Source organism: Grampus griseus (assembly GCF_964374135.1).
Source record: "Grampus griseus genome assembly, chromosome: 8".
Classification (NCBI taxonomy): Eukaryota; Metazoa; Chordata; class Mammalia; order Artiodactyla; family Delphinidae; genus Grampus; species Grampus griseus.
Genome location: NC_139002.1, coordinates 74,689,690 through 74,972,667, shown reverse-complemented (window position 1 = coordinate 74,972,667; position 282,978 = coordinate 74,689,690). Strand labels below are relative to the sequence as shown.

Sequence of the window (282,978 nt, the reverse complement as noted above, 5' to 3'; positions counted from 1 at the left end):
ACAACCTACATTCATTTCTAGATTCCCAGATATGTAAAAGAACCTGAGAAGTTTTTTGATCCACTCCCCACGAATAACTATTCACACGAGTTTAATATCCATGCCCCTCCACTGGCTTGGGAACCAAAACTCACAACTAGTTTTCATTTGCTTTCTCCCAATTGAGGTTCAAATGAAAATAACTGTCAGCGGTGTTTTTTCCATCCACTTTCTCCCCTCATGTTATCTTTCCGGGCTTTGTAAATATTCGTTCCAATAATTACTATTATACTTTAAGAATAATCCTATTACCTTCACCTCAACCACACACCTCTCGTCTAACCTTCTTTCACAAACGCACAGATCAGAACTCTTTAATCTGCACCAAATCTAAGTATCTCAGTTCTAGTCAGCATTCTTATCTCAATAGCCTCTAGGACCCACAGCGGCTCTCTTCAGTACCGGCACCTGGCTTTTCAGCACCAAGGACAGATCCCAGAATAGCGGGGTTGGGAGACACCTCCAGCCTCTCAGCTCCACAGCCTCGGAAACCTCTTTCCGACCCCAGGTGATGCTCACAAGTACAATGTGCGCTCCCTTCGCCTTCCAGAATGCACAGAACATTTCAAAAAGAAATATCCAAAACGAATCTGCCCTTCCTACCCTCGCAGCCCCCTCTCCTCTTAAAAGAACAAAAGCAAACACTCACCATGTCTGAAACAGGCAATAGATTGAAGGCAGAGAGTGAAACCAGCTATTGACAAGACTGGGTTCGGCTCCAGCAAGAGAGGCGCTTTCTATATCTCCTTGGGAAAGGCCAGGTCTGCGTCAGTGCAAAGCAAGGTGCCCTTCGTTTGACATTTTCTTGATAAGACAAGTTTGATAAATCATTACCTCCTTGGATTCGAGTTTTAAAGGGACAACAGCCGAGAGTACGCTGGCCAGTTGTCACTCGGTCGGGAGGGGGCTGCGTGTTTGGCGTGACTCATGTGGGTCTGATTACTAAACCGAAGCAGGCGGGAGGGAATGATAGAAGTTTGCCTCCTCCTAATTAAGGGAAACATGAGAGGGACACGTCCCACTGCACCCAAGCTGAGGCGCAGCCGCCAGAGGAGCACTTTGGGCTGCTGAGGTGGGCTCAGAGGAAGGAGTTAAATCACTGTCATGTTTCCCTCTTTCTCTTCGGCTAGATCCCGTTGCCACCTCTCCAAACCTGCAGGCAGCGGATTCCGCAATATTACTATAAAGAGATCGAGGGTCTCACGAAGCGACACAGTTCTGCAATGGCTGTACGCACGGTTCCTGCATTTATAAGGCTGTACCAACCTTGCGTGTGGGACTTCAGATTCCCACAGCCCAACCTCCCAGCCAACCAGTGTTGGAGAGATCCTACGTTTTCGCTTAAAAATTGAGGTCTAGTGTTTGCATTTCTATTTTATCTCCATTAACACAATTAAGAGAAATCCCTGAGTAAAATTAGCACTATTCTCATTGTATGTTTTAAGCTCCATTGAAAATATTATAAGTAAAAAGGAAATTATTTCCAACACTGACCTGGTTCTTAGGTCACTTTCAAAGTCAAAGGAAACCCATTCTTTCTTCCTAGCCCTCTCAATAAAAATTCACCAGAGCCAGGAATGATTTGGACGCACAAGGTGTTATAGACCCTCCAAATCACCATCTGCTGCAACCAGGCGGTAGGGCTGGCCCTCCGAGATGCCACCAGAGGACGTTCTACTGCTCTTTGGCTGGGGTGGAGGTGGCCGTGGCGATAGAAAGATGGACTTTCCTGCTGGTACAAAGCAATGGCTATAATCATTAGAAAGGGAAAACACCTTTACATAGGTGTAGTTTGGAGACTAATAGGGGATTCGTATCAAAACGCTTCCCTTCTCTCCTTTCTGGCCGGGCTCCTTCAGGCAACTCCAGGCCTCGGAAATGGGGAGCTACGGAAAGCACTTTGTCCCTTCCCTGCTGCCCGCAGCCTTGCCAACTGCCTCGGGGTCGGCTCCAGTCACACTCGACTGGGCCGTCCCCACGCGGCGGGAGGACAATGCTGCGGCGGCAGCAGGCGAGGCTGCGGCGGCAGATTGCGGTGGGCGCCCAGAGCACTACTGCCGGGCCCCTCCCTCCACCTTCCGAGCTGCGCGAACGCACGCGGATGCCTCAGCTCACTGACTCTGCCCCCTGGCCCCTCCGGGGGCAGCCGGCTAGGGACCCACGGTCTGCATGACTATAGAAGGAGGACAGGTTCCCTGAAGAGACCTTCCTTGTGAGCTTCCTTGAGGGCTTCAGGCCGCTTTGTATTGTCGCTTTAATATTTATTAAGCTCTCAATCGTGCAAGGGCTTTCCATGAATTACCCCATCTAGGCTTAACAACAACCTTTGAGAAACTCCCAGTTTGAAAGCTGGAGAAACTGAGGCTCAGAAAGTCGCGTTCGACCCCTGGAGAATCTCCCAAACCCTCCCACAGGGCCGTCTGGGGGCCGATCGCGCCCTCCCTAGAGGACCGCTCTAAGGCAAACCCAGCGAGGTCGGGAGCGGGGAGGAAGGGAGATGGGGTGGGACTGTGGTGGGCTCTCGCTGGGGGAGGTCAGGAGAGAAGGCGGGGCCAGGAATCCCACAGGGGCGCTTGCTTCGGCCCTGGTGGGCGCTCGAAAACACCCTGGACTCTGGCAGCCACGGGGAAAGCCGAGGGGCTCTACTGGGCGCTTCTTCGGAAACAGTCCCCAGTTTCCAAGGAGCCAAACCAGGATGCGAGAACTGTAAAGGGCAGGCCTGGCAGCCCCCCGACTTCCGCGCCAGGAAGCGCGCCCCTAGGTCAGAGTAGGCCTCCCTCGGCGGGCCCTGGGCCCACTTCCAAGAGGGAGTCCCGACTTCGAAAGTCAGTTTTCGCAATTTGCATTTGAGCCGCCCGCACCAAGTGCCCGGCGCCAGCGGAGCGTCCAGCCAGCGCACCGATGATGCTCCGGGGCGCACTGACGTCCCTGCCCGGGTTGGAGAGAGAAGGAGTGCGCAGAGGCGGTGGAGTACTGCTGTCCTCGCCGCCCCGCGCCCCGGGTCAGTCCCCCGGGTCTGACGTTTCTCCCGCAGGCCCTCCCTCGCCAAGTGCGCACTCGGTTCCCTCCTGGGGCCCGACGTGCGTCAGGTCCTTCAAAGGCGGTTGACGCGCAGGCTGCAGGCGGTTGGCAGAGGCACTGCTTTGGCTTCCCACCTTCCCCCCACTTCCAGTCGCAAGGTTCTGTAGAGGAGGGGCTGCGTGGAGAGGGGAGGGAGAGTGCGGAGCGGGGAGACCTAGAGGGGTTGTTCTGAAGCCAACGCGGATGCGGAGTGGCGGGCACCAGCCTGGCAGCCGGGTAGGGGGCGAAGGCAAGAGAGAGCGTGCCGGGGCAGGAGGCCAGGGGCGGCCTTGCGCCCTGTTGGGTGTCAGCCCTCGGGAAGCGCCGAGGAGTGAGCCGCAGTATTGAGAAAAACAAGAAGAAAAGGCTCAAGTCCTGCGGTTGCGGGCCTCCACCCACGCCCTACGCCGCCGCCTGTTTGGAGTGATAATCGGCCTCTGAGCGCCGCCGCCGAGCAGGCCGTAAATCCGCATCCGTCACTGAGCAGCCATTCGGTCGGAATCAGCCGGTCGCTATGGCCTTAATTACTTTGTCAAAGATGAAAAATAGTAATTGATTTTGCCCTTGATCACTCTGCTCCCCCCGCCCCGCAGTTAAGCAAATAAATAGCTATTTTTGAACCCCCCTGTCCACCCAGCAGAATGGGGGGGCAGGGGAAGGGGAGTCTACTGAAAAGGAGGCCATCCCGTGGCAGCCCTGACGCCAGTGTTTGTGCCAAGACACAGGGGGCAAACTGGAACCCAGGCAGGAGAGGGCTTGGAGGGCAGCCTTTTGCCTTCAAGATGCTGCCCTCCTCCACACTAGAGGAGCAGAGAAATGGAGAGGAAACGGCGTTTTACAAGCCCTGGCTCTGGTGTTAGCCTGTCGCTTGCGGCGCCAGCTTCCTCTCGTCCTCAGGGCAGCAGGTGAGAAACAGCTGCCTGGCCAATTTGACAGAAAGGCGAGGAAACTTGCCTAAGGTCAGAGGGCAGAGCCAGAATTTGAGCCCACGGTCTGTGCTGACTCTGGTCCACAGTCTGTATCTGTGTTCAGATGATTTTGCTATGGGAGCCATAAACATCTGAAACTTCTATAGATGATGGGTGCGGGGTGCTCAGTGTGGGTTTCAGGTGACATTGATAAGATAGTCAAGAAGCCATGCAGTATTTTTGTCCCACTTGTCTGCTACTGCCGGGCTCCACTGCAGTGTTGTTCTGTGTTAAGAATGTGGGCTCTGCAGACAGACTACACCACCTCCTCGCTCTGTGACCTTGCGGGGAAATTCTCGATCTGTAAAATGAGGATAATAAGAATATGTATTAACCTCCCTCAAGGGTTGTTTGTGGATTAAATGAGAGTATGCGTGTGAAGTACCTACACTGAGGTCGGCTGCGTGGTATTCTTGCAATAAGCAATTGTTATTACTCAGACTGCAAGAATTATCTGTTTGAAGCCCCTTAGATTTAGCAAATAAAACAGTTCTTTCTCCCTGGTCCAGAAGCTTTACTATGGGTAGACATGCACAGAATAGAAAGCCTGGCAAACTAGATAACCATTGTGCAACATTTTCCCTCCTCATTCAGTGGTGTGGTCACACAATAATCAAGTATTTATCCTCACTAAAATTGGGAGCATCCTGAAAAAGTAATCAAAGAGGCTGCTAGGAGTGTGTCCTGTTTAGATGAAGGTAAATCTAAACGTACACAGCAGAACCTTAGAACTCTGCAATCAGCTTCACTGTCCAGCTCTCATTTGAACCGCGGGTGTCAAGGAAACACAAACTAATCAGGGAAATCTTCCCTCACTATAGCATTTCAGAAGAGTTTGTACTTGGAAATCAGTGGTTCAGCTAAGTAACTAGCCTGTGTGCAAAATGTAGGTCCAAAATCTTGAGACTCAGACAGGCAGGACGCTTGTTCTTGAGTCAGCAGCAGTGATGATTTTCACTTCACTGCAGCAAAACACAGAGCAGTGGGCATAGGTGCAGACGCAGAGAAGTTTAAAACAAGCTGCAGAGGACATTCAAGGTCATCTATAGTCCCACGCGCCTGCTTTACAGTGAGAAAACAGAGGTCCAGGGAAGAGAGGTGAGTGCTCAAGGTCACTTGCAAAATAAGAACGTCTAGCATAATCTTTTTTAAAAGGAGAGAGAAAAAAAGAGCAACTACACTATTTTTTGATGTAGCAACCTCACTCTTAGAAATCTATCCCAAAGAAACAACACTACAGTGCAAGAATGCTTATTATAGCACAGTTGATAAATGAAGCCTCGGGGGAAAATATCCACATTAGATCAATAGTACGTCTAAAGCATGAAATGATTTTGTAGCCTTAAAAAGAATGGTTTAGAGCCATACAGTTGGCTTGGACAGATACTCATGAGGTATTGAATGAGAACAGCAGATGCACTAAAGTGTATATAATATCATTCCTGCGTGTGTGTATGTGTGTTTGTGTGTGTGTATGTGTGTTTGTGTGTGTGTGTGTTTGTGTGTGTGTGTGTTTTCCAGCATACACACTGGGTAGTATGTAGGATTACTGGTGGGCAGCATGGGCATTGATGTGAGTGGAGAGGAGAGAGGGTAAGAGGTAAACAAAAAAGGAAAAGAGAAGGAAAAGGCTGTACTGTAAAAAAAAAAAAAAATGGTTTTAAATGGTTCTGAAGAACCTAGGGGCACGACAGGAATAAAGACGCAGACGTAGAGAAGGGACTTGAGGACACAGGGAGGGGGAAGGGTAAGCTGGGACGAAGTGAGAGAGTGGCATGGACATATATACACTACCAAATGTAAAATAGCTAGTTAGTGGGAAGCAGCCGCATAGCAGAGGGAGATCAGCTTGGTGCTTTGTGACCACCTACAGAGGTGGGATAGGGAGGGTGGGAGGGAGATGCAAGAGGGAGGAGGTATGGGGATATATGTATATGTATAGCTGATTCACTGTGTTATATAACAGAAACTGACACACCATTGTAAAGCAATTATACTCCAATAAAGATGTCTTAAAAATGGTTTTGATTGTCATATGTATAAATTTATGTTAAAAAGTGTATAAACAATTTTTAAAAGAAAAATAAATTCAGTACTAGAACCTACTGCTTTAACTAATGAGGATAGTCACCAAACGAGCTACTTTCATTAGGAAGTATTAAGCCTACATCTACCTGACTGTCTTTCTCTGAGGAGCAGAACTCAGAGAAATGAATTCAGTTAATTAAGGATCCGAGCTACCGATATTTGGCTAATCCTCCTTCCTAAAGTCCTGCTGTTTCTGCCTCCTAGCTCTGCTGAGCTGGAACCAGGGCCTAATGAAAACCTTTAGAGAACATAGTTTTGGAAAATATGATGATGTTCTGCTCCCCCCATCCCATCCTTGCAATGTCCATTAAACTATAAAATAATTTAAACTAAAACAAGACTAAACTGAAATTTTTTCTGATTTCTACTTTTTCCATAATGACAACATTGATACTTTTCTGACCAACAACATATTCACTTCTTTCCCTTGCTCCCCGCCCCCCTTTTTTTAAATCATTCTTTTGGTAGCCCTGCTTTAATGGTTGCATATGTTTGGTAAAACGACCCAGTAATCACTTCCCAAGTTTAAGTCTTCTGCTCAAAGTTCCCAAACCCAAAGTTGGGGAAACCATCCTTGAAAGAGAGATCAGGTCCCAAATATATTCATTATTAGAAATAGAAGATTTCTAATACATGGGGTACAAGAGAATTGACATTTTATTAAATGTTAGCAAAGAAGAGTCTCTTTTTTTGTTTCTTGAATGTCCCTGTTTCCCTTGGCCTTCTGTTGCTGTCCTAGTTAGTGGAGGAAAAAATTTGAGTTCAATGTCATGCAAACCTAGCAGGAATTCCCACAAGTAGAGCAGAATAGATGTTGGGAAGCTTTACTGTATAGGCAGCTGATGGAGTTAACTCAAGGCTACCGAGTCAAATCTGAGCAAGGTACAAAAAGACACGATGGTGAGGACAGCGGTCCAGAAAGTGGGACACTGAAAATTCGAGATCTTTTACATGAGTGGGAGCTGCCAGGCAGCATAGATAGGTTTCTGGGCCTTATGATTTTGTCATTTGGTGGTGCTCTTGTAAATTGGGCTTAGGGGGCCATGGACATTGGCACCAAATTTGGTACTGTTAGCTCTAGTAATCTACAGCATTCACTACAGCATGAGACCATATCAAACAATGACCTGGAGGAGTCCAGCTCAGTCTACTATCTTTGATAGACAACCCAGAGTTCATTGATCATGATGGTAGTTGCCCCCGGGATGTCACCATTAGAGCCATGAGAGCTTAGAAATGACCCATGATATGTTTAAAAATAATCTCTTAGGGTTTGCATTCCATTGCAGAGTGTTTCTATGTTCTATCTAAACATATTCCTAGGTGGGGGTAACATGATATGGTGAAAATAGGGCTTTAGAATTAGACGACTCAGGGGTTTGAATCCAAGTTCAGTTACTAGCTGTGTGTTCTTGGGCAGTTACTTCTCTGAGCCTCGCTTTCTTTTTCAGTAAAACGGGGCTTCTGTCGTAATTAAATGAGATTAAGCATTTGAAAGCGTCTAGTACAGTGCTTGGCACAGAGTAAGAGCTCTTCCTACCGTGAGACAGTGGGGTTTAGTGGGTTTGATTAACACTATTCCGCTAGCAGTGTAACAAAATGACTCCTTCCTCGAGAGCTTAATATGACTGGATTTGTTGGCCAAATTTCATTCTCCCCCTCTTTCCTGATGGGTCATGAGCTTTTTCTGGTGTCCTTTTCTGTTTTCTGAGCTTTCTCTGGAATCCTTTTTTGTTTGCTTTGCTTTTTGTTTTCCGTCTTGCTTAGAAAGGCCAGGCACAGTCATGACTCTGCCTTTGCATCTGCGGTACACTTTGCCTGAAGTTCTCCTCCCTACAGAGTGAATTCCTAACCACACCTTTAGACTCATTGCCCAAATATCTCCTCTCAGAGGCTTCTTCTGAACGGAGTTAATAGCTCCACGCTCCGTGCTTCTCTAGCACTAGTGTAGTATAATTATTTCCAAGTGTGCCTTTTCTTCTATAGAAGCCACTAGCCACACGCGGCTACATACGATTAAATTAATTAAAATCAAATGTAAGATTCCATACCTCAGTCATACTAACTACCCAATAGCTACTTGCACTGAACATTTACATCATTCCAGAACATTCTATTGGACAGTGCTGTTCTAAATTGTGAAGCCTTCAAAGGCAGAAGAGCTTGATTTTTTTACAGCCTCTGTATTTCTACTCGTACTGACATAGAGTAGGCCCTTAGTATTTTTGAATGAGTGACTTAAAAGTCATAGAATAACCTCTTGGTTTCTTATGTCACCTTACTGCATTCTCTAAATCATATTACTCTGCCTTTTTATTCTTTTTCATTTTGTTTTTCTGATTATAAAGACAATACATGCTCATTACAGAAAATTTGGAAAAGCCCAAAGAAGAACATACAATTATATATTCCCAACACCTCCAAATATATCCTATTAATATTTTGGTGTAAGACCTTCTAGACTTTCATGTGCATAAAGGTATGGTTTTTGTTTTTATAAAATTGAGATCATGCTGTTCATAGTCTTTTTTTAAAATTTATTTTTGGCTACCTTGGGTCTTTGTTGCTGCCCACGGGCTTTCTCTAGTTGTGGAGAGCGGGGTCTACTCTTCATTGTGGTGCGCAGGCTTTTCATTGTGGTGGCTTCTCTTGTGGAGCACAGGCTCTAGGCACACAGGCTTCAGTAGCTATGGCACGCGGGCTCAGTAGTTGTGGCGCACGGGCTTAGTTGCTCTGCGGCATGTGGCATCATCCCAGACCAGGGCTCGAACCCACATCCCCTGCATTGGCAGGCAGATTCTTAACCACTGCGCCACCAGGTAAGTCCCCATAGTCTTTTGTAATCTGCCTTTTTTCACTTATATTGTTGAAATAGCTCTGCCCCACTGCCATGAAATCTACATTATTGTTTTTAATTGTTGCACAGATTTTCATGATATGAATACACCACAATTTAATAATTATTTTACATTTGAATTGTTTCCAATATTTATTATAAATACTACTGCATTACATATCTATCTATATATATCTTTGCTCACATCTGTAATTTGGATTCTTAGTGCAAATTCCTAAACATGGAATTATAGTTTAAAGAAATTGCACATTTTTGAGAATTAGAGCCATCTTATTTGCACCAGTTTTGTTTTGTTGATGTTTGCCTCAAGACATAGAATGGAGCTGTGTATGAAGATGTAACCAAGCTCTGAGTACAGCGTGACAGTGTTCTGTGGTTTATTTCCATTCCTCTTCCCAGTGATACCCAGCAATCTGTGAATACCTCTGGTTATAGAAAAGCCATGGAAACATAAAGCCATAGTATGTTTCTATAAAGACTAAACCAGCTTCCTCTTTAGCATAAAGGAATTTTTAAATGGAAAGAATATTACTTGGCAAATACAAATATTTGTAATTGTCAATATGCACAATATTCAAATTTTATAACTATTAGGACCAAACAAATAAGCCCATCTGTTTATACAGCATTTAACTAAATAGTTGTGAGAAATAATATAAACATCGTTAAAATGTGCAGGATTTGCGAATGCTTCCTCTGCAGTGGAAATGCGTGATTCAGGGCTCTCTCTGGTTTCTGCAGATTACATGGATGATGATATGTTTTTCCAAGTCATTAACTTGGGCACAGCTTTGGGGCCAAATGTGAAGCCTCATCCAAATCATTCTAAGAGTCGGGGCGATTGGTAGAGCTGACAAAGGAAACACCCCCTGTCATTCAGCACCGTGGGAGCATTTGGGGAGTGTGATTGCCTGTGGAGACTCATGGTTCAATGAATCCATTGTTTCAGGAAGGCCTGGTTTCACTGATACTAAGAGAGGAAGGTGAACTGTGCACCCACATGCGCTATTTATGTGACAATGTCAATGACATTTGCAGTGGTTTTTTTTTTCCCTTTAGAATGTCATTCTGCCTTTTTCTTCCCCCCTGCACCGTACAGTTTGCAGGATCTCAGTTCCCTGACCAGGGATGGAACCCGGACCACAGCAGTGGAAGAGCGGAATCCTAACCACTGGACCACCAGGGAGCTGCCCTATTCTGCCATATTTTTTGCATTAAAAAGTTTCTGTATATTACATTAGAGAAAAACATAAGCAAAAAAAAGAAAATAAACATCATCCTACCAGAACTCTTTTGCTTGCAAGGGACAGAAACCCAATTCAACACTAGCTGAAGCTCAAGGTAACAAGTAATGGCTAGATCAGGGTCAGAGGGGAGCTGACCTCAAGGTGGGCTGGATCCCAGGATGCCCACAGCATGAGGACCCTCTCTCTGAGTCTTGGACTCTGTTGGTCCATCTGTCTCATGTTTTCAGACTCTCATGTTGTAGAAGTCATGCCACCAGAATTCTGGGTTTAATGCTCATGGATTATCATGCAAGCGGAAAGAGATAGCTACGTCTCTACCTGAGTTTGGGAAGTTTGGGGAAAGGGCCAGACCCTGAGACAAGGCCTTTGATGCAGGTAGAGTATTTGGGAAAGGGTACCAGGGAAAACAGGTGAGGGAGCAAGGGAAGCTCAACAGATGGGAGAAGAGTCAACATAGTGTTAGTGAGTGAGATTCCACTGTGGGCAACTGGAGTTCAGGCCTGCGGGGTCCCTCAGAGGCAACACGTGGAACACAAGTCAGAATTCTCCCACCAGGGGACAGGGAAGCCAGAAGGTGATTTGTCCACAGACTCCCATCCCTAATTGGCTGAGAATGATCCCTGAGGGTGTTAATCCCCAGCTCTTGTGAGCACTCTGCACTTGGGCTGGCAAGTTTCTATAGCACTGGGAAAAACTCTCAGATAGAGAAACAGAGAGACATGGATGTCTGAAGTGGGAAGCTGTCAGTACCCCAGAAATTCTCCAGCACTACTGCCGACAGACTCAGATGGGACAAATCAGTGTGGATGGGGCATCATAACGGCACGTTAGCTTGTTCCCCACTGAGACCAATCACACAGGACACTGATTGGTCCAGGCTTGTGTCCATTTCTTAGGCACAGTGGGGCAGCGTGCCATGAGTGGAAGCTCCATCCAAAGCACGTGGAGGGGGAAGAAATTTCCCAAAGCAAAGGGGGAGGTAGTCAATTACAGATATCAGAATATGTGCAGGAGAGATGATGGACATCATCATAATTATAAAAGATATTCACTTCCAAACTTTAATTCTGTTATAGGGTTATAACCATTGAATGTTTTGGTAAATATCCTTCCAGATTATATCTATTTTTAAAATTTTATTTATTTATTTTTGGCTGCATTGGGTCTTCATTGCTGCATGCAGGGTTTCTCTAGTTGTGGCGAGCGGGGGCTACTCTTTGTTGCGGTACGCGGCTTCTCATTGCAGTGGCTTCTCCTGTCGCGGAGCACGGGCTCTAGGTGTGCAGGCTCAGTAGCTGTGGTGCGTGGGCTCAGTAGTTGTGGCGCATGGGCTTAGTTGCTCTGCAGCATGTGAGATCTTCCCAGACCAGGGCTCGAACCCGTGTCTCCTGCATTGGCAGGCGGATTCTTAACCACTGTGCCACCAGGAAAGCCCCAGATTATATCTATTTATACATTTTTCCTTCCAAACTGGAAACATGCCATCTATGTATACTTTCACTTTTTTCTTAATAATATGTAATCACTTCAATATATAGTGAACACTTCATATGAATATATTGTAGAAATATATCAAATATATCAGTCAATATATTTAAAATTTTTTATGCTAAATTATTTGATTAAAAGTGGACTGGGGGGACTTCTCTGGTGGTGCAGTGGTTAAGACTCCGAGCTCCCAATTCAGGGGGCCCAGGTTCAATCCCTGGTCGGGGAACTAGATCCCACATGCATGCCACAACTAAGAGTTCACATGCCGCAACTAAGGAGCTGGTGAGTCGCAACTAAGGAGCTCGCAAGCTGCAACTAAGGAGCCTACCGGCAGCAACTAAGAAGCACACATACCACAACTAAGGAGCAGGCGAGCCACAACTAAGGAGCCTGCCTGCCACAACTAAGACCTGGCACAACCAAATTAAAAAAAAAAAAAGTGGACTGGGAAGATGAATATACGAAATCCCCAGTAGCCTCTCTTCCCAGAGGAAAAAGTGTTAGTGGTAGAATTGCAGGCATCAGAGGAAGCAATGTTAAGAAGAGTACCAATTTTGGAGTCACAGGGCTTGGGGTTTGAATTCTAGTTCTTATTACTAGGTATTTGACCTTGGTCAATGTATTTAATCTTACAAAACCTCATATCTTAACTTACACGTAGTAAATGCTAAACAAAATAGCAGCTCTTACTCTTATCGTCTGTAAAATAAGGACCATCACACCTTACTGACAGCATTGTTATAGACTTGAATTAGGTCATGCAGGTAATATGCCCAGGAGAGAGCCAGAGACATAGTAGGTGCTTAATTAATGATAATGTGTTGCTGTGATCCCTTAACCTTATTTTAAGGCAGACTTTCCTGCCAGGCAACGATTTGGGGCCTTATGTCAAAAGAACCTCCCAAACTCAACCATCTTTACTTGGCCACCAACCCCCCTGAAATTCCACCAATTCTAAGTCCATTTAGTATCATAACCAAGTTTTTTTAAATTTCACATGCTCCTAGAACAACTAATTACACATTTACATCCTGGTGTAAACTTTATTATATGGCTTTCCTCCTTACGCCTAGTTGACACATGAAGTATCCTTAAAGGAAAACCCTAGTTAGCAAAGATAGGAGTAGATAGACAGTGTTGTACCATAAGCTATTGTAGTGGAGGCCCCCAACAGCAGACAAATGCATGCTGCCAGAAGAGAACATGATGATTCTGGACCTGGGAGCTGTCAGAAGAGAGGTATCAGGAGGTGTAAAGATGCCTGAGAAAGGTAAACTTTCTCTCTTGTTTTTCAACTACTTTCAATCATCACTCCCCTAGAATCACTAATAAGAATGAATGAATTTGTTCCAATTGAACTGAGTTCCAATTTCCCATCTTTTTCCCTGGCTGTAGATGGATATGCTCTAAATTAGGTATCAGATACCTTGAGTCTAGAACCAGTGAATTGTGCAGCCTTGGATAAATTACTAGCTTCTCTGAGACTCACTTTCTGCAGTTATAAGGAGATAATAAATCTTGCTGTGCCTAACTCTCAAAGCTGAGGTGAAGATCAAATAAGATAATGGAACGGAGAGAGCTAGGTGGCTGTAAAATACCATGCAATCACGGGAGCTTGAACCTCTATATTCCAATATTCATGGGCCTGATACCCACACATCTGGGCTGAATCATACAGGGGTGTGTGTGTGTGTGTGTTGCAGGAGGAGGGTGTTTCTTAAAGAGGAGCATAATCAAGGTCACTTACCTAAGGAAGGGACAGTCCCAGAATGAGAAGATGCCATGAGCCAGATAAGGCAATCTGCTAACTGTAGTCCCCACTCTTAGTTCTCTTCTTTTCCCATAATAATTAAGTTTAGCTGGGCACATGGCAACCCTGTTAACAATGATGCATCCAAGCCTTTCTTACAGCTTGATGAGCCCTTGTCACTAACTTCTGGCCAAATAGGACATAAGCTGATGATGTGTGACCTCAGGGTCTTCTCTTAAAATCTTGAGCATATGCTCTCCCTCCCTGCTAGTTAAGAGATGAAGAGCCACCACTTTGTACCTACAAGGAAGAGCCACATGTTAAGAATGGCAGGGCAGCCTATCAACCTAGCACCTCTTATCTCTCTGCTATGACATTAAGACAAATAAGTTCTTATCTGGTTTAAGCTGATGACATTTGGGGCTGTTTGTTACAGCAGCTCAGACTTTACCCTAACTAACACACTGGACATTCCACACAACATCAACCTGAGCCTGCCCCAGGGGGGAGCAAAAGTCTTTTGTCAAACTGAGGCAGTGCCCATGCAACCGACTAAAGGATTCCTTGCCTCCTTGACTTACTGGAAGACCAATGAGCCATTTTCTTGAAAGCCATATCTGTCAGCCCAGCCTGCCAAAGTCACGTACACGAGGCAAGCATGGTCTGTCTCAGATTGAAAGCAGAGCGTGAGTCACCACCACTATTCCTTTATTCTGTGCTGCTGTTGAGCTAGGCTTCCAGAGGCAGAGCAGCATATTTGTTCATTAGTTGTACCCCACCCATAATGATAACGGGTCTTTGCATGTTTGCTAGGATCCAGACTCTGAGTTTGGTACTTTATATCCATAGCCTTAGGGTACATGGTATTTTTTAGACCAAGAAACAGTCTCAGAGAGGTTGAGTGAGTTCCCTGAAGAAACACAGCCTCGGTGATGTCAAGGCAGATTGGACTCATTCTACAGCCTGTGCTTCCTCCACTCCATGCACTGCCTTCAAATAAACTGCCTACTTCAAAACACGGTTTAATGTTGCTTAGCAAAGCTGGCATCTGCCTACTGAGATGAGAATCCAAGGGCCTGGAAGCCTTTCCCCACCACCATTCACTACCTGCTGCCCACTCTCTGGGCTTTCATCCTTTCTGAGGGTTTTAATCTTTGTGAGCATGTGTGCCTGTGCAAGCATGAATGTGTGTACTGGATGCTTTGAGATCTGATGAAAGCTCTGGAAACATCCACATCGTTAAGCTCCCCGCCCCACCAAATATGTTGGACTCCTAAGCCTCAGTACCTCAGAATGCGGTCTTATTTGGAGACAGAGTCTTTAACAGAGACGATCAAGTTAAAATGAGGGTGGCCCTAGTCCAATATGACCTGTGTCCTTATAAAAAGGAGAAATTGGGGACTTCCCTCGTGGTCCAGGGGTAAAGAATCTACTTTGCAATGCAGGGGGCACGGGTTCGATCCCTGGTCAGGAAACTAAGATCCCACATGCCGTGGGGCAACTAAGCCTGCGCGCCACAACTACTGAGCTTGCGTGCCTCAACTAGAGCCTGCGTGCCTCAAACTACAGAGCCCTCGCACTCTGGAACCCACGTGTCACAACTACAGAGCCCACGCACCCTGGAGACTGCATCTCACAGCTAGAGAAGAGAAAACTCGCACACTACAACTAGAGAGAAGCCCGCTCACCTCAACGAAAGATTGCGTGCACCGCAACTAAGACCCCACACAGCCAAAAATAAAATAAATAAATAATAAATGAATCCCTTTTTTTAGAAAAAAGGAGAAATTGGACACGTAGACAGACACACATAGAGGGACAATGCTGTGAGAGACATAGAGAAGACAGCCATCCACAGGCCAGAGGGAGGCTTAGAACAGATTCTTCCACCCAGCCTGCGATACCGTGTTACTGCTGTCCTGGGAAACGAATAAACAACTAACTAGATGCACATACACACCAAATTTCACACACAAATTCTGGGAATTTATAATTTACCCCAGAACATCCACAGACCCCTACTGAAGGACCCTTGCAAAGTTCTATTTCCTGAAAGCCTTCCAATGCCCATAATAATGATAATTCTAACAAAAACAAACAAACAAAAGGCATTTAGGTCCCACCTGGATAATCCAGGATAATCTCACCATCTCAAAATTCCTAATCACATCGGCAAAGCTCTCTCTTTCTCTTTCTCTCTCATCATATGATAACATTCATAGGTTACAGGAACTGGGACAGGGATATCTTTTGTAGGGGAGCATTATTCAGCCTATTGTTACCTGTCCTCTGGGCCCCAAAGATTCATTTCTCTCCCACAGGCAAAATACATTCACCACATCCCTACATTCCCCCAAATTTCAACCCATTAAAGCATCAACCTGTCCAAAAATCTCATCTAAATATCAGCTCAAAAGTCCCAAATCTCATCACTTAAATCATCTAAATCAAGTGGGGGTGAGACTCTGTAGGATAACATCCTAGGCCAAAATCCCCCTCTACCTGTGAACCTATGAAATTAGAAAACCAGTTATCTGCTTCCAGAATACAATGGTGGGATGGGCAGTTACAGACATTCCCATTCCAAAGGGAGAAAATGTAAAGAAGAAAGAGGTCACCCTTGCAAAGTTTCAAAACCCAAGGGGCAAATTCCATTAGGTTTCAAGGCTTGTGGATGATTCTCTAGATTGGAGGACTTGAGGCAGATGCTATTATTATATTCACTTTACAGATAAGAAAAAGGAGGTGAAGAACCTGCAGAAGATCATACAGCTAGTGAGAGGCAGATGAGGGTGATGTTCCCAGCAGTCTGACTGCACCGTCTACCTCCACAGAGGTTCTCTGCATTTACAGGGGCTCCTGGAAAGGTATGGGGGATTTGGTTGTTTTTGCAAATTAAAAATACCTGCCTAATTACGTAGTCTTTAAAAATACTTCTGGAGCAAGCAAGCAAAAGTACAGGTGCCAGCTGTACTTTTTACCTCCTGCCTACACTCTTTGGTTACCCTTTTGATCAAAACCAGGCTTCTCAAATCATAAGAACTTGAATGGGAGACCCCTGACAAAATGTAGGTAGTTTCGCGGTGGGTCCAGAAACCCTTCCCATACTGGTCATGCATGCTATGTAAATTCTCCGGCTGGTTGAGATTGTAGGCTTTGGAGTCAGACCTAGTTTGAGGTCTTAGCCTCTCCATGTATTAGCTCCATGACCTCAGGTAAGTTATTTTTAACCTCTCTTAACTTTAGTTTCCTTTTTTGAAAATGAGGTGATAATGGAACCCACCTCTGGGTTTGCTGGGAGTGAATGAAGTATGATATATAAAGTACTTAGCACAATCCTTAATCAAGGTGAGCTGTTGTTAATATTATTATTGTCATTGTTATTTCTCTGTTATGGAGTGATCTCTGGAGCTGACATCCTCCCACAAAGGTAGTTTAAAGTCTTTGATCTAGAGGCTACAAATATTTTTAAATACATTAAAAAATATATCCCTTGTGTGGCTTTAGCATTGTGTTATCCAAAGTATCAAATTCCTGTGTCCTTTTCCCATTTTTCCTGAAAAATAATATGTGGGAATAGTAAATAAATTCAATTTTCATCCTTTTTAGATCTCACTAAAGTGTGTTCTTTTCCCCCTTTCTCTTCTCTTTCCCTTGGTTCTATGTGTGATGAGGAAAAAATCCTTTAGTGAAGAAAAAGTAGATTTGTAAACCAGTTTTCCAATTACTGAGCTGCAAAGAAAGAAGGCATAATGGCTCAAGGTGAATGGAAAAGAAAGAGATAAAGTAAATTATCACGAAGGGCAATAATAGAAGCTTTCTGAAGACCCAGCAAGTATTTTCCCTGTCACTTGTCAGCAGACATGAGGGAATAAAACTGCACATGCACCAGAAAATACTTGTATGCAATCATGCTTGTGCTAGGTTTCCCTTCTCTACTTTTACACAAATACACACGCTTGCACATGTAGCACGCACACACGCTACAAAGAATAGCTTTGTCATGAGGTTCCAGCCCAAGTGAAGAATAAGGATGAGCCGAAAGTCCAGAGAGTAGAAGTTGCCCTGCTAACAGTGTGAGTGGCAAGAGAAAAAGCATTGTAATTCAAACTGAAACAAGAAAGATACTGGGGAAACGATTATCTGGAATCAGGGTGCTTTGATTCATTGTTATCTCCTACGTTCTACCTTTGATTACAGGCTTCATCTCAAGAAGGCCAGATTTGGACCAGGACAAGGCAAAATGCTACAGCCCAGCACTGACTGTTGAGTATCTCTTGGCTGATCTAGTTTTGACTGGCATACCTGCCTCTTATCAGGAAGGGAAAAACTTTCCATATGTTCCATAGTGACTTCCTCTTACAAATAATTAGCCAGAACTACGGTATATGTCTACCTCTAGACTAGGGCTAAGGCTCACCTTCCCTGAGACCAAGGGATTTCTAGGATTCTGCAGGCAAAAATAAAAGAGTGAGTTTTGAGTAGGCAGCCAACAGAGTCTGCCAGAGGGAATCCAATGTGCAAAAACTTGGCAGAAAAGCAGAGCATGACAAAAATGAGGGGTGGGAGGAGGCTCAGTAAGGCTGGAGACAAGCTTGACAGTTGGCAAGAGGTGAATCTGGAAAGGCAAGCGTCCAGAGCAAGAAGGGCCATGTATGCCATCCTAAGGAGTTTACACTTTGTCCTGTAGACAAAGGGGAATCAATAAAGGATTTTAGACAGGGCCACGGGCTGAGATGACTTGCTTAGAGAGATCATTCTGGAAGCTCAGTGAAGACTATTTGAAGGAAACAAGAACGAAGAGAGGCACTTCCCTGGTGGCGCAGTGGTTGAGAGTCTGCCTGCCGATGCAGGGGACGCGGGTTCGTGCCCTGGTCCGGGAAGATCCCATGTGCCGCGGAGCGGCTGAGCCCGTGAGCCACGGCCACTGGGCCTGCGCGTCCGGAGCCTGTGCTCCACAACGGGAGAGATGGTGTCCTGAGCTCTTGCAGACGCATGGCAATGGAGAGAGGTGGACCATATTTAGGAGGTAGAATCAAAGATGATGATTGGATTTGGGAGTGATGGCCCGAGCAGCACGATGAGTACTGCTGATGAATATTGCCTGCACGTCCACTAGTGAAAACAGCAGTCATGAAAAGACAAGATTGCTGAAACCACGCCTTGGGATTCAAGTCCACGATCGTGAGTTGACATTCACTACAGAAGGAAATCCACAAAGTCCGTTCATTTTTGTAAATTTGAATTTTATTTCTATCTGTTATACATATACGTAGGTCACACTGAATATTTCTACAAGGCTTACAAGAAGCTGCAAGCCTTTACTCCAACTCACCACACTGCCCTCCAGAGAACATATTAGCTTCCCTAATGATATCACTTTTGCTTCTTGAATTCATCCATCTGTGAGCCTTCAATCCTCCTGGTCCGGTGTGGACTGGTTATTCTCTAAGTCTGTGGATCAGTTAGCTGTTTTTGCATAATAAATCGCCCAAACATTTAGTGGTTAAAAACAACAATCATTTATTTAGCTCACAATTCTGCAGGTTGGCATTTGGGGCTGAATTCAGCTGGATGGTCCTCCTGGTCTTGGCAGGACTTCCTCAGGCATCTGCAGTTAACTGCATCTCTGCCTGGGGAGGGGATGGGTAGCTGGCTACTGGATGGCGTGCCTCATGGTCTCTTATCCTCCAGCAGGTTAGACAAGACTTCATGACGGAAATAAGGATCCAACAGAGAGAAAGGAAATATGCAAGGCTTCTTGAGGCTAGGATTGGAGCTGGCTCACCATGACTCCCATCATATTTTATTGGCCAAACATGTCACAAGGCCAGAATCAAGGAGAACAGAAATAGACTGCACGTCTTGATGGAAGAATCTGAAAAGTCACTTTGCAAAGAACATGGATACAGGAAGGTCACGAACTGGGGCTATCAGTTCAAGCAAGCCACCAGTCTGACGCATAGCTATTGCCCTGGAATCTCCTCTCACTATCATCCTTGGAGTTTTTACTTTTTATCCTGTGTTGGATCCCCTGTATATCAGTCAGGCTTTAGAAACCATGCCAGCTATTTTAACTGCGTGTGCTGGGGGTGAAGGAGGTGACATAGCTGGTGCTGGTATCTCTAAAGGGCCCAGAAAAGTTGCTTCTGCAAGTGTTGAGAAAACTGCAGACTGGACTCAACTGTTGCTACAGGAAGGAGCTGTTTCTGTGGGGTGAAGGGTTGCCAGTGTGATGCTCTCAGGAACCACAAGTAGACAGGAATCCAACAGGAAGGAGAAAGTCCCTTCTCCCTTCTCCAGCCCTCCCGTCGCCCTCTAGTAATCTCTCCCCATTAGAGAGCTTAACAGGGGGCCAGTGGGCCAAGGTGAAAGGGATTTTTAGAGTCTTGGCCTCAGCATCACACAGCAGAGTATAGAAGTGTAGGTTTGCAGCTAACGGGCAATTAGCTAATAACTGGCACACCTTTGCTCTGATTTCTATGTCTTCCTCATTTCTCCCAAAGGAAGAATGCATGTAAGGTATATTTCTCCAGATCTTTAATGTCTAAAATATCCTTAGCCTTCCATCACAATTATAGTTTGGCTGAGCGTGGCACTCTGGTATGAAATTCATTTCCACTCATCACTTTTTTTTTTACCCTCTTAACATTTATTGAAGTGCATAACACAGCATTGTTAACTATACTCATTATGTTGTACAGTAGATGTCTAGAACTTACGCATCTTGTATAACAAAAACTTTATGTAACAGTATTTTTTAATGTCTTTATTGGAGTATAATTGCTTTACAATGTTGTGTTAGTTTCTGCTGTAAAACAAAGTGAATCAGCTATATGTATACATACATCCCCATATCCCCTCCCTCTTGTGTCTCCCTCCCACCCTCCCTAACCCACCACTCTAGGTGGTCACAAAGCAACAAGCTGATCTCCATGTCCTATGCAGCTGCTTCCCACTAGCTACCTATTTTACATTTGGTAGTGTATATATGTCAATGTTACTCTCTCACTTCGTCCCAGCTTACCCTTCCCCCCACCCCGTGTCCTCAACTCCATTCCCTACGTCTGCGTCTTTATTCCCGTCCTGCCCCAAGGTTCATCAGAACCATTATTTTTTAGATTCCATATATATGTGTTAGCATACGGTATTTTTCTTTCTGACTTACGTCACTCTGTATGACAGACTCTAGGTCCATCCACCTCACTACAAATAACTCAATTTCGTTTCTTTTTATGTCTGAGTAGTATTCCATTGTATATATGTGTCACATCTTCTCTATCCATTCATCTGTAGATGGACACTTAGGTTGCTTCCATGTCCTGGCTATTGTAAACAGTGCTGCAATGATCACTGTGGTACATGCTTCTTTTTGAATTATGGTTTTCTTAGGGTATATGCCCAGTAGTGGGAATGTTGGGTCATATGGTAGTTCGATTTTTAGTTTTTTAAGGAACCTCCATACTGTTCTCCATAGTGGCTGTATCAATTTACATTCCCACCAACAGTGCAAGAGGGTTCCCTTTTCTCCACACTTTCTCCAGCATTTACTATTAGTAGATTTTTTGATGATGGCCATTCTGATCGGTGTTAGGTGATACCTCATTGTAGTTTTGATCTGCATTTCTCTAATGATTAGTGATGTTGAGCATCCTTTCATGTGTTTGTTGGCAGTCTGTATATCTTCTTTGGAGAAATGTCTATTTAGGTCTTCTGCCCATTTTTGGATTGGGTTGTTTGTTTTTTGAAATTGAGCTGCATGAGCTGCTTGTATATTTTGGAGATTAATCCTTTGTCAGTTGCTTCGTTTGCAAAAACTTTCTCCCATTCTGGGGGTTGTCTTTTCACCTTGTTTATGGTTTCCTTTGCTGTGCAAAAGCTTTGAAGTTTCATTAGGTCCCATTTGTTTATTTTTGTTTTTATTTCCATGTCTCTAGGAGGTGGGTCAAAAAGGATCTTGCTGTGATTTATGTCAAAGAGTGTTCTGCCTATGTTTTCCTCTAAGCGTTTTATAGTGTCTGGCCTTACATTTAGGTCTTTAATCCATTTTGAGTTTATTTTTGTGTATGGTGTCAGGGAGTGCTCTAATTTCATTCTTTTACATGTAGCTGTCCAGATTTCCCAGCACCACTTATTGAAGAGGCTGTCTTTCCTCCGTTTTATATTCTTGCCTCCTTTATCAAAAATAAGGTGACCATATGTGTATGGGTTTATCTCTGGGCTTTGAATCCTGTTCCATTGATCTATATTTCTGTTTTCATGCCAGTCTTTCATACGGTCTTCATTACTGTAGCTTTGTAGTATAGTCTAAAGTCCAGGAGCCTGATTCCTCCAGCTCCGTTTTTCTTTCTCAAGATTGCTTTGGCTATTCGGGGTCTTTTGTGTTTCCATATAAATTGTGAAATTTTTTGTTCTAGTTTTGTGAAAAATGCCATTGGTAGTTTGATAGGGATTGCATTGAATCTGTATATTGCTTTGGGTAGTATAGTCATTTTCACAATGTTGATTCTTCCCATCCAAGAATATGGATTTATAGCAATACAATCCTACCTTAAGAAACAGGAAACATCTCGAATAAACAACCTAACCTTGCACCTAAAGCAAGTAGAGAAAGAAGAACAAAAAAACCCCAAAGTTAGCAGAAGGAAAGAAATCATAAAAATCAGATCAGAAATAAATGAAAAAGAAATGAAGGAAACGATAGCAAAGATCAATAAAACTAAAAGCTGGTTCTTTGAGAAGATAAACAAAATTGATAAACCATTAGCCAGACTCATCAAGAAAAAAAGGGAGAATACCCAAATCAGTAGAATTAGAAATGAAAAAGGAGAAGTAACAACTGACACTGCAGAAATACAAAAGATCAGGAGAGATTACTACAAGCAACTCTATGCCAATAAAATGGACAATCTGGAAGAAATGGACAAATTCTTAGAAATGCACAACCTGCCAAGACTGAATCAGGAAGAAATAGAAAATATGAACAGACCAATCACAAGCACTGAAATTGAAACCGTGATTAAAAATCTTCCAACAAACAAAAGCCCAGGACCAGATGGCTTCACAGGTGAATTCTATCAAACATTTAGAGAAGAGCTAACACCTATCCTTCTCAAACTCTTCCAAAATATAGCAGAGGGAGGAACACTCCCTAACTCATTCTATGAGGCCACCATCACCCTGTTACCAAAACCAGACAAGGATGTCACAAAGAAAGAAAACTACAGGCCAATATCACTGATGAGCATAGATGCAAAAATCCTCAACAAAATACTAGCAAACAGAATCCAACAGCACATTAAAAGGATCATACACCATGATCAAGTGGGGTTTATTCCAGGAATGCAAGGATTCTTCAATAGACGCAAATCAATCAATGTGATAAACCATATTAACAAATTGAAGGAGAAAAACCATATGATTGATCATCTCAATAGATGCAGAAAAAGCTTTCAACAAAATTCAACACCATTTATGATAAAAACGCTGCAGAAAGTAGGCATAGATGGAACTTTCCTCAACATAATAAAGGCCATATATGACAAACCCACAGCCAACATCGTCCTCAATGGTGAAAAACTGAAAGCATTTCCACTAAGACCAGGAACAAGACAAGGTTGCCCACTCTCACCACTCTTATTCAACATAGTTTTGGGAGTTTTAGCGACAGCAATCAGAGAAGAAAAGGAAATAAAAGGAATCCAAATCGGAAAAGAAGAAGTAAAGCTGTCACTGTTTGCAGGTGACATGATACTATACATAGAGAATCCTAAAGATGCTACCAGAAAACTACTAGAGCTAATTAATGAATTTGGTAAAGTAGCAGGATAAAAAATTAATGCACAGAAATCTCGGCATTCCTATACACTAAGGATGAAAAATCTGAAAGTGAAATCAAGAAAACACTCCCATTTACCACTGCAACAAAAAGAATAAAATATCTAGGAATAAACCTACCTAAGGAGACAAAAGACCTGTATGCAGAAAATTATAAGCCACTGATGAAAGAAATTAAAGATGATACAAATAGATGGAGAGATATACCATGTTCTTGGATTGGAAAAATCAACATTGTGAAAATGACTATACTACCCAAAGCAATCTACAGATTCAATGCAATCCCTATCAAACTACCAATGGCATTTTTCACAGAACTAGAACAAAAAATTTCACAATTTGTATGGAAACACAAAAAACCCCGAATAGCCAAAGCAATCTTGAGAACGAAAAATGGAGCTGGAGGAATCAGGCTCCCTGACTTCAGACTATACTACAAAGCTACAGTCATCAAGGCAGTATGGTACTGGCACAAAAACAGAAAGATAGATCAATGGAACAGGATAGAAAGCCCAGAGATAAACCCACGCACATATGGTCACCTTATCTTTGATAAAGGAGGCAGGAATGTACAGTGGAGAAAGGACAGCCTCTTCAATAAGTGGTGCTGGGAAAACTGGACAGCTACATGTAAAAGTATGAGATTAGATCACTCCCTAACACCATACACAAAAATAAGCTCAAAATGGATTAAAGACTTAAATGTAAGGCCAGAAACTATCAAACTCTTAGTTTGATAAACATAGGCAGAACACTCTATGACATAAATCACAGCAAGATCCTTTTTGACCCACCTCCTAGAGAAATGGAAATAAAAACAAAAATAAACAAATGGGACCTAATGAAACTTAAAAGCTTTTGCACAGCAAAGGAAACTATAAACAAGACCAAAAGACAACCCTCAGAATGGGAGAAAATATTTGCAAATGAAGCAACTGACAAAGGATTAATTTCCAAAATTTATAAGCAGCTCATGCAGCTCAATAACAAAAAAACAAACAACCCAATCCAAAAATGGGCAGAAGACCTAAATAGACATTTCTCCAAAGAAGATATACAGACTGCCAACAAACACATGAAAGAATGCTCAGCATCATTAATCATTAGAGAAATGCAATTGAAAAGTACAAAGATATCATCTCACACCAGTCAGAATGGCTATCATCAAAAAATCTACAAACAATAAATGCTGGAGAGGGTGTGGAGAAAAGGGAACACTCTTGCACTCCTGGTGGGAATGTGAATTGGTACAGCCACTATGGAGAACAGTATGGAGGTTCCTTAAAAAACTACAAATAGAACTACATATGACCCAGCAATCCCACTACTGGGCATATACCCTGAGAAAACCATAATTCAAAAAGAGTCATGTACCAAAATGTTCATTGCAGCTCTATTTACAATAGCCTGGATATGGAAACAACCTAAGTGTCCATCATCAGATGAATGGATAAAGAAGATGTGGCACATATATACAATGGAATATTACTCAGCCATAAAAAGAAACGAAATTGAGCTATTTGTAATGAGGTGGATAGACCTAGAGTCTGTCATACAGAGTGAAGTAAGTCAGAAAGAGAAAGACAAATACTGTATGCTAACACATATATATGGAATTTAAGAAAAAAAAATGTCATGAAGAACCTAGGGGTAAGACAGGAATAAAGACACGGACCTACTAGAGAATGGACTTGAGGATATGGGGAGGGGGAAGGGTAAGCTGTGACAAAGCGAGAGAGAGGCATGGACATATACACACTACCAAACGTAAGGTAGATAGCTAGTGGGAAGCAGCTGCATAGCACAGGGAGATCAGCTCGGTGCTTTGTGACAGCCTGGAGGGGTGGGATAGGGAGGGTGGGAGGGAGGAAGACGCAAGAGGGAGGAGATATGGGAACATATGTATATGTATAACTGATTCACTTTGTTATAAAGCAGAAACTAACACACCATTGTAAAGCAATTATATTCTAATAAAGATGTAAAAAAAAAAAAAAAGAGAGCAACAAAACCAATAAGCAAATGCACCAATGATAACAAGCCCTAAACACTAAACTAAGATAAACATAAAAATCAGGAACAAATCAGTTGCAGAGAGTAAACCCCAAGTCTACAGTTGCTCCCAAAGTCCACTGCCTAAATTTGGGGAAAATTTGTTGTGTATGCAGGTATTCCACAGATGCAGGGTACATCAAGTTGATTGTGGGGATTTATTCTGCTGCTCCTGGGGCTGCATGGAGAAATTTCCCTTTCTCTTCTTTGTTCGCACAGCTCCTGGGGTTCAGCTTTCGTTTTGGCCTCACCTGAGTGTAGGTCACCCTCAGGCCGTTGCTCCCCACCCCGACATGAGCAGCCGCTGAGTAGGGCCGCTCTTACTCATTCAGGACTGGGGGAGGGAGGGGTACGGTAGTCAGAATTGGAATACAGGGCGAGCCTGTGGCGGCAGAGGCTAGCATGACGTTTCAACAGCCTGAGGCGCACCGTGTGTTGTCCCAGGGAATTTGTCCCTGGATCACAGGACCCTGGCAGTGGCGGGCTGCACAGGCTCCCGGGAGAGAGGTGTGGAGAGTGACCTGTGCTTGCACGCAGGATTCTTGGTGGCTGCAGCAGCACTGTTAGCGTTTCATGCCCGTCTCTGGGGTCCGAGCTGATAGCCATGGCTCGCGCCCATCTCTAGAGCTCACTTAGGTGGTTCTCTGCCTTCTGTGGGCAGACGGGGAAGGAATCCTCTTCCTCGTGCACCCCGAAACAAGGTCTTTTGCCTCTTGGCAGGTCCAGACTTTTTCCTGGACTCCCTCCCGGCTAGTTGTGGCACACTAGCCCCTTTCAGGCTGTGTTCACGCAGCCAACCCCAGTCCTCTCCCTGAGATCTGACCTAGGAAGGCTGAGCCTCAGCTCCCAGCTCCCACCCACCCTGGCGGGTGAGCAGACAAGCCTCTCTGGCTGGTGAGTGCTGGTTGGCCCCAATCCTCTGTGCTGGAATCTCTCCGCTTTGCCCTCTGCACCCCTGTTGCTGCGCTCTCCTCCATGGCTCTGAAGCTTCCCCCCCGCCCACCCCCCTGTCTCCGCCAGTGATGGGGCTTCCTAGTGTGTGGAAACGTTTCCTCCTTCACAGCTCCTTCCCAGAGGTGGAGGTCCCATCCCTATTCTTTTTTTTTTTTTTTTTGCGGTACTTAGGTCTCTCACTGTTGTGGCCTCTCCTGTTGCAGAGCACAGGCTCCGGACCTGCAGGCTCAGCGGCCATGGCTCACAGGACCAGCCGCTCCGCGGCATGTGGGATCTTCCCGGACCAGGGCACAAACCCGTGCCCCCTGCATCGGCAGGCGGACTCTCAACCACTGCGCCACCAGGGAAGCCCCCCATTCCTATTCTTTTGTCTCTGTTTTTTCTTTTTTCTTTTGCCCTACCCAGGTACATTTCTTGCCTTTTGGGAAGTCTGAGGTCTTCTGCCCGTGTTCACTGGGTGTTCTGTAGGAATTGTTCCACATGTAGATGTATTTTTGATGTATTTGTTGGGGGGAAGGTGATCTCCATGGCTTAGTTCTCCGCCATCTTGAAGGTCCCCTCTCCACTCATTATTCTGAACGCATTGCTCCATTATCTTCTAGCATCTCCTGTGGCCATTAAGTCTGATGCCATGTAGATTTCTGAACTTTTGTATGTCACCTGTTTTCATTGTTGTTGTTTGTTTGATCTTTTCTCTGTGGACGCCATTAGGATTTTCTCTTTATCCCTGATATCCTGAATTTCACAATGATTCGCCTTAGTTGTTTTTTCTTTTTAAATTCATTCCACAAAGTACTCAGTGGGTCTTTTCCAACTCATTTACTTAAGTTCTGGGAAATTTTATTGAAATGTATTGAAGTCTTTGATAACTTTCACTTCTCTTTTTCTGTGTCTTCTTGCTCTTTGGAATTCCTACTAATCAATTGTGGAATTAATTAATTTTCTCATTAATGTTCTTTTACTGTCAGTTGGGTAATCTCCCTGTTTTCAGTATGGTGTCCCCACCTTTAGCAATGCCTGGTACCCCAAGATAAGAATCTTTCCATTTTTACCTCTCCACAGAGTATACCTCAATCCTGGGATACAGAAAGGTATTCACTTGGTTGTGTGGGGCAGGAACAAAGATGCAGAGGGTCGAGATAGTGCCTCTTACACAGACGTTTAGCCTATTCTTCTGTTTTTAGCCCCACCTGTACTCTGAATTTCAGATGTATTAATACTTGGTAGCTTCAATTTCTGAATCTCTAGGGTTCTATAGAATGAACAAGCTTCCTTCAGTCCCCCACTTCAGGCTTTGGTTTCCATTTTCTCTGGTCTGCTAAGTTGGTCTTTCTTGTCCACCTGCTTTTTATCTCTTTTGATCTAGCTTTGACTCTGTCAGCACCATTGAATAGCATCTCTATTAATAAGAGGCAACACAGACATGATCATCTTAATTGGCAAAGATGGTAAACGTGCTTCAGAGGTTGTCGTAGACTGTTGCAGGAATGAACCAAGGTATCTGTGACCTTGTGTAGATCTCTCCCACATTGAGTCTGGGCTCAGCCACTGAATCTGTGACTCGCCAATGAGGTATTAGCAAATTTGAGGCATGCAGAGGCTAGTGCATTGGGTCTTATCCTCTGGCTGCTAGGAACCCGGAGCCCACCAAGTGGAGAAGCAAAGGCCAGCCTCCTGGATGGTTAGACCACGTGCAGGGAGAAGATAAACCATCCCAGCAGAGCCCAGCCCTAAGTCATACCAGCTCCCAGCTTACTGCAAATGAGTGAGCTAGTTAATTCTAGCAGAAGATCCACCTGTATGAGCCCAGCCCAAATCACTGACTCACAACTGTGAGCAAATAAAATGGTATTTGTTTTAAGCCATTAAGTTTTGGGATGGTTTGTTATGCAAGTGTGATAACTGATACAGAGGTGTTACAATGAAGCTTTCTTTTTTGTTCCCTTTGAATTATAGGTCACACAGATCAAGGCTATGCTGTTTTCGTTCTCTGTGTCCTTATACGTTTACACTTGTTTTTAGCCCTGTGTTACCATTTTATTGTGGTTTGGGGAAGCAGTAAAATTGCACATACATGTCAGTTCCACCACATTTAACTGTAAGTCTCCATTCACTTCTACTTCAGCAGCCTGACAGGTATTTTTTGAGCATCCAGCAGGTACCAGCAGCACTGGGCACTTGTAATGCGACTCTCACTTTTACAATAATGTCGCATTCAGCTTTGGTTTCCTCCTTTAACCGTTGCGACCAAGACTCAGCAAAGTTAAGTGGCTTCCTGGAGGTCAACAATTGTTAGAATTTGTGCCCTTAGCTGAGTGTCAACAAAGTCCCAATAGTTCCAATATACTCTGTTGAACCAGGAAATACACATTAGCAATGCACAAGGTGGGATGGATGGAAGACCCATAACTGAACAGACCTGACCCATAGCTGATTAGACACGAGAGGTGAAAGAACAACAATGTCTGGGAATTCTGCCTCCTACTGATCTGCCTTTAACCCCCCGAGTGCTACGGAATAGTGCCACCAACAAAAAGGAACAACAGAGGCATGGACATCTTAATTGAGGAAGATGGAAAATTTGCTTCCAAGGGGCTAGCTTGGGTCTTTCTCTTTCTTCTCCTCGGCATTTTCAGATCAAGGCTCTGCTGAGCACTGTTGTCAGCATTGCTTGTGGCCTGGTCTTATTGGGGGAAGATTTGTTGGTGCTACTTATAGGACATTTTCCCAGGGCAAACGGTAGTTTCTGCTGGTGCTCTTCACTGGTGGGTGGGGAGCTAAGCCCCATGAGGCTCAACATGGTTAACGGCTGTCAAATGTTTAAAACTCCAGGCATTGCTTGGGAAGTATTCCCAGGAGGCCACCAAAATGCCTTTTGGGAAATTAAGTGCCAGGAACAGCGTGTTCAATTTAGATCCATCTGGTTTATCTTGTTTCCCTTCTTTCTCTCCAGGAAAGAGATCTATTCCAAGATACTTGTGATCACTTTAACCTGCTGGGAAGCCACAGTATTGCCAGCCCAGCATGTTGAAGAGGAGAGAGAAAAACTGCTCTAACTCTAATTGGTAGCAATTTAAGCTCAGAGCAGAGCTCATCGTCTAGGGTGCTGGTTTCCCCGGACACAGAACTTGGGAGGAAGGAAAGGATGTCTGGTTTGAGAACATTAGGTCTAGAAGAATGAAGAAGTGACCCCAGCTAGAAAATGGTTTCTTACAGTATCTTCAGGCCAGCAGGTGAACCCCTGCAAGCTCTGATGTCACTGGGTTCCAAGTTAGAAAACCATAACCACACATTCTTGATGTTCCATGTGGCCCCAACTTCTCGGTATTGGATCCTGAGTTTGCAGAAACTAGTTAGTGAATCTATAAACCACATGGGTTATAATAAAAGACATCCACACCACAGAACCCTAATAACTGTTATTTAAAAAGAGGTAGATAACAATTTACTTTGATTAAGCACTTAACCATGTGCCAATCACTATTCTAAGTGCTTTACTGAAATTAAAAAATATTTTCCCCCAGTAACCTCAAAAGCAAGTCCTGTTATTATCCTAGTTTTATAGATAAGTATACCAAGGCACAGGGAGGTTAGCTGAATTGTTCAACGTCTATGGCTAATAAATGATGGAGCTGGGTTTGAATATAGGCAACCTGCCTTTGGAGCCCAGGGACCACCTTGGGTCTGGGCAACACAGCCAACTGGTAGCATGGCTGCCTCTGGGGTAAGGGACTAAGGGCCAGTGGAGGGAAGGCTTTCACGTTCCACTTTACCAAATGCTATACTGTTTGAGTTTTCCCCCTAAGCATGTGCTACTTTTTTGCTTTAAAAATATATTGATATCATAAAAGGAAAAGCAGTGCTGGGGAAGATGGGATAGCAGTGTAGCATTTCCCCCCTCGCCTTTTTACAATGTAACTTTTGAGTTAGGACCAGGCACTAGTTCCTTAGTTAATGGTAGGAATTTATTTAGGCACCAGGCAAGTCAAGGCCAGGAGCCAGGAACTAGAAGTCAGGAATTTAGGTACAAAAACACAGGAATTGAGGGGACTTCCCTGGCAGTCCAGCGGTTAAGACTTTGCCTTCCAATGCAGGGGGTGTGGGTTTGATCCCTGGTCAGGGAGCTAAGATCCCACATACCTCCCCGCCAAGAAACCAAAACATAAAACAGAAGCAATATTGTAACAAATTCAATAGAGACTTAAAAAAAAAATGGTCCAGGGGCTTCCCTGGTGGCGCAGCGGTTAAGAATCCACCTGCCAATGCAGGGGACACGGGTTTGAGCCCTGGCCCGGGAAGATCCCACATGCTGCGGAGCAACTAAGCCCGTGTGCCACAACTAATGAGCCCGCGTGCCGCAACTACTGAAGCCCGTGTGCCTAGAGTCCATGCTCTGCAATAAGAGAAGCCACTGCAATGAGAAGCCTGTGCACCGCAACGAAGAGTAGCCCCCACTTGCCGTAACTAGAGAAAGCCCACGTGCAGCAACGAAGACCCAATGCAGCCAAAAAAAAAAAAAAAAAGGTCCACATCAAAAAATCTTAAACAAACAAACAAACATAGGAATTGAATTATCTTCAGATAAATCACCTCTAAACCACCTATAAACACCTCTGGGCAAGTGGGACCATCAGCAGGTTTACAGCAGGCCCTTGGGACAGAGCAGTAGGTTGGAAATCATGGTGGTAAATGCAAACTAAGAGTTCAGGGCCTGGAGGGCAAGGCAAGGCGACGATCACCTAGAAGAGTGGGCAGCTGGCAGCTAGGAGACCCGGAGTGACTACAAGATTAGAGCAGGGTGAGATGTAAAGAGAAACAGATGTGAGGTCCCAGGAGGAGGAAAGCAAGCATCTACATCAGCCAGGAAGCCTCTTATAGAGTTTCCGGTGGGGCCTTGAAGGCAGAGGAAGGTGAGGAGGGTGTACCTGGCTGAAGTGGAGTGTGTGAAGGCAGGAAGAGATAAGAGTAAATCCTGCCATCTTCACGCTGAGAACCACTTGACTTTGATGTAGAGCTTCTACATGTGTGACCATTTTGCAAGGCTTTCCTTTTAAATATGCACACATTTGTGAACAAGCAGCCTCCCGTCCAGCTCAGCAAGGAGACCTCTCCGAGGGGTGGGGCTGGGATCTGAGCATTTGGCAGTACCAAGCCTCTCTTGCTCATCACTCTAACCTCGCACCTAGCACCAAGCGGGACACATAGTAGGAACTCAATCATTATTTGTTGAATTAATTTGTTTGATGAATTTGTGAAATAAATGAATACCACTGGGAAAATTGTACTGTATCTTGTAATGAAAATGTCAAACTCTTTTTTGGGCTTTATTTAGTAATCCTTTTGATCATAATACTAATAGTATTGACTGCTACCATTTGTTGAGTACTTAAATGTAACAGGAATTCCAACCCAAATTTTGCTTTAAAAGTTCAGGGACAGGGCTTCCCTGGTGGCGCAGTGGTTGAGAGTCCGCCTGCCGATGCAGGGGACACGGGTTCGTGCCCCGGTCCGGGAAGATCCCACATGCCGCGGAGCGGCTGGGCCCGTGAGCCATGGCCGCTGAGCCTGCACGTCCGGAGCCTGTGCTCCGCAATGGGAGAGGCCACAACAGTGAGAGGCCCGCGTACCGCAAAAAAAAAAAAAAAAAAAAAAGTTCAGGTACAGATCAGACTGGGTCAGGTAAAGTTTGATCAGGGGTCTGGCTTGGTTTCTCTGTGATTTGGCTCTGCCCTATTCCATGTGTTTGCTTTCCTCAGGCTGGACTGCGAAATGACTTGGATGCGAAATGACTTCTGGCAGAAGCTGAGGACACACAATCCCTCACTCATATCCAGGAGGAGAAAGAGAGAAAGAGAGAGGAGAGAGACCTCCTCCTACCATCAAACAACACTTCTGGATTTATTCTAACAGAACTAAACTGAACTAACCAAGAGAAAACCACATGTTGGTTGGCATAGCCTAAGTAACTCATCCCTGAACCAATCAGTGTAGCAACAGGGCTGGTATTATCCTGAATGGGTAGATCAGTGATGGTCTATCCCTGGAACCTAGGATGCAGGCCATCCTAACTAAACTGCATGGCTACTTTTAAACAGTGAGAGAGATGAATGGACATTGAAAAGCCAAATGAATGTCTATTCATTTAACCCTCACAAAACTCTGTGAATTAGGTCCCACGGAGAGAAGAGAAAAATGACCTCCAAGAAGTCAAGCAATTTGAGATTCCAAAGCTAGTAATTGGCAACACTGGGATCCAAACCCAGGTCTGTCTGCCTCCAAAGTCCATGCACTTGGCTACTAGACTCTACTCTCCAAATTTTAGACATTGCGTGAGTCTCTCTGGTTGCCTTTAAGAGGAACCTGTTCTTGGGATCACCTCCAGCTGTGCTGGGGAACTCCTTGGGCCCCGGATGAATTACATCTAATAAGGGGCAAAGACCCTCCAGAGAGTCTAGCCCATGAGATCAGCTTCAGAGGCCTCCGGATTCCAGCCTCACTTTGGGGAGCAGCACACACCTCCTTGGGCTCTGACCAAGAGGTTGCTATGAAGCCAGGGCAGACAGTCCCTGTTCCTCTCTCAGTGGTCATTCGTCAAGCAGTTACTGAGCATCTGTTCTCTTAGGACCCATCTGTCTCAACCAAAGCCTGAAGCGCTGTTTCCAGTGCCCTTGCCTGGTCTCTCAGTTTGGTCTGTTCCTTTGTTCATCACACCCAGAAGCCTTCTCCTCCGCCCCTGCATTGAACTTCTTGGATTAATGGTGGCTCTTTGTTTCAGGTCTGCACCCAGCCTGTTTCCTTTCTTTAGACACAGCACCCCTAGGACAGTAACTTGATTTATCTCTTCTGCAAGTTTAGATAATTGACAATGGCTGCCTTGAGAAAGAGGCAGAGTCTGCGTTCAATCTCAGAGAGCAAGCACGTCATCAGTGATTAGCAATATCTACCATGGGAGGGGATGGGAACAGCAGTCTGTACAGTGGATGTTTGATATTCCTGGGCTCACACACTCACCGAGGCTTCATGTTCGGGACTCAGAACCAGCTGTCCCCATTGCTTGGATTCCCTGTGGGTGAATTTCATGAGCTAGCATAATAGTGACAAGCTCTGCCCCCCTGTCTGCCTTTTCCATAGCTCTGAATGAGATGAAGCTGTTTACATGTTAGGTACCAGAATGACAGCGAAGTTGGGAGAGAAAGACAAGCAAGAGTGAAAAGGCCTGGTATAGGCCAAAGAGCTCTGAAGTCTGATTTAGGACGTCTGGGTTGACTTCAGCTAAGCACCAGCTCACTCTCTGCCCGCAGGCAAGTCTCTGTCCCTCGCTTGGCCTCAGTCTCCCCACGTGATGCTGGACAACATCGGGGATTCTCAGTGGGGGTGAAGCCACTTCCTAGGGGGTGATCTGGACTTCTATAGGGGCATTTTTCAGTGTTACAATGATTAGAGGCTGCTTCTGGAATTTAGTAGGCAGGGGACAAGAATGTTAGATATCCTACAGTATCCAGGACAATCCCTCACAGTGAAGAATTATCCCATACCCTACACAACTGTCACGTGTCCTACTGGATACTCATGAAGATGAAGAACTTGTTCGTAGTTCTCTGACTCTGGAATCTAGCTCTGCTTTAAATATGAACACAATTTGTTTTTTTCACAACCAGTATACACACACTGAATTTTTTAAAAATTGAGTTACCATGTAAATCAAGGATAAAGTACATTTAAAAAAATAGTTGTGATTTCCAAAACTAACACAATATTATAAATCATCTATATTTCAATAAGAAAGAAAAAAAAGTTGTGATTTACATAATATAAAATTCACTCGCTTTAAAAGTGTCCAATTCAGATAGGGTTTTCATCAATTCAGTGATTTGGTAGAATTGACAAGTTGGGTGACCATGACCACAAGGCAATTTCAGAACATTTCCATCCTCCTTCAATGCTCCCTCGGGTCTGTTTGCAGTCAATTCTCATGCCCACCCCCAGCTCCAGGCAACCACTGATATGTTCACTGTCTCTGCAGATTTGTCTTTTCTAGAAATTTCACATAAATAGGATCATACAATATATATAGCCTTTTGTGTTTCTCTTCTTTCACTTAGCACGTTTCTTGAGGTTCATCCACATTGGGCCATGGATCGTTATTATATAATATAATAAGGATATAATAATGATTTTTAAAAATTACGTATACAGGTGGCTTATATTATTTATGAGTTGCACTTCAGGTTAGCAAAGAGGGTATTATAAAATATTTTTTTTTTATGGAAAGGGAGTCACAGGACCAATTGGGAAGGACTGGTGATTTTTAAGGACCTTGACACCTGTGAGTTTTTAAATCCTGTGCTCACAGAGGCTTACTTAGAAGGGCAACCGTAATCCAGATTTGAAGCAAACAGCAAATCTAAGCAATTGTCTTGCACCATTTACTTTGCTCATCACACTGTGGCCTAGATTCAGATTCAGGCCAGAATCAGGGAGACTGAGACGGATAAACAAACCCAAGGGAACCATCATGAAAATTACAGGAAGAGCTTCAGATTCTATTACTCAACCTGGGTTTCAGAGTGAATCACAGCACAGACTCAGGCTGACCCCGCAGGCCCGACCCTGAGAGACCCCTGTGGGCCAGCCCCACCTTCTCCACATGCAGAAAGGGAGGCCTGGAAAAGGGCTGGGAGCAGGGGGTGGGGACCAGCCACACAGCCAGACCAGGCCTGGGGGATCCTGGGAGCCTGATAATTAGACACCTCTTCAATCAGACATTCTTTAGTCGTTTAGAGAAGAGCCTGAGCCGTGCAGGAAATGGCTGAGACGGAGAGCACAGAGAGCAGGGCTCCATCTCTCTCCTTCCTGACCCAAGCAGCTCTGGCCCAGACTTTTCTTCCCACCGACCCTTCCAGCTCAGAAGGCAGCACTTACCTGTTGTTACTCAGGCAGTGCTTTTGGAAGGTCTCACCACCTGCACCCACTTTAGGCGGTTTATCAGAGCATGCCTGTTACCTTACCTCCATGGAGTCCTGGAAAATAGAATGATCGCCATCCCCTTAAGTTTATCGCTGCTTTCTTGGCCCTCCTTGCAGGGACTGGAGACAGTAGATTTGTCCTTGGATCTGGCTCTGTGCCCAGTCAGGCTCCACTTACTCTTCAGGCTTCCTTGCTAAAGAAGAAAGGAACATTCATTGGAGAAGTAAATCTGACCCTGGGAGATCAGGCGATGCAGGAAGGTAGCCCAAGCATGGCCCTGGGACTCTCCACCACCCCTAGATCTGTGGTAGACAGGGAATCCCAGGGTTGGGCTCAGCACCCCCAGGGGCCCTCACTGGAAGTGGGGTATGTGGAGGGGCAGGGATCCAGCGCTCCGGGCAGTTTTGATACTCCAGGTGAGGTCATCATACAACTCTGGTTTTCAGGTTTGGGAATTTTTATAAAACACAGACCTTGGCAATTCGTTCACACAAGCACTAGTTATCTGAAAAGGAAGCATCATTCCGAAGGGGCCTCTGGTGCCCATGGCAGTCCACTGAGCCCCGGCAACCGGCGAGCGCTCCTAGCTCGCGGCTGCGCAGGGATGAGGGCGGGGATCTGGGCAGGATGGCAGCCTCGCCTCACCTGTGGGGCTGTCCACGTGGTGGAGGCCCAAATGCTTGCATGGAGCCTGGCAGTTCTTTCCGAGACCTGGGCACCAGCCTTCCATATATCCATGGCAAGCTCCAAAGCTGGACTGAGAGGTGTTTCTCAGTTATAAGCAGACATTCAGGTCTTTCTGTGCAGCCTCTGTTGGGTTTGAGCTTTGGCCTGGGCCCTGCTTGATAGCAGCATAAGAGCTGGGCCACCTGTGTGAGCAGGGAGAGTCGGGCTGGAGGCAAGCGCCCTGCAGCCCAGGCTCTGATGTCAGGATAGCTGGGGCAAAGGCCGGCAGCACAACTTACGTCTCCTACTGCTCTCCTCATTCCCACTCATTTTCTTGTTTATGATGGAGGAATCGCTGGCGGTGGTACAATCACTAGGGTGCAAATAAAGCGTTATGGCTGGAGGTGAGAGGAAAAACAAATGGCAGGCGCTTCAAAATCTGGCTCCTTTAAGGCTTCCGTAGCAAACTTCCCAGGTGTAGAGCAATCCGGAGCTCCTGGAGCCTGCCAGGAAGCTGCTGGATTACAGACATTTGCAAAGGAAAAAGAAGAGAGAACAGTCAGCCTGGTTTAGATAAGCGGTGCACATCTAGCCTTGGGAAGCCAGGAGTGTGTGTCTTCCAAAGCAAACAGCAGTACCTGCCAGAGCAGCGAGAAAGCTGAATTCAGGGCTTTTAAAAAATGAAATGATCATAACCCCTGCTTTTAAGAACTGTAGCAAGAAATGATAAGGTTATTTTAAACTCAGTTATTTGCTCACTGCTGATGAAGCACACGTTTTCCTTACACCCAGGGGGATGTAGAGAGAAAGCTGGGCAGGATGTAGAGAGAAAGCTGGGCAGGCCTTGGGCCACTGGTCAAACTGTATTTGCTTCTGATCCCTCAACTTCCTGTGTTTGTAACCCTCCAATCCTCAGTTTCTCATCTGAAGCTTAATAGGGCTGTTGTGAGGATTAAATGAGATCCATGGAAAGCGCTTAGGACCAGGCATATGGCAAGTATCCTATCAAGCATTAGTGGTTATTGAGCATGTGACCACCAATTTGCATATGCAGCAGATAACTTGTGAATTAGCTAATGTTTATGGTCCAGGGATGGGATCCTGTCACCGTGCCCAGGCGAAGTTATCCACCTCTTCTCCCTTCTTGGTGCACTTACATGGGCAGGGTCATTCTTTTCCAGTAGGGCCTGGCTCCATTCCAAGATGTGCTTCTCGTCCAGAAAATGTTAAATCGGGCAAGATCCAAACAAATCATCTTGTCCAGGCCATTTAGTTTTTAAAGTGTATAATTCAACGGTTTTTAGTGTATTTTCAGAGTTGACCAACCATCACCATAATCTAATTTTGAATCATTTTCATCACCCCACCCCACAAAAATTGTACCCAGGAGCAGTCATTTCCCAGTTCCTCCCTGCCCACCCCCCCAGCACCCCCAGCCTTAGGCAACTACTAATCTACTTGTCTCTATAGATTTGCCTATTCTAAACATTTGATAAAAATAGAATCATATAATATGTAGTCTTTTATGACTGACTTTCACTTAGCCTAATGTTTTCAAGATTCATCATCAGTCAATGGGCATTTGGTTGTTTCCACTTTTTGGCTATTATGAATATTGCTGCTGTGAATATCCATGTACAAGTTTTTGTGTGGACATACTTTTTTATTTCTCTTAGGTACCAGGATTGGAACTGCTGCGTCTTACAGTAACTCTATGTTTATCCTTTGAGGAACTGCCAGACTTTTCCAAAAGTGTCTGTACCATTTTACATTAACACTAGCAATGTACAAAGGTTCCAATTTCTCCACATCTTCACCAACACTTGTTATTGTCTTTTTTATTATAGTCATCCTGGTGGGTATAAAGTGCTGTCTCATTATGGTTTTCATTTGTATTTCCCTGATGGCTAATGATGTTGAGCGTCTTTTCATATGCTTTTGTATTGGCCATCTGTATACTTCTTTGGAGAAATGTTGTTGGGCTGCACTCCACAGGCCTTCACGCCTTAGTAGCTGCTGAGCCTTGAGACCAAATAAAGAGCCTGGAGACAGCAACAGAAACATCAGTGGTTCATGGGACAGGGGATCTTACACAAATGGTCCTGGAGGGACACCCCACTGTGTGTGGCAGACCATGGGCAGGAATGGCAGCAGTCTTCGCTACTGGGGGAGAAGGAGGCTACCATTTAGGGGGGGAATTGACATCAGGTGGGCTCATCATTAGTTACCAGGGACTAATTAAGCTCTATAATTAAGAGAATTGGATAGTCATGTGAGTGAAGCGGGACTGGTCAAGCAGGGGATGTACAGAGAGGAAGAGAACAGCCATCTTGAATGGCCTGACCATACAAATGTCTTCTGCCCATTTTTAAATTGGATTGCCCATCTTTTTGTTGTTGAATTGTAAGTGTTCTTTATATATTCTGGATTCACACCTCTTATCTGCTATATATAATTTGCAAATATTTTCTACCATTCTGTGGGTTGTCCTTTCACTTTCTTGATGGTGTCCTTTGAAGCACAAAAGTTTTCAATTCAGATATAGTCCAACTTGTCAACTTTCTCCTTTATTGCTTGTACACTTTTGGTCATATCTCAGAAATCATTGCCTAATCCTAGGTCATGAAAATTCACTCCTTCGTTTTCTTCTAAGAGCTTTATAGTTTTAGCTTCAATAATTTCAACAAGGAAACTAAGACCCAGTGAAGGTAGGATTTGCTCCAAGTTACACTGCTAATAAGTGTCAGATAAGTAATTTTTAAAAAAACAGTGTAATTTTGTACAACCTGAAATACATCTAACTTCAAGACCAAAAGGGTCTCAAATTATGTTAAAAAGTCAGAGTCTAAAACCCAATTTATATTCATCCTGAAATGGAATCAACCTTTCATTTGAGGCGAATAATGATAAGAACAGATCCCATTTCTTGAGCTATCAGTCTGGGTCAGGCACTGTGCAACATGCATTCTCTTTCTAATTCTCAAATCCACATCATAAATAGGTGCTATTAGGGAGGGAGATGCAAGAGGGAAGAGATATGGGAACATATGTATAGCTGATTCACTTTGTTATAAAGCAGAAACTAACACACCATTGTAAAGCAATTATACTCCAATAAAGATGTAAAATAAATAAATAAAAATAAATAGGTGCTATTATTACCCTTACCTTAAAGATGAGGAAATGGACGCTCAGAAAGATTTTTGCGTAACATGTCCCAAATCCCACAGTTAGTAAGAGGAGGAGCTGGGTTTTAAACCCAGGGCTTTTACTCTTCTTGTAGGTTGTCCTATTAGAAAAACTAACAATTATGCCTAAAACCCTAATAAGGGGCTTCTAACGAGATAGGAATCTGCTGATGACTTGAACTGGACCCCAGCTGTCATGCCCATTCCTTGTCACACCTGTTGGTAATTTCTCTTGGTGGGTGGTGTTGATTTGTGGCGGCGAGAACCCAGACACCACAAGCATCTGAGTTGTCATGAAGTCCTGATTCTTCTTTAAATCCAGTGTTCCACTTGGTTTGGCTAGGGCAGGAGGATGTCACATTCCATGGCAGAGGTCAGTCCTATAAGGTGTTTGTCTCTATTTACATAATTCATTAGAACATTTCACGAGGGGAAAATCCATCTTCACTGACATTAGCCTTGGGATGGAGAGAAGCGATCCCAGGCTTCCAGTTCAGTGTTAGCCACGCACAGAGGTCTGGGTTTGCAGTTTCAATCAGGCCTATTTATTTACATGTGAAAATTCCTGGTGGGAAGCTGAAGAACACAACTTAGGAAATTTTCCAAGTGGGAAATTGAACAGTACACTGAGCTCCTTTTATTTCCATTTAATTTACCATCGGTGCCATTACCATTTTTTGTTAATCATTTCACTAGCAATGATGTAACTTGGGACTGAGGTAATTGTAGTCAAATGAGGAAGATGCTCATCTGCAGTATTTAGTTAGCAAAGGCTTTCATTCACCTTTTTGGGGATGGGTATTTGTTCTTTCCTTTATTCCTGGAGCAGAGAGCTGCCTTGAAATATCTGAAGATAGTAAGAGCTCCCTGCAGCTTAATGAACTCTACAATTGGTTGAAGAGAGGTTCCTGTAATTTTCAGCTCACTGCTGCCTGAAAATGTATCACACTGCACAGGGAAGTGGCTTCCTGAGACTCTTAAGAAGCTGGTGTGAAACAGGCCATGCCTGCCTCATGGTCACAACAACACAGAGTCAATAATCATGACTTTGCCTTCAGAAACCTGACTCTACTATTTGATAGCTGTGTGACTTCGGACAAGTTACTTACGCTGAGTCTCTGTTTTCGTGGTAATACTACTTATCTTGCAGATTGTTGGGCAGTAAATGAGGTAAGATGGGTAAAAGGCTCAGGGCATTCCTTGGCCCATAATAGGTGTTCATTAAATGCTCTTTTTTTTTCCTGAAAAAGTGCTGGTGTGGAGAACTTTTCTGCTGAGTCTCAGGATTCTTTGGGAGCCAAGGGCAAGAAAAGTTTTGAGGAACTACTGGACAGGAGGTACCTTTCGGCTGGCAGGAATTAAGACCTTGGAGGGGCTACAAACTTGTTCGTGAGGGGACTCAGTCTCCATACTCACCGTTAGAGTCCAGGGATCGCCTCTGTCTGAGAGCTGGAGACCCCATGTGACCCAGCCCTGATTACTTCTGCACTTCACCCTTGACCTCTCCCCCCACTCGCTCTGCCCATTACCCTCACTCCTTCCACCCCACCCTCCCCCTATAAATAATTATAATAATTATTATAATTATTTATAATAATTATTATAAATTATTTATAATTTTTAATAATAAAAAATTACTTATTTCCTCTGATGTGCTAGACATCCCTCCTCAAGGTCTTTCCATAAGCTCTCCCTCTGCCTGGTCTATTCTCTCCCCTCACCCCTCCACTTGGCTGAAGCCTCCCCAACCCCCTGGTCTTGGTTTCTTTGTCATTTTGTCACATCCTCACTGGAAAAGCCCCTGACAGGCTCTTACAGATCACCCCGTGCTTCTCGAAACAGCACAGATTGCTTTGTAGCTAACTGGGCTTCTGTTTGTATGGGATTTTTCATTTAAAATATCTTCACCACCAAACAGTTTGTTCCTTGAAGCCTGTGTCTGGGAGTATTTTGCTTACACCATCTCCCTTAGAGGTGTTCAGTAATATTTGTTGAATGGATGAGTTCAACATTGGGGAAAATGAAGAGGGGGCTTTGGTGCTGACTGTTGGAACTCTCACAGTCTTGGGTTAAGACTTTTAAGCAAAGGTGGGATGAAAGTATTAATAATAACGGACACAGTGTGCTTTCTATCAGCCAGGAGCTCTTCTAAGTACTTCTGTGCATTACTTATTCAATCTTCGTAACCACCCTACTATTACTATCATCTCTATTGTAAAGATGAGGAAACTGAGGCATAGAGGTCTTTCTCAGGTGATAAGTGGCTGAGCCATGACTTGGACCAAGACACTCTAGCTGTAGAATGTATGCTTTTCACCTCTACATTATACTGTTCAACCCACATTCCTTCTCCACTAGAACATGCTCTCCTTCTCCAATTCTCCCCTTCCCACCACACCCACACATGTTTTGGGCCTCAGGTTCAAGGTGAAATAGCACTTCCCTAGGGAGACCTTCTCAAGCCCTGGGTCACCAGCACTCGTAGCATCCTGAATTTCCTATCCACAAATCCTGATTGGTTACTTCCTTGCCGATGGCAGGGCATGCTTTATTTACCTCTGGGCTCTCTGTAGCAACTAGCAAAAGGCTCAGCATGTAGTAGGTGCTCAAAAACTTGTGGTCAAAATGGAATACTCCAGTGTCCTCAGAAATCACCTGTTAATGATACCCACATTTGGCGACATGTCAATACATTTAAAATATGCGTTAAGTTTGACCCATCTATCCCACATCTAGGAATTTACTTTAAGGAGATATTCATGCAAGTACAAAATGATGTGGATCCAAGAACTGTTGATAAAGGCAAAAAATTAAGAACAACCTAAGATGGTGATCAATGAGGGACTAGTTAAATAAATTATGTTCTCGCCACATAATGAAATCCTGTGCAGCTACTGAAAAGGATAACATAAGGAGATTTACAGGTGATGACACAGAACCTTATCCATATTATATTGGTGAGCGTTAAAAAGAAAAAGCAGGAGATTAATTAATAACTCGTGCTGAGAGCTTACTGTCAGGTACCATGCTAAGCCCTTTTACATACATTAGCCCTTTTACATACATTAGCTCATTCAATCCTCACATTGGTCCTATGAAATAGGTTTATTCTGTTATGATCCCTAATTTATAAACAAGTAAACTGAAAAGTAAGTGGTGAAGCCAGATTTCAGCCCACAGTCATCTTCAGAGCCTGTAATCTATATTCTACCGTCTCTGTGATCCTGTTAAGTAATGTTGCATAAACATTATGACAGAGACTGCCAGATACCCCTGGATATCCATTTCTCCATTCTTTCATGGTAACAGGATTTCTAGTTGGACACATGGCTGCTATAACAAGGACTACATTTCCCAAAGTCCCCTGCAGCTGGGTATGGCCATGTACCTTAGTTCCGGCCAACTGGATATAAGCAGAAATATTGTGTATTCCTTTGGCATTTCTCTCTCTCTCTCTCAACCTCTCTCTCTTTTGTTCCTTCCTCCTTCTGCTTTCTAGAATGCAGATGCTGTCCTTTGGACCATGAGGTGGAGGCCATATACAATATAATGACAAGATAGCATAAGACTGGATGGCTGACACCAGGGAGAACCTTGCCAGTCCCCAACCACCCACCCAGACTTGCAGGTGAGAGAGAAATGAGCTGCTATCACGTTTCCATCATCGTTATTTTGGTTGCCCGTCATTGTTAGCTAAACATAACCTAACACATGCACACACACGGGCGTGCATGTGCCTAGACACATTCCTGCAAGGATGTTCATCATCATGTTAACAGTGGCTGCCTTAGGAGTGCAGGATCTGTAGTGATTTTTACATTATCTTCATCATTCTCTGGGTACATGGGCCACTTCTTACAAAAGCACTACATCAAAAAATATATATATATATATAGCATAATACCCTCTACCTTCTGCCTTACAGTTTCAGTTCACTGACCAAATTCTCATCTGCCCTCAGCCCATCTGTAGCACTGTGACTCTGGGTTACAGCTCACTGTGACTCTGGGTGACGGCTCACTGTGACTCTGGGTGACGGCTCACTGTGACTCTGGGTGATGGCTCACTGTGACTCTGGGTGACGGCTCACTGTGACTCTGGGTGATGGCTCACTGTGACTCTGGGTGATGGCTCACTGTGACTCTGGTTGACAGCTCTCCGGGGTGTACTTCTGGTTTACCTACATTGAGGTTCAAGCTTACATCTGCAAAAATGCATCTGCAATACACCATCATGTTAGGATGGGGGAAGAAATATTAGCTCCATGCCCTCCTACCCAGGAGGGGAAGAAAACCAGAAAATCAAGCTAGTTAGTGTCTCTAAAGAGAAGACAGATGGAAATATACCTGGAGTTCGTTCATTTGTTCAATAAATACGGATGGAGGGCCCATCTGTCCCAAGCTCTGTTCTAGGTATGGGGATACAGTAGTAAGCAGGGAGGAGTCTTTGTTGTCACGAGCACACAGCCTCGAGAAAGGGACAAACATCACCCAGGGCGCGCGCTGAGAGGCCTCCGTGTTACCTGCCTTGCCAAGCCGGTTTGTGCTTGAACCCATCTGCTAGTGATAGTTCCGCTTTCCAGAAGGTCTCAATGTCTCATTGCCTCATTCAATCACTGGACAAACATTTTCTGTGTGCCTAAAAGCGCCAGGCAGTGAACTGGGAATTTAAAGGCAGGCAGGATCATCTATTCTCAAGATTCAGCCAGTCTGATGGGCGCGGCAGCACTATAAATGGCTGCAACCGAATCAGACAGGAGTCAGATCCGCTGCAGGCCTCTGTCTGAAGATCAAAAAGAGCTCTCGACTTGCCTGGAGGAGGGATGCCAGGAAGTCTTTGGGGCCACAAGGGCTAAGTCCTCAGAATGAATGAGAACCGCTGCGCTCTCTCTCAGGCCCAGTGAAAATGATTCTTTCTCAAGTGCAGGCTCAGCAATAGTGAAATTCCTGGGGCACCTTTATCTGTCACGTACACCAGAGGTCTCAGCTAAAGTCTAAAAATGGGATTCAGCTATCCATGTGATGAATGGATGAGCTGGGCTTCCTAATCCTGAAATGTGGCTGGAGTTGAAGGGGGAAAACGGGGTTGGGGAGGTGAGGGGGGGTGTGTCTGCTCAGCTCTGGATCCTCAGCCTGGTCCCACAGACTCGGGTCTGAGCCCTCCAGGACAGGCAGAAGCTAGAAGAGCTGCTTTCATGGGACTGTGTGAGACCTGGTGACATAAGCAGCCTGCTGAAGGGAAAAGCAGTGACCCTGTTAGTGGGAGGGGGAGGCAGTTTGGCAGTATCTGTTAAAAGGTTAAAAAAACCTTCAAATACTGGGACTCAGTGGTTCTCTTTCCCAATCTGTCCCTTAGAGGAACACCCACACCTGCCTATAGGGAGGCACATAAAGAATGGTGACTCGGGCACTGTTTGTCATCATTGAAAAACAAGACAAAACAACAACAAAAAATGGAAGGAGAGGAAGCCACTTCAATGCTGGTCTATAAATAAACCTCATTTGTTCTGTTATGCAGTAATATGCAAAAATTAAGAAGAGTCTGGTGGAGATATGTACTGACATGGAAAAATCCATAGCACATACCCATGGGTGAAAAAAGGATAAGTTGTGAAACAAGAGAGTATGATACCATCACAGGAAACAGCAATCAATTGTTCCCATAGAAACTGTATAGAAGAGAGCCTGGCAACATAAATGCCAAATTGACAATATAAATTAGTTCTGGGGAAAGGGAGAGGAGAATCAGTGTTGGAGAGGGCTTATCTTTACTGCTCTGGTTTCTTCAGAAAGGTGACATAGTTGTGCATGACTTGTGTAATCTTAAAGACTGTTTTTCTTTTGTTAAGTATTAAAATATATTAGTAGCTGGTGGCTGGCAGGCTCCCCTTTTCCCAACCTCCAAGGAACACAACTCCTATGCCGTCAATTACAGGATCATCCCAAACCAGCCCACTCCCCCCAGCATGTGCCTTGTCTGGCTCTGCACTCAAACAGCCCTCTGCCTCTCAGGACGGTCTCAGAGGCCAGGCACTCATCTTCTCCCTTCAAAGATTCCATTAGAGTTGTTTGCAGGGCTTTGACATTTGTTCACCCAGAGCTAACTGCAGGGTGATTCTACGATTACAGCCGTGTTTTTTTGTTTATTTTTTTTCAGTAAAGAGAAAGGTTGAACATGTAATGTTAACGCTCAACCTGGTGTAAAAACATTTCAACCCCAAGACTTTGGAAATTGATTTTTGTGGTGAGCAACCGGGGAAACATTTGTTAGAAGTTGCTCATGTTTTGAACTATGAATTGGCAAGAGGTGGTGTGGCTGTTCACTTAGCGTCGCGGTTCTCAAAGGGTGGCCCCCAGATCAGCAGCAGCACCATCACCTGGGAATTTGTTAGATATGCACACGTGTTCAGGCCCCACCCAGACCCACGGAATCAGAAATTTTGAGGGGAAGGCGCAGAAGCTGGTGTATTAAGAAGCCCTCAGCATGATTCAAGTGCACACTCAAGTTTGAGAACCTCTGATTTACACGGCAAGATGTAAATGGCCTCTGGGACAGCTGATCTGTGCATCTACAAAGTAACAGCCTGAGCTAAACTCTGTTCACGTTTCTACTCTACTTCAGATCTCAGCTGAATCATCACTTTCTCAGGAAACATTTTCCAGCTCTGTGCTTCCATCACCCCCTGTATCAGAGGCATATTTTACACTGATTTGTGTGCTTGTTTAATATTTGTCCCCCGCCGCCCTTACCACACACCGTAATCTGCTTGGGTACACTACAGTGCCGGGCACATGGCAACTGCTCCATACGTATTTGTGAATGAATGAATGAGTGAACAAATCCTTCACAGAGAGTTTTTCCCTGACTTTTCAAACATTTCCCACAAACTGAGAATGAAGCTTTCTTCATCAAGATCATCACTATTTTTCCAGGTTTGAAACCTTGGCAGCCTTTTAAACTTGTCACATTCATGCATCTTCAGTTACCGGCCAGTTGCCAATTCTTGTGGATTCTTCCACTGGAATGTCTCCCCTGCCTGACAGGCATCCCCACTGCCAGCCCGTCGCCGAGCCCATCAGGACACTCACAGGTCAGGCGAGCCGTCTCTCAGGCGACTCCAATCTCGCCTCAGCCGACTTGATCAATTTCCTTTAACTATTGTGATCATTCAAATTACAGATAGCAACTATTAGTATCTGACTGGCATTCTACAGTTTCCAAAGTGCCTTTACTTATGTTAAAATATTAGCAATCACTTATTGGTGTCTTCTATGCCAGGCACTGAAGTAATTCTTGTGAGCAGGAAGAAGGCATTTATTATTTATTCTATGTTTTCATGGAAGGATAGAGCCAGAGCTGGAGGGGCCTAAGTAACTGGTGCGCAATTACTCAGCTCCTAACTGCAGCGGTAGGATCTGACCTGTCATTCTGGCTGATTCTGTGACCTATCCTCTAACATTCTCTACTTATCCTTTACCCACAGTCCCTCGGGTATTTGGATTCCATACCTGGTGCTTCCTGGTCACTCCTCCATGTCCTCCTTCCACTCAAAGCCATGCAGTGAGAATAAGCGTGTATACTGGAGAGAAGATGAGCTCTGGACACAGACTTGGGTTCAGATCCAAGCTGTGTGAGCCACAGCAAAGTATTTACCCTCTCTGAACCTCAGTTTCTTTTTCTGTAAAGTAAGAAAAGTTAAAACTCTGACCTCATAAGATTGCTATGAGGACCAAGTGAGACAGTACACTTACTGGCATACTTAGCATAAGCAATAATCAATGCTAACTATTATTACGTCTACTTCTAATTCTTTATACATCAAATCTGAACTCTAGCCACCTTTCAAGGCTGCATGTAATCTGGGCTCCTCTTTTCCTCTCTAACTGCATTTCTCTTTATTCTACAAAGGCTCATCTTTTTGTTCTCTCAGTACGTATGATAATTATTGCCATTACCCTATTTCCGACTACAAAACAGGTGGATGCTCTTTGAAAAATAAAATCAAACAATAAACAAAACTATAGAGAAAAGAAAAACAATTTTTTCCTGATTCCTGACTGCCCCCCTGAGAAGTCAACACTGCAAAACATCCTTTCTTACATCTATGTATGTGCGTGTAATTGTGCCTAGATAGTGTTCTGAAATCTTATTTCTTTCACTTAACAATATTGAATAGACATCTTTTCATGTCAGTAAATATAGATCATATCACCATTTATAACAGTTTTGTAGTATGGTTTACCATATAATAACATTTAACAGTCTATTGATGGTCTGTATTGGTTAACTACTGCTACATAACAAATCATCCCCAAACTCAGTGGCTTAAAACAATTTTAAGCAATATGCATATTCTATATAAATTATACATATTCTATATAAATTCCATACATATATCACATGTCTGCAGGTTGGCTGGAGTTTGGCTGAGCTAGCCTGGCCTAGCTGCTCTATCTATAGGCTGGCAAAGATGGCTCTTCTCCATGTGTCTCTCATCCTCTTTCTGGGGCCAAAGAGCCAACTGAGGCATGCTAGGGAGAATACAAAAACACAGGAGGGAAAGCAGAAACACTTGAAGTCTCTTAAAGTTTAGGCTTAATGTCACTTCTGCCCACGTACCACTGACCAAAACTTACCACATGGCCAAGTCTAAACTTTGCTTACAATGAAGACATGTGCAGATTGGGGTGAAGAAGACCAACCATTCAATCTATTACATAGATAGTTAGTATGCTTTCCAGTTTTTTATTATTATGAGCCATTTTGAACCTCTCTGAACATACACTTTTGTTTACATGTCCAATTCCTTCTTGTGATAAATTTCTAAAGTCAAATTGCTATGGCAAAGTGCATATGCATTTCGAATCTTGAGGCATATTATCTAATATTATTCCAAAAAGGTTGTATACTCCGAATAACAGTGCAATCAAGTGCTTATTTCCTCACTTTTGCCACTACTAGGTTTTAATAATTAAAAAAAAATCTTTGCTCTGATAGAAGAAATAGGACATCTTAACTTTATTACATTTCTTTGATTACTAGTGAGGTTAGAAATATTTTTGTTTGTTGGTCTTTTAGATATATATTTTTTGAATGACTTCTTCATGCTCTTAACCTCAACACACTCTTTTTCAAATAAAATCAGATTTTCACAAAACTAAGATGAAGTCACTGCTAGCTTCTCTTAAGCCAACTCTTATGGAATTCTGTATGCTGTTACCTCACCACCATCCCCTTTACTGAGCAGAATACAATCAGCTAAGTTGGCAAGAAGGCAAAAAAATGGAAGGGTTCATGCCCTTCACCTGACTGGGAAGAAGCGACGGATGTGAGATAGCTACGGAAGGTCGGAACCTGGAACCAGTCTTCTGTGAAGGGTGACAATTCCTGCTCCTGATGATGCTGACTCAGAAGGAAGAGGCCTAGTACAAACTCACTAGTATTCTTTTTAATGCAAGGGAAAAGTTCTCTGTAACCAATGTCATGGGATATCTAAATGGTTTCTAGTTAAGGGCATTTTTATTTAAATACATGTACATCTAAAATCACAGTCCCAGTTGGCAGGTTCTGGGAAGAAAATGGCAAATCATATATCCCTCTAGTGTGGCTAGAGATGATTTGATGTCAGAAAAGAATGTCAAGAGACCCTTCCTTCCCATCCCTTTGCCTTCTTCCAGACTGCTTGACAGGAAACCTGAGAGCTGGGGAGACTGGAATGATTGGGCTGGAAGCCTAGTGGTATGAGAATAACATGACACTAAAAGCATTTACATATCGCTTTTTAGATGCCTGGCATTGCCCTAAGCACTTTACATGTGCGTTCACTCATTTACTCTTTGCAACGACCACATGAAATAGGTATTACAGGTAGACCTTATGTTAGTGCACTTCACTTTAGTGCACTTCGAAGAGATTGCATTTTTTTTTACAAATTGAAGGTTCGGGGTAACCTGTGTTGAGGAAGTCTATCGGCACCATTTTACCAAGAGCATTTGTTTCCTTTGTGTCTCTGTGTCACATTTCGGTAATTCTCACAACATTTCCAGCTTTTTCATTATTATTATATTTGTTATAGTGATCTGTGAGCACTGATTTTTGATATTACCCCTATAACTTACTGAAGGCTCAGAGAATGGTTAGCATTTTTTAGCAATAAAGTATTTTTAAATCAAGGTATATACATTTTTTAAGACATAATACTATTGCACACTTAATAGACTACAGTATGGTGTAAACATAACTTTTTTATGCACTAGGAAACCAAAATATTCATATGACTTACTTTATTGCAGTGGTATGGAACCAAGCCCACAATATCTCCAAGGTGTGCTTGTATTATTATACCTATTTTATGGCTGAGGAAGCCGAGACAAGAAGGTTATATTTGCCCAAGGACCCACAACTAGTTAATGGTGGAGTCAGGATTCAAACTCAAGTGGTCTGTCTCCAGAGTCTGTGCTTTAATCAATTTGCTAGAATTTCTCCAAATGCACAGCTTGTCCCCAGGTGGATTCTAAGGAACACTGATTCTGCAGGATCAGCTGAATGCTGTTAAACAAAAAAGGAAACTTTGGGTCAGGGTTATCAGGTCTCTTTCCCTCAGCACTTCTTAGGACCTACACTATACCAATCTCAATGGTAGGGAGGGATAGATTGGGAGTTTGGGATTACCATGTACATACTGCTATATTTAAAGTAGATAAATATATTTTTTACAGTAAGTCCTTGATGTTAAGGTTGTGTCTACATGGTGAAAATATCTAGGATCTCTTAAGCATCTCTTCCCACCTCCAAGTTCAGTGACATCATGTTGGTAGCTTGAAGTCAGCCATGGGAAGAGTATTTACACCACCAAAATTTGTCAAGGGCTCCAAATCGGAGCTCTTTTGAAGGGGAGGAGGTCTGTTTTTGTAGAACTGGCTGTTAAACATTTACCAGCACACCACAGCAGACACATATGCTTAAAATACTAACTTCACTGTAAGTGCAATTTTGAGAAAATGACTCAATGTCTTTGAACTTTGATCTTCTATTTCTCCAGGTGGTTTGTGAGGGTTACATAACTAGACTGGATTAAAGCAGTTGTTCTCACACCTGGCTGCACATCAGAATCACTACAGATCCCCAAGTGCTCCTCAAGACCTACAGCATGAGAATCTCCAGGGTGATGTCCAGGGATCTGCATTTTAAATAAAGCTCCCCAGGGCACGTGGACCTGCATTTGGGAACAAGTGGTTAAAACCACCAGCAGGAAAAAATAAGGAAATTTCTGGACTAACGAGCTCTGAAGAGTTATGTTTCTCTTCCACCTCCAGCATAAGCAGCAAGCATAAAGTCAAGATTTCTCTTTCCCAAGTGGGACCTGATACAGAGCTGAGGCCGAGAAAGGGTCTCCCTGCTCCCCAGAGCTACTTTGTGTCCATAATTCTCTGTGTCCATAATTTTTCTAGGCCATCCGAAGGATGTGCAAATAACTCAGTTTTTTGAGGTTGCACTTAGTAATGCTCTTTACTATCATGAGCCTTTTTTGTCTTTCATCCAAATCTCAACGTCAAGGCTGAGACACCAGGATCGGGTGCAGGCTTTCGAAGCCTCTGCGCATCATTTACATCTGAACAAGGCTCACAGCCGGAGCTGATGTACTGAATCAGACCCGAGCCGGACATCCCAGACATGCTCCACCTCTCCATGGACGATCAGAGAAGTCACTAGTTGTGGCTCAATTTCAAATGTTTTACCTTTATTACCTAGCAGATATGTATGTATATGTATGTATTTACACATACACACTTGGTCATCAAAGACTGTAAGAGATCATAATAAAGATTCCCTTTTCCCAGTCCTCTTCAACCCCACTCCTCCTCCCCAGAACCAACCTCTTTTAATTTGTTAAACAATTTGTTCTAAATTTTTCTTGCCATCACCTTTAAATCCTTAAATAATGTATTTATAACTCTATTTTTGATACATCCATTTTAGGCAGTATCTGTTATTACCTTTCTCTACAGCAGAAGAGGGTTTTACTTACTTATACTATCCTAACCTTCCCAGCATCTATTACCCTTCCAATTTTCATAATTGGTTACTTCAGACATCTTACACATAGATTTTATTGCTTATCCCATCGACACTAGATTGTATTTCAAGTTCTTACTTCATCAGAAAAATGTTAGTGTTCCTACTTTCTCCTCTGCTTTTCTGCACCCACCCCTTTCCACTCCCAGGTAGTGTCTTCTGTCTTTCCACATTATGAAGGCTAGATGGAGCCTCTTCTGTGACATGCAACCTGCCCAGCCATGGCTGAGACCTGAGATTAAGTGACTACTGTCATCTTCCTGGTTCAGCATACTCAGGTCTGTCATCAAATGCTGGGTCACATATAATGGTAAGAAACACAGAACATAATTTTGAATTCCCTCAGCTATCCTTGTATCTATTTAAGGAAAAAGGCTCCCCCCCCCACCCCGCCCCCCTAATCACAGGAGTTGCCTCATTAAACCAAACACCATAGAACAGTGTGAGAAGCCAGGGCAGACAAAGGTGTAAGGGGAAGAAATCCTATTAGGGTTCCCAGCAGGAGGGTCACTGGAGACACACACACACTAATGAAAGAATGACCTGGGGCTACATTCACGTTCATGTGGTCTCTGCTCCAGTCACCGACGGGGAAAAATGTGCTGTTTGCTTTCAGAAAACATTCCAAAGGCACTGCTTAAACCACACAAGACATTTTGTTCTTTCAACATCCTTTAGGATAGAGATGGAGACAAAAACATGACTTGAAAAAATCCTTGCTGTCACTGTTGTTATAAAACTCTGTAAGATTTTGAAAATTTATGGTCAAGATTTCTCATTAGCTAAAATATTCCTATTATGAATGTTATTAGTTTATGTAGCCGTGCATTGAAGAGATTTTGAGAGTGACTCATAATTTTGTCCTTGTTTCCGTATCTACTAATTCATAAATAAGGAAAACAGCATTGTTTTAGAAATAATTTGATCTTTTAAAAGAAGTTTAAACTATATCTCTGCAGTTTCCACACACTTACCAAACAGCAGAATTAGTCTTTGACAATTCTGAAATATACAAAATTATGTACTTTTTGCAAAGGATGAACATGCAAGTCAATTAAAAACTATGTAAATGTGTATATGTCAACTAAATGACTCATCCCTATGCAAACCCAGGGTTCTTCTGTGGGCTCCAAACCATATGATAGTCTTAGGTTCTGAAATTTTAAATCAGGGTGGGTGAAAAAACAGAAACATTTAAATATGTACAACTGATATGCAAGAAGTTTCCTAACTCAGAAAGGCAAAAATAATTCATAGATAATAATTAGGATAAACCAGCATTGTATCATTGGTTAATTGTAGCAAACCACCAGTCTTAGATGACTGGCCAGTAAATGCTGCATTCTTTTTTTTCTTGGCCGTGTGGCTCACGGGATCTTTGTTCCCTGACCAGGAATTGAACCTGGGCCTCAGCAGTGAAAGCGCCAAGTCTTAACCATTGGACCACCAGGGAGTTCCCTGCATTCATTTTTTAATCCAACAGATAATTACTGAGGTCCTACTATGTGCCAGGGCACAATACAGCAGTTAATAAAACGGACAAAAATCCCTGTCCTCCTGGAGCTTACATTCTAGTGGAGGGAGAAAGAAAATAAAGAAGATAAATTGGTAAAATAGTATATTAGATGGCAATGAGAGCCAAGAGAAAAATAAAAGAGGGGGAGGGGATTGGGAGCGTGAGTGTGGGTTGTACAACTTTAAATTGGCTGGCCAGAGAAGTCTCGTTGAGAAACTGACTTTTGAGGCCAGACCTGAAGGAGACAAGGGAATAAGTCAGGGGACCAACTGGGGAGCAGAGCTTTTTAGGCAGAAGGAAGAGCCTCAGCCAGAAGTGTGCCTTCCAGCGTGAGAACGAGGGTGAGGAAGGAGGGCAAGGCCAGGGTGGCTGGAGGTGGGTCCATGGGGGAGCAGTAGGGAATGCTTCAGAGAAGTAAGTGATGGGATGTGAGGCTGTGTAGGGCTTTGCAGGTGAATGTAAGGACTTATGCTTTTATTCTGAGGGAGATGAGAAGCTTCTTGGGAGTGTTTCGAGTAAAGGAATAACAATCTGATTTACGTCCTGAGAGAATTACTTCAGCTGATGTATTGAGAACAGATAGGGGCAGGGTGAGGTGGGTCAAAATCAGAAAAAAACAGGAGGGTCTTACATTCTTAAAAATTATTAAGGACCCCAGAGAGCTTTTGTTTATGTGGATTACATCTACTGCTAGCTATTATATTAGAAATTAAAACTGAGAAACATTTATAGTCCTGGATTAATTCACTGAATAATAAACCCACACACAGAAATAACACTTTTTAATGAAAATAACTATATTTTTCAAAACAATATTTAGTGACAAGAGTGGTGTTGTTTAGCATGTTTACAAATCTCTATTATCTGGTTTAGAATAACATAGCTGGATTATCATAGTGGCTTCTGCATTCAGCCTGCTATGAAATGTTGTTTTGGTTGAGGTATATGAAGAAAATATGGCCTCACATAGATAATCTTCAATACTAAACCCAAACATGACAAGTAGTTTATCTTGCCCCTTGAATGGATATTATTAGCATTATGCAATTTGGTGAGTGGGGAATATTAGTTCACTGAATTATGCAGATCTTCCAAATGTTGACACATTTCATTACACAGTGTCAAAAATCAGTCATTATACCACTGTCCAGGTTCAGAACACGCTGCCTCCAGATATGGCACCTTGGCATAGTGAATATTTCAAGCTGAAAAAATCTGAGAAATGGCAGGTGAAGGAAGATTCTTTCTTTCTTTTCTTTTCTATTTTGTTAGTCTGCTTATGACCTGTTGCTTCTCAGCAAACAGGTGAACCCACAGTGCTCAACAGAGGCTATGAGAATAAACATTGATTTGTTCTTATTTCTTCCACCTTCAGGAAGGACCTCCTGACCTTCCCCTGAAGCAGGTCATAAAACCATCATGTGATAGGTGCCCTCCCTGTACCCAGAAGAAAGGCACATCCTTATCTCCGAAGGCACAGGGCTGCCCGGAAGAATCCAACAATCGGGCCTTGCTGTTTCCCTGTTTACTAAATTCAGCTCACCTTTGTCCTACTACATCTTCCCAAGGCTTCCCACTCTTCATCAAACCTAACATAAAAACACTCAGGTTTAATTGTTTCTTAAGGTCTTCATTTACTTCCTTATGAAGGCTTGTGTGTCTCATAAAAACTTGTATTAAATACATTCATATGCTTTCCTCTTGTTAATCTGTCTTTTGTTACAGAAGTCTCAGTTGAGAACTTAAAATGGTAGAGGAAAAAAGAGGTTTTCCTCCCTATACCATTTATCTCAGTCTGGAAGAACTGGGAAGCCTTCAAGCTCACGGTGGTAGATAAATGTTTTCCAAAATTCTAATTTTAGCTTAAAAACTTGAAACTAGCAGCAAATTCTATCAGTTGTCTTATTTGAAGTGGTAAGTTCACTTTTTTCTTTTGCAGGACAATGTCTGTCATAGTTTGTTAGTCATTCTTTCAAGTAAAAATGATGTTCTATGAAAAAGGTGACTGGTTCAGCCACAACTCAATCACACAACTGCTTTTCCTGCAGACAAATATTGTTACTGTAGTATGCAATAAAAGTGCTTTTTAGTATCATATAGAATTTAAAAAGACATGTACTCAAGGGTCAAGATTTAATGAAATTAATATTTTTTACAGCTTCATGAGGACATTTTAATGAGAGCATGTGGTAGTGAAGAATACAGTGACTACTAGTATAGTTTGGTACTTTGATTTGTGCTAGGGGCCCAGCAATTTTACCCACAATTGCTTTCGCACCATTAGTGTAAATATTAATACAGTGAAAAAGGCAAACACTGTCTTAGTACTATTGCAAAAACGGTTTTGATCTCCTGGACTTCCTGTAAGAGGTTTTTTTGGAGTCACTAGGGGTGTGTTGACCACATTTTGAGAACCAGTGATCGAGATGAAAGATGATAGCAGTTTGGACCAGCGTGGCAGGAGTGGAAGTAGTGAGATCTATTTTGGTTCTGGCTGTATTTTGAAGGAAGATTCTATAAGATTTGCTGCCCCGCTTGGATGTGGAGTGAAAGAAAGGGGTCAAGTTTTCTGGCCTGAGCTACTGCTGAAAGATGAAGTTCCATTACTGAGATGGAGGAAGACAGCAGGGTTTGGGGAAGATCAGAAATTCAGTTTTGAATGTTAATTTTGAGATGCCCATGAGACACCTAGAGACGTCATCTGAGCAGCTGGATACAGACGGCAGTGGAAGAAAGATGGCTGGAGACACACATTTAGATATTGGTATTTAAAACCGTAAGACCTGATGAGGGGCTTCCCTGGTGGCGCAGTGGTTGAGAGTCCGCCTGCCGATGCAGGGGACACGGGTTCGTGCCCCAGTCCGGGAAGATCCCACATGCCGCAGAGAAGCTGGGCCTGTGAGCCATGGCCGCTGAGCCTGCGCGTCCAGAGCCTGTGCTCCGCAACGGGAGAGGCCACAACAGTGAGAGGCCCACATACCGCAAACAAAAACAAAAACAAAAACAAAAAAACAAGACTTGATGAAATCACCAAGGGAGGGAAGATGGACAGAAAAGAGATCCCAGGACCAAGGTGCCAACATGTCGAAGGTGAAGAGAAAGCCAACAAAAGAAACTGAAGAGTGGCCAAGGAGGAAGGAGGGAAAGCCAAGCCCAGCGTTTCCAGGAGAGGGATCATCGGCATTGAGTACTGCTAGTAAGGCAAGTAAAACGAGGGCTGAGAACTGGTCACTGGAATCAGCAACATGTAGTTCACTGGTGACCTTGGAGTAGTCGCAATGGAGTTGTGGAGGCAGAAGTTCTGGTGAGAGTGGGCTCAAGAAGATTTTTATAAAAATGTTCACAGCAGCTTTATTCGTAACAGCTTCAACCTGGAAACAGTCTAAGTGTTCGACAACAGGTGAATGGATAAACAAATGAGCAGAATCCCATTTATACAGTGGAATAGTATCCAGTAATAAAAAAATAGACTACTGACACATATCAACATGGATGAATCTCAAAAAACACTGTGCTGAAAGAAGCTGGAAATGAAGGAGTACGTACTACATGATTCCATTTATATGAAGTTCTAAACCAGGCAAAACAAATTTATATTGATAGAAGTCTGATTAGTGTTTGCCCAGGGAGGAGAGTAGGGCTAAGTATTGACTGCAAAGTGGCACACGAAAACTTTCTGCTGTGAAGGAAATGTTCTAAGTATTAATAGAATGCTGATTATATGCATACATTTGTCAAAACTCATTATACTGTATACTTAAAAATAATGGGAAGAGACAAAACAGTGAACATCAACAAGTCTTTCTGAGTGGTCTCAATGTAAAGGGGAAGCTAGAATAGTGACACAACAGCAGGAGGGAGAAGTGGAGTTGAAATTTTTTTTAACGTAGGATAAATAATAGCCTATTTGTATGTTGATCACAGAGCAGTAAAGGGAAAACCTGATGACACAGGGGAGACATGCAGAAACAGTGCTTATAATGATGAATTATGGATTTTAAGGTGGGCAAAGTGGGAAATGTACACATGAAGAGGTGAGGGACAGTGAAAATGTGATCTGTAACAATGGATTTTGGTCTTGGTGCAGTTGCAGGATTACTGGAATTAGGATACTAAAGAGAGTGAGCATAAAAGATAGGTAGTGAGAATGATACTTAATATTGAGACCGAAGCTGTAGTTTACCGACCCTGAGGTAGACAATGCTTGACTTCAGCTATCTTACTTACCCTGCCTTTCATAATGGATTGAAACTCTATGACAGTACTGCATACTTGATATATATTTTTGAGATATTCCACTACACAGGAAAATCTGAACACCTGGACGTTTTGGGTATGTTATGGCCTAGAAGCTTACCAAATGGCCAGTGGAAGCCAAGTGGCGTCTCATCCTGTTTTAATTTTTCCTGTTGAATGATCTTAGCTGTACTGTTACCCTGCTTCCTCCACTTGATAGCCTGATTGGTGAGATTAGTCTAGACTGATCTCAAATCAGCAATGTCACACAATACATTCTAAATATTCCTTTTTAAGGAGTGATAGAGGTAGGGACTTCCTTGGTGGTCCAGTGGTAAAGAATCAGCCTTACAATGCAGGGGAGGTGGGTTCCATCCCTGGTCAGAGAACTAAGATCCCACATGCCGCAGGGCAACTAAGCCCGCACGCCACAACTACCGAGCTGGCGCGCCTCAACTAGACAGCCTGTGTGCTGCCAACTACAGAGCCCATGCACTCTGGACCCCGCGCACCACAACTACAGAGTTCACACACCCTGGAGCCTGTGTGCCACAACTAGAGAAGAGAAAACCCGCTTGTCACAACTACAGAGAAGCCCGCACACTGCAACCAAGAGCCCACGTGCCGCAACGAAGGATCCGGCACGCCTCAACTAAGATCCCGCGTGCCACAACTAAGACCCGATGCAGCCAAAAAATAAGTAAAATAAATAAATAATAAACAAATCTTTAAAAAAAAAAAGAAAAGAAGTGACAGGTAGAATGCTGCGAGACACAGGTGAACCAGACTGTTAATCTAGACTAAGTGATAAGAAAGCAAATAATTCTGTGGAGCCTTACCCTCCTCCCCAAACAGAAATTATTTCAAAGTTATCTGACAGCTCTCTGATTCATTCTAAAGTGTGTTCCTAGCAGTTGAGGCTACGTATTAACCACCTTCACTGTGCAACCACTGTACATTCTCAGATGTTTTCTTGGAACATTCCTTTCAAAATGCTCTTTCAGAGATGACTAATCGTGCGAACCCCACACATTACAAAATTATAATGTTAGTTTTCACAAAGGAAAATAGGAGAAAAATGTATTTTCTTAATGGGAATAAGATCCTTGGGACAGAGCAAACTGCTAACCAAAAACGCCCAACTGCCACAGCATGAAAGAAAATTGCATTTATCACTGTAAGGGCTATAAAGTACTTACTTTCCACAACAGTTTAATGGCTGAAATTCTAAACAAAGAGTTAATATTTGGACTCTCACATCTCATAAGATGTTTAGTTACACAAATTAGAATGTTCCAGCCTGGAAAGGCTAACTGAAAAGAACAGAGATCCACTAACTATGGTTGGACTACTTATAACCAATAGAAGAAAATCAGTAGAGCCACTGGGTGAAAATCCTCTAAGAATCAAACAAGAGTTTTAATAAGAAATCATTTTTGAGAAGTACTCTTTTAAATAGTAGAAAGTATCTGTTATGCACTTATAAAAAAGAAAAAAGTAAATTTTGGTTACTTTAAAAATTTAATGGTAAATCTTACGGGCTTATTTTTGTTTTATCGTCCCACCCTGCTCAAATTTGTGCGTGAAGCCATTCCAGACAAAAACTTAAAGTACTTTGTGCCGTATTATCAGCACTACACATTTCCAGCAATGGTCTGAATTCCATTCACGGTGAAAACAAGCTGGCTAGTTTAGCCCAGTGACAAGACAAATCATGCTTATGAAGGAAGACTTAGACTAAGATCTGAAATATCATAATTTGAAGGGGTTATTCTTCCCATTGCTATGAGTCCAATTTTCTAATAAAGACCAAAAGACAATTTCTTTTTGATACAGTTTTTCCTATATTAAATATTAATTTCTGTTGTAATCTTCCCACACACATACTAGTGTAGTATTTGATGAGGCTGACAATTCACAAACTGATCTAATGTCGATGTCATATATTCTTTGGAAGGGGTCCCTGTCTGTATGATGATGATAATTAATATCACCTAGCATGTACTGACTGTTTTCTATGTGCCAGGCACTGATCTAAGTATCAACAGTTGAAATGTATCAGTTTATGAATTGGCAACATTCATGGAGGGGGAGAGAGGTTAAGGAACCTAAGATTACACAGGAAGTAAGAGCTGCAGCCAAGGCCTGAACTGGCTCCAGAGCTCATGCTTCTCAACACTTAACTATGCTGCCTTGTGTGTGTCTTGTTTTGAAAAAGAACCAGCTGGTGAACTGAAAAGAAGCATGTGACCCACTTCTCCTTAAAATTTCCGTTATCTTAAAAATGATTCCTTTGTTAAGACTTGTTTTAAATGCTTCTGATTTTATAAAAGGCTTTAATATATTGAAATGTCACTTTATAATGCTAATGGTTGTTGTATACATTTAATTGAATGTTTTCTGTTCTGCGCTTCAAACTGAGTCAATAATTGTAAATGACACAATTGTATAGTGATATAAGTATATTAACAGTTACATGTTTAACTTTGCACATAAATCTAGTTTGAAAAAAGTATTAGTAAATAAGTACATATTTATCCCAATCTTTAAAAACTTTTATGAAACCTAGGGTAAATGCATTGAAACTAGATTTCCTGGGCAATACTAGAAAACTATATGACTCAAGAATATTTGCAAAGAGAGAAGAAGCTAAAAAATGAGAACAGAATTATGTGGCAATCAACTAAGCTGTCTTCAAATACAATTTGTCTGGTCTCGTTTCCATATTTTAGTCCCTTATGCTTGCTCTTTTAATGTATTATAGCCTGATATTCTAGCAAATACAATTAAAACTACTCCTCAGAAAGCAAATCTGCAATAAAATATGTAATACCTTGTACACAGTTACTAGTTTAATAAAACAGCATCCAAATAACTAATCAATTACCAGTATTTAAAATTTATAGTAAGAAACTTATTTAAAACAACAAAAGACTATCTCTGTTCCAAATTTAGGCCAATTTAAATGACTTTCAATACAGGCAAACTCAATGTAGGGGTTACATTTGGTTAAATCTCACTGACCAGACTTCCAAGAATGTGATTATGGCGGTGGATCACCAGGATCAGGCAGTGCCCTCCTTAGCTGCATCCTCAGATTCCTGCCATGCTTCTTCTCTCCTACTGAGGAGGCTCAGGAAAGGACCCATCATCCATGCGCTCACATAAAACCCTCCCTCCCCTCCCTCCCCACCCCTCCCCTACAACAAAAACTGCAAAGTAGTGCTTTTGTGGCCTTTTCACTGGAGACCATAAGTTTGAGTTGAATTATCCAATGTGAGGGTCACAATGAGAGACCGTGGATCTTTCTTATTCTTGTGCACTGTGATCTTTCCTTTCAAGGCTTCACCTATAGAAGAAAGGCAAAAAGTGTGTTTCAGAATTCAAGGAATACAGTGTAGCAGAAAAGTAAGAGTAGACCTAGTATTGCTCTTTTTTGGTGTGAAATGTTTCACTATTTTTTTTTAACTTAAAATTTTTTAGGGCAATTTTACGTTTAATTTTTGAACAAAACAGATCTAACTTACGCAGCACAAGTGTCAAATGCTTGTGAAAGAGTAAGCAAAACTACAGTGGTCACTGCAGGGTTGGGGGCTGTGTTATTGGACTCCTCAATATGAGCCCTTATGGTGTGTCCTGGGCATAAAAAAAAAGACATGGCCCCTGCCCTCAAAGAGTTCATGGTCAAGGGTGAAGAGAAATAGCTACATTAATAATTATACAACAGGTATGTGTCTAAAGTGTGCTGGAGGTGAGGATTGGGGATGGTCGGAAGGCAGTAAAAGGCAAAGCTTCACAAGAATTGATGGATGAATTATCTGAGGACTAAAGTCAAGGTTACCTTAACGAGTGTACATGGAGCAGCTTTTAAGGAAGAGAAAACACATATAGAGAGCCCTTGGTGAATGGCATTTTGGGGAAATGAAAATTACAGCTGCGAAAATTTACATGTGTATTTTATAGAGGCACATGACAAGGCTGTTGGCCTTTAAGGTACTCACACCGCAAACGTAAAACAGAGCTTACACAGGTAAAAGAATGAACACAAAAAATACAAGGCAAAGAATGATTCCCTAAAAACTTATCCTGTATGCTCCAAATTTTGTTTCACTCCAAAATGGAATTATATCTATGTGCTTTTCTGATTATAGATACTTCTCATTTAAGTTTTTTCATTTATTTACCAACAGCCATTTAAAAATAAAAACAAGATTGTTAAGTTGTAACTGATCACCACTCCTTGCTTTAATAAGAGTAAAATCACAGCAAATACTATCAGGTATAGCTTTGAAAATCTGGATGGATACAGTGAGGCTCCATATAAAATGATTGTGGAATCTATATAAAACTATCAAAATACTGAATCAATATCTTATTTTAAAAAACGCTGCAAATCAAATCCCCCACATTAAGGGCTAAAGAATCTGAATGCTTTTCAATATGATATTGAAATAACACAGTAAAACACAGCAGAACCACCTCATAGTTATACTTCAGAGTATAAAGATTCCATTACTGATACATTCTACACAGCCTGTAAAAAAGGCAAGGCTTATATAGTTTAATACAAAATTAAGGAATTAGAGTAATGGAAAAAAATAATGTGGCCCAAGATGCAGTCTATGTAACCTAATATAACAGTGATTTTACGTGTGGGTGTTATGTTCATACGTACATCTGGCTTTCTTTGGCTTCTGTATCTGACCTATTCCTCTATATTACTAAGAAAATGAAAAAAAAACTACATCACACGCCAAGCTCATCAATAGCCTGACAAAGATTACCTGTGAGGTAGTTCTACAAACTTTGTAGAAAGTTCAGGTTAATTATTAGACAATAATTGCTAATATTTATTTAACATTTATTTTGTGCTAGCCCTATTCTAAAGCCTTTATGTGATTTATCTCACTTAATGATTACAAAGTATCTCTGTGAGGTTAAGTACGTTTCCCTCACTTTACAGATGAGAAACAAGGTTCAGGAAGGCTAAGTAATTTGCCCAAGGTCATACCACCAGTTAGGGAAGAACCAGGATGTTAAGCAGGGCAGTTTTGATTCCAGAGCCCATGTTCTTCAACTACAGTCTAGTACCTCCCTATCTCTACCTGAAAATTGATTATTATAGTTTTAATACACTTTAATGGACATGAGACAGTCAAAATTTTACTATTCTATGACATTATTTGTAAAAACATTTAGCCACTTTATAAAAATTTTACTAATATTAAATTTTATATAATAATTTTTATTCTATAACTTTAATAAGCTATAAGACATGTTTTCTTGACCATTAAGACATTAACCTAGGGAAGAAGTCATAAGTATCTTCAACAAATCTAAGAGATTTTCCATTTTTGAATATATAGGCAATATTTTCTTGTTTCTATTTTTTACCAACATTTAAAAATTGTTATTTTATACCAACAGTCATATCCTGAACTTATCATTTACTGATACTAAAATTGGAAATGAGTAGCTGCTCTATGATAAACTGCTATTGGTTTTATAAGTATATGACAGAAAAGAGTAATTACCAACTTGGTTATTAGGTTTAAATTACTGTTACTGAATTATCAACACAAGTTAACAAGTGTTGAATTTTACAAATTAGTGGCTTGTTAATTCCTTCCTATTTATAAGCAATGTATCTTAGTGTAAATTACTTAATTTAGTTGCTTCTCTACAGTAGTTCCTATGTATGAAAAGACAGATAATGTATACTTGAGATAAAAATAATGAAATGATCTCCACAGACCCAACATCAGGCTGGAATCTTACACAAACCACTGAAACCCCGTATTATGTCCCTCCAATCACATCACTTCTCCAACCTCCAGTGGTAACCATGATTCTAATTTCTTGTTACCATTACCTATTCAAAATAGTTCCACTTCACAGAGATGTATCCTGTATTAATAGACTGCTATTTATTTGTTCTTCCATTAAATTATTTCTAGTTTTTTTTATTACAAATAACGCTGCTATGATTACTGTTATATATGTCTGTTGTGTCCATAAGACAATAGGTTCTCTAGGATGGAAACTGCAGGATTTTAGGACATACACATGCTCAAATTACCATATAATGATAAATGGGCCTTTACTAATAAACTTCATCTAGTCATAGAAAAAGTCTCTTATCTACATAAGAAGTGTAACTTTCTTTATTGAAAGAATATTTATCAAAATCTGAGAGCAAATATGATAAAAAGCAAACACAGCAGCATTTAGATTAAAGTGAGAACACAGCAAAAATACCACTATCACTACATTATTTAACATTATTCTTGAATGTTCTACACAATGCAATATGACATAAAACAGAAATTAAGAATACATATGTACTACTATTACGGGGGAAAAAAGAGATACAACTAATTTCAAATGTTATTTTCAGGGAAAGAGTTCCATATATCTTCATTGAGTTCTCTTGAGACTTTAACTAAATACTGATCTCTGTTTGTATATGGTAAAATTTCATGATTTTGAGCAAAGAACAACTCCTAGGGAGCAATTAGCCGAACAATTCCCAGAGCTCACACAGGCTGGGAGGTCTGAGTTCCAAGCAGCCAGAATAGAAGGAACCTGCTGAACACTTATGATGATTCACTAGAGACACCAGATTACGCTTTAGCATTACACCACCCAAAGAGTAAAGGCCACACCACTGCTCTCTAACAAAGCTTTAAAACATTTTTTGTAAAGATCAAGGTAATCTTTAAATAACTTAATTGCCTGCCAAAGCAAACTTCACATACTTTTTAAAAGAAAGGAACCAAAATCCAAACATTCAGCAAAATAATGCTTCCAGTGTTTGACATCCATTTTAAAATGGACAGATTTTTAAAGCGCTGCAAATTGAGGCCTATAAACAGGAAAAAAAAAGTTACAACAATAACAAAAACACATCAAGGCACATCTTAACTTCCTGAAAACCAGTGATGAAAAGAATAATCTGTAAAATATTCAGAGAAAAAAAGACATATTACATATAAGGGAAGATAGAAAAGAGTGATCTCAAAATTTTCATCAGCTGGACACATCTTTGAAGTGATGAAAGAAAACCTGTTAAAAATTCTATATCCAGCAAAAATCCTTAATAAATGAAAAATAAGAAAAAAATTCTTTTTTCAAAGAAACAAAAGCAAGAAATTCTTTTCCAGGAGGCCTGCACTACAAGAAATGTTAAAGGAAGTTCTTCAGACAGCAGGAAAATGACACCAAAAAGAAACCTGGATCTACACAAAGGAATACAGTGCTAGAAAATAGTAAGTATGTGGTAAATACGTTTTTTCCTTTTTAAAATTTATTTAATAGATAATTGTTTAAAGCAAAAATAGTAACACTGTATTGTGGGATTTAAAACATTTGGGGAAGTGAAATGTTTTTATAAAAATAGCACAAAGGGGCTTCCCTGGTGGCGCAGTGGTTGGGAGTCCGCCTGCCGATGCAGGGGACGCGGGTTCGTGTCCCGGTCCGGGAAGATCCCGCATGCCGCGGAGCAGCTGGGCCTGTGAGCTGTGGCCGCTGGGCCTGCGCGTCCGGAGCCTGTGCTCTGCAACGGGAGGGGCCACGGCAGTGGGAGGCCGGAGTACCGCAAAAAAAAAAAAAAAAAAAAAAAAAATAGCACAAAGGATCAGAGAGGGTAAACAGAAGAGTATTGTTTTAAGAGTCAAAACTACAAATGTAGTGGTATGACATCATTTGATGTTAGTCTGTGATAAGCTTCAGGTGCATGTTTGAAACTCTAGAGCAACCATTATAGAAACAAACCCAAGTGTATAGCTAATTAGTCAAGGGAGGAGATAAAATGAAATAATAAAATATAAAGTCACAGGTTAAAAGTAATAGTAAGGAGAGGGATAGTCTACATAAACATTAATCAAAAAGAGGCTGGAGGGCTTCCCTGGTGGCGCAGTGGTTGAGAGTCCGCCTGCCGATGCAGGGGACACGGGTTCGTAACCCGGTCTGGGAAGATCCACATGCCGCGGAGCAGCTGGACCCGTGAGCCATGGCCACTGAGCCTGCGCGTCCGGAGCCTGTGCTCCGCAACGGGAGAGGCCACAACAGTGAGAGGCCCGCGTATCACAAAAAAAAAGAGGCTGGAATGGCTATATTACTTTCACACAAAGTTGACTAAAGGAAAAAAAAATAACCAGAGATAAAGACATTTCGAATTGATAAGTTGTTCAATTCATAAATGAGACATCATAAACTTCTGTGTGCATATAATTACAGAGCTTCAAAATGCATGACGCAAACCTGACAGAACCATAAGAAGAAACAGACATATCCACAATCATCACTGCAAAGTTCGCCTCTCCTTTGTTGATAATAATAACAACTAGACAGAAAATCAGAAAGAATATGGAAGACCTGAACATTATTAACCAACCTGACCTGGCTGACATCTATAGAACCAAGATGGATCATATACTGGTTCATAAAACAAATCTTAATACATTTGAACATATAGACATCATACAGAATATGTTCTCTGACGAAAACTGAATGAAATAAAAAATCAGTAACAGAAAGATACTTGAAAAAGCCCAAAATATTTAGAAATTAAACAGACTTCTAAATATTCCATAAATCAAAATAAAAATCTAAAAGAAAATTAGACAGCATTTCGATTTGAATGATTATGAAACACAACATGTAAAAACAGGTGGCCGATAGCTAAAACAGTGCCTAGAGGAAAAACTGATAACTTGAAATGTTTATATTAGAAAACAAAGAAGACAGACCCAAAGGTCTTCGTTGGGGAATTCTATCAAATATTTAAGGAAAAGTAATACCAAATGTACAAAAAATAAAGGAGGGAATACTCCATAACTCATCTTTTGAGGGCAGCATTATCCTGATACTAAAATAACTTTTTTTGTTTTGAATTTTAGAATTTAATTTATTTTTTTATATAGCAGGTTCTTATTAGTTATCCATTTTATACATATTAGTGTAAAAGAAGATAAATTTATTAGAAGAAAACTACAGGTAAATATCACTTATGAAAAAAGATTCAAAAATCCTTTGAACATACACTAATATGTATAAAATAGATAACTAATAAGAACCTGCTGCATAAGAAATAAAAAAATACCCTGTGAACAAAAGAGAAAAATCATGATTGTCTCACGCAAATGTAGAAAAAGCATCTGACAAAATTAATTTCTTTTTTTGAGTAAAATTGTGACAAAATTAATTTCTAACAACTTTCAACAAGCTAGGAATAGAAGGAATCTTCTTCAACCCAATAAAGAAAATCTATGAGAAACTATAGATAACATCATTATTAATGGTGAAAAACTGAATGCTTTCTTCCTAAGACTGGGACTGAGGTAAGGATGCTCATTCTGACCACCTCTAATTAGTATTCTGTTGGATGTCCTAGTCACAGCATTAAGATGTGGGGGAAGAAAAAAATATACAGACTGGGGGAAAAAAAGTAAAACAGTCTTTATTTGCAGACTATATGGTCTTAACAAATAGAAAATCCTTAAGCAATATTCAAAAAAAATAAAGCTACTAGAACTGAAAGGATTAGCAATCTCAGGATATAAGATCAATACAAAAAATTAATTGCATTTTTACATGTGAGCAATGAAGAATTACAAATTGTAATAAAAAAACCACAATAGCATTTACAATAGCATTGAAAAAGCATGCAATACTTGAGATAAATATAACAACGTATATGTAACATTTAGTTACATCAAACTATGAAACACTGCTAAGGATGATCTAAGTAAATGGGGAGATACATTTTGCTTGTGGATGAGAGTACTGTTAAGAAGTCAGTTCTCCCCAGAGCAATCTATGGATTCAACACAATTCCTATCAAAATCCTAGTAGGATTTTTTTTTTGCCAGAAATTAATAAGTTGATTTTTAAATTTATATGGAATTTAAGGGATCTAGAATAGTGAAAACAATTTTGAAAAAGAATAAAGTAGGACTTATATCACCTTACAAAGAAGGTGTCTTACTGGCATAAGAAGAGACACAGATTAATGGAACAAATAAAGCTCAGAAATGGACTTACGCATATATGGTCAATTAATTTTTGACAAAAGAGCCAGGATAATTAAATGAGAAAAGCATAGTCTTTTCAAGAAATGATGATGAGACAACCTAATACACATTTGGGAAAAGATGAACTATTATTTTTAAAATCAACGTGAAATAGATTATAGGCCTAGATGTACTGACAAAATTATAAAAATTTTTAGAGGAACCATAAAGGAAAAACTTTGATGTTAAGATAGCAAAGATTTCTTAATTAGGACACAAAAGCACAGACTTCAAAAGACCTTAAGAAAATGAAAAGACAAACTAGGAATTGGAATAAAAATATTAGCACCACATACATCTGACAAAGAACTTGTATGCATATATATAAAGATCCTTATGACTCAATAAGATGACAACCCAATCAAAAATTGAGCAAAATATTTTAAAAGAAACCTCACCAAAAAAAGATGTACAAATGATCAATAAACATATGAGAAGATGCTCAACATCATTAGTCATAAGGCAAATGCAAATTAAAAACACAGCTGTCACTACATATACATGTAATAGAATGACTTAAAATGACTGCCCTTTTATATAAGTGTTGACAAAGATGTGGAGCAAATGAACCGTCAACAGTGGTAGGAATGTTGAATAAGCACAGTCACTGTGAAGAAGTATGCCAGTTTCCTATAAAGTTAAATATATATTTACCATAAGACTCAATAATCCCACTCCTAGGTATCTGCCCAGGAGAAATGAAAACATATGCCCACACAAAAACTTTTACATGTATGTCCATAGCTATTTTATCCATAATGGCGCCTAACTGAAAACGATCCAAAAGTCTAGCAGCAAGTGGATGCATATGTAAATTACAATAAGTCCGTACAAAGGAATACTACTTGGCAATAAAAAGAAACAAACTACTGATACACAGATGAATTTTCAAAATATGCTAAAAGCAAAGAAACTGGAGTATATTCTGTATAGTAACTTTGATATAAAATTCTGAAAGAATACTAATGCCTTAACTATTAGTAATACTAATACACAGTGATAGAGAGCAGATCAGTAGTTCTCCTGGTCTGGAAATTGAAGCTGGGGATGACCAACTCTAGTGGGGATGACTGCCTGCAGAGGGGATCAACAAGGAAACTTTTTAGAGTGATATAAATATTCTATGTCTTAACTAGGGTGGGGTATACATTTGTCAAAATTCATTAAACTGTACAATTAAAATGTGTGAATTTTTTTTTTTCTAAGAGACTGCAAGTTCTAGAAGGAGGACATTTTTTTGGGGGGCGCTGCGTTGGGTCTTCGTTGTCACATGGGCTTTCTTTAGTTGTGATGAGGGGGCTACTCTTCGTTGTGGTGCATGGGCTTCTCATTGAGGTGGCTTCTCTTGTTGCAGAGCACGGGCTCTAGGCACGCGGGCTTCAGTAGCTGTGGCTCACGGGCTCTCGAGCGCAGGCTCAGTAGTTGTGGCGCACAGGCTTAGTTGCTCCGCGGCATGTGGGATCTTCCCGGACCAGGGCTCGAACCTGTGTCCCCTGCATTGGCAGGCGGATTCTTAACCACTGCGCCACCAGGGAAGCCCTAAAATGTGTGAATTTTTACTGTATGTAGATATAAAATAAAGCTGTTTTTAAAATGTGGTGGCTTAGGAATAAATTCATAGATAAATAGAATATAGTAGAGAAACCAAAAGATCCATTATGGAGATTCAGTACATGGTAAACGGAGCATTTTAACTCACTGAGGAAAGGAGTCAAGAGAAATATGTAAATATAGTAATACAAAATTTTTTAGTATGGAACCAAAGTCAGAAACCAAAAGGAAAAGGTTGAAGATTCGTTTATACAAAAATGAAAAAATTCTATAAAGATGCTTTAAAGAAAAGCAAATTACAACGTTACTTTCACTGCTTAGAATAGCAAAGATTTTTTAAAAAAGTAAATTTTCACTCGATTCCTTAGGATGGATTATGAGAAGTGGAATACTTTTCAAAAAAAGGAATAAAGTGTGTTCCAGTTTTACACTCCTGCCATCTTCATCAATATTGAGCATTATTAGAAACCAAGCAACAACAGAAAAAGAATGAAAGAAAATGATAAAAACATCTTTGTTATTTAGATAAACAACAACCAGAATCTGCTTTGATTTGCAATTCAGTGATTATCAGTAGTGATGGGTATTATTAATATTTCAAATGTTTAACCACCATCTAAAAAGAAATCCTCTGAGCATTTACCTTTAGTGATTTTCTTGATGTATATGAGGTTTTGTTGCAAATATTTCTTTTTAGTGTATGTGCCCTAATGGCTGCTGCTCCTTAAGTTGCTTTAGACATGTTAAAAAAAATGTTAAGTTGGCTAGTTTGTAACTATCCTATTCAATCCTTAGCGTAGGGTCAAAATGGAAATGTTCCCTGGTGCCTATAAAGCAGGTTATCTAATTCTGCATTTCAACTTTAAAGAATATATTTAAGTGGTCTTTGTACCCCTTAATTTAAAATACAGCCCAACTCAAGATGAACTGGCAGTGGATAATTTTGTTAAATTTTCACAAAATAAAAAATTTTAAGCACCAATGTTAAATTAAAATACCTGAATAATTAAAAAGTTGTAACATTAAGGGACTTCCCTGGTGGCGCAGTGGTTGGGAATCCGCCTGCCAATGCAGGGGACACAGGTTCGATCCATGGTCCGGGAAGATCCCACATGCTGCGGAGCAACTAAGCCCGTGTGCCACAACTACTGAGCCTGCGCTCTAGAGCCCGCGAGCCACAACTACTGAAGCCCAAGTGCCTAGAGTCCGTGCTTCGCAACAAGAGAAGTCACCACAATGAGAAGCCCGTGCACCCCAACAAAGAGTAGCCCCTGCTCGCCGCAACTAGAGAAAGCCTGAGCACAGCAACGAAGACCCAACGCAGCCAAAAATAAATTAAAAAATTTATTTTTTTAAAAAAGTTATAACATTGTCTTATAAGCTGATGCTGTAATTTTCATGTCTTAAAATGAAATACCAGTAAAATAACTATTTCTGTAATAACCTTAATTTCAAAACGGGGGTGCAAACAGCACTTATTTATGTTAATTAAATAGCACGAAGGGTCACAGTAATAAATACATAGTTCACACTGCTGCACTCACTTCAATTGTTCAAGCCTGACTAAAGTACCAAGTCAGTGGCTATAATACCAGAATAGATCAGAGTAATTAATCAGTGTCAAATAGACATAAAATGACTGATGCTGTTAAGTGTGTATCCTGTGGTGAGAGCTGAATAGGACACTCTCTATGGAACTGTGCTATATCACTTTGTTTTTATCATCGGCAGACGGCTATTAGTATACCACAAAGCAGCGGTGCAGTTCAATCAAGAACAAAATTGATTTCATTTTAATTCTGTCCTAGTCGTTTTTTAAAATTAAGTTTCTTCCAGAGCAATAAAATTTCATTTCCCCACAAGGGGGATAAATAAAAAATCATTACTATCACTATTAAAGCTTAGAGTTAAAAAGTGAAAGAAAAAAAAAAAGAAATGGATTCTCCATCACATAAGACCTTACTAATAATAGAGAAAGAGAACTAAACAGCCTGATTTTAATAATATTTTTCAAAGTCAAATCACAAGAAAAAGATCTGAATTTTTAAAATAAATACTGCCACATAAGCTTTTACAATAAAATTGTACATTATTTTTAAAGGAAAACAAATAAAAAAAAATCCTGAATTTAAAGTAAGTGTTCTTTAAATCCTTTAAAAGTATTCATCCTGGAAGTCTGGTCTCTTAACTCCCACAATGCAGGAAGTTCTCAAATGTTGTAGAGTACTTCTTTTGGAACTATTGTTAGAACTAGGCTGTGAAAACAGCAACAACAACAAAAACCCAAAATGAAGCAAAAACAAATTAGGCTCATCATTTTATAGTTCCCTTGTGCTTTTGGCCAAATGTAAAATTCTTAGTCTGAGAAATTCCCTATTCACACTGTCTTTTCTTGCTTTCCAAAAATCCAGTCTACCCCCAACGGTAGATTTACCATTCCCAAAAAAAGATTTATCATTACTGAAGATATTAACACACACACACACACACACACACACACACACACGGAAGAATAACTGTACAGCTATGTATACAATATTTTATTTGTGAAAAAAATCTTGTCATATTACTTTCTGGACAGTAAAATAAGCGGTACATACACAGCAAATTGTCCTGATTAGACTTCTGGCTTTATTTAATTTTATCTAAAAATTTTACATGCCATAGAGTCAAAAACTACTTTTTAACTCAACAACAGAGAACTCTCTTTAGCCATGCCGAAACTTCTGAGAACATCAGAGCTGACAAAATGGGGCAACCAAATACAGGAGCTAGATAAATGCCCTTGGCGTGTGTCACCCACAGTGATGAGAGGAAATTAATTTCAATGACAACACATATTACTGTACTTATTCATTCGTTCAGCAGGATATTTCTAATATGCCAAATACTACATCAGATAAAAAAGAAGTGAGAGAGGCAAACAACTCATCTTCTATTAGAACCCTTTACCCTACACACTGGTATGTTCTAACACAGATGTATGCATGAATTGATCTGGAAGAACGAAGAACAGAGCAGTTAACCTTCTAAGGACAAAGAGGAAAGATTTACAGAAATAAGCTGGGTCATAAAGGGAAAAGTGGAATTCATCAAGTGAAAGAGGTAAAAACAGTTTCCTAGGTAGAAGAATACCTTAGATAAAAGCAAAGAAGAAAAGACAGGAAAGTTAGCTAAAAAATGAGCAGTAGAGCTGGAGCATATGATGGGCTTATGTGGGGCTGCGACAGGGTGGGGTTGGAAATGATGAAAAATGGTCAGACTGTAAAGGGCCAAGGTAAGGAATCTGGATTTTATCCTGGATATCCTGACGGTCCAGTGTGGGTTTTTAACAAATTAACTTTATTAAGGTGTAATTTATATACAATAAAACTGTAACATGTAAAATGTGCAGTTCAATGAGTGTTAGTAATATCTCACTCTCATAAACTTTTGCCTACCTCAAGTCTCAAGATTCTTTCTTATGTTAACGTCTAGAAGTTTTACAGTTTCAACTTTGATATTTAGGTCTATCATCCATTTAAAATTGGTTTTTATATATTTGGTGTCAGATAAAAACTGAGATTCACTCTTTTCCTTTATGAATATTCAGTCATTCTAACACCATTTTTTGAAAAGACTATCCTTTTCCCATTGAATTTACATTGGCCCTTTGGAAAAATTTGACTATAATTGACTATAAAAATTGACTATACAAAACTGAGACTCTGGATTTCCTATTGTTATATTAATCTATATATCTACTTTTTATATGCCAGTATTATACTGCCTGGGTTAATGTAATTTTTAAGTAAGTTTAGAATTCACATAGTATAATAATTCCAATATGGTTCTTATTGCATTTGGTATAAATTTTAGAATCAGCCTGTCAATTTCAACCTTGCTAAATTCACTTACTAGTTCTGTAGTTTTTTTGGGTAGATTTCTTAGAATTTTCTATGTATACATTATCTATAAATAACAACAGCTTTATTTCTTCCTTTCCAATGGCTTTTAATTCTTTTTCATTTCTTATTGCACTGGCTAAGACTTACAATATAGAAGTGTAGGAGGGGTGAGACTGGACATCCTTGCCTTATCTCAAACTTAGGGAGAAAGCATTTAGTCCTTCTCTATTCAGTATGATGCTAGCTACAGACTGTATGGATGCCTTTTGTCAGGTTGAGGAAATTCTCTTTTATTTCTAGTTTGCTGTACTTGTCATAAGTGAATATTGAATTCTGTCAAGTGTTTTTTCTGCATCCACTGATACGATCATGTGGCTTTTCTTCTTTAGACTGTTAGAATGGCAGACTGCATTACAAGATTTTAAAATATTGAATTAGCCTTGCATTCCTGGAATAAAACGCACTTGGTCATGGTGTGTTTTCTTCTTTTACATGTATGCTGGATTCAATTTGCTACTATTTTGTTGAGGATTTCTACATCTATATTCATGAGGGACACTGGTCTGCAGTTTAATTCTCTTGTACTACCTTTGTCTAATTTTTGGTATCAAGATAATACTGCCCTCATAAAATTAGCTCTCTTCTATTTTCTGGAAGAGACTATGTAGAACCGGTGTTATTTCTCCCTTTAAGTCGTTGGGAGAATTTGCAATGAAGCAATCTGTGCCTGGAGATTTGTTTTATGGAAGGCTTTTGAGTCTGGCTGCTGATCTTGTAAATAAAATTTAATTGGAACACAGCCACACCCACTCATTTACCTATGGGTATGCAGGTCCCCACTGCTGCCACTGTTACTGCTGCTACCACTGTAGGATTACTTGCGGGCTGTGATATGGGAGAACAGAGAAGAAACATAGAAAAGAAAAATGGGGATTTCCCCCCACTCTCTCTAAGCATTAGGAGACCCTTTCCCCACTCCTCAAGCTAGAATCAGAGGGCTCCTTTGGGAGCTCTTCCTGTCTGTGCTGAGGCCCTCTTCTGAGTTTCAGGCTGTCTGAAGTCCAGGCTAGGGGATACTGAAGGAAAACTAATCACAAATTTACCACCAGTTCAGTGGTACTTCAAATTCTGGTAATCTTCTCCAATTTATCTGCTATTATGTACTTTTCAGAGATTTCAAAGAGCTGTTCCATGCATTCTGGTTTTAAAGCTGCATTCAGTGAGACAGATGGGATGAATGCACTTACGTCACTGGCAACCGGAATTACTGTCTTTATATTAAGTGTGTTTCCCGTAAACAGCATTTAGTTAGTTCTTGCTATTATTCTGTTTATTTCTGCCTTTTAATTGGCATGTTTAGACTATTAACATTTTTTAAAAGACTTAACTTTTTAAAGCAGGTTTATGTTTACAACAAAACTGAGAGGAAGGTACAGAGACTTCTCATATCCCCCGGCCCCCACACATGCACAGCCTCCCCCACTATCAACATCACTCATTGGAATGGTACTTTTTTTTTTTTTTTTTTTTTTAACCAAGGATGCGCCCACATTGATGATACATCATAATCACCAAAATTCTGTAGTTTACCTTAGGGTTCCCTCTTGGTGTTACATATTCTTGGTGTTACATATTCTACGAGTTTGGACACATGTAAATGACATTTATCCTAATTATAATATCATAAAGAGTATCTTCACTGCCCTAAAACCTTCTGTGTTCTGCTTATTTGTATCCCCTGCCCCTGGCAACCACTGATCTTTTTATTATCTCCATAGTTTTGCTTTTTCTAGAATGTCAGTACCACATATCACACAGTGTATAGCCTTTTCAGATTGGCTTCTTTCACTTAGTAAGTTGTGTTTAAGATTCCTCCATGTCTTTTCACGGGCTCATAACTCATTTCTTTTTAGCACTGAATGAAATTCCATCATCTGGATGTATAGACCATTCATATTTAATATAATTATCAATATGTTTGAATTTAAGTCTACCATCATACCTTTTGTTTTCTATTTGTCCATCTGTTTATGTTCCTATCTTCTCTTGAATTGAATAGTCTTTTCAGGATTCTATTTTATCTCCACTACTAGCTTATTAGCTATATTTTGTGGTTTAATTTAAAAATTATTAGCTGTTGCTCTGGGGTTTACAATGTACATACTTAATTCATCAGTTCACCATTAAATTGCTTCATCTAAGTGTAAGGACTTTACAATATATTTCCATTTTCTAATTAATTTCTTTTTTAAATCATTGCCATATATTTTATGTCTCTATATGTTTTAAAACACACAATGCATTATTATTTTTGCTTTAAATAGTCAATTATCTTTTAAGAAATTAAAAAGTGAGAAAATAAAGGCTTTTCTTCGTACTCACACACATTTACCATTTCTGGCATTTTCCACTCCTTTGTTTAGAGTGGAATTTTCTAAATATTGAAAATTTTGGTGATATTTTCTTTCCACTTGAAGAGCTTACTTTAATATATTTTGTATTGTTGGTCTGCTCCTCTCTATATGTTTTCTTTTTCTCTGGTTAAAGTTTTTTTTTTTTTAATTATCACTGCATACCAGCAATTTGTTTATGATGTGTCCTGGGGTTGTTTTCTTTGTGTTGATCCTTCTTGGAGCTCACTCAATTTCTTGGAGTTCACTCAATTTCTTCAATCTGTGAGTTATAGTTTTTATCAAATATAAGAAAATTTTATCCATTATGTTTTCTGCCCCTGATTCTTCCATGGACTTCTACTATTATATTTAAGGTTGAATGCTGCATATTTTCCCACAGGTTACTGAGGATACATTAATTTTTTTTTTGCGGTACGTGGGCCTCTCACTGTTGTGGCCTCTCCCGTTGCGGAGCACAAGCTCCGCACGCGCAGGCTCAGCGGCCATGGCTCACAGGCCTAGCCACTCCGCGGCATGTGGGATCTTCCCAGACCGGGGCACGAACCCGTGTCCCCTGCATCGGCAGGCGGACTCTCAACCACTGCGCCACCGGGGAAGCCCCATTAATTTTTTTTAAAAAAAATCTTTTTCCCCCCTCTCTGTGCTTCTTTTTGGATACATTTTATTGCTGTATCTTTACGTTCTCTGATCTTTCCTGCCGTTAACTCCATCAAATGACATTTTCACTTCAGATGCTGTAATTTCCATCTCTAGAAGTCCTATTTGGATTGTAAATATCTTCTCATATTTTCCTATGTTCATATAAAAGTAGTTATAATATATTTCAACATGCTTGTGTGCTAATTCTATCATTTCTGGGTTTGTTTCTACTGACTGGTATTTTCCTGCATTCAATGTTTGATTGAATGTTGGCCCATGTTGAATTTTATGTCATTGAACATCTGATATTATTGTTCTCCTTTGTTGCTATTAAGGTTACACGCAGTTCAGTTTTTCCTCTTAAGACTTGTTTTTAAGCTTTGTTAAGGAGCATCCAGAGTTGCCTTTACTCAAGTGACAGTTTATTCCCGCTACTATGGTCCTTCTGGGATCTCCACTGAATAGAGTCCAGAAAGACGCCCCACTCTAGCTTGATGAAATTTGAATACCCCAGCCCTGTGTAAATGCTGGGAAATATCTGGTTCACAACTACTCCAACTGCTTTGCCTGACCTCAGGCATTTCATCCCACATACACACCATCTTAGCACTCATCTAAAACTCAAGGGCGTATCGAAGATCTCCAGAGCTCTTTTTCTGACTAATGTGTACCCCAATACTCTGCCCCAGAGCTTCTGGCTTCTATTCATCAGCACTACCACCAAAGGCTTACTACAGCAGGGTTAAAAAAAAAATTTCTTGTAACTGAGAATGACCACATTTTCCTTACTTTGAAATTTCTCTTTCAAACTCTCCACAGGTTGTGCTATTTTAGGGGAGCCTATTGGCCTTACCGTTTAAATATGAGTACACACAATGGCAATGAAAGAAAAAGAGAATGTAGATGGTGCCAGAGGGCAGCATTAGAATCATATACCTTCTTCACAGTATTCTGAAAAAGCTGAATCAATTACTGTAAGGATTACTGGGTAAAGAATATTTAGGATTTCAAAATTTCACTAGGCATCAAATAATACTTTGTTGTAATTAGGTAGGAGAAAATTCAAATGCTATCTTAAATCCCCCTCAAGATTAAAACATGAAAGAATTAGTATTGCCTTTAGAATTTTAGCATTAAGACAACAAAATGGTTACAGTGAGGGAAAAAAGCAGTATTTTCAATTTTCCCAAAATCAATCCAAATACCAGAGCTAAACAAAAAACAAAACAAAGAAACAGAAATGAGGATGTGTTGGCTTCATTTCAGTTTTGCTGTGCTCAAGCTTTCTAGAGAAAGAGAAAATCACGCCATCAAGGTTTTATTTCCATAGCACTGCAACCTCAAAGTGAAAAAAATGACAAGGTGCTGCTTTACTCTAACAGTGTTTATTTGCATCTACTAAATTCCTTTATGTCTCAACAGTGAAATCAAAACCACATTAGAATTTTATGAAATATTTTAAACACAAAGAGAATGATTTAATGACCTCTACTCAGCTTTGTCAAATCTTAACATTCTGCCACAGTTCCTTCAGTTTTTAAAAGAAATTGTTCAGATACATGGCACTAAACCCCCTTTGTAGCCTTCTCTGATCCTACTTCCATCCTCCCCTAAAGTGAACCACTACCATGAATTCAGTGGTTACCATTCTTAAGTGTTGTTTCTTACTTTTACTATGTGTGTGTGTACATACAGCTGTTTTACATGTTTTCAAACTTCATATAAATCATATATTGTAGGAATCATTCTGCAAATTTTTGCTCCGTGTTGCTTTTGAGAGACACACAAATAATTTGATGTTGAATATCTTTACAATGAAGTCTGTTGTACATTCAGTTTTCCTACAGTCAGAAGGCTTTCAGTGAAGATGGGACAAGAAGACTTATATGTAATAAGCAGTTAAAAAAAAAATTCCACAATCAAATTCTAACTTTTGGAGTTAAATGTGTAGGTATGTAAGAACTATAGGTGCTTGTGTAAGTGAACAATCAATGAGATGAATGTAGAATTGGATCAGTCTTCAAACACTATGTAAGATTTGAGGAGATGGACACAGTGGAGAGCATTCTAGACAAATAAAAATATATTTCGAATATAATAACTACTGAATGACATTCTCTTTAATTTACACTTTACTTCTACTGGTGATATTTCTCTTTGGTCACTTGGGAAATGAGAACATTTTCTTTTATTTATATTTGCTACTTAATACGTATTAGCTATTGCTTAAAGAAAAATTTTCTGATTTTGTGGTACTCAAAATAAGAGCTACATAATGTCACATATATTTTAACTGGCAGAAATTAAATTTAAATAAAAGTTTTCTTTAACTTACTTCTTTAATGAAACGATATGCCACCTAAAATTTATGTACATGGTAAACTCTAAGAACTTATCTTAGTATGTCATATTGCTTCAAATACAGTGGGCATAGAAAAAGTGGTTGTAGAATGAATGAATATTGTTTACTTCAGAATGGATAAGACATTTTCCCCCTTTTTCTTTCTTACCTGCTTTAACTGAAAATGGCTTTTCCAATAGGAATACTGTTTGTTTCCAGTGTGTTTTGGTACTCTGGGGGCCCGTAGAGAATACGACCTGCATTGGTAGAGTTCAAAAGTACCCGATGAAGCACAAGATTTTTAGTATCATGGTACATTAATCTACTACATCTAATACAAGCTCCAACTGCTTACAACAGCAAAATGCTTATGATCAAACACCTTGGGGCACAAAAATAAAATACAATGTATTTCACATAATTAATTATTATGAGACAACTCGTGATACTTACCTTATTGTGGCAATTCTTCTCAAAATATATATCGAAGTAGCCAGCAAGTGCCTGTTTAAAAACAAAGGAATATAAATAATTATTAAACTAATTACATAACAATTGATTATACAGTCTTAAGCCATGACAAATAAGAAACCATTTCCAATATCAGACACTCTTAAACTTATGGTAGGTCACTATTTTTCCTGGAAAACACGATATTAGTAAAAATAAAGTAATATAATTTGGCTTTTCCCCACAGAAACAACATAATAATAAGGGCAACAAGGCTAATCAAATACTCAGTATGTGTTAAATTAGAGAAATGACCGTGGTGGACCACTGAAAGGTGAGGATCTACATGGAGAAAGGCTCATGCGGCCCCTCGCCCAACCAGACTCTTCCACTGAGATGCTGCCATGTGAGTCAAGCCTCCACACAACTGCAGCAGCATGAAAAACCCTAGGAGCAGAACTAGTATGTAAGTCCAGTCCAGACTGCAGAAACACAGACAAGTAAACCTACATGATTTTTGACTTCAAGGAGCTAAGTTTTGGAGTGGTTTGCTAACCACAGCAATAAATAACTAAAACGTACTCTTTTATATGAAGCCTGCTCATTTAATTTCTTCTGATCTTGTTCATTCAGTTTTAAAGCAAAGTACTATGATTATTTTTGTGATGAGATAAATGAAATTTTAAAATACTACGTTTTTTTTTTCCTGAAAATAAAAACAAGACTATTCAAATTAAACGTATATGTAGGCAAATACCCAAAGAAGAAACTCCAATGTAACTCTCAGGTTTACTGTTAACAGTTTACAAAAAGGCCTCTAAGAAATTAACATGTTCAAACAAATAAATAATTTTCACTTATTTCTGTTTAAAATTTGAACGATACCATTCCTTTTTCTTTCACTAGTGGGACAGGCTTGACAATCTATTTTAAAACTGGCATTAAATAAAGCTTATAAAGTCTTAAAAACTGGAAACTGATTACTGAAAAATCACTATAAAGCTAATTACTGTACTTTCCTGCTTTCGTTAAGAATGTGGAGTTTTATTGATCCGCAGGGTTAATGTGGATTGGGCCCAAACCAAATTCAATATTTCATTTATTGTGCTGTTCATCGTTGCTTGTTTCCTCTTTAGTTCTTCTAGGTCCTTGTTATATGTTTCTTGCATTTTCTCTATTCTATTTCCAAGATTTTGGATCATCTTTACTATCATTATTCTGAATTCTTTTTCAGGTAGACTGCCTATTTCCTCTTCATTTGTTAGGTCTGGTGGGTTTTTATCTTGCTCCTTTATCTGCTGTGTGTTTTTCTGTCTTCTCATTTTGCTTATCTTACTGGGTTTGGGGTCTCCTTTTAGCAGGCTGCAGGTTCGTAGTTCCCGTTGTTTTTGGTGTCTGTCCCCAGTGGTTAAGGTTGGTTCAGTGGGTTGTGTAGGTTTCCTGGTGGAGGGGACTAGTGCCTGTGTTCTGGTGGATGAGGCTGGATCTTGTCTTTCTGGTGGGCAGGTCCATGTCTGGTGGTGTGTTTTGGGGTGTCTGTGGCCTTATTATGATTTTAGGCAGCCTCTCTAATGTATGGGGCTGTGTTCCTGTCTTGCTAGTTGTTTGGCATAGGGTGTCCAGCACTGTAGCTTCCTGGTTGTTGAGTGAAGCTGGGTCCTGGCGTTGAGATGGAGACCTCTGGGAGATTTTCGCCGTTTGATATTACATGGAGCTGGGTGGGAGGTCTCTTGTGGACCAGTGTCCTGAACTTGACTCTCCCACCTCAGTGGCAAAGCCCTGATGCCTGGCTGGAGCACCAAGAGCCTTTCATCCACATGGCTCAGAACAAAAGGGAGAAAAAGCAGAAAGAAAGAAAAGAAAGAAAAGAAAGAAAGAAAGAAAGAAAGAGGATAAAATAAAATAAAGATAAAATAATGTTATTAAAATAAAAAATAATTATTAAGAAAAAACATTTTTTTAAGTAAAAAACAACAAAAAACGGACGGACAGAACCCTAGGACAAATGGTGAAAGCAAAGCTTTAAAGACAAAATCTCACACAGAAGCATACACATACTCACAAAAAGAGGAAAAGGGGGAAAAAATATATATATCGTTGCTCCCAAAGTCCACCTCCTCAATTTGGGATGATTCGTTGTCTATTCATGTATTCCACAGATGCAGGTACATCAAGTTGACTGTGGAGATTTAATCCGCTGCTCCCGAGGCTGCTGGGAGAGATTTCCCTTTCTCTTCTTTGTTCGCACAGCTCCTGGGGTCCAGCTTTCGATTTGGACCCGCCTCTGCGTGCAGGTCGCCTGAGGGCGTCTGTTCTTTGCTCAGACAGGACGGGGTTAAAGGAACAGCTGATTCGGGGGATCTGGCTCACTCAGGCCGAGGGAAAGGAGGGGTACGGATGCGGGGCGAGCCTGCGGCGGCAGCGGCCGCCGTGACGTTCCACCAGGCTGAGGCGCGCCGTACGTTCTCCTGGGGAAGTTGTCCCTGGCTCACGGGACCCTGGCCGTGGCGGGCTGCACAGGCTCCCGGGAGGGGAGGTGCGGATAGTGACTTGTGCTCGCACACAGGCTTCTTAGTGGCGGCAGCAGCAGCCTTAGCGTCTCATGCCCGTCTCTGGGGTCCGCGCTGATCGCCGCGGCTCGCGGCCGTTTCTGGAGCTCCTTAAGCAGCGCTCTTAATCCCCTCTCCTCGCGCACCAGTAAACAAAGAGGCAAGAAAAAGTCTCCTGCCTCTTCGGCAGGTCCAGACTTTTTCCCAGACTCCGTCGTCCCGGGTAGCTGTGGCGCACTAGCCCCCTTCAGGCTGTGTTCACGCAGCCGACCCCAGTCCTCTCCCTGGGATCCGACCGAAGCCCGAGCCTCAGCTCCCAGCCCCCACCCGCCCCGGCGGGTGAGCAGACAAGCCTCTCGGGCTGGTGAGTGCCGGTCGGCACCGATCCTCTGTGCGGGAATCTCTCCGCTTTGTCCTCCGCACCCCTGTTGCTGCGCTCTCCTCCGCGGCTCCGAAGCTTACCCCGCGCCGGCCTCCTGTCTCCGACAGTGAAGGTTCTTCTAGTATGTGGAAACCTTTCCTCCTTCACAGCTCCCTCCCACTGGTGCCGGTCCCGTCCATATTCTTTGTCTCTGTTTTTTCTTTTGCCCTACCCAGGTACGTGGGGAGTTTCTTGCCTTTTGGGAGGTCTGAGGTCTTCTGCCAGCGTTGTGGGTGTTCTATAGGAGCAGTTCCACGTGTAGATGTATTTCTGATGTATCTGTGGGGAGGAATGTGATCTCCGCGTCTTACTCTTCTGCCATCTTCCTCAACTCCTCTCCAAATTCAATATTTAACCTTGAGGTTCATTATACTTTAGATACCAAGAGAGAATCAAAATACTATATAATTCTGTCAAACTGAAAAACCTGTATAAGTCTCAGACCAATCCCTAAACTGTGTATGTGCAGGAGAGACCCAAAACAGTATAGCAAACTCTTAGAGAATGGAAATGAGATTTGAACCATTGTCTGCCAAGACACTGCTGACAGAACTTATATCTTGACTTTGGATGGACTGCCTGTTAACAACGAACATCAACACTGCCCAGATGATTATAACCCAACTAAGAGTCCAAAATATCCAGGATACAATCCAATATTACTCAACATACAAAGTCCAGGAAAATGTAACCAACTCTCAAGAGAAAAGACAATCAACAGATGCCAATGCTGAGATGATCCAGATGCTGGTACTATCAGACAAAGACTTAAAGCAAATAACTATGCTGGTATAAGTTAATAGCAATGACATAAAATAAACACACTGAAATGAATCAAAAGACAGGAATTCTCAGTAGAGAAATAGAAACTATGAAAAGAGAACCAAATGGAAATTTCAGAACTGAAAAACACAATAACTGAAACAAAAAACTTCCTGGGCTGAATTGCTGAATTGCGGAATGGAGATGATAGAGGAGGACAAGGTCAGTGAATGTGAAGTTAGATCAAAAGAAATTATCTAATTTTAAAAAACAAGGGGAAAAGATTGAAATAAAATGCCCAGAGACTCAGGGACCTGTGGAACTAACATACATGTAATAGGAGGTCCAGATGGAAAAGAAAAAGATATTGGAACAAAACAAACAAACAAAACAAACCAAAAAAACCTTTCAAAATTCTATATCCAGGAAAAACATCCTTTAGGAATGAAGATAAAATAAATGAATTTTCAAGTGAAGGAATATTAAGAGAATCCATTGCCAACAGGCTTTTTAGAAGACATTTTAAAGGAAGTTCTTCAGGCTGATGGGCAATAATACTGGAAGGAAACCTGAAACATCAAAAATGAGAGAAGAACGATAAATCGTTGGGTAAATATAAAACACTATGTTTCCCCTCTGAATTCCTTTAAGATACCTATGATTTTTTAATGGAAAAATTATAACATCATCTGGTGGGGTTTTCAATGTATGCACATGTATGCACAAAGATCAGTGTAGGGGGTGGAGGGGTAGGAGGGAGGAAGAATGAAATCCCACCAGTATATACAAGTGTTTATAAAATCTGGAAATAAAGAAGGTTTATTTTTAAGTATCATAAGCAAAGCAGAAACTTAATAAAGAAAAATTTAAATTGTAGTATCAAAATTAAAACATGAATGACAGATCTGAGAGTATTTACAATATAAGTAACAAAGGCTCACTGTCCTTTGTACATTAAGCTACTACAAATTAATAAGAAAGCAATACGTCAGGGCTTCCCTGGTGGCGCAGTGGTTGAGAGTCCGCCTGCTGATGCAGGCGACACGGGTTCGTGCCCCGGTCCGGGAAGATCCCACATGCCGCAGAGTGGCTGGAGCCTGTGCTCCGCAACGGGAAAGGCCACAACAGTGAGAGGCCCGCGTACCGGGGAAAAAAAAAAAAAAGAAAGCAATACGTCAAAAGAAACTAACAACAAAAAAGCAGGAAATTTACAAAAGAAAAATCAAATGATTAATAAACATGCTAAAGAAACTGTTTCACCTACTTAGAAAAAAATAAGTCAATTAAGACAACATGATACAATTTTCCTTGATCATGTTGAGGAAAGGATTTTTTAAATGATAATATCTACAATTAGTGGGGAAAGGAGCATTCATGCTGTGAAAGTAAACTGAAATAACCTTTCTAGGGGAATTAAGTAATACACATTAAAAGATAAAACATTTGTACTAAAAAGAAGTCAGACACAAAATAGTACACACAATATGATTCAATTCATATACAGGAAATTCAAAGACAGAAAAACTAATTTAGTGTTACAAGTCAGAATAGTAGTTATCCTTGCAATACCGGTAGAAACTGGAAGGGGTTATGTGATAGGCTCCTGGGTTGCTGGTAATTCTCTGTTTCTTAAGTTGAATGCTGGGTATATGGCGGGGTAATCACTTTGTGCAATTTTACCAAACTATACTTATGATTTGTGTACTTTTCTGTTTTCATGCACACAACTAAGATTTCATACAATGTACATACTCATTGATCCAGTAATTAAAAACTTCCAAAAATTAAGTATGCTTGCAAAGACTTAAACATGTCAATTTTAGCCCACATTTTCAACAACAGGTGATCAGTTAATAAAGCATAAAATCTACAAATAATAGAATACCATTTGGCCATGAAAAGTAATCCTGTAGACAAATATTTACTGATTTGGAAAAATAGTTGTGATATACTATTAGGTGAAAAGAATAATATATATTTATTATGGGCACTTATCCTGTGTTATACAAATGTGAATATATACATCTATATGGAAAGATTTCACCAAGCTATTGAAAGTGGATGATAGATTTCTAATATTCTTTATGCTTATATATAATTTACATTTCCCATAAATATGAACAACTTCTGTGATAAGTTATTTTTAATAATACTTGAGTTAAATAATCTATAGTATTGCATAGAGAGGCATTCAATTCAACTATTACCTTTGTACATTTCCCTTAATGACTCTGAAAAATCACTCATCTCTGCACCCCAAGGGTTAGGGCAGAGTCTAATATATAGTAGGAACTAAATGAATTTGAAGAAAAAGAATGACAAGTTTTCCCCAACTAGTAATTCTACAAAAAGAACATTTTCAATAACTATTTTTCTTCTCAAGAGATTAGCAAAAGCAAATTAAGGGAAAGTAGCAGGTAAAGGAGAAAAGGTGTAAACAGAATAGTAACAGTAATAAAAACTATGGAAACTATATGAAAACATTAAGATGATTTTTTAAAGATTTTAGTAAGTGGGTTTCATGGTGAGACAGTTAGTTACCTTATAACTATTCTTTAAGTTATACACATGTTTTTATGTATTCCTTATACTCTGTTACCAAAAAAGAAAGCGGAGGGGAAAAAAACCCTAGTTAGCTAATAAAACCTTTTGTGAAAACAAATTCAGGTTTAAAAAAAGCTCTTACAACATTATCAGAAAATGTGACGTGAGTCTGAAATATATATAAAATACACTAAGTGATATGAAATATATATAAAATACACTAAGTGATATATTTAACTCTGATAAAATACAGACTGGTAATGTTAATATAGTAGAACACTGCAGAATTATAATTATAGAAGGTCTTAACAAAGAGGAGAAGCTGATACACAAGTTTACAACAAAATTAAAAAATAAAGATAAAAAGATTTGAGAATACAAAGATATTTTAGAACTGTCTTCCAATCCCCAAATCCAACTATCTATGAAATTTAGTTAAAAATCAAAAAAGAAATTAACGCTTGCCCAGATACCCAAAACTACAGTGAAATATTGAGTAGTTTGGGGGTAACCAAAAAACAGTTTATAAGCCTGAAGACAAATAAATAAGAAATAAAAATGAACGACAGCTATTTTATAGTTCCCTCTGAAGTGCGTTATAGTATATCCAACTCCTCATGCAGATTTACCCTCCTAATGATGTTTGGTTGAGGGTAGTATTAAAATCAGTTCCATAGCAAATATTAATCAGAAGCATGAGGAGAAGTCAGAAAGAAAATCACCTGGGATTTAAAATTACATGCAGAGGTAGCATTCACTTAACTGAGAAAGTGGAAGATGCTTGCTCTGAAAAACCAAAGGGATTTTCTGGGCTTAAAATGGTATTTACTCTCAAACACAAGCAAGGCCTAAAATGCCACGTTAGGGAAAGCGCTTCCTTTTTTTTCCCCCCTGTATAAATGATCCTTGATAATTAAAATAGATATTAGAAAAAAAGAGGAAAAAACCTTAAACTTGAAACATAGTCATATAAACTAGTGGAACTATGATCAGTGTTTTTATTTCTGCAAGGCCATTATAAACAATCAAATATGTCAGCTGATTTGGGGACAAAACTATTCATTTTGCTGCAGAATATAAACATACAACTATTTTTCAATTATAGTTTCACCTCCTTGTTACCATCACTTTGACAGGCTATCTCTAGGTGTTTTAAATGTTAATTTCAATGAACTTAACACTCTGTCTGTGGAAGTCATTCAAATATAAGAATAAACAACCACCACAGGAAATTGAAAATGACTAATTGGCAATGGTAATAAATAACTGCAGCACAACTTGACATGTGCTTGAAAAAGATCAGATAGGTTTGAAGGCGTGACCACAGAATAAATGTCCCTTTTGTTCCATACATATCTCTAGTCAGGGGCAAAGGGAATGCTAAGGAGAAAAATAAGCATTGAAATCAATTATCTATAGGAGCTGGGTTAATCTGCAAAGGCAAGGTCACAATGAAATAAATAAAATTTCACTGACTTACACCACACACCACAGTCAGAAAAATTTTAGTTATAAAAGTCACTTAGACTGAGAGAAAGAATGAGTAGTAATTACGAACAATAGTGATGACGACAGAAGGAAACAGAATGAAAGAAAAATATACAGTAAATTTCTGGGATAGTTTGATCACGCTTGTAATTTGGTGAGAATCTTCCATAATTACTTTGAAGTGCACAGGAAAATAATACAGACGTGTAGCTTTATTGTGCATCTTAAATATTCCTAAGTATTAGAACAGAGTTTCACAATGAGCTGTTTTGTTTCTGCTTTGTGGATTTCACAAAAAGGAAAACATAACTCACAGCATTTGTAAATTGAATCATTTGAAAATCTGTTTTAAGCCACGTTTTGCTTTTTCATCCCATACATACAAAGGTAGATGCAGTTCGTTTTATACGTGCTCATTTGAAGAACAATGACATGGAATAAAAACGAATTACTTTCTCATGTATTTTGGTGTGATGAGTACTTCTTTAAAGCAGACATATCATGTGTGTATGTAACAGGATGCAGCCAATGAAATAAGATCAGACTACACCTTATGATGAAGAAGGAAATTAAAAATTATCATTATCACTATCACCTGCAGGGAGTAATTTATCATTTCTGTTCTTCATTGGTATCATGTTCCAACAGCGTGTGGTTACAGCAGATACAATTAGGCAGCTGGCCACAGAAGTAGGAGGATAATGTGCTTTTGATGGAGTTTATCCAAGCATGCAGATAGAGTGCTTGTAATCCATGCAGCAGAATCACTATAACAAAAATACAGTTCATTTTTTGTTGGAGTATTTCTTTCAAAATCTTAGTATGGAATTCAAAAGCTAACTGACGATGAGTCTGAAGCAAGTGAAGAAAGAGTAAGAAGATACTGCATAAAAAAGATTATACGTTTTAAGCTTACATCATTGTCTATAAACCAACAAGATGAAGATAAAAATACAGGCCATACCAAGCTGCTGCATAAAGAGCATGAACTCTGATGGTGATAACTGGTATTTAAACTAAGAAGACATAATCAACAAAAATGAAAATTACATATTATGATATTCTCCTAATGTTAACAATAGCTTAAATTATAGACTCTTCCCTCTTCAATTAATTTTCTATTTTATCCCAAGAGGAAATCTGCATCTTTTCTTTCCTGATTCCTCTAGGGAACAATACACGTTAAGTGCCATATACTTCTCAAGGGATATTGCCAAACTGAGTAGTGTTTAGAAATAGATCAAGCAATATGGAAAGCATCAAAACAGACCACAGGTCTCAGAATATTTTTAAAAGGTACTTTTACTGAAAAACTCAACATAACTAATTTTTGATCTACTTAAAATATTCCCAAATTATAACTGAAATTCCTTTAAAATTTACTTAGATTTCTCCCTTGTAATTTCAAAATTGCTTATGAAAGTGGTTTTACGGAGCAGACGAGATCACCTCTTCAGAACCTAAAACGTAAATACTTCAATTCTGACGTTCTGTAGATTGATATCTTACGTGGCCTAACTCCTTTACATTTCTTCCTAGCTATAAATAAGATACTATTATTTTATACATTCAATATTCACTGAGATTTACCAATATTTTCACTTAAAAAAACCTTTTAAAGTATAACGGACATGCAGAAAAGTACACAAAAGTGCACACCATGGTGAATTTTCAAACGGAATACAGCTATGATACCCACCCTCAGATCAAGAACCAAAACACCCCAGCACCTAGCAGTCCCCCTAGGCACCTAGCCAACCCTAGGCATCCCCACAGGGTAACTACTACCCTGATTTTTTCCCCAGGTTTATTGAGATATAATTGACATATAACAATGTGTAACGTAAGGTGTGCCATGTGTTGATTTAATGCACTTACACATTGCAAAACGATTACCACCATAGTATTAGCTAAACCCCCATCATACCCCATGATTATCATTTATTTTTTTGTGATGAGAACATTTAAAATCTATTCTCTTGACAACCTTCAAGTATATAATATAGTATTATTAACTATAATCATCATGATGTACATTGGATCTCCAGAACTTATTCAACTTATAACTAGAAGTTTGTACCCTTGACCAACATTTCCCCATTTCTCCCATCCCACACTCCCTCGTAACTACTATTCTGATCTCTGTTTCTGAGTCTGGCCTTTTTATTTAAGTTCTATATACAAGTGATATCAAACAATATTCGTTTTCTTCTGACATTTCACTTAGCATAATACCCTCAAGGTCCATCCATGTTGTGGTAAATGGCAAATTTCCTTCTTTTACAGCGTAATAATATTCCATTTATGTGTGCGTGTGCGTGTGTATATACATATATATATGTATATGGCATATCTTCTTTATCTATTCCACTGATGGACACTTAGGTTATTTCCATATCTTGACTATCATAAATAATGCTGCAATGACCATGGGAGTGCAGATACCTCTTCAAGATCCTGTTTTCATTTCCTTTGGATATATACCCAGAAGTGGGATTGCTGGATCATATGGTAGTTCTATTTATAATTTTTTCAGGAACTTCCATACTGTTTTCTATAGTAGCTGCACCAATTTACATTCCCACCGAAAGCGCACAAGGCTTCCCTTTTCTTCACATCCTGGCCAACATTTACCTCACTAACTACCCTGATTTCTAAAACAGATTCATTTTCCCTATTACATACTTCAACATATATCATGTCGTCTTTTGTGCCTGGCTAATTTTCTTTATTATTGTTTTTGAGATTCACTTATACTATTGCATATTACCTACGCTGTTATATGGCTCTAAGACATATGCGACTATACAATTTATTTATCCAATCTACTGTTGACAGGTATTGAGTAGTTTTTTTTGTTTTGTTTTGTTTTGTTTTAAATTACACTAATGAATCAACAGTTTAAATTTTATTTATTTTTGGCTGTGTTGGGTCTTCGTTTCTGTACGAGGGCTTTCTCTAGTTGCGGCAAGCGGGGACCACTCTTCATCACGGTGCGCAGGCCTCTCACTATCGCGGCCTCTCTTGTTGCAGAGCACGGGCTCCAGACGCGCAGGCTCAGTAGTTGTGGCTCACAGGCCCAGTTGCTCCGTGCCATGTGGGATCCTCCCAGACCAGGGCTCGAACCCATGTCCCCTGCACTGGCAGGCAGATTCTCAACCACTGCACCACCAGGGAAGCCCCTTGAGTAGTTTTAAGTTGACACTTCTATGAACTTTTTTTATAATGTTTTTTGGTGAACATAAGTACTCAATGCTATTGGGTATACACCTAGGAGTGAAACTATTGCTATGTGCATATATATGTGCATATATAACTTTTGTTAACCTTTATTGCTTCCTTTACCTCTGGTCTTCCACCAGGGATCGTTTTTGTTTGCCTATATACCCTTCAGAAATCAGTTTCCTGGGGCAAATTCTCTATTTTTTTTTTTTTTTTTGCCTGCGCCACGTGGGATCTTAGTTCCTCGACCAGGGATCTAACCCATGCCCCCTGCAGTGGAAGCGTGGAGTCTTAACCACTGGACCACCAGGGAAGTCCTTCTTTCTATTTGTTCACCTGAAAAATCTACTTCAGCTTCATTCTTAAAAGTTATTTTAGTTGGGTAAAATTCAGAGTTGGCAGTTATTTTCTTTCAGCACAGTGAGGATATCATTTTTTAAAAATATTTATTTACTTGGTTGCACTGGGTGTTAGTTGCAGCAGGCAGGCTCCTTGGTTGCAGCAGGCAGGCTTCTTAGTTGCGGCATGCATGTGGGACCCAGTTCCCTGACCAGGGATCGAACCTGGGCCCCCTGCACTGGGAGTGCGGAGTCTTATCCACTGGGCCACCAGGGAAGTCCTCGTGAGGATGTCATCATTGAATTATCTTCTGTCTTTCCAATTCTACTGTTCCTGCTGAGAAATCATCTATTTACTGCTCCTTTGAAGGTAATTCCAATGCTCTACTTACAGCCCCACTGAGGCTTCTAAAATGCTCTCTTTGGTTTCTGTAGTCTTAGTAGGATGTATCTAGGTGTGGATTTATTCCCCTCTTTTCAACTGAAATATAATTCACATACCATAAAAATTTCCCCAGTTAAATAAACTGTATAATTCTATCTATCTATGGCTGCATTGGGTCTTTGTTGCTGCGCATGGGCTTTCTCTAGTTGCAGCGAGCGGGGGTTACTCTTCATTGCAGTGTACGGGCTTCTCGTTGCAGTGGCTTCTCACTGCAGGGCACGGGCTCTAGGCACACGGGTTTCAGTAGTTGTGGCACGTGGGCTCAGTAGCTGTGGATTGAGGGCTCTAGAGCGCAGGCTCAGTAGCTGTGGCACATGGGCTTAGTTGCTCCGCGGCATGTGGGATCTTCCCAGAGCACGGCTTAAACCCGTGTCTCCTGCATTGGCAGGCGGATTCTTAACCACTGTGCCATCAGGGAAGTCCCTCAATTTTTAAAAAAGTATATTTGGAGTTGTGCAACCATCACCATAATCTAATTTTAGAACATTTTTTATCACCCCCAAAAGAAACCCTATATCCATACTCCTTATCTTATCCCCTGTCTACAGAGTTGCCTATTCTGAACATTTCATATAAATGGAATCACAGAAATGGAATATCATATAAATGGAATTCTTTTGTAGTTGGCCTCTTTCGCTTGTATAATGTTTTCAAGACTCATCATTTCAGGGTTCATACATTCTGCAGCAGGTATCAGGACTTCACTCTGTTTTATAACCAGATAATATTTCATTGTGTGGCTATACCACATTTTGTTTATTCATTCTTCAGGTGACTGACATCTGGATTGCTTTCAGTTTCTAGCTTTTATAAATAACGCTGCTATGAACATTCATGAACAAGTGTTTGTGTGGGTATGTTTTAATTTCTCGGGGGTATATACCCAGAAATGTAAAATATCTATCCATTCCTATTCAAGTTATGTTGTACTTCTTAAATTGTAGCTCACTGTCTTTCGTCTGTTTTGGGAAATTCTCAGCCATTATCTCTTCAAATAGTTTGAAATATTCTCATCTCCTTTCCCCTTTGGGACTCCCATTTAAACATATATTAGACCATTTCTTGTGTCTTCTATATCTCCTGCCCTTCCCAATGCTGCATCGTGGCATTCCTCTGTGCTTCCTTCTGGATATTTCCTCTGACATAAAATCCAGTTCAATAATCCTCTCTACACTAGTGATTTAATATTTACCGCTAAACTCATCTTTAGTTCAGTATTAGAATATCTGTTCGGTTCTTTATCAAATCTGTTATATTATTATTTCTTAAATATTTCCAACTATTTGTTTGACATCTGTAATTTCTTTTGTCCTTGAACTTAGTAAGCATAGTTATTTTAAAGCCCATATCTATACATCTAACACCTGTAACACCTGGAGCTCTATTTTTATTTCCTGTTTTAGCTGGTTCTTGATTGATGTTGTTTTGTGTCCTTGTGTGACTCATTACCTTCGATTATGTTCTGAACATTATATATGAAAAACTGCAGAAATAATTTCAGACTTATAAAAATACTTTTCTAGAAAGAATCTTTTTTTCTGCCAGGAACCTGGGGGGTGCTGGCAAAAGCAAAGTTATCTTAATCTAAAAATGGGTTCGGGGCTTCCCTGGTGGCGCAGTGATTAAGAATCCGCCTGCCGATGCAGGGGACACGGGTTCGTGCCCTGGTCCGGGAGGATCCCACATGCTGCGGAGCGGCTGGGCCCGTGGGCCATGGACGCTGAGCCTGTGTGTCCGGAGCCTGTTGCTCCGCAACGGGAGAGGCCACAACAGTGAGAGGCCCGTGTACTGCAAAAAAAAAAAAAAAAAAAAAAAAAAAAGAATCCGCCTGCCAATGTAGGGCACATGGGTTTGAGCCCTGGTCCGGGAAGATCCCACATGCTGCAGAGCAGTTAAGCCTGTGAGCCACAACTACCAAGCCTGCGCTCTAGAGCCCATGAGCCACAACTACTGAAGCCTGCGTGCCTAGAGCTCATGCTCCACAATAAGAGAAGCCACCACAATGAGAAGCCCGTACACCAAAACGAATAGTCCCTGCTCACTGCAACTAAAGAAAGCCCACGTGCAGCGACGAAGACCCAACACAGCCAAAAATAAAAAAATTTATAATAAATAAATAAATAAATAAATAAAAATGGGGTCTGAGAATTTCCTGGGCCACCCAGATGATTTGAAGCGGGGCTGCAGTCCCTGCAAGGGCTCATTTACCTCTGTTTTACCTTACCCTTGGGTACAGTCTTTCTGGGTCCCAATGCAATGCACTGGGGAATTTTTAAAGAGCTCCATTTTTGTACTCCTAACCATGTGAGGCTATCAAAAGGGCTACAAAGTCCTTTAGCTGCTTCCTCTGAACTGGTAAACGCCTACAGGGCAAAAGCAGTCCCAAATGCCAGTCTCATTTCTTTGGATTTCCTTCTTTTCTGAGTCTTGGCTTGGTAATGCTTTACTAATTTATCTCTCTGGTACTTTCAAACAGATAATATTTAGTATTTTTTTCAGCTTTTGTAGCTGGTCTCAGTAAAAGGGTAACTCCTTTTACACAGTCCACTGTTATAGAAGGCAGATTCATCATTGCACTGTTTTGGTTTTTTTTTTTCCCCTATCTAAGGTACCCCCTGTAACTCTCTTCCCCATTCTCTAAACTAGCTCCTTCTTACTTGTTATGTCTCAGTTTAAATGTTACTTTCCCTGGTCAGCCTTCCCTAATCCCGCAGAGTAGATTATAATACATCCATTAAATGTCCCTGCATTCCCTGCAATAACATTCACCATATTCATAATGCTTTTTGTTCAATGTCTTTTGTTCAGTTGTAAACCCCAATAGGCCCTTTAGGGCAATCTCTCTGCAACTGTGTTCGCCTCCCTATCCTCAATGCCTAAGCACAATGACTGGGCATTCAATCTAAACATTTAGTGAAAATAGCCATGCAGTTACAAAGGCATGAAATAGCCTGGGATGTTCAGGGACTAAAAGAAATTAATAAAGATTTGTTAATTGAGTGAACAAATAAAAGAAATCAAATGATATATTATGCTCAACTCCTACCGACCTTTGGGAAAAGAAAACCATGAGGCTTTACTTCTCTTATTATTTCCTACTTTTTATTCAAAACTCATATTTGATGTCAACTACTCTAGAATATTCCTTGATGTCAGTACCAGCATCAATTAATCAGTCACTCCCCACTAATTTACTGCATACAGTATGAGGAAGGCTTTCTGGAAGAAAGCCATGCCTAATACGGTAAAACCTTAAATATGAACAAGATTTTCGAGGAAAGTGAGTAAATAAGAGTGTGCCAGGTCAACGCTATCTTTTATATATGCCTGTAGTATTTAAATTCTATTATAGCACACCATAGTACAATCATCTATTTATATGTTGGCCTCTCCTACTAAATGAAGGTCTTTGGGGCCAGAGACTACATTCTTTGTTGTATTCACAGTGCCTAACACAGCACTAGTATCCAATACATGCTGCTTGAATGAAAAGTCGTTTTGAAAAGGGGTGTGTGTGTGTGTGTGTGTGTGTGTGTGTGTGTGTCTGTGCTTGCCACTTAAAAACTCTTACAGCCCACTGCTTCTCTAGTTTTCTATCTCCTGCTTCCTCACATGTCATCAGTTTCTCACAGCTCAATGTCAATGGTTACTGTTTCCTTATATTCCATTTTTCATGCTGATTTCCAATGTTCCTTAAAAGCTATAAGGCCTCTATGGCCCACTCCTCATTCCTCAAATGCCAGAAAATACTATCAATGATAAGTAAACATTATATTTTTAATTTTAAGGAAAAAATAGTAGATATATTGAATTAAAAAATGAGTGCAGAACAAAAAAGAAATCAGTTTTGTGACTGCTGCAGAGGTTTAAAACTGAAAACTATTAAAAACTCATTTTTGTGACTAGGAAATCAATCTCTACCAGACGCTTCTTGTCTTTATGAAATTTCAGAAGTATAAACTAGGAGATGGAATACTGAAAGAAATCTTGACAGACAGGAAATAGGGGGCAAGTAGAAGACGTGATACACTTTACCTTCCAGGAATGAACAGGATTTTTTTTCTGTTTTGAAAAGTGAAGTAAAAAAGATGGCTACCACCTCCCCGCCTGAGCCCTTCTAAAAACTATCCAACATCTGGGGTGAGAATGAAAAATCTGGCAACATTACTTTTTTTTTTTTTTTTTTTGTCATTTAGGGCTGCAATTTTTCAAAGGTAATTATACTAGTTAGTAGAAGTTAGGTGTTTTTATGATTATGATCTCTGAATATTGAGTGAGACAATGACTTACATCTTTCGGGGCCCCCATTATTGGGACTGGATGCTGAATAAAAGGATGACGAGGAAAAGAGAAAAAAGAAATCAGATTGAATGCTATGGTACAGACTTCAGGGACAGCCAGGACATATCACTTGTTAAAAGAACGGGCATGCTGTAGTAGCGATGTCACTGTCCTAGTGATCTAAAAAGTAAAAAATGTGACTCTCTGCAAAACTGTAAGAAGAAAGGAGTGATTTTGCTTTGAGAAGCACCTGATTTGCATAAATGCGGCATTTTGAAAGAAGGTCTCATTTCTTTAATCCATTAGATATTCAGGGATACGAACAGGTCAAAGAGTTCATTGTATATCTTTGCCTGTAAAGAAACTGGTCTTTAAGATAGTACTGAGAGCCAAATCAGTGATGCTTGTTCAATCCTGATGGAGCAAGTAAATCCAATCTATGAAATCACACCATCCTAAATCCCCATAAGGAAATGAATGTTAAAAATAAAACTAAATAATCCTTTCCTTAAAAAATGCAGCAAGATAGGAAAGTGAATGGAAATATTAATCAGATCATTTTATGAGCATTTTCTATGTGCCAGGCATAGTGGTAAACGCTTTTATGCACTATCTCATTTAGCACTGAAAACAATACCCAGCAATTATTGGTGTTATTATCTCCACTTTTCAGATAAAAATTTGAAGTTCAGAGAAGTTAAATACCTCTTCTAAAGTCATACTGGTAAACTTGGCCCACTGGCTTTAAGGCTTGAAGTTTTTTGTTTCTTTGTTCGTTTTTAATAAATTTATTTATGTATTTTTGGCTGTGTTGGGTCTTTGTTGCTGTGTGCGGGCTTTCTCTAATTGTGGTGAGCGGGAGCCACTCTTCGTTGCAGTGCACGGGCCTCCCACTGTCGTGGCTTCTCTTGTTGCGGAGCACAGGCTCTAGGCGTGTGGGCTCCAGTAGCTGTGGCACATGGGCTCAGCAGTTGTGGCTTGCGGGCTCCAGAGCGCAGGCTCAGTAGTTGTGGAGCATGAGCTCAGCTGCTCTGCAGCATGTGGGATCCTCCCCGGCCAGGGCTCGAACCCGTGTCCCTTGCATTGGCAGGCAGATGCTTAACCACTGCGCCACCAGGGAAGCCCAAAGTTTGAAGTTTCTAACCACAGTGCTAGATTACCACTGTTTAAACTTTCCTCTTTGATTTAAATTATTTTTAGAAAACTCCCTTCTATTTCAAGAGTGGTCCTTTCTTCATCTAGTCTTCTAAAAAAGAAAAATATAAGACTGATTTAGGTAAACAGGTATATACAACAAAAATTTATTTTTTCAATTCTTGACTCATCTTTGCATGTGGACTGATCTCTCCTGTGAATACATGCATATACCTCAGAAGTCTGGAAATACTAAGTGCTTTAGGATTTTTTAGAAGATCTGAATGCTAATATTTACGATGGTTTCTGCCAGAGCATAAGTCAAAGGGAATCTGTACTGAGAAAATTACTTCCTTATAGGTCATTATTCCAGAGATAACTGCCTGAATCAGAGAGGAAAATACCTGGTCAAACTCATTTACTATCACAACCTAATAATGCTAATTGGCAGCCTCTGAGATAAGGCTGGGGAGAACTTCCCTGACATCTCTAATCAAGAGTCCACTATTATTGATTATTTGATTTTTATGCTTATTGCTGTGCTTAAGATAAATATTTTAGTTGGGCTTGAGTATGATTATTTCTCTCATAAATTGATTCTGACCCTGGGCATTGCTGACTTTAAGCATGATCCTATACCTATCTAAAATTAAATTATGATCGTAATGTAGCTTAAGAATTTCAACATTCCATTCAACCTGTATTTCAGAACAATTGATGTTCAAATCCTTTTATAACATAACTCAATAGGTGGATTCAGAATCAATTTTAATGAATTTTTAAAAATGCAGATTCAGAAGTGTCATTTACAGCATGGCTTTCAAAGAGGATAAAGCATAGGAATCTCTGTTGACTCCAAGGACTAGATGTCTTACTCAACTTCAGGGTTCCTCATTTTGTGGACTTCTGCATTCTCTCTGAGTAGGTTAAGTAACAGTTAAATACTGCAGTGATTCTTCCCACTATTCTACTCAATAAACATATACCTCAAAGTTAATATGAAGTGGGAAAGATATCTTTTTAAAAATTAATTTTTTCTTAATGGCATGTTTCCAAGGAGAGAGAACAAAAGTAGGTAAGAGGGCAACTAAACATGGAGAATGAGTTGAAGAAATCCAGATTTTAAAAGGTTAAAATCCTTAGGGGTCCAGTTTAGAAGGATGGACCCTCTGTGGCTGGGAAAAATGAAAAATAAGACAGGATTAAGTGGAAGTGTCCAAAATTTTGTAGGTAATGCACAGGGTACACCTGGACTTTAACCAAATCTCAAAAATATCAGAACTAGCTAGAATCCCTTTAAATATGAGACAAAGCATTCTTTTACAGCAGAGTCATATATTATATAGAGGATAAGTCACATATTGGAAAAATCTCAGATAATCAAAATCACTCAGGAAAACCCCTTAAGGTTTTGCATTGGAGACTGAAATATAAACCATCCCTCAATATGTTCAATACAACCAGTTCTTCTGGCAATGGCACAAATCACCATTTCTTTGGTTGGGCTCCAGATAAAGCAGATGGCTTGCAGAGTGCCATGTTGTATTAAAAATACAGTAGTCCCCACTTATCTGCAGTTTTCCATTCTTTGGTATCAGTTACCCATAAAAATATTAAATGGAAATTTCCAGAAATAAGCAATAAGTTTTAAATTCCATGACCTTCTGAGTAGTGTGACAAAAGCTCACGCCCTCCTGCTCCATCCCAATCAGGTTGAGAATCACCCCTCTGTCCACAGTATCCTTGCTGTTTATCCTACCTACCCGTCACTCACTTAAGTAGCCAACTCGGTTATTTGATCAATTGTTGAGTAAACCTTATCGTACTTAGTAATGGCCCTGAACTCCAAGAGTAGTGATGCTGGCAATTTGAACATTCTCTTATTGTGTCTAATTATAAATTAAACTTTATCCCAGGTATGTATATATAGGAAAAATCACAGTGTATATATAGGGTATGGTACCATCCTTGATTTCAGGCATGCACTGAGGGTCTTGGAATGTGTATAAAGGTGACTACTGTATATACCTTTAGAGGCAAGAATCGCATGCAGTCCAGCAAGATGCTCATACTACAGAAATACTTGGAAGTGGAAGATAACTAAAGAAACAGCAGATGTGTTTCCCACCTCAGGCTCATTTTGGAGCACATATTCATTAAGTAAAATGGAGGGTAGTATCATCTGCACTAATTAGACCATTAATTCTCTCATGGACTCTTTTTCTTCTACCTGAATAGTTAATTTGGATCAAGTTCTATTTGCACATGATGCTACTCCCTCGGATCTGCCTACCAAAAAATAAAAAAAGGAAGAGAGAGAGAAAAGAAAACTTTTAGAGCCTATTAACCTCAAGAAGTAGCACAGGTTAGAAAATACATCCTAGTTCAAGAGTGATTTTATGATTGCCTATACTTCTTTGATTCTACTGTCATATATCATATGTGGACAGAACATGTCACAAGTCTGACTGGACAAGACAGACCACAGAAGAGTATTCTAATTTCCACTGGACATCACTACTTGCATATCTCAAAGGCATTTCAAATTCAACATACTAATAAACGAGCTTCTTATCCTCCCCTCTAAACCTGTTCTTCTTCCAAGTTTCTTTGTCTTACAAAATAGTACCATCATTCTTCAAACTGTAAAAGCAAGAAACCTTGCAGACACCACTGTGACCTCTTTCCTTCATCTCTCATTATCTAATCCGTGCTCAAGTCCTGGCAATTTTACCTTCTAGACAGCTCTCAAATACATCCACTTTTCTCCATCTCCGCTAAAACTACCTTTGTGCAAGTCACTGTCATTTCTTGCCTGAGGTACTGTAATAGCTGACCCATAGGCCTCTCATATCCACTCTGGTCTCCCTAATAGTTCTCCACATTCCAACCATGATCCTTCTCAAGTGCCCTTAAGGTCATATCACTCTCTTTAAAAAACTTCAATTATTTCCCACTGGTCTAAGGAAAAAAACAAATAGTACAGGTGCTAAATGATCTGGACAGCTTGCCACCCTCCTTCAGCACTGGTCTACATGCGCCAGCCATGCTGGGCTTCTTTCAGTTCCTTTTACTCACCAAGCTTCTGACCACTGGATGTCCTTTTTTGGTTTGTTCTTTAAGAACTTTTAAACTGAAATTTTTTTTTTTTTTTTTTTTTTTTTTGCGGTATGCAGGCCTCTCACTGCTGTGGCCCCTCCCGCCGTGGAGCACAGGCTCTGGACGCGCAGGCTCAGCGGCCATGGCTCACGGGCCCAGCCGCTCCGCGGCATGTGGGATCTTCCCGGACCGGGTCACGAACCCGTGTCCCCTGCATCGGCACGCGGACTCCCAACCACTGCGCCACCAGGGAAGCCCTAAACTGAAATATTATGTACATGCAAAAAAATATTTTCTTTTTTTAGCCAATGTGAGAATCATTTATTTAAAAAATGTTTTATTGAAGAATACAAGTATAAAATATATAACACACACATAAAAGTGAGGAAATCACTGACTGGGCACAGTGAACTTTTACAAAGTGAACACACTCAACCACTACCTAGATCAAGATACAGACCACTCTCAAAACCCCAGAGCTTCTATTATTCCCCTTCCAATCCAATGATAAATCCTCCCACAAAATGTAACCACTATTCTGATGTTTATCACCATTATACTAGTTTAGCTTGTTATGGAAATTTAAAGACAGATTCTATATTTGGCTTTTTTTCCTTTTTTCATGAATGTTGCATTCATGAAATTCATCCATGTCATAGTGTATAGTCAAGATCACCTTCTTTTCCCACTGATGTATATTATTCCATAAATATACTGCATGTATTTATCCATTCTACTATTGATGAATGTTTGCCTTACTTCTAGTTTAGGGATCTAATGAGCAATGCTGCAATGGACATTCTTGTACAGGTCTTTTTGGTGAACATATGAAGGTATTTCTAAGAGTGAAAAGGTTAAGCCATAGGGTAAGCATGTTTTCAGCCTTGGTAGCCATAGCAGATAGCTGAGTTTTATAGAAGCAACTTAGCACAGTACATTTGCCTCATCACTCTTAGGTGTTTCTTAGAATACTGTCATTAGTATGATCTTTTAAAAAGATCCGACTATGGGGTTTCCCTGGTGGCGCAGTGGTTGAGCGTCTGCCTGCCAATGCAGGGGACACGGGTTCGTGCCCCGGTCCGGGAAGATCCCACATGCTGTGGAGCGGCTGGGCCCGTGAGCCACAACTACTGAGCCTGCGCGTCTGGAGCTTGTGCTCCGCAACAAGAGAGGCCGCGGCAGTGAGAGGCCCGCGCACCGCGATGAAGAGTGGCCCCCGCTCGCCGCAACTAGAGAAAGCCCACGCACAGAAAAGAAGACCCAGCACAGCCAAAAATAAATAAATAAATGAAATTTAAAAAAGATCCGACTATGAAGAACTTCAAACATATACACAATTATAGAACCTCTGAGTACCTATCACTTATATTCAACAGTGACCAGTATTTGGCACATTTGCTTCATCTATTCTCCCTCTGCCCCGTGACCCTCTTTTTGCTGAACTGTCTTGAAATGAATGCCTGACATCATGTCACTTCTCCCCTACCTACTTGTTTATGACTCTAAAAAATATGAACATTTCCTTATATAACTACAATGCCTTTATCACATATAACCAAATTCTCATTAATTCTTTGGTATTATCTAATAGCCACAAAGTAAACTTTAATATCTGTCTCCCCCATTAATGCCTCATGAATAGAGGCATTAATGGCTAATTACTATATTCCCTTGCAGCTATATTACTATAATGCCTTATATATTGCCTAATGCCTATTATATTACTATAATGCCTTGCAGCTCTTAACACATAATACTATTCAATAACCAGTTCCTGGAAATAAAGAGATTTAAGTATTCTCAACACCATCTAAGCCTAACTCCAAAGGTTCAGGTTTCAGAAGAGAGCAGAAAGTTCAGGAACAGGCTCTAGACTGTATGGTTATTCATTTAAGTAGAAACCTAAAACTGACTGTAGAGGTGGAGTCTCACAATTAGAAATGCTCTCCCTCCGAGACATAAAATTTACTTAATGAAGCCTGTTAAAATATATACCAGATGTCCCACTAAAATCTATGATGCAAGTTCAAGACAAATCTTACTATTTCTAAGAAACACAGATGTGTTTTAATAGTTTCTTTAGTTGATTGGCTTTGCAAGGTCAAAATTACGTCAATTTACACCCAAAAGTACTAAGAACTGATTTAATACCAAGGAATGAGTTTAAAATTAGTAGGCTTCGACTGTCAGAGATTTTTAAAAAGCTTTGAAAGAAGAGTTAAAGAACACAACTGCAAAGAAATGGGCTCATTTTGATGTTTCTTCTTTAGCCATCAGAAAAATTTAAAGCTTATTGAAAGTGTAAAATGAAAACAAGTACTATGAGTACTCCTTGAGAATCAGGAAAGTTAGAATGGTAAACACTTTAAAGTTTCTTTTAATAACATTTACATTAGCCTTAAAAACTGTAACTCAAGACTTGTTCTGATTCCATCCAAAGCTAAATATCAGTGCCTCTTAAATATATGTTTCTACCATTCATCAAGTATATCATTTTTTTAAAAAAAGAAAAACAAAATGAGAATTGAGAGGTAACATATAATTTATTTTCAGTTCACTCATTAACTTTTGTTTATTTTCACTTACTTTTCCTAACTTAAAAATAATCCTAAATGTGTAGACCCAGATTTATTCTCTAGATTTTTGGTCTTTTAAAATAACGCATTCAGGGACTTCTGTTTCTAGTAGGGTATGTTTGCAAAAGACCCTCTCCTTACTCTGATGCAACAACAACAACAACAACAAAAAACTGGGGAAACTAAACAATTATATTTTTCACTAAAACCATCAAAGAGCCTTGGATGCAAAAAAAAGTCTAAATAAATTATTTCCAGAGAGGAATGAGCCCTTCCCAACCGAGCAGGCAGAAACAGTTGCTGTCACCTGACAGCGTCTATCCAATGCTGGGGCAATGCGTGGGCAAAGCAGTAAAAATGCCACAGGCACAGGAACCTTGCTGGGATAAGGAAAACCCAACCAATTTTTGACCGCCAGGTCTGGGCTAGTATGGTGCACTGGAATTTGGAGAATCCCGAAAGGGATATCTAGTCATCTCTGCAAACTAAGAAGGCAGATGAAGCTGGTGCTTGTACGACAAAACAGGAAGAGAGAGGTTTTCTTGCAGTGTTTAGATCTCAAAGCCAAAAGCATCTGCAACCACACAGTTCGCTGTCACCATTAGCAAGGTATTACTATTCAGCTCTCTGCTATTCCACAAACTCTTGCCCAGAAAGATGAGGTGGTTTGTTTCAGGCATCTCAAGAAAACCCATTTGTACGAACAATAAACTTTTCAGCTAATCCTGAGAGTAAATACGCACCACCCTCTTCTCAAAAGCAGAAGGCTCAACTACACTGTTTACTCTTCAAAACTCACTCTGAAACCCACCCCTCACTGTGTCTACGGTCAACTGAAAAAAAAAAAAACTCAACGTGAGAGTTGTGAGTTGTTTTATTTAGGGCAAAATGGGGACTCTAGCCCAGGACACAGCGTCTCAGATAGCACTGAGGAACTGCTCCGAAGAGGGAGCAACTAATCTCTCATGAAGATTAGTGACCTAATCCTTGTAAAGGCAGACAGCAAGTGACAATTTTTAGTTGGCACTACCAATTCTCAACTAGATCATGAACTATGCCAAACCCAGATCAGGACCTTTCCTCTCCCCTCTAATCCCTTGCTCTGCATAGACAGACCCTCTGAAAATCAGATCTCTCAAACCTCATAAATAATCCTAACTCTGTTGTCCTCCCTAAACTCAGCTTTATTTTGATGGTCTTTCCAAGAAGTTGGCAAGAGGGAGAGGCCTAATCTTATGCTCAAGTCCCAGTAAATTAACTGCAGTGGTACCCAGCCCTGATCAAGCTCAACTCCAGATTAGATAAAAGGGATCAGGCCGTCATCCTAGCTACCAGACAGAGGTAAGTGGAGGCCTGTCTAGGAGAAAGTATTACTTACATAAGACTGTACTATCTTTTATACAATGTCTAGCATAAAATATAAAGTTATGAAATATGAGAAGAAATAGGAAAATGTGACCACAGTCAAAAGAAAAAACAGACGTAGAATCGCAGGTGGCTCATAGAATTAGCAAACAGATCTTAATTAGCAAATTAAGATCAAATTAGCAAAAAAAAAATTAGCAAAAAGAATTATTATAAATATTAAGGAATTTAGGTAAAAAGATTGACCAAAGTGGTTAAAAAGATGAAAAATAATAACAATCAAAATATTAATTCTACAACTAAAAAACATGATATTTAAAATGAAAATATTTATTGGCGACCTTAACAACAGAAAGAATACAAATGAAGAAAAGACCAGTGAATTAAAAAAATAAGTGAATAGAAATTACCCCAAAATGAACTTCCTACATGGCTACCATACTTAAGCTTTTCTGTCAATCTTTTCATCCTTCGAAACAGAATAGGCTTCCCTGTTTAAAACACAAATCTTTTTTTTTTTTGAGAGAGGTAAAGTTTATTTTCTTTGTCATGAAATCTTGGCTGTAAAATTTGATTACCAACTATAATTTTTCCACCAGAAAAATACCTCACTTCTGTGCTCCCAATCTCAGACTACCCTCTTAATATCTCTATATTCCTATCTTTATTATTCATACTAAAATGTCAGTACTTGTCTCCTCTCACTTAAGTGCCTTTTCAGGACAGAGTATAGTTTTATTTGTTTTGTTTTGTGCCCACAGATTTCGGACAAGTATCTGGCACATAGTCAGCATTTAATATTTGTTTAACAAACTGAAATGTCTGTTAAAATAAAATTTTACATTATTATAAAGATTTTAAAAGTTATGATAAAAATTAAATAGCTCTCAAATGTCACTGAACTCATGTTTATGCACTTGTATAAAATCCAAAATATAAGAGGTTTTTAAATACAAGTATTGACAAAGTCTGATATTTTTTATTTAATCCAATGGCTAGAAAAAATAATATTCTTTGTTAAATGAGGCTTAAAATCAGATTAAGGAAAGTTTATACAAACTGAACACTGCTGTACAGTCATTATTCCAGTACACACTAATAGAGAGGTAGAATAAAACACAGAAAATATAATGTTCAAATTAAGATAGAAAAATGATTGCTTTAAGAGATGATGTATCAAATAAAAAAAATCTTTACATGTTAAAGACATTACGTATGTGAGCATGTAATCTGATAAAACCCTCTTAAATATTTTCATTCTTAAGGTAAACAACTCACATTTATATAAAAGGAAGTATGAGAAGTCATTTAATGTACACCTAGGATTATGAAAAGGATGCTTGTCTATATCTTTAAGGAGCTTATACAGACAGATGCCAATATAAATGCTGCTGGAACACAGAGTAAGAGAACATTACACAATTACATAAATGACATTAAAAAATAAGCCATAACTCACAAGATAAAACACACTGGTTCTAAATTGTATAGCCTTAACTCATTTGCTTTTGAACACCTATAAACTTTCCATAAAAATAATGGACTTTATTCTTCATTTACTGCAAGGGTAGACAGGCTGATATGATAGATAGGAAGCCAGTTGCTAACTAAAGCTTTGTACCTCATCATAAAAGCAAAGGTGATTTGACCTTAACTGTCAATAATATCAACTGATACAGTAAAAAATGGTCAGAAAATTGCTATGTATGTGTTACTAGCATTCACTGGAAAATTATCCTTCAACCATTATAGACAACCAAGACTCAAACATTTACATATAAGTATCACATCATGTTAAATTCCCCAAAATATAAAGTTTGCTAATGCAAAACATTAAATTAGAAATGCTATCAAATTTCTTCTGGGCTGTATGTGTGTGTGTCTGTGTGTATGTTGGTGGGGGAGACTGCAAAGAAAAGATATTTTTCCATTAAAGGCTCCAACACACTTCACAAAGCCATCTAAAAGCACTATCAGTCTACAGCACACATGCGATCGAAATTAAATTCAAAGAGGGTGTTCTAAGCATCTTGTTAGTTTGAAAAATCCAGTTTCCTCCAATATTTTAATTAGGTCACAAATTTAGAATCTCATTATGAAATAAATTGGTTATGCATAGATTTCAAATGGGCTTAACTATTCAGAGAAATCGTCCATCTTATTTTTTAGCTATTCATTCAAGTTTCCAGCATAAGAAAGCAAGCATTTAATGTATTTGAAGGTTTGTACTTAGCAGTACAAAACTGGATATCTTTTTCTTCACTCTAAGAAAGCCACACCTCTTCCTCCCCAAAGTAACTTTCTCCATCACTTTACCAGGCATTGTTTTTTATTTCCCATATTTCCATTAATTCTTCTGATTATGTAATGGAGAAACAAAGTTCCAATTAGGCACTCATCCTCTTAATACCTTTTCTAATGGATTATTCCCAAGTAACCAGGCAAAAATTCTAAAAAGTAGCCGCAGAGACTAGGCTTGCATAATAACTCCAGACGGCTGGCAGGGGAGAGTGTAAGGAGCTGGCACAATGTCAAAGAGCAAAAGACAGCTGGAGCAGGTATGGGTGGGTGGGTGGAATTCACAGACAATGAAAATGTAATAAATGCATTAGGCCACAAATCTTACTCATGTCAGGCTCATGTTAGAGGACACATACTGGGAAGGAAAGGAAGGTTTTAAGAAATATAGATGATCGGGCTTCCCTGGTGGCGCAGTGGTTGAGAGTCCGCCTGCCAATGCAGGGGACACGGGTTCGAGCCCTGGTATGGGAAGATCCCACATGCCACGGAGCAACTAGGCCCGTGAGCCACAACTACTGAGCCTGCGCGTCTGGAGCCTGTGCTCCGCAACAAGAGAGGCCACGATAGTGAGAGGCCCGTGCACCGCGATGAAGAGTGGCCTCCGCTTGCCACAACTAGAGAAAGCCCTCGCACAGAAACGAAGACCCAACACAGCCAAAAATAAATAAATAAATAAATAAATTTTTAAAAAAAAAGAAAAAAAAGAAAGAAATATAGATGATTAATCAAACAACTATAAACTTACTCTGAAAGGGTGAAGAAATAAAAATAAAAGCAAAAATAAACAAATGGGACCTAATCAAACTTATAAGCTTTTGTACAGCAAAGGAAACCATAAACAAAACAAAAAGACAACATACGGAATCGCAGAAAACATTTGCAAATGATGTGACTGACAAGGGATTAATTTCCAAAATATACAACTCAACAACAAAAAAACAAACAACCCAATCAAAATATGGGCAGAGGGCCTCAACAGACATTTCTCCAAAGAAGACATACAGATGACCAACAGGCACATGAAAAGATGCTTAACATCACTAATTATCAGAGAAATGCAAATCAAAACTACAGTGAGGTACCACTTCACACCAGTCAGAATAGTCATCATTTAAAAAATCTACAAAATACAAACGCTGGACAGGGTGTGGAAAAAAAGAAACCCTCCTACACTGTTGATGGGAATGTAAATTGGAGCAGTTGCTATGGAAAACAGTATGGAGGTTCCTCAAAAAAATAAAAATAGGGTTGCCATATGATCCAGCAATCCCACTCCTGGGCATATTTCTGGACAAAACTATAATTCAAAAAGATGCATGCACCCCAATGTTCATAGCAGCATTATTCATAATAGCCAAGACATGGAAGTAACTTAAATGTCCACTGACAGACGAATGGCTAAAGATGATATGGTGCATGTATACAATAGAATACTACTCAGCCATAAAAAAGAATGAGATAATGTCATTTGCAGCAACATGGATGGATCTAGAGATTATCATACTAAGTGAAGTAAGTCAGACAGAGGAAGACATATACCATATGACATCACTTATAAGTGGAATCTAAACTATGACACAGATGAACTTATCTACGAAACAGAAACAGACCCAAAGACATAGAGAACAGACTTGTGGTTGCGGGGAGAGTGGGGTAGAGAGAGATGGAGTGGGAGGTTGGGCTTAGCAGATGTAAACTATTATATATGGAATGGATTAAACAACCAGGTCCTACTGTATAGCACAGGGAACTATATTCAATATCCTGTGATAAACCATAACAGAAAAGAATATGAAAAAGAATGTGTATATACATATAACATATATATACATATATATGTTATATATACATTCTTTGCTATACAGCAAAAATTAACACAACATTGTAAATCAATTACACTTCAATAAATTTTTTTAAAAAGAGGTCTTTTTTAACTCTCAAGGATTACTAATATCAAAACACAGAGTAAGTCTAAGAGTTAAAGACTTTAGCCTGTAATTTCAATTGACCAAATCATTTCAGTTACTAAAAAGCAGAATTAGAAAATCTGGGATAAACGAATGGGAAGAATGAGATTTTGCTTTTCACCAATTAAATGAATATACAATGGGTGCTTAATGATCATAAATCTGGGATTTAGATACTAAACTTTTCAAAATTGTAAAACCAATTTCAATGAAAAAAAAGAATTCCTCAAAACATCAAAGAACACAGTTAAACTCATTTGGATATAAAATAATTATTGGCTCAAAATGAACTGAAAAAATTTTAAAGAAATCATATAATCTTTTGTATGTCAATCTGAGCAAAGTATTGAAAAGAATCAGGTTGAAGAGTCACAGTTAACATGACTATAATCTGTTTCACACAGTTTCTGACAATACAGTTTTCAATACAAATTTTAATTCTGAAGTTATAATTCGTATTTTTTAAACAATATAATTAAAATTTAAAATAATATAAATATTTATATCATAACACCTATGTAAATTCATACCTTCTTAAGTAAAGGCCTACATTTTATTAACATTCTGAGTCTCCCGGTAAAGGCATATATTGTTACCTTAGTATGAATATACATTTAGAAATTATTTAAGAAAAGCATTACTATATTTTAATAACATTTCTGGCTACATTGTAGGTGCTTTCACATATTATATCACTAATCAATGTAACTAGTCTTCTAGTCAGAAAGGATTATTAATATTTTTCTTAAAGCAGTTGATTAGTCTGAGGTACAGATTACCTAAGTTAACTTGAACAAAGTAACAAACTAGTGAGTGGCAGAACCAAATGTGAAACCAGATTTGTCTAACTCTTCTAAAGTGCATACTTTTTCTATTACACCAGGTTGCTTCTTTAAGGAAAGGTAAACAATCAGTTTCTTCATTATTTTTCTCACAAGAATATAAAATATTACACCAAATAAACATCTTATTTCCGTCTAAATTGAGTGTTAAGAGTTATTGAGAGGAGCAGGACATTAATTTTTGTCTATGAAGATAAAGTTGAGTGCTCTCAGTTAATTATGTGATAGGTAATAATGAAGAATCTATAAAGAAAAATCATTCTGTAAACACCGTTCCCTAATACTTTCTCTTCTGAACTAAACTAACTTTTCTGAAGTCTACTGACCTATTAAAACAGATCTATTCGATAGTCTAACAAAGGCAAAGATAGACTGTCAAAGGCAATAGTCTTTTTCATTTATCACAAGCCTGGTAATTCATTAGCCTGCCAATCAACTGCACTACTAGAGAGATTTGTGAAAGTAGAATGAAATAGCTTACCGTGCACAACGATGTCTTTGTGATTTTTAGGGTGAAATCTGAAGAAAACTCCAAATCTGAGACACATGTTGTATGGCAATCTATATGCTACCCGTGAAAAAAGAGTGGAGGGAAGAACTTAGTAAAAATAGTAAAAACAAAACCAGAAACAAACAGAAAAGTATTCCTTCTTTTTTTTTATGCAAAAAGGATTACTGTAAACCAATGCTTTGCCAACTTTAATCATTCACACCCCACTTTTGGGATTATTTCTAAATTTAAGGGCTACTAGCACTATTATTCAGTTAATTTTTCTTTAAATCAAATTAGTATTTTTTACTTAGACTTCTTATAAGAATAATATATATCAAATCATGGCTCTGTTGTACTAAAGTTTTTTCTAAGACACATTAAAATACTCTCAAATAAAAAATGTTTTCCTGTGTTCCAACTAAAATCATTCTGTATACCACCAGTGGTATACATTTACAATAAATTACGTGTGATAACAGTTAATAGTTTTGTAGGAAATGCCAACTTGAAAACATATGCTATTTAAAAGGACAAGGTGTTTTAGAATTCACTCTTGTAAGTGCATCTGAAGTTTCTTACATACTAGGAAAAACCACAACAATTCCAACCAACAAGCAAAACCAACTACGAAGATTCACTTCAGGAAAAAAATGGCCAAATATCCTTATTTTCTTATTCTGCCCTACCTAGTTCAAATCCTTCTCCATTTCACTATGGAGAGTAGATGGACTCAGTTACAGCAGTGTGACCAAATGATGCTGCAAAGGCTGTCAACATTTGACTTACCATGAGTAGGTATACAGTGAACACAATTCATATGACTACCTGAAACATTACTCTATTTTAAATAGTTTGAGAAAAATTTTAAAAGGTTACAGCATGGTTGCCTTTTATTTATAGGAGGATTGCAGAACACAGAACATACTATATTTACCTAAACAAAGAAAATAAGAGAAACGGTGTATATATATATACACTTTTTAAACACCTTTATCAGTCCTAAATTTTCTATTTCAACTATTTTATTTATTCATAGAATTTCTGGCATTAAGCAAAGAGATAACTAGAGAGAGAAATTAGCACACCCACATGACCCTCCTCTTTCTGCTCAGTCTTAATGCTGAGTTGGCTTACACCCCTACCCTGAGTCAAAGAACCCAAATAAATCCCTTACACTCAGTATACCAGGGCAGTGAACAGTCCTACAGTCATTAACCAGGCTGTATTTTTTTTTCTTAAAAGTTGAATGCAATTTTAATCAGCTTGTTGTTGTTGAGAAACTTTATGTGTTAACTTAAAACAGTTTATCAATTTAAGAAAATTAATGAACACTAACTGAGTATCTACTTTGTGCAGAGAACAACTATTGATACTATGAAAGTAACAGTGGACTAAAAAAGAAGAGACAATGTTCTGAACTTAACACTGAACAGGCTATATTTATCTGATGATACAACTGAAACAGATGAATTAAGAAGTCTTTTAAAAAAGCAACAGGACTTTCACTCACTGCAAAGTTATTATTCTACCCATGTAAATTCGACATAGCAAAATTGACAATAAAACTAGAGATTAACATGGTGAAGAGTAAGATTGAAACACAAAAGGAATTAACTAAGCAATGTGAACATAGTAGGGTTTTAGTTTCATGGGCACAGTCACTATAATTAATTAATCTGAAAAGGCTGGAAGAAATCTGGGTGAGAGAAGTTGTGTGAAACATATATGAACGAATAATCTGGCTGTAAACGAGATGCTAGGATAAGGCCAGAATGTGCTGGTGAAGCAGAAATGACAATACAGCAGGACTTTTTGCCTTCGCTAAGCCAAAATAAATGGTTCAACCCTTCAGTATAAGGAACTTCAATATATAAAGAGAAGTGATTCCAAAGGGATGACACAGTGAACTGGCAAATATTATGATATCAAGCTGCTTTAGATTAATTAAAATAGAAAGAATAATTACTGTTTTGAAGATACATAAATAAAATCAATATATTAATTTGAAATACTAAACTCATAAATGAAAACTAAGAAAAATAGCCATATTGTTAAAGAAAATAAAATTAGTAAAATACCTACCTTAATACTACAGGGGTCTGAAATAAGAGTCTTTGGATCTAAAACTTCCACCACAGCTTCTGGAATAACTGCTTTCTTCATGCAGGACATGTTGAAGCCATAGACATCATCCCAAAAAGTAATTCTATCAGCATGTTTATTCATATCACTTACTGCCACAAGGCTGATAGTGCAAATATCAGGGTAGACTGTAACAAATAAAACAACGAGCAATTTAGCATTATCTCTCTTTGTAACAAAATATAATTTTTAAAGGCTAAATATAAATATCAAATCCAACAGTACAGATTGCTAGCAAATGATTACTAGCAGCAGGGGATTAACAAAGGTATAGATCAGAGAAAATAACCAAGTTCCATGTTGTGGCCACTTTAAAAAAAATAATAAATAAAAGATTTCTATTACTGTGATGGTAAGATTAAAACAAAGATTTCAATGATGGGTTCCCACTCAAATTATTTAGAAAGGATGGACACAATCCTGAAATAAACATATTTATTAACATTAAACATGCTGACTGTAAAAGAGGTACTAGATTTTTACTTTAAATGTTCCTCTGAAACGTGAAGAGGCAAATCCTTTAAAAAGGTGTGTTGTGTGATAGAATTTTACAGTTGTGTAGAAGACCAGTTCATATTACCCTCTCTCATCCATTATGAAAGGTAAACATTTATGAGCACCAAATGTGTGCTGATAAGTTATTCTATTTTACAGACTGTGCATACATGTCCCTACTCAAACTTACATTTACACAATTCTGACAAATATATTAGCAATTATTAGTGATGTAATAAATACTAAGAAAGGGGAAGCACAAGTTACTAAGGGACCTACAGAAAAAAACAGCTAACTCAGAAATCTGAGTTAGCTGTAGCTGTAGCAGGGGAACAAGGATATTGTTTAAGGCAAGAACTGAAGACCAACTAAGTTACCAGTGGGAGGGAAAGAGTGTTCTAGGCAGAGGGGGCAGTGGGCATGTAGGGGCACAGTACACTCCAATTTGAGAGGAACAGTGAAACAGAAGTCGACAAAGGAGGGACCAAAGAAAACAGTGCTGAGTAAACCACATTAATAAATTAGACTTTATTCTAAGAATAATGATAAGCCAGTGAAAAATTTTACATAGGGTAGCAACTTGATCAGATTTTGGTCTTAGAAAAGCCACCTTGAGTGCAATGTGGAGAATAAAAGGTAGGGAGCAAGACTAAGAGACAAACTAAGAGATAAATGTAATAATACAGGTGATCTGAAATAGACTGACGGTTGTGGGAATGGAGAGGAGGAGATACAGTCAAGGGGTGTTCCGGAGGTAGAACTCATAGGGCTGTAAGACCAGCTGGCTGTGAAGGTGAGAAACAGGGAAGAGTCAAGGATGACACAGTTTTAGACTTAGCAACTGGGTAAACTGTGGTACTAACCATTATAATAGGAAATTAAAAAAAGGGCAGATTCAAGAGGAATATGAGAGTTTAATGCTTATGAGACAAACAGGTAAAAATATCCAACAAACAGCTGACTATACAGGTCTGAAATTCAAAAGCGGTGATCTGGGTTCAATATATAAATTTGGAACCATGAGCACATAAATGCAAGTATAAGTAATGGGAGCTTATGAGGTCACCTAGGGATACATAATGAGTAGTGGAATTTAAGGGATGAGTAGAAGAAAAGGAGGCTGAAAAGAAATGGCTGAGAAGCTAGACCACAGAAGTAAGAAGAAAACCAAGAGAGTAAGTGTTAAGAGAGGTAAGGAAAGAGAGCGTTCAGGGAGAAACTCTCCTCTCATAACTAGTAAAAACCTTTATAACACAAAATTTAAAAAATAACATTGATGTTCTTTTTTTTGGACTAATAAATAGCAAAATTAACTTTGTCCTTCAAATGTCAACATGTAGGGGGTTCTTGAATTAAAATATAAGTTACATACCCCTATATCAACAAACTGAAAGCAAGTACATATGTGCCAAAGAAATGCACAAAGGAAAAAATTTTACTATTATTAACTAGCCTTCAGACTTAAACAGCAGAGAAATAACCCTCTCCTTCCCCCAAACTCTGTTTCTCTCCACAGCTGTAGGAATTTTATTATTCAACGACAGCAGCACTAAATTATCTTCTAAATAAAGCCCACGATAAGATCTGCTGGCATCAGAGCAATTGCTTCTTCCAAACCTGACATCTGAGATACCCAGAAAAAATAACTGGTGCTATGTCACTGATAAGAAGTTTCTCAAGTCTTCTCTAAGGGGGCATGTAAGGCAGATATGATAGCTGCATTGGGCTGGAGTCGACTGCTGTGTAAACTGAGTTACTTCTACCCTCCTCTTCCTCCACGGACGTGTTAAGCCTCTTGACTGTGTTTAAATTTCTGATCAATACAAATTTTTCAAAGTAAATGATGTGCTACTGTAAATGCTGACCCAGCAAGAGTATCTGCTACAGGAAAGGTATGTACGTTTAGTTTCCTGAACCAGGTCCTTACTATGAGAAGCACTGAAGAAGAAACAGAATTCTGAAGCAATGTTAGATAGTTGGCAACTTCTTTTTGTATACTTTGTCAGACTTAATATGACCATCATGTAAGCTTTCCAACATTATATCCTGTTAATTTCACCCTTAAAGAGGAACATAAGGGTACAGATCAGGGGTCAGCAAACATTTTATGTAAAGTGACTGTTTTAGGTTTTGTGTATGGTCTTTATTAAAGCTACTCATCTCTGCTGCTACGATGTGAAAGCCCCAAAGACAATATATAAATACACAAGCATGGCTATTTTCCAATAAAACTTTATCTACAAAAACAGGCAGCACACCAGATATAGATATCCCTGATATAGATGAGGGAAAAATGGATGAGGGAGGTCATTATCAGGGCCATTATACTGTGCTACTTCTGGGAGCACCACTCACAGTGTCCAAATATCCCCTGGAGTTGCGCAGTGTACATTCAAGCTACTTAACATGGTTCACAGAGTTCTTCTATTTTAGAATATTATTAAAAATCTTAGTGAACTTAAAATACTTACTACCTAGCCCTTTGTAGAAAAAGTTTGCTGAACTCCGGCTCTGTATCAAGCAATATGATGTACTAGTCAGTAATATTACTAAGAAATAAGGATAGCTTTTTCATTCATAAGGAAAAACTGTAAGTTACTAAAACTAATTAAAAAGTTTTGAAAATATGTTGGTAATAAGAGAAACAGACTAAAGAGGAATATGATTTAACTTTTCCAAGGTTTACTTATTTATTATTAACTTATTAATTAATTAATTTGGCTGCTCCGGGTCTTAGTTGTGGCACGTGGGATCTTCATTGCGGCACGTGGGATCTTTTACTTGCATGCGGGATCTTTTAGTTGAGGCAGGCATGTGGGATCTAGTTCCCCAACCAGGGATCGAACCCAGGTCCCCTGAATTGGGAGTGCTGAGTCTTAACCACTGGACCACCAGGGAAGTCCCTCAAGGTTTATTTTTCAAGCTAATTATATTTCACAAAAATACAGAAAATCAAAAGAAAACAGAAAATCATCGTTCCTGTATTTGTTATAATTTAGAAATGAAATTAGCTTTTATCTTTCAGTTAGTAAGATCTATGAATATTTATGAAAGACTTGTTATCAATGCTATAGGTCAGTTTGATTCTTTATCCATCTCCTCAGAGCTGGCTAAAATTTTGGGCCACTTGTCAGAATCCTGACTAACCCTTTACCTTCATATTCTGACACATTTGTCACCTGATTTTTGTCAGAAAGAAGCATAATTGAATAATTATTCCTTCTTGTAGGTGAAATTAACAAAGTGTTGATTGGACAAAAGCACCCTCTTAACAGACCATTTATAAATTCATGGCTTTGACATCTGTGTCCTTCTCGATTCACTGCCCAAAATTCATCTGTCACTAGAACAGCTCACATGGTGAACAGATAAAGATGGGAAATCCTTTATCCCTTAGAAATGCCTCACAAACTTTTGGACACTAAAGGATAAGACTGAGATGCATAAAGAAACAATTCCTAGTAAACACTAGCATCACTGCTTGTATATAAATAACCAGAGAGGAAAAAGGTTTAGAATGAAAGGAGATAATAAATAAATCAAAATAGACTGTCCTTTTCACAATATATGTGAACCACATGGAGGTAGACTTCACTGAAATAATAGTCAACAATACAATGACTGACATCCATAAATAATTTGGGAGTTGAATAAGCTTAAAAAATTAATTTATATAATAAGGTTATCTTAAAAATTAATATTTATTTGGAAATTGGAACATCTTCTCATCGTTAACTTATAATAAATGTATAAATAGTGATTAGGCCCACATTCTAAAGCTTAACTAGGCTAAAATGTTGCTGCAATATGCATTGAAAAATTATAATGAGAAAAAAAGGTAGAAAATGACACTACTGCAATATCACTGAACAGAACAAAAATAATAAACGTGGGAAAAACAGATTTGAAGATGAGGAAGTACACAGTAAATTATGGAAATACTAAAGAAACCTCTAAGCACTATGAGACAGTGTTAGTGGCTGATTACACTGAGATATGTACTATACAAACAGCAGGTGATAACACCATGATGCCTAAATTCATTTCAAAACTTTTATAAGGTATAACCTTAACACTAATCTCATGTTTACCAGCTATAACTCAGGGGGGGAATTAACATTTATTGAGCAACTATTTTATGTCAAGCATCTCATTCAGACTTTTGACTGATTCTATAAAGCTGGATTATAATCCTCATTTTTCAGATAAGGAAACTGAAATTCAGAAAAATTAAGTAACCTGCCTAAATTACTGGTCTTCATCAGCTAACTAGGTAACTAATCATCTGATGAAGCAGGGATTTAACTCAAGGTCTGACTGCAAAATCTTTATGCTTTCCATTTATTCATGATGCCAAATTTTATGCTTTTCAAATGGAAAAAAAGGAAAGAGGAACTCGACTATCCCATAGTAAATGAGCACCTGTTGGAGAAGAAAGAGGAAGGAAAAAAGGGTTGAGAAAGTTTAGAGATTAATAAAATTTCAGGGCAAAGTGAGGAAAATGGAAACATTCAGCCTTACCCATTCCATCTGAGTAAAGGAATGAGGTGATAAGGTAAAGAGATCCTAAAAAGGAGAGCAACCAAGCAGAAATGGGGGAGGAGTCAGTAAAGTCTACAGCTCAGCTTTCTACAGAGAGGGAAATAGTAAGAAAAGTATATTTGTAAACCTGGACTTTATAACAGAGGCAATTTCTTATTCGCATAGATCAGGTTTCCAATGCAAATTCTAATGCAAAACCTGAGAGAGACAGATCTGTCAGTGTATATAGTACATATCTGCCACTCTATTTTGCTGCCCCCCTCTGAACTGTTTGAGAGATTTCCTATGTTGAGGCAGGGCCTACTTCCCTCTATAAAAGCTGAAAATGACAAAAACTTGCTTTCCCTCCCTCCCTCCCTCCCTTGCAAGTTAGGCATGAACACAAGACTTAGGCTCTACTAATGATATACACCTAAACCTGTGTCTACTTTTCAGAGGCAGCAATACCTACTGCTGGGCACATCTTAAATAAATTCTTACGACAGGACTCTTCCCCTAGATTTTGTTTCAAAAGGATCAGACGTGGAGTCTGAAGATCCATATTTTTAACAAAAGGTCCCAGTGACTGTGATGGTCTGCCAAGATTAGGAAACAATGACTTAGGATACGGCTGTCTTAGTAACTTGCTTTGTACTGAACATAGTGCTCAACTTTATAATCCTGACAACTATAAATCAGAGAAGATGTACACTGTGAAGGACCTCATAAGAAAGTTGAGTTTTGTTCTGACCATATGAGGGGGGAAGAAACCTTTCATCTTCCTTGCAATGAAAGGCAATGAAAACAACATTCTTTTCCAGTACCATGGAAGATGTCTCCTTTAATGGGCACCTACATTTCTATGCAACAATTATGATTTTACAAAACTATTATCAGTTCTGAGGAAGTTTCAAAGCAACGAATTATTTCTTTGTGCTCCTACAATTTCAATTGGTCCAATTCTGGACGATGTCAACCCTGATTACTTGACTAAAGTGGAGTCTGCTAGGTTTCTACATGGAAATTTACTCTTTTCTCTTTGTAATTAGTAGATATTTTGTGGGGAGATTCTTGGAAACTAACTAGGTAAGTATTCCATTCTTAAACTTTCAGATTATTCATTTTATATATAAAAACCTTTTCAGGGCTTCCATAGTGGCGCAGTGGTTGAGAGTCCACCTGCCGATGCAGGGGACGCGGGTTCGTGCCCCGGTCCGGGAAGATTCCACATGCCGCGGAGCGGCTAGGCCCATGAGCCATGGCCGCTGAGCCTGCGCATCTGGAGCCTGTGCTCCGCAACGGGAAAGGCCACAACAGTGAGAGGCCCGCGTACCACAAAAAACAAAACAAAACAAAAAACCTTTTCAGTAGCTATGAAGATGGGCATGATTTTGCTCCTTAATGCTAAGCCCTATTCATATAATTATATAATATTTTGCCCAAATTCCCTTTTGTTTGGTATCAATATCATGACTTTTTTTCTATCTGCCTGAGTATCTTTTTTAACCCAAGTTTAACTTTTCTATATAATTTTGTTTTAGGTGTGTCACTATATAGTGCACAGAATTGGGTTTTCTCTTATGATCCGATCTGAAATTCTTTTTCATTTAATAAATGAATTTAGTCCATTTACATTATTGATATGAGAACTTTTTCTTGTTCACAACTCTACCATTTTATATTATTCTGTACCTGTAGTTTTTGTTTTATTTTGTTTTTTAAGTAGTTCAACTACATGGTCTTTTTGCTTATTCCTAAGTATTAATTCTTTAATTTACAAAGTTTGCCTTTTTGTTCTAGTAGCTAACTTTATAATTACAACCTTATAGAATATCTTTAGTTGTCTATTTTTAACATTATTTACTAATCTCCTATTGCGAGTAATGATAAAGTTAGTATATTTCCTTGTTTTTCCCTTTCCTTTCCTCTTCTTTTTTTTTTTTTTTTTTTGCGGTATGTGGGCCTCTCACTGTTGTGGCCTCTCCCGTTGCGGAGCACAGGCTCCGGTCGCGTAGGCTCAGCGGCCACGGCTCACGGGCTCAGACGCTCCATGGCATGTGGGATCTTCCCGGACCGGGGCACGAACCCGCGTCCCCTGCATCGGCAGGCGGACTCTCAACCACTGCGCCACCAGGGAAGCCCTCCTTTCCTCTTCTTAATCACCCAATTACTTTTTTAATTACAAAAAGAGATGCAATGATAATGCTAACAACAATTACAGAAGTAGGTAGTTAGTACAGAGTTTTAATATATTTTTCAAAATAGCTAGAAATCAAATTATGTCATAATTCATTTGACCTGAAGGAGGTGGAAGATGCTGCTTCATTTTTTTTTTAATTAATTAATTTATTTTTGGCGGTGTTGGGTCTTCGTTGCTGTGCATGGGCTTTCTCTAGTTGTGGCGAGAGGGGGCTATTCTTTGTTGCAGTGCATGGGCTTCTCATTGCAGTGGCCTCTCCTGTTTTGGAGCACGGGCTCCAGGTGCGTGGGCTTCAGCAGTTGTGGCACGTCAGCTCAGAAGTTGTGGCTCGTGGGCTCAGTAGTTGTGGCTCATGGGCTCTAGAGCTCAGGCTCAGTAGTCGTGGTGCACAGACCCAGGTGCTCCGCAGCATGTGGGATCTTCCCGGAGCAGGGCTTGAACCCGTGTCCCCTGCGCCACCAGGGAAGCCCTCATTTTTTTTTTTTTTAAGTCATCTCTATTGAGGTAAAATTTACACGCAGTAAAACTCACTCTCTGTCCTTTTTGATGTATAATCCTATGTGATTTGATAACATAGAGTTACACAATCACCACTACAATCATGATACAGACAGGATCAATGACCACAAGCCTCACCATTCAATTTTAATCAACAGTATCATTTTAATATTACCTCTGTAGTGCTAAATGTGCTCTAATGCTACTACTTGAGTTGTCAGCTTTAAATGATATCCCATAAATTCCTATTAAAGATAAATCGGGGCTTCCCTGGTGGCACAGTGGTTGAGAGTCTGCCTGCCGATGCAGGGGACACGGGTTCATGCCCCGGTCCGGGAAGATTCCACATGCTGCGGAGCGGCTAGGCCTATGAGCCATGGCCGCTGAGCCTGCGCGTCCAGAGCCTGTGCTCCGCAATGGGAGAGGCCACAACGGTAAGAGGACCGCGTACCGCAAAAAAAAAAAAAAAAAAAAGATAAATCCATTTAAGTATACACACTTTCCCACCTACCTCCTGCATTCCCTTTACAATTTTTGTGAGATGTGGTATTTGACACTTTTAGGGTATAAAGCATTTACATTCTATGCTGTCATCCTAAAATATACATTGGTTTTCATCTTAATTCCTTGTAAAATTATGCATTGATCTCAACCTAACATTTTCTTGGTTTTACTCCTGATCTCTTGGTTGGCTGAATGTAAAACACAACAATTTCTGATATACAATTAGTAAGTCTTAGCTAATAATAGAAGAAAATAGTAAATCCACTTTCACTAACTTTACAAAACTTAAAAAATTTTTTTTTATTTGGCCGCACCGCATGGCTTGTGGGATCTTAGTTCCCTGACTAGGGATCAAACCTGGGCTCACAGCAGTGAAAGCACAGAGTCCTAACCACTGGACTGCCAGGGAATCCCCACAAAGCTTTATTTTTATTAGTGATAACAGTAGTAAATGAGTACCTCTAAAGTACTGTGGAACTGCCTGGTGATAAGGAGCATGAATACTCAAGTTACTGGCTGACTGTCTTTTATAAAGGCTTTACTCCATGCCATTAAATATAAAGTGAGACATAAACTGAACCTGGATTCATGTAAAAATAAACTGTGGTCCCTTCATGCTTATATGGTCTCCAATAGTCTCCCTCTCTCATAATTCAATCATTCTTTCTAAAACCTTGACACTGCTAATTGCTTAATGAATCTTTCCTTCAGAAAAACATGAAAGAAAACTTTGTTTACAATAAAAGAATGAGCATCTAGATGATATTTATTCATCAAGGCATACACAAATACACAAAATAGGCTAAACCACTTCATGTTACTCATTTCTGACTTTTCCTACTACTCTTGATTCTTTTAACAAGTAACATTCAACAGCACTGCTTATGAAGTTATATGCTGACCTCTCTTCAATATACTTCCAGATTATCTTAGTGCTAACAGCAGTTATATAAAAATATGGAAAGAGCTAGAATAAAGCCTCCACTTTATCCCTTTGATGATGGGAAATAGCTCTGCCACTGTTTCAGCTATAACCTCATTATTCACATGGCTGTAAGTTCTTAATGAATTTCATCAAGAATTCAATTTAAATGTATTAAGTTGCTGTCAGTCCTTCAGTAAGATCAATGAACACCACTCAGGGAAGTATGGAAACAGTTTTCTGAATCTTCCCTAGAACAACTTCAAGGCAAGAATTAGATTCAATAAAATGCACTTTAGTAAAGAAACAACAAGGGATACTGAAAAGAACAAGAATACTGGAGTCTGGCAGATCTGAGTTTAGAAAAAAAAAAATTCAAGACTTGGACACTTAATATGTACCATCCAGGACACCTATGTTTCTAAAGTCTCACAGGGCTGTTGTGAGGATTACAACACGTGAGGATTACATGTAATAAGATAAAGGTACAGCGTATTATTTGGCAACTATTGCACAATCAACAAATGCTAGATAATATTAGTTTTTAGTCATTAAGTGTAGTTGTCTTTAAAAAACAATCACTGCAATTATTGAGAGATACAGCTAATTGTTGCAGGGTAAAATATATCTAAAAATTCTAGCCACGTTCACGTCAAGAGATCAGAAGCGTATCTTGAAATGGTTGCAGGAAATACAGTGATAAAATGAGAGCATTTTGAAAAACACAGGCAATCTATTTAAATGATATTATAAAAAGAACTCAACTGTACTGGAGAATTTTCTCTATGCTTTATGTTTTGGCCTTACTGATTTTTACTGCCAAAGTAATTTCATCGAACATGGATGGGCAAGAGGCATAAGTATGGTCAAGTGCTTTATGTCACCAGTTCAAAATGTATCCTCCTTTTCACCCACTTTTATATAACAGTTTTATCAACTGTACTCTGACCATGGAAATGATTTACTGGTTCTGAAGCTTTGAGAAAGGGAAGGTACAGGGAAAGGTGAATGAAGGGAGACATGCTATTCAATTCAGTTTTAATGATTCAATGCAAAAAACATGTATGATGTTCTATCTATGTTCCAGAAGCTGTGGAGCTCAGTGAAGAGCCAAAGATGAGTAAAACATAATCCCTGAGAACATTTATTTGTATACAACTGTTCATAGCAGAAAGCCTGTAAAAACACAATCTCACTTTGAGTACGCAGAGCTAATATGATTAAAAGTTCACCATGGCCATGAAAAGGAAGCCTTCCAAATTTATTGGGATCTATTGAAAAATACTGATTGGGTATACTGTGGTTTAAAAACTTAGTAGAAACCACTCACTACTTAAATGCTCTTGTTAAATTACAAAGAAGCCAGGTTTATACATTCAATGAAGTCATGGAATATTTGCTACCAAAGTGAATGATCTCCAACCTAGTATGAAACATTCTTTTGGGAAAAAACAGAAACAAAAAAACCCTAAATGTCACAAAGATTAAAAATCAAAGAGTCTCTGTTAGATTTTTATTTGAATATCAAAAAGCTTCCAAATCTAGTCCTTAGTATTTTTATTAAAAGTATTCATGAGAATACCATTAACTTAAGAGTTCTGCATATCTTATATAATGTTCTACTATCAACGGTACACTAAACAAATGTCTTAAATCTTCCTCTGATGGAAATGTCTTTCATCTCTATTGGGAACTTTCTCAGTCATGCATAGTTTATTTGAAATCCAAAGGTTCATTTGGTTCTGCTAGACTAAAATTAGATTACTAAAACTAGAATTTTATACTCACCCGATCCTCCTTTTGCCAAGTATTTGTTCTTTGCATAAAGGACAGAATCTAACATGGACTCAAAAAGAAGAAAATAGCCCTGTATAAAAAAAGAAAAAATGGATTTTAGAAAAGTGCAGTATCATCATATGCAGTTCAATTTAAATATCTGGCTAGTGTTTTAATGGAAAATATACTTTTAGTCTCTACCATATAATATTCTGCAAAGTTTGAAATTATTTTTTGCAGTAAATTCTCCACATAATAATTATTAGAAAATCAGGCCAGGGAATGGACTTGAGGACATGGGGAGGGGGAAGGGTAAGCTGGGACAAAGTGAGAGAGTGGCATGGACATATATACACTACCAAATGTAAAACAGATAGCTAGTGGGAAGCAGCCACACACAGCACAGGGAAATCAGCTCAGTGCTTTGTGACCACCTAGAGGAGTGGGATAGGGAGGGTGAGAGGGAGACAGGGAGATGCAAGGGGGAGGAGATGTGGGTATATATGTATATGTATAGCTGATTCATTTTGTTATAAAGCAGAAACTAACACACCATTGTAAAGCAATTATACTCCAATAAAGATGTTAAAAAAAGAAAAGAAAAGAAAAGAAAAGAAAATCAGGCCAGGGTACAAAGTGGATCCAGAACGTTTATTACAGCAGAATATACTGAACCTTCTCTACCTGTGCTTCCACTTTCTAGACTATTATTTCTTCCACATTAAAAGGAAACTTTCAGATAGAAATTGCTAATGTATCCTATAATTTCCTGGAATACTGCAATATTAATCTAGAGCAATAGTTCTTAACTAGATTTTGCCCCTGGGGGACATTTTTCATTGTCACAGCTGGGTGGGGGCAATGCTGATAAACGTCCTTCACTGACACAGGACGGCCCCCAAACAAAGAAATGTCTGATCCCAAATGTCCACAGAGCTAAGGCTGAGAAACTCTGGTCTGGAACACCTTTTCCCAAAATGTTTCCTGCCCAAAAACATTCTCTTTGAAGAGTTTTTTTTTAAAAAAAAAAAAAAAGGAGGGGAGAGGTGAGAAAGACCAGATGCTGTATCATCCTCATATAGAGATTCATAATGCACATCAGCACATTAACAGTTCTGAGAAGTGTTATGGTAAAGAGGATGGTTGAACAAATTCTAAACAAGTATTACCCACTTTTTAACTAGAAATCTCTTTTTTTCTATTTAACATGTATCAACACCTTGCACAACTATGTTGTTTGAAATACATTTCATGAAACTCAGCCCCAGTGTGCTCCAGACTCTGGAGAACACTTGACTCCTCCACCAAGAAAGCCTAATCACAGCACAGATGAAAAGATAATCTGCCACTACTGGTGTCACAAACACAGTACATTCTAATAGTATGCTATACACTTTATTATAGAAATGATAAAGTAATCATGAGTGAGAGATCAATGCCAGTTTCTGTCAGTCTTCTTCTGGGGCCCATCCTCCAATAGCCCTGAGCAGCAGGGTAAGTCAAGTGCTCAGCACAGTGCTTAGCACATAATACACCCTATTATGGCTAAGGGTTAACCAATATGAATGTTACCCTCATGTCAGCATTCTAAATCAAAACTGTTCTCACTCATTTGTTCTGTGCACAAATAACTAAGAGGATCAATACACAACACAATGAACAAAACTGTTTTAAATGTTTCTCTAGCACAGGAAAAACCTTCAAACCCAGAATGGATAATCTTCCCAAGAGATTAATAGCAAATTTAAATTTACAGAAAATACAGCTCTAGTGCTTGAATCACTTATAAAGGAACCTAATTAAACTACTGCTAGCAACTCTATATTGGCATTTAGCTTCTCCCCACAACACACTAATCCACTGATAAGAAAATAATTGCCTACAAAAGACAGACTTAGCAACAAAACTCTTTTATTACTGTGTTTACATTCGGATAATTAAGGATTTGGTGGAAACTGCTTTCCTTGATAGAGCACTTCAGTAAAATGTCTAACTCTTATAAGTTAGTTCCTCATTAATATCATCTGTGTATTCAAAGCACAAGAGCCTTCTGGAATTCAACTAAGATATCTTTATCAATCTGACATAATTCATGCAGATCTATGCACACAGATGCTTATAAATAAGCATTTATCAGTTGATTAAAGTGAATTATAATTTTTGCCAAAAAAATTATTTGAAGAGGAGGCATCTATTTACCTAAGAGGAAAAGATCAGTTGGTAAAACATGTTAGTAGGTTGGGAAAAAACGGTCCTTATTTGCAAGATTGTTGCATGTTAAAACATTAAAATAAAATCAAATCACATTTTCATACAAATTGAGTATTCATTATAGTCCAATCTTTTTTGGAAGGGGGCAAAAAGTATAGTGTGTTACTGATCTGGCACCATGTCAAACTGTTTCTAGTATTATTCTTTCAAAGTAGTTAGTTAAATCTAAGTATTTTCCCTCTGTAAGTTCAAACTCCATCTTACTTCCACATACTACAATCAAACCAAAAAAGTTTTTTCAATCCGTAACTGAAAGTAGCTCCTTCTAGCAACATGCTCATTTATTGCATTTAAGATAAAGTTATAATTCGCCATTCATCTGAGATTAAATAACCGTATTTTAAATCGGTACTATGGTCAATACCAATAGAACCAGTTTAGAGGGTGGACTCTTGGATTTATATCCTAGAGGAGCTTCTTTCTCTATGTAACGTTGGGCAAGTTTACAAATGAAGAAACCGAGACTCAGTGACATTAAGTGACAATAACAATGGTATTCTACACCATAGAGCTGTTATGAGAACTAAGTATGTTAATACATGTAAAAAGGTTTGGAACAGTAAATCTAATTAGTTTAACTAAAAAAAATTAAGAGCTACTTAAAAAATATATTTGTAAAGGCTAGTGAGAATTTTTAAATTACATTTAATAGAGAATGAAGGCTTACCAGATTGTCCAGAATTATATAATATTTAGTGAATGGTCCTATATTAAAATCCAGTCAGAACTAAAATTCTTTTTCCCCCCGCCCCAGGAGTCACTTTTTTTTTCAGACCAGCCAAAACTATACGCATTGTGTGTATACAAAAAAAAAAGATAAAAATGAGAAAACTTTCTTTAAAATTAAGAAACAAAATTTTAAACCCAATTGAAATAATTTGATCAGGTTGGCCAAATTAGTGCCAATTCCAGCTTCAAGATTCTTCTTGTGAAGATAGAGAGATTTGTTTCGCTGGGCTAAAAAAGTTAATTTTACTTAATCTTCTGAACTTTAGTATTTATACTTAAGACTTTCCTATATGTCTGCTTCCATTTAAAATAATAAACACCAATAAGCACTTTTCCACATACCCCATAATGATCACCTTAGCTAAGATCAGAATCCTGATCAAACAATATTAGAGAGTTTCTAAGGTTCTAACTATTTAAACAATGTAATTTTCACATTAGAGAAATCAGTACTAGCAAGGTTAAGTGAGGTATTTTAGGTCACGTAGCTGGAAAAATAATACTGGACAATTTTCAGATCCCCTCATAAACACTGGTCTTAAGATTCAATTCCCAATGCTGCTAACTAAACTCAACAAGAGATAAGAGTGCAAATAAACAAAACAAAGATAATCATCCCCGGCAGCAAAAACATCCTTTCATAAATGCCATGTCTTTACTTCCCATTTTTGAGAGTCAGCCAACATTATGAAGTCAGAGAGTTTCTGAAAGCAAATAATCAAATGTTTTTGTTGATACATGTAAAGGATTTAGCAGAGTGCCTGGCACAGAGTTAACACATAAAACCTACAAAGGACCATTTTTTATAACTCTAATTTGGCAGAAGTCATCATATGGGGTCAGCTACTATGAGGTAGAATTGGGCTAAAATGGATTGAAGCAGAAGGCTAAAGCACGTCTTTCTTTTTTCGTCTTTTCCCATTCCATTTTTTTCTCCTTTTTCTCTCTTCATTGGTGTATAATTAAAAACAATACTTTATTTCTGATAATACCTTTTTTATTTCTGTAGCAAGATATTTCTTGTATATGACAAGGCTTCTGTTCTGTCAAAGCAGTTTCTAAACTTTATGTTAAAGAATAACTAAACTAGCAAATCAGTAGAAAAGCATTCCTTCAAAACAAGAATAGAGGGGCTTCCCTGGTGGCGCAGTGGTTGAGAGTCCGCCTGCCAATGCAGGGGACACGGGTTCGTGCCCCAGTCCGGGAAGATCCCAGATGCCGCGGAGCGGCTAGGCCCGTGAGCCATGGCCGCTGAGCCTGCGCGTCCGGAGCCTGTGCTCCGCGACGGGAGAGGCCGCAACAGTGAGAGGCCCGCGTACTGCAAAAACAAAAACAAAAATAAACAAAAAAAAAAAAACAAAAAAAAACAAAAAAAACCAAGAATAGATTATACATATTCATATTTAGTCCATCTACTAAATATGCCACATTATGACTATGATTATGATTTTGGCCACGCCACGGGGCTTGTGGGATCTTAGTTCCCCTACCAGGGATCGAACCTGGGCCCTGGCAGTGAAAGCGCCAAGTCCTAACCACTGGACCCCGGGAATTCCCAAGCCACGTTATTTATTACTCAATGAAGACTGACAATTTTACTGGTCATTTATTTCACTTAGTATCCAGATATCTGCTCAACTATTACCTCCTCAAAAGGGATTTTCTTAATGTCTCCACATAAAATATCTTCTTTTTCCCCCACCGAACTCTCTCTCTTTACCCTGCTTTGTACTCTATCATAGCACTTAAAATTGGTTATTTTAAAATGCTGTTTTGCTTTCTAAAATTAAAATTCTCAAATAATAATAGTGGTGAAAACTGTCAAAGTTCATAGTATTAAGTGTTCTTTTATGGAATATCTTATTTAATTCTTCCCTAAAGCACATGTTATTGTTATTTCCATTTAACTAATGAGGAAATTAAGGCTTAGAAACGTTAAATAAGACTTAAAAAAACAGCACACAGTCACAGAAACAGTTGAACAAGTCAGAATTTGGAACCTTGGTCTGCCTGACTACAGAGGTCAAGTTCTGAATAGCTATTCTATGTTGCTTCTTAAATTGATTTACCTGATTGAAAATAAGACTTGGTATTTGTATTATATTATACTACATTTGTAATTAAGGACTCAAGTGTCCTGAAATAAGAAAATTCCCATAGAGCATATTAAACAAGATTAGAATTTACAATAGGTATCTGATTAATATTTCAGAGTGAAAGCTTATTTGGCAAGTGGCTGTTAGCCACCATTCACTGTGAAAAATATGACTTTAGAAAATCAATGAATATACTAGAATATATGTAGAAACAAAACTTAACATTTGTGAGATAAATGAAAATGTCTAGTTAAAAATATTAGCAGATGAAAAGTTTCATATATGGATTGCTTGCGGTTATTGTCCTTTCTCTCAACTTTCCACGTTGCTAAACTTCATTTTACTATAGGCTCCCTACGTGATAGAATAGGCTTTAATTTCCTGGGAATTGTCCTTGGTTCTGAACCAAGTCATTTATTACTGATATCAGAAGGCTTTGCTCCAAATGCCCTGCTCATCTGCAGTGTAATTCAGACTGTAATTTCACAGGCTGCTGCCTCACCTGTAGGGGTGCCATCTGGAAGAGAATTATACCCAATACTTCTCCCATGATGCTCATGGGGCACTTTTCTTCCCAAACTGACATTCACTTTTTAAAATTAAAATTTGCATTTACACTTCAAAAATTAATAACTACAAAAGTAACACACTGGATCAAATCTGAAACTAGAAGAACCATTAACATTATTCACTGAAATAGAAATAATGCCTATTATTATTTTAAAATGTCTGCTCATGGTATCTTCTTGGAATAGATAAATTAATGATAAAAGAAACCTGTGATACCTTCAGAATAAGGTGCTTCTCTTGACTAATTTTTTTTTCAGTTCAAATAACTGAATTACTGACACACGCTTAGGTAGAATTAACTGTTTAAAAAAGTGAGGCAAGGGGAAGGCAACAATAAAATGACGAGTTTATGTGTAGAAAGTCTAGTGACAAACAGTCAACAATCTGGATTTATTTAAAGATAAAAAATAAAGATTTATTTAAAAGTATTTAAAGATTACTTCCAACAAATAAATAAACCTACGAAATCTAATCTCAAATTCTTAAGTACATTTCTGAAGCATAATAAATATTTGATGACTTCTTTTTCAATACTCCTCTCAATTCTATAAGATTTACTATAGATAGGATTTTATCCAATGTGACTGGGACTAGTAGTCAGTTAACTGAAAACAACATGTTTTAAGTAAAAACATACAAATGTAGATTTGTTTACCAATATTACCAATATCCACTTGCCAAGTGGAGAATCCTTCAATCCTATAATTTCCACCCTCACTCCTAAGTCCTTCACGATTGTTTTAGTGCTTTATTTTACAACAATTTTTTTCTTACAATATTGTTCAATAGTTTATGTTAATATTAACTGATTTTTCATAAATAAGTAGGCAAACAAATACAGTAAGCTCTTGGTAAACAATACAATCCAACTGATAGGAGCAGAAGAGGAGCAGCACACTAAAGGTACCTCATTAGCCTAAGTGTTCAGGTAGCCATAGGAATCTAGCAGATGTTATACAAAAAGAATGCAAAGCATCATTAATCTGGTGAATTAAACGCAGGTTGGTTAGGAAGCTTCAACTGTACATGCATGTGACAAAGTATACTGTCATGATGTCACCTTTTAAGGAAAAACTTCCTTGATGTCTCAGACTAGGTCAGGTGGCCTGTATAATATCATCTAAGTTGAGGTATGAGCTATTATCAATGCATAGAAATGAGAACTCTAAAACAGGGTTTCTTAACCTTGGCACTACCAACATTTTGGGCCAGATAATACTTCCTTGTAGGGGCTGTTCTGTCCACTGTAGGGTATTTAAGCAGCACTCTCCTCCAGTCCCCATCTCTCCTGAACTGCTGTAACCTAAAATGCTTCCAAGACATTTCCCATTACCCATATATCCCAGGGGGGCAAAATTAGACATGCTCCCTCCACTGCTGAGAATCACTGCTCTAGAGATATAACAAAAATAATTAGATAAGCATTTTCTCCTCATCTACAGTGCTCTCTGCTAGAAATGTACCAAACTTAAGATTTTACAGGATGTACCTGATCTTGTCTGATCTTAGAAGATTTAAAGGATGTAAAAGAACCTCTATTTACTTCATTGTTATATTTATAATAGCCTTAGACATTGAACATCTAAACTGCAAAGTTTTTTCAGTGATTCCCAAGCCTGTGATTTGACTCTTTCACCTTAAAATGTGCTAATACTAACCATTTTATTTATCACAAATATGATAAGGACGTTACATGAGAATTTTAAAGTAATTATGTAAAATACTTTTGGGTAAGATACTTTCCTTACTGATAGCTCTACGGTAACCGAGACAGATTATATTACACTTTCACACACCTGGAAAAATGCAAGGTGTCCGATGATATCAAGCAACAAGAATATCTGTATCCTTTGCACTCATTTGCCATAAAATGGGTAAAAAAATAATGCTTTAAACATGAACACACAGACATCTTTGTTCAATGTTTTATGTATTTGGTTAAGATAAATTTCTTAAAGCAGAATTTCTGCATTAAAGGATATGCACATTTAAAATTTTGACCTGTGTCATAAAACTGCCCCATAGAAAGACTGTGACAATTTTTACTACCAGAACTACATGAGTGTACTAAAAACTTAAATGTAAATGGGGAAGGTATGAAGTTTTATACACACACACATATATATCTCCATGTTCTGGGCGGGGGAAAGTACTAACCATAAAGAAAAAGACTAATAAATTTGACATTAAAATTTAGAACCTCTGTTCATCAAAAGACATCAGAAGAATAAAAAATAAGTCACAGAGTTTGGAAAGATAACACACACATTTCCATCTCCAACAAGGAACAGTAATCAACAAGAAAAATGCGGGCAACCCAAAAGAAAAATGGGTTAAAAAAATTATATACAGTTACGAGCCAGGAAATCACCAATAACCATATGCAGACATGCTGAACTTCATTAGTAATTCAAACACAATGAGACTACCAAATGATTACCAGATTGGCAATAATTACAAAGTTATGCAATATCCAGTGTGGCAAACCTATGGGGCAATGAGGTAAAAATACTTCGATCCATCCCTCCTTCCCTTCCTATTCTTTTTATTTTTTGAAGTATAGTTGGTTTATACAAAGTGGTGTTAGTTTCAGGTGCACAGCAAAGTGATTCAGTTATACATACATACATGTATTTTTTTTTCAGATTCTTTTCCATAGGTTATTAGAAGATATTGAATACAGTTCCCTGTGTAAACAGTAGGTCCCTGTTATATATATATTTATATTATATATAGTAGTGTGTATATGTTAATCCCAAACTCCCAATTTATCACCCCTCCTTCCCCTTTGGTAACCATAAATTTGTTTTCTATGTCTGTGAGTCTGTTTCAATTTTGTAAATAAGTTCATTTGTATCTTTTTTTTTTAGATTCCACATAAAAGTGATATCATATTTGTCTTTCTCTTACGTGAGTTAATATAATCTCTAGGTCCATCTATGTTGCTGCAAATGGCATTATTTCATTCTTCTGTATGACTAATATTCCACTGTATATATATGCTACATCTTCTTTATCCACTCATCTATCGATGAACTTTTAGGTTGCTTCCATGTCTTGGCTATTATAAATAGTGATGCTATGAACCCTTTGGTACACGTATCTTTCTGAATTAATTTTCTCCACATATTCACCCAGGAGTGGAATTGCTAGACCATATGGCAACTCTATTTTTAGTTTTCTAAGGAACCTTCATTCTGTTCTCCACAGTGGCTGTACCAATTTACATCCTCACCAACAGTGTAGAAGGATTCCTTTTTTCCCCACACCCTCTCCAGCATTTATTATTTGTAGACTTTTTGATGATGGCCATTCTGCTCGGTGTGAGGTAATACCTCATTGTAGTTTTGATTTGCATTTCTCAAATAATTAGTACTTTTTCATGTGCCTGTAGGCCATCTGCATTTCTTCTTTGGAGAAAGATACATTTGTATTTCTAAAACAATATTCCAATCCTGCACGGTGATTGAAAAAAATCATTAATTATAACTGGAAATTCTACTCTTAAAAATACAACTAAATTACTTGCTAGCACTTCTACTGATGAGAATTAATTAAGTTATACTTATATGTAACATGGTGGTCCTACAAAACTCGTAAATTATAGATGTTTGAGACTACAGGAAAGATGAACTCTATTAACAGTATGATTCAGGGCTTAAAGAACAAGATCTCATTCTGTTTCCTGCACCAATGCATTTTAGGAGCTCCTGATCCTCTACGTACAACATATAGGCCAGAAGAAAAAAAAGAACATCTAGTTAGATGCATCAGTAAGCTGGCTTTCACCTTGAGAACCATTTGCTAAAGCTAGTAAATAAACATGGAAAAACGGGAGATAAAACCCATGGTCCAGCCAAAGTGAGGAATATAAGACCCAAATAACAAAACAGAGACAACCAAATATATCTACAGAGTAAATGTAAATTTAAAATCTCACCTGCTGCCACCCTGCTCCCTCCCCGACAACCCGGTTTAGAACCTTGGCATTGGGTGGTCAAACACATACTCCCCTCCACCCCAACCCCGCCTCCAATAATTCTTAACATAAGCCAGTCCTCATGCAAATATACAATCTTAATTTACAATGTCTAGGTGGCAGGAAAAACCTCAGCAATTTAAAAGTGATTCTGCAACATACTCTGTTGTCAAGACTGTGAAAAAACAGGTATTCTCATTACTGTTGGTAAGAAAGCAGAATGGTAATAAGGTAAGTGCTGAGGAGAATTTGGCAAAAACTGTTAAGATTGCATATGCATATGCATTAACCCTTTGACCCATCAATCCCACTTCCAGGAAGATGAAATGAAATATGTACAAGAATGTTCAACATTAGCTGTAACAGCAAAAGAATGATAGAAATTTAAATGAGTGTTAGTTATATACATTATATTTATCTGTACAATGGAGTATTATATAGCCATAGAAAGGAATGAGGTGTATCTTTCTATAATGATACAGAGTGATGGCCAAGATATAATTTTAAATTTAAAAAGCAAAGCATAGAACAATGCATAGAGTATGTTAACTCTGCGTAACATAGGGTGAAAATATAAATATATACATATCTAATATCTTTTTAATAAACCAAAAGCTAAAAAAAAATTTTTTTAAGGTTATCTATTCACTAAGGGACAAAAGGAATGGAACCACATAAATGTTTTTGTAATTAAAACAAAATTAAACTAAAAAAGGAAAAAGAAGCAATTCCCCCAGATTGAAGAAAAAGTAAACAAATAAATCTGATTGTATGTCAAGTTCGTTACATAACCAGAGGAAAATAATTAATTCAAGTAACTTTGAAACACAGTATTTAGACTGTGTATTCCCATGAGATATACTCTAGGACAAAAGAAAATATAGAGGGATCATAAACTGCATTAGAAATCTTATTGTTAGTAGTACAATTGATATAAAAAATTTAAAACTATTATAGGTAATCTATTATATGATAAAGTAAACAATTATTATTTTAAGAATTAATATTTTCTACATAGAAGAAAAAGAGATACAGTACAAAATTAAAGACTCTAAGTAAAAATTCCATAATCTTAAATTGGAAATATCAGTGTAAACTCATGGTTTTTTTAATATTAAAAAAAATAGCTATACCTGTCCACTAAGAACAACATACAACCAATGGCAGTACAGTAGCAATGAGCACTCCTAGAACCCAGACTGTGATCTCTATATATACCGTTTTCCAATGAAAGAACCAGGATTCTTTGATTCCATGTTTAGGCAGTATAAAATGACTGTAAAATATCTTATAGTACCAGAAAGTATAATCTGAAACATAAACATACTTATATTTTCTGTTTTTCATTATTATATTGAAGACAACTAGGAATTGTTAAAGGGATATAAGAGGCAAGTTCAAATGTCTGTCATTAGCTAAAAATAGGCCAGTGTGAACACCAAAAATAGTAATTACAATGGTTCAAAATACATCAAATATGTTAAAAGTCCATGAGTTCATAATGACACTAAAAACAAACCAAAAAAATCCCTTTAGAAAATGCTAGGGAAACAGTTCATTATTCTGAAAATGTTAAGTAGAAAATATACGGCATTTATCCCCTTTTTCCTATATAAACTATAGTTTATAACCAAATGCTTGATGAGAGTACTTACAGAATAACTTCACCTAACAAAGAATAAATGATATAATTAGAATATCACAATTTTATAACTTCTAATGAAATAATGAATCTAAGAAATCATTTTCAATGAATTCTAAAATCTTTAAGTCAAAGGCTGATAGGGAACTTTATAATAAGTAGATTAGGCTGACAACTCCAAAAGCAATTATCAATCTCAATGTAACAGAGACAGCCAAACACTAAGAGTCCCTTGACTCAATACAATAGAAACCAATCACCACCATCACACATGAGGTGTTCTGGGGGGAAAAACCCCTTGAATTTGTTAATCCTCTATTTCTTGACCTTGTATTTCAAGTTTACAAGATATACAAGGGATAGAAAAACATATTAAATGACACCATGAGGATGTAATCATCAAAATCCAGACCGTGGAAAATTCTACAGGAAAAATGGCCCAGTTTCTTCAAAGAATTGCATGATAAAAAAAAAAAGAGGAAGGTGAACCTACAGATTAAGAGATTTTAGATACCAAGATTTTGATACCAAGAGCATGATGCATAAAAATAAAAACATAATTTGTACCTCATCAATATTAAAAACTTTTGCTCTGCAAAAGGCTCTGTTAAGAGGACTAGTTACAAAGTGGGAGAAAATATTTGTAAACTACATATCCGATAAAAGAACTGGTAAAAAGAACTATCAAACTCAACACTGAAAAAATGTCCAATTAGAAAATGAACAAAAGACAGAAACACACAATTCACTGAAGAGGAGATACAGACAGCAAATAAATATATGAATAGATGTTTCACATCATAAGCCATTAGAGAAATGCAAATTAAAAGCACAATGAGATATAACTACACATCAGTGGCTTAAATGAAAAAAATAGTGACAATAGGAAATGTTGGCAAGGATGTGGCGACACTGGATCACTTATATGTTGCTAGTAGGAATAGAAAATAGTACAGCCCCTCTGGAAAATAATTTGACAGTTTCTTATAGAACTAAACATACAATTACTGTATGATTAGCAATTATACTCTTGGGCACTTCTCTGAAAGAAATGAAAACTTATGTTCACACAAAAATCTATACACAAATGTTCATAAAGCTTTATTTGTAACAGCCCCAAATTACTGGATGTCTTTCAAAAGACGAATGGTTAAACCAACTGTGGTACATCCACACCACAGAATAATACTCAGAAATAAGGAACAGACTATTGACACGAGTCATAATTTGGATGAATTTTCAGTGAATTATGCTAAGTGAAAAAAGCCAGTACCAAAAGGTCAGATACTGTATGATTCCATTTACACAGCATTTTTTTTTTGATGTGGACCATTTTAAAAGTCTTTATTGAATTTGTTACAATATTGCTTCTGTTTTATGTTTTGGTGTTTTGGATGCCCAAGGCATAGGGGATCTTAGCTGCTGACCAGGGATCCAACCCCCAGCCCCTGCACTGGAAGATGAAGGCTTAACCCCTGGAACGCCAGGGAAGTCTCCTACACAGCATTCTTGAAAAGACAAAATGAAAGAAACTGAGAAAAGATTAGTGTTTACCACAGGTCAAGGCTGGGATTGGACAAGGACAATAGGAGGGCTCCTTGTAGTGATGGAACTGTTCTGTATCTCAATGATATCAGTATCAGTATCCTGGTTGTGCCATTGCATGATAGTTTTTCAAGATGTTATCATTGACAGAAACTGGGTATAAAAGTACAGGGAATCTCTGTGTAATTTTCTATACTTCTATGTGATAATCTACAATTATATCAAAACCAAAAGCTTAATTAAAGATTTATGAGGGCTTCTCTGGTGGCGCTAGTGGCTTGACAATAGTCAAGACACGGAAACAACTCAAGTTCCCACCACCAGATGACTAGCTTAAGATGTGATACATACACACACACACACACACACACACACACACACACACACACATACACACAGAGGAATATTACTCAGCCACGAAAAGTAATGAAATACTGCCATTTACAACAATGTGGATGGACCTAGAGAACTTTATGCCTAGTGAAATAAATCAGACAGAGAAAGCCAAATACTATATATCATTTATATGTGGAATCTAAAAATTAACACAATGAATGTATATGCAAAACAGAAACAGACTCACAGATATATGAAACATTACCAAAGGGGAGAGGGAAAGGGGAAGGGAAAAATTAGGGGTATGGGATTAACAGATACAAACTACCATATATAAAATACATAAGCAACAAGGATATGCTACATAGCATATGAATCACACCCATTACCCTGTAATAACCTATAACGGAATATAATCTGCAAAAATCCTGAATCACTATGCTGTACACCTGAAACTAACAGAATATTGTAAGTCAACTATACTTCAATTGAAAAAACAAACCTAGAAGTAAAAAAAAAAAGGAAAGTAAAAAACAATGGATTTGTTTAACAGATTAAAACTAACTTCAGAATTGGTGGACTGAACTGAAAAAAATTATCCAGAATGCAGTCCAGAAAGCCAAAACATTAGAAAATATGAAAAGGTGAGGAGGCATGGAAGATGGAGAAGTCTAATAAATATACAATGGTAAGTCTAGAAAGATTTATTAAACAAGATATGAAAAACTCAAACCATAAAGAAGTTTGATAAATTTGATACACAAAAATTAAGAATGTCTATTCATCAAATCATATCAAAAAAATAATGAACTGACAAGCCACACACTGCCAACAAACATAATTGATAGAGAATAATGTATCTGTCAAGACAAGCTGGGTTACCCTGCATTAACAAACACCATCCAAATAATCACCTAAAACAAAAAAAAAGGTTTATTTCTGGTATTACAGGTTGACAAGAAGCATTGCTTATTATAATCACTAAGGGAGTCAGGCAAGTCATAGGGTCACATCTAACTTCAAAGGAGACAGAAAGATAAATTCTCCTATGTGCCTAGAAACAAGGAGAAGCAAAAGATATGAGAATAGCCCTAGGGCTTCCCTGGTGGCGCAGTGGTTGAGAGTCCGCCTGCCGATGCAGGGGACATGGGTTCGTGCCCCGATCCAGGAAGATCCCACATGCCGCAGAGTGGCTGGGCCCGTGAGCCATGGCCGCTGAGCCTGCGCATCCGGAGCCTCCGCAACAGGAGAGGCCACAACAGTGAGAGGCCTGTGTACAGCAAAAAAAAAAAAAAAAAAAAAAAAAAAGAATAGCCCTAGTAACACATTGGTAACTAGAATAAATAAGAAACTCTTTCAGAAAAATAATAAAAAGACAAAAATCCCAAATACAATGATAAGCAAAATAAATGAACAGAAATTTCATAGAAGACAATGCCAAAATGAGCTATAAGCTCATTTAAAACTGTTAGTTCTTACACATTTATATAACTGCACTCTAGAATTTCCCTCCCAAATTACATAAAGAAATGAGCAAAAATTAGCAATTAAAACCAGTCAATAATACTGTTTATCTTGAGAACATGTATGCAATGGGTTGTATGTGCTTGGTTATATAAAAGGATGAGATTTCTTTCTGTTTTTGTAATCTCTTAGTGGATTGCCAGTGATGCAAATCATATTCTGGTTTCATGTTTATTTAATAAAATAAAATTTATTTAAAATTGTGTTCCTTCTCTTTTAAAAAATATAGTCATGGGCTTCCCTGGTGGCGCTAGTGGTTGAGAGTCCGCCTGCCAATGCAGGGGACATGGGTTCGTGCCCTGGTCTGGGAAGATCCCACATGCCGCGGAGCGGCTGGGCCTGTGAGCCACGGCCGCTAAGCCTGCGCGTCTGGAGCCTGTGCTCCGCAAAGGGAGAGGCCACAGCAATGAGAGGCCCGCGTACCGCAAAGAAAATAATAAAAATAAAATTAAAAAAATATAGTCACAACACAACTGAACCAGAAAAGAGAAAATAACAGCAAAACTGACTTCCATAATAAGAAAAAAAAAACATAAAATGTATATTCTTCAGGGGTTTTGTGGTTCTGCAATAAGAGGGTCCCTTACAGCACTTAGTTAAGCCTTAACACAAGAAGTACCAGTGCCTTTGTTTTTTTAATGGTAGATTAATTCTAAAATATGACAGTAGTTTGGTTTTTCTTTTAATAACAGCATTTCAGAAAAAAAGTAACACTTAGAACTATTCTTTTAAATTACTTAAATCAGTACTTAGAAATATAAGCCTCAAATGCAAAATATTAGAAAATGAAAATCTGAAAATCAATGATCTAATAAGCTTCGATTTCAAGGAGCTAGAATAAAAGCAGCAAGTCAAACTAAAAGAGTAGAGGGAAATAATAAGGTCAGAAATAAATAATAGAAAATAAATGTATGATAGAAAAAAATCAACAAAGCCAAAATTTGGGGTCTTTGAAAAGCGTATTAAATGATAAACCCTTAGCAAAACTGATCAAGACAAATCACATTTAATTTCTCAATGAAACAGAAATTTCATTAAGGGAACAGATTAAGCCTCGGGTTTATTCTTCCTTTTACTGGACAGAAGCACAAATTAATAAAAATAAGGTTGAAGACTGAATTCATGAAAAGGTCAGTTAACCTCACATTCATTCAACTTCAAAGCTGTAGTCCTGACTTTAAATTGGATATCTCCAAATAAATATTCTAGTATTAAAAAGGTATAGAGGAAAGAGAGTGAAAATGGAGCCAACCAAATCAATGTATACCCACCACTGAAAAATTTACTCAAAACAAGTCATGTATTGAGAGGTCAAGAAAGTCATTAATAAGAACAGATCAACATTTAATGTTAACTAACTCCAGCTAAAATTTTCATTTCACCTAAATAAATAATTACTTCAGAGTCCTGTCACCTAAATTTTGCCAATTTGGAGGATCTATTAAAGAGAGTATGAAAGATCTATGCTAAAAGGGATGAAAAACTAAGAGGACAATTATCTCCATCAAGTCCTTTAAATCAGTTTCAAAAAGCAGTGTAAGTCATGGCTTCTTAAACTTGTCCCTTAAAGGATTTCTAATGGTTAAAGAGAATGAATTGGAATTCCCAAGGAATTAGGGAGTACATTACTAAAATCAGCTCTGCAAGGGCTCAAAAAAGAAGGCAGGTGTTTTACTTTAAAAATCTGTAAGAATTTTGCATTCCACTCCATAAAAATACTAATAATGCCCCCCTTGAATCTTCACACAGATATAATTTGTTATTCCTCAAACACATGATTGGGGGTTCTCTAAATCCAGGTTGTGGAGCACTGGAGCAGGTATTATTTATTACAAATTGGTGGCATTCATATGATTACTCAAGGCTTGTGAATCAAATATCTGTCCTAAGATAATTCTTAACTACAATCACTTCATACTAATTATTATAGTAATTATGACTGAGACAACTGAGTTACATGAAACAATCCGAGTTTGTAATGAATGCCCATCTGTCTGCGAATGCAAACTGTTAAAATTTAGGAGCTTACTTTCACTCCCAGGTAGAGGTAAACAGTTTTACTGAAAAAAAAAATTTTTTAATTGCTATACAATTTTGAGTTTGAAATAAAAATTAACAAATATTTCATGTCCTCTGGCTAATATAGTGAAAAGTTTCTGTAAGGACAGTTGATACACACTCCTGAATAACTTATGCCCTTTATCTTCATAATTAGAATAATTTCCAACTCATTGAGCAAACATTAAGCACAACTAGAATGCAACATGGATTATGGAGAGCCAAAAAGCAAATAAATCCAATTGAATCAATCACATATGATGCACTGAATCTCTTAGCAAATGCAACTTCCAGAAATGTGATGAAAGAGATATAAAACATCTAAAATATTATGTTTCAAAAGCAAAAAGTTACCCACAACACATAACTGCTTCAACATAAACAACTTTCCTTAAGGGACTAAACATTTTCACTTAAATTTGGTCTCAAGCACAGAAAAAAAACAGCATATATTTGAATATGATACATATTACTATACTTTTCTAACATACCTGCAATATAAAATAGCCTGAGATCCACTTAAACAATTTCTCAAAGGGTTAAATTTTCCCTACAGCTACCAAGATTCCACTATTACAAAACGGTCTCCTCTCTAGAATAAGAAATAAAATGGCTGCAGTGTCATGTGAGTTTTAATTTAAATAAACATTAAGATTAAATAAAGGGGAGGATGGGGAGTGGTTAAGAGTGCAGCTAAGAACAAATGTAAAGATTATAAAACTGAAATAATTATACATAAGAGGCCTATTTTTTTTGGATAAATTTATTTGTTTTAATTTATTTTATTTTTGGCTGCGTTGCATCTTTGTTGCTGTGCGCGGGCTTTCTCTAGCTGCAGTGAGCAGAGGCTACTCTTCATTGCGGTGCGTGGGCTTCTCATTGCAGTGGCTCTTCTTGTTGCAGAGCACAGGCTCTACGCGCGTGGGCTTCCGTAGTTGTGGCTCGCGGGCTCTAGAGCGCAGGCTCAGTAGTTGTGGCACACGGGCTTAGTTGTTAGAAGGCATGTGGCATTTTCCCAGACCAGGGCTCAAACCTGTGTCCCCAGCATTGGCAGGCAGATTCTTAACCACTGTGCCCACCATGGAAGCCCAAGAGGCCTATTCTTAATTACATTTTTACTGTCTTTGTTTTCATTTTATTCTTAATTCAGATGTCAGCACATCTGTGAAAAAATCATGCTTATAAACCACAATTTTCCTTTCAGTGTTCAAATACAGTAACTATCTCTCTGTTAATATTTGGAGTACTCAAAAAAGCCCTACTGAATATGCATTTTATATTTTATGTAAAATAATTAGGTATTATCAGTACTACCTAAAATTTGTTTACAGAGCAGCAAACTGAGACTTTTTCTTGAAACATACATATAATACATTTTAATTCATATTAAGAAAAATATCAAAAATATCCCTAACCCCAGTAATCCACATCCATCAGCTGATTATCATACTTCTTTGCACTCATCATAGGCAGAGTCAATTAGTAAATGCTAGCCATGGAAACAGAGGACCTTTTGCTCTTACAAAGGGCTAATAAGCCAAGGCAGAAGCCCCAAGAATGTTCTTCCCTCAAGTATTAATATTCTTTATTTCATGTATATTACCATTCCCAACTTTTAGTTATTGAATAACCTACTCAAGCAGCTCATGCACTAGTTACAGATTGCTTAAAAGTTTGTGTAACTTTCAAAACTGAATGGCTAATTATTGAGGTCTTATTATGTGCCAGAATGTTTTATGACATTTACAGGTATTAATTCCATTTAATCCTCACAAAAACCCTGTGAAGTGGGTACTACTGTTATCATCATTTTATAGAAAAGGAAACTGACTCACAGAGAGGTTCAGTAACATGCCCAAAGTAACAAACCTAGGTGCGGCAAAACAGGGCCAAGAATTCAGGTGGTCTGACTCTGGAGCAATATTCTTAACTCTGTCACATGCTACATCCTTGCCTTCCTGTGATGTACAGAAAATTATAAATAAGATCGTGTATGTGGCCAGTGAGTTTCTATCTGGGAAATTTCTCTTATGATGTATATTCCCCCATCATTTACTAATGCTGATCCCTTTCACAAAATATGACCATACCAAGTAAATCCTGGTTCCCAGTCTTAAGAGAATCGAAAAAGGTACATGAACAATTAATTCTACTACACTGTAAAAGTGCATAATAGAAGCTTAAACTAAACCGCAAAAGAAGGGAGAAAAGAGATTCTATATGTGATCAAGGGGCTAAAAGGGAAAGCTGCATAAGGGAAGAGATGTCTGAGCTGAGTCTTCCAGAACTACTAGCAGTTTGCCAGACAGGGAAGGTAAAACACACTAAAAGAAATAAGGCAGTTTGCTAACACATATTTTGCTCTCACCAATCATCAGTATCTTCCATTAAGGGGCAAACTATTTCTGCCAAAAACACACTAATAATAACGTGACTTTAGAAATAGAAACAAAAGACTTTAAAACAACAGTAATCTTTGTTATCAAAGGAACATTTTTTACAGTTAATTTTACGTAACACTGTATTTTTGATTTTTAACCTTTGTTATTTTTCACTATTATATTTTTAAAGATTTATTATTTATTTATTTTATTTTTGGCTGTGTTGGGTCTTAGTTGTGGCACGCGGGATCTTTCGTTGCGGTGTGTGGGCTTCTCTCTAGTTGTGGTGTGCGGGTTTTCTCTTCTCTAGTTGTGGCGCGCAGGCTCCAGGGCACGTGGGCTCCAGGGCACATGGGCTCTGTAGTTTGAGGCACGCAGACTCTCTAGTTGAGGCACATGAGCTCAGTAGTTGTGGCACGTGGGCTTAGTTGCCCCGCGGCATGTGGGATCTCAGTTCCCTGACCAGGGATCGAACCCGTGTCCCCAGCACTGAAAGGCGGACTCTTTACCACTGGACCGCCAGGAAAGTCCCTGTTATTGATTATTATTTATTGATTTTAAAAAATATACCAAAAATCTGGCAGTAAAAAGATGTCTTTTACTCTGACGGACCAACAGAAAAATAAGAAAAGCAAGAAAAAAAATGGCAAGAGGTATACAGTTGAGGGAAAGTTATGTCTTACATTTCCTTATCTTGAACCACTGGACATATGAGATTATGTCTACTTTTAAGTAGACAATACATACTAGACATGTACAGTTTTATTTCGCTTAAAATTTTCAGAGTAATAAATATAAAAGAGGAAAAATAGAAGAGTTTAAAAAAATCCTTAAATTTAGGTCATAAGCTATGGACAGGAAAGGCAAAAACACACCTGTACAACCGAAAATTTGTGTTGTTAATTAATCTCCTATACTTTCCCTAACTCTAAGATTAATTCAACTTATCTAATTTACTGAACTACTTACATAATTATTATTATATCATTTAAGGCAAGAAAGACCGGGAAAGGCCACCTAATCCTTGTGGCAGTTGTCTGAAATGGCATGGTTTCACTGCCAGACCAAACTAAAACCAACAAAGACATTTCAACACGCACCAGCTGAAAATGTGACCTATGACAGGCTTCATGGCCCAGTTTCTGGACTGTTGATAAACCAAATCACAAGTCATGTTTCTAAGTGATAAAAGCTATAAAATCCTGAAAAACTATTTACAAACAATAAAGAATATTAAATATGAACAAAGAATACCCCATCATTGTGGGTGTGGGCCGGTGCATGCATGCACTATACAGACACACTTGTGTTGGTGAAAATGGGATGGGAAAGGTGACAAAATTTTAGGTCACTTCTGTGAAGAGCAAGCCTAGACAGAAAAATTACAAAGGACTTTAGACAACCTGAATGTATATTATAAGTGATCATGACAATGTAAATTCACCTAATGTATAATTTTCCTGATGGTCCTGATGACAGAAAATAACATGTCCAAACAAGAATCACCTCTGGCAGTTGTATCATGCAATGCCAGGATCTTATCTATCTATTTGTAAGGAGGTCATGCTGAAAACTTAGACAGAAAAGAGCAACATCAAATGAGTCAATCTGGCTTTACTGGCTCACAGGACAAGAATTAGGGATGCTTACTTTGAAGTTTTATTAGGTGATCAGAAATGGGAAGTCATAAAGAATGGCTCTGTTGGTAAGTAAAATGTAAAAAATGAGAACAGATACTCATAGGCATGAAAATTAACATCCTATAGAAATTAAACTTTTTATTTAAATTATAACAATTTTATCAAATAGAAATTTCATTCAATAAAAATGAAAATGTAAAATTAAATGCAAATCTAAATGTAGAAATGCATAAATCTAAGAGACAAGTGATAGTTTATTAAATTGACATGCTAACAGCAATGATTTGGCTTTTAAAATTACATTCTTATCTAAGAACATCTTCCAAAATAAAAGCAAAGTTCATGAACAGCTGTAGACAAAAAACATATCTAGATTAAGCCATGGATCAGTTAGTGGACCATAGTAGAAGAAAACAGATGTACGTCTCTGCAATATATGATGCCTACATTGCTATACTGGATTACACGTCCATTAAACATCTGTGTTCAATACTGCAGGGTATTTTCTTTTTTCGGCCCTTCCTTGTTGAAAATACTTTTAAAAAGAGAAAAAAAGTCTATGCTATAGCTTGAACTTGGATTATTCTAGATTTTTGCATCCTGACTGATGTAAAAAAAAAAATCAAAGACAGAGGATTCTATGCAAGGTATTTTAATTTTAAATGCTGCTTCATGAAAATGTGGCTTTAAAATAAATTTAGAATAGTCAGTTGTTTGCCACTTGCCCATTGTTTAAGCCAAAGTAGGAATATCTGAAAAAAATCTTGAATATATTTTAGGAAGCATACCTTCTTCTTGTTTAATTATGTAATTAGAATTTTCCAGCTTCTCAGCTCAGAAATCCGAGTAGAAGTACCAAAGTTAGGAGGGGACTTACTTATAGAAGATACTATAAATGATACTGCCAAGCCACAAAGATGATTCGGTAACTGCCTTAAATTACAGTGTCTAATGCTCCACCTAACACGTTTAACACAATCTGCTAGACTCCAACCTCATTGATGCTTACAAGGAAAAGGCAGATAGTAAGATAATGCACACTCTTAAGTTATACCTTTGTGAAGAGGAAGAAAGAAAGTTCTTAGTTACCACTTCCTGGACACATATATTTGTTTCCCTTACTGAAGGGTTTCTGAAAGCACCTTGGTTCCAAACAACTGACCCCTTTCATCTCAGGTTCCAGTGACTCAGTATTGTTTCTGTGACACTGCCTTCCCGATAAAGGCAGAGATCATGCCTGACTAATCTTCCAAAATGAAAGGTGTCCTTTACATCAATTAGAGTCTAACTACAAGAGTTAGAGGAACAAAACGAAAAATCACTGATCCAGGGCTAGGTTCGCACAGTGGATGCTGGAATTATGACAAGTGGGAATTGGAGCCACAAAAGAAACAGCTTCTGTCAGCAACACCACGAGAGACAAAAGAGAAGTAGAGAAATGCCCTGTCTTCTCCCTTCCATAAATCTCCCATTAGTGTTTGCCATTAGATTCCCCAAACCCAATAGAAGTTGGCTGCCACAGGAGCCTAGGAAAAGCCACCTGCAGCGGTAGCCCTTCTCCAATCAGACAGAAGAAAAAAGAAGGATGTCAAATGGATCTGAGGGCAAAATAAGCCCAAGACCAGCATACCTTCCAGTAAAGTTCACATCATAATTGTAACAATCTCATAATTTCACTCAACCTAGCTAAGTTATCATTTATTATTATACCAACTGGCTCTAAGATTTCAATTGCATATTAATATTTCTAGACCACATTTCAAGTTCTGAAATGAAAATTCCTAGAACATCACTACCCAGAAGGATAATTCTGCTAGGCAGGGCAAGAACTACTCAGCTAGTTAACTGAGGTGACAGCAAGTTTAGTGAAGTCTACCTTTTAGTTTGCTTCAAGTGTAATTCGGGTTAATTTTAAAGATGCATTTTCCAAGAAAAATAAAATGGTCCCTAGAGAAATGAGGATTATGTCAGCCAACATTTAGTATAAACTACTTAAAGTTGTTGCCAAGCAGATGCCTCAAATGTACTTTCTCCAAAACACCTTTTTGTAGTCTTTAAAAAGATGCTGAATTTTTAATTATACTAAATTCATTCCTTCTCACTCAATTCATAAGGGAAATCAGGGTGCTGATACAAATTATTTGGCATAAGAAGAATAATGATATTGTGATCAAGAATTGTTAAAAGCCAAGCCTAGCATGAAAAAATCAACACACTGTTTCACATGCAAAACAGTAACTGCCAACAACAGTGACTGTCACCGGCTCTAAATTAAAACCACTACATTAAAACTGAACATTTCAAAAGCTTCCTGAAGTCAGTGCAGTTTTGCTAGAATTATTATTTTCTATGTTTATTCAAAATTTATAGAAAATTGTAAAGCAAAACTCATTCTTTTCGAGAAGTTTTGATAAATTCATTTAATGAAAATACATGTTATCAAATACTTCTTTTTAAAAAAAGCTTAACAACTTCCAAATGGTTAAAAAAAAAATCTTCGTATATCTGGAAATAATATATACTTGTCTTAATTGAAGTGGCGTATCAGTGAGTTAAATCAGTTGACAATACCATTAGTTTTACTTTACAGACTCTTTAAAATAAATACTCTAGTCTTGATCTGTGGTTTCAAAAGCAAATTATAAAGCTATATATTGTACCTTAATTTTATTATCTTAATAATGCCAATAAATTCTATTTTATGTGATAAAGGACACGGATTACATGACCTAACAGATCAGAAAGATAGGATATTAAGTATGACAGCAACAGTGGCAACATCACATTATTCTGACATAAACAGTCTTAGGAAATCCTTAACTAGTCCTTGTAGGCTTTTAGGAAAACATATTTAGGTCTCTACAAATCTAGAAAGTAGAAAAATAATAATTCTTTATTATGACTTTAAAAGCAAAAAGGTTAATTTACCCTCTTCTTTAAAAAATTATAAATGGCCAGTAAAGTGCCATTTCAGAATAAACTACCATAAAAAGACTGTAGCTGTTTTTAAAATAATGCTACCATTTTGCCATTTATCAAATATAATTAAACGCAGAAAACCTGCTACTTTATTCACTGCCTTCTTTAAAAATTAATAAAAGTAGTTTTCTCTGCAAACACTTACCATCCACTCGGATATAATAACGTCCACTTTTTCTACAGGAAGACAAACTTCTTCGATTTTTCCTTTAATTAGCATAATAGTATCTTCAAGTTTATTTAGTCTGAAAATTGTCATAATGAATTAAATTAGTATGTTAAACAGATTCTGAAAACTAGTCAAATTACATAATTTCTTGGCAACCGTTCATTTTAGTTTATGGAACCCAAAGGTATGTTTTTTCAAAGTTTATTTATTCTCTGGGCACTGTAATTGCTTTTGGGTCACATCATGAACCCCCCAGAATGTTTCTGGTTAATACAATAATACAACTAAACCAGCATTTAAAACTACAGCATGAAAAGAAACCCGAATTCTATTCAAAATACATGTCAATAAAGTTAATGGGTCTTTTTTTTTTTTTTAAAGGGAGAGGTGGAGACAGACAGACCAGACAACAAAAGTATATTTTAAAGGGAAGTAGTGTGTCACAGTGGAGAGACAGTTAGGGCCAGAGCTCTTACACTGATTTCCAGGTCCTCTAGCACTTGTCAGCTTAGTGATCTTCACCAAATTATGTAACAATCTCACTGAGCCTGTGTGTTCAGGTGTAAAACAGAAAGATGATACCTTCCCTAACTACTTCACAGTCTATTATGAGGATGAAATATTTGTGAAAGCTATGTACACATCCTCAAGCCCTATATAATGGTAACGTATTATCATGAATAACAAAATACCGTATGCTGTGTAAAACTTGAAATTCTCCTCCCATCATAAATAATTTAACCTTGTCCAATACCATTAATTAGATATTTTTACATGCTTGATCACTAGATTAGCACATATTTTTCACCCCCTCCTTTTGCAATTTCAAATGAACAACAGAGTTAAAGAGATAATTCCAAAAAGCTAAAAGCAAGCTACTAAGCTTGTATCTAATTAAATAAACTCACAACCTTCAAAGGATGTACATCTGAATTATAAAGGATTTCTTCTGCTAACAAAGGAGGGATTTTCCACCCAAATTTCACTGAGGTATTATATATGTAAGATTAAATGCATTTTAAGGGTAAATTTTATTGAATTAAAAAAAAAACAGATATACTTGGGTGACCACCACCACCACTATCAATATACAGACATTTCTATTTTCTTACAAAGATTCATTAGTGCTCCTTCCAGAAAATCCTCCCATCCACAGGCAAGCACTGATTTCTTTCTTTTACTACGTATTAAAATTTGTATTTTGGGGACTTCCCTGGTGGCGCAGTGGTTAAGAATCTGCCTGCCAATGCAGGGGACATGGGTTTGAGCCCTGGTCTGGGAAGATCCCACATGCCGCGGAGCAACTAAGCCTGTGTACCACGACTACTGAGACTGAGCTCTAGAGCCCACGAGCCACAACTACTGAGCCCACGAGCCACAACTACTGAAGCCCGCGTGCCTAGAGCCCGTGCTCCACAACAAGAGAAGCCACCTCAGTGAGAAGCCCACGCACTGCAACAAAGAGTAGCCCCCGCTCGCCGCAACTACAGAAAGCCCGCACACTGCAACAAACACCCAACGGCAACCATAAATAAATAAATTTATTTGTTTTAAAGTTTGTTATTTTGTAGAGTTTTACATAAATGGAATCATACTGAATGTACCCCTTTGTGTCTGGTTTCTTTCAAAAAGCATACTTTTTAGATTCATGCATATGTTTCTGTATATCAGTAGCTCTATTCCTAGGTATTGTTGAGTAGTATTCCACTGTATGAATAAAACACTTTTGTTCACCCACACACCTGGGGATGGAATTCTGGATTATTCCAGCTTTGTACTATAATGAATAAAGCTGCTATTAACATTTATGTACAAGAACTGCTCTGTTAAATGGAAGTGATAGAACTTTTTAGGAAACTGCAATTTTGTTTTACAAAGTTCATATACAATTATACATTCCAACAAGCAATATATGAGCATTCCTTTTTAAATTTTTGAATTTTATTTTATTTTTTTATACAGCAGGTTCTTATTAGTCATCAATCTTATACACATCAGTGTGTACGTGTCAATCCCAATCGCCCAATTCAGCACACACACACCCCCCGCCGCTGCTTTCCCCGCTTGGTGTCCATACGTTTGTTTTCTACATCTGTGTCTCAATTTCTGCCCTGCAAAAAGGTTCATCTGTACCATTTTTCTAGGTTCTACATATATGCGTTAATATACAATATTTGTTTTTCTCTTTCTGACTTACTTCACTCTGTACAACATCCACATCTCTAAAAATGACCCAATTTCGTTCCTTTTTAGGGCTGAGTAATATTCCACTGTATATATGTACCACATTTTCTTTATCCATTCATCTGTCGATGGGCATTTAGGTTGCTTCCATGACCTGGCTATTGTAAATAGTGCTGCAATGAACACTGGGGTGTATGTGTCTTTTTGAATTATGGTTTTCTCTATAGCTTCACAACCTAGTCATCTTAGTATTGCTGATCTTTTAAATTTTAACTGTGTGTTAAGATCTCATCATGGTTAAAAGTTGCATTTTCCTAATGACCAAGTATTTTTTCCATATGCTTACTGGCCATATTCCCCTATCATCTTTTGTTCAAATTTTTTGCCCATTTAAAAAATTGGCTCAGTTGTCTTCTTATTATTGAATTTTAAGAGTTCTTTACATCTTCTGGATAAAAACCCTGATGGATTTAAGTACAGTGAATATTTTCTTCCATTCTGTGGCTTTTTCATTTTTTTAATGATATGTTTGAAGAGCTAAAGTTTTTAATTTTGATAAAAACCAATTTATCATATTTTTCTTTTGAGGTTCATGCTTTTGGTGACATATCTAAGAAATCTTTGCCTACATCAAATATTTTCACCTATGTTTTCTTCTAAATTTTTTTTAGTTTCCATTTTAAGTTATTTTTTCCAATATAGCATCATGATCATTATTTTCATATATAATGAAAAAACTTTGCTGGAAAAACTATCACAAGTGATAGTTTCAACTTTGTTGAAGAAAAAGTATTACCAACCCATGGAATTACTTCAGAATCGTTGTCAAAAATCAATTAAACATAATGTGTAAGCTTATTTCTGAACTTCCAATTCTGCCCCAAGATTTCGATGCATATCCTTATGCTAATACAACAGTTTCTTGATTTTTATAGCTTTAAATCAAGTCATGAAGTCTGACAGTGTATGTCCTTTAACTTTATTCTTCTTTTAAAATTCTTTTGGATATTCTAGGTCATTTGTGTTTTCCATATGAATTTTAGGATCAGCTCTCAGACAATATGTAAACAAAACAGCATTTCTATGTCCCAATAGGAAGTAATGAGAAAAGAGAATGGACATATCTCAGTGAGTGAATAAGGATCAGACTGTCAAATCTGACTCACATAAGCCAGAGATTTTACCCAGTGTCAGGCTTCACAAATAATTTCAAAAATACGGGCAGTTAAGAGGTCCAGACTAATCAGGGAGAAGTCTGGGACATGAAAAGCAACTTCTTTATTCTTCCCTTCCCTGTATTAGACATGCACACTCTGGCCTAGAGTAGACAGGCCTCTAAGTAAGGTGCACAGGTTATTAACTTCCACAGTAAGGAGTCCTGCTCTATGTACCAGATTGCTCCTTGCTTTTTCTGAGTCTCTTGATTGCCTGTATCATTGAAATTATTAATAAAGCTTAATACTGGATAATCTCTCTGGGTAATCCTGGGTAATCAGGTTTCTGTGTGTCTGACTTGAAAATATTTTATCTCAGAGTAGTGCTGTGAGGAGGACTCATACAGATCCATGAATCAAAAAGGCTGAGGCACTTTTTAGCCAGAAAAAGGAGGAGACTGAAAAATAAGAGGAGGATCTAATCCTGGGATAGCTGCCTACTCATCCTTGGTATGAAGTGGCAAAACTGAGATTCAGAGAAAGTAGCTACTGGCCCGATAGGCAGCAGCAGGCAGAGAGGAAGATAGTAAAAAATTACACCATCTGGCAGTTACTAGCATTTCTGAAAAAATGCCAGTCTTTTCAGAGAAGAGATGATGGCAAGAGAAAGGACCAGAAGAACAGTTTTTCCTCTCACTGGAAGGCCTTCTTATGCTTATATGGCTGCCTGGGAAGATGAAGTATCCACTAAGAAAGTAATGAACTTAAAGCTTGGGGTTACCCCCAAAGACGATACAAACGGAGGAGGACATGGTCAGAAGACTGAGTGCTGAGAATATTTTGTGAAAGAGGACATTTTTGAGAGACAGCCCAGAAAATGCTGGTGAAATCATTACTGGCATGGATAAACAATCAGGAGGATACTATCACTTATTTTACATACAACTGAGTAGAAAGGATTACTTGGGTCGATGATAGATCCTTAAGAGGCTGTGAACAGATGCTTCCAGGTGATACAACAACTAAACTACTACAGTGAGTAAGAGCAGGGCTGCAGTTTATCTATCTCAAGAGAGGTAATCCCCTGTCATCACCCCAACCCTCAAGTAGAACAGTTCTCTAGAACAGTAGGCATGTTATGCATGCAAGTCAACTTAGACTGGCTTTATGATAACAATATAATTTAATGCTATTGGCAAAGATAAGAACAGATGTGGAAATCAGCAACTCCTCCTTCTTGAGCACTTTATGTAATCTTGTTATTGGGAAGCCAAGAGAATATTCAGGAGGCAGTATCTGATTACTTTGTTCAGTTACCAAGAATAGTACTGCATGATGTTTTTGACATACAAAAGAAAGGCGGCATCAACAGGAGAAAAGACAGAGGGAGGAAACAAAAACCAGCTCACTGAGAGGGGAGTTTAGATAGCTTTCGAAATATGATGTGAAAAAGAGAAATTAGATAACATTTCTACTGAGTTATTAATAAGCTTTGTAGAGAATGGTTCAAATCCTGGTAGTCATTAGGGTCTTCACAGGTTTTTTCTTTGCAGAAATCATTGTAGAAAATGTTGTAAGATTAAAGATACCAGAGAAATACATAGCAAGGAAATACTGACCAATGTCAGAGGGTAAAATGGGGAAGAAGTTGTTAAAACAGCTGACTGGTAGTTCATGCACAGCATCTATTGGGGGATATTCATCCCTTGGATGAATTTTCCATTAAAAGTGACTTAATGGGCTTCCCTGGTGGTGCAGTGGTTGAGAGTCTGCCTGCCAATGCAGGGGACACGGGTTCGTGCCCCGGTCCAGGAGGATCCCACATGCCGTGGAGCAGCTGGGCCCGTGAGCCATGGCCACTGAGCCTGAGCGTCCGGAGCCTGTGCTCCGCAGCAGGAGAGGCCACAGCAGTGAGAGGCCCGAGTACCGCAAAAAAAAAAAAAAAAAAAGTGACTTAACATCCTTGCATTGTCTGGAAGGAGGTTAGAAATATTAACAATACACTTTGATATACTTTAATTTTCAGTGTGTGTTTCATGTTCTTTACAGAAATACAATTGATTTTTACATATTAATTATGTATTCAGTACTATGAACAATTATATGCCAATAAATTGGACAACTTAGAAGAAATGGACAAGTTTCTAGAAACATACAGCCCACTAAAATTTAATCAAGAAGAAACAGATAATTTGAACAGAACAATCACTAGAAGTGAAATAGAATCTGTAATAAAAAAACTCCCTGCAAACAGAAGTCCAGGACCACATGGCTTCACTGAGGAACTTTACCAAACATACAAAGAAGAACATATACCAATCCTTCTCAAACTATTCCAAAAGACTGAAGAGGAGGGAACACCTCCAAAGTCATTCTATGAAGCCACTATCACACTGATACCAAAAGCAGACAAAGACACTACAAAAAACAAAAGAAAATACACACACACACATATATAGTAGAGGCCAATATTTTTGATGAATATACATGCAAAAATTTTCAACAAACCAAATGGTGAGAAGCTGAAAGCCTTCCCACTAAATTCAGGATGAAGACAAGAATGACCACTCTCACTGCTTCTATTCAACATAGTATTGGAAGTCCTAGCCACAGCAATCAGACAAGAAAAAGAAATAAAAGGTATCCAAATTGGAAGGGAAGAGATAAAATTGTCATTACATGCAGATGATATGATACTTTATATAGAAAAACCTAAAGCCTCCACACAAAAACTACTAGAACTGATAAACAAATTCAGCAAGGTAGCAGGATACAAGGGTAACATACAGAAATCTGTTGCATTTCTTTACACTAAAAATGAAATATCAGAAAGGAAAGTAAAAAAAAAAAATCCCTTTTAAAATTGCATTTAAAAAAAAATACTTAGGAATAAACCTGACCAAGGAGGTGAAAGACTTATACACTGAGAACTATAAAACACTGGTAAAGGAAACTGAAGATGATTTAAAGAAACAGATAGATATCCCATGTTCTTGGACTGGAAGAATTAATATTGTTAAAATGGCCATACTACCCAAAGCAAGCTACAGATTGAATGTGATCCCTATCAAATTAGCTATGACATTTTTCAAAGAACTAGAACAAATAATCCTACAATTTATATGGAACCACAAAAGACCCAGAATTGCCAAAGTAATCCTGAGGAAAAAGAACAAAGCTGAAAGCATAACCCTCCCAAAGTTCAGACAATACTATAAAGCTACACTAATCAAAAGAGCATGGTATGGGGCTTCCCTGGTGGCACAGTGGTTGAAGGTCCACCTGCTGATGCAGGGGGCACGGGTTCGTGCCCCAGTCCGGGAAGATCCCACATGCCACGGAGCGGCTGGGCTGGTGAGCCATGGCCGCTGAGCCTGCGTGTCCGGAGCCTATGCTCTGCAACAGGAGAGGCCACAGCAGTGAGAGGCCCGTGTACCACACACACACACAAAAAAAAGCATGGTATTGGCACAAAAACAGACATATGGATCAATGGAACAGAAAAGAGAGCCTGAAAATAAACCCACCACCTAAGTCAATTAATCTTCGACCTAGGAGGCAAGAATATACAGTAGAGAAAAGACAGTCTCTTCTGCAAGTGGTGGTGGGAAAGCTGGACAGCTGCATGTAAACCCCTCACACCATACACAAAAATAAACTCAAAATGGCTTAAAGACTCAAATATAAGACATGATACCATAAAACTCCTAGAAGAGAACATAGGCAAAACAGTCTCTGAGGTAAATTGTAACAGTTTTTTCTTAGGTCAGTCTCCCAAGGCAATAAAAATTAAAGCAAAAATCAACAAATGGGACCTAATCAAACTTTGTACAGCAAAGGAAACCATAAACAAAACAAAACAAAAAGACAACCTACAGACTGGGAGAAAATATTTGCAAATGATGCAACTGACAAGGGCTTAATTTCCAAAATATACAAACAGCTCATAATACTCAATAACAAAAAAACAAACATCTCGATGAAAAAATGGGCGGAAGACTTAAGTAGACATTTTTCCAAAGAAGACATACAGATGGTCAATAGGCACATGAAAAGATGCTCAACATCACTAGTTACTAGAGAAATGCAAATCAAAACTACAATGAAGTACCACCTTACACCAGTCAGAATGGCCATCATTAAAAAGTCTATAAATAATAAATGCTGCAGAGGATGTGGAGAAAAGGGAACTCTCCTACACTGCTACTGGGAATGTAAATTGGTGCAGGTACTATGGAAAACAGTATGGAGGTTCCTTAAAAAACTAAAAACAGAAATACCACGTGATCCAGCAATTCCATTCCTGGGTATATATCCAGATAAAACAGAAACACTAATTCAAAAAGATACATTCACCACAGTGCTCACAGCAGCACCATATACAATAGCTAAGACATGGAAGCAACGCAAGTGCCCAGCAACAGATGACTGGAGTAAGAAGATATGATACACAGACACACACACACACACACACACACACGCACACACACAATGGAATACTAATCAGCCATTAAAAAGAATGAAATATTGCCACCTGCAGCAACATGATGGACCTAGAGAATATTATGCTTAGTGAAACAAGTCAGACAGAGAAAGATAAATACTGTATGATATCATTCATATGTGGAATCTAAAAAGTAATAAAAACGAACTTATATACGAAACAGAGGCACAGAAATAGAGAACAAACTTATGGTTACCAAAGGGGAAAGGCAGAGAGGGAAAGAGGACAGGGATAAATTAGGAGTTTGGGATTAGCAGATACAAACTGCTATATATTAAGACAGATAAACAACAAGGTCCTACTGTATAGCACAGGGAACTATATTCAGTATCTTTTAATAAATGATAATAGAAAAGAAGATGAAAAAGTATATATGTATAACTTAATCACTTTGCTGTACACCAGAAACTAACACAACAGTAAATCAACTATACGTCAAATAAAAAAAATTAAAGTATTCAGCACCTTGATACTTTATTATTCTAATAACTTATTTATAGCTTATTTCTGATATCAATATTCACAAACATATTACTAGGGAACAAGAACAGTCTTGTTCCTTCATTTCCAATTCTTATACCCTTCCTTTTATTGCCTTGCTCCACTGTCTAGGATCTCCTTTACAGTGTTGAATAGAAAAGGTGATGGCAAGTATCCTTGTCCTGTTCCTGAACTTAAAGTGAATGCTTTCAAAGCTTCATCAAGTTCTAGGCTGTAATTCTGGTTTTTGTAGATACACTGTGCCATGTTACAATATAACATTCTAGTTCTAGTTTGCTAAGAGTTTTAATATATAGATACATTGAAGAGATATGGAATTTTATCAAACTTTTTTTCCTGAGATATCTCAAAATATTTTTCTGGTTGATTTTCTCAAATTTAACCAAACTTGTACTCCTGGGATAAACTTTATTACCTTCCAATATATTGCTCAATTAATTTTCTAATATTTTGTATAGGATGTCTGCACATATGTTCACAAATTAGTGACCTGTAATTTTCTGTTCTACTGCCTTAGTAGAGTTTTGGTATAAAGGTTATACTGGCCTCATATATGGATGCTTGATTCCCAACAAATATGACAGTGCAAAGTAGAGAGGAAAGAATGGTCTCTGCACTAAGTGAGACTGGGACAACTAGGTCATTTAAACAGATTACAAATAATAATAGTAATAGTAATAATAAAAAGCTGGATCACTACCTCATACCATATACAAAAAACAATGCCTGGTAGATTACAAACTTAAATGTAAAAAACACAACTATAAAATTTATAAGAGAATATAGGAAAACACCTCCATAAGACTTCTTACCCAACTCACATATAGTGGCAACCATGAACATGAATGATGCTCATGAAAACTGAGAATTTCAGTACATCAAAGTCACTATGAAGAGAGTGAAATAGCAAGCAAGAATGAGAACTTTTCATTACATAAAATCTATAAACAAATCAAATAAAAAAAAATTTAAAGATTGCCTACAAATAATAAAAAGGCCCAACTCAATGGAAACCTGAACAAAAGACATAAACAGATATTTCACAGAAAAGGAAATCCAAATGTCCAATAATCACATGAAAAGATGCTCAGCCTCACTGACAATCACAGAAGTGCAAATTTAAATTGCAATGAGATACTGCTATACAACCAACTGGAAAAAATTCTTAAAGGTAGGCAATACCAACCAGAACTGTTATATACTATTGGTAGAAGTATAAATTGGTATAACCACTCTGGAAAATAGCCTGGCAATGCTGAGAAAATCTGAAGATATGTATACCCTAAAGCCTGCAATTTTATATGTAAATATATACCCCACAGATGTGTGTACCAGGCACATGTACAGAAAGTTCATAACAAAATCGTTCTAACAGACCTAAACTGGAAAACACAAAAATTCCCATCAAGAACAGAAAAGATAAATTGGGATATATTAATCAATGGCATTCTATATAACAATAAACATGAATGAACACTAAAAATAATGTTGAGCAAAACAAGCTAGACAAAAAGAATGCATATGATTTCATTTATCTAAAGGTCAAAATTGAGTAAACGAAACTATGCCCATTTAAGTGGTTAATATATAAAGCAATATAAAGGAAGTGATTACCACCAAAGTCAGTATGGTACTTACCTCAATCAAGCAGGGAGAGCATCTGACTGAAAAAGGGCAAAAGGAGGTGGGAGGAATTCTAAAGTGCTGGAAATGTTCTCTTTCCTATTATTTATCCATACATATGCATATTAGAACATATAATTTATGTGTTATGCACTTTTTAATATGTATATCTCACACAAAGGTAAAAAAGAAAGGATGTTTATATCCCGTCTGAGTTTTTTCAAAGAGGTACTTAATAAAATTCTCTATGAAAAAACTGCTGCAGTTGCTTACTATTTACTGCAATATTTAATTGGGCTTTCACAACTACAGACACTTCAAAGGAAACAGAAAGCAATCTTCTAAAAAGAGCAGAATGTTCCCACTGCCGTAGAAATATCTTCAGAATGCTCATGCGAAACAAGGTGTATCCTGTAAAAGGCCATCTGCTCAGGCTGTTTATTGTCTGCTACAAGTCATAATCCTATTTGCCTCAGTAATTACTTGTTCAAATATAAATATAACCGGAAAGATTAAGATTTCAGGGAATACAGAAAAAAAGACAAAGGCCATAATTCCCAGTAATTCTGTATTAAAACATCACAACAGATATCATTCATGTAGATAACCCCTTTTATGAGACTGCTCATCTTAATCACCACCTGATTTACCATTCATGAAAGTAACTACAGATTTTACTTATTTTTCTTTTCTCAAGTGTCCAATCACTAAACCTTACATTAGCATAAAAGCATTCGAGGGCTTCCCTGGTGGCGCAGTGGTTGAGAGTCCGCCTGCCGATGCAGGGGACACGGGTTCGTGCCCCGGTCCGGGAAGATCCCACATGCCACGGAGCGGCTGGGCCCGTGAGCCATGGCCTCTAAGCCTGCGCGTCCGGAGCCTGTGCTCCGCAACGGGAGAGGCCACAACAGTGAGAGGCCCGCGTAACACACACACACACACACAAAAAAAAAAGCATTCGAAATGAATTCTATCTCTGGAAACACCTGCTCAAAAACTAGCATAGATTTAATCTATAGAAATACAACACCATAATAAAAAGAGTACGCTAAGTAAGTCTCTTAACTAATCCAATAAACACAAATTATCTATTTTTCTAAGTGAATATTTTGTTAGAACAACAATCACTATCCTATATTATTTCCTATCTTAAAAGTAGCAATTTAAGTTTTATCTCATGATACAGGGACATCATCATGATTATCTGATACTGGGCATACAGAGATAAAAGACATGGTCTGTGCACTTAAGAACATGGTCTAAGGGATTCAGAGCAGTAAAGAACACAGGGTCCACAGGAGCTAATATAATAAGCCCTTAACTAAGTGACATTTGAGCTTAGTCAGGAAAAAACAGAGCATCCACAAAGACGTATGCAAGCATGGGGGTAAAGGAGGGTGCCTCATCTCTGTGTGCACAAACTGCTTGTGGTTATGTGTGTGTGTGCGTGTGTGTGTATGGAAGAGAAATTCCAAGTTTGAAGAGCTATAAATAGTTTAGTATGATTAGAACAACAAGAGGTAGTATGTAGTGACAAAGTTGGGAGGTAGTTACAGGGGATGCAAAGGAGTCTAGATTTTATTTAGAGAAAATGAGGAGACATTTCAGGATTTTTAGAATGAGAAATATAGGATCAAATCTGTAATGTACCTCTGCCCAATGTGATTTTGATAAAAGACATAGTCTAGGTTCTAAGAAAGAACATGGTCTAGCAGAGAGATAGACGTGCAAACAGCATAAAGTACCACAGGGGTTCATACAATGAACACCTTATCAACTAAATGGCATTTAAAGCTGGTGACAAAATTGCTATAAAGTTTACCTAGAAGAATACATGGGTGATAACTATTTTTTCAAAATGCATATGGGGCAGGGGGACAGGGAGGGAATACCCTGATATAAAAATATACAAGGTATAGTATTACTTTGCTTTCAGTTAGCTATGGCACCCAAGCATACATATTTCTCTCTTGTTCCCCAAACATGCTGAAATGACAATAAAGTAATACAAAATGTAATACATTTATAAACTCATGGAGATTTTAGAAGGTAATATCAAACAACCAAAGATTCTGATAAATTCAGTGGGGAAAAAAAGGAGACTCAAATGATTTTGGTAAACTTGTGAAGAAGGACCCAGTGCTCAGTGCACACATCAGAGAAGACTGTAGTGGAGGTGGGAGCCATTTTTCACAACACAAATCCCTGATGTCAAGAGGTATACAAAGTGGAAGTGACAAAGGAACTGAAAAACCATAGGAAAAGTGGTGCCCAGAACAGATCTCCCTCCCTTTTTCTCAGAGAGATGAGAGAAAACCCATACCAATTACCTTTATGAAATAATCTAGTCCTCCATTCATAAATGTAAAACAAAAGGAATCCTTAACTATTTGAGATAGGGGAAAGATGTAAGGACATCTCATAAACAACAAGTACTACAAGGCAGATAATTTCAATGCAGGGGCCAGACTTGCAATCAGAACAAAGCTATTCCATGAGCTGCCTCCCTCCCAAATGTACCATTTGTGTTTACAGGAGTGTAGCTGTGCAATTACTAACACTGGGGACATTTATTATTTAAAATTAGCAATAGCTTAGCTTCTAACACAATGAAAAAAATGAAGAAAGAATAACCTGGATTCAAGCAGAGACAATAGGTTTTCAGTCTTTCGTGTTGACAATTTATCTGGCTTTGAATGTTTGATGTCCTGGATCTTGAAAATACATTCATTCATTCATTCATTGAGTAAGTATGTACACTGAATACCTACCTGTGTGCCTGGTACCCTCCCAGGAGGTTGGGGCACATCCGTGAATGAAATGGAGAAAAATCCCTGTCTAACCTTAGGGAGCTTATATTTTTAGTAAAGCTTACATTTTCATGTATTTCATCTCCTGTAACCTAAGTCTTTAAAGTGAGATCTCATACCAGGATTAAAGGTAATTTTTAGTTTCTCCTTTATTCTCTCATGTCTTCCCAACACAAAAACTTTTTCCCCTTTCTTCCTTTATTTATTTAAAGGGGAAGAGAATTGGTAGGAAAGTCAATATGGCTGCACTGAGAGAGTACATGATAGAAGACCAAATAACTGAATACAAATAACCGAGCTACTTATGTGCAGATGTGTTAATTCATGTGAGTATATACGCAATGCAAGAATGTGAATTAAGGCATGGATTTAAGAAACATCAATGAGGGACTTCGCTGGTGGCTAAGCGGTTAATAATCCGCCTGCCAATGCAGGGGACACAGGTTCGAGCCCTGGTCCGGGAAGATCCCACATGCCACAGAGCAACTAAGCCCGTGCGCCAAAACTACTGAGCCTGTGCTCTAGAGCCTGTGAGCCACAACTACCAAGCCCTCGTGCCACAACTACTGAAGCCTGTGCGACTAGAGCCCGTGCTCCAAAACAAGAGAAGCCACCGCAGTGAGAAGCACACCCACCGCAACAAAGAGTAGCTCCTACTCGCTGCAACTAGAGAAAGCCCGAGTGCAGCAACAAAGACCCAACGCAGCCAAAAATAAATATAAATAAATAAATAAATATAAAAGACACATCAACTGTAGACAAGGGATGGATTTGAGAAACAGTAAGGCTTTTCAAGAGGACTCTATCTCCAGCAAGTTTGCTGATGGAGATGTCAAGTCTGAGTCCCAGGTTCCCATTTTGACCTGTGAGAAGAGTTAATGCAGGTCTGTTCTCTCAGTTCTTACTTATCTCTGTAACCATGTCAATAATTCTTCATCAAACCCTAAGAACAAAACTCCTGAACATTCATGTAGTTTCTGGTTAATGATGCTATTCTATACACGTGAAGCTGTGGACCAAGACAAATCAGGAGGACAGCAATGTTTAAAGTAAACATGAAGATTAATGATATGTACCTAGTATCTGACATGGGTTTGTACAATGGCTGGTCACACAACAGGTATGTGCCTACGTGAACAGTTCTCTTTGAGAACTATAGACTCTAAGACTCAAGCAAACTTCCTTGGGTAGAGACATCTCATAAGAGTCTCTGAGGTTCACAGCTAGAAGGAAAAGTACATCTTGCGTGACTCTTGCAGAGAAGAAAGGATTTTGTGGAAGCCTGTACATGACCTCCTTACCGATGGATATCTTTTTCTTACTGTCCCTGGACTATATCCTTTGCTGTAATAAATCTTAGCTGTGAACACAACTTTATATTGAGTCATGTGAGTTCTTCCAGTGAACCACTGAACTAGTGGGTAGTCACAGGACCCCCAAGACAGGACCACTGAGTTGACACAAAACTAAGGGGATGGTGGGACACAAGAAAAACTGAATTTAGTTTCCACGTAAGGCGTCTTGATCACCTTCATTACCTTCATTAGGAGACTCCTGAGCAGCAATTTTTTTTTTTTTTTTTACCATTTTAGCTTCATCAGTGGTTCAAAGTTCCCTTCAGCTTTAACTTGCTCTTCTATTATTTCTATTATATTTATAAACAAATATGAAGAAACATCTCTTACTTCAAGGATTTATCCGGTGCATTTTGTGATTTTGTTCCAAATATTATATATACCACCACTATCTTTAAATTCATTAACTTACTTTATTCTTCTCAAAAACCTTTCACTAAGTATCTACCACATATAAGACACTTTGCCAGGTGTTATAGGGATAAAAGTATTAAGAAGATAAAGCTCCTATCCTAGAATCCAGAGAAGGACATTTACATAAATATGACAACAGATCTAGGCTTTTCTTAATGTTTCATTTTTAACAGTATTCTAGACACAGGCAATATAACAGACTGCATCTTTAATGTCATACTGAGATTGAAAGCACTGCATTGTAGCCATATGATAGATCAATCTTCTCATGAAAACTCCTCTGCAATAACATCCAAAAGTCTGAATAATGAGCTATTCCACAGCAGAGTCAATGAGAAACCAAAGGCAGCCAGAGTAATGGTAAAAATATTGCCAGAAGCTACCTCTGCTTCCTGAGGGTGAACACTGGATACAACTGTCTGGCAACTGAATAGCTTTGCTGTCCTTAGGTAAGTTTATGTTTCTGAAATGATCATTCACTGGAATGTGACAGCTAGAAAAAGAAACAATTTTTCATTCCTTCCATATTCACTTTGAGTTCTATTTGCCCGTTAATATAACACCTTTAAAAATCCATATTCTACGTTATTCATGTCTACAACCTCAGAACTGCAAGCCTGACTTTCTTATTAAGTCCCAATTTATATACAAATAATTTATATATGTATATAAGCCCTAATATATATATATTAGTTTACATTAAAGCCAAAACTTACTCCATTCTACACTCATTTCTTTAGAAATGTTAGATCTGTTTTTTAAACAAAGAAAAGAAATAATTATTTTATCATTACTTTGAACACAATTCAAGGATTGTAAGTCGAACATATCTAAAAGAATAAAGAAACATGTATTTTAAAAGTATCCATCTTTTAGAATTTAAAGTACTTTTTTCAGATGTAAGCTTATGGAGTTTTAGAGATATCCTGCTGTGTACAGATTTCTGACAGAGAAAGAAGCTTCAGAATTGCTAAAGACAATCACAGCCTGCTAATCAGAAGAGTTGCTTTCACTGACTGATGATAGTTCTAGAAAACTCCAGTGCAATAATAGACAAGTATAAGAGAAGCTTAGGGTAGATTTCAAGGGAGGAGAGTGAATACGGAATACAGCTGGCTAATGCTTGAAGCTTTATGGTGTAAGAGAACAGACTGTGAAACAGAAAGGATACAAAAAAGAGAGTCATCATATGTTGGTGGGATAGCTGCAAGAAATGATCATTTTAGAAACATAACCAACCAAATGTAAAGTACTATTGGAGGCACTGGTGACAAGCCAAACATACCACTACAATTATCACCTAATATTATTATAATTACTAACATTTAGTAAGCAGTTACATGTCAGCCACTTGGTAAAGCACCATAAATGGATTCAATCCTTATAATAATCTTGTGAGATAGGTACTACCATCAACCCCATCTTATAAATGAAGAGACCAGGGCTTCCCTGGTGGCGCCGTGGTTGAGAGTCCGCCTGCTGATGCAGGGGACACGGGTTCGTGCCCCGGTCTGGGAAGATCCCACATGCCGCAGAGCGGCTGGGCCCGTGAGCCATGGCCACTGAGCCTGTGCGTCCGGAGCCTGTGCTCCGCAGCGAGAGAGGCCACAACAGTGAGAGGGCCGCGTACCGCAAAAAAAAAAAAAAAAAAAAAAAAAAAAGAGACCAGGGTTAAAGAAGTTAAGCAATTTTCCCATTTTCATAAAGCTAAATAGTCAAAAAGCCAAAATTAGAAATCAAGTCATTTGGTTCCGGATGCTGAGAGAAGTATGCTATTCTGCCTCCTCAACTGGCAGAATAATGGGCCAGTAAATGCTGGGAATATTAACATAAACTGTTTCCTGAATATTCTTCTACAGGGACATTCACAAACAGAAGAACAGAGGTTATATCAGCCCACAGTATAAATTTCAAATATTCGAATGGAAAACAAAGGAGAGATGCTGAGAACACTATGGAAATAGCTATCTTTTCACAATATAAGAAATGCAGGGGGTGGAGTCAAGATGGCGTACTAGGAGGACACGGAATTCACGTCTCTGAACCACCAGGGCACCTACCAGGCACCAGTGGGGCACCATGGACACCTAAGGGGATGGAAGGAACCCCCAGCGACTGGGTAGGACGGGAGCTTTGGGGGGGAGTGAGGGGGGAGGAAAAGTGAAGGCAGGACGGGACTGGTGGTGAGAGGAGTGGCTGGGGGAGGGGAAGGGATCCCATGTCTGAAGGCAGAAATTGGGGACCACTGGGAGGGCAGAGGATCAAAAGGGAGTGTGGCCAGCTTTCCCCTGCCCACTTGGGGCCCCAGGAGCTTGCTGAGATCCCAGGCCTGATCTTCTGCCCACCTAGGCCCCCTCCAGCCATGAGGGTCCTGAGGGAGTGGGAGGGAGGAAAGGGGGAGCAAAAGTAAAGGCCGGACCTCCCGGACGGGCATCCCTGAGGGGTCGCTGGGGGAGGAGAGTTCCTACACCCAGTGGGACACACACACAGTTAGGGGTCCAGCGGGGACCAGGGAGATCCTGGGGGAGACAGTGGGTGTGGGGCGGCATGGAAGAGAACACGGCCAGCGCTCTCCCAGTCCACTTAGGCACCAGGGAGCCTACCTAAAATGAAGACTACTTTACCCAAAAAGGATCTCATTCAGATTTGATGGAGAAATCAAAAGCTTCACAGACAAGCAAAAGCTAAGAGAATTCAGCACCACCAAACCAGCTTTACAACAAGTGCTAAAGGAACTTCTGGAGGCAGGAAACACAAGAGATAAAAAAGACCCAAAAAAACAAACCCAAATCAATTAAGAAAATGGTAATAGGAACATACATATCAATAATGACCTTGAATGTAAATGGATTAAATGCTCCAACCAAAAGACATAGACTGGCTGAATGGATACAAAAACAAGACCCATATATATGTTGTCTACAAGAGACCCACTTCAGACCTAGGGACACATACAGACTGAAAGTGAGGCGACGGAAAAAGATATTCCATGCAAATGGAAATCATAAGAAAGCTGGAGTAGCAATACTCATATCAGATAAAACAGACTTTAAAATAAAGAAAGTTACAAGAGATAAGGAAGGACACTACATAATGATCAAGGGATCGATCCAAGAAGAAAACATAACAATTATAAATATTTATGCACCCAACGTGGGAGCACCTCAATACATAAGGCAAATGTTAACAGCCATAAAAGGAGAAATCAACAGTAACACAATCATAGTAGGGGACTTTAACACCCCACTTACACCAATAGACAGATCATCCAGGCAGAAAATAAATAAGAAAACACAAGCTTTAAATGACACAACAGACCAGATAGACTTAATTGATATCTTAAGGACATTCCACCCAAAAGCAGAAGAATACACTTTCTTCTCAAGTGCACACAGAACGTTCTCCAGAACAGATCACATTTTGGGTCACAAATCAAACCTTGGAAAATTTAAGAAAACTGAAATCATATGAAGCATCTTTTCCAACCACAACATTATGAGATTAGAAATCAATTAAAGGAAATAACAGTAACAAACACAAATACATGGAGGCTAAAGACTGTGTTGCTAAATAACCAAGAGATTACTGAAGAAATCAAAGAGGAAATCAAAAAATACCTAGAAACAAATGATAACGAAAACACGACGATCCAAAACCTATGGGACACAGCAAAAGCAGTTCTAAGAGGGAAGTGCATAGCAATTCAGGCTCACCTCAAGAAACAAGAAAAATCTCAAATAAACAATCTACCTTATACCTAAAGTAACTAGAAAAAGAACAAAGAAAACTCAAAATTATAGAAGGAAAGAAATCATAAAGATCAGAGCAGAAATAAATGAAATAGAAACAAAGAAAACAATAGCAAAGATCAATAAAACTAAACGCTGGTTCTTTGCGAAGATAAACAAAATTGATAAACCTTTAGCCAGACTCATCAAGAAAAAAGAGGAGAGGATGCAAATCAATAAAATTAGAAATGAAAAAGGAGAGATTACAACTGACACCGCAGGAATACAAAAGATCGTAAGAGACTACTACAAGCAACTATATGCCAATAAAATGGACAACCTGAAAGAAATGGACAAATTCCTGGAAAAGTACAACCTTCCAAGACTGAACCAGGAAGAATTAGAAAATATAAAAAGACAAATCACAGGTAATGAAATTGAAACCATAATTAAAACTACTAGAACTAATCAATGAATTTGGTAGGGTTGCAAGATACAAAATTAATGCACAGAAATCTCTTGCATTCCTATACACTAACAAAAGATCAGAAAGAGAAATTAATGAAACAATTCCATTTACCATCTCAACAAAGAGAATAAAATACCTAGGAATAAACCTACCTAAGGAGGCAGAAGACCTGTATTCAGAAAACTATAAAACACTGATGAAAGAAATCAAAGATAATATAAACAGATGGAGAGATATACCATGCTCCTGGATTGGAAGAATCAATATTGTAAAAATTACTTTACTACCCAAAGCAATCTACAGGTTCAATGCAATCCCTATCAAATTACCAATGGTATTTTTCACAGAACTAGAACAAGAAAATTTACAATCTGTATGGAAACACAAAAGACCCTGAATAGCCAAAGCAATCTTGAGAAAGAAAAACAGAGCTGGTGGAATCAGGCTCCCTGACTTCAGACTATACTACAAAGCTACAGTAATCAAGACAGTATGGTACTGGCACAAAAACAGAAATACAGATCAATGGAACAGGACAGAAAGCCCAGAGATAAACCCATGCACATATGGTCACCTTACCTTTGATAAAGGAGGTAAGAATATACAATGGATAAAAAACAGCCTCTTCAATAAATGGTGCTGGGAAAAATGGACAGCTAAATGTAAAAGAATGAAATTAGAACACTCCCTAAAAGCCATACACAAAAATAAACTCTATTTATTTTTGGGCCAGACACTATAAAACTCTGAGAGGAAAACATAGGCAGAACACTCTATGACATAAATCACCGCAAGATCCTTTTTGACCCACCTCTTAGAAAAATGGAAATAAAAACAAAAATAAACAAATGGGACCTAATGAAACTTAAAAGCTTTTGCACAGCAAAGGAAACCATAACAAGACGAAAAGACAGAATTTCCATTTCTCAGAATGGAGAGAAAATATCTGCAAATGAAGCAACTGACAAAGGAGTAATCTCCAAAATATACAAGCAGCTCATGAAGCTCAGTATCAAAAAAACAAGCAACCCAATCCAAAAATGGGCGAAAGACCTAAACAGACATTTTTCCAAAGAAGACATACAGATGGCCAACAAATGCATGAAAAGATGCTCAACATCACTAATCATTAGAGAAATGCAAATCAAAACCACAATGAGGTATCAACACACACTGGTCAGAATGGCCATCATCAAAAAAATCGAGAAACAGTAAATGCTGGACAGGGTGTGGAGAAAAGAGAACTCTCTTACACTGTTGGTGGGAATGCAAATTGATACAGCCACTATGGCAAACAGTATGGAGGTTCCTTAAAAAACTAAAAATAGAACTACCATATGACCCAGCAATCCCACTACTGGGCATATACCCTGAGAAAACCATAATTCAAAAAGAGTCATGTACCACAATGTTCATTGCAGCACTATTTACAATAGCCAGGATATGGAAGCAACCTAAATGTCCATCAACAGATGAATGGATAAAGAAGATGTGGCACATATATACAAGGGAATATTACTCATCCATAAAATGAACAAAGTTGAGTTATTTGTAGTGAGATGGATGGACCTACAGTCTGTCCTACAGAGTGAAGTAAGTCAGAAAGAGAAAAGTACCATATGCTAACACACATATATGGAATTTTTAAAAAGCGGTACTGATGAATCTAGTGGCAGGGCAGGAATAAAGACGCAGATGTAGAGAACAGACTTGAGGGCATGGGGGGAAGGGGAAGCTGGGATGAAGTGAGAGAGTAGCAGTGACGTGTACACACTACCAAATGTAAAATGGATGGCTAGTGGGAAGCTGCTGCATAGCACAAGGAGATCAGCTTGGTGCTTTGTGACCACCTAGAGAGGTGGGACAGGGAGGGTGGGAGGGAGGCTCAAGCGGGAGGGGATGTGGGGATATATGTATAAATATAGCTGATTCACTTTGTTGTACAGCAGAAACTAACACAACATTGTAAAGCATTTATACTCCAATAAAGATGTGGGGGAAAAAAAAGGCAAAGGAGAACATCTTTGAAGAAAAGTACAATGTTGGCTCATCCAAAACAAAAAGGTCTGATTTTCAAACTCTATAGGTTCTAAGTAAAGCAAACTACTGAATGCAACCAATACATGCACTGTGAGTAGTGAAATGAAGAGACAGCATAGTAAATTGGCTTTGAGTATGGACCATGGAGTCAGGCTGCCTGGGATCTAATCCTGGCTGCACTACAAATAAGGAGAGTTACATAGTCTCTGTGTCTCAATTTCCTAATCTCTATAAAAACAAATATATATATATGTACTGTTTCTGTACCTACCTCAAAAAATAATTAAATAGAAAGTACTAAGTTAATGTTAGCAACTTTTATTGTTAAATTTAAGTACCTAGAATTGAATGCTAAGTCATTTTCAATAAATGCTCTCATGCAAAATTTCCATACACTCCAGCACTAAATTTCATACACAATGAATTTGATTATAATCATTGTACAAACATATTTCTAAAAAGTCACTAGGAATCAGGACTTCTGTGAAATAAAATGAAAACAAAACAAAATAAAATGAGTGCTATCACTATCTTTTTCTTCCATAAGGGAATTAAAATGACAGCACATCTAGTCTCATCTTACAGAAATCAAAAATGACAAATGAATACATAAATGAACATGGTCTTTCATAAGATGAGAATTTCTAATAGAAATATCTTACTGTAATCTTACTATCACAACAATAAAATTTTGATAATTCATCTAAAACAATCTCTTCTTTGGGACAGTGGTTCTCACATCTGTTTGGATGGTAATGCACAAGCAAGAGAGGGTGCTCTTTACAGAACCCCCAAAATGATGATGTTGTAGTTAATGGCAACATAAGAAATAAAAAAAACTTTACTAGATTATGGACTGAATATGCATATGCAACATAGATGCATATTCTCTAATATGAAAATAATAACCACAAACCTCTATCTATGAAAAAATCTAAGCAAGAGCAATGTCATTTTTTCATTAACATTAATTTGGTACTTGTTAGTAATAACAGTTGCTAACTTCTGAATACCTACTACATGCCAGGGCACGCAATATGCCAGAGACTGAGGTGCATATCTTACTTGTAACTTATTTACCTTACTCACAACCATATGAGGTAGTCATCATTATTTTCATTTTGACAGTAGAACAACTGAGGTTTCAAAGAGGTTAGATATAATTTAACTGAAGTTCAAACAACAGGGAAGGGAAAGAGCAAGGACTCAAACCTGTCTGACTCAAACTTTGCACTCTTAACCACAACACTAGACTTCAATGCAATAAAATCTAAAAATTTAAACATTTTACATAATTAAATTTTATATGAATCAGAAATGATCAATATTAACCAATTTTAAGAATAAAACATATGTATCAGTGGGGAGGACCATTTAAGAATCATTGCCGAGAATCTAACATAAGCATGGCAAAAGCTGTTAAAAGAGTAGACCTTAAATGTTTCCAACACAAAAAAGCAATGGTAATTATTTCATGTGACACAATGGAGGTGTTAGCTAATGCTATGGTGGTAATCATTCTGTAATATATTCATGTATCAAAGCAATACATTTTACACCTTAAACTCACACAATATTATGTGTCAATTATATCTCAATAAAGCTGGGGGAAAAAAGAATCACTAATAAGCCTGCTATTAAAATTATTCTGGAAATTATTCCAAAGTTCCAAATGTAACATGCTTTGGTTAAGTACACAGCTAACAAAATCTAGTTCTAAAAGCTGTAATTCAAATGAAGGTCTTCTTACTAGGATATAAGCCAACTGTAAAATCAATCACGGATCAATTAACCTAACTAACTTAATTCCTCAAAGAGAGGAGATATTTTTAGAGAACATAATTAAGTTTGTAGCCATTCTGGAATTTACTTATTTTAATTTGAGGAGGCACAAGGGCTAGTGTTGTCAAAAAGAAAAAGATAATCGTTAGTCTTTTTAGTTGAACTGCTATTTGCTAAAGGAAATACTACTGACATATTGAGTTTTGTAGCAAGTCTTCTAACACTGCCCTATATGTCCATGATTTCTAATTTCATATTATTGTAATCAGCATATCTATAGCCATAATTGGAAGGACAGAAAACTATATAAAAATAATTCTCATCAATGAGAAGAACAATGAAAAGATTATTCATAGCTCAAACATGTCTAGGGCAATCCAACTTAAAATCTTATTATTCTGGAATGAATTTTTACTAAAAGACAAGTGTCTTGAGTCTGCATTGGATAGCTATTAAAGACAAGAAAATCAATTGATATTAATCATTAAATTTAAAAATAATCTTAAATCAAGCCATAAAATGCAACTACCTTATGATATGCATTGCCTGGTAAAGTATTTCAGACTGATCAACTCCAAGAACCTTCTTTGCCCCAGCTTTAGCAGCAAACATAGAGAGAATTCCAGTTCCACAACCAACATCCAAAACTACCTGGTGTAATAAAAAAACAGATGTTATCGAGAAGGTCTAATACTTTAAATCCCATTCATATATGATGATGTTTCTGGCTAGGAATAGATAACAAAATTTAAACTTTACCGATCAAATATGGTAATAATTTCTCTTTGGGGAAATAGAAAATATAATTACATTAAGTTGTTTTAAATTCGTAACAGTGTTTTGGCCACAGTCTGCTGCAATCAGATGCAACAATGTAAATTTAAGAAATGTTTTATATGAAATAAGCAATTCCCACAGACTTATTAAGGGGGAATTAGTCTCTTTTTTATTTCCTTATTGTATGTATGCTCTAATTTAGGCTTAGTAATTCTAAATTTTAACAGAAATAAACTTTCTCAAGTTTGAGTGGCAGGAATTAAGCAAGATAGCCTGATCCAGTACAATTTAAAAATGGTTATAAAGGAATCATGAATGAAATATTACTCAGCCATAAAAAGAAACAAAATTGAGTTATTTGTAGTGAGGTGGATGGACTTAGAGTCTGTCATACAGAGTGAAGTAAGTCAGAAAGAGAAAAACAAATACTGCATGCTAACACATATATACAGAATCTAAAAAAAAATTGGTTCTGATGAACCCAAGGGCGGGACAGGAATAAAGACGCAGACGTAGAGAAGGGACTTGAGGACACGGGGCAGGGGGATAGAAGGAGAAGCTGGGACAAAGTGAGAGAGTGGCATGGACATATATACACTACCAAATGTAAAATAGCTAGGTAGTGGGAAGCAGCCACATAGCACAGGGAGATCAGCTCGGTGCTTTGGGACCACCTAGAGGGGTGGGATAGGGAGGGTGGGAGGGAGGCATAAGAGGGAGGGGATATGGGGATATATGTATAAATATAGCTGATTCACTTTGTTATACAGCAAAAACTAACACAACATTGTAAAGCAATTATACTCCAACAAATATGTAAAAAAAAATAAAGGAATCATGGATATAGAATATTGCCATAACCCCTCCACTTCCAAAATTAAATGTTCAACTCATTTTTTTTTTTTTTTTTTTTTGCGGTACGTGGGCCTCTCACTGTTGTGGCCTCTCCCGTTGCGGAGCCTGTGCTCCGGACGCGCAGGCTCAGCAGCCATGGCTCACGGGCCTAGCTGCTCCGCGGCATGTGGGATCTTCCTGGACCGGGGCACGAACCTGCGTCCCCTGCATCGGCAGGCGGACTCTCAACCACTGCGCCACCAGGGAAGCCCTCAACTCATTTTAATAATACAGGTACAATAAAAACAAACTGGCTTCTAGAACTCCGTAACTTGAGAGTTTAATTTTTAAAAATGATATTCATTATCATTGGTGAAAGAAATAAGAAGAACCAAATTTAAGATGTTATTGGGGATAGGCAGGGAGCAATTATTTCTAATCAAGAATTTCACACGGTTCTTCCCAGAACAGTATAGTGAAACGTGCTTGGTTCATAGTAAAAAACAAAAACTAATTACCAAGGAAACACATTCAGCAAAATACTCAGAGGTACACTAGAAATTACTGAAAACTGTAGTGCCTTAAGTCTTTCATTACCAATGACCTGAAACCCTATATACTTGTCTCAAAATATGAAATTATTTCAGTAGTCTTCTACTATAAGTATTCACTGAGCATTACTAAGTGCAGGCATTGATCATGGTGATGGGGTACAGCAACAAACAAGACCAAGTCCCTGTCCTAATAGAGCTTACAATCTTGTGGGGGAGACAATGAACAGACCAAGAATAGAGAATAAAGAACAGAGAATGTTAACAGAGAATAGTAGTGTTATAAAGAAAACTCAAGCACAGAGTAGACATTAGAGCAAGGGGCGGGGGACACACTCTTTTAGAATTTTAGATAGGTCTGCGAATACTTCTCTGATACATGTGAGCAGAGAAGGAAATGAAGTAAAGGAGTGTGCCAGGCAAAGATCTGGAGGAAGTGTCTTCTAGCCATAGAAGATATTAAATGCAAAGCACAAGATTCCAGGCAAAGCAAGAAGGCCACTGTAGCTGAGCTGGGTGAGAAAGGTTCCTTGGCGGTGAGATCAGGGTTAAGCAGGGGTCAGATCACATAAAGCCCTTGGATTTTATTCTGAGTAATGGGAAGCTACTGTAAGACAAATAGAACTAGAATTAAGACTCTATTATATTTTTCAACAATTACTTTTTCACTAGGTAAAACATTCATACAGTTTAAACATCAAAAAGTGTATTTCTTATTTATCCTTCAAAATAATTTTTATGCATATACAATGCAATACTATATATGTATTTCCTTCCCTCCTTTACACAAATGAAAGCATATTATACCCACTGTGCTACACATTGCTTTTTTCCTTAACAATGTAATTTAGAGATCTTTCCATATCAGTTCATAGAACTTCTTTCTCTTATATAGCTGTACAGGATTCCGTATCATGGTTGTACCATAATCTACTGATCCAGTTCTCTACTGATGGACATTTACGTAGTTCCTGAAATTTTACCATGACAATCAATGCTGTAAATAACATTATACCTAATCCCATTCATACATGAGTAACTCTACAGATGTACTGTAGAGTTTTATTTCTATTCCTAGAAATAAAAACACTGGGTCAGAGAGAATATACATATTTGTAATTCTGCTAAACATAAATTACCCGCCATATGGCAATTCTACTCATGAAGACTCAAATCAGCAATGTGTAAGGGCCAATTTCCTCACAGGTGACACTAGCCCATATAATCAAACTTTCAGATTTCTGCCAATATGGCAAGTACAAAATAATGATATACTGGTCTAGATTTAATGTGCATTTCCATTATCATGAGGCTTTGCAACATATTTCACATGTTGTAGAGCCATCTGTAGTTCTATGTGAACCATCTATTTCAGCCTTTCTCCATTTCTCCACCAAGTTGTTAGTCCTTCTCTTACCAAATTTCTCTTATCAAATTTTATCAAATAAGAGTTCTTTGTTAGTGAAGAGCAGACCTTTGTAATATGACTTGCAATGTTTTCTCTCAGCATATGATTTTTCGCCTTTTGATTCTGCTTAAACTGATCTTTGCTATGTAGAAATTCTTTACCAACAGTCAAACTCATTAATTTTTTCTTTTAATGGCTTCTGGATTTTGATCATAATTAGGCCAACTTAGCCCATATTCTCTCCTATTTCATTCACACTTCCTTCTGGTACATTTATAGTTTCATTACTACAGTTTTTTTTTTTTTTAAATCATAGTATACACTAAGAGGTATGGTTCCAACTTTACTTCTGTTCAGAAAGCTAACCAATTGTCCCAACATGTTATTAAACAGTCTGTGTTTGCACCCCCCGAAATTCACACATTGAAATACTAACCCCCAAGGTGATGGTATTAGAAGCTGGGGCCTTTCGGAGGTGATTATGTCATGGGGACAGACCAAAACACACAGAAATTTTAGTGAATGCTGAAGGTCCCTGTATCAATTCATTCAGTATGCTATAACAAAAATACCATAAACTAAGTGGTTTGTAAACAACAGAAATTTATTTCTCACAGTTCTGGAGGCTGGAAAGTCTAAGATCAAGGCACAGGTTGACTCTGGTGAGGGCCTGCTTTGTGGTTCACAGACATGACTTCTTGCTGTGTCCTCACATGACAGAGGAGAGGAAGGGATCCCTCTGGAGATCTGTGTATATTTTGGTTTATTTCTAGATTTTTATTCTGCTCCATTAATCTGTACAATCACGTACCAATAATTATTCTAATTATAGAAGCTTGGCAGAATTTCTGTCTAGTAAAGCTGGTCCACCCACACTGCCAATTGTTTTCACAGTGTTTCTGGACAATTTTATATGTTTATTTTCCCACAAGAACAAGAAAATCAGCTTGTCTATGGTTTCTTTGTTTTGTTTTTAAGTCTTAGCATTTTTATAGGGATTGCACTAAAATATAAATTTATGGAACACAGACAATTTTATTTTGTGTTTTCCATTCAGGAACATGGTATGACTTTCAATTTGTTTAAATCATCTGTTATGTTCTTCAGGAGTTTGGGGTTTTAAAAAATCTTTTTCCTCTACGTCCTGCACATTAGTTAAGTCTGTTCCTACACATTTTATCTTCTGCATTGTTTACTAGTGTAAGTGAAGTCTGTTCCATTACATCTTTTTTTAAAATTAATTAATTGATTTATTTTTGGCTGTGTTGTGTCTTAGTTGCTGCACGCGGGCTTTCTCTAGTTGCGGCGAGCGGGGGGCTACTCTTTGTTGTGGTGCACAGGCTTCCCATCGCAGTGGCTTCTTTTGTTGCAGAGCACAAGCTCTAGACACACGGGCTTCAGTAGTTATGACATGCTGGCTCAGTAGTTGTGGCTTGCAGGCTCTAGAGTGCAGGCTCAGTAATTGTGGCGCACGGGCTTAGTTGTTCCACGGCATGTGGGATCTTCCCGGACCAGGGCTCAAACCCGTGTCCCCTGCACTGGCGGGCGAATTCTTAACCACTGCGCCACCAGGGAAGCCCTGTTCCATTATATCTTGAAAATATAATACACCAAAACTGACTCCAGAAGAGACAGAATCTAAACAGTCTAATTTCTATTGAAGAAATAAGGTTGCCAAAAGGCTACTGCTCTAAGAAGGACGTGGCCCAGATGGCTCCACAGGGAGAATGTGACTGTTCCTGCACATGTGGCCTATCTGGGTGAGTCAGCACATTTTAACATAACCACTTCACACACAAGAAAGTTTAAAATTGTAAGGTGCAATCTATACAACATCACTGCAAGCAAAACTATTTTTTTAATGTTACAAATAAAATATATTAACCACAACATCAAGAAAATACTATAACACAGAGCATATATATTTATAGTATGGTTATAGTATATCAGTTTGAAATATTATGTGGCATAAAATATAAAAATATATATAACACGGGCTTCCCTGGTGGCGCAGTGGTTGAGTCCACCTGCCGATGCAGGGGACACGGGTTCGTGCCCCGGTCTGGGAAGATCCCACATGCCGCAGAGCGTCTGGGCCCATGAACCATGGCCGCTGAGCCTGCGTGTCCGGAGCCTGTGCTCCGCAACGGGAGAGGCCACAACAGTGAGAGGCCCGCGTACCGCAAAAAAAAAAACAAACACAAAAAAACACAAAAAATATATATGTATAACACAATAGTAAGTGATAACTTCCCAAGAACTTTCATTGAAATAAGATATTTGCAAAATTAAAAAATTAAAAATAAAAGATCAGTGTGGAATTTAGAAGTTTGATAGCACAGGGCTTTGGCAATGGTATTTGGGAATATCAACACCCACACAGTTTCTGGAAAGACAAGTTGGCAGCACTAAAACCATCCTGGGTAGAATGACCTAGGGAGGCCACTGCTAGGAATTTATCTTATTATTCTACTCTCATATTTATAAAAAGATTTTTAATATTTTATATTTTTACATGCAGCATTATTTCTAATATAACTTAAAACAATTTATGGACAATTTTACATTGGGTTTTTGAGCCATTAAAATAATGTTAATACCGAATTATCTTAGAGAAATTGCTGAGCTACAAAAGCTAAGTACAGAAGGGTATGTATCATTTACTCCAATTAGAGTGTGTGTTCTTTTTTAAGACTATACATACACACACATATATAATTTATATACATATATATATAAAATTCTTCTTTAACCTTTTCTGAAGGAAGGAGAGCCTCAGACAAGGAAAGTAACAGATCCAGAATCATAGAGCTAGTAATTTGTAAAGGTAGCACTCAAACATACATAGGTCAATCTGCTTTTTAAAACCTATATTTAAATTATATTTTAAATTATATACTAATTATTTATTACATCTAGCTCAGATTTAGGTAGTTGGGCAAATAAACTAAAATCTGGTAGAATCAAAGAAAGAGGTAGAAATGCTAACAGAATACACTAACGTTATTTTATAAAATGATGGACTGTGATTCACTGTTTCTAAAAAAAAAAAAAGAGAGAAAAAGTGCGTCAACTTTAACTTAGATAATAATCAAAAGCATAAAAAAGGCACCTAACTGTGAATTTCTTCAATGAACTACAAATAGAAATTAATTATGAGTGAGTGATAACACAATTACGCCACCCAAAGTTAAATTAAATCTGAGAAACCATATGTCCTCCACAGGAGCTTTGTGAATTAAAACAATATTAAGAAAGAAATGAAGGAAAGGAAGTAGGAAGGGAGGGATGGAGGGAGAAGGGAATGAAGGAAGGAAGACATTTTAAATTTAAGCACCTTTCTGAAAAATAAATCTCTACCATTCACTAAATAATATGATACAGAAGCTAGTGCTGTGATATGAAATTTGTCTACCTAATGGAGACAAAAGCAAACAAAAACAGTGGTAATAAAACTTAAGAAAACATGTTATTTCATACATTTTTTAAAAGAACTATATTTAAATAATTTCATGAACATGTTCTGTCATGGCACACAGAAATTATATGACTTATATATGTAAAATAGTGTTAATTAAAATATGACTAATGAATCCCACCCTAATTACTCATTCTATTTTAACATAACAGTTTCAAAGTGTAGTGGCACAGGGTTAAGGGCACTAGACTAGGACTAAAACCCACGTTTGTTTGCTTTTTTTTTAGCTGTCTGTTTTAGGGAAAGTCAATTAACCTACTGGTTTCAAATTTCCTCATGTGAAAAATAGAGATGAATACATACCTGCTATGAATACACCATATTGGTATATTGTATAGCAACAATGAGACAACATGCTTGAAAGTATTTTATAAATTATCAAATGCTATTTAAATATGTGTCGTATATTTTTAAAATCTGTAGTCATAGTATAATATAAAGAAAAGTATCCCAAATCATTTAAAAATATGAAAGCTCTAGATTACTTAATATTATTAATTATAGAAAATTATATCCTGAATATACTTCAAAGAGTTAGAAATTGACACACATATATTTTACATCACAGTATACTTTTGAGAAAACACAAATGCCAAGCAAAATTAATTACACATTGATAAATTAAATGAAAGCATCTTAGGCAAAGTACTAAGGAAAAATACTCCCTGTTTATTAGTAAGCCCCTTTCTGACTTGGGAAGATTTAATCTCTTCAGTAAAAGCAGTAAGTGGAACACAAAATAATTAAACACTCTATGTGTTCCATGGTCACGTATTTTGTCCAAAAATGTATAATATATACAATATTTCTATAAGACTGTTACAAATGAAAAATTAAAAGCAGAAAGGGACTGTGTAGAGGTCTATGAACCCAGTAAGATGTGCTTCATATACATAGAAATATTCATAATTACTTAATTTCCCAATGATTAACCTTATGTTTACTAATACTTGTGCCTTTTCAGTATTTTCTTATATAATATAACACAAAAGTCTATTCAGAGCATATTGAAAAAGAAACTTCTAACTACTTTTACTTAAGGAATTCTTATGGCATTCATATCAAAAAGTATTTTTAAAAAGATGGCTCAAAGAAAGAAAATGATACTGCTTTTATAAAAACAAAAATCATAAAATTTTAGAACCAGAAAGGTTTAAAAAATCATTGTATTTTTATTTATTTTTATTAACATCTTTATTGGAGTATAACTGCTTTACCATGGTGTGTTAGTTTCTGCTTTATAACAAAGCGAATCAGCTATACATAAAAAATCATTTTACAAGTGAAGCCCACAGAGATTCACCACGGTCTAAAATTACTATGTAGATGGTTCCTAAGAAGCCAGGCAGGACTAGTTATTCCCAGACTAGAGCATGGTTAATTTCTATACAACATATTAAGGAAAAAATAAAATAAAAATCTAGGCAAAATCGAACTGTAAATATAAGGCAACTTTTTTTTTTTTTTTTTCAGTACGCGGGCCTCCCACTGTTGTGGCCTCTCCCGCTGCGGAGCACAGGCTCCGGACGCGCAGGCTCAGCAGCCATGGCTCACGGGCCCAGCCGCTCCGTGGCATGTGGGATCTTCCTGGACCAGGGCACGAACCTGTGTCCCCTGCATCGGCAGGCGGACTCTCAACCACTGCGCCACCAGGGAAGCCCAACAATGTGGTTTTTTAGACAAATATTAAATAAATTGTTTCAGCACTTGGGTGCAAACATAAAAACTATAAAAAAAATTCTTAGTCTCTGCTGCAAAAACATATAAAAAGCATACAAAAAGGTCAAGTATAAAGAACTGATAAAAACTAATACTTTAAAAATAAAATAATCATTTGTCTATAGGGGAATTAGCAAAAACAAAGAAACACACACCACCATTACCTCATAGGTAATGCTTTGGCCAAAAGGTATCAGAGCACCATATAAATTTCGCAGGTCCAACTTGGCTAGGTCACAAGTGAAACACCGCTCTTAGGAAACAGGTATGGAAAATGAAAAGCCAATCTACGATATTCCAAACAACATAAAAATCAGGGAAAGAGCTTTTCAACATATAAAGGTTGTTAATCACTGCTGCAACATCACGTAAAGCCCATGAAATCACCTGACAGAAGTATCTTTGAAATGGAGGTGAAAGGGGAATTATAAAAACCTGATGTTACCAATATACATGTTCTTGAAGTAGAAAGACTGGGGAAAAATTCCCAAGCAAAAGTATATAAGTGGCAGAGACGATAATATATTTGACTAAATTAGTGGACTAATTTCCAATGAGGAGGAACAAAAACAGAAAACCTGAACTTTTAGATAACCATGCCAATGTAGAGAGGGAGGGAAGGAGAAAGTGAAGAAGAAAAATGGAAAAATTCACAAGGGAGGAAAAACAAATGACACATTTTTAACACACCCACCCATATACAAAGTGAAAGATACCTTCGAAATAACCTGAGGCAGTATTAACACTAACTGTAAAATTTAAAGTAACTCAGGGCTTCCCTGGTGGTGCAGTGGTTAAGAATCCGCCTGCCTATGCAGGGGACATGGGTTCGAGCCTTGGTCCGGGAAGATCCTACATGCTGTGGAGCAACTAAGCCCGTGCACCACAACTACTGAGCCTGTGCTCTAGAGCCTGCAAGCCACAACTACTGAGCCCACGTGCCACAATTACTGAAGCCCGAGCGCCTAGAGCCTGTGCTCCGCAACAAGAGAAGCCACTGCAATGAGAAGCCCGCACACCGGAACAAAGAGTAGCCCCCGCTTGCCGCAACTAGAGAGAGCCCAAGTGCAGCAACGAAGACCCAATGTAGCCAAGAATAAAAATTTTAAAAATTTAAAAAATAAAGTAACTCATAAAAGGGTAAATAAATGAGGTCTTAAAAGAAAGCACATAAAATAAATTGTACCTTATAATATTTGACCCTACCTACCAATAATGACTTCTTAAAATTATTAATTTGTAACTAATTAACACAAACTAAAATAATAATTAAAAGTGCTTTGATACAGAGCTTATACATTTGAAATGAACAGGAATCACAGTAAACCAAAAATATGGTTTAAGCAAAATTATCTGGATAAGCAAAGTTTAACTAAGCTATGTCACTGTAATTAATTAATTTAAAAATTAATTTTAATTAATTTCAATTTTAAAAAAAAGAGTATATTGAATGACAGCACCAATCAGCATTTCTGTTATCAGTATACTGCACCACAGGGCAGCATCATAAAAGTTTTCCATGAAATAAAGCCAGTGTACATGAAATCAACTGCTATCACAATGATGACCTAAGAGAGGATTTCTGCTGCCCAAGATCCACATGAAATGTACAATTCTGTAGTCTGTGCTACTCACCTTATCTTTGAAGATATGTGGATTTTGGTATATAAAATCTCGGTAACTTTCTGTTCGTACTTTGTCCTAGGGTAGAAAGAGGAAGACATTGTGTTTACAGGATAGTCTGAACAAATAAAAATATTTAAGGAAGATATCTGCTAATTTATCACACACTTCTAGTTTCCATAGCTACAATTTGCCTGGAAAACCAAGCCTAATCTTTTTTTCCTAAAAGAAAATAATAAAGAATGGAAATAGCAACAACACACAAAGAAAACGTTTAAGAACAACACTGAAAGTCAAATAAGACCTAAGTTCTTAAAAATGTACATATTTTCATCTTGACATGCACTGTAAGACTTCAAGTGATAATGCTAGTAGAAGATGAACATGTTTTACTCCTTTAAATAGGGCCTGGAATCTAGAGTCTGATTCCCTGTGGTAGAACTAAGTTAAAATATGGGAGGAAAGAACCAAACTAGATAGATGTAAAAGTTACAGTTACGTATGAAAAATGAAGCTCAACAGAGTATAGTTTCCTAAGAAAGTCACTGATCAGCACCTATCTGATTTATAATCCTGTTTTGTTTCTAGAAATGTCTGTAGTAGGAAATGATGCTTAAAAGCCTATAAGCCTAGGGCTTCCCTGGTGGCGCAGTGGTTGAGAGTCTGCCTGCTGATGCAAGGGACACGGGTTCGTGCCCCGGCCCGGGAAGATCCCACATGCCGCGGAGCGGCTGGGCCTGTGAACCGTGGCCGCTGAGTCTGCGTGTCCGGAGCCTGTGCTCCGCAGCGGGAGAGGCCACAACAGTGAGAGGCCCGTGTACCGCCAAAAAAAAAAAAAAAGCCTGTAAGCCTAAAAGTCAATCGCTTGAGCCCCGCAGACCATATTGCAAGACTTCTCTACTATGGAGTCTCACAAGACCTGTGACCAAGGCAGGCACTGAATGCTAACATTTATGTTGGTGCATGAACATTAGAGCTGATTTCCTTTTAAATCACCTCGGCTGAGACACACGCTGACAGCAAATTCAGCAGTAAGGGGCTCTGCTGCCAAGTGAGTAAAATGAGTATGATAAAAAATAACTCATACCGGGAATTCTAGTTTTCGATTTCACACTAGGTTAAAAAAAAAAAAAAAAAAAAGTAGTTACACTAAATACTACAACATAAAACTTTACACAGTCCATACCCTCCAAAAAAACTTTTATGCCAATACTGGGATTTAAAAAAAAGTACAAAGAGGGGCTTAAGTTAAAAGGCAAGCTGTTTTACTTAATTGCTGGATCTAAAAAAGGGAAATTCCATAATTAATTCCATGTTTTCTGATGGAATTACTTCTAATTGCTTTACAAACAAAATTTTAAATCATATTTCAAAAACTGAAATCTTTCCCTCAGTGTATTTTAAGAATTACTATGGGGCTTCCCTGGTGGCGCAGTGGTTAAGAATCTGCCTGCCAATGCAGGGGACACGGGTTCGAGCCCCGGTCTGGGACGATCCCACATGCCACAGAGCAACTAAGCCCGTGCACCACAACTACTGAGCCTGTGCTCTAGAGCCCACGAGCCACAACTACTGGAGCCCACGTGCCACAACTACTGAAGCTGAGCCTAGAGCCCGTGCTCTGCCACAAGAGAAGCCACTGCAATGAGAAGCCCACACATCGCAAGGAAAAGTAACCCCTGCTCGCCAACTAGAGAAAACCCCTGTGCAGCAACGAAGATCCAATGCAGCCAAAAATTAATAAATTTTAAAGAAAAGCATTACTATGAGAACTTCATGTTTTAAATGAATTTAAACATAGTATTAATTAATTTAAAAACTGTCTTTTTTAAAAAAAACATACCATTTCATACATTTCTACCATTTTTATACCCTTCTTACACTGTAACCAGTGATTTTTGCTGACATAACAAAACCTACAAAGGGTGAACATCAGTCTAGAAGGCAGTCACTCAGAAAGCTCTCACCAATCACACTGCCTCGCCGCTGCTCTAACTTAATCACTAGCATCCCAACTCCTGTCCTAAATCCATGCACTGCTGCTCAGCTCAACTACAATCCTTCATCCAGTCTCTTCCTACATATCCATCTGCTTTTGCTCATATGCTCATACTGGTGCAATGAAATTCAAAGTCTACTAAACACAGTGCTGTGGACATAGCAGAGCTTCAATTTAATAAATGAATTTTTGAGAGGAAAATTCACTAAACATGAAAATTCAAGCAAATCAAAGACTAGCCCTCAAACCATTTCTAAAAATTTATTCTAACAAAAGACTAACTCTTCAATATAAAATAAGGTAATAAACAGAAATAAAGTTATCTTTTGCACTAACCTAGTAAAACTAAGAAGCACAAAAGAATAAAATTAGAGGTCCAATATTAAGAAGAAAGACAATCTTTTAAGGCTAGTACAGTGTCATGGAATAATTCCTACCAATATTAAAAAAAATTAAGTATAAGACTAAAGACAACAGAAAAGTTATGTATTATAAATTTTACCTATATAAGTAACAGTATGTTTTAAATGTATAGGCTCATGAAGGTGGATAGAATGCAAGAGTCAGCTGCAGATACAATGAGGAAAATGCAGTAATGAAAAATTAATAGTACTATAATCTGTGATAAATGTTCACCACGATGAACAATGTTTTACTTGGGGAGAAAAAAAAGGAGAGTGATGCATCTCCGAATTATAACATTAGCAACAATGACTCTTCTTCAGAAAGATAAAGTGGCAAAGGATTCTGAAAGTTAATGTCCACTACTATCCCGTTATCTCTAGAATTCAAAAAAGTTATCTTCACCTTGACTCTGGAAAATAAGATTACAAACTGTCTTTATTTATAATTATAATCACAACATATGCCAAAAAAGTGTCATTAAAATACCTGTGACTAGTAAGTAACAAAAAATCCAAATAATATTGTTATAAAAGGCCAATTCTAAGCATAAAAATAAGTCCTGTATGCATGGCTTCTCAATTTTAATTTATTTATAAAGATCAGGTGAGACTCCAGTAGTAGCACAACCTTGAACAAATTATGTGTGCTAAGAACTGTTTTGATAAGAAATAGGAGAAATATTGCTTGATATAAGGCACATTTCATATTCATCCACAGTATGTAACTTAACAAAACATAAAATGGACAAATAGTTCTTTTTGAATGAAATATATCCATATTTCCTATAAAGACTTAAGTTATCTCCAAGGAGAAGGTGGTTACATTGTATAACAGCAAAGGGGAATTAAGGCATGGAAACTTATATTGATAAGGAGTCTTAAGTGATTCTCTAAAAGTGAAAACACAGCACTGGAAACTTCCAGCTGGAACTTCTTAAATATATATGTACATCAAAAGGACTTAAAATATTCCATCAGGTGTAAAGATCCTCTAGTTGTTGATACAGAGCTACAAGGGTCCAGGACAGAGATTTGGAAGTAAGTCCAAACTGGATTTCCCTGATGACTGTACTGAGAGCACTCAGATGTACTATCTTCTAGGAGTCTCAGTAACCTTATCTGTCTGAAAAACCCAACTAAAATTACCATATCAAAAGCATTAAAGGTTCATGGCATTGAAATTGATGGGGTGATTTATAACGGCAAACATGGGCTTAGATTAACTCCTTTAAAGGAAATATTCTAGACACAATAAAATTAATTTTAACAGAGAAAATGGAGTATGTCAATTTCTTTTAAACAAATTCACTCTGGACTTAATTTATTACTTAGCAACAGTTATAACTGTTATTTGTAATGCTATGCAACTACCCAAGTGACAACAAAAAGCACAACCAACTGTGACAAGTCATTAGCAAAGAAATGACATGACATTGCTTTAAAAGACCCCAAGTAATTACAATTACTATTAATCAGCAAACCTCCACTCTGTGATCCTGCAAAACTGACTCAACAAAATATATACTCATTAACTACCCCTGGTTATCTTAAATGGGCATGTTTCAAGGAACACAGTCTTGGGGTGTCCGTAAAATAAACCAATCTTTTGAGGAAGGATTCAGAAAGGAATTTTTCGTTTGTTGGTTTTTAAGAAAAAAAAGTAGTGGCATCTAAAATTCACAGAGATAAACATTAAAGTTTTCAGTAATTTTTACACTCCAACATTTATTTTACTCTAGTTAGATATTTTTAGTTTTACTGAATTAAAAAACCATTTTGCTATTTTATAATCTATAATACATGATAAAATGTACATAATATACCAGGTATACCTAGAAATCTACTTATAGTTTATATGGACATTACCATTATAAAACTTAAAACCAACCAAATTCAAGTATCTGATTTAGGAAATTCTTCTATATAGCAATGATTTCAAATGTAAAAAAGTAATGCCGTAACAACTGTGAGAATTATTTATAATTAACTTTGTACCAAAGAATTATTATTCGCCCAAACTAAAGTCAGTACTGCTAATTAAAACACTAAAATTAATCATTTCCTTCACACATTAAAAGGCAAACGTATTTTTCTTCCTATTTAAAAGTTGCTCTTGAGAAGACTAAAATCGTCAGCAATTTTTTTGAATGTTTTATTCCCAGCAAAAGGTAATCTCATAATAAAGATTAATAATGATCTTAAACAGAATTTACAGTGTCTCTGATGCTTCTATAATCTTTTCAATGCAAGATGAGCTATCAAGCACCAAAAAGATTTAAAAAGCAGTTCTCAAAAAAATCAAAAACCAAAAAAGCAGTTCTCCCATATGTATTAAGAAGCTTTTTACTCTATTTTTCCTTTAGTATGGATTTGGTACATTTGTGCTCTTTTCTAACCTTTAGCATTTCTTCATGTATCCCATAATGCCCGTATGAGCTGAAATAAACGCCATCCTCATCCTCCTGGAGGTCTGCAATGGCAGTTGTAGATGACGAGCAGGTTCTGACATCTGCGTTCATCACAAAATCCTGAGCAAACTGTCTGTAATCAATTTGAAATACACCCTTGAGACAAGTTTACTGGACCATGAAAAAAGGAAAGGCTAGAGGCTGAGGAAGAGGAAGGGGGAGGGGGGAGGGAGTGCGCGGTGTGATGAGCCTTCTAAATCACGTTCTATCTTAAGCACGGAAAGCTCCCCCTGCTGGATCTTAAGCAATGGCATATTCAAACCCAGCTGGAAGCATTCCTTCTACAAATCACAAAAGCACTGCCAACTGCAGGCTATGGCTGTTTTATCTTTCAAGTGAACAAAATAAGCACACTATGACTTTATTCAACTTTATTATTTCTATTGTTCCAAAATCTTATTTTAGCAGCTGAATCAATAGAGCATATTCCAATGCTATGAATATTCTTTAAAACCATAGTATCTCATGGAAGGGTTATACAGGCAGAAAGCAGACCCAAACTGGGAATTATTTACACACATCAACACCATCTGCTCAGGCTCTAAAACTCAGCTCCTTCTCTGATAACAACACATCAAGAATCTATGAGGTATATATGGGAGAGAAGTGTAAAGAGGCACATAATAGAGTCGTTGGTTACTAGATTACCCAGCATAAAATCTCAGAAAAAGGGAAACTACAATCAGCTATACTATTTTTCCTGCTGGACATTCTGGCAAACCATCAAAAATGGGTAATTGGGCAATAGCAACCAACTTACAAATCTAATAGGTTAAGTTAGAGGTATATACACTTGGTAGTAATGCAGAATCTCAGACACTACCTATTTCAGGCCTCCTGAATCAGAATCTAGTTTAACGAGATACCCAGATGATTCGTATGCACATTAAATTCTGACAAGTACTAAGCCAGCAGAATGTTAATTTACTCACTAGAGAAAACCATCCTATGTAGCTGGTTTTCTGATTATATACTTCATCATAATTATATTGTGATTCTTTAAAAACAAAAATTTCAACCCTGTATTTTCCACAAGCCTAAAAAATATTAATCCCTACACTTTAAAAAGTCCAGGAGAGAAAAAGTAAAATGGAGAAATCTATTAGAAATAAGGTAATTCAAAGGAAGGCAATATCAAGGAACAAAAAGCACTCAGGAGGAACACACTCCCCAGAACAATTATCATTAGTACAAAAGTAATTATAAAGAAATATAAGAGGACAGATAAAACTACAGAATTTTATGTTAATCAACGACATCCACAATGTATAAAAAATACTGCGTACCTTTAATATTATTGAAATTAAAATATCTACACTGTGCTTTCCAGTATATGAAATATTTTACCATATTCTATCTTTTTATGAATATATTATTTTGGGGATCTAAACAATTAATTTTCTATAAGATTGATAAATTACTTCATTCTTTGCAGATCCTCACGCGCTCCAGCTAACGCAGCTTCAGCAGACAGTGCCCTGGCTTCCATGTGTTTCAATTTTTCAACAACTGATGTATTTTCACGGAGTCCACTGGGGTATGAGAATGGAACTGACACGGGTTCATAAAGATCTTCTACATCTAAATAAACAAATGGACATTTCTATCAGGCCATCTTATAACAATGAAGCACATATAAATGTGTTACGAATAAGTATATACTAAGTGCCTATTATGCGGCCAACTGAGAAAAATTAGTACTTTTAATTAAATAAATATTTAATATCCAAACTATTCCAATTTGAGTTTAAAGAGCATGCTGTTAGTCTAAACTTTTCACTAGTTGGCTAAACTGAACACATAAATAAGCATTAATTGTACTGAACCAAACCCAGGAAGAAATAAAAAGGTAGAAGGAAAAAACTCATATTTATTGATCATCAGGTATCTTTCAAGTTCATGCATTACATCTCATTCCATCTTCAAAACAAACCTAAAATATAAACATTTATCCCTATTTTAAGACAGGGGAAAAATAAATTTCAGAGAAACTGACTAGCCCAAAGTCATGCAGCTGTTTAATGAAGGAACTACAATTCAAACCCATGCCTGCCTTCCCAGCCCGTGTTCTTGCCACCACACAGGGCCACCTCCAGCCTCTGGGTCTTTATCTGTAGAGTAACAGGTATGACATTTAGATATTCCTTAAGGACAGTGTGTAGGTAAGGAATTCTGTACATTCAATAACTTTTTCATCATGGGTAAGGTGGTGTGCAATCTATACACTGTCTTATTGCTGACATTATTAAATATCCTAATTCCTAATATTATTAAAAATTCTTGATTTAAATTTAATTTCACTATATGTAAATCATTAACTTCTGCTACATAAGTTAATATATGTAAATCATTAACTCTGCAAACAGAAGTTAATATATGGATCTAGTGAGTTTTACAAAATCCCAATGTCCACTGACCCGTCTAATTAACTGTTGAATCAACTTAAAGCAATGAAAACAATGTAGATAATACACTGTCTCCTCAGTACAGCTCTGAGGGAAACACGACTTTTTTTTTTCCTATTCAGTTTTTACCTGCAACACTTCTTTAGAGCTGGGACAAAATAACTAAGAGGTGAGAGGCCCGCGTACCGCAAAAAAACCCCAAAAAACTACAGATTCATCCACTATTTAGTTCACCAAAAATTAATGAGCAACAAAATATTGCCGAACTATTAAAGGATGGTGTACCGTATTTTCTACTTCCTACTACAACTCTCATTGTGTACCTTGTCTTTAAAATTCTTCACACTGTCTGCAAACCACCTTGTTAATTTAAGTTATGGATTAGAACTAAACAAAGAAATTGGTTTCTTTGTTTTGGCTAGTTTCTCTATTTTGCTTTCTGCTGCAAGAAGTGAGTCAGAATAAAAGCTGTCAGCATTAATAACACAGTTGTCCCTTGGTATCTGTGGGGGATTTGTTCCAGGACCCCCCTCCCTCGGACACCAAAACCCGCAGATGCTCAAGCCCTTGGATAAAATGGCGTATTTACATATAACACTTTAAATCATCTCTAGATTCCTTATAATACCTAACACAATGTAAATGCTATACAAATAGTTATAAATACAATATAAATAGTTGTCACTGGGCAGCAAATTCAAGTTTTGCTTTCTGAATTTCTGGAACTTTTTTTTCCTGAATTTTTTTTTTTTTTTTTTTTGCTGTACGTGGGCCTCTCACTGTTGTGGCCTCTCCCATTGTGGAGCACAGGCTCCGGACGCGCAGGCTCAGCGGCCATGGCTCACAGGCCCAGCCGCTCCGCGGCATGTGGGATCTTCCCAGACCAGGGCCCGAACCCATGTCCCCTGCATCGGCAGGCGGACTCTCAACCACTGCGCCACCAGGGAAGCCCTTCCTGAATATTTCTGATCCAAGGTTGGTTGAATCCAAAAATCCCAGATATGACGGCCAACTGTACACAGATAATTATATATTAAAGTGTATAGCTTTGAAGAGGAGAAAAGATTCAGTAAACATTACGATGCATAACTATAATATATCAAAACAGTCTAATTTAAAGTCCTAAACCATATTCAGGAAGATGAACTTCCACATTTATATTCTGTCTCAGGAGGTTCAAATCACCTGGATACTTCATTTTGGCAGCTGAAAACTACCATAAAAATAGTCAATTTAGGGCTTCCCTGGTGGCGCAGAGGTTGAGAGTCCGCCTGCCGATGCAGGGGACATGGGTTCGGGCCCCGGTCTGGGAAGATCCCACATGCCGCGGAGCGGCTGGGCCCGTGAGCCATGGCCGCTGAGCCTGCGCGTCCGGAGCCTGTGCTCCGCAACGGGAGAGGCCACAACAGTGAGAGGCCCGCGTACCACACACATACACACAAAAAATAGTCAATTTATCAGGAAGACATAACAATTATAAATGAGAATAAACCTCACAAAAGAGCTTCAACATACACAAAGCAAAAGCTGATAGAATGGCAAAAAAAGACAATCCTCTAATCACAGAGATTTAAATACACCCCTATCAACAACCGATAGAGGTAGATTTTTAAAATCCAAAAAGACATAAAAGATCTGAACAAAAATATTCAGCACCATGAATTATTTATAGAATACTGCACCCAATTACTGTATCTTGACATTTTTGAAGAACACTGATCAGTAATTTGGTAGACTGGCCCTCAACCTGGGATCATCTGATGATTTTTCATTATTAGAATGAGGTTAAACATTTTTGGCAAGAACAGCAGAGAAATGACGTTGCCTCCTCAGAGCATTACACCAAGGGGTTCATGGCGTCAGTACACTTATTACTGGTGATGTTAACCTTGATCACTTGGTTATGGTAGTGTCTGCTCAGTTTTTCCACTCAAAAGTTTAACAGCTCCTTTGTAGTTAAATTTCTTGGGGGACATACTTTGAACTATGCAAATCCTATCTCACCTGCCTAAATTTTCACCCACTAATCTTAGCATGCATGGGTTGCTCTTTTCTGCAAGTTACTACCGTGGTGTTTGCCTAATGCTGATTTTGTGTTTCTCTTTTTCCTTTGACATTTATTAACAGGAATTCTACACTGAAGCGGAGCTACTCCTTCCCATTTATTTGGTTGCTTATTCATGTCAAGAAGAATTCATGGACATTTATTTTATCCTATGGGTTAAAACCCAATACTGTCATTTTCTGTATTGATTAAATTTTTCTAGCTTTGGCCACTAGGAGGTCCTTCAGGTTGGTTCCTGTGTTCTTTAGGTTATGTCCTCTCTTGCCCCACTTTTTCTTAAGTACTTCCTAATTTTCTGGAACAAGGTGTCCTAGACTTATCTTGTATTTTCCCTGCCCCTCCTGGAAATCAATCACCTCTCTAAGGACCCTTGGTTCCTTTCATTAATAAAGGATTATAAATCAAGATCTGGGCACTAGGTATGATCATTGCTACTGGGGTTTTTCTAGGCCCTTTCAGCAGAGCTCGGAAGTATATGTATTATACTAACCACACACACACACACACACACACACACACACACACACACACACACACACACACACACACACACACACACACACACACACACCTACATTTCTGTATCTGTCTGTCTGTATAAGAAAAACTATGAATTTACACTGACACTTCTGATTCCAATTTGTCAACACAGGACTCATTTCATCCTTCATTTCCTTATCTGAAATCTCATTCTCCAACTGTGAGAAACCTGGCTTTTATCCATAATTTTTTAAAATAAATTTATTAATTTTATTTTTTTATTTTTGGCTGTGTTGGGTCTTCGTTGCTGCGTGTGGGCTTTTTCTAGTTGTGGTGAGCAGGGGCTGCTCTTCGTTGCGGTGAGCAGGCTTCTCATTGTGGTGGCTCCTCTTGTTGCAGAGCACGGGCTCTAGGCATGAGGGCTTCAGTAGTTGTGGCTTGCAGGCTCTAGAGCGCAGGCTCAGTAGTTGTGGCGCACAGGCTTAGTTGCTCCACGGCATGTGGGATCTTCCCGGACCAGGGCTCAAACCCGTGTCCCCTGCACTGGCGGGCAGATTCTTAACCACCGTGCCACCAGGGAAGCCCCATCCATAAATTATTAACTTACATGTTCCATTCTAGCATACACAAAAATAGCATCAGAATTGCTAATTCTTACCCTGCAAGAAATGCCTTTTCTTACTGGATTACAACGTTGATGCAGTTCTTTTTATCTGTAGCCTCAGCACAACATCCATTAAAGGTTTCAGTTACTCACCTAGTTCTTTTCCTCCCCACTCCCTGCAGTATGGTTACATTACTCCTTTGTATTACAGTTCAGTTCATCTGTTAGTGCCTGCATTCCACTTCGCACCAGCACCACCCGTGTATACATACATCCTCGTTGTTTCAATTGTTGATTTTTTTGATTATATGAAGGCTATAAAAAACATTACTGGGCTTCCCTGGTGGCGCAGTGGTTGAGAGTCCACCTGCCGATGCAGGGGACACGGGTTCGTGCCCCGGTCCGGGAGGATCCCACATGCCGCGGAGTGGCTGGGCCCGTGAGCCATGGCCGCTGAACCTGCACGTCCGGAGCCTGTGCTCCGCAACGGGAGAGGCCACAACAGTGAGAGTCCCGCGTACCACAAAGAAAAAATAAATAAATAAATAAAGTTTAAAAAAACATTACTATAGTCCTGAGAGTTGGAGCTATACAAAGAGATATACTCAGCAAAGTGTCACTCGATCCTCATCCCTGTTACCTCAATCCCACTGTGCCCTTCCTTCCTTGTCCCACAAACCCCGTTCAGTAACAATCTCTTCAGTTGCTAGTTTATCCTTCCTGTATTTCTTCTGCACAAATGAGCAGACACATAAGCATTTTCCTAAATCTCTTTCTTTCTTATGTGAAGGGTATCATAGTAGATATTCTTTTGAGCTTTGCCTTTTTCATTTGACAGTATGTCCTGGATAACACTCTGTACCAGTTCAGTTCATTCTTTGCAATAGAGGATAGAGGTATACTACTCCATGGTGTGGACGTGCCATAGTTTATTCAACCGCTCTCCTCTATATGGGCATTTGTCTTATATGTATTTTCAGAATGTTGGAGGTGTACCTTCAAGACCAATTCTTATGAGTGAAACCGCTCGGTTAAAAATCGCATGTTCAGGGCTTCCCTGGTGGCGCAGTGGTTGAGAGTCCGCCTGCCGAGGCAGGGGACACGGGTTCGTGCCCCGGTCCGGGAAGATCCCACATGCCGTGGAGCGGCTGGGCCTGTGAACCATGCCCGCTGAACCTGCACGTCCGGAGCCTGTGCTCCGCAACGGGAGAGGCCACAACAGTGAGAGGCCCGCGTACAGCAAAAAAAAAAAAAAAAAAAAAAAAAACTCGCATGTTCAGTTTTTTAGGTATTGCTAAATCTGCATTCTACTAGCAATCTTAGGACAGTGCCTGTCTCTCCACAGCTTTGTCAACAGAATGTGTTGTCATATTGTAAAAATTTTTACCAGTCTGAGAGGTGAGAAATGGTATCTTGCTATTGGGCTATTTTCCTACCTCTTTTTGGTAGAATTTTTCCCCATTTTTCTATCAACTGTTTTGATCCTTTGTCCCTTAATTTTCAAGAGTCTTTTATGTAAAAAGGATATTAACCCTTTGTGGAATATGTTTCAAATATTATACCATACTTAAAAAAAAATTAACTAAACTCCATTTTATTCACTCAGATTCCATTAGTCTTCCTCTAATGTCCCCTTTCTGCCCCAAGATCCCATCCAGGATACCACATATGTTTAGTTGTCATGTCTCCTTAAGCCCCTCTTGGCTACAACAGCTTCTCAGGCTTCCCTTGACATGGACAGTTTCGAGGAGTACTGGTCAGGCAGTCTGTAGAATGTCCCTCACTTTGTGTCTGTCTCATGGTTTTTCATGGTTAGACTGAGATTACTGGCCTGGGAGGAAGACCACTGAGGTAAAGTGCCATCCTCATCACATGATATAAAGGGTCCATAGAACTGACATTACATCACCAATGATGTTAACCTTCATTACCTGGCTAAGGCAGTGTTTGCCAGGTTTCTCCATCAGTATAGTTACTTCTCCCCACTTACACTGTACTTTCATTGCCTATTTTCTTAGTTATCTCCTTTTTAAATTTAGTCATCTTTATATTCTCAAAGCCTAATACAAAGCAGATGCTCAATAACTATTTACTGAAAGACAGTGCAGGTGAAATAGTCAGTAATCAAGCCGGGAGCCATGAGAATGAAGAACCTTCTCTTCCATCTCTCTACACCAATGGCCAGGAGAACAGATCTTTTGTTTTTTTTTTTTGGCTGTGCCGTGCGGCTTGTGGGATCTTAGTTCCCTGACCAGGGTTCAAACCCGTGCCCCCTGCAGTGGAAGCATGGAGTCCTAACCACCAGACCGCCAGGGAAGTCCCACAGATCCTTTGAGAGGCACGGGCGGTGCACTAACAAGCATGCCCAGTTCAAGTTCCACCTCCTTTACTAGGCCCCTTAACTGTTCCAGATCTCGGTCGTGACTTCTTCATCTAAACTCCTTAGAACGTATTTACTAATAACAATAAATTCTCCTTCATTAAGCACTTACTCTCTGACAGGCACTGTGCTAATATGCATTATCTTTGCAACAATTTTATAAGGTAGGTGTCATTATCACCTTTTTATAAACTAAAATTAAGTCTGAAAGAAGTTAAGTTAATATACCTTCGGAGAGTGAAGAGGTCAATACCGATCTGTATCCATAGTGACCAGCAAATAGCACTCGGTATCTGTTGATCTGAGTAATCTCTTCCTCTTCTGAACTGCACTATTTTTCCTACTTCTCATGAAACTTACTATATTCCACCTTATCTTATAATACAGGACAGTCATTCAAAAACAAAACACTCCTACTATTAGACTGTGGGCTCCCAATGTGAAGGATTCATTTCTTCGTATTTCTAAAGTATTTAACATACTACTTTCAACCTGTGAGTGTTCAATTTTGAGTTTAGGGAGTCACGAAGAACACCTAGTGGGCACTTTGTCATGTATCAAAGAGATCACTTTGGTTAATCTGAGGAGAAATAAAATTTAATAGAAGTTGTAAAAATGGGAAAGAATCAACCTAGGCCTCACCAAATTTTAGAGGTAGAAAGTTGGAAATCTGGCCCTAGTTCTCATTTTATAGATGAAGACCTAAAAAACAGAAAGCTTAAGTGCTTTGTCCAGGGTCACTTAGTTCCTGAATCCTACATTAAGGTTCTTACTACTGCATCACACTGCCACACAACTTCTCTTGATGGTAGTTCTCAAGGAAATGAGTGGTTTTCCACAGTTCCCACTTACCAAAGGACTGCCCAAATACACACTGTCAAACTACTATCTGAGAAGGTATGTGTCTGTTTAGAATGGTCTTGCTGATCCGAAGACAGCAAACCCCTCTATCTCACCTAACTGGCACAAAAAACATGAAAGCAAGCATAAATTTAAAAAATAATAAAAAATCATGAACTCCAACAAATTAGACCTATAGAGAGCCAACAGAATTTTCATAAGATTCCTGTTCAGTAAGGAATGAACCAAAGCACAGAGCAAGAAACTAAGAAAGCTACAGTCAAAAGACGAGTGACCCTGCCACAAGGGAGGCTTAAGAGTTAGTATACGTGGGGAATTTTCGTGGAATCTGTCCTGCACCGAAACAAAAGCTCCATAAATTAGATGTCTTAAGAAAAGTCATGTATCTGATTGTATTATGAGGTAAAAACAGCAATATTATTAAATTTACTTAAATCTATTAAATATTAAATATACTGATTTAATTTCTTTTATTTAAATTTAAAATTTCATCGATTTTAATTACATTAAAAATCAGTCTGACAACTAAAAATTATTCTCTCAAGTCTCCCTATGTTTCAAAACATCTTTTACACAATGTTTAACCCAAGCTCATATTCCTCCCTGGTAACTGTTAGTGTGACTCTCACTTTCTAAGTGACTTAACGTTCCTTCTGAAACCAACTACCTGACGAGGTCTTTAGAGAATCAAGGGGATGATATATTTTCCTGTAACACCTAACCACTATTTTGCCATAACAAATGACCCTGCTTTAAAGTAGATACCATATGTTCATCTTACCAAATTGAAGTAAAAGGTCATCTTCTAATACCGGCTTTAAATACTCTTCTTTCTCCCAAGGCACTGGGTTGTATATGGAATTCATATATTCAACTGGAGGATTCTGGAAGTAAAATTAATTGCATATTTTTTCACTGCACATAATCACAAAATCCCCCTACCAAAAAACTGGGAAAATTAAACAAAAAGGAAATCATGTCTACATCACACAAAATCTCTATTTAAACAGTCTATGTTCACCGGCTATTTCATTAACTTGACTGGATGACTGCTTAATTGTTTCAATGCACAGTTTTATATTGTTTGGATTTTGAGGAAATGGCAATATAAACATCAACTGACTAGAACAAAGTATTTAAAAAACAGAACAAAAAGAGTAACCAAAGCACTTAAAAATCGCACTAGAAATTATTTCTGATTTTACAGAAAGACTATCAGTATTCCCCTTTATCTGACAGTGAATTACTTTGCCACATAACATTGATTCATCTCCTACACAAAATTAAAAACCACACTTAAGTATGGTATGTATCCATTTACTTGGTGCTGTATGTTGTGCTAGTTCCTAATGTCCATGATTCCCCCAATATCATGAGTGTCAAATTTAAAACAGTTCCTTATACAGCAGTTCCTCATATTCTTTTAAAAATCGGTGCATTGATAATCGCTGTAGTACTTCTTTAGGTTTTAAACAAAATTGTAGATTAAGCTACCACCTTACCTTAAGTCTAATAAAATTTATTAGTTTAATGTATCCATAAAATTCAAGTCCTAAAAGGGAAAAAAAAATAATAATTCACCTATTTTAACATAACATGAGTTTTGTTTCATTAACCTGCTCCGAAGATGCTTCTCTGGTTAGACAATAAAATATTTCTGTCCTCTCAACTACTACTTAAAAGTTTTGAATTTTTTATTAAGAACTAGAAACAGTAACTCTGACACTTCAGAATATTTTAATTGAGAAACAGCCAGGAAGGACAAATTTTTAAGTGCTTTTCTTGCATTTCTGAAAAATTGGAAATTAATTTTTAGAATTCTACTCACTTATCAGAACAATACAGATGAAGAAAATTAGGCCCTTGATTTTACCAAGTATTTGGCAGCTAATACGAGAGTTGATACTAAAGTTTCTAAATCCCCAATTTTTATGGTACCTACCAAACTATAGTTTTGCCAGGACACAGAGTATACAAAGTATACTAGCTTTTACATTAAGTTAAATGATGCAGATGAAAAAAACGGTGAGGCTTGTTATCTGGTTCTCATCTTTTCAGAAATGAAGCAGCATTTAAAATAAGGGAAAGCAATAGCATACCCAAGCAATTATTATTTGTCATGAGAAATACTGTTATGAGAACATACCAGCATATAAAAATGTTTCATATGCGTAATAGCACACAAAAGCCCCTATTTGGTATTGAAAAAGATATAAAATAATATAAAGTACAGTTTCAATTCAGTTTTAAAATGCACATTAAAAACATGAAAAAAAATGAAACTAAGTCACTTATATCTTACAAAAGTAGTTGCAATTGAATTTATGATTCATAAACATACTGTATCATATGTTTATCTGAGACCCCAAATCTGCCTAATATTTGGTATTCTTCAGTAATGTCCTTTCTAGTTGTTAGTAAATACAGGGACCAAAAAGCCAATTCTGTATTTAGTTAATATTAGTGGGATACTGTAGCTCTTCTATATTCGTTTAAATTAGAAGGCTTTAATTTTAAGTATGTTTAGATGCAAGTTTCAACAGAAACATCAGCTGAATCTCTGGATTACCACCTTAACTTTAGCACTCGCTTTTTCCACACTCTCTTACCAAACTCCTTATAAAACTCAATCTTGTATGCCTTGAAGTCCATGTTATGCTTTGACCTGATAAGTTGTCTTTTTTCATAATGATCCACCTCCTTTTCCAAAGTCCACCTCTATCCTTTGCTCTCCCTAATATCCACACCCCTTGTCTTCCTAATTCTAAAATGATTAAAATGTAATCACATGCCAAGGATTTTTTGGGTTTTTTTTTCCTTTTTCGTTGTGAAGGCAATTTAAGCTTAAATACAGTCAATCATATCTAGAAGAATGACTTATTTATCAATCTTTCCTCAAAAGCCATTTGTCAAAAACACGCCATTTTCATAAGTTGTTGTCATGTGTTTCACTATATTGGATTTGTATAGGAAAGGAATGGTCTGGAAAAACATAATGTTTGAATTTAAATTTCTCAACTAAAATTTTCTTTATTCTAAAAATTACTCACCATGTTTATGAACCATGTTATCAATATTAAATTGATGCTCAGACTTACAGTGTGAAAATGTTTCTTCAGCAGATGTAAATAACCTGAAAAACCAAGCAACAGCTTCATGAAATAGTCCCCTAAGAAGTCTAAATATTGACTTCATGTTAGATATAAACTTTTCCCCCTCACTCTGCAGGTTTCCAGTTTTACTTCCAATTAATTAAAAAAAACCAAACACACCTGTAGAGAGGAACCCAGCACTCCGAAAAGGAATTAGTACTTCTGAGTCCCATTTTACACCTAAAACAAACCACCCTTTAAAATGTTGAGCTGAATTTGCCAAATAATAGCACTGAATTTATCATAAGGCTTCTAAGAAAGAGAACTCCTTTTGATAGACTGTGTCTCTTAAGATCTGAAAAATTCACTGCATAAGATTCTTTTCTCCTCTAAGTATCAACTCTGCTTTCAGAGGCTCTGAACTGACACAGCTCAAACTGCTTTTAGAAATAAAGCATAAAATGTAATTTTATAGCTGGTAAATTCCCAAAGTGCCATATTTCAAAAAGTGGTCTTACAGTGCTCCCCAAGGATTTGTATTATAGACACTGTTAGGGCCAAGCTCCTTTATTCTGTGACCTGCAAAACTGAAGGACGTGTAATAAGAACACACGGCAGAGAGCCTGCATTACCTCTTCTATATGCTTAGCACATATGCAGCAGTTTTCAACAAACGTTTACCGAGAGAGCTTATTTATACAGTATTTACACAGCCTATCACAAAGAAGTACCTCCCTGATGCTCAATAAATATTATTTTTTGACGACTACAGTATATGCAGACATCCCGTACCTACCCACATGAGGCTACACGTGGGAACAATGACGAATCATCAGAAGCTAATATACCACCAATCAGCACCATGCTGAGACTCAGGGGATACTGGTAAAATGTTTATTAAAGTAACACTGGCCGGTGCCAACCAGGCCTCTTTCACGCCCACTTGCCCAGGACAGCAGCCAAAGTCAAAGATGAAGAGGCAGAATTTTAAGTGGAAAAAACATGGATTTGGTTATAAGACAAACCACAGCTTTGTGACTTTGAACAAGTTACTGGTATTGCAGCGTCTTTTTCCCTAAGTGAAAATAGTATCAATTCCTTCCCCTTCAATTGGGGGGGGGGAGCCCCTAACAAAGGTGATTCTTTAAACGGCTCAAATGGAACTATTACACCTGAAAAGCTTTCTAACTGTCAAAGAATTATAGAATGGGAGAGCCTGAACGGTTCTAGAAGGTTGAGGGATTAATCGAGTTTAGTGACTCCCAAACTTGTTACTCTTTAGAATCACTTCAGCTAGAGTCTTTGTAGAAACGGATTCCTAGACCCTATCCCTGATTTACAAGGGCTGAGGTGCAGTTTAGCATCTGTGTATTTTTTTCTTAAGTGTCTCAGGTGACAGAGGTGCACAACCAGATGTGGGAACCACAGATCCGGCCCAGAACGCTTTCATTTTACACAAGAGGAAACTGAGGCCCGTCAAAGTGAAGCAGTGTAACCTGGCTTCCAGTTCATGGTTCCTCCCTGGAAACCACTGTGGGTCTTCCGGCTCAACAAACCCTCACTCCAAAGCACGGGCTCCAGACTTCCAGGGCAGCCACTTGGGCTGGACTCCAGAGGAGCAGACGGGGCCCGGCCACCCTAGGGCTGGCGCCTCGCGCTGAGGTGGACGAACCTGTCACAGAACAGGCAGGGGGTCTGCTGCTTGTCGTGCGGGAGATCGGCATCTTCCGCATCCTCCCAGGAGGCCTCGTCACCGCTGTCTGACAGTCCTGGCAGGTCGTCCTCCTCCACAGCGCCCCGGCCGCCTAGCACACGCAAACGGTCAGCTCTGCCTCGGACCCCAGTGCCAGGAGGGCGGGCGAGGGGCAGCAAAGCGAGAACGCTCTGGGCCCGGCGGGCCCTCCCCCCCACCTCCACCTCCCTCTTTGCGGGCCCCACCACCCCGGCTCCGCGTCCCGGGCGCAGGGGGAGGGGAAGGGTTTTCACCGGCCCCACGGGGTCGTGGCCTAGGGGCTGAGGGGCCGGGGTACCCACCATCTGCGCCCAACGCTAACGAACACATGGCGGCGGTGCCGCTAGACCCCGGCGCGCCTGGGGGCGGGGACCAGGCTGGGCTGCGCAGGCGCAACTGCCTCCGAGCCCTCCCCGCCCGAGAACCCGGGAACGAGCGTGAGTGTGAGCGTGAGGGCGAGCGCGGGCACGCGGTGGGGCCGAAGCTCCGGGAACCCTGCGGCGCCTGGAAACAGGAGCGCGTGCGCGCCAGCTCGCTAGCGCTTCCGGCCTCGGGGCCGCGGCGTTGTTCACGTGAGCTGGGGTGGGCGGGGCGAGAGCCCGGGCTCCGCCTCCTGCCGCAGGGTTGATGCAGCGCGCGCCGAGTAAGCGCTGAAACCTGGGCTGGGCGTTGCAGGCTTGGACCTGGGTTTTGTTTTCTCCTCGGGATGCGGCTGGCCCTAGCGGGAGGTCCTAAACCGCGGCCCAGAGCCCAGAGGTGGAAGCGGTTCTGCGGTCGGCATCGCGCACCCTGTGCGTCCCTTATTCGAGGGATGAGCGGTTAGTGGGGGGCGACCTGCTCGCTGCGCCCTCTGGTGACGGAGGAGGTCGAACGCAGGAGGGAGGCTGGTACTCCACACTGGTTCCGGGGCTCCCTGGTCCCCGTGGGGTGCGGCTGGGGAGGGAACTGCAGGGGCCAGTGGGTGTACCAGGGGCCACAGAGGAGCCAGAGCCTCGAGGGCTATTTTAAGGAGTTCAGTCTTTAAAGTGTATGTCCCAAGTTCTAGTGCCAGGTGCTAGCACTGGGCTTGGCACAAGTTTATCCAGTTAAATTGACTACCACGGCCTACCAGGCTCTGCATAGTCCGCCTAACATCTCACCTCAACCCTCCACCTTGGGCCCCATCCTCCAGCCTTTTTTTTGGTGCTAATCATTTTCCCACCTCAAAGTCTTTGCTAAGAATGTTCTACAAAAGGGTACTTTTTGTCTCAGCCAGAAAGTCCTTCCTCAGGTCGTCTCTTCTACAGTAGTTTCCACCGTCATTCCAGCAGCCTCCTGTTAAGTTGCTTTCTTATCACCTAGCATTTGCTTTTTCCTTTCTTCTTCCCGTCTTTAGTCACAACACTGTTTGAGCATGAGGGTAGGGTCATGTCTCTACCTTCATTTCTCTGGCACATAATATATGGCCTAACTCATAGGTAGGTACTCAATATTAATTTGCTGAATGAGAACGATGCCTTGTATTGTTGCTAAACTCTTCTGAATGCACTCCTTTCCCTTGACTGTAAACCCCTAGAGGACAGAATCCATCAAATAGTTTGGAAGCCCCCTTATATTGCAGGCCACTGCCAGAATAGCTGCAGGCTTTGCTGGGTTAGACTTACTATTCACTGATGTAGACCCACTGCCTACGTGCCCAGTGGCACACAGGAGGCATTTCAATAAGCTGAATGAACTTCAAGGTCATTTTTTTTCCTTCATCCTTCCAACATACTCTCCAGCAAGGCCCATCTTCTCCCCATTTGGAGGGAAACCTGCTAAATCCCATTAACACCCAATCATTCCATGTTAACAGTAGCGAAGTAACACCCAATCCAGAGGAGTGACTGGGCCAGAATCTTGTTCCTTGAAGTTTATGTGTCTCCACAATGCTGGGCTTAGGAGGGAAGAGCTCTTTTCTTTACTCCAAAGATAAACACAGACCCTCTCCCATCACGCCACTTCACTACTGAGGTCAGAAAAGAATGTTGAACAAGACCTGACAGCAGGTTTGTGGGTAAGGAATTTCAACACACAGAGAATAACTTAAAACTGGCCACTGGGTTTAGCTGCTTTTAGAGCCCGCCAGCCTCAGTATATCCTCACGGAGTCCCCGTAATTCGTGCCTCACTTCTTGGAGCCCATGCTTGTTATCACCTAAACAAACAGGCTCTTCAGAGTCCAGCCCCAAAGGAACCCCACCTGGCAGGAGGAAGATGTTCCTTCCATCTCCTTCTTAAAGCCCACATTTCAAGTCCTCACCCCATCCTAAAATATGCCTCTTTCCTAGATGACTGACATTGGGAATGTCCAACCCCATCTAAAGACAGACACACACACACACACACACACACTAAAGGAGTCCACTGAAGCTTGAAATTTATTACTTTGCTTCCCCCAGCACAGAAGTTAAGACAAACTTCACTACTATCCTTTGTTCCATGATGGAAATTAACAGTGTGTTCCTCTTGACTTTGACCCTTCCTTCTGCCTCTTCCTTTCCTTTTCCATAGTTTTTAAAGTGAAGCACTTTGAGATATACATTTACTGGCTATGTGAACATTGTGTAGTTAATCATTAGAGGGATCCTAGACCAATGAAGAAACCCAAACATTTCTATCTTATTCATCCATGGCATGTACTGATCCAGTAACAATTAACTGGAACTTCCTGGAAATATACAGATACTGGATGCTCTTGCAGAGTAGTTAAAAACAGAAGCTATGGACTCAGGCTCACTTGGGTTAGTTAGAATCCTGGCTCTGCCATTTCCTAGCTTCAGGCTTTAGCTTTAAGCCCTTGGGCAAGGCATTTAACCACAGTGAGCCTCGGTTTCCCCACCTAAGATAGGGGGATGATAGTACTGCCTGTAAGAATTATAAAGATTGTTTGGAGAGTTAAAGGACAGACATCATGTGTAAAAGCTGGCAATTAGCAAGCATTTGATATATATTAGCTGCTATTCTATAATCCCATTGCCCAAAATAACTGCATATTACCACAGATACTTGGGCATTTTCTAACAATCTAAGGGAACCCATGACTTGTCCATTTATTTTAACTCTTCTATTTAATTCTCCCATGAATTATATAAGCTCAGTTATATAATAACTTTTATTATATATTCTAAAGAAATAGTAAGGTACAATGTTCACTTACACAATTAACATGCAGTCAGCACTGGGTAACTCAGAGACACAAATGTCAACAATTTTTGTTCAGGACTCATCTGCATGATACATAAAGTCTTCACTGCTGCTGTGACTCTGCAGACAAGCTTTCAAAGCTGGCCTCCCCACCAGTGGCATCAGAACCATAAGAGAAGCTTAACTAAAACAACAGATTTCTGTCCCCATACCCCCAAAATTCTGATTGAGAAAGTTTGAGGTAGGGCCTATGAACTTCTCATTTCTGTGCCGAATACGAGACACTAGACCACCAGGGAGCTGCTGGATCTCTATTTTTGAAAGGCTTCCCAGGGTAATGTCTACATATGTACCATCAGGCTCTAAAATGCTGATGCAGAGCACGATCATTTTTTGATTGGATCTGGGCGACTGAGAATAGTGAAACCACAGTTAAAGCACATGTTTTTTTTAGACCCTGAAATTACCGATTAGGTGATGGGTGTTGAGTTTGACAATAGACGGCTTGAGAGAGCCATCAGCTTTCCCCAGGTCGTGGATGGCCTCGTTATCTAGCAGTTCCTTCTTCTTGTCACTTGGTCTCACTGCGTTGTTCAGCATTGCTCTAACCACAGTCATCACTGGCACAGAGTGACCGCTGGCCCAAGATTCTGGTAAGGAGCCAAAGAACTTCCTAATCAACCATTCACCTGGGCGAGATTCTTGCCTATCACATAATAGAACTCTAAAGAGAAAAAGAAGAGCAGAGGAAGAGATGGTACATTGCATTCAGACCATACAGGATGTTATGGATTGAACTGTGTCCCCCCAAATTCATGAAGCACTAATCCCCAGTGGGATCGTATTTGAAGACACACCTCTAGGGAGGTAATTAAGGTTAAGTTAGGGCATAAGGATGGGACCCTAATCTGATAGGACTAGTGTCCTTACAGAAAAGGAAGAGATATCAGATATTTCTCTCTTTCTCTCCACTCACACAGAAGAAAGACCATAGGAGGACACAGAGAGAAGCAGCAATGAATCAACAAGCCAGAAGAGAGGCCTCACCCGACACTAACCCTGATGGCACTTTGACCTTGGACTTGTAGCCTCCCATTCTGCAGTGTTAGTGTTGTGGCAGCCCAAACACACTAATACAGTGCATAAATGGTTTTATTTGGGCATGAAGAGGATTTTAAAGAAGAAGGCAGCCAAGGCTACCCAGAAAATTTCAGACTATTCTGAACCTGGCACAACCAACCGTCTAGCCTTTCCTTCAAAGCTAAAAGTGGGTTCTTCAGAGAAGCAATCTCCCTCCAGCCAACTCTTTCATATCGTGGAAATTTGTCAGCCTCTTCAAATGAAAAACCAGCTTCTAGGGAATAACCAACAGTGGTGTACTCTTAGGCAGTAGGAATACTTACCCGGGCCTAAATATGGAGTAACGATCAAATTTTAACTCTTCAACCCTAGCTTCCACTTCTCCCTGTTAACAACAAAAAAAAAACATTTCTAGTATTTAATCAAGACCAACTTGCTGTAATGCTTAAGATAGAATAACAAGAATAACTTGGGGTTTTGAAGACAATCTACTTCTGCAGGTCTCAATACTAGTTAATATCCTCCCCTAGATTTTTAGATTCCAGAGAGTCTGGGAAGTTAAGGAAGAGATCAGTTAATCCTGATATGTAGTAGAGAGTGAAAAAAGATGCACCGAATGAGTAAATGGCTGCATGGTCAGTCCAGCCTGTCATGTGACCTACTGAAACAGATCCAGAGAGTGACATGTTAGGAGTTCAGCCATAAAGAACTGTCCGTCACTCCAGAATCAGTGCTGCAGGCCAGGGGACCTTAACCTTTTTTGGCTTCCAGGTAGTTTCAGGAGGTCAGAAGAACCACAGACTCCCTTGTATTACTTCCTAACAAAACCCACAACATTTCAAGAGACAGAGCATCTAGATGAGGCTTTAAATTAAATTTGTTGAACAATCCATGAATTTTCACGCCAGGCATCTCTATAAACAGAAATGCCAGAGAAGCTTGGCCACAGGGATGTTTAAAAGGCCTATGAACTAAGCAGCCTGCTCACCGCCGCCTTCTTGGTCTGTTCATACCATTCATTTGGCACTTAACCTACAGCACTGTATAATCTGCAGTAATACATTTTAATCAATATATTTAAAAAATACATTTTAATGTATTAAATGTATTAAATGTATTAATGTATTAAAAAGCTTTTTTCAATGAATGATTTTTAATACATTCACAGACAGTTGTCCCACCTTCACCACAATCTAAATTTAGAATATTTCATCACCCCAAAAGAAACCCCGTACCAATTAGCACTCACTCCCATCCCCTCCCGCAAACCCTAGCCAACCATTAATCTTTCTGTCTCTAAAGATATGCCTATCCTGGACATTTCCTATAAATTAAGTCATGTAAGTTGTGGCCCTTTGTGACTGGCCTCCCTCATTCAGCATACTGTTTTCAACGTTCACCCATGCTATAATATGTCATTTCTTTTCATAGTTAAATCAATGTTATTTTGTAGGTATATGCCACATTTTTTTCATCCATGCATCAGCTGATGGATATTTGAGTTGTTTCTACTCTTTGTCTATGATGAATAATGCTTCTATAAACATTCATATGTAAATTTTTATGAGGGTGCGTTTCTTAGTTGGTTTTTTACAAAGATGTGTTTTGTCTCTATTAGCAACATGTGTACAAGAGTACCAGGCTGAAACTGCTTAGAAAGGTCTGCTTGCCAGGTTGTCCTCTGGCCTGTGTCTGGGAACTCAGATTTTAGGAGTGTTCCTGTCATTAGCTAACTGATAAGGGTACTTTACTATGCCTAAACTATTTGTACAAACAATGTGGTTTATGCTGAACACTTGCTTTCCTTCTGGAAGTCTGTAATTTTTTTACGCTGAGGGTGCCTACGTGACTGACCCCCATCAAAACCCTGGACTCCTGAGCTCAAGTGAATTTCTCTGGTAGGCAATACTCATTGCTGGAGAAATGAAACACGTGTAACTCCACTGGCAGAAGACCCTTGGAAGCCTGAACCTAGATTCCTCCAGAGCTCACTCCATGCACTTCTTTTTCCCTGCACTGACTCTGCTTTATATTCTTTCATTGTAATACAACATGGCTGTGAAGATAACTATATGGCAGTCCTGGGAGGCCTTCTAGCGCATTCCCAAACTTGGGGCTGGCTTTGGGGATACCCCCAAACAAGACTGTAATTCTTGAGGACAAGAACCATACCCAATAATAACATTTAATCTACTCTGGAAAAGTATCACTGTCTCAAAGTCTCTTCTAATGCTAAGATTCTGGGCTGATCCTCAAGACCAGGGCTGCAACATCTCATTTTATGATGACTAGATAATCAACAGAGGGGAAGACACTGGAAATTATCTGTCAAATCACTCCTGTTTACTAAGTACATCTCTGCAAAAAAGCAGTCCGTGTAGTTATAAAAAATGCATAATATAATGCATTTAATGCATTTTGGCATTACTTAGCATTTTGTATTATTTAGTATTGCCAATTAGCCAGGGTTCTCCAAAGTATACAAAAGATAGAAACATGCACAAACCTTGACTTGCAGATATAAAAAACTGCTTGACTTATCAGCTCCCTTAGAGGACAGCAAGTTGAAATGTTTGCACCCTCCAGCTTTTGCCAGCTCTGCAGACTTCAGGACGTAATCTCGATCAACACGAACAAATCCCTCCTAAGGGTGAAAAGGATGTGAGTTATTTCCCAAAAGCTGTGAGTTCATCTTAAAGATTACTTATCAGCTTGGGTGGCAGGTTAAGAGTCCTTGCGGGGGGGTGGGGGGGGTGGACGAGGATGGGGATCCAAATAAAATGCATCCAAAACAACACGAATGTCAGGCTTAGACCCTGGGAATGACTCCAATATGATGCTCAGGATAGATGTACCAGCTTTAGTAGCAAGGCCAGACTGCAATGAAAAAACAAGGACAATGACACTGAAACACAGACACCAAGAAAATCTGCAAGGAGCAAAAGGAACAATAATATCAGGCTGAGAAACTGGGGTTTTTCATTGTTGTTTTTTTAATATTTATTTATTTATTAACTTGGCTGCACCAGGTCTTTAGTTGTGACATGTGGGATCTTTTTTGTGGCATGCAGAATCTTTAGTTGAGGCATGTGGGATCTTTAGTTGTGGCATGCGGGATGTAGTTCCCTGACCAGGGATCAAACACTGGCCCCCAGCACTGGGAGCACAGAATCTTAACCACTGGACCACCAGGGAAGTCCCTGAGAAACTGTTTTTAGTCTCACATTTCTTTGTCCTTAATCCTTTACAACCTTACCACCCTCTCTCTGTTTTCTCTATTTTTTTGTGTGTCAACTCTAACATAGCAGGGTCTCAAAGGGTGGCAGAGAACACTACCCACGCACTATGAGAACAAAGTCTATCTAATTTCCAATTTTTGTGTATGCTTTACAACATACTTCACACGTTAGTAAGGAGTGCATCTGCAAATTTTTTTTTACTGACAGGTATATACTCAAGAGTGTTTGGAGACCCCTGGTCTAGACTCAGTCCAGTGAGGGTAGCGGTTGGGTCTTTCCTAATTCACATCTCAGCATCAGTACATGCCCACCCAGCACATGGCAGGTGCTCCAAAAATATTTGAATGAATGAATAAAAGTCCAGCGAAAGCAGAGAAAAGGTAAATCCAATTAGGAAAAAAAAGAACTAAGTGGCAATCAAAGGAAGAGGGGAGAGGATGGTGCAAACAAGAGAATACAGACTGGTTTCCAGGGCCTAAGTGAAGGATACCGGCCTGTACCCAGACTAGGGAATTCCATGTAGTAACAGCTTCTTGGGACCACCACGAAGTCTGGCATCCTCAAACTTGGTACAGCTGAAGAGCAGTCTAAAGTCCACTGAGGCTGAACTTCATGGGTACCCACAATTATATAATGAGGTTTCATATAATGAGGATTCCAAATCTGAAGGCTGGATTACTGCCCCAGTGATTTTGTTTAAATTAAAAATCTGCCCTCTGGTAGTTACTGACCCTAAATGTTATATTTTGTATGGAGATATGTATCTTTCATAAGATAGATAGAAGGCACCTTAGGAAACATCACGCCTAACCCCCTCACTGTGGAGATGTGACAACAAGGTCCAGCGATCCAGGAACTACCGGCTAATGAGTGAGATAGCTGAGAGCAGAGCGCAAATTCCTGACTCTCTGAGCCGTGCTCCCCACGGTACTCACGTTCCTTCTTACCTCACACCATCACCAGCTAATAACAGAACTAATTCATAACTGTGGTAGGCAGAATAATGGCCCCTCAAAGATGTCCATGCCCTAATCCCCATACCTGTGAACGTGTTAGAGGCTACGTGGCCAAGGGGAATTAAGGTTGCAGGTGGAATTAAGGCTGCTAATCAGCTGACTTTGAAAAAGGTTATTCTGTAGTATCCAACTGGGCCCAATGTAATCACAAGAGTCCCTAGAGTGGAAAAGGGAAGCAGAAAAGGAGGCTGGAGTTAGGCAACGTGAGTAGCACTTGATCCCCCATTGCTGGCCTTAAAGATGGAGGAAGGGACCATGAACCAAGATATGCAGGTGGTCTTTAGAAGCCAGAAAAGGTAAAGAAAATGGATTCTCCCCTAGAGCCTACAGAGGGAAATCAGCCCTGTCAACACCTTGATTTTATCTCAGCAAAGTCCACATTGGACTGCTAACCTATAAAACTGTAAGATGATAAACTTATGTTGTTTTAAGCCACTAAATTTGAGGCAATTTGTTACAGCAGCAATAGGAAACTAATACAGAATTCAATTCTAAAACAAGGGGCCCAAGCAAACTTCTCAAACTTTGTATTGAAGTAGATCATAAAAGTAAATATATTCTAAGCATAGAGCTGGCTATATAAGCTGTTCATAAACTAATAAATATCTTCTGCAACCAGCTCCCAGATCCAGAAATAGAGCACCACCGTTACCCCAAAAGCCTGTCTCGTCCTCTCTTCTTATCACTTATGGAGCATTTTTAACGATGTCCACGACCTGCAGGGTACTGTTGTTCCTCTTTCTTTTTTTTTAGGTAATATAAACTTAACTCTTAGCCGGGAATCATCCCCATCTGCTTCTGTGTTGTAGACTTTGACATTCCATCCTAATAACGGACTCAGCAACCTGTCCTACACACTGATTGAAACTCATGTTGTTGCTTTCTTAAATCAGTGTGCAGCAAACCAGTTTTAATACTCAGCACATCCTGGGAGTGGGCTGTGATTGATCTCCTCAGAGTCATTCTCTGGATTGAGATTTTTACATGTGCTCAAGATGTGCCAAGAAAAACAACCCAAAACGACTTTAAAAAATTCTAAAACACTCTATTTGTCTTCCACATCTATTTTCTTCCCCTCACTCCAATTCACCAGAACTCTGATTTTGATAACAGGTTCATTATTCCCAATAAAATTACATCGTTGACTAGTGAAATAAATTCCTTTCTGTTGCTGATGCTGGTTTAGCACTATTTCTTGGAAGGATTACTAGAGTTGTCTCTGTTAAAATGTTTCTTCTTTCATCGGTGTCTTTAAAAATACGGGAAAGCTTCAGCCAATCACAAGGCTCTAGACCGACGCTGTCCCTCTCACTTAATCCTGGGCCAGTAAAGGGATAATTTGATTAAACTGAGACCCCAATTTATCTGGCTTTAGTTCTGGATCAACCACTCCTTAATAGAGTCCTGCAGTCTCCAATTGTTTGATGAAAATTAAAGTGACATAAATACCATGGGACTTTTACAATCTGATTAGTCAGCTAAGGCACATCAATACCACCCCAGCCATCAGCCTCTGGCGTCCCTCCTTTCACCCGCCTGGCAAAGGACTGACAACGGCTCCGGGCAGGACGAGCACCCACGCTGCTGCAGAGACCCTCACACTTAGCCCATCATCCCTGCTCAATGGGTACTGTCGACAAGGTGCCCATACCTTTCTTCACTGCTGTTCTCTGGACAAAGCTCAATACTGTTTTATTAGCAATCAATGGCTGTTAATCCAAAACGATTTCACAAATCCTCTGAGCCCTCAAGCTGATTATAAATACGCATCATTCCAAGCCCACAAACTTTGAATTTCACTTCCCCCGCCCTGATGCGTGGCCTTTTAACTGGTGAATGAAACTCAAAAGCAAAGGGGTCAATGGCTTTCAAGGACTCAGAAGCCAAACTTAAACGTGGATCCCGGACACTTACTCAGAGATACCGACACACACTGATTTTCTCTGGAGTGAGGAAGACTCCCTTTGTAGATAGAAAGGAGCTATCTTTAAGATATTATTAAACCCTTTCTTGTTCTCTAGCAGCTCAAATAAAAGAATAGAAAAACAAACTAAAACAAGCTACTCCATATCCCAGAAACATAATTTTCAGAAAAACCATATTTAGTTTCCCCAACCATATGGCAGAAAAAAAGATGTCTCTTCTGAGAGAATTAAGTCCATTATGTCTTTGTGTCTTTATGATTCCACAGTTGGTGTGTTTTACTCTAAGACAGGAATCAGAGTCCTTCTAGAAAAAGGAAATGATTAAATAAATTCCCACTATAAATTTCCTTTCCCAGCACCTGCTCGAAAAAATAAACACAATATACTGATATGACACAGCAGAGATGTCTTCATGGGCTCTACAAACATCTAGGCAGACAAATTCTCTAATTACTCTTTATTTTAAGTCTTATAAAAATCCAAAGCTACTAAGTATTCCTTCTAATATTCTTTACCAATGCCTGCAAACTGGGAACACTGTGGCTTAAGAACACCTCATCCTGATAAGGTATTTCAGCATTGACAAGCAAGCAGGCAGGAATGAGTCAAGGTCAACAAGACCCTTTTCCAAGAAGGGAGGATTTCATTCTGCAAAGGGTCCCACTTGGCCATACTTCTGCTTCAGATTCTTTCTCCTTCACTCCCTTTTCAATTCAACCCTATAAATTAGACTAGAAAACAGAGACACTGACAAACAACAAATGGTGTGACCTGAGACCCCATTTATTTGTGTCCTGGAGGGCACGTCTATATTTGATGTACAGAGGGGGAACCAAGATCTTGGTTAGAGAAAGAGCTCTGGATAGAAAAATAAAATCTTATAGATGCAGAGGATTCCTGAGTCAATCTCTATGTTATCACACATTTTTTTCCATTTGGGGCATTCCTTTCTTTCTGTTTTGAAAGTCAGAGAGTTCTGCAGGCCAAAGGGGCTTCGGTGGTCACCACCCTCTCAGTACAGACAAGGAGACAGGGGCCCACAGAAGCTAACCAGCATACCCAAGGTCCCACAGCCATTTGGTACCCAAACAGAGGCTATGATCTGGGTCTCACGAAACGTCTGGGACCTCACCACTTCACAAGCCCCCTCCTAGACATCAAATAAAATAGTATAGGTGACAACAGGGGTTGGCAAGCTTTCCCTATAAACGGTGAGATAGTAAATATTTTCAAATTTGCAGGCCTCTATTGCAATTACACAGCTCTGCCATCATTGTGCAAATGTAGCCACTAATAATATATAAAGTAATGAGAATGTTCCAATAAAACTTTATTTATGGATACTGAAATGTGAATTTCTTATATTCTTATGTGTCATGACACATTAGTCCTCTTTGAAAATTTTTAACCATTTAAAAATATAAAAACATTCTTATTACCACTGATGAATATAGATGCAAAATCCTCAACAAAATGCTAGCCAACAGAATCCAACAACACACTGAAAGGATCATATACCGTGATCAAGTGGGATTTATCCCAGAGATGCAAGGATTCTACGATATATGCAAATCAATCAATGTGATACACCATATTAACAAACTGAAGAATGAAAACCATATGATCATCTCAATAGATGCAAAAAAAGCTTTTGACAAAATTCAACACCCATTTATGATAAAAACTCTCCAGAAAGTGGGCATAGAGGGAACCTACCTCAACATAATAAAAGCCATATATGACAAATCCAGAGCAAACATCATTCTCAATGGTGAAAAACTGAAAGCATTTCCTCTAAAATCAGGAACAAGATAAGGATGTCCACTCTCGCCACTATTATTCAACATAGTTTTGGAAGTCCTAGCCACAGCAATCAGAGAAGAAAAAGAAATAAAAGGAATACAAACTGGAAAAGAAGTAAAACTGTCACTGTTTGCAGATGACATGATATATACATAGAGAATCCAAAAGATGCCACCAGAAAATTACTAGAGCTAATCAATGAATTTGGTACAGTAGCAGGATACAAAATTAATGCACAGAAATCTCTTGCATTCCTATACGCTAACAACGAAAGATCAGAAAGAGAAATTAAGGAAACAATCCCATTAACCATTGCAACAAAAAGAATAAAATACCTAGGAATAAACCTACCTAAGGAGGTAAAAGACCTGTATGCAAAAAACTATAAGACACTGATGAAAGAAATCAAAGATGACACAAACAGATGGAGAAATATACCATGTTCTTGGATTGGAAGAATCAATACTGTGAAAATGACTATACTACCCAAAACAATTGACAGATTCAATGCAATCTCCATCAAATTACCAGTGGCATTTTTTACAGAACTAGAACAAAAAATCTTAAAATTTGTATCAAGACACAAAAAACCCCGAATAGCCAAAGCAGTATTGAGAAAGAAAAATGGAGCTGTAGGAATCAGACTCCCTGACTTCAGACTATACTACAAAGCTACAGTAATCAAGACAGTATGGTATTGGCACAAAACAGAAGTATGGATCAATGGAACAGGATAGAAAGCCCAGAGATAAACCCATGCACCCATGGTCAACTAATCTATGACAAAGGAGGCAAGGATACACAATGGAGAAAAGACAGTCTCTTCAATAAGTGGTGCTGGGAAAACTGGACAGCTACATGTAAAAGAATGAAATTAGAACACTCCCTAACACCATACACAAAAATAAACTCAAAATGGATTAGAGACCTAAATGTAAGACTGGACACTATAAAACTCTTAGAGAAAAACATAGGAAGAACACTCTTTGACATAAATCACAGCAAGATCTTTTTTGATTCACCTCCTAGAGTAATGGAAATAAAAACAAAAATAAACAAATGGGACCTAATGAAACTTAAAAGATTTTGCAAAGCAAAGGAAACTACAAACAAGTTGAAAAGACAACCCTCAGAATGGGAGAAAATATTTGCAAACGAATCAATGGACAAAGGATTAATCTCCAAAATATATAAACAGCTCATGCAGCTCAATATCAAAAAAACAAGCAACCCAATCAAAAAATGGGCAGAAGAGCTAAATAGACATTTCTCCAAAGAAGACATACAGATGGCCAAGAAGCACATGAAAAGCTGCTCAACATCACTAATTATTAGAGAAATGCAAATCAAAACTACAATGAGGTATCAGCTCACACTAGTTAGAATGGGCATCATCAGAAAATCTACAAACAACAAATGCTGGAGAGGGTGTGGAGAAAAGGGAACACTCTTGCACTGTTGGTGGGAATGTAAATTGATACAGCCACTATGGAGAACAGTATGGAGGTTCCTTAAAAAACTAAAACTAGAACTCCCATATGACCCAGCAATCCCACTACTGGGCATATACCCTGAGAAAACCGTAATTCAAAAAGAGCCATGTACCACAATGTCCACTGCAGCTCTATTTACAATAGCCAGGACATGGAAGCAACCTAAGTGTCCATCAACAGATGAATGGATAAAGAAGATGTGGCACATACATACAATGGAATATTACTCAGCCATAAAAAGAAACGAAATTGAGTTATTTGTAGTGAGGTGGATGGACCTAAAGTCTGTCCTACAGAGTGAAGTAAGTCAGAAAGAGAAAAACAAATACTGTATGCTAACATATATATATGGAATCTTAAAATAAATAAATAAATAAGTTCTGAAGAACCTAGGGGCAGGACAGGAATAAAGGCATAGACGTAGAGAATGGACTTGAGGACACGGGGAGGGGGAAGGGTAAGATGGGACGAAGTGAGAGAGTGGCATGGACATATATACACTATGAAATGTAAAACAGATAGCTAGTGGGAAGCAGCCACATAGCACAGGGAGATCAGCTCAGTGCTTTGTGACCACCTAGAGGGGTGGGATAGGGAGGGTGGGAGGGAGACGCAAGAGGGAGGCGATATGGGGGTATATGTATATGTATAGCTGATTCACTTTGTTATAAAGCAGAAACTAACACACCATTGTAGAGCAATTATACTCCAATAAAGATGTTAAAAATTAAAACTTTAAAATGGAAAAAAAAAAAAAGACACATGCACCCCAATGTTCACTGCAGTACTATTTACAATAGCCAGGACATGGAAGCAACCTAAATGCCCATCGACAGACAAATGGATAAAGAAGATGTGGTACATAAATACAATGGAATATTACTCAGCCATAAAAAGGAAAGAAATTGGGTTATTTGTAGAGACATGGATGGATCTAGAGACTGTCATACAGAGTGAAGTAAGTCAGAAAGAGAAAAACAAATATTGTATATTAACGCATATATGTGGAACCTAGAAAAATGGTACAGATGAACCTTTTTGCAGGGCAGAAATAGAGACACAGATGTAGAGAACAAACGTATGGACACCAAGGGGGGAAAGTGTGTGGGGTAGTGGTGGTGGGATGGATTGGGAAATTGGGATTGATATATATACACTAATATCTCTAAAGTAGATAACTAATAAGAACCTGCTGCATAAAAAAATAAATAAAATAAAATTCAAAAGAAAAAGAACTTTAAAAAAATAAATAAATAAAAAATTAAAATACAAAAACATTCTTAGCTCAGGGGCTGTTCAAAAACAGGCAGGCTGTATTTGGCCCACAGTCTGTAGTTTACAAGCCCCTGGATTAGAAGAGTGTATCATTTGAATCAGAGGCCACGAGACTTTAATGATGCCTAATAAGTGTGACAATGGCTGCATTCATCACATTAATGGCATCGTCCACTCAACAGACTACAAGAGCCTGGACTTCTGGAGCCTGTGCCTACCAGGTGAGGAGACAAATGAAAAGGTGAAACTAAATCACACCCCCTCAAACTCACTAACCAAATCCTTCTCTTAATAAGGGGAAAGCACCATTCTCTGGCCCCTGTGTGAGGTTTTGCTCTTCACTTATGGCCAATGTAGATCTGGTTTTCAAAGGGTATTTCAACCTTCACTAGTACATAAGTTACTTACCAAAGCAAGGTGAAGGCTATCTGGGACAACAGTACCTGGAAACCCAGCAGGCAAAGAGGACTAATACTGTCTAATGCATCCAGAAAGCAGGTCCAACAAGAAGAAAAGGTTGGCTGCATCAGAATCCCCCAGGAGGCATGTTAAAAATAGGCTTCCAACCTTAGAGATTCTGATCCAGTAGATCTGGATTAGGGCCAAGTCACAGTCACTGCATTCATTAGACAACTATGGCTTGTGAATGTGAAAAGAAAGATTAGCATCTAACCAGCTACTGCTAAAGAAAATGGTTTTCCAAACAGCTGAAGAAAGCTAACAGACCTATCCCTAGCACCTGTGTCAAAAGAAATCTGGGTAGACTGAATTTTATGGGTTGCAATGTTACCCCCTCAAAATTCCTGTGTTGAAGTCCTAACCTCCAGTACCTCAGAATGTGTCCTTATTTGCAGATGTAATTAGTTAAGATGAGGTCATTCCAAGTAGGGTGGTTCTTAATACCGTTTGACTAGTGTTGTTATAATAAGGAGAAATTTGGACATAGCCACAGGCACGTAGGAAAAACACCATGTGAAGAGACACAGAGAGAAGGCAGCCATCTACAAGTCAAGGAGAGAAGCCTGGAAAAGATCCTTCCCTCTCGGCCCTCAGAAAGAACCAATCCTGACAACACCTCCACCTCAGACTTCTAGCCTTGGAAACTGTGAGACAGAAAATGTCTGTTGTTTAAGCCACCTTGATTATGCTTTTTTGTTATAACATCCATCCCCAGCAAATTAAACTGAAGGTCATAGGGAAATAAGCAGGCTACTCATAGGATTTCAACAATGAGACAGAAACCCTGAATTTCTTGAAGTTGCTAAAGTAAAATGCGGGCTGCTCCAGTTACAAAACAGCTACAGAATGACACTAGGCTTGCCACCAGCTTTGCAATACCCATCTGATGCTCCCTTTTTTTTTACAGAGAACGCTGCTCACCAGAATACCAGGTGGAGTGAGCTTGGAAATCCACACACCCTCCCCCCGCTCAAACAACTATTATTACCTAGCCACTTGTGAACTGTCACCTCTTTTAAACTGCCTGAAGTTATCACAACCCCCAAACTTCATACTGTATCCAATCTAAATCACCTTCAAATTAAAAAAAAAAAAAGAAAGACTTTCTGGAGGAAATGTCAGCTTATTTTCTGTCACTATCCTCTTAAACCATTTAAGCTCTAACTTATTTCTGAGATTATACTTGGTTTACCAGTCTTTTCTCTTGCTTACTGGTTAATTACTTTTATCTTTCCAAACTGATTTTGGAGAACAAAAGGTATTTAGTTTCCGGGTGGAGAACCAACTCCATCTCAAAAAATATTCTGGATAGGGAAGACATCCAACTCCTCTGATTAAAATTGCATTAGGTGATTTGGATGCAACAAAGCAATTTAGACTTTCCCCTGGAGCGCCCTATAATGAGATTTGCCTTATGTCATGAAAATCAACTGCTCTATGCCTAATGCAGTAGTGTTCTTATTTTGCTGAGTCACCACCCAAGTCAGGTTGGCACTTGAGACAATGTAACCTGCAGTGTACTAGAACAAAAGTTTTTCAATGCTATCAGAGGGCACATGCCTTGTGACTGTCCCTGGGACAGAAAAGACTGCAGGAGCTGATCAGCAGGAAAATGACCCTTCCTAGGAGAGATAATGTGCCAATTCCCGGGAGAGTCAACTTCTCGATAATCCACACTTCCCAGCACAGAGCTCAAAACTCGGATGTGTTCCCACGGGCGCATGGTAGAACTACAGAAGATTTGGAAATTTGTCCCTACTGAAAGCATAAATAGAATTATTCTTTAGATCACCAGAAAGCCCAGAGAAATACATCTGAGCCTAACTCCTTGGTTGGTATAAACCAATAGTTCTGTGCTCTCCAAATGATTCTGATGCATGGGCCTGTTTATAAAACTATGGTAAGCTCCCATGGCAGCATCATGGTTCTGCATGTTTAAAAGACATGTTTAACTCCAGCAAGTAAATTTTGTCAAAGGGATAAACTATAGTCAAGGTATAAATTAAATAAGATGTACGTATTAACACTTGCCCAGGATCTACATAGTAAGCTATGATTTCTAACTATGTAGTAAAATTTGACTTCTATACAGAGGCCGAAGCAATTTAGAACATCATTTAAAAAAGAATAAAATGTGTGTTAGGACAGTTCTGCGTCAGTTAAGGCTGAATCACCATTGGGGTTGAATCATCGCTGGAGGCTGAGTCATCACCGGAGGCTAGCTGAATCGTGACTCTGTTCTGATGTTCTAGCCCAGAAGTTTAAAGCTTGGCATGAAAACAGGTTGAAGCAAATCACTCAAGTGAGAGAGAATGCTTTAAGTTTAAGACATTTATAAAGAAACCAAAATAACTTACTGCTAAGAGCATGAGCCAGTTACTTTTACTCAGACATAATGGTTTGCGTAAGTCAGGGCAAGTAGTGACCACGATATCTGCAAAAGGCAAGACCATGTAAATATTTATGACATCTCCAGCACACAGGCCTGAACTCAAGGATTATGCTGAAGGAAAGATGAACTTATAAGTACTATTCAAAGTATAGCAAAGGTTAGGGCAGTATATGGAATCTTAAATGATAAGAGCTAATTTACATTTAAGCACAGCAAATATAAAGCAAAAGAGGGAGCAAAAATGGAATCTTCGACATTACCGACCAGAGAAAGGGGAAAAGGGCAGATTCCTTCCTTACCGCCCCAGCTTTCTTTCTGGTGGTACCTAGGCAACAGAATCCAACATCATGACCTTGAAAGGCAGAAGCGTAGTCATCCAATTTCTCAAAGTCCACTACTTCTTGATTCTAGACAACAAAGACATAGTTGTATATGACTTGATGTTATTAAAACAAAACAAAAAAACAGACAAAAATACCCCCTCTAGATTTAAAGAATGACAGAACATTACTAAAGAGTCCACCCACTTAACATCAAATTTTGCAAGCTCATTTTCTCCCACCAAAAAGCAATTAATCTGAATTCAAAAATCAACAATGTAAAAAAAAAAAATCAACAATGTACTTATATGTCCACAGTACACACAATTGGACTAGGTGTGATCTAGATCTCTAAAGTCAGGTTCAATTATAATTTTCTCTCTGGAAAAATAAAAGACCTGTCTGTATACTACCAGGAGAAATACCAATGAGGTATAATGTTGGGGAAGGAAATGGTGTTTGGAGTCTCAAAACCTAGGCTTGAGTCTTGGGTCTGCTACTTACTAGGCATGTTAATAATCTTGGCCAAGTTACTTATATGTCTCAGTTTCTTCAGCAGTAAAATGTAAATGATAATCTTTCCCTCAGTCTACACCACGACCCCCCTGCATTAGCATCAGTCAGCAGGTGCTTGACAAAAAGGCATATTCCTAGGTCTCACACCAATACTCCTGAATCAGAAACTGCACTTTTAATAAGCACCCTCGGTAATTCTCATGCCCATGGAAATTTAAGAACCTCCATCTAACCTCTTAAGTTTGTTGTGAAGCTTAAAAAAGAAAAGTTTGGCAAGTTTCCATCATTCAGGACTTTAAATAAAACATTGCTTTCCCTCTCTACCACTGACTCTTTCAAAAGCATTTTCCTGGCACCATACACAATGCTGAAGAAATGTATGTTTACAAAAAGTGCCTGACCAAAAGAGGCACCACCAAAACTCAACTGTCAAAGCACAGAACTCGATTTCAGTTTCTAACGACCAGAGGTGACATGCCCCCATGAAGCCAGACGATGAAGATCACGTATTACCTGCCTAAGTCTGAACAAAGATGTCCATTTTAACAGAAAAGTCCTGAGGGACCAAAGACATATGCAAAATGACCTGATCATGGACCTGCAGGGGTCATGAACATTTATTTGTGAGACCGTTTGTTATTTGGAATGTTCTATCTGTGGGTCCAGGTTGCGGGGGGCGGGGGGGGGGGCGGTCTCAGAATTTCACTATAGTTTAATTTACTGCAGTTCACAAATAACTCCATTTGCAAGGGGAAAGGAATCTCCACCAAGCTCAGGTTTCAAATATTTAGGGGATTAACACCAGACTAAAGTCTGGTCTATCAGTGGGTTAAACACGAAAAGTGTAAGTGACAGGAAAGGGACTATTCCACTTACAGACACAAGCCTGCAGCCCTGAGACAGGGCAAATTCTTGTAGGTGAATAACCCCACCTCTCAGTGCCATAGACCTTTCCCCCTCTGCAAAGCTATTTCTGATTCGCTAACTTCAGTGTGTAGTGGACAGGTAGACAAAACAAGCAATGGGGTTGAGAAAACTAACTACCCAAGGTCACAGGGCTTTTTTTCTAGAAGCCAGCTTAAAGGACCCTGGAAGCATGGCTCTTCTCTGTCTCCCTAGACCCCCTTACACTTAGGCCCCATTTTATGGGGGCAAAGCCTGAGAGAAGGGCTTTGTCCAAGGCCTGGCAGTGAGGGGGAGGCCCACCTGGACCTACAATCCAGCTTCCAGTAAGACCTCTCACAGACCAATCGTGGTCACGCTCTGAACACCTCCTGCCGCCATTGCAGGGTAATGTTCAGCCTTGCAGCATAAAATATGCTCACTCTGAAGAACCACTGCGGGTACATTTTTGAGTCCCAGCTCAAATACCCACCACGTTTTTATACGCTTCCTCGTCGAAGGTGAGCTTCCTCCGGCCAATCAGCGTGACTTTGGAAAACAGGCCCTGCTCCAGGATTTCTTTCAAGAGCACTCTGCCGGTTTCCCCGCTGGCACCCAAAATAAAGACGGATTTATTCTGCATCCTGAAGTCTTCCCGAAGCCTCGGTAGCGCTTCTGTCTCGGCCATGCTACAGAAATAACATTAACAGGTGCTGGTCTCGGGATATTTAAAGGGACAGCCGTGCTTACCCTGGGAACAAAGGTTATTTGTTCTGGAGGAAGATACGGTTATTCTCTGCAGTCTGGGCGCGGGGGAAAGTGCAGAGTCACCCTCAGGGCGGGGCGCCGTATTGCTTACCCGCTTCTGAGCCAACCCACACCTTGGAAGGGGCTGGAACAGGGAATGCGCCCGGGTACCAGGAGGCCTCGTTCCCCCACGGTGTCCCCGACTCCGGCCCCTCCTGCCTTCGCCCGCAGGGGCGCGGAGCCCAGCTTGGTCCCCCACGCGGAGGGTTTACCTGGAGCCGGCCCCCGGCCCCGCGTCCTCAGGCTGCAGCAGGAGCAGCGCGACCACCAGCGCCGCCGCCGCCGCCGCCAACGCAGCGCTCAGGGCTGCGGGCCGGGACATCCGGCCATCCCTCCGCCCAGGCGCTTTCCTCCCCTCGCCCGACTCTGCGGGGCCCCTCCCCGGTCCGCGCCTATCCGACTTCATCTTCCGGGTGACTTTGCTCTATCGCTGCTCACCCCGCCCACAGGGGCGGGATGTGGAGGGGTGGCCCGCCCGTGGACCAGAGGGTGCCTGGGCGCCGGCGTGGGGGGCCCAGAGCACGTGCGCAGCACCAGGCTAGGTAGGAAGATGGGAGACCACCTCCTAAATATCGGGAATCTCCGGAACCTTCTCCCTGGCGTTCTTCCTCACCACCTGGGCTGTTCTCGCCCTCATCCAAGGCCTCAGCCAATAGACTTGATCTTCGTTGATCCCTTTCTAAAACCTGTAATGTCAACTGTGTGTTGGACATCTTCATCTTGAATTCACCACATCAAAACGTAACCCTTCCCTTCTAACCACCCCAAACAGCAATAAAAAGCCTACTCCTTGCCTCTCTTCAGTGTCACTGTCCCTATTCGTCCGCACAATCTTCATTCACCCCTTCTCTCTCAAGTCAGAAATTCGGACTGTCACCTTTGACTCCTTTCTCCGCCTTACCACATTCTAGATTAATCACCAAGGCCTACTATCTTCTCTGCCTTTCAAATATTCTCTCATGTAATTCAAGTTCTCTCTGTATCTCACCAGTACAACTGGTTTCCCCGCTCAGGTTCTAGATGGTTGGTTGAGCCAGGGCGACCTTCCACACCTGATCTCCTGTTCACTCTCCAGGGCCAGGATCGTGGTTTAGAACATAACTATCTACACTGGGCCTATCCTGGATCCTGAAAGTCCTGGACAGGAGTTAGGATCACACGCCAGAATCTGAACAACACAGATAGTGTTGTGGACAGTGGTCATTTTTGGCTGCCCAGCATTCAAACATATCATTATAGGGAATTCCAAAATAAGTGGGAGACAGGGCCCTACCTGCCACTCTAGAAACCAAGTGAAATATGTTCCCCCTCCCAATTCCTAGAAAATTATTATATGTAGGTGAGATCTCGACTCAGCCAATCAGACACTCTCATCCAGGTTTTTTTACTTTGCGGGGAGTAATAAAAAGACGCAGTGGAAAACTGAAAGAGAGTTTGGTTGGGTGGAGCGAAGATACAGGATAATGGCATCGTGGGATCTGCCAGTGATCTGATTATCTGATTGTTTCTGTTTTGCTTCCTTTAATTCCTGCCTGTTTTCAAAACCTGTTTGTTATACTTCCTGTTATTCCTGCAATAATTTCATTTTCTGCTTAAGCTACTTTCTGTTGCTTGCAGTCCAAAACCTTGACTGATACAGAGCAGAGTGGTTTGTTCCACATTGGCCTGCCACAGTGCCTGAACTCTTCCCTTTGAGCTCCTAACGATTTTCTACTAAAATGCAGCTGAAAATCTTGTCAGCTAACACTGTCTCAAGAATTCATTCATCAAATCGGTTGCACTGATTTTCTTTTTTAAAAAGTTGTAGCATAATTAATATACGATAAAATGCACGGGGGCTTCCCTGGTGGCGCAGTGGCTGAGAGTCCGCATGCCGATGCAGGGGACACGGGTTCGTGCCCCGGTCCGGGAAGATCCCACATGCCGTGGAGCGGCTGGGCCCGTGAGCCATGGCCGCTGAGCCTGCGCGTCCGGAGCCTGTGCTCTGCAACGGGAGAGGCCACAACAGTGAGATTCCTGAGTAACGCAAAAAAAAAAAAAAAAAAGCATGGATGCAAAAGGTTCAGTTCCATGATTTTAAACAATTGCGCATACACCTAGGTAATCACCACCTAAAACAAGATACAGAACATTTCTTTCACCCCAGAAAGTGCCTTCAATCCCTCCACGTCCCAGAGGCAACCACCTTCTGATCTATCAATACAGATTAGTTTTGCCTGTTATAGAACTTCACTAAATAGAATCATACAGCATGTACTTTTGTGTCTCCAGTATGTTTTGCTCAAAATAATGTTTTTAAGATTCATCCCTATTGTTTATAGGGCTGCGTTATGACCTTCATGGGTCCTAGGGACTTCATGGGCCCCTTCCTTCATAAAAAATAAAATTTAAAATGTATCTCTTATAACTGTGTTACTATGACAAATATATCCGTCTTATATAATAAAATATTTTCTTCAACCTAAAAGTTCATTTTTTCCTTCTGATTTTAAAAGAAATTAAAACATTTTCACGGGCCTGGGCTCTGTGCCTACTATGCTGAATGGGTAAGTGAACGCTGGTTGATGTATAAGCAGTTTGTTCAGTTTTATTGCTGAGCAGCAGTCCAGGGTATGACTATCCCAACACGACTATAATCATTCTCGTATGGATGGATATTTAGTCTGTTTCTTGTTTTTTGCTCCTATGACTAAGGCTCCCATGAACTTTCTTGTACCAGTGGACATATGTTTTCATTACTCTTAAGTTAATACCTAAGAGAGGAATGACCAAAGAGCTCGCTAAGGTGGGTGCACTATTTTATTCTCCAACCCACTTGGTATCAATCAATGGTGAAAATCAATCTTGGTAATTTTAGTCATTCCAGTGGATGGTAAGTGGTCAAATGGCTCATCTTTCTTTTAGCAACAGAGTCCTGAGTTTTATCAGACCACGTGGCTGACTATTTACATTCTATATTTCCCAGCATCACTTGCAAGCTGATGTGACCATGTGACGATATTTTAGCCAATGAGCTGCAAGCAGAGATAATATGTGCATATTTGAATCACATTTTAATAAGAAAGCTACCTGCTTTCCCTTCCCTTTCCTCCATTCCTTAGGCCAGGATGTGAATGCGGTACAAGTGAGCCAGCTCTGACCATGTGGAGAAAGACATCCTAGAGGATGTCAGAGTAAGAAGCTGGAACCTGAGTCCCTGGATGACTTCATAGAACAGAGCTGCCTACCTACCCTGGACTGTCCACCCACCTCTGGGCTGTGAGAGAGAAGTCAACTTCTGTCATGTTGGAGCCACTGTAATTGTGTCACCGCAGCTTAGCCAGCATTTTGCCTAATATAAAATGCTTTTAGTCAATCTTGTCAATGGATACTTACTGATTCTCTAATGTGAGCTAAATACTGTGGTAAGGACTATAGATTTTTCCAGGATGAATCAGATACCAGATAAACGTACTCTCACCTGAGACGGCAAGTTATGAATACTTGGGGAGCTAAATAAAAGTACAAGTTAACATTATCCAACATCTCCCAAACTTTCATAGGGTAACACATGCTAAATGCCAAATGAGTGGACAGACAAGGGATGGAAACGCAGAAAAAGATAAGCCCATGGCTTTTCTTCTCTGACAGTTGGCTAGCATCAAGGCCCTGAGATAATGTGACACACCCTAGGCTACTAGGGGGACAGGGCCACAAAAGTTCAAGGCAAATGGGAAGGCAAACACATAACGGAAAAAGGCAAAAGGAACACAAGGAAGCTGGGGTAACATGGAAAGGTCCTGGGCCAGAAGACCTGCCTGCCAAGTCCAGGATTGACATTACCTTTGACTTAGATGAAGTTTCTTCATTTATTTGGCCTCCCTTTTCTTATCTATAAAATGGAAACTGTTTTATTACGTTTACTTTGCTCCAAGAAACAGAGACACACTCATGTTAACTTGAGTAAAGACGGTGAATATTGTAAGGATACACACAGTGTGTAAAGGAGACAGAATCTCAAAGAGATCTGAAAATAGGATCTGCTGTAGGATCGGGCCTCAGGGAGACTGAAACTGCAAAGTAGTTCTGTATTTAGGTCAAATGTAGGGTCTTTAGCATCAGGGATCCATGCATCTTCACTTTAGAGCCATATTTTTAGTGATACTTTAATAAAGACTTTCTGTTTCAAGCTATTGGAACACCAACTTAAAATGTTTTGAGCAAAAAAAGAAATACACTGACTCATATTGTTGAAAATGTCAGTGTGTGTGACAGCCTCAGACATCACTGGAGTCAGGCGGTCAGCCAGTGAGGCCAGAACTCACTCCCTCCTCCTCCCTTGGCTCTGCTCTCCTTCATGTCCATCTTACTTTAAGACCCCACAACATGACTCGAAGGCGGTGGGCAGCTCCAGCCTGTCATCCTCTGTTTTAGTCAAGGTCCAGGATAGGAAAGACATGGCACTCAAAGTGGGTAGTCTAAGGCAAGGGTACTAAATGGATGTTTCAAAGAGCAAAGGAGGAGAGAGGATCAGTTACCAAAACTGTGACAGAGAGAGCTGTCTCTCAGGACCTGTGATCTTCAGTAGAGGAACACAGCCAGTATGCAGCAACCCCACAGAGGAAGAGTCAGTGGAATAATAGCCCAGCCTCACTCTTCTCCTTCCCTTATCTCCTGCTGTTACTCTTAATTGGCTGCAGTCAACTAGAAGTTAGAAGGAGCTTACATTGTGCGGACCAGTTTTCTTCAGGGCACAGAGCAGGGGGCAGAAATGAAGAGAGTGGATTATTCAAGATATCAGTGCATCCTACCAGACTTAAGTCCAACAGAAAAGGGCACAATTGTAAGCAAAAGTCCCCAGCTGTGTCTCCTTAGTTCTGCCTGAGGAGCACTAAGGAGACCCTCCTGACCATCACTGTGGCCAGAGGAATGAAGCCTAGATGGGGCCAATGCCTCCCACATGTCTGTGAGTAGAGAAGGAGGACGTACCCCCAAGGAAAGTAGCAATTTGGATTCCTTTTATTTCTTTTTCTTCTCTGATTGCTGTGGCTGAGAAGTAGAGGTCACTATTTAAAAAAAGAAAGAATGGATTTAAACAGTATCTACAGTGACCATACTTCTTCCCCATTTATTATCCCATTTATTCATATAAATATGTATGCTGAACGATTTTTTTGCAAAGGAGAGTTATAAATAAATGTAGCATGACTAAGGTATCTGGTGGGGCAAAAAGAGTTTGGACTTGGAAAAGGTAGGTGTTTGGAAGAAAATGTTTCTGTATTCCCCTGTTACAGAACAAATGCAACCATGAACGGCATTCAACAATTTAGGTAGCTGATTTGGTATATTTATCACGTTCTTGACAGTAATTTTTTTCCCTTTTGAAAGTTGTATGAGTGGAGAACTGCTGGCATATGTGCTCACATGTTTCCTGCTTCCATGCCAATTTTTTTCATTTTATAGATGGAGAAACTGAGTCACGTATCTGTTAAATATTTGTTCTAAGATTATAGAATTAAAGTTTGATGCCAGGACAAGAACCTGGATATCCAGATCGATGACAAAATGTTTAGCGATACCAGTGCAATTCTAGAATAGTCTTCAGGAAAGCATAATTCCTCTCTTTTTAGCTGATTGTCCTATTTTGTTGTATTATTCAGGTTCCCTAGCATTTTTGAGAGTGTTCTCTCATTGATCAATGCTGAAGAACAACCTATGCAAAGGCACTGTGGTGGGTGAGAGTATGGCTGGTTTTGAGGGGCCAAAAACCCAATATGACTGAAATGGAGGCATAAACGCATGGGGTAGGGGTGGGGGAGAGGACACTGGAGAGGCAGGCAGGGGCCAGACTGTACCCGCTCTCATAAGATAAATCATCATTTATAATTATTATTCAATTTTAATTTTTTAAGTTCAGTAAACTTTATTTCATTGTATTTTTAATGGTTTTCCTCTATTTAAAGTAGCCGCATATTACATTAATTACTAGTAATACATTTATTAGTACTTATTACTATTAATACATTTAATAAGTGTGTAAAAGTGAGGACGTTTTAAAGATATTAAGAATAGGTGAGTGTAGAGTACACATGGGATATAACGAATTCATGAAGGAAATATTTGAATGAGAAGAGTCTGTGAAATACTGACGTACTGGGCATTTTCATCTACCCCTTCAGATCCACTTTCTACCCTCTGCACCCTTCTCTGTGACCCCACAGCTGACCTCTAAGGCCCGTATCACCCCAGTTTCCCTTGTCCTGTGGCTTCTAGCTGGATTTGGCCAATGGAGGCACTGGTTGGATCTGAAAAGGGGAAGAATGTGAGATAAGGGTCTCTACTCCCCCACATCCCTTGCAACAGGGTCACTGTGGGTCGGTCCTCTGCCAAAGGGCACTGCTCCCACCAGACCTCCCTCACAGATACAGGTGCTCTCCAAGGTTCCTGTAACCACCTTGCCACCACACCTCTCACACCCCGGCGTGGTAATGCTTCCGGCTGTTTTTGCCATTGGGACGCAGCGCCACTCCTTGTTGGGCTTTTCTTAACCCTTGTAAATCTTCTCTTATTAAATTCTCCTCACTTATCCCATTTCAACACTCTGCATTTTCCTGCCAGAACCCTGACTGGTATGCCTGATGTGGTGGAAAGTATGAACTTTGAAATCAGACATAAGTAGATTTGAATCTTGGCCATTTAATAGCTGTGTGACCTTGGGCAAGTCCAAGTAGAGAAGCCCAGTATTCATCACCCCAGGAAGACTCTACCCTGTAAGTTCAGGCATCACATCTATCTCACCAATACAGCCCCAGCTCTTGGGGGTTGTGTTTAATACTTAGTTGGTACCCAAGAAAAAACTTTTGTATGGATGGATTTCATCTTTTATGTGGCCTAGAAGGAGAGTAAGAGAGCAACTTGTCAAACATTCTTACTTTTCAGGTGATACACAAGTGAAACCAGGTAACTCAGACTGGGACTTGAAACCACGTGTCAGGACTCAAACACAGCCAAAACCCAGATTGGGACTTGAAACCACAGTCTTTAACTGAAATCACACACCTGGTCTCAGGACTTAATGAAGCTCAGGTCCTTGCTGTCTCATCACAGAAAGAATTCAGTGAGAGACACAGTGATAGGTAAGAAGTGGATTTATTTAGAGAGAAACACACTCCACAGAGTGTGGGCCATCTCAGAAGGTAGGAGCGGCACCAGGGTATGGGGTTGTCCGTTTTTATAGGGGTGGGTAATTCCATTGGCTAAAGAGTGGGAGGAATATTCCAGCTATTTCGGGGAAGGGGTGGGGACTTCCAGGAACTGGGGCACCATCCACTTTTTGACACTTATGGATGGCCTCAGAACTGTCATGGTGCCTGTGGGTGTGTCATTTAGCTTGCTGACGTGTTACAGTGAGCATATACTGAGGCTCAAGGTCTAGTGGAAGCTGACTCGCCTGCCATCTTGGACCCGTTTGGTTCTAATCAGTTTATGTTGTGTCCTCGGGCTAGGTTATGCTTTTAAAGGTTGTGTCCTGCCCCCTTCCCTCCTGTTTCACAAGGCTGAGGTATAACTTGTGCAAGTAGTAAGCCTCAGATGGGCTCTTTAATGGAAGCAACATAGGAAAGGGTTTTAAAAAAAAAAAAAAAAAAAAAAAAAAAAAGGAGGGCTTCCCTGGTGGCGCAGTGGTTGAGAGTCCGCCTGCCAATGCAGGGGACATGGGTTCGTGCCCCGGTCCGGGAGGATCCCACATGCCGTGGAGCGGCTGGACCCGTGAGCCATGGTCGCTGAGCCTGCGCGTCCGGAGCCTGTGCCCCGCGACCGGAGAGGCCACAACAGTGAGAGGCCCACGTAACGCAAAAAAAAAAAAAAAAAAAAAAAAAAAAAAGGAAAAAACATGGCAAGTAACTCATGGGCAAAGGGTGCCCTGCCCACTCCACCATCTGTCCTTACAAGAGTTCATCTCCTTTCCCATATTACCCACTTCAAAAGACAGTTTCCTTCTGAGGGTAAATTCTGTTGAGATAGCATGTATTCTTTCCAACAAAGAGGAAGCAAACTGAGGGAAGGCACATGAGGACCCAAGGGTCCCATGCAGAAGACAGTGAAGGAGCGCCAGATGGGGCAGAGGGTTTATTTGAGACACAGAGCCTGATGAGCAGAGAAGCCACAGATGTCACGAACCGTGAAAGTCAAGAAGTGAAGAGATGGTGTTAGTGTCCTAGGGCTGCTGTAACAAATTACCATGAATTGGGCGGCTTACGATAACAGAAGTTTATTCTCTCACAGTCCTGGAGGCTAGAAGTCTGAAATCAGTGTGTCGGTAGGGCCATGTTCCCTCTGGAGGCTCTTTCCTTGCTTCTTCCAGCTTCTGGTGGCTTCGGGCATCCCTTGGATTGTGGCTGCAGACTCCAATCTCTGCCTCTGTCTTCACATGGGCTTCTCCTCTGTGCGTCCATGACTTCTCTTGTATCTCTTAGAAAGATACTTGTTGCTGGATTTAAAGCCAACCGAGAGAAATACAGCATGGTCTCATCTGGAGATCCCTAACTTAGCTACACATGAAAAGATCCTTTTTCCAAATAAGGCCACATTCACAGGATCCAGGGGTTAGGATATGAACATACTTTTTTGGGGGGCGGGGGCACCATTCAACCTACTACAGATGGCAAACAGAACAAATGTTAGCCAAATTTTAAGCAAAAGAGTTGCTTGATGAGCTCTACATTTAGTGGATAAAAAGGAAGCTGGAAGTAGGGTGCAGAGAAGGGATAAAAATAGAAGAGGGTTTTTGGTTGAAGCTCTTGCCGGATAGGATGAAAGCATGGACCAAAGCAGACACTGCAGGAAAGAGAAGGAGGTAAGCATATGAAAGATTTTATAAAATAACTATTGACCTTGGTTATTTGAAGTTCTCTGCAACAATATAGAAAGAGCATAGGATTTCAAGTTATCAGACCCAGGTGTAAGCCCCAGCTTGTACACTGACTAGCTGTGTACACTCAGTCCAGTCCTTTGTCTCTGCAGCTATAAATTGGGGATAACGGCAAAACCAGTTCACTATACAGATTTATGGCAAAATTCAAATTAGACACCACATGGGAAGGCAGTGTAGGCTGGTAGCTAAGTGTACAGGCCACAGCATCGGTCCACCCGGTTTAAAATCCCAGCTCTGCCACCAGCCATGTAAGTGACCTTGGGCAAATTGCTTACTTTCTATTCCTTGGTTTTCCCATCTGTAAAGGATAGATGATAATAATTACCTAACTCATGAAGTTTTTGTTGGAGGGTTAAAAGAGATGATCCAAATAAAGCACTCAGTATCTAAAATACAGTAAGCGCTGAATAAATATTATCTTATTATGGGAAAGATTTTTGTCAACATCTAAGTACTTACAGCAGTGACTTGCAGTTCTGGCTACAGATGGGAATCTCTTGAAACTTTATAAAAATAAAGATGCTTGGGCTTTGCCCTAAACCTATTAATCAGGACCAGTAGTTTTTAAAGATCCTCAGATGATTCTGCTGCACAAAGGAGAAATTCACCACAGCAGGACATGTTATTAGGATCCATTTCCTAACAACATCCATCAGGAGAAAAAGCATAGTCTTTATCTTAGGGAGACCATATAGTAGCCTGAACCAACCTGGGCTCCGCTTTTCCTTTTTTTTTTTTGCGGTACACAGGCCTCTCACTGTTGTGGCCTCTCCCGTTGCGGAGCACAGGCTCCTGACGCGCAGACTCAGCGGCCATGGCTCACAGGCCTAGCCGCTCCGCGGCATGCGGGATCCTCCCAGACCGGGGCACGAACCCGTGTCCCCTGCATCGGCAGGCGGACTCTCAACTACTGCGCCACCAGGGAAGCCCCGCTTTTCCTTTTTGTAAAAGTATCAATACTTACATAGCACTTATGATATGCCAAGGACCATTAACTCACTTAATACCCACAATATCCTTATGAAGCAGGAGTGATTATTACAGATAAGGAAAATGAGCCACAGAGAGGTTAAGCAGATCATCAAAAGTCACACAGTTAGAAAGTGGTAGAGCCAGTATTGGAACTGCAGTCTTCTGGCTCAAACAACTATAGCAAACAGCTTCTCTCAAAGCTATAGTGTCTCTCAAAGCATGTAACCTCTACATCTCAGTTTTCTTATCTGCAAAATGAAGATTATAACATTACTTACTTCCTAGGAGACTTGTGAAAATGAAGTGAAATGCTGCCTGTAAAGCACTCAGCAATGTATTTAGTACCTACTAAGCACTAAATGAAAGTCAGCCATTATTAATCATTTTAATATTATCACTAATTATTCAGTTTCATAGAAATATAATGCAGGTTCCAGCTCAAGTCTAACTAATACTCTGAAATATCTGAGCCTGTTTATCGAGCTGCTCGGGCAGGACACCTGGTTTAAGGCAATGCAGAATCTATCACTTACATTTACCTCCTGAGCCTCTGTTCATTTCCAGTGCTCACATGTCACAGTCCAATGGTGCAGGGGGACTTGAAAAGCTAAAAGGTCTGTGGTACTAGTGAACAAACAAAAACTCAGCAAGACGTTGAAGAACAAGCAACTCTGCTTCAAGGGGCCCTGTAAGTAAAGGCAAAGTGAAAGCAGAGTGGATATGCTTCCGTCTTCCAAAGAGAATTTCCTACCCTTTAACTTATTAAGGAAATCAGAGCCCTGACATGAGGATAAGAGAGAGACAGGGAGAGAGTGAAGGAGAGAGAGAGCAATGAGAGCATTCTTGCCAGATAACACATATGACACATACTTCCAAAAAACACATAAATGCATTTCATAGGTTGTGTAAGTCTCTAGGAATAAGAGCTGGAGGAAATTCAAACTGATAAGGTAAATGACAGCCTACTGGGGCTAGGGAAACTCAGGTTACACAATATTTTACAATTCCCGACACAAGCACTGATTACAGTAACAGATAGAGAGGGAAAAAAAAATTAACGTGTAAGAGTGTGTGTTTTGTAGAATTTTTTCAGATCTCTCAACTCCTGGAAGCATCAGCCCTCTTGCTTAGCTTCCACCACAAAGCACAAGAGGGCGCCAGAGACGGTAGAAATTTTTGTTTTCCCAGGAACCACTCAGTGTTAAAAAGTCTTCTCTGATCTTTATATAAATAAGGATGCTTATTAGTAGTTCTCTTGAGTTTTAAAAAATGAAATGACTATGTGCCTAAGTTTATTGGCTAATACTTTCGGGTGAGGTGGGTAGTTCACAAGTGAAAACGCTAAAATATGTAAGCAGTATTGGAGAATGCAGAGGGTAAGGAAGATTGCTAATGATGAATCAATTCACTAGTCAAACATTTATTAGTTGCTTTCTGTGTGTCTGCTGGTTAGATGCTGTGAGTGCAAAGATAAATGAACCCGCAATTTTCCATTGAACTTATTAGTAACATCAGAAGTCAAAATTATCATAACACTTTTTCTTTATTTAAAACTCTCTTTATCCTCTTCATCTGTTCACGCATTAATGTCTTCAGAGGGATTCTGTGTAATGGTTAAGCACAAGGGCTTCGAAGTAAGAGGTAGAGATGAGACAGGTACTAATATTATTTCCATTTTACAGATGAGGAAACTGAGAGTAAAAACCACTAAGTAACACATCTCCGATCACACAATTAATAAAGGAAAGAATCAAGGTCTGAATCCGTTTCTAGTCTTACTCTTATTGTAAAACTGACATTTTTTTCAGAAACTGTCATTCCCCCCAAATGACACAAATACCCTCTGGTATAATACATGTTTAAAAAGTATGACCTCTGGGGCTTCCCTGGTGGCGCAGTGGTTGAGAGTCCACCTGCCAATGCAGGGGACGCGGGTTCGTGCCCCGGTCTGGGAGGATCCCGCATGCCGCGGAGCGGCTAGGCCCGTGAGCCATGGCCGCTGAGCCTGCGCGTCCGGAGCCTGTGCTCCGCAACGGGAGAGGCCACAACAGTGAGAGGCCTGTGTACCGCAAAAAAAAAAAAAAAAAAAATTACATGGTTATGAAAACATGAAAAAACCAAGCAAGATATACAAGGGAAGACATAAATTGAATTCATACATTTCTAGGTAAAATAGGTTAAAAAATCTCATTGTGATTACTTAATTCCTTATATTGATTGGTCCGGGTGGGTAACATAGGATTTGGCTAAAGGCAAACTGGAAACAATTTATCCAAATACGATTTGGAAGAAAGCAGTTTAGTTGAAATTAAATTGGCTCAGAGGACAATGTGGTCAAAAGAAAAGTTTGATGAAAACAATTTTCTCAGTTACTGGTTTTACAAAAATTGGTTAGTTTGGTTTACTTTGGGGAGAGTCATTTTACATCTGTTGGCATTTTTGTCATTTAAAAAAATTTCTCAGAATTTCTTTTCTTCTTTCTGTTTAAAGTCATTTTAAGGATGCCTGGAACTGGGTTTTTCATCAGCTTGGAGATACGATTAACATCGATTAATTATTTATAACTGGGAATTCATAATTGACTAATTATAAAAATGAATTACCAGAACACAGTCAACTTCTCAGCGACAAATACTGCAGTTTCTCTTTCAAACATTTGAGCTCTTGGAAACTGGCTGCTTTGGGGTCTTTTCACCACTTTTATGCAATTTACTGTTAACAGAGAGTAATGAAGGGAAGAAAATCTTGCAGGGAGGAAGCATTGAGGATTCCAGCGTGTACAAAGCCACCATTATCTGCTAAGAGTCTTCTAAAACCTCAATTTAAATTTAAAACTAGCAGGCAAACTCAACTGTAGTAGTGGAAAAGAGAAGATTAGGTGGAAGGAAGGCAGTGAGATTTTAATAATCTTGATGCTGTAAACTTGGTTGAAAGCACGAGAGGGCAGTGCAGTGCTAAGTATCTCAGCACCGACTTCCTGAAATATACACAGACTTGCATCTAAACATGACATTAAGGAAAGGAAAAAAGTCGAACTCACAGAAACAGAAAGTAGAATGATGTTTGTCAGGATCTGAGAGGTGGGGGAAATGGGGAAGGTTAGTAAAAGGATACAAGCGTTCTGTAAAATGGATGTATTGGGACACAGGATTCTTGGAAGGATTAAATAAGACAATGTATGGGAAGAGCCTGGGACATAATAGCTGCAGCATAATTGATAACTATTATTATTGTTGAATGTTATTTTCATAGTATTTACCATTTCTGAACAAGATAAGTGATATACAATCTGATTATAACAGCAGACAGTTTACTTTCATCCTCATCATGGATGAAAAGTGTAATTAGTTTAGCCCTGTCACATTCATTCTCACGCTGAAAAACCATCTAATGACTGTGGGGATCAGTATAACTCATTCAAATATAGAAGTCAGAGTTCTTGCAGAGCCACAGCAGATGAAAATGTACTATTATGTGTTAAGATGATGCTAAGAAAAATTTTCTGAGCACAGCCCAGCAAGCCAAGAATTTATAATCCAGTTTTTCCTGTCAAATCCCAATACCTGATTCAATAACGATAGTCATGATAATGACAGTAGTCCTCATTGTTCCAGTCAACAAGACTGCTAAGCCTTAACTGACGAGAAGAATTCACCTGGGCATCCAAGTCATCCTGCCATAAGGTCAATCATGATAAATCACTATACTATGGATAAATCACTCAGCAAATAAATATTGGCTGGTGAGAGTATGAAGAAAAAAGCACCAAGGAACAGAAGGAGTCACAGAAGCTGCCTGGTCCACTAGAGATTATTGTGTGAGAATCTAACACTTAATAGCAGTTCAGAAATATTGCTACCAACCACTACTGGCCTGGACAAATACAGTCTGAATCAAGAACTCATTTGGAACATGACTCAGCCATAAAAAAGAACAAAATAATGGCATTTGCAGCAACACAGATGGACCCAGAGATTGTCATACTGAGTGAAGTAAGTCAGACACAGAAACACAAATATCATATGATACCGCTTATATGTGGAATCTAAAAAAAGGGTACAAATGAACTTATTTACAAAACAGGAGTCACAGATGTACAAAACAAACTTATGGTTACCAGGGGTTATGGGGGAGAGGGATAAATTGGGAGACTGGGATTCACATATACACACTACTATATATAAAACAGACAACTGATAAGAACCTATCATATAGCACTGGGAACTCTACTCAATACTCTGTAATGGCCTATTATGGGAAAAGAATATAAAAAAAGAGTGGATATATGTATACGTATAACTGATTCACTTTGCTGTGTTGCTAACACAACATTGTAAATCAACTACACTCCAATAAAAATGAAAAAATAAAAGAGACTTCGGCAAGTAGTTTGACCCAAAGACTGAATAACTATTGCAAACAGCAATCAGTGAGGTGGTATCCACTGTAGAAATCACCTTAGCTGGAAATTATTCGTGTCCATTCAAACTGGGTTTTCCTTAAGTTTTTACCTTTACACTTGGTTACTATTTCCTTTTCAGTGAAAAATGTGCACCCTTTTGAGCATGGAGGCTGAACTAGCCTGAATAGCTCCTGGAAAAGTTTTTTGTATAAATGAATGTTCACTCTGAAAAAAAAAAAAAAAGAATTCATTTGGGAATTGAAAAGTGGAAAGACTTAGGTTTACCCCCAAGTTGTATATGAACAAAAAGAAGAGAGTAAAGTCGGCTGATAATATTTTAAGTTTCTTTTGTTGAATTGAATACTCTATGTTATATGCATTTTTAAAATCTTTTAAATTAAAAGATAGCGCTCTGTTTCATATTCTTTTTGGTACAAATCTAGCTATATGTAAAGGAATGAAATGAAATGAAAACACAGTAATTACATTTTAAAATAAACACGTGCTTGTTGTGTTAAAATAATTACATATGCTTATTAAGAGAAAACATCCAAAACACAAATATTTATTCAAAGATAATGTAATTTTGGCAATAGCTTCGTTATGCTAACACAACAAAAATAACCCCCATATATAATCCATGTTACACTGGAGATGATTCACCATTTTCTCCAGTAACTTCAAAACCATCTGCTTTAATTAGCTCTGCTTATTACAAAATCATCCTTCTGTTTTCTAACATGCTATAAAAATGGATACCAAAATTACTATCTTCAAGGTATTGTGCTTTTGAATGAAGTACCTGAATTGCAAGGACTAGCATATAGGATTATACAATAAAAAACAAAAATGTGCTCTTTGTAGGAAAACTAGTGATTTAAATCAAACCTACTGGAATTCAAAGAGAGGGAAGGTTATCAATTGGATAACTATGGTTAGTGGCCACAAGATGAATGACTTCATCTGCAAACCAAATTCCTCAATTTAAAATTGGATGGCCTTTTCCCTTGAAATTGCTTGGAGGGGATCACACACTTTCTACAGAGCCAACATTAATTCATTTGGTTGGTATTACTCTCTTTTTCCAGGATAAGATGGACTGCCTGAAAACATTAGCTCCTTCTGTAGTCATAGTTCAAAAGTGGACCTAATTGTTAGTAAACCATGCTAATTGTCAGAAACAGATGCTTTAATATGGGTAAGTTATTCTTGACAGTGTAATCATGGCATGATGATCTGCCCTTGGCATGATGATCTGCCCCTGAAATAAAGATTCCAGAATTCTAGAATTTAAGAGTTGAAGGAGACTTTAAGTCATTTAGCTCTTCTTGTAGCCACTGTTCGTATTAGGCTGGAGATTCTTCTGACTTGTAAAACTCCCCAAGGATGAAGATTCTATTCCTAGCTTACTAATTGATTCTAAGAACTTAGTAACACAGACGTCTAAGTCCTTTCCTAGAGCCCAAAGTGAATCTGATATTTTTGTTGTGGTCCCTGTAAATTTCCAAATGTATACGCCATGCTGTTGTAGAAGGAGTACTGAACTTGGAATCAAAAGACCTGGACTTGGGCTTCCCTGGTGGCGCAGTGGTTGAGAGTCCGCCTGCCAATGCAGGGGACGCGGGTTCGTGCCACGGTCCAGGAAGATCCCACATGCCGCGGAGCGGCTGGGCCCGTGAGCCATGGCCGCTGAGCCTGCGCGTCCGGAGCCTGTGCTCCGCAACGGGAGAGGTCACAACAGTGAGAGGCCCGCGTACAGCAAAAAAAAAAAAAAAAAAAAAAAGACCTGGACTTGACACTTCCTATTTGACCTTCAGCAAGTCCTCTATCCTTTCTGGGGTTCAGTTTCCTCATCTGTAAAGCAAAGCTAATAATCCTTACCTATCTCAAAGGAGGTTGTGAGAATCAAATGAGCTAAGGTATGTAAAAATGTGCAATAATTATAAAGCTGCAGACTTTCATCCTAAGCCTTGTGATATTAGGAAGTTTAGAAAGAAATAAAGATTTAGGGCTTAGATCTTAAATAATTATGCTATTAGGAATCTCGGTTATGACAGTTCTCAGTCTACACTAGACAAACCACTCACTTAGGGGTCTGAGCCCTAGGCCCCAAATCTACAAAATTTCAACATCCATCCATTGCTCTCAGACCCTTTCCAAGCAGTTTGTGAACTGTAAATCATCATACGAATTAAGCTGTTACAAAAATGACTAGTACTATTATACTAAGAGCCAGTGAGCCCCCTGTTTCAGAAAAGCCTCAGGCTAGATTGTCTAATAAGAGCTGGGGTAAGGAGTTTTTTCTTGGAACCTATAAGGCTTATCCTTTATGAATAAATCTAGTTACCAAAGACCTTGACTAGCCAAAGAATCAGATGATCCTAACATGCTAGCCAGCAACCCCAAAGTCAAAGGACCGTTGTGACAAACAAAGTAGCAAGGAAAGTATCTGTCATCTGCACAGTGCTTTGCAGTTTTCTAAGCTCTTCCATGTGTTACAAACCAAATGTGTAATATGACTGCATCATGGGAGTAATCTCAGTAATCTGAGAGGTGACAACAAAAAGGAAGGAAATATCAGCTAAACCACTTAAATAACTTAAAACTGTAAAACAGATTAAATACACAGATGTATACCAAACTGAGCTATGATACTAATATCCATCAGAATGTAAATCTGGGCCATTCATACAAAGAAGTAGAGATTTGTGCCTACTCAGCATTTATTTCCCTTTTTCCCATTCTTTGCTCTGGGAAAACATCATTCATGTCCAGCTCTATGTACTTTAGGTGGTATTGACCTCATCCTTTGGTCTTAGGGTTGGCCCTGATTGAGCTAAACCAGTTTGGATAATCTTAATCTCTGTCATTACTCAGGAGCCATCCAATCACAGTAAAATCTAGAACTTTCGTTTGGAGGATATGGGAAGCATCTTCCTCCCCCCGCCCTCCCCCCCCACAGAATGTGAAAGAGAAAGTCTTGTAGCCCAGTGTGCTGCTGGCAGCTATCCTGAGACTGTAGAGAAAAGAATGGCACCTTATCCATCTCAGGGCTTTTGGGTTATGAAAGCCAATACCTTCTCTCTAGATTTAAGCTTTGAAATTGATTTTCTGTTCTTGCCAGACAAATCATTTGACATGATATTATTTAATATATAAGGGACTTTGCCATCATATATTGCATAATTGGACACTCAAAATGACTCAGTGACTCATCTCCATTTTATAAAAGAGGAAAGAAGTCTCCGATAGGTTCATGACTTGCCTAAGGTCCATACCAGGTAAATGTTAGAGCCAGAAATGGAACTATGTGTTCTGGTCTAAAACAATTTACTTTTCACTCTACCCTGTCATGTTGAAATGCCAAATTAAGGGCAGATTTTTAAACTTTCATGACCTAGGCAACATATAAGATTTTTCAATTATTAATGTTATTAAAACATGGTAGACACATATTATAAAATGAAGAATCTTAATTTTGGTTTTCAGCAATGGTTGGATTCCTTAATTTTTTTTTTTTTTTTTTTTTGCTGTACGCGGGCCTCTCACTGTTGTGGCCTCTCCTGTTGCAGAGCACAGGCTCCGGAAGTGCAGGCTCAGCGGCCATGGCTCACGGGCCCAGCCGCTCCGCGGCACATGGGATCTTCCCGGACCGGGGCACAAACCCGTGTCCCCTGCATCGGCAGGAGGACTCTCAACCACTGCGCCACCAGGGAAGCCCGGATTCCTTAATTTTTAAACCTTTTGCATATGGGCCCTAGCCTGTGGTCTGAGTATGCTGTAACTCGCACTGAATGTGTTGAAACTCTTGTCCTGTCCAGTATAACAAGGCAGAGATACTGATGTTAAGTTATGTGAAAGTTGGGTTGTAAACATCTCATGGTTATCGCTGCTAGCACTGATGTTAAGGGCGTCCAGTGGAACTCTACAAATTGCTGTCGATTTCAAAGCATTATTCTTTGAAAGCAAGATGAGACCCTGTATTAACCTGTTGTTTGTTTTTCAGTGTTTCACTAAAAAGCCCATTCTCCAATGTCATGGGTGTGGAGTCGCATTGTAATAGAAAGGCGTGACTGATATTCATTCATTTGGCAAAAATTTATTGAGGACAAACTATGTGTCATAAACTACTAGAACTCAGTCACACATATGAATAAACCACAGTTTATTCTACCTTTAGGTTACCTGTCCTTTCGTTTTAATTCAGCCAGACAACAATTAGCAATTACTGTTTGAGCATCTTTTAGGGGAATGAGGAGTTGGAGGAAAGAAGAGAAATACTGAAACACTAAAAACTATTTAAGAATAAAAATGTATGTCTGTAGCACTGAATCTGTTTACAATTGGTAGCCACATAACGAACATGGTGTGGGCCAGTTTCCAGAAAAGACTTCAGGAAGGTAGTGAAACATGAATCCAGTAATAATAGGGGGAAATTTTTTATTTTCCTTAACAGAGGGTCCCTCTGCCTCAATAAGACCTACCTTCATGCATCTGGCTCTATATAATGCTTGAATTTAAGCAAAGATTCCAGCTTTTTAAGCTGGTGTCATCATGCAGAAAATAGGAATAAAACTAAAACCTTCTTCATGGGGTGGTGTTGATTATCCAGTCATATGATGTGTGAGGTGAAAGTATTTTTATATCAGTTAGGATGCTTTCAGTTGTAAGTAACAGAAAACCAATTTTAATTTTGGCATAAATACTCCAAGGAATGTATTCTCTTCCTTAAAACCATAGTGGATCAAGCTTCAAGCACAGTTTGACTGGGGCTCTAACTTTGTTTCTCTCTGAATTTCTCTAATTTTTCCTTCTTTGTGTAATGGCTTTATCCTCAGGCTGGCTTCCAGTGTTTTTCAGGATATAGTCCTGAGATCACCCTCATCAGACTCTCCTATTGAACCAGAATCTTGGGGTATAGGGTAGGGAGAGAGTGTCCAGGAATCTTATGCTTGAACAATGTCCCAGATAACTCAGGCATGGTAAAGATCACTGGATAGCCCTGAAAGAGGAAGGTAGAAAGGACATAATCTATTCCAGATCTCCCAATTACAGCCTATAGTGATTTAGCTTTAGCTAACTATCAATATTTGGGAAAGTACAAGTCCATTTATTCTTATTCCAGGCACTCAGAGAGAAACTGAGGTCTGAGATTCTATGAACATGATGTTTAGCCAAGTCTCATTTCCCTGTGTCCTTCCCTTCAGACATTTGACACATACACCACTGTCTTCACAGGAAAATCTATAGGGGGAGAGGCAGTTGGAAATTGAACTTGCAGAGAGTATCATTAGGATTTTTTATTGCAGCAACAAACACAGATTCTGGCTATATTAGAAAAAGAGGGGGTTCATTAGATAGATATTAGGTGCTCGCAGAAGATGAGAAGGTGTCTGATTGATCAAATGGAAATCACATCTGTTCTTTTTTTGTACATGGGATGGAGGGTGAAATCTGGCATTGGGGATCCTGGGATAAGAGCTACTATCTTCTACCAAGACTACGTACAAAATGGAAGTATCCAAAGAGGAAATAAGGAGTGGGACCTGCCTACAGTTAAACAACAACAACAAAAATTACCTGATTAAAACATGGGCAAAGAAAATAGACACTTCTCCAAAGAAGATATATGAATGGCCACCAGGTACATGAAAAACTGTGCAGCATCACTATCAACAGGGAAATACAAATCAAAACCACAATGAGATATATCACCTTACACCCTAGTTAGGATGGCTCTACTTACTAGGAAAAAGAGTAAAAAAAATATGTAAAATGTTACCCCTGTGCACACAACCACCCACAAATAAAAACTGCTTCAGCAGAGGGAAAGCAGTTAAAAATTGGCAATTTGCAGAGAAAGGAAATTAAAATTTCACATCCCGTGTGAAGTGAGCAGTCTGAAAACTATCTCCCCAAAGCCAGCTGAGACTGTGCGCTGAGGTTGGCGGCCTTTAAAGGCCTACCAGGGCTGTCTCCTGACCGTCTGTGGAGCCTTAGGCCCCAAACAATTTCCCACTTTGATGGTTATTCCTATCTGTCACTCACGCCAGTTCCATTAAAAAATCTTCTCCAGCTTTTTGTGCAGAAGAACAGTGGAAATAGACTCCTGTGGAAGATGACAAATCTATCCTATTTCTGATTGCTATGGCTGATTCCTAGAAAGTTCTATTCCTTGAAATGTCTGGATTCTAGGCAGCTGCACATGACCTGATTTTTAAATAGAGTCCTGGACCGTCACTTCCCCAGGGGATTTGCCCTTTAAGCTGCAGAGCCGACAGGCATCAAATGATACCCATCCCAACGCCGGGAGCCCAGGGAGAATTTTTCCGTTTCACAGCTGAACCAAACTTCACAATGCGCCAGGGAAGAATTGGTAAAAGGTTGAGCTGGAGCAACTGTCTTCAAATTGGAATACTAATGATGACCTTTAATGAAGCCTGACAGTACAATCTGTTTCTCATTGTTGCTTAAGTGCCGGCTCCCGAGCATACCCTGGTTTTCAAGGAAGGGACAGACTGGGATAAATGGGCCCTGCTGGTGAGCAGGCCTGAGCACAGCTGATCTTTCAGCCAGGATTAAATTAATTAAAGTGATTCTCTCGGCCACAGAATTAGTCTTTTTATCTGTCATTATTGTATTGTTTATTAATCTCCAATGGAGGGTAATTGGTATCTGAGCTTTTGGGGGCGAGGGATCTGGGAGTGATAGGGATGAAATTGCCCTCATTTGGAATGGGGAGAACAGGAAGGGTTGTCTTAGTTCTAGATGTGAAATGAGCTTGTTAATTTAAGACCTTCATCAAAAGACTACAACAGCCCAAGGCAAGAACTGTAAGACAAAATGAACCTATATGGAGAAAGCTTTAGCTGTGTTGGCTTTGCCCCAGATTAGTAATCAATGGAATAGTCACTAAGAAACCTACTACAAGCATGGCTTTGTGCCAGGGAATTAGAGGGACCCATTCATATGCCATGGCTCCTTAAATAGGGTGCACTGTAGTTAATGAGATGCCCGAGTCCCACGCCCCAGAGGAATCTGGAAAAAATTTGAAAACTCATCTAGTTCAAACTCTCATTTTACACATAATACGTAAGTTACCATTGGCAGTGATGATGTTTCTCAAAGCTGGGGTATTTCTTGGAGTGGGAAAAAGGTGCCAGGCCAGGCTTGGGACATCAAGATGTCAGCTGGGTACAAAGAGTTTCACCTTCTAGTCTGCTTTCAGTTCTACTCTCAGGGCTGGGGTAAACTTGGAAGGATGACCCAAGGAGGGGATACTGGGACTGGGAATATATGAGAAAAGTATATACACAAGACATCTTGAGACAACTTGCCAGGAAAAAAGAGAACCAAAGTTCTGTCTGTACTAGTAAAGGCTTTTTAAGCTGCAAGTGACAGAAACCCAATTGTCCTTTGCCTTCATGGCCACTCCAGGGAAGTATTTTCTAGTGGAATTCCTATTCTGAAGGCTATATTGCTTTAGCAGTTCTCTCTTATTAGTTTGAGCTCTGGCATCTAGGGATTGCAAAAAAAAAAAGCTGATCGATTTCAAGACATTATTTTGTAAGCTTGGGACCTCTCTGGCAAAAGCAATCCTTAAAACCACAGTTAACTGTTAATCTGTTAGTGTCAGTGGACTAAGGTCCAAAGCCAGAAATCTTGTTCATGATCCTCAAATGTAGACACCACTCTTGCGGTTTCTGTCGCTTAGCAACAGTCTTGCCACTTTAACTAATTCCCATTCTGATCATTAGGTACCACTTTGGCCTCTGCTAAGCAAAGTAAAAGCCTGAGGTGGGAAACGGCTGATGCTTTCTTGCCTCCAGGCTGCATCTCAGCCAATGGCTGTCTACAACAGAGCCAGATAGGGAGTCCACAGCAGGAGGGAAGAATATTATTTTCTATTCTGTATTGTCTCTCTCCTTTGTTTGTCCTATCAATAGGGTTGATAAGGGATTCATATTTTCCAACTCAAGCAGATACAACCATCTTGAATGACCACAGCAAAAAGAGTATCCCAATAATGTCCCTTTGTTGCACCTGGTATATATCAGAAACTCACAAGGGCTCAGTCCTGTAGCGGCCACCTCCACCACGCTAATGTTGGGAAAGGGATGCCCCTTCATTGCTGGAGCTCACCCCGTAGAGGGTGGGGAGAATCCCCAGAGCTTCACCCTACGTGGGCCACTTCCACTGCTGCTGTTGTTACTGATGGGGAGGGGAGGTCTGCTGTTTCCTTGCTGGCTGTCACCTGGAGTAAGCCAGGGACAGTTAAAAGACCTCTGTCCCGCAGGATTTCCTCCTCCAAGTCCTCAGGCTAGAAAGCATGAGCTTTCCTCAAAGCCTTTTCTGTCTGTACCGGCTGGTAGTTGTAAGTTTCAGGCTGCCCTAGAGCCAGAGACAGGCTCTCTAGGAGGGAAAAAGAGCAGCAATCCAGGAAGCTCACTGCTGGGTTGTCCCTCAAGGACTGGGTTTCCTACCCGGCCTCCTGCTCTGATCCCCCTCCCGGAGTCCTCTGGTAGTTGCTTTACACATTCTATCCAGGATTTTTAGTTGTAGTCAGAGAAGGCAATAGAGTATAGTATGCTTATTCCATCCCGACCAAAACCAGAACTCTTGTGTCTTTTCATCATGTCTCCATTATTCTTTGAACACATCTTTGCTTTCTGATTCAATAAGGTGTTCCAGGCTCATCTTACATTTTCCTCGTCCAGCCCTTAAATCAGTCATTTCTCAAAGGAGCTCTGGTTCCTTTTCATAGAGAATGGTATTTAGGAGCCAAGATCTGGGCACCGGATTGCTATTTGCTATTGCTATTGCTTTGGGGCTTTGCTTCTTCCAGCCCTTTCACTGCTCTCGGATGTTCTCAGTGGTCAGACCTTAAAAGAATCAGCCATAGTATCACAAATAATAGTGCTACCTGGCTATTTAAAATTAAGTTTAAAATAAATAAAATTAAAAATTTAATACCTCAGCTGCACTAGTCACATTTCAAGTACTCAACAGCCACATGTGGCTGGTGACAACCATAGAAGACATTGCAGGTATGGAACGTTTCTATTATTGTAGTGCTGATCTAGATAATTTCTGCCCCAAATCATCTGCTTTATGTATTTCACTTTGGTTGTGAAAATGAAGCATAAAGCTTATGTCAAATTTTTCATAATATCTATCTATTAAATTAAATACACAAAAACTTATGGTTACCAAAAGGGAAGCGGGGGGATAAATTAGGAGTATGGAATTAACAAATACAAACTACTATACTACTGCTATATCTAAGCAACAAGAATTTACTGTATATCACTGTATAACAATATCGTGTAATAACCTAGAATGGGAAATAATCTGAAAAATATATATACATATATACATATAACTGAATATATATACATATAACTGAATCACTTTGCTGTACACCTGAAACTAACACAATATTGTAAATCTACTATATTTAATTAAAAATATTAAATATACAATATCACCTATAACAGGCATACAAACAACCCAGGATGCGCTTCATAGCAAAAGAATGAGTAATGCCTTCAAAAAATCAAACCGTTCTCCAGGCTAGCAGTTTACCCACTTAAAGTCACTTTTAGCTCTCAAAGGACACCAGAGATTCTAACTCACAAACTTCTCGAGGATTCAGTCCAAGATATATTACCAACTAAAATGAGAAATTCTTATTTTCATTCTCCATCTGTATTTTTTCCACTGAACCAGTGAGGAAGGGAGGGATACTAAGTGAACACACTGTTGACTATGGAAGCATGATGCCCTTCCTCACCAGAGGACCATAGGATGCAGCCTCCGCTGTCTTGATGAGAACTGCTGTAGAAGCTAACACAGTTCTCACTATTTTAGCATTCTTACTAAAGTGTCAATAAGTCCAGGCCTGCTGACAATGATTGGCCAGAGGAAAAAATGATCTCAAAATTGTGTCACAGAGGTATATGTACAATATATATCAATAATATATATTATTATATATAGATATGTATACTATTATAATTATATAATTAAATGAGCTAATGCACATATAGAGTTTAGTATAAGACTCAGCACAAACAGTAAGCCCCTGTTACACTTTAGCTATTCTTTGGATTCCCTTTTTTAAAAAATGGAAGTTTAGTTTCTGAGTACAAGTATACTTCTCTTCCTCCTTCTCCCAGGCTGTCTAAGAGTAATTCCGTAACAATTTGGCAGCCACTTCGGTAAGCACTTTGAATATATTACCTCATTTAGTCCTCAAAACAACCCAATGAAATAGGTACCGTTATTATACTCAGCTCCAGGAAGATTCAATAACCTGCCCAAGATCACATAGCTTTGAAGGTAGTAGAGGAGAAACTCTGTGCATGTAGTCTGGCTCTCAAGCCAGGACTCCTAATCCCTGTGTAAGAAATTCCAAACCAAGTTGCAAAATACTTTCACACCAATTTTGTGTGAAAAGGTTCAGAAAATACTGATCCCAAGCTATGAAGCCTTGTACATCATAACACACACACCTAGCATTCTAATACCTAGTGACAGGAGAGGCTGAGGACACAAATTCAGAAACAATGCAGATGTTAGCACACACATACAGTCCTCCCCTGGATGCTCAAGTCCCTTATATAAATGACATAGTATTGTATATAACCTATGCACATCCTCCTGTATACTTTAAATCATCTCTAGACTACTTATAATACTCAGTACAATGTAAATGCTATGTAAATAGTTGCCGGTGCATGGCAAGTTTAGGTTTTGCATTTTGGAACTTCATGAAAAAAATTTTTTTTAATATTCTTGATCTGTGGTTGGTTAAATCTGAAGATGCGGAACCTGCGGATACAGAGGGCTGAGTGTACAGTACTTACTTTGTATCAGACATTGTTCTCAGCACTTTATATATACTAACTCATTCAATTTTCCCAATATCCATACAACTAATAAGTTTTGTATGTAGCATTTGAACTCAGGGAGTCTGACACCAGAGGCCATAGTATATTGTCCCAAAAGTTGCTATCACACAGCTGGTGATGTCAGTTACTAAACAAGTGATCCCACCACAACTACCACTGCCACGACAAACTTAAAAATTCCCAAAAGTTGAAGCTACGAAGTCTTTAGCCTTATCTTAAGAGAAGCATATAAACAGAAAATTTAAAACAGTAAATCCAGTTACTGTAGGTATTCTAGTCCCATAGGCTACTGGAATTCTTATTTGCCACACCACTCTCACATTTTCTTGTTATTAGTTCTTTATCATTCACATAAATACACACACTCACACACACACAGCTCCTTCAGAAATACTCAACCATTATGTTTGTCTTTCTGAATTATTCTGACTCTTTGCACTTGAGACTTGTAGCCCCTTGAGTTGCAATATGCCTGAAACAAAAGAGGAGATCAGTTGAAAAACCTAAGTGGACCTTCTTAGAAAATTGCATGCTTCCATCACAGGGCTGTTGTGAGGATCAAAGTGAGAATGTGTGTGATCTCTCTTTGAAAATTCTGAAGGCCTTCAGAAATGGAAGGGATCATTATTATCTCCATACTAAAAACAAAACCCTAAGCTCTCTTCCCAAAACAATTCCTGCAAACACAAAATCAATGGGAAGGCAAGGTTTGTGGTTCATAGTCTTTCTTTTTATTGTGTCAGACTTTAGAGTTTCTGTGGGTCTTTTAGTTGTTAATATTTGTTTCACTGGCATTGCATAAGACTTGCACAAGCTCATGAAGACTGCGCAGTAAGATTCATTTATGAATTGGCCAACAGATGACACAGTTTTTTCAGGGAAATTTGCATTTGTCATTGCAATAATTGAATTCACTGCTCAACACATGAGTAAATTCCTCAAAGAAGTCTTTGTGTCGTGCCTGGGATTAAGAGTATTTCTTTCTGTCAAAGCAAGGCAAGTTCTGCCTGAAATGAGTTTCTTTTTGCAGCACAAAAAAAGTAAACTGGAAAAAGATGCTAAGATGATCCTTTGGATATGATGACCTCAGTTGAACCATCTTGCCCTGTGGCCTGAGTAAAGCCATACAATTTATCTGGACCTTGGTTTTCCTGGCTACAAAATGGGGAGGGTTAACTAGGATTTTGTGATCTCTTCAGATGCTACTATTTTATGATTCTATTATTCTTCCCTTCTGATGTGCCCAAAAGATTAATGTGGTGTGTCTAGGCCCTAACAATGGATAAACCTTAATGTTCCAGAAGGAAAAGCGAAACTTCATTCTACCTTCATTATAATCAAAAATACATTTGTACCACTCACTTTATAGTTAACAGAGTGTTTTCGCATATATTATTTCATATGATCCCTACCATAAACCTTTGCAGTAGCAATTTTTATTCCATTTTACAAGTGATGATGGAATTGAAACTCAGAGTGAGTGGTTCAATGTCTCTTCCAAAATTTCACATTTAATGAACGGTGAGACCAAGACTCGAACTATAGGTCTGGAGTAGTGTAATTTCCACCACTGATCTGCCTGACCATTTATTATAGGAGGAGATTTTTACTCCCTCCTTATAGAATGCAAATGTTGGTATTGAAAATTACGCTGGTGACCTATATCTTCTCTCATGAAATGATGGTAAGAAACTAGTTGAGCAAGAAAGCTTGAAATCCTATTGGGCCTGTTTCATAAACATTGTGAAGGTAGAAGTCCAACAAAAATACTAAATTCTATGCCTTGACATTCACTCATTCATTCATCCATTCTTTCTTTTATAAATTCAGCACATACTCGTCAAGAGCCTACTATTGCTAGGCATGGTGTTAGGAGACACAGCACCAAATAAGGCCAACTTCCTGCTCTCATAAAATGTATAATCTAGCAAAAGAAACAGACAAATAGGAATTGTTATGAGTGTTCTGCTAGGAAATGGCTAGGGTGCGACAGGAGCATAGAGAACAAGTTTGTGACTGTCTGGAGCAGTTAGAAAAAGCTTCTCATTGGGGCTTCCCTGGTGGTGCAGTGGTTAAGAATCTGCCTGCCAATGCAAGGGACACGGGTTCAAGCCCTGGTCCGGGAAGATACCACATGTCACGGAGCAACTAAGCCCGTGCGCCACAACTACTGAGCCTGTGCTCTAGAGCCTGTGAGCCACAACTACTGAAGCCCGAGCGCCTAGAGCCTGTGCTCCGCAACGAGAGAAGCCACTGCAATGAAAAGCCTGCGCACTGCAACAAAGAGTAGCTCCCTGCTCGCCTCGACTAGAGAAAGCCCGTGCGCAGCAACAAAGACTCAACGCAGCCAAAAATAAATAAATAAATAAATTTATTTTTTTAAAAAGCTTCCCAAAGGATGTAGGGTCTAAACTGAGAACTGGAGCAGAAAGAGACCCCTGGTAATGTAAAAGGCAAGGGAGGTGTTTCACGTGGAAAGAAGAGCATGAGCAAAGGCAATCTCGCTTTTTCTTTTGTAAAGTTACTGCCTCCTTTTTTTTTTTTTTTTTTTTGCGGTACGCGGGCCTCTCACGGTTGTGGACTCTCCCGTTGCGGAGCACAGGCTCCGGACGCGCAGGCTCAGCGGTCACGGCTCACGGGCGCAGCCGCTCCGCGGCATGTGGGATCTTCTCGGATCGGGGCACGAACCTGTGTCCCCTGCATCGGCAGGCGGACTCTCAACCTCTGCGGCACCAGGGAAGCCCACTGCCTCCTTTTAAATATGTTTCTAAGATTTTTAAAGTACAAAAATAATATGAGCTTGTTGTGTTATATGAAATAATATAAAGGTCTATAAAGAATAAGTTAATATTCTCTATCTCCATTCTCATTCCATTTCTACCCAACAAATATACATTGCTTTTGTGTGGAATCTTCCTCTTCCTCTCTATGAAACAGTTATGATGTAGCTAAATTGTTTTGAAATGCTTGGATCCAGACAGTGTGGTATTATGTGTGTGTGTGTTGGTTTAAGTCACAAGCCAAGAACAGTCAGTTGCCCTGATCCAGATGTGGCTACTATAACTGCTTCAGCAATCTTCATCTTTGAAGGATACAAGGACATTTGGTTGATTATATAGTGAATGTCAGAAATGGGATTTTCACAGGTGAAATGAGTAGCTTTTTAGCATGATAGATGTTAAAATGGGCTCTCATTGGTGAAACTGGTAGTATTCAATTATATATGGCTTATTTAAACTCTTTTACAGACACTCCACTTCCTTGCATGGATAGGGTTTAAGACTCCAGTAAGGGCTATAGCCTGCTCCCTTAGGGATGGTGTCTGAGGCCTGATCCTAAAGGGTACTGTCTAGTTTGTTTTGGGGGATTTCTGACGGCCTGAAAGACCATAAGGGAAATAGAATCCTGCCCCTGCAGTATTGTCACATCTGGCTCAAGGGAACCTGCTGTGCAAGGCAGTGAACAAAGCAACTAGAGGTCAGAGCTGGACCTAATTAAGCTTCCAGAAGTGGTGATGTGACCTGTTTGTGTTTGTTTGCTAATAATAAATAAATAAGTCAGACACTTGCTTTTATTACAGCCTAGTAGTGAGATTGTAGGGGAGTAGCTAACTTTTCCTACCTAAAACTATTAAGAAGTTCATATTATTTACCAATATGACCCTAAGAGTGGTGCATGTCTTCACAGTACATACAGATACACACACACACACACGTAAAGTTTTAAATAGTAAAAATATATCACACCAGATTCATTTCTCTGTTTTTTTTCATTTACTAAACACATCATGGCCATCTGAGTTAAGAGATAAAGATACAACTTTCTTTAGGGGCTGAAAAATATTCTATAGAGTTGATGTACTCATTTATTTGCCATATACCACTATTAATGAATACTTCCAGTTTTATTTTATTTTTGTTTTTATGATGATAAGCTTTGCTATAATAAGCACCCTTGAACACAGAAGTTCTCAAATGCACTAAATCGTCGTTTTAGATTTTCTATTTGGCTCCGATGCTTTCGTTTTCTTTTCTTTTTCTTTGCTCTTGCCAACTCTATATTGTGAGAACAGGAGACTTATGGGAAGTTTTTTCTTTCCCTGGTTAGTTGTTCTTTACTAATAAAAATGAGTCAATCAAATGAAAAAGCAAATTATTTATATTTAAAAAGCTTAGGGAGACTTCCCTGGTGGTCCAGTGGTAAAGAATCCACGTTCCAATGCAGGGGACGTGGGTTCAATTCCTGGTCGCGGAACTAAGATCTCACATGCAACTAAGCCCGCATGCCACGACTACTGAGCCTGCACGCTGCAAACTACAGAGCCCACGCACTCTGGAGCCTGCATGCCACAACTAGAGAGAAGCCTGCGTAACGAAACGAAGAGCCCTTGCACAACGAAAGATCCTGCATGCCGCAACGAAGATCCACATTATGCAACTAAGACCCGACGCAGCCAAAAAATAAATAAAATAAAAATAAATAAATAAAATTTTAAAGCTTATTATTCAGTTGGGAGAAAAAAACAAATGGAAACATGACATAAAATCAGTTTCATCTAACCAAGCAACTTTGGAAATGTCCTTTACTTCCCTCAACTTCAGTTTGCTCATCTGTAAAATGGGCATTTATAATTGCCACCTACTCCACACGTTTATTGTAAGGAACTAAAGAAATTAGACATAGAAAATAGTTTGTAAATTCTAAAGCATGTTGGAGACATCAGTTATTATTCACATATGTTGTAATATGTGGGACACCTATTTCTTTATGGACTATGTTTAAGCATGTAAGCATAATGACATCTTATAAATCATGAAGCTACTCTTGTTTCTCCCACTCAAAATAGAGGAATGGCTTACAAGGCCTTAGAAATCACATGTGTTTTCAAAGTCCTGGCCAACTAATTGGGAGGAACTATAGAAAACAAATGGAGATGATGAACAATGCAGTGTGGAAAAGCTGCCTCCCCAAATCCCCAGGTTAAACAGACTTAAGCATCCCACGTTGTAGCCTTGTCTGGGGAGGATTCTAAGAGGATCACTGCCCCATAGCAGGCTGGGTAAAGGGTGAAAGGTTAACAGGCCAATCCCAGGACAAGGTGTTGGCCCAAATTAGGTGTCTGAAACATTTGCTGAAGGACTTAGTCTGCCGAATTCTTTATTTCCAACAGCAAAAGTATTTAGGGAACAAAAAAAGACTTTTGTGTGGAAGAATTCAGGAAATTTAGTTAGGTCCTCTCTTCTCCAAGGGAACCAAAAAGTTTAAAATTTTTCCCCTATTTCAAGGAGACAATTATAGATAAAAAACACTGAAGCTCGTTTTGTGTTCTGAGAACCAACATCATATTGGCACGACTCCTTGTTCAGTAACTTTCATTTGGAATTACTTTTCCACTGAGAGAAACAGAACCACCAAGAAGTACAAGTGGTTGCCTGTTACACTGACATCCAGATACTTTAAATAACTCTTCTACTTTTAAGGGCAGTGAATTTTTCAGTAAAAACTAGGCTTGAGGCAAGGGCAGTAAGAAGGAGATAATTTCAGAGTACGAGGAAAGAAACTCATTGGACACCTGCCCACCCCCACCCCCCAAACCCACACATTCCAAGGCCAGAAAAATTGTCTTCATTCATCCTGGGAAGCACTTAAGCATTGACTTTGGCTACGTTGTTATTCAATAGCAATTCTATAGCAATGAGATCATGAATCCGGAAAATGGTATTTTGAATGAAGAGAAGAGTATTTCTTTAGGCATTTGTACAACATACTCCGAAGAGACCCCTGGTCAAATTTATCCAGAGCCAGAACTCTCATATCACCTTGCTGAATTCTGAAGATGTTGGCAGAGACAGAATGCAAAGGATCACATTAGCAAATCCATATGAACCTGGTACCAATCAAGTAGGAATTTAACCTGATTTTACAATGATTGGCCAGAAAAAAATTAAAACCAAAGTTACTGTACATGAAACTACCTCCAAACCCTGTAAACTACAAAATTTTAAAAATTAAGTGTATGGATCTAGTTGAAAGGTAAATTTGTGGGGAGGAGGGTGCTGGTAGTGGTAGTGGCAATTACTCAGTGTACAGAAGGAAGTGCAAACAGAAGTCGGTTATGTCCATTTTTCTCCTTGCCTTAATGAAAAGGGTAGAATATAAAATTATTTTTATGCTATGATAACAAGTGTGTTATAATTGTGGATGCTTGTGGGCCAACTTTGAGAGAGACCATGAAAAAATAATAAAAACTGTATTGAGGGGGGATTAGAGGTGATTTTTTTTTCCTTTCTCTCTCTCTCAGTTTTTGATTATATCACAATATTCCTTGGAAAATAAGTGACAAGTTAAAAATGTTTTAAAGTCCAGCTTATTGTAAGATTGTCCTCAGGAGGATAAGAGATACCTCTTTCCATAATGGGCATATAAATTTGCTATTTTCCAGAAGAGACAGTTTGTAGAAAATCAAGTTGTAACATGTAAGAGCCCTTTTTTCCCACTAAAAGAAAATCAGAGAAATCTAAAAATTAGAGATTTAAAATTTTCTAAGCCTGATTTTACTCATTACATAAAGGCTTCTTCTTTTCTTTCTGTGTGTGCCAAATATCAGTTGCATTTCGAAGGTCCTGGCCAAAGAGGGTCCTCACGAAGCACTGAGAAGTCCCCCGTTTTGTCCAGTCAAGAGAGTGCACCCCTTCTGGTAGTGTTCTCAAGTTCACACCACCATGAGGACTAAGAAGATAGCATAAATATGGGGATTAGGGGAGTGTAAGACAAAAGAGAATGGTGGGGGCTTCCCTGGTGGCGCAGTGGTTGAGAGTCCGCCTGCCGATGCAGGGGACACGGGTTCGTGCCCCGGTCTGGGAAGATCCCACATGCTGCAGAGCAGCTGGGCCAGTGAGCCATGGCCGCTGAGCCTGCGCGTCCGGAGCCTGTGCTTCGCAACGGGAGAGGCCACAACAGTGAGAGGCCCGTGTACCGCAAAAAACAAAACAAAACAAAAAAAAAGGGAATGGTGGGGCCTGGAACAATCTGGATATCAAATTCCAAACTTTTGAAACACAGTGCCAGCTGAACAAAAATCCTGGAGTTGGGCTCTCACTCATTAGCCTTTGACCCCTGGATAAATATGCTACAGACCCCAGGGGCCTGAGTGACCTTTCTAAATTGCAGATCAGATCAGATCATGACCCTGCTTAAAGACTTCCTGTGGCTCCTGGTGCCCCCCAAATAAATACAAACTCCTAGGCAGGCAAACAAGCCTCCTGCCTGCTTCTGCAGCCTCACAAGCTGTCCCTTGCCCCCATCGATCCCCTCTTGCCCACATATCTCGAATCCAGGCATGCTGACCCTCTTATGGTAACCCAAGCACATGCCCCCTTGGCCTCACATAGCCTGTTTGGCTTCCCCCTCCCATCATCTCCAACAGGCAAACTCTTACTCATTCTTCAAAAAAAATAATAATGTTCTATTAGACCAGCAGTTCTCAAACTTCTTGTTCTCAGGACCCCTGTACATTCTTACAAATTACTGAGAAATTCCAAAGGTTTTTGTTTATGAGGGTTATATTTCTTGATATTTATAGTGGTAAAAAAATAAAACTAAAAAGTTTTAAAAATATTTATTAGCTCATTAAAAACAACAATATAAATTATGTGTTTTATGAAAAATAACTGTTTTCCAAGACAAAACATATTTGGTATGTTTTTGCAAATCCCTTTAGTGTCTAGCTTAGCAGAAGACAGCAGAATTCTCATACCTGCCTCTGCCTTGAATCTGTTTAGATATGTTATTTTTGGTTGAAGTACATGAAGAAAATTTGGCCTCACCGGTACGTATGTAGTTGGAAAAAAAGTAATAACCTTTTCAGATAACTGTGGATTTTATTCTTTGACATTATGCCCAAACTAGACAAATGGTGATTTCTGAAAGGTTAGTTGCAATGTGGAATTTGAAACCATTTCAATGGAATCTTCATACTCTGTTAAATTAAAACCCATTGGTCTACCTGATGCTCTGAATGGATCTTTTATCCATGTCTGATTTTCTAACATCAGCATCGGTCGTTTGGAAAATACTGATTCACTAAGTGAAGCAGATCTTTCAAATGTTGACACATTTCATTATACAATATTGAAATGTCATTTTCACTAATATCACCCCTAATCTCACTGAAGAGGTCTTTTTATTGGGCTATGTCAAATTCATGATGGGGGGCATACAGTTTTCTGAAATTGTAATTTTTGCTTGAAATCTCAAATTTTATCATTAACAAGTACTGTCAGTTGTTTCCCTTGAAGCGACAGGCGCACCTCATTCATTTGCAAGAAAATGTCTGTCAAATATTCCAGTTTGCGTAAGCATAGTTTGTCTGTCAGTTGCTCTTTCAAGTAAAAACTGTGTTTCACGAAAAAGCAGCTAGTTCAGCTCACAACTTGAACAATCACACAATGCTTTGCCTTGAGGTAATCATGCTTTGGCATGAAGAACTGCTTTATTTATTACTTCCCAGGTCATCACACAGAATGCTAAAAAGACATGTATTCAACGATCAATATTTAATCATTAATAATTTTAACTGCTTCATCAAGGAAATCCTTAAAAGAACTTGGAATTTTTTGTTCCCCTGCAAGTGTGCAGTGTTGGAAGAAAGGCTGTACTAGCAGTGCCAGGCCTTGATTCACGCTAAGCCTCCAGTTTTATCAGTATTGTTTTTGCACCATCAATACAAATGTCGACATAGTGAAAAATGGCAAATAGCATCTTAGTATAAAATGAAAATAATTTTGACCTCACAGACCCCCTGTGAGAGCTACTGCACTGGACTGTAATTAACCTGAGCGCAAGGCCTCATGCTCTCATGTCCAGGGGTGTGCTGGAGCCAGCTTGCATTGGCTTGCAAGAGCTGACTGTTAACTTTACAGGAATTTTTGCAAGGGGGTTGATGTCATGTTGGCTCTGTGTTATCAGCCAGGCAGGACTGTTTAATGCACAGAAGTCATCAGACATTACAAACTGCGGTCTTTTTTTCCTCTTCTGGAAAGGCGATTGTTAACCATCTACCAACACACCACTATCTGTGTCCCTACTTCTTTGTGAATCAGTGTCTTACCTTGTTCCTGCCACATGTATGTATTTAATGAAAACCTGTTAATAAACAAGAGTAAATGAATCAGTCAATCTATTGATGCCACCTCCTCCAGGAGGCTTTCCCAGGTTCTCCAGGCAGTCAACCTCTCCTCTGTGTTCTCACTATTTAGCATTCTACATGGTTATACTGAATTGTAATTGTTTTACAGGTTAGTTTTCCTCATGAGTCTGCGGACATCTCTAGAGACTATTTCCTGTAGGGTGGCAACCTGGCAAAATAGTTTAGCACACAGGTACTGTGTGCTGAATTGCCTAAATTCTGATCCCAATTTTGCTACACGCTAACTCTTTGATGTGGGGCAATTCATTTCACCTCTTCCGGCTTTACAATCAGAGTTGAAATCACGTTAGCTCTTTCTTCCAAGGATTTTTGGAAGAATTAAACAGGTTAGTATTTGTCTAGGAATGAAAACAGTAAATACTCAATAAATGTTAATTAATTCCACCTCATCTATTTCTTCATCCATGCTGTCTTCCCAGCATCTGGCTTACAACAGATGTTCATTAAGTATCTTGTGAATGAATTCCATGTTTCAAGCACTGTACTAGTCACTATTGGAGACACGAGGATAAATTAAGCCTGGAATTCTAATCTCAAGATACCTTATAAGCACACACACATATAAATAATCATGGGAAAGGAAGGAAGAGGAAAGCTCCACAAGATGGTAAACCTGAAGTGCTGAAGGTTGTATTCTCAGGAAAGTGAGAATAATGGAAAAGAAAGTGAAAGTAGTCAATGGTCATGAGGAAATAATGAGGCCAAATAACATTCAGAAACAGAAGTTATCCGTAATTGGTCAATGTTTCTGCTACGGCATCCCAGGGAGAGAGGTAAAGTGCGAGTGTTCTGGTACAAGAATTTGGAATTCTGCTGCGAGGTAACTAGAATTGATTATGTTTTACCTGAACCTGGATGAACTCTCTCTCAAGATACTTGCAGGCTATCGGGAGATTACCTCTTTGAGTCTCGGTTTCTCCATTTGTAAAAGAGGAATCATAATAGTACCTGCTTTGGAGATTTTGGTGTGTGCCAAATCACGCAGTGTTGCAAAGCCTGGCACATACTAAATACTTTATGAATATTAGCTACTGTTACTGTTGTTTGTTTGAATTATTCTATGCTTATCCTCTTTTTTTTTTTTTGGCTGCTTTGGGTCTTCATGCTGTGTGTGGGCTTTCTCTAGTTGCGGTGCGTGGGCTTCTCATTGCGGTTGCTTCTCTCGTTTCAGAGTACCGGCTCTAGGCGCGCAGGCTTCAGTAGTTGTGGCTCGCAGGCTCAGCAGTTGTGGCGCACGGGCTTAGTTGATCTGTGGCATGTGGGATCTTCCTGGACCACGGCTTGAACCCGTGTCCCCTGCATTGGCAGGCAGATTCTTAACCACTGAGCCACCAGGGAAGCCTTTATCCTCTAACTTCTGATTACTATTTTGCTTTCACAGGTAACTTAATGACTAGAAAGAGGCTAACCTGTACTTATTACCAGTATCCTAGTCATTGGAAAATGTTTCCTCTTTTACGTGGGGTTTATAAAGTAGTTGTTGTTTTTTGCGGTACGTGGGCCTCTCACTGCTGTGGCCTCTCCCGTTGCGGAGCACAGGCTCCAGACGCACAGGCTCAGCGGCCATGGCTCACGGGCCCAGCCGCTCCGCGGCATGTGGGATCTTCCCGGACCGGGACACGAACCCGTGTCCCCTGCATCGGCAGGCGGACTCTCAACCACTGCGCCACGAGGGAAGCCCTAAAGTAGTTTTTTTGACTGTCAAAATCAAGTAGATAATCAAGTAGAATCTTGATTGTCTCTGGATTAACTGGTTATTCAGTTCTATAACTCCTTTCCTGAAACCCTTGGGCCAGTTATGTTTCAGGATTCAGATTTTTTTTTTAATTTGAGAACAATAATATCAAACATATACTAACATTACATAAAACCCTCAGCAGCACCTCATAATCAGACATATTAACATTTTGGCAAAAATATATATAAACACTGACATTTGATGGGATAGAAAGATTATAAGAAGCCTCGCATCAGTTCATGCTAGGCTTTGCTGTCAGATGAATTATTAAGAAAAAAAAACAACCTTTGATTTTCTGAGCTTTGGGGATTTCAGAATTGCAGAGGAGGAGTATGGACCATATTAGGCTTTAGGCTGGCGGAACTGGGCATCTGACCCTGTATGGTAGTGACCTCTCCAAGGAAACTGCCCAGTTGAAACCAGGCGGCCTCTGACTCCTGTCCTCAGCTGCACATTCTGCAGATAGGCTGTACAGCGTACATCCCTCTGGAGACGGGAAACCAAGTCATTGCGTTGCATCACAAGAAAAAAAACAAATGATAGGCCAGGTGCAACTCCCAGATAGCATTTGCCTGATGGTGTATGGAAAAGCAGTAATAAGCAGTGAATCATGTTGGATAAAATTTCCTCTCAGTGCTTCACAGCCGTTTCTCAGGCCCTTCCCCCTGTGCAGAAGAAAGAAAAGCCTCTACCAGAGACCGCTCTTGTGTTGCTGTGTATGCCTAAACACCCAAGAGCCGGATTTATTGACTTCATATCTTTAGTAGGAGTTCACATCAGACCCACCACAGGCCTAAAGATGGCTCCTGCTGAGACCCCAGCAGGAGGACAAACGGTTAGGCTAAGAGTGCAAGCCAGCATGAATAGGCCTAAATTAGGCCGGGCCTAATAACCCGTTTACTAACACCTGTATTAGTCCTCCATCACTCAGGGTGAACCGCTGTCGGACAAGCCGTAATCCCATAAGCTTTTCATTTGCATACCCCTCATTAGCTGATTAAAACTTGAAGAAGGCAGGTTTCTGCAGCTGGTGGGCCCATTCCTTCACACCGCCTGCCTGGGTGGCTTTGGTAATGAAGTCATGTGGGTGGATGTGAGATTTATATGTATGGAAGGGATTAAGAGTATTAGAATTTGTGTGAGCTGATGTTGCCATATTCTCTGTACTGGAGCCCAGTAATTGGATGGGTGGAGAAATGGCAGACCCATTAGTTTTGTCTGTTTACTCAGGAGCAGGGTGCTAGAGATTCAATTTTGCTTTCTTTGGCTCCCTTGCCTTTGTGAAGCAGGTCTGCTTTGTCTCCTCTGGCCACAAGCACCTCCAAACCCCAGCCCCGCTAAGGCGATTCAGCCACAGGGGCCCAGGGAAGAGAAAATGCAGCTCCGACTCAAGTACTACTTGAAGGTAGCCCCATCCCGCCTCGTCCAATCCTGGGAGAGAGAGCAAGAGATCATTGAAATTTATCAACACTGCTGGGGGCTTTTTTTGGATTATTTTATTAGTTCTCCACATTTGGGATTAACCATCCTCAGCATCAAAGGCACCGCAGGCTCCTTATTTGGGAAATGAATCGTTAGACGTTTCGGAGACTTAACAAAGCAATTGTTGTGTTTGCCGGGTTTGCATAATTTTAATAGACAAAAAATAACACGAAGGGAAAAAAATCCATTTCCTGTGCTGTTTGTACAGCTGGAGACAGAGCTTCTTGTGCTTGGTGATGTCAGAGATGCGCCATTGTCTCACCCCTCACCCCGACAATGTGGTCCCACTACTATCGTTCACAAAACCGGACTGGACAATTCTGCAAACTTTGAAGCTGACCACTGTCTCCAAAGTGTATGGGGCGCCACAGACAGAACGATGTTGATTCATCAGCCGGACTGGGGCTTGCAAAGCCTGGAGATGAGGACTCCCACCAGCAAAGAGTGAAGAAGGGAGGTTGGATGAGCACGAGGCCAGAGTTTGAAGCCAGAGGAGACGGGGGGAATGTGGATTGGGGAATTTTTTTTCTTCCTTAAAAATATCGGAGAAGTATAGAATATTTCAACTCAGACCCTGTGAAGGTTTATTTTCTATTTTCAGTTCTCTCTACTAAAAGCCACAGCCACGACCACTTCCTAAAAATTCTGATGTGAAACTTAGTTTTATCACTTGCTGAAATATTCCATTTCAATTGGGTTTATGTTTTTAAATGTCTTTAATGAAGGGAAAACAAAAAGCGTCCACCAAATGCAAGTCTGAGTTAGGTCATTTGCAGGGTTTTTAGTGAAATCATTTATCGAGATCAAGGAATTCAGATGAGACCCCCATAGGCAACAGAGAAACTGCAGTGACAGTTTTTATAAAAGGTTTCCCTCAGTAAAATCCAATCGTTAAAAACAAAACAAACAAAGCACCAAGCCAACAAGCCAGGACAACAAATAAATAAAAACACCACATACACACACACACACAAAAAACACCACACAGTAACCATCCTGCACACATTTATGTGTGTTTGATCCATCAGTAAAAGAAAAATGTTGCCATTTCTGCTTCCCTCTGTCCTTATGATTTTCATTATTTTTCCATTCCTGTTAAAGCAACTGGATCCCCTGTGCTTGACGCTCAATTCAGCTAACATTTTTGAGTCCCTACTCTTGGTGTGTTTAAGGTAGGGTTAGAAAGAGGGTCACCCAACAAAGCATGTAAGATTTCAACCACTACCCAGAATTACCAAGTGGGCAATCAAGGAAATCTGTTGAGAAAGGTAGTGAGGAAAAGAGAATAGGAGAAAGTTTTATCCTGGCTCATATAATGATCCTTGAAGACAGAGATTCATCAAACGTCAAGAATAGGATGAACCTTAAAGATCCTCAAATCCAGTCATGCAATCAACACTCCAAATCCCCTAGAGCAAAATTCAGTACACCTCCTTAGCTGTTCCAAGCATTTGGGACCTATCATCTTCTTCAATTTTTGTAATTCTGATCTACAATTTGATTACAAATTACAATTTTTGTAATCTGATCTTCTAGCCACTTTGCATTCCTCTCAAACTTATCTTTACATAATATATTCTTCATGGGGAAGGAATTTAACATTTTTTGAGCACCTACTCACACCCTACAGCAGGTGCCAAACATGTACTATCCTGCGAAGTGGGAATAATTATTCTCACATACAGATAATAAAACGGAGGGTCTGGAAGGCTGAGCAGTGTGTCCAAGGACGCACAACCTTTAAACAGATCAGCCTAATCACTACTCCAAACCCAGTGGCTTAAAACAACAGCCGTTTTATTATTTCTCATGATTCTGTGGCTTGGCTGGGAGGTTATGCTGATCTAGGCTGGCGTGGCTGGGGCTGGATGGTCTAGAAGGGTCTCACTCATAGGGCCGGGCCTCAGCTGGGATGGCTAGGACAGCTGGCCCTCCCTCCATGTCATCCTTCAGGAGGCTAAGGCATACTTGTTCATATGGAGGCAGCCATATGAACAACTTTGATCTGCATTCTACTGATCAAAGCAAGTCACGAGGCCAGCCCAGGCTTAACGGGTGGGAAAATAGATTCTGCCTCTTGATGGGAGGAGCTGCAAAGAATTTGGGGCCACTTGCAATGAACATATGGTCTGTGGTTTATGCTCTTTGCTCTGGAGCCAGACAGTGTATGTTCAAATCTTGGCTCAGCTAGGTGTTAGCCATGATGTCTTGGGAAAGTTAACTAACCTCTTCCCGCCTATTTTCTCATCTGTAATACAAGGATAATAACAGGACCCTTTTAGAAGGATATTTATGAAGACGGAGTGGATATATATAAAGCACTTAGAATACTGCCTGGTACAGACTCTGCACAATATATTATTGCTGTTGTTATTGTTGTTAACCCATATGTTATACTGCCTATCTCAATATTTACTAATGTTTAGCATGTGCTAAGGCCTAGGAACATAAAAAAAGGAACTGGGTGGGAAAGATTTAATATTTATTTACCACCTATTTATGTAGGCCCTGTGCTAGGTGCTTTATATTTTCATTTAGTTCTTATACGAATCCAGTAGGTAGTTATTCTCCCTGATTACAGGTGACTAAGGTGAATAAGACATGGTCCCTTTTCTTGAAAAGTTCACACTCTACTACGGAAGACATTACCAGAAAACAACGTTTATTTGGTTATTTCACAACACACTCGTGCACATTATTGACTCACTGGAGCTCAACAGCATTTCTGTCAACGCTGTTAAGCAGCTGAAGACAGTGGTGTGCAGGGAAGGTGAGCATCGGAGAGGCCCACAGCCGGGATGAAGAGCCTGGACCAGGGCTGGCATCTTTGGCCACTCTGCTGCAGGCTTCTCCATGACGCCCCCAATGTCTCACTTATTTAAATCAGAAAGTGTCATTTGTGGAGGAAAAAGATCTCCAGAAATCGCTAAGAAAACCTGGACTAGATGAAGGCAACACAGCCAAATGCGGCATGAGATGGCAGCCCTGGTGCATGCCACACCCTGTCGTAACACTTCCAGTCATTGGCTAAAATCATTTTTGGAGCTGGTGGGCCTAGTAAGCAGGTACGGCAACACGAAGCATGAAGTTCCATGGACTAGGGTTGTGGAGCCAGGTTCATACAAGGAAACCATTCCACAGCCAGCTTGATTTGTGATCAGCTCACAGATACAAAGCATTCACCAAAGACTAGGATGGTCACTATCGGAACGACTTTGGAAAACTGGGATCCTCTACTTAATTTCGGATTGCCACGGCTACCGGTCAAGACTAGACTGGGATACACAGCTCCCTTCGCACACTGGAGAGGACCAACATAAGCCTTCAGAAAGAGCAGGGAGTGGAGTCCAACGGACCTGGATTTTGATCCTGGTGGCACTGCCACGCACTGGGCAAGTCCTTCGCTCGGTGGGTCTTGGATTCCTCGTCAGTAAGAACAGCTTTACTAGCATGTGACTGTGTGGACAGTGTGAGGTCTTGCACATAAAGTGCTGAGCACAGTGCCTGGCACGTGGCCAATTCTTACTGGTGAAGGATGAATTGATAGTATTGGAGTGAGGAACCCAGGTGTGTCCAAGTCCTGCCCTGCAACCAACCCCTTCCTTTGAGGGAGATAAACACATGAGGAACAAGAGCTGAATGGAAACTAAACTTCCATTGTGGCATTACTGCTTGCACCCCCCGGCCCTAAGTTCTGGAAAAGCTGTGATGGAGCACATGATTTCAGCTTGAGGACTAGACAGAGCCTTCCCACTCTCCTCCTAAATTTAAATCTCAGAATCATCTACCTTCTGGTGGATTCATGCGGGAGGGAGGTCGACGGAAAGAGGGAGAAAAAGTTGGTCAGGTTTGTAAAGAGAGAGAGAGGAAACAGGGGCAGCAGGAGGAGGAAGTGCAGGGAGAGGGAGAGCGAGGCGACTGGGCCCAGCTTGCTGTGCCAGCTCCATCTGGATCTGCCCACCATACTTTTTTTTTTTTTTTTTTTGCGGTACGCGGGCCTCTCACTGTTGTGGCCTCTCCCGTTGCGGAGCACAGGCTCCGGACGCACAGGCTCAGCGGCCATGGCTCACGGGCCCAGCCGCCCTGAGGCATGTGGGATCTTCCCGGACTGGGGCACGAACCCGCGTCTCCTGCATCGGCAGGCGGACTCTCAACCACTGCGCCACCAGGGAAGCCCGCAGGTGCTTTTGAACACAGTGACCCTGTCTATTGATAACCATGACCCAGTCCACGTTTTACATTCTTGTTATTCATTTTAGCAACTCTTCTTCCTGTGACATCGGTCATAGAAAGTTGAGTGGAAGTAGGGCCAGCATTGGGAGACAAGGCTTGAAGACTCACCTACCCGACAGCACTCAATATACCTTAATTATAATTATTGTCATTGTCATCATTCTGTCGTTACATTTCTGTGTCTCCACTATTAGTGAAAAGGAAATTGACTAGGGAGGACTAAGGTTTCTTTCAGCTCTGAATTAATGATAGTAATACTTCAAAAAAACTGCTGATAAATAAAAGCCTATAAATCCAAATTCATTGTCTTCTAATGAGACGTTGAGAGAGAGTGTGGCACAAAAATAAAGCCCAAAGAGAGAGCCACACTTGGGAACATTACTTAACCCCTGTGAGTCTTAGATTTCTTATCTGTAAGTCAGAATTAAAGATAACTATTTCCCAAATTTGGGAGAATTAATGAGCTAATGTAAAAGAGAGCCTTGTTAAGTCAGACAGAGAAAGACAATATCATATGATATCGCTTATATGTGGAATCTAAAAACAAATGATACACATGAACTTATTTACAAAACAGAAACAGACTCAAAGACTTAGAGAACGAACTTATGGTTACCAGGGGGGAAGGGTGGGGTGGAGCAATAGATTGGGAGTTTGGGATTGACATGTACATGCTGTCACATTTAAAATGGATAACCAACAAGGACCTACTGCATAGCACAGGGAACTCTGCTCAATATTCTGTAATAACCTAAATGGGAAAAGAATTTGAAAAAGAATAGATACATGTATATGTATAACTAAATCACTTTGCTGTACACCTGAAACTAACACAACATTGTCAATCAACTATATTCCAATATAAAATAAATTAAAAAATCATTTTAACAATCAAAAATAAAATAAAATAAAGCCTTTTATGTGGCCAAGATTCAAGCAACAGCAGTCTATTATTATTACTAAAAGGAGGATATGAGATTCTTTATTTTTTCTTCAATTCTAACCTGTATTATGCTATTCCATGTACTCCTATGTTTGCAGTTTTAATTTTATTACTCCTCACCCACACCTCCACCACTACTCCACTACTCCGTATCCCCACAGGCCATGTCCAGGCGGAGTGTTGTAATACAAGTGGCATCAGATTCAGATGCAGGGAGAACTAGAGATGAATCTAGGCTCTGTTGTTTTACAGTTTTGTGACTTGGGACAAATAATTTACTTCTCTGAACTGTTTTCTTGTCTAGATAATAATTCTGTGGCCAAACTTCTAGTCGTTGACCCCAGTATCCATTCCCTTCCTTATTATCTGCATATACTGCTGCCTACTTAGAAGACTACATTTCCCACCTCCCTTTGCAGCTAGTCATGGTCACATGACTCAATTTTGGCCAGTGAGATATAACTAGGAGTATTACCTGGCACTTCATTAATCTTTCCTATTTCTTGGAACAAAGGCATAATGGCTGGAACTCAGAAAACTTCGTGGCCCCTGGGGATAATTTAACAGAGAATGGAAAGAGCCTAAATCCTGAAACAGTGGGATTCCAGTACCAGCTCTGTAATGACTATCTCTGAACACCTCTTAAGAATGATTAAAAATAAGCAACCTTGTTTAAATTAATCTTATTCTGAGTTTTCTGTCACCTGCAGCCAAACCCATATAAGATAATGGATGACAAAGTACTTGGCATTTTGTAGGCACTCAATAATTTCGGTTTCTTTCTCTCATCTTTCCAATCAAGTCCATTCTTGTTACTATACTCAGATAGCCTTTCTTAAATTCTAGTTATTAAACAACCAATTTCATACATGTGCTCAATTATCCCCATTGCAAAGCCGTTAATGGGGTTATGATGAAGGTCAAATGAAATAATTCTGTAAAAGTACTTTGTATGTTGTAAAACTCTATCTAAAAGGGAGGCATCAAGGCCCTTCCCACTATGGCCACACTTCTCTGACCAGCCTTGTTCTCGTCCTCTTCTCTGTCCATCCCAACCCCTCCTTCCATGTACCTCATTTTCCAGCTACACCAAACTGACCACTTCCTACACTAGTCTCAAACTTTTTTACTGATGGCAGAGAAGAATAAGCACAGACCCCAGGCATATCTGGAGACAAAGCCTGAAATAGCTTTATGGAAAAGCCCAAAATTTCTTGGAAGTATTAGATTTTATCTCAAAAAATTAATTTAAATTTTTATTCTCCTCCACAATATCCTATTTATATTAATAAGACTATACTGTTTAAATCAGTCAACCTTGAGTAGCTTGTGACTTTGAGAATTCCCCCCAGATCCAGATCTGAGAAGGAAGCCCAAATCTGTCACATCTCTGTGCTTTTGGAGCTGTTTCTTCTGCCAGAAATGCCTTTCCTTGAACTTGACCCTCCCAGCCTCCTCTGTAAAAGTGTTCTTGATTCCTTCAAGCAGACTTAGTCACTCTCTAGCATGCTGTACATCCCTCCACTATAGTACTTAAGAGATAATATCTAAACTTGTTTTGGGGGTGGGATGTTTAAAGTGGAATGGGCTGGCTCTTTCATTAGTCTACAATATCCTCTAGGAGAATGACTGCAATCCTGTATCATCATCACTGCTACCACTACCATACCTCCATCCCCATTAGGGCCTAGCACTGTGCCTAGCCCATAACAGATGCTCGGTAAAGACCAGATAGAATGAATACATGAATGTTCAACAAGTAAGTCAAAAGAAAGAGGAAACTTTGTGGACCTTAACCTTGGATTTCACCCCCCATGCACTGTTCAGTTTGGCTTGGGTCAAGGCCAGCAGTGACCTCTTCCGTGTATGTGGCTACTACACTTCTAAACTGGGCCCTGAACCCTTCTCCATGTACAATGGAAAGATAAAGGCAGCCACCTCCAACTCAAGTCAGCCCAGCCAGAAAAATCCACTGCTAATGTCCCAGTGGTCTCTGAAATGTCAATACTATGAAGGTTGACGCTAAGCCCAGCACACCCCCACGTCATCAAATGCCCCTTTGCTTCATGTTTTGTCTGGTCTGTCAGCACCATTTACTGCTGAGCAGGTCTCTTATCTTTATTGATCACTTAATTTATCTTTTCTTAACTTCCCTTGCACCGTCTGGTGCCGTGTGTCCGTCTGTTGAGGCTGTCATGACTGGTTTGCTCTTGACATAATAGGGGCAGCAGGTGGTGTGACTAAGTCGACCCTTGGCAGAATGGAGGATCATTCCCAGTCCCTGTCTCAACCTGCCAGTGCGTCTACACCCTCCCAGCTGTTCCACATTAAAGCAGTCAACTGTGACTTTACAGTCCAAGTTTTACACAACTGTTTTACAAACCGGGAAGAAGGTCTTTTGTCCCAAATCCTTTGTCAGGCAGTAGAATGGGGGGAGAGAAAGCCAGTTCCGAGACTCCGTGCATTTTAATGACTATGCAGATAGATGCATACTCCTTTGCTTTAGTAAAGGGGTGTGGCTTGGGGGTGGGAGGCTGGCTGGGAGGAGAGGGAGCCACCTGACTCCTTGCTCTCGGGACAATTTAGTAAGAGGAGCAACCTCACTTTCAACACTAATTTCAACTTCAAACAGACCCATGAAAGCCTTCATTCCTCTTGTAAAGTGAAAATAAGGGCAGTGATTTAGAGCCCTGTGTCCTAGAGTCAGTACCCTGGTGGTAAGTGTTGCCCAATTGAGAAAACAGCAAGAGAATTACACTTTTGGGAAGCAAACATCAAGTGCCTTTATTATTTGGGGCTTGTAATCACATGTGAGAAGAGATGAGACAAAGTGAAAAACAGCAGAGTTTTGAGTCAGACAGATCCAGGCTCTTAAGTTAAATGACTTTTGACATAACTCACAATTAACAATATGGTATATTAAAATTCCTATTTCTATTTGTAAATGATGTGACTGACAAGGGGTTAATTTCCAAAATATACAAACAGCTTATACAACTCGATATCAAAAACAGGGCTTCCCTGGTGGCGCAGTGGTTGGGAGTCCGCCTGCCGATGCAGGGGACGCGGGTTTGTGTCCCGGTCCAGGAGGATCCCACATGCCGCGGAGCGGCTGGGCCCGTGAGCCATGGCCGCTGAGCCTGCGCGTCCGGAGCCTGTGCTCCGCAACGGGAGAGTCCACAGGAGTGAGAGGCCCACGTACCGCAAAAAACAAACAAACAAAAAAAACCAAAAACAAACAACCCAATCAAAAAATGGGCAGAAAATCTAAATAGACATTTCTACAAAGAAGACATATAGATGGCCAACAGGCACATGAAATTATTCTCAATATCACCAATTATTTGAGAAATGCAAATCAAAACCATAATGAGGTATCACCTCACACTGGTCAAAATGGCTACCATCAAAAAGTCTACAAATGGTAAATGATGGAAAGGGTGTGGAAAAAAGGGAAGCCTCCTACACTGTTGGCGGGAATGTAAATTGGTGCAGCCACTATGCAAACAATATGGAGGTTCCTTAAAAAACTAAAAATAGAGTTACCATATGATCCAGCAATCCCACTCCTGGGCATATATCCTGAAAAGACGCAAACTCTTATTTGAAAAGATACATGCGCCCCAATGTTCACTGCAGCACTATTTACAATAGCCAAGATATAGAAGCAACCTAAGTGTCCAACAACAGATAAATGGATAAGAAGATGTGGTATATACATACAATGGAATATTACTCAGTCATAAAAAAGAATGAAATAATGCCATTTGCAGCAACATGGATGATCCTAAAGATTATAATAGTAAGTGAAGTAAGTCAGACAGAGAAAGACAAATGTCTATCACTTATATGTGGAATCTAAAAAATAATACAAATGAATTTATTTACAAAACAGAAACTGACTCACAGACATAGAAAATAAACTTATGGTTACCAAAGAGGAAAGGGAGGTGGCGTAGAAAAAATTAGGAGCATGGGATTAACAGGTACACACTGCTACATATATTAATAAAATAGAGGGACTTTCCTGGTGGCACAGGGGTTAAGACTCCATGCTCCCAATGCGGGGGGCCCGGGTTTGATCCCTGGTCCAGGAACTAGATCCCACATACATGCCGCAACTAAGAGTTCACATGCCACAACTAAGGAGCCCTTGCGACGCAACTAAGAAGCCTGCCTGCTGCAACTAAGGAGCCCACGTGCCACAACTAGGAAGCTGAGAGCCACAACTAAGGAGTCCACCTGCCACAACTAAGGAGCTCGCCTGCCACAATGAAGACTTGTCGCAACCAAATAAATATTTTTAAAAAGATAGATAAGCAACAAGAATTTACTGTATAGTACAGGGAACTATATTCAATATTTTGTAATAACCTATAATGGAAAATAATCTGAAATATATATATATATATATATAAAACTGAACCACTTTGCTGTACACCTGAAACTAACACACTGTAAATCAACTATACTTGAATAAAAATTCCTATTTCTTAGAATAGAAATCTTTGATATGACATTTATCTCTATCAACTAGAAGTTGATTAATCAAAACCTTTAAATAATTAAAATCCACATCTCTCTCTACACACACACACACACACACACACACACACACACACACCTGCATTTTAGTTAGAAGCTAAAAGTCAAGGAAAAGATGATAAACTTAACATTGTGAAAAGAGTACATTAAAGTAAAAAAACCTTTTAGTCTCTTGTTTTATTTATTTATTTATTTTGCTGCACTGGGTCTTAGTTGCAGCATGTGGGATCTAGTTCCCTGACCAGGGATTGAACCCTGGCCCCCTGCATTGTGAGCACGGAGTCTTAACCACTGGACCACCAGGGAATTCCTGTTCTTGCTTGTTAATACTAACCAGCTGGTTGAGTTTAGGCACATCACTTAAGTACTGTGAGCTTAGTTAGGAAACTATTAAATGTAGTAGTTTATCTCTAAGGTGTGTCAATTGGAAAACTGGATGGTAATGGGGGCAGTGAAAGGAGAGTGGGGCTATGGCCTCTCTTTCTCCTTATTTATACAGGTCTGTAGACTGGCAATTTCTACTTTCTTTTAGGTATCAGAATGGCACTGTTAGCCCTTCCTTTCATTGACCCTTACCTAAGGTGGGAGACGGCTAGTGTCTGTTTCCTTGCAGCCACTTCTCTCTCCTGGGTGGTACGTGGTGTTAAAGATTGATGTTTCCACAAGGCCTGTCCTTTTCTCTTTCTGATTGTCTGGCCAAAAGGTCACAGGTACAATATTCTCCTTCTAGCCCTCATGTCTTTAGCCATGGGGTAAGAAAACCCAGGTTAGAAGCCAGGTCCCTTCTTCTAAAGCAGAGACACTCAAATGTGACCTGCTGACCGAAATGCTTATGACTGATCCATGATAAGTAATGCAGACATTGTCATTAGTAATTAGAAATCTGTCAATCCATGAAGCAAGCTCATTTTTCACATTAAAAACTAAATATTGGGGCTTCCCTGGTGGCGCAGTGGTTGAGAGTCCGCCTGCCGATACAGGGGACACGGGTTCCTGCCCCGGTCTGGGAGGATCCCACGTGCCGTGGAGCGGCTGGGCCCATGGGCCATGGCCGCTGGGCCTGTGCGTCCGGAACCTCTGCTCCGCAGCGGTAGAGGCCACGGCAGTGAGAGGTCCACGTACCACAAAAAAACACAAAAAAACAAACAAAAACTAAATACTGATGTAGCCAAGAGGTAAATGTATACACAGCATTAAATGTTTATATTGGAAAACAATTCCTTTAAGCAATAATATAAGATTCCATCTTATGATACTAAGAAAAGAAGATCAAATTAAAACCAAATCAAGCAAAGGGAAAGACATAAAAAAGATAATAGCAGAAATCAATAAAATAAAAATAAAATAATGGGGCTTCCCTGGTAGCGCAGTGGTTGAGAGTCGCCTGCTGATGCAGGGGACACGGGTTCGTGCCCCGGTCCGGGAAGATCCCACATGCCGCGGAGCGGCTGGGCCCGTGAGCCATGGCCGCTGAGCCTGCGCGTCTGGAGCCTGTGCTCCACAATGGGAGAGGCCACAACAGTGAGAGGCCCGCGTACCGCAAAAAAATTAATAAAAAATAAAATAAAATAAAATAAAATAAAATAATGGAGATAATCAATGAAGTCAACAGTGACTCTCTGAAGAGAGAAATAAAACTGATAAACTTCTAGCCATACTGATCAAGAAAAAAAGGAGGCAAGACATAAATTACCAATATTAACAAAGAAAGAGAGGATATCAATATAGAGCCTTCAGAATTTAAAAGGATTATAAGATAATATCGTAAACATCTTTATGCCAATGATTTTGATAGCTTAGGTGAAATAGATTCCTTAAAAGACACAAACTACTCAAGAAGAAATGGATAATCTGAATTGTCCTTATTTATTAAAGCAATTGAATTGATTATCAAAAACTTTCCCACAAACAATACTTCAAGCCTGGATATGCTCACTGGTAAATTGTACCAAACATTTAAGAAAGAAATATGCCAATTTTATTCAAACTCTTACATAAAATAGAGGAGAAAATATTTTCGAAGTCATTTTATGAGGCCAGCATGACCCTGCCAGCAAATCCAGAGAAGACATTGTAGGAAAAAACAACAAGCTAATATCCCCCATGATTACTAACAGAGAAATCCTTAACAAAATTTTATCGAATCAAATCCATCAGTATATGAAATATTATACATCATGATTAAATAGAGTTTATTCCAAAAATGCAAATTTGATTCCACATTTGAAAGTTAATCAATCATGTCAATGGGCTAAAAACAAAATGCAAAAAAAACCATTTGACAAAATCCACATCTATTCATGATAACATTTTCAGCAAACTGAATAGAAGAGAACCTCAACAACCTTATAAAGGCCATCTATGAAAAACCTAAAGCTAATATTATACTTACTGGTAAGAAACTGAATGCTCTCCTCACTAAAATCAAAAAGAAGGCAAAGATGTTTGCTCTCACTACTCTTATTCAGCATTGATTGTAACCAGTGCAACAACGCAAGAAAAAGATATAAAAGACAAACAATTGGAAAGAAAGAACTAAACATGTCTTTATTTGCAGACGTCATGGTCATCTAAGTAGAAAATGCCACGGAATCTATTTTTTTTTTAAATGCTACTAGAAGTAATTAGTAAGTTAATCAAGGTTGCAATATACAAGTCAATATACAAAAATTGATTATATTTCTATATACTGGCAATGAACAATCAGAAATTTTTTAAATGCATTTGCAATAGCACTGAAAAACATGAAATACTTATTGATAAATCTAGCCAAATATATGCCCGAATTGTATGCTAAAAACTATAAAACACTGATAAGAAAAATTAAATACCTAAATAAATAGGTATACCATATTGGTGGACTGTAAGATTCTGTATTAGGAAGATATCAACTCTTCTCAAATTGATCTATAGAGTCAAATCAACCTCAATCAAAATCTTATTAGGATATTTTGTATAAATTATAAATTAAAAGCTTATTCTAAAATTAGTATGGAAAATCAAGTATCTAAAATAGCCAAAACAACTTTGAAAAAGTAGAACACCAACTGATTTCAAAACTTATTACAATGCTATACTAATAAAGATGGTGAAATATTTGAGTAAATATAGACATAGACCAATGGAACAGAACAGAGGGTCTACAAACACGTCCACGGATATACAGTCAACTGATTTTGACAAAGATGTCCAGGTAATTCAAAGGACAAAGTACAATCTTTTCAGTAAATGATGCAAAAAATGTGGAACATTTATATGTCAAATAAAATAAAATCTCAATTTTTACTCACGACATATTTGTATAAGTTAACCCAAAATGATCATAGACTTAAATGTAAGCCTAAAACTATAAAATTCCTAGAATAAAACATGGGAGAAGATCTTTGTGATTTTATATGAAGGAAATATTTCTTAAATAAGCCACAAAACATGAACCATAAAGGAAAAAATAGATAATATGGACTTAATAAAAAACTAAACAGACCTCCTTTTCTTTCCTGGCAATAACTCAGCCAATGAAAAGTCATGGATTCTTTGTTTACTATAGCCCTCCCAACTTCCTTTTCCCCTCTATAAAAGCATTCTCCTTCTCTTCCTGTGCAGGGGGACTTGCATGTGGCTCGCCATGGTTGCAGACCCTGAACTGTAATTCTTTGCTGATCCCAAATACACCCATTTGCTCTGGAGAAATAGCTGGTAGTATGCTTGTTTCAGGTCAATGCAACCATTAAAATGATATTGTAAAAGAATATGTAACACCATAGAAAGATGTTCAAGTAGGTGTAGTATGTTCCCATTTGTCAAATTAACAACAACAACAAAATTATTATAGGGCTTCCCTGGTGGTGCAGTGGTTGAGAGTCCGCCTGCCGATGCAGGGGACACGGATTTGTGCCCCAGTCCGGGAAGATCCCACATGCCGCGGAGCGGCTGGGCCCATGAGCCATGGCCGCTGAGCCTGCGTGTCCAGAGCCTGTGTTCCGCAACGGGAGAGGCCACAACAGTGAGAGGCCTGCGTACCGCAAAAAAAAAAAAAAAAAAAAAAAAGAATCCGCCTGCCAATGCAAGGGACACAAGTTCAAGCCCTGGTCCGGGAAGATCCCACATGCCGCGGAGCAACTAAGCTCATGCGCCACAACTACTGAGCCTGCACTCTTGAGCCTGTGAGCCACAACTACTGAGCGCACATGCCACAACTACTGAAGCCCGAGTGCCTAGAGCCCGTGTTCTGCAACAAGAGAAGCCACAGCAATGAGAAGCCCATGCACTGTAACGAAGAGTAGCCCCCGTTCGCCACAACTAGAGAAAGCCTGCACACAGCAGCAAAGACCCAATGCAGCCAAAAACAAATAAATAAAATAAATAAATTTTTAAAATGTGATCCAATTGGTTTTACATTGTTTATCTTGTCTGTGTCATTCATATGTCGCAGAGTAACTATAATAATTATCTTTATGTATATGTGATTCTGTATATCAAGTTTGGTCCATGTTCTTATCATACTGTATTCTAACTATTTGGCTAAATATATATCTCTAGTAGACTTATTCATCATCAATATGTAACACAATACCTGGTATATGTGATGAATAAATATTTAAATTGGAAAAAGTGGGTAAAAAAAATTGAACTATTTCACCAAAAAAGAGATTATAGTGACAAATAAATTCATGTCAAGATGCTCACTTTCATTAGTTATTTAAAGAAATACAAATTAAAGTGACAATGATATGCCATTTCACACCTATTAAAATGGCTGAAAAATTTTTCACATGACAGTACGGAATGTTGGTGCGCAATGAATTCTCACTTTGCTGGTGGGAACGTAAAATGGGAAGCTACTCTGGAAGATTTTGGCAGTTCCTTATAAAGTTAAATATGCAATTACCATCAGACACAGCAACTCCGCGTATTTACTCAAGGCTACGAAATCATGTGTCCACACAAAGACTTGTATGCGAATGTTATAGCAATTTTATCCATAATTGACCAAAACTGGAGTCAACTCAGATGTTCATCCACTGGTGAATGGATAAACAGATTGTACACACCCCATACAAATGGAGTACCATTCAGCAATGAAAAGTAATGAATTATGGATACATGCAACAGCATGGCTCAATCTCAAAAGCATTATGTTAAGTGAAAAAAGCTAGACACAAATGGCTACATCATATATGGTTTCATTTATATGTCATTTTGGAAAAGGAAACATCACAGCACCAGAAAACTAGAAAACCTTGGTGGTTGCCAAGGACTGGGCGTTTGGGGAGAAGGGTTTACTAGTAAGGGGGCACAATGGAACTTTCTGGGATGATGAAATATTCCATATCTTGATTGGTTACATGACCGTACACCTTTGTACTTATCAAACTGTGTACCTAAAAAGGGCGAATTATGCTGTATGTAAATTATACCTCAATAAACCTGACTAATACAAATAACATCAATATATACAACATTCACCTAAAGTGTGCATATATGCATTAAGTGTGGGGAATTGCTATTTCACTCATAATTTTAAATTTTGTTATGCTTGACAAGTGGCAAAAATTATGTGTGATAATGATTCTATATATTGATTGCCTATAGGCACTTTCAATGAACTGTATTTACAGTTTTGTAATTCTTTTTTTTTTAACCTGTTGTTTGTTTTATATTAATGGAAACATAATTTTTTATCTGTTGAATCTAATAAACATTGCAATTTGTGTTTTATATGTCTTTGCTTTCTTCATTTCATTTCTCTAGTAATCCATTCTTACTGCATTTGGCAAATTAATGGGTCTGTTATTGAATAGGAATAATAAAAGGAAAAACTGGTTCTTCAGCACAGATAGTTCTAGAAGCAGTATTAAGGCAGGTGTAGAGGCCTGTGCACATATGTGTGCATGCATGTGTGTGCATGCCCGTGTGTGTGTGCGTGCCCGTGTGTGTGTTAGTTGTTTCCCTTGTAATTGATTTGGGTCACTGTCCATCCTGCAGACTCAATCTCTTCATAAGCAAGTAACAATTCTAGAAATTCGACTGGGTCTCAAGTACAAGATCATTTCCCAATTTAGCTCTCCTGGCAATCTGTGACTAATTCTCAACTCTTCCTGAAATTGGAGGGGAAAGGATATGACTGGCCACATCAAACCTCAACATAAAGATCCTTCCGGTTTTAAAATCCTAAGATTCTACCAAGAGTTTATTTAAAACAAACAATGCTCAGGGTGTCTGCCCGGGTCGTTGCATAGAGAAGTCTCCTTACCCTAGTCCTGTTCACCAATCCTGGACACTTCCCTTCAACTCAGCCAATGGTAACAGATACCTACTCTCTATTGGGCCCCTACTCAGCCCTATAATAGAAAAGACGAACAAGGCAGAGTCTGCCCCTCAAAAGATTTATAGATCATCTTATAGTAAGAATTACTCTTCAAAATGATGATCCCAAAGCCATAAGATCCAGAATTATCAGGAAACATTCAATTGCGCTTTCTTCCTTAGGTAACAAAGTGCCAGAAATGTTAGAAAACTTATATAATTACAAGAGTCAAAAGAAATAGCTCTTTCCTTCAATTCCAGTAAATTAAGCATTAATTCTACCCAAATTCCAAATTCCTCAAAGTTTTTATTCCTACTGATTAAGGTCTTCACTGCCCATTCGGAACTGTTATCCGAGAAGGATAGAGCCTCCCTTCCCAAAGGGCCTGACTATTGTCTGTAAAATCGCCACAGGCAATTAGATAATTAGCTTGATTTTGATACACCCCTGTTCTCTCCCATTGTCTTAGCTTTTTTGCTTAAAAATGTTCTGTATTTACTCATTTATAGGTTTTTCAGTTCAGGTAATAAATGTAACGTTAATTTCCTCTAGTTTGTTGCTATTTTCAAGTAGTGGAATGCAAGGTTTATATAGAAATCCTAATTTCCAGGCTTTTCCTCGGCAGGAATGTGAAGGCCAGGACCTTAGGAGATAATGATCTGAATGGTTTTCATTTTGAAGCTAATAGTTTAAAACCCAACCATCTATAAAGTCCTTTCTAGAATTTTTCCCCCCAGGAAATGATTTGACTTTCCTGATGAACCCCTGTACTTCCATTTACTATAAAATGGGAATTATGTAATTTATCATATTTCCTTTTGGCTCAAGCCAAATAACTATGTCTCTAGGTCACATTACTCAACTCTTCCTCTATATGATCCTTTTACTTCTCATTTTATCTGTCTTACAACCTTATTTAAGCTGCCTCAGAACTTCTGTGGAAGTTAGTAGGTATACAGCACTCAAAGGTAAACTGATTAAATTAATAATGGCAATTTAAGAATGGATTCTATTAGTGCCTTCCTCTCCATTCACTACTATTTTGTATAATTACTGGATTTTGAGGTGTTTCAAGAGCCTAGATCTATTTCTTTTAATGAAATCCATGTAATGATATAATCAGGTAGAAATATTTATTAAGGTAAAATTGGATATTATTTATCCTTTCTCTCCTAATAAAATCAGAAATAACTTATTAGGTTTGTGAAGAAGATAATTTTTTAAACAAAAATTTAAAAAATTAGCAAACAACTAAAACCAGGCAGTAGGTAACAGTACTCCCCAAGAAAATACTGATATAAAAATTTGAAATTAGTCTTTAAGAGCAAACATTCAAAACAATATATAAGATATTCGAACAACATGAATAATAAGCAACATGTTTTCTTAAAGACAGCATCAAAAATTTTAACCTATGACCAAAATCTGGAGTTCAGGTTTACCTCTGAATAGAATCTCATCAGGGATGATCATGTTTCCAATATCTCGTATACCCCTGCATCGGTAATAAAACAATGTGAGCGGACACTTGCAATGTCTATCTGCCATCCCATTCTGAAAGTTGGTCTTTTTCTAAACATCTTCAGTTAAAAGTTCTCCAGTTGGTATTATTTACTGTGGTCAGGCAACCAAATAGAAGGGTCCCTCACCTCAGGGTCTCAGGGTGTAAATTAGAGAGAAGGCACAAGTGAACTGAGTGTGGTGGTCGTTTGAGACCCTGATGGACATTTGTCTACCTCACAAAAGCCTCCATACAATTGGGCTCAATTTGTCACAACTGACAGTTTCTGCTCTAAAGAGGCCCAGACCTGGAGTGGCACAGATGTTACAGTTTTCCTCTTTCCTCAGTTTGGACCACAGGGACAAAATTCAGAGTTAATAATTCCAAGCAATCTGCAAAACCCCAAACATGCACCTTTTTCTCTCTCTTGTTTCTTAGCTCTTTGATGTTGTTCTGATCAGTTTCCTTAGCATGAGAGCCCCTTGGCCATTGCCACAACCAACCAGCAGGAGACCTACAGGCACACAATCATTTCATGAATCATTAGAAGGGTTCTAAAAAATACAAACTGAGAGAGCATCTCCACAGAAGTTTCTGAGCTTCTGGAATGCAGAGCCCAGCCTCATCCACAGCTGTACCCACCCCACAGTGTCCAACTCAGTGGATCACGCAATAGTCCCTCTGTAAATGTTGCACGGAATTGACAGAGGAGCTTAACATGTCTTAAATGCCAATGAGCCCATTTCGCTCAAGTCTCCCTTACGCTAGTTTCAAAGAAAGCCCAATTTGTAACCAGATGTCTAAAGCGGGGCCATTAGAAGGTACAATTGCAATTGATTCTTGTGGCAAAAGTCATCAAACTCCTGTGTTTTTGTCTGTTCCCAGAAAAAAAACACTGAGGAAAACAAAAATTGTTGTGTAGGCGCCTTGCAGTGAGTACAGTTTTCATATAATTGTCTTCAGAGTAATCAAATCTGTCCTTTAACAACTCACAAATTATCTCCTGACAACTTGAAATAATAGACTTTTTTGTTAAAAGGAAAAGCTTGTGGAGACCAAAGGTTAAACAGGTCTTTTCATCATGATAAATCACTGGTTAATAAGGTCACTACTGTTGGGTATTATGACCATTCCCTTTAATGCCATTACCTCCTGGTTGTAAAGCTGACACTACCAATGGGCTGCGTTCTTTGAACTTTTCCACAATATTGACTGGCTTCTCTGAGCAGATGTTCCTTGCGTGTGATTGCAAGAGGTTCTACAATTCTTAGTCAAGGAAAAAGCTTCAGGCAAGCTTATGGAATCCAGACGGTCCTGGCATTGGCAGAGAGGAGGTAAGAGGTAGCAGAAAAAAAGAACACCAGTTTTAATTCTGTGATAATAATATCAATGTGCAACATGTACCTGAGGTGATATTATGAGGCAACTAGCACCAGAGAGCTTAATGAAATTCATTCGAAGTGAGGTAAAAAGTACGATTAATACTTGGATTATCCCTTACACATTATGACGGCATACATCTTCTCAAGTTGATCCTTACACAAATTCTGTAAGTTCCATTTATTAATGCCACTTTTAATAATGGGGAGACTGAGAACCTGTGGAGAAATCCGTTCTCTAGGTCCTGCAGATACTAGATGATGAGGAAATGCTGACCCCAAACCTCATGATCTCTCATACATACAGCCATTGCCACCAGAAGAAATTAACCAATTATGCATCAGAGTATTAATAGCCACTTCAGATGTTTCCTTTAGAAACGACAATTCCACAACAGAATAGTCCTTCATTTGCACTCAATAACTGAATAGAAATAGAGCTATATAATTTTCCCAACAGAAAGATTTTAGAAATCAATTACATAGGGAACAGAGGCCCAGGGGCAAGTAACTTAGCAACCCTCAAAGCCAGATAACGAATGAAGATATCACCATGTCACATTTGCAGCAGCATTCTTAGGGCAGAATGGTTTCCGGGGCACATTTATGAATTTCTGAATCACAAAATCTCCCTTCCTTTATTTTTGTTGTTGTGTTGTGTTGTTTTTATCTTGTTTACGTGAATCAAAAATGAAAAACTGAATTAATAAACCACATACCCTGCTGCTATGAAATCAAATATGTACAATGCCTTCCAAATACACATGATTACTATTATGTAGGCAGGACAGCTAGGTATCTTGGCATGAACTATACAGCCTATTCAACATCTGATGCCCACTACCTTTGTGAAAAAAGAGAAAAATGGAACAATGCAATTACAATCACTGGAGAGCTAGGTAGGCACTCAACTGAAAAACATGGGTATGAATTTATACCATTCTTGTTTCATGAAAATTTGAAGCACTGGAATAACTTAAATGTTTTACTTTTTGAGTTGCTAAGAACTTTTCTCATAGGGGAATAAATCTAGAATTACCAATGTTGCTACCTTTTTTCCCCCTCACAGAAAGTAATCACATTGACAGCATTGGCCAATCTTTGCTACTTCAATCTTGAGTCCAGCCAACACAGTTTGGGTTTGTGTCACCTTTGAGGGACACTGATGAAATTCAGAGAGGATTAAAAAAGAGATTTAAAATGTGGGGAAGCAGGTTTCCCTGGTGGCGCAGTGGTTGGGAGTCCGCCTGCCGATGCAGGGGACACGGGTTCGTGCCCCGGTCCGGGAAGATCCCACATGCTGCGGAGTGGCTGGGCCTGTGAGCCATGGCCGCTGAGCCTGCACATCTGGAGCCTGTGCTCCGCAATGGGAGAGGCCACAGCAGTGAGAGGCCCGTGTACCACAAAAAAAAAAAAAAAAAAAAAATGTGGGGAAGCAAGAGAATAGTCTGTATCCAGCATACTGGATGCTCATTAAGGGCAGAGACTATATTCACTTTTGTACCTGGCAGATAGAAGGCATTCAACACATGTTTGTTGAATTAACTGAATAAACACATGAAAGTACAAATTCATAAATGAAAACTTCATATATACTCTATAGATAATGGCTTAAGTACTTTAGACTTCCTTTTCCAAAGCTGGCTTACTTCAAATGCTTATTGATAGGCAGAAGACCTAAATAGACATTTCTCCAAAGAAGATATACAGAGTGCCAACAAACACATGAAAGAATGCTCAACATCACTAATCATTAGAGAAATGCAAATCAAAACTACAATGAGATATCATCTCACACCAGTCAGAATGGCCATCATAAAAAAATCTAGAAACAATAAATGCTGGAGAGGGTGTGGAGAAAAGGAACCCTCTTGCACTGTTGGTGGGAATGTAAATTGATACAGCCACTGTGGAGAACAGTATGGAGGTTCCTTAAAAAACTACAAATAGAACTACCATACGACCCAGCAATCCCACTACTGGGCATATACCCTGAGAAAACCATAATTCAAAAAGAGTCATGTACCAAAATGTTCATTGCAGCTCTACTTACAATAGCCCAGAGACGGAAACAACCTAAGTGTCCATCATCGGATGAATGGATAAAGAAGATGTGGCACATATATACAATGGAATATTACTCAGCCATAAAAAGAAACGAAATTGAGCTATTTGTAATGAGGTGGATAGACCTAGAGTCTGTCATACAGAGTGAAGTAAGTCAGAATGAGAGAGACAAATACCGTATGCTAACACATATATATGGAATTTAAGAAAAATAAATGTCATGAAAAACCTAGGGGTGAAACAGGAATAAAGACACAGACTTACTAGAGAATGGACTTGAGGCTATGGGGAGGGGGAAGGGTAAACGGTGACAAAGCGAGAGGGAGGCATGGACATATATACACTACCAAACGTAAGGTAGATAGCTAGTGGGAAGCAGTCGCATAGCACAGGGAGATCAGCTTGGTGCTTTGTGACCGCCTGGAGGGGTGGGATAGGGAGGGTGGGAGGGAGGGAGACGTAAGCGGGAAGAGATATGGGAACATATGTATATGTATAACTGATTCATTTTGTTGTGAAGCTGAAACTAGCATACCATTGTAAAGCAATTATACTCCAATAAAGATGTTAAAATGAAAAAAAATGCTTATTGATAGCTTGATATTACAACTTCCAATGGGTCAATGAGGTGGGGAATCATTTTGTCTATTTTGACAGATGAGGAAATGGATCCACAGAGCAGGCAGCAAACTACATAAAAAGGAAATATTGATTTCAACAGAACCTTGTTCTATCTTTTGAAAACTGCAAAAAGGAAACCATCCAAAGTAAACTTGACAAAGTTAACGCAGTAAGAGGCAATCTTGGTTGTGCATGTTCCTGCAAAAAGGGAAGAGGTTGGGCTTCCCTGGTGGCGCAGTGGTTGAGAGTCCACCTGCAGATGCAGGGGACGTGGGTTCGTGCCCCGGTCCGGGAAGATCCCACATCCCACATGCCGTGCAGCGGCTGGGCCCATGAGCTGTGGCCGCTGGGCCTGCGCGTCCGGAGCCTGTGCTCCGTGGCGGGAGGGGCCACAGCAGTGAGAGGCCCGCGTACCGCAAAAAAAAAAAAAAAAAAAGGAAGAGGTTTCCGTTTTTGGAAGAAGAGTCAAAATCTTCCCTTTCACACAACAAAGGATAAAACATGGTATTGAAACATGAAATTAATCTCCTCAGTGCTTTGTCTTTGTACCTCCAAAGACTGATATGGGGGGGAAACTCTAAATGTCTGGAATCCCATATCAAAGAACTAATAATGAGCTGTTTTTCACTTTTTTTTTTTTTGAGAACACAACCCTGGATCCACAGGGGGGATTAGGCAAATGTTAATTAGTAGGGCTTAATTTTCAAACCAAAGCTCTGATTAGGCCTAGTCCACATTTTGATGAAACCTGAAAAAACAAAGTCAGGCACACTTCAGGATGTTTTGAAATATATCGGTATTAAGTCCTGTATTGGTAAACCAAATAATCTGCTTAATTTCATTTTTTACCACATCCAGGTGTCATTCAGAGTCTGAACTGGAGATTAAACCTATTCTCTCAATTCCAGGGATTATAGGACCTCAATCATCAAATTAGCTTAAATAAGTGATTCCAAGAACGCGGGGACAGGTAATTGACAGAGACATAATGAGAGGATGATAATTAACATTTTACTTGAACTCACCACAAGGTTGTACTGTGTTAACTTTGGCTAGCACAGTTATTCCCATTTTAGATGAGGAAAAGGAGGTTCTGAGAGGTGAAATGAGAAGTTAGCATGTACAACTATTAGGGAAATAGTCTTGCCTCTCTGCTTCTCTGATTCTGGGACTTTCCTTTTTGACAGTTCAGTGCAGTGGTCAGCAGTATGGGGGTTACAATGTCTTCAGTGCTTTAAAATACTTCAGTATAATCTTGTGATAGTATGGATGGATCAGGGAGCATAAACTGTAACTCTAGGGGTGGTCAGCTCACATGTCTAGAATGTACTGCCCAGGAGCAGTTGGCTAGTGCTATCTCATAAGATACACTCCAGAGGAGGCCAGGTCATTCTTGATCAATAACTCACATGCTGCTAATTGGCATATAGGCTGTCAAAAAAGGGGTATTGTGAGTTATGATCCTAGTATCCTGTTAAATAGTATACATGTTAGAAAATTGGCTCTCATCGGTAAAGTGAGAGGCATTCACTATAAAAGGATGAGCCAAAATAGTTTAGGGTCCCTCCCCGTCCTTGCACGAACAAGGTATATAATCCACTGAGGTGCTGCAGGAGCAAAGGGGAGGAGATCCAAAGACCCTGAGAAGCTTGTCTTCAAGGAGGGGTAGAAGACAGGTACACGATCCTTCAAGGCCTCCTGGACTCACCCCATGATCACCGAGTGCCCACCTTTGGTCATACCGTAGCCCCAGTCTATAGGATACGTTCTGATCTTCAAATTCTGAATCAAAGGGATTCAAGGAAACTTAGTCTCAAGTTTGGGGTTTGAGCATCATCACCTTTCCTGCTTGTCTGGTCCTGACCTCGGGCTGCCAAGGTTTTGATCACTTGGCTTCTGCCTTCTTCCCTGGGACTTTGTAACATGATCAGCAAGTTGGCTGCCTGGATAAGGATCCTCCTCAACAGTCAACCCCAACCCAGAGTCCTGCTCTTGAAACACAGCCCAGTGGTGGGGTTCCAGTCAGGAAAGTATAATCTCCGTAAGTTTGCTCAAGACAGTCCTAGTTAATACCTATTGAGCCAGTATCATTATTGTGTAATTATTAATAGCATTCCCTTTCCCTTTTAAAAGTGTTCTGGTTTGCATAAGAAATTACATGTTCACCCTACCTATGAGAGAAGAGAACCTTAGCTTCCTCCACATTATATTCCCAGGGCTTGGCAGGGAAATGGGGTTCAATATCTGTTTGCTGAAGGAATGAATGAGTAAATGAAAGACTATGTCACAATGTGTCATCTGGGGCACATTCCCTGTGTTACCTCCCTGTATTACTGCTGCTGATCTGATCTGCAAACACTACTTGCCTTGACTTTCAAATACATTCTTACATTTTCTGCAGCCATTTAAATGAGGCCAACTGGAAGAGTCTTCTACCGGCCAGAGCTGGGACAATATGAATGTCAATGAGAATAACAACATCAATGGGTTGAACACATTAAATATGATTAAATTCATAATTCAAAGCGTTAATCGAAAGATTCCAAAACAAAACTTCATTTGTGATCTTCGGAAGAGCCTAGGGAACCAACTCTTTAAAAACTGATAAAGGGAAAGAATTAAGCACTGATCCTGCCTTTCTTATAGGACTGACTATACCTCACTGTAAATCACCAGCTGCTGAGGGGAAGTTTGTCTTTATAAAAGGACACCAGCTGATAACTAAAGACTGAATGATGTATTTAGAATATCAACATTTTGCAACCTCTAAGGAAATAATGAGTCTAGGTCAGTGGTTCTCAAATGGAGCCATTTTGCCCTTCAGGGGATATTTGACATCTGAGACAATTTTGGTTGTCACAACCGGGAAAGAGGTGCTTAAAGCATCTAGTGAATAGAAGCCAGGGATGCTGTTAAACATCTGAAAATGCACAAGACAGTCCCCCGCAGCAAAGGAATATCTGGCTCAAAACATCAATAGTACAGAGTATGAGAAGCCTTGATGTAGGCAATAATCTTAAGGGTTGCAAACATTAGAGAAAAACAGACACTGTGTCCCTCCTGATGGACTTACACAGCACCTCCTCTAAAGCAGTTATGCCAGAAGGTCAATCCTGCATCTGATCAAACCTCTAGTTCAGGTGCTCTCAAACCCAGTGTGCTTTCAAATCCCCAGGAGGGATTTTGAAAACACAGACTGCTGGGACCCTCAACTGAAGTTTCTGATTGGACAGGTCTGGGTGGGTCACAAGAATCTGCATTTATAACAAGTTCCTAGGTGTTGATGCTGCTGGCCCAGGACCATACTCTGAGATCTAAGTGCCAATTTATAAGAAATACAGAAGGCAGAGAAATATGTTAACTCATTATAGTATTCATCCATTATATTCTGTATTATATTATTGAAATTCATTATACCATTCTCTCTATATTTGTATATGTTTGGAAGTTCCCATGTCAAAAAATGAAAAGAAAAAGCTATCTATGGAAGAAAATTTAATGAAGGGGGAGTAGTTTATATTGTTTTTCATTTTCTTAAATAAATTTACGTATTTATTTATTTTTGGCTGTGTTGGGTCTTCGTTGCTGCGTGCAGGCTTTTTTTTTTTTGGTTGTAGCGGGCTGCGGCTACTCTTCATTGCGGTGCGCAGGCCTCTCATTAAGGTGGCTTCTCTTGTTGCGGAGCACAGGCTCTAGTGCGCAGGCTTCAGTAGTTGTGGCACAGCTTAGTTGCTCCGCGGCAAGTGGGATCTTCCCGGACCAGGGCTCGAACCCGTGTCCCCTGCATCAGCAGGCGGATTCTTAACCACTGTGCCACCAGGGAAGCCCTAAACTATATTGCTAAGAGAAAAAAAAATATGTGCATTGGAAAAAAAAAAATAAGGAAAAAAGGTCAATATGTTAACTTTAGGCATCTTTTTTTTTCTTTTTTTTTGAGGTACACGGGCCTCTCACTGTTGTGGCCTCTCCCGTTGCGGAGCACAGGCTCCAGACGCACAGGCTCAGCGGCCATGGCTCACTGGGCCAGCCACTCCACGGCATGTGGGACCTTCCCAGACCAGGGCACGAACCCGTGTCCCCTGCATCGGCAGGCGGACTCTCAACCACTGCGCCACCAGGGAAGCCCAACTTTAAGCATCTTTGAGTGGTAGAATTAAGGCAATTTTTTTAAACTTTTTTGTTTTTCTTTTTTAAATATTAAAGATGTTCTTTTTTAAGAAAGTTATAAAAATTGCTCTGTGTTCAGCCTGGTGAACTGTATTTCTAAGTGTCTATATCTTTGTCTGTCTTAGTGTCCTCACCTGGTGGAGAGTGCTTCTCCCAGACACAGTCCTTTGAAGGCTGTAGCCACCTGCTGCATTGGGCAGTCCTAAGCTATAGTCATGAAATGACACAAAATGACTATCACACAAGGCACCATGGGAACTCTAAGATAGTGTCACTGGGGTTGAAAGGAAGGAAAGAACACATCCTTCCTGATATAAGAAATCAGGAAAGGACGCGTGGAGGAGGAAGGGTCATTTGATTCAGAACATGAAGAGAATGCATAAGATTTTGACAGATGGAGATGAAGCAGATGAGGCAGATGAATGAAAGGTCAATTGCAGCAATAGAAGCAACAGGGCAAGGCCAAAGGCATGGAATCTGGTGAGCTCATAGTCTGCTCACAGTGTGGCAGGAGCACGGGAGCCTAGGAAGCTTGTAGGAGATTTGAGGAGGTTAGAGACACATTGTGAAGAATGGAGAACGCTCAGCAGATTATGTGCAGGAAGTGTTTTGCTTTTTCAAAGCACTTGCCTTATTCTGGAAGGCTTACCCATACAGTTGCCTCGTGTAGGTCTGGTTCACGAAGGCTCTTTTCTACTTCCTTTGCTCCTGATACTGCAGACAATTTCCCTCTCCCTCTAATATGGATCCTTCTCTCCTCAATAGGTGAGTGTATTCATTTCATTTCCACAAAGACAGCTGGCTACAACACTGCCCCCAGATGCACAGGGCCCCAAGTTGAACAGCCAACTAAAGAGATGGCCAGGCCAGGCCGGTTACGTCAGGTTATCCACTGCCTGCACACATTCTCGCCCAAGGGCGCCCCAGCTGTGCGCCTCGCTGAGGAATGCGGCTGCACTGGCTCTGCTCCTTTATTGGGTTTCCAAGTGAAAGAATTAAATTTTGTAAAAAATGCTCATTTCACGTACAGTGATCAGCATAAAATTGCTCTTTTGTCTCAGCTGCTACACAGGACAATGGTGCCGAGACTCCTGGCTGGGGAGACAGTCCCTCTCCCTTCCCCCACCCTGCCTCAGGCCACCCCCACACAAAGACCCCAGGGGCCCCAGGATCAGCCAGACTTCCAACTGTAAAGGCCAAGAAGGTAGTCTCTGGTCTCGACCTCCTTCATCTCTGGGTGAAAATGTAAAACAGGACCTGGAGACTTGGACAGGACAGAAAGGATTCCTCCCTAAATTGCGGTTTCTACCTTCTTTCAGGAGTAGAAGCTTAAGACATGGGAACTTCATTCACTCATTTCCTCTTTTACTATTTACGCAGTGGTTAATGCATAAGTCCTGATTTGCCTAGACTCCTGGCATCTGAGAAAGAGATGAGAAACAGCACATAAAGTCAGTGCTTTCTCCAAGAAGAACTTGGAAAAAATTACCAGCCCTATGATGCTGAGATCCAAGTATATATATCTGATTCTAAAATGCACCATTTCTACATTTTAATATCTCTTAAATAGGTAGAAGTCCTATAATTAATAGCACACTAAAATTATAAATGGCAGGAATTTTTCTTTTCTGGTGGCACATGAAATAGTGGGTGTCTAATAATTGAGGGTATGTTGGATTAGATTAAAAAATCTCATAGTGAAAGTCAATGACAGAATGTTATAAACTGATAAACAAACAAAATATTCTCGTATTGACAAGCTCTGCCCATCTGAAAGGGATTTCCCTTTCCAACCCAATCCTCTAAAGAAATGTTTTCCAGGAGACAGAATTGTGTTTTATCAATCTGAAAATGAGATGGTCTATTTAAAATTCCCTAAGACTACCTGGTTCCTAGCAAAACTACAAGGAAACAGAATCAACTTTAGGCAGACAGAGCTGGTTCTAATGTCCATTTCTGGTACCTACTATTCCTTTACTTTCTGAAGCTTCACTTACCTGCTCTGTAAAAGGTTAATGACAACATTTCCTTCCTAGAAATGTTGTGAGATTAAATAAGATGGCGTGTAGGAGATGCTCAATAAAAGTTACTTTTCTATCAACATAGAATTATTTTTTAAGAGTTTTTAAAATGAATTAATTTATTTGCCTGCACCAGGTCTTAGTTGCGGCGTGTGGGATCTAGTTCCCTGACCAGGGATCAAACCCGGGCCCCCTGCATTAGGAAAGCAGAGTGTTAACCACTGGACCACCAGGGAAATCCCTACACAGAACTATTTATGATACCAGATATATAGTTCCCCCAAAAGCTCATGCAATCTGTAAAACGTGCCCATCGGGAATGAAACGGGTAACTTGACCAAAGTCCCACAGCTGGTAAAGGAGACAGGTCTCGGGTTTCCAAACAGTCTAGTGTTCTGTTTCCCATACAACAGCCAACTCTGTCGATATCCTCACCGCAGGCCCCAAGCCCTGCACTCTGGTCAGATCCGGAGAATGAAGTTAACATGGCTAGGCTCTTTATAAGACATTGATTGATTCACACAGTGAGCATCTGTGTGAGTTATCGTGTCAAAAATGCAGGGGTCATAATTAGCTCTGATATGATCCGGTGCCTGTGACCCT

General features: G+C 39.3%; 2 protein-coding genes across 3 annotated transcripts; both read right to left on the bottom strand.

Annotated features, from left to right (window-relative positions):
- Positions 1-58,843: 58,843 nt before the first annotated feature.
- On the bottom strand, positions 58,844-196,970 carry PRMT3 (protein arginine methyltransferase 3). 2 transcript variants are annotated; one of them, XM_082660952.1, is made up of 16 exons: positions 196,897-196,970; positions 196,535-196,667; positions 194,821-194,903; positions 193,273-193,322; positions 192,552-192,654; positions 184,397-184,556; positions 182,904-183,048; positions 178,117-178,182; positions 168,244-168,365; positions 145,127-145,226; positions 121,244-121,322; positions 110,256-110,443; positions 108,162-108,248; positions 78,350-78,400; positions 78,066-78,153; positions 58,844-60,340 (listed from the first exon to the last, which is right to left on the bottom strand). In XM_082660952.1, exons 1-16 carry the CDS (start codon positions 196,922-196,924, stop codon positions 60,231-60,233), a joined length of 1,593 nt encoding a protein of 530 aa, XP_082517078.1. In that variant the 5' UTR covers positions 196,925-196,970; the 3' UTR covers positions 58,844-60,230. The 2 variants fall into 2 exon arrangements, with proteins under 2 accessions (XP_082517078.1, XP_082517079.1); XM_082660953.1 differs by lacking the exons at positions 196,535-196,667; positions 196,897-196,970 and having other exon boundaries at positions 194,869-194,896.
- A 2,004-nt stretch (positions 196,971-198,974) lies between these two features.
- HTATIP2 (HIV-1 Tat interactive protein 2) lies at positions 198,975-217,341 on the bottom strand. Its single transcript, XM_082659234.1, has 6 exons — positions 217,178-217,341; positions 216,652-216,847; positions 214,740-214,847; positions 203,345-203,482; positions 201,162-201,223; positions 198,975-200,482 (listed from the first exon to the last, which is right to left on the bottom strand). The coding sequence occupies exons 1-6, from the start codon at positions 217,285-217,287 to the stop codon at positions 200,209-200,211; spliced, it is 888 nt and encodes a 295-aa protein (XP_082515360.1). The 5' UTR covers positions 217,288-217,341; the 3' UTR covers positions 198,975-200,208.
- Between the last annotated feature and the right edge of the window lie 65,637 nt (positions 217,342-282,978).

Bases quoted from the DNA above. Each gene is read 5' to 3' on its own strand.
- PRMT3 (XM_082660952.1), bottom strand. From the start codon at position 196,924: ATGTGTTCGTTAGCGTTGGGCGCAGATG. The intron at 145,227-168,243 runs GTAGTTGCATTT...GACAATTTTCAG, and splicing joins CAGGCAATGCATATCATAAG to ACTAAATAAACTTGAAGATA. The intron at 110,444-121,243 runs GTGAGTATAAAA...TATTTGTTACAG, and splicing joins CTTGGCAAAAGGAGGATCGG to TCTACCCTGATATTTGCACT.
- HTATIP2 (XM_082659234.1), bottom strand. From the start codon at position 217,287: ATGTCCCGGCCCGCAGCCCTGAGCGCTGCGTTGGCGGCGGCGGCGGCG. The intron at 214,848-216,651 runs GTGGGTATTTGA...TTTGTTGTCTAG, and splicing joins AGGAAGCGTATAAAAACGTG to AATCAAGAAGTAGTGGACTT. The intron at 201,224-203,344 runs GTTTGTGCATGT...TGTTGTTAACAG, and splicing joins TTTTATATCTGCAAGTCAAG to GGAGAAGTGGAAGCTAGGGT.